This window comes from Panthera tigris, chromosome B4 (genome assembly GCF_018350195.1).
Source record: "Panthera tigris isolate Pti1 chromosome B4, P.tigris_Pti1_mat1.1, whole genome shotgun sequence".
Classification (NCBI taxonomy): domain Eukaryota; kingdom Metazoa; phylum Chordata; class Mammalia; order Carnivora; family Felidae; genus Panthera; species Panthera tigris.
The window spans coordinates 29,784,377-30,072,734 of record NC_056666.1 but is presented as its reverse complement, the minus strand read 5'-3'; the positions used below and the strand labels follow the sequence as shown (position 1 = coordinate 30,072,734).

Below are 288,358 nucleotides of genomic sequence, written 5' to 3'. Positions count from 1 at the left end.
GGAAGAATAAATATTGTTAAAATGTCAATACTACCCAAAGCTATCTACACATTCAATGCAATCCCAATCAAAATTGCACCAGCATTCTTCGTGAAACTAGAACAAGCAATCCTAAAATTCATATGGAACCACAAAAGGCCCCGAATAGCCAAAGTAATTTTGAAGAAGACCAACGCAGGAGGCATCACAATCCCAGACTTTAGCCTCTACTACAAAGCTGTCATCAAGACAGCATGGTATTGGCACAAAAACAGACACATAGACCAATGGAATAGAATAGAAACCCAAGAACTAGACCCACAAACGTATGGCCAACTCATCTTTGACAAAGCAGGAAAGAACATCCAATGGAAAAAAGACAGTCTCTTTAACAAATGGTGCTGGGAGAACTGGACAGCAACATGCAGAAGGTTGAAACTAGACCACTTTCTCACACCATTCACAAAAATAAACTCAAAATGGATAAAGGACTTGAATGTGAGACAGGAAACCATCAAAACCTTAGAGGAGAAAGCAGGAAAAGACCTCTCTGACCTCAGCCGTAGCAATCTCTTACTTGACACATCCCCAAAGGCAAGGGAATTAAAAGCAAAAGTGAATTACTGGGACCTTATGAAGATAAAAAGCTTCTGCACAGCAAAGGAAACAACCAACAAAACTAAAAGGCAACCAACGGAATGGGAAAAGATATTTGAAAATGACATATCGGACAAAGGGCTAGTATCCAAAATCTATAAAGAGCTCACCAAACTTCACACCCGAAAAACAAATAACCCAGTGAAGAAATGGGCAGAAAACATGAATAGACACTTCTCTAAAGAAGACATCCGGATGGCCAACAGGCACATGAAAAGATGTTCAATGTCGCTCCTTACCAGGGAAATACAAATCAAAACCACACTCAGATATCACCTCACGCCAGTCAGAGTGGCCAAAATGAACAAATCAGGAGACTATAGATGCTGGAGAGGATGTGGAGAAACGGGAACCCTCTTGCACTGTTGGTGGGAATGCAAATTGGTGCAGCCACTCTGGAAAGCAGTGTGGAGGTTCCTCAGAAAATTAAAAACAGACCTACCCTATGACCCAGCAATAGCACTGCTAGGAATTTACTCAAGGGATACAGGAGTACTGATGCATAGGGGCACTTGTACCCTATGTTTATAGCAGCACTCTCAACAATAGCCAACTTATGGAAAGAGCCTAAAGTCCATCAACTGATGAATGGATAAAGAAATTGTGGTTTATATACACAATGGAATACTACGTGGCAATGAGAAAAAATGAAATATGGCCTTTTGTAGCAACGTGGATGGAACTGGAGAGTGTGATGCTAAATGAAATAAGCCATACAGAGAAAGACAGATACCATATGGTTTCACTCTTATGTGGATCCTGAGAAACTTAACAGAAACCCATGGGGGAGGGGAAGGAAAAAAAAAAAAAAGAGGTTAGAGTCGGAGAGAGCCAAAGCATAAGAGACTGTTAAAAACTGAGAACAAACTGAGGGTTGATGGGGGGTGGGAGGGAGGGGAGGGTGGGTGATGGGTATTGAGGAGGGCACCTTTTGGGATGAGCACTGGGTGTTGTATGGAAACCAATTTGACAATAAATTTCATATATTAAAAAAAATAAAATAAAAGTGGTTGAAGCATGGATTAGATACAAAGACACTCAGTTGGGATACACTGAATATTCTGTGAAAAAGAAAATATTAAAGGAGAGGAATCTACAGAGGTAAGATCTTCAGGCCTAGTGACAAGGAAAAAGGTTGATTTCTAAGTTTTGTGATTGAACTCAGAGAATAACAAAGCATTTGTTATTGCTACCATTGAGATAAATTACAACATAATATTAAACAGAATGATCCAGAACTTTTGTTGCCATCCTTCCAAACTCTGTAAGTGAATATTATACAGGAATAATAGTTTATTCGTTACTTCAGTTAAATTTGTTTCCTCTGTGTTGTCTTGACTTCTTTATAATATATTTCTTGTATTAATACAATATTTTGTACAGCTTATCAGGTCATTTTACTTAGAGATAAATAAAAATGTTTTAAGTTAATTTCTCTATTGGGATAATAAAGTTATTCTTATGGCATTATTCCCAAAGACTTAGATGATTCTTTTACAAAAGAATAAACATCAATATGGTTTGTGGTCTTAAAAATTATTGCCAAGCTTTTACAATAAAAGATTCAAAAAAAAAAAAAAAAGAACCTAGATGTCCTTATTCTTATCTGAAATTAGTCTGTTTATTTTTGCTTTCTTGGAAAGATAGTAAAATTCACATAATTATATCATTTTGCGTGTATTTTCCAAACAAGCTTACACTAAAAATATCACAACTAACTTTTGAGAATTAAACACACTAATAATAGTGAAATGATTTCTCCATAAAATTGGGAATACAATTACCTCCAAAGTTCTATTAGGAAAATTAGTACCTTTTTTTAAAAAAAAACTAGAATTCCCCAAACCAATTTCTTTGATGTTTTACTCATTATTTTTATAATTAGGCATACAATGATTCATACTTTATTCATAATTTAACAGATTTTTTTGGTTATTTCCAAATAAGATTAGTATTTCTGCATATCATAGATAAGCAGTCAATCATAAATGACATAAAATTCTTCTTAAATATAATTAGGTTTGCTATGTGATGTTCAGAATTTCTGTATCTATAGAAAGAATAATCAAAAATTCATGAGAAATGTAAAAATACACTATCAGTGTGATGAAACTAAAGGAGTATAAAGGTGAAATTATAGTAACTCAGTCACTGAAAGGCTATTTCTCTAGCTGTAAGGTTTCTACTACCTTCTTGTTAGGAAAAAAAAAAAAGTTTAAGATCTGAGTCCAAGATTATTTCCCCACCCAGTTTTTAAACATCTTAAATGGACTTTATTTATAGAGCATTTTTAGGTTTGCAGAAAAATTGTGAAAAAGGTGCAGAAAATCTGCATATATCCCCTTCTGTGTGCACAGTTTCACCTACTGGTATCTTACATTAGTGTGCTACATTTGCTATAATTGATGAACAAATACCAACATATTATAATTAGCTAAGTACCATCATTTACATTAAGGTTTCATTTTTATGTTGTACAGCTCTATGGACTTTTGACAAATGCGTAATAACATCATTGGAGTATCATACAGAATAGTTTCACTGCCCTGAAAATGCGCCATGCTCCATGTACACATCCTTTCTCCCCCTAAACCCTGATCTTTTCACTGACTCTACAGTTTTGCCTTTTCCTAAAGGTCATATAGTTGGAATTATACAGTATTGTGGTTTGGGTCTCTCTCTCTCTCTTTTTTTTTCCCAGATTGGTTTCTTTCATTTAAAAAAAAATTGCATTTAGGTTTCCTCCATTTCTTTTTGTGGTTCAATAGCTCATTTCTTCTTATTGCTAAGTAATATTCCATCATAAGGATTTATCACAATTTGTTTATTTTCCTAGTTAAGGATACCTTGGTTGCTTCCAATTTGGGGCAATGCAAATAAAGTTGGTATAAATACTCATGTGCAGGTTATTGTGTGGAAATAGTTTTCAACTCCTTTGGGTTTATACCTATGACACGATTGCTTGATTTATGGTAAGACTGCCAGCAATAAACAGAGTTCCTGTTGCCAGCATTTGATATTCTTAGTGTTTTGGATTTTAGTCATTCTAATAGGTGTGTAATAGTATCCAATTTTTTTTGAGGTATAATTGATATATGACATTATATTAGTTTCACATTTACAGCATAATGATTCCATATTTGTGTACATTACAATATGATCGGAATTAGTCTAGTCTACAATTGTCACCACACATACTTACAGAATCTTTTTTTCTTGGGATAAGAATTTTTGAGATCTACTCTGCTAGCAAAATTCACATATGCAATGCAGAATGATTAACTACAGTCACTTTGCTGTATATTAGACACCCAGGACTTATTTATTTTATAATTGAAAGTTTGTTCCTTTTAACTCTCTTCACCCGTTTTACCAATCTCCATTCCCATCTCAGGCAACCGCCTCCTCTCTGTGTCTATGAGCTTGTTTCTGTTTTTGTTTCCACATGTAAGTGAGATCATACAGTATTTATCTTTCTCTGACTCGTTTCACTTAACAGAATACCCTCAAGATGGACATGTGTTGCACAGGTACCAAGATTGTATCCTTTTTTATGGTTGAATAGTATTCCATCATATATTATATACATACAAAATTCAGCTTTTCCTCATTGAGTATGATATTAGCTGTGGGCTTGTCATATGTGGTATTTTTTATGTTGAATTATATTCCCTGTATACCTACTTTGTTGAGAGTTTTTATTATAAATGGGTGTTGAATTTTGTCAAATGCTTTTTCTGCATCTATTGAGATTATCATATGATTTTTATATTTCATTTTGTTAATTCGATGTATCACATTGATTGATTTGTGGATGTTAAACCATCCTTATATCTCTGGACTAAATTCCACTTCGTCATGGTGCATGATCCTTTTAATATATTGTTGACATTGGTTTGCTAACATTTTGTTGAGGATTTTTCTATGTTTATCAAAAGTATTTCCCTGTAGGGTCGCCCAGGTGGCTCAGTCAGAGTGCTCGACTTTGGCTCAGGTCATGATCTCGCGGTCTGTGGGTTCAAGGCCCACGTCAGGCTCTGTGCTGACAGCTCAGAGCCTGGAGCCTGCTTTGGATTCTGTGTCTCCCTCTCTCTCTGCCCCTCCCCCACTCATGTTCTGTCTCTTTCTGTCAAAAATAAATAAACATTAAATTTTTTTAAAGTATTTCCCTGTAACTTTGTTTTCCTGTGGTATCCTTGTCTCATTTTGGTATTGAGATAGTACTCACCTCATAAAATGAGTGTAGGCATATTCCCTCCTCTTCTATTTTTTTGAAGAGTTTCAGAAGGATTAGTATTAGTTTTTCTTTAAATGTTTGCTGGAAGTCACCAGAGAAGCTCTCTGGTCCTGGACTTTTGTCTGTTGGGAAGATTTTATTATTATTATTATTATTATTATTATTATTATTTATTCAATCTCCTTACTAGTAATGGGTCTGTTCAAATTTTGTATTTCTTTGTGATTCAGTAAGATCGTATGTTTCTAGGAATTTATTCATTTCTAGATTCTAGATTTTCCAACTTGGTGTATAATTGGTCTAGTAGTTTCTTACAATTCTTTGTGTTTGTAGGATATTGGTTGTAGTGTTTTCTCCTTCATTTCTGTTCTCATTCATTTGAGTCCTCTCTCTCTCTCTCTCTCTCTGGTGAGTCTAGAGAAAGATTTGTCAATATTCAGGCTTATCTTGTAAAAAAATCACTGTATGTTGTTATTGTTGATGATATAAATGTATTGACCATGGGCCACTGAAGCAGATGATAAGTATTTTCACATGGGCAAGCTTCTGCACACATAACAATTGACTAGAAAATCATAAACTGAATAGTCAGTTGATAAAGGGAAATTGGACATTCATTACTGCAACAGGAAGTGAACCTTTATTACCTTTTTCTATCTTTATTATGGGAGACAATCTCCATCTATATAACTAGAAGAGTGTAGGTCACCTTTCCAAAGAATTTAATGCTAAGGCTACAACATAGAGGGACAAGGGACTATCCTTTGACACTGTGTAGACAATAGAGACACTTATTTATTCCAAGAAGTCTTTCATCTTCCCTAAGAAGTTGTACCATTACCAGTAACATGAAGAATAACCAGTTAACTAAGATAAAGAACATCTCTTAAGTTAAAAAAAATACTTGACATAGAATGGAAGTATTTATCTCTGTGCTACTGGCTAGAAAAAATTACTTAGACAATGGTTAGTTTCCAAGGGTATTTAGAGTTGTTATTTGTTTAGAGACTTTTTGAAGTGAATGTGCCAGGAAATGAGTCTCTAAAAACAGAACTTGAAATTTGAGATGTGAGAAGATTATGAACCTTGTAATTTAATACATTGGCCACAGACTTCAACAATTTTCTTCATCTATTTGTATGTCACCATCCAAATGTGTAACTAAATGGGCCATGTGTATTATTTTCATCTAGCAGCCCTGTTTGGGCTGTTTCTAAATTTCCAAATGGACTAGAGGAAGATACCCAACCTAACTCTTGCACTTCTCACCACCTGTATTTATTGGTATCAGGTATCTTGTGCATTCTCAATAAATACATATTCACTGGTTGATTGATAAGCTTCTAACTTTCCCTTGGGGCCTCAATAACTATCTCTCTTCATTCTCAAGGCTGTCTCTAAACTCTATATATTCTTCATATTTAGCATTCATCTGGTGTCCCTTCAAGCTATTCTGTTATTTCAGATACTGCCTTAGCAGAATTTCTAAATGCCAAAAGATTTTTTTAACAACTTAGAAGGGAGATTGAGAATCGTAAGTATGCTGCCAGCCCTGGAACATTTGCCTAGTGACCTAATTTCATGGGAATTTGCCAGGCCTGCTCTGTGGAAGAAATCCAGTCTTATTTCTTGTCCCTATGGGTTATTTAGCTGACATTCTACACAGCCAGACTCTTCACATTGTTGTGACCTTCAAGAGACTCTCCCTTTAATACTGCTCTATTCTAATTTTGCTATATAAAATAAACTATAAGAATTAAAGTTGTAATCATTTATATGGCTTAGGCAAATTTATACAACACAAAGATCTTAACTCAAACATAATTTCTTATACTGAATTATAACATACAATTGTTTCTCATTACTCTAGACTTCTGTCACATGCATTTTGAATAATTTCAGAAACTTATTAGTATAACTTATCCAAAATGTTACCAAGACTTGTTCCAGATGAGAGAAGTTATTTATTGTCCAACATGGACCTTCATGTCACTTCTTTTTCTTTTTCCCCACTAGCTCCTCCTAAAGCCAGATCTAAAGTTATTTTAGACACCACAGTCAATTTGACACGGTTTTGTATTGATCTGACATTCTCTTCAGAAAACCAATACCAAAGTATTGTGTGTTTGTACACTCAGAATTGTACTCTAATTCTGTCCTGTCTACAGGCTTATAACCTTTTCTGAAGAACACTATGTACCTGTTTTATCCCTCCCTCTAAAAGTACTGCAATGGCCTTAGGCCAAAAGCAATGAAATTGTGACTTTCTAACTTCTATATATCTTGCCGAGGGACATTAATGAGAGAAAATAAACCTACTCTATTATCCTGAATGGCTTTTTAAATAATTAGGAGATTTTAATAATAGTGTCTGGTTGATGCTTTCAGGTTCCCCATGGGCATTCCGATATTTCGAGGGTGAGTAAGATGGTACTGATGCTTCAGGAGAGAAGACCTCATTCTCACCACAAATGACCTTCAATTCATACAAATGCTGAAAACAGCATTGGGCATCCCATTACTGAAATGGATTGTTTGGCATCAATGCTTGCAGTTTGGGAGTTTGACATCATTTTGTGGAGCTATCTTTAAGAACAGAAGTGATTCAAATTTTTAAAAAGGTAGAAATTTTAGAATGATAGATTTTTGACACTTTGATTTTTTCTAATCTCACTACAAAATTAATTGAGTCACCTCTGACTTCTTTTCTATAAAGAAGGTGATGAAAATATATGCCAAGACCCTAGGGATCTTCAGAAAAGTAAAGGCATGATGTTAAAGTGGACTCAATGAAAATGTATCTTAAGCCTTAAAAAGTACAGACTCTTATAACTTGCAACTCCACTACTAAAAGGTTACCCTCAGTTAATATAATCAATAATGCATACATATGTTTATACAAGGATAATCACCACAGTGTTCATTATAATACTGAAATTTTGGAAACAAATATCCAGCAATACGAAAATGGTTAAACAATAGAATACACTACAGCTATAAAACATTATGGTATAAAATTATGTTTATTGATCTTCACAATATTTTACTTGAAATAAAAAAGCAGGTTACAAAACAGCATCTGTAGTGAGATTCTGTGTTTTTTAAAGAAATAGTAACATTTTAATATGGTTGATGTACAAATGATGGTATTTTAAATTTTTGTCTACATTTTCTAATTACTCTATAGTAAATATGTAGCATTTTTACAATAAAAAGAGCGTATTGAGATTTGTATTAAAGTATTTTCTTTTTATTTTAAAAAAGACTTTAGAAGGGAGTGGAGTGAAGTTTTTTCAAAGGTAGATAAGAACACGTTGATAAGTCCTGTATGCCCTATCATGTAGGAGTAGAGAAAGAGGTGTTGCTTTGAGAAGAACAATGAGGTGAAAAAATAATCTCTTGAGAGGAGCAGAAAGGAGCAACAATTCCGTGTACCTCTTCACATTCAGCACACAGAGGTGGAATGGTGTCTGGATGGATCAACAACGAGAGCCAACAAATTCCAAACACCATCAACAGAAAAATTTTTCAAGATGTTGGCTTCTAGGAGACTTTCCAGAAGGAATATCTATGTTGTATCTTCTCAAGAAGGCGTGCACACACACACACACACACACACACACACACACACAACACATGGAAAGAATTTCAACTCTTTCTTCATAAACAGAGACCATGAAATGGGAATTCTGTCATCTTGCTTCTTCACCTGTTCTTTTGTCTTTTTCTCTTGTGCAAGGGAAGAAGAATTTCCTTTTCAGGACTAGCCCTTTACTTCTGCTCTTCACTGTGCCTCTCCTACTTCCTCAGGGACCTTGTTCTTTAGACCATTTTAGCCATTAAGCAATATAAGTAAACTTCTTGGAACTTGTGAACTATTCAAGTACCTACAGACATGTTTGTATCCAAAAAAACAAATTATGGAATTCAAATTATGAATAATGAAAATCAAATGTAATAAATAACAGAATGTATATAAAATGTAATATTATGTCAACATTGTAAAACTTGGTATTTGTAAACTTTTCACTACATTTGGAAACAATTTGTGACTTGGAAGCTCTCCATTTTCCAAAATTCCTGAGTATGCACATACATTGTTGATAAATCATACTGAATTATAAACTGAGTAGTTCATAGACAACTAAATTTGAAAGCAAAATTATAAAAATTCTTTTAAAGTTTTTTTATTGCAAAAATATACTTCAGTCAGGGAAGATGGCAAAGAGGATCCTAAGATCATCTAGTCTCATAAATGCATCTAGATAACAACCATATCAGTGCAACTAACTCTAAAATACCTGAAGACTGGCAGAAGAGATTTTCAGGATAGTAAGGGTGGAGACTCGGTCAGAAGCTAAACTCCCAACAAGGCTAACCACAAATTTGAGGGGCACCATAAGTGTGGAGAAGAGAGAGGAACAGACAGCACTCCAGGCACTCCAGGAATGAGGCATCTGCACTAGAAAGATGAGTCCCCATAACATTTGGATTTGAAAATCAATGGGGCTTAACTTTGTGAGTTTTTATAATTAGCAAGTCTTAACTCTCTGTACTTTAAAAATTATCTCCCTTCACTATGGTAGAGCTGGAGAGCAATAGGAAACTGAGGCACTTCCCTTAAAGAGCTAGTATAACAAACCACCTCACTGAGATACAGCATAGAAGTAGCAGTTTGAAAAGTGCCTGAGGTATATGTGAAGGAGACTTATTTACTAATCTCAGAATGTGTGCTAGAGTGGCAGAGATCTTTAGGAGACTTCTTCAAAAACAAAAAAGCCAGCTGTAGAGTGCCATTTCTCTCCCCTCTACACAGCAGCCTAGATAACCAGACACTTGTGGGAACCAGAACATACAAGCTCCACCTATCATGCTAATACCATGAACCCTGGCCCTCTATTCTATGGATCTGCCCCCATCCAATCTGCCCCACTGGGCAGGCATGCTTCCAAAGCAGCTTCTGCCCAGACATACTCTGCAAGAAACCCAGGCAGGAACCAGTGCCACACCAAAGTGACTCCAACCCTGGAGAGAAGGGAATATAACCACACACGGCAGTGTGACTACTGCCCCAGCAGACAGGTTGGGGGCAGGCAGCTGGTCTAACTGCTGGCCACACCCACCAATAAAAACCACTCAGGGACAATGCAGGGAGAGTACCATGGGTAGTGTGACCCAGGCCCCTGAAACTGAGCTAAGGGCAGGCATCTGGTCTGACTGCAGATACTACCAACTAGAAGCCCACAGTGACACCAGACCGGCCCCTTGAAAGCACAGGAACCAAATCCTGCACAATGTGCCCACAATAGACAAAGTGGATCATTATAGCCAACTGGACTGAAGGCAAATGTGGTCCAGCTACAACAGTAGGGTGCATGCAACCCACATAGGAGACACCCTAAAGAGTCTGGTCCTGGTGAATAGGGGAAACTGAACTACAGGACACTGAAAGATGCCCTCTTCATAAGGAAACTACATTCAAGATCAGGAGACATGACTGACTTTATTAAAACATAGAAAAACCACAGAGAATTAGACAAAGTGATGAGACAGAAGAATATGTCCCAAATGAAAGCACATGGCAAACCACAGCAAAAGGACTAAATGAAACAGATAAACAATATGCCTGGTAAAGAATTCAAAGTAATGGTCATAAAGATACTCACTGGAGTTAAGAAAAGAGTAGAGGATCTCAGTGAGATCTTCAACAAAGAGATAAGAAATATAAAAAAGGACCAACAAGAGATGATGAACTCAATAACCAAAATTAAAAATTCACTAGATGGAATCATATCAGTTTAGAAAGGGCAAAGGAATAAATCAGTGAGCTGGAAGACAAGGTAATAAAAGCAATCAAGGTGAACAACAATAAGAAAAAAAGAACACTAAAATATAAGAATAGGTTAAGGAAACTCAGCAACCATCAAATGTAATAACATTGACATTATAAGGATCCTAGAAGGAGAAGAAAGAAAGAAAGAGACAGACAATTAATTTGAAGAAGTGAAGCTGAAAATTTCCTTAATCTGGAAAGGAAATAGAAATCCAGATCCAGTAGGCAAAAAGTCCCCCCAAAAAATCAACCTATGGAGGTCCACACCAAGATACATAATAATTAAATGGCAAAAAGGATAAAGACAGACTTTTAAAACAGCAAGAGAAAATAAACAGTTACATACAATGGAAACACTCCAGGTCCATAGTGGATTTTTCAGCAGAAACTTTCTAAGCCAGAAGTGAGTGACATGATATATTCAAAGTATTGAAAGGAAAAAAGTCTGCAAACAAGAATACTCTATTCGGTAAGGCTATCATTCAGAATAGAAATAGAGATAAGGAGTTTTCCAGACTAACAAAAGTTAAAGGAGTTCATCATCACTAAGTCAGCCTTATAAGAAATTCATGGGAATTCATTAGCAGGAAAGAAAAAAACAGGTTTACCCTAAAGATATTTTGCCTCACGTGTGAGTGCTTGCCAATTTCTGTGTATAACGGTACTTCAGAACCTACAACAACAAGATAAGCAAAAGAAATAAAAGGCAACTAAATAGATAAGGAAGAAGCAAAACTGTCAGTATTTGCAGATAAGATGACACTATACATAGAAAACCCTAAAGACTCCAGCAAAAAACTACTAGCACTGATAAATGAATTCAGTAAAGCTTCAGGAGACAAAATTAACATATAGAAATCTGTCGCATTTCCATACACTAATAATGAAGTAGCAGAAAGAGAAATTAGGGAAACAATCCCATTTATGATCACCACAAAAAGAATAAAATACCTAGGAATAAACTTAACCAAAAAAGTAAAAGACCTGCACTCTGAAAACTGTAAAACATTGATGAAAGAAATTGAAGATGACACAAATGGAAAGATAGCCCATGCTCATGGATTTGAAGAACTGATTTTGTTAAAATGGTCATACTACCAAAGCAAGCTATAGATTTAATACAGTTTATATAAAAATATCAGCAAGCTTTTATTTTACAAATGGAACAAATAATACTAAAATTTGTATGTAACCACAAAGGATGCCAAATAGCTAAAGCAATCTTGAAAATGAAGAACAAAGCTGGAGGTATCACAATTCCAGATTTCAAGATGTACTACAAATCTGAGGTAATCCAAACAGTATGGTACTGACACAAAAATTATACATATACATCAATAGAACAGAATAGAGTATCCAAAAGTAAACCCGCACTTTTATGGCAAATTAATCTACACTGAAGGAGGCAAAAATATACAATGAGGAAGACAGACTTCAGCAAATGATGCTGGATAAGCATGCAGAAGAATAAAACTGGACACTTTCTTACACCATACAAAAAATAAACTTAAAATCAACTAAAACCTTAAATGTGAGATCTGAAACCATAAAACTCCTAGAAGAAAACATAAGCAGTAATTTCATTGACATCTGCCATAGAAATATTTTTCTAGATATATCTTCTGAGGCAAGGGAAAACAAAAGCAAAATTAAACTATTGGGACTACACCAAAATAAAAAGCATTTACCCAGTGGAAAAAAAAATCGATAAATTGGCAAGGTAACAAAAGGAGCAGGAAGATGGAGGCAGAGTGGGAGAACCCTAGGCTTGACTCATCCCACAGAACACAACTATATAACTATCAAATCATTCTAAATACCATAGAAATTTACCTGAAGATTGACAAAACAAAGTTCACAATTAAAGGGAGACAAGGAGCCACATCAAAGAAGGTAAGAAATACAGAGAAATGCTTTAGGGAAGAAATGGATCATTGGTGCTGTGGAGGGGAGGGAGCCATGATCCTGGAGGAGAGAGAGAGGGAGAAAAAGAAAGAGAGAGAGAAACACACAGGGAACTGCACTAGGAGAAAGTTTCCCCAAGGTCAAATACTTGGAAAGTGAAAGGGGCTGAATTTTACAAGTTCTTGCAACCAGTGGTACTTTATGTCTGGAGTAGTAAAAGGTCAGCAGAGTTGGCTAAGATAGAGCCTGGAGAGCATTGTGTTGCTCCTGGAGAGAAGGCAGGTAAATAACACTGGGGCAGACAGCCTGGAAATAAAGACCTGAAGAGTGCCTGGGGCACACAGAGAGGAGATTATTCAGAAGCATTCAGGAAGAGACCTCTCTGGGAACAAAGGAGCAGACTAGCACCTTTTCCCTCCTCCACCCCTCAGCATAAACAGAGAGCCATCTGCAGGAAGCAGCACAGCTCTAAAACAGTCTGCGTAAGTTACTTACACCAAGCACCATCCCCCTGTACTCCAGTAGAACTGCTCTTCTCAGTAATTCTTACCTCAGTCCCAGCAAAGTAGGCTCCTTCCCACAGAAGACCAGCACAAACCCCTGCCAACACCACATCTCCCATACAGAGTTTTGCAGGGTGTCAGCTCCAGTGGAGGTGGTTATGGGTCTCATTTAACAAGGAGATCAGAGTACACCTACTTAAAATTCACCACATCCAGGCCAGAGCACACAGCAGACAAGGAGACCCTCTGTAGATTACTAACCTGAAGGATAGAGCAGCCAGAACACCACAGCAGGACTCACACAGCTCATGACAGAAACACTCCCTGAAGCATCAGCTCCTGGGCACTATATGACCTCTTTTTCATAAGACCATTACTTTCAGGAGCAGGCAACATAACTGGCTTTTCTAACACAAGAACGAGGCAGAAACTTAGACAAAATGCCAATATGGAGGAATTCATCCCAAATGAAGGGACAAGATAAAGCCATAGTCAGGGATCTAAGCAGAACAGTTATAAGTAATATGACAGATGGAGAATTTAAGGCAACAATCATGAGGATACTCACCAGGCTTGAGAAAAGAATGGAAGACATCAGATATCAGTGAGACTCTTACCACAGAGATAAAAAAAAGTTAAAAAAGAATTAATCAGCGATGAATACTGAAATAAATGAGATTAGAAACACATTTGATGCAATGAACAGCAGGCTGGAAGTAGAGAAATGAATTAATGACAAAGTAATGGAAAACAATGCTGATGAGCAAAAAAGAGAAAGAATAATTATGAGAAAGAAGATTAGACTCAGGGAACTCAGTGACTCCATCAAACTTAATAATATTCATAATATAGGACTTCTAAGAAGAGAGAAAAGAGAGAAGAAAATTTATTTGAAGAAATAATAGCTGAAAACTTGTCCAATCTGAAGAAGGAAACAGACATCCAGATCCAGTAGATATAGAGAACTCCCATCAAAATCAACTAAAGCAGGCGACACCAAGGCATACTGTTCTTAGATTTGCAAAATATGGTGATAAACAAAAAAATTTTAAAGCAGCAAGATAAAAGAAGTCATTAACTGACAAGGGAAAACCCAAAAAACTAGCTGGATATTTCTCCACAGAAACTTGGCAAGTCAGAAGAAAGTGCCTTGATATCAAACTGCTGATAGGGAAAATCTGCAGCCAATATTGTACCCAGCAACGTAATCATTCAGAATAGAAGGAGAGAAAAGAGTTTGCCAGATAAACAAAAACTAAAGGAGTTTGTGACCACTACACCAGTCCTGCAAGAAATATTACAAGAGACTCTTTGAGTAGAAAGGAGAAAAAAAAGTGACGGTATAAAGGCAGGAAACACAAAAACAGTAAAAATGAATATTTCTGTAAAAATAAGTCAAGAATAACACAAAAAAAGATACAAAATATAGTAACATATCTAAAACATGGATAGAGAAGAATGTGTTCAAATTTGAACGACCATCAACTTAACATAGACTGTTATTTGCAAGTTAGGTTATATACAAACCTAATGGTAACCATATATCAACACCCACTGATAATCAGGCAAAGAATAAAGAGAAATAAATTCAAATATATCACTAAACAAAATCAGCAAAATATGAAAGAGAGAAAGACAAGAAAAGATTAGAAAATTTCTAGAAACAACCACAAATCAAGTAATAAGATGTCAATAAATACATATCTATGAATAATTACTTTGAATGTAAAAGGAATAAATGCTCCAATCAGGATACATAGCATTTGGAATGGAAAAAAAAAAAAAAAAAACACCTATATACTAGAAACTCATTTTAGACCTAAGGACACCTACAGATTGAAAGTGAAGGGATGGAGAAACATTTATTACACAAATGGATGTCTAAAGAAAGCCAGGGTAACAATACTTATACTAGACTAACTAGACTTTAAAACAAAGACTGAAACAAGAGACAAGAAGAGGACTATATAATCATAAAGGAGACAATCCAGAAGAAGAAATAAAAATTATGAATATTTATGCACCCAACATGATACCACCCAAATATATAAAACAATTAATAACAAACATAAAGGAATTAATTGATAATAATACAATAATAGTAGGGGACTTTAACTCTCCACTTACAACAATGGACAGATTATCTAAACAGAAAATAACAGAGGAAACAATGGCTTTGAACAATGCACTGGACCAGATGGACTTTACAGATATATTCAGAACATTCCATTCTAAAACAGCATAATATACATTCTTTTCAAGGGCACAAGGAACCTTCTCCAGAATAGATCACATATTAGGCCACAATACAGGCCTCAACAAATTCAAGGTGATCAAAGTCATACCATGCAACTTTTCTGATCAAAACTCTATCATACTATAAGTCAACCACAAGAAAAAAATCTGGAAAGACCACAAATTCATGGAGGTTAAACAATATGCTACTAAATAATGAATGGGTCAACCAGGAAATCAAAGAAGAAATTTAAAAATACAGGGAAACAAATTAAAATGAAAATACAATGGTCCTAAACCTTTGGGATATACCAAAGTACTAAGAGGGAAGTATATTGCAATACAGGCCTACCTCAAGAAGCAAGAATAATCTCAAATAAACAACCTAACCTTATACTTAAAGGATCAAGAAAAAGAACGAAGCCTAAATCCAGCAGAAGAAAGGAAATAATAAAGATTCGAGCAGAAATAAATGATACTGAAACTGAAAAACCAATTAGAACAGATCAATGAAACCTGGAGCTAGTTCTTTGAAAAAATTAATTGATAAACCTCTAGCCAGACTTATCAAAAAGAGAAGAGAAAGGATCCAAATAAATAAAATCACAAATGAGAGAGGAGAAATAAAAACCAACACCACAGAAATATGAACAATTATAAGAGAATATTATAAAATATATGCCAACAAATCAGACAACCTAGAAGAAATGGATAAATTCCTAGAAATATATAAATTACCAAAATTTAAATAGGAAGAATTTGAAAACTTGAACAGATCCATAACCAGGAAAGAAATTGAATCAGTAATAAATAAATAAATAAATAAAAAACCCTCCCAATAAACAAAAGTCCAGGGCCAGATGGGTTCCCAGGAGAATTCTACCAAATATTTAAAGAAGAGTTAAAATCTATTCTTCTCAAACTATTCCAAAATATTTAAAACGGAAGGAAAGCTTCCAAGTTCATTCTATGAGGTCAGCATAACACTGATACCAAAACCAGATAAAGACACCTCTAAAAAAGAGGTCTATAGGCCAATATCCCTGATTAATATTAATGCAAAAATTCTCAATAAAATACTAACAAACTGAATCCAACAATATATTAAAATAAGCATTCAACACAATCAAGTGGAATTTATTCCTGTGTTGCAGGGGGTGGTTCAATATTTGCAAATCAATGAACATGATACATCACATTTAAAAATGAAATATCATTTCAATAAATGCAGCAAATACATTTGACAAAAGTCCAACATCCATTATGATAAAAGCCCTCAAAACAGTAGGTTTAGAGTGAACATACCTCAACACAGTAAATGTATTGTCTTCAATGTGGAAAACCTGAGAACTTTTACTCTATGGTCAGGAACAAGACAGGAATGTCCACTCTCACCACTTTTATTTAACATAGTACTGGAAGTCCTAACCACAGCAATTGAACAACAAAAAGAAATAAAAGGCATCCAAAAATTAGTAAGAAAGAAGTAAAACTTTCACTATTTGCAGATGAGATAGTACCATGCACAGAAAACCTGAAAGATTCCACCAACAAACTATCAGAACTGAAAAACAAATTCAGTAAAAAAAACTGATATCACTTAGAACTGATAAATGAATTCAGTAAAGTCACAGGATACAAAATCAACGTAAAGAAATCTGTTGCATTGCTATATACCAATAATGAAGCCAAAGAAAGAAAATTAAGGAAACAATTCCATTTACAATTGCACCAAATACAATAAGATACCTATGAATGAATAAATGTAACCAAAGAGGTGAAAGACATGTACTCTGAAAACTATAAAACACTGAAGAAAGAAATTTAGATTACACAAAGAAATTAAAAAACACTTCATGTTCATGATTGGAAGAAGAAATATTGTTAAAATGTCTATACTACCCAAAGAAATCTACATGTGTCATAAAATCCCTACCAAAATACCACCAGTATTTTTCAGAGTGAGTACAATCTTAAAATTTGTATGGAACCACATAAGACCCTGAATAGCCAAAGCAAACTTAAAAAAGAAAAACAAAGCTGGAGGCATCACAATTCCGGACTTCAAGTTATATTATAAATCTGTAGTGATCAAAACAGTATGATACTGTCACAAAAATAGATACACCGATCAATGAAACAGAATAGAAAACCCAGAAATTAACACACAAGTATATGGTCAATAATCTTTGACAAAGCAGGAAAGAATACCCAATGGGAAAAAGAATATCTCTTCAACAAATGGTGTTGGGAAAACCAGCAGCTCGCAAAAGAATGAAACTGGACCACTTTATTATACCATGCACTAAAATAAATTCAAAATGGAATAAGTATCAAAATGTGATACCTGAAACCATAAAAATACTAGAAGGAAACACAGGCGGTAACCTCTTTGACACTGGCTGGAAACTTCTTTCTAGATATGTCTCCTGAGTCAAGGGAAACAAAAGCAATAATAAATAATTGGGACCATGTCAAAATAAAACACTTCTACACAGGGAAGGAAATAATCAGCAAAACTAAAGGCAACATATAGAATTGGAGAAGATATTTTCAAATGACAAATCTGATAAAGGGTTAGTATCCAAAATATACAAGAAATTTATGAAACTCAACACACAAAAGTGAATAATTCAATTTTAAAAAATGGGGAGAAGATATGAATAGCCACAACAGATACATGAAAAGATGCTCAATATTACTTATCATCAGGGAAATTAAAATCAAAACTACAATGAGATATTACCTGTCAGTTCAGCTAAAATCAATAACACAAGAAACAACAGGTGTTGGTGAGGATGTGGAGAAAGGGGAATCCTCTTGCACTGTTGGTGGGAATGCAAACTGGTGCAGCCGCTGTGGAAAACAGTATGGCAGTTCCTCAAAAAGTCAAAAATACACAACCCTATGATCCAGCCATTGCAGTACTAGGTTATTTACCCAAAGAATACGAAAATATTAATTCAAAGGGTGGCATGCACCCCAATGTTTATAGCAGCCTTATCTGTAAAAGACAAATTATGGATACAGCCCAAGTGTCCACTGACTGATGAATGGATAAAAAAGATGTGGTCTATATGTACAAATGAATATTATTCAGCCATAAAAAAGAATGAAATCTTAACATTTGCAACAACATAGATGGAGCTGAGAGTATTGTGCTAAGCAAACTAAGTCATCATAGAAAGACAAACACTGTATGATTTCTTTCATATGTAGAATTTAAGAAACAAAATAAATGAGCAAAAAGGGAAAAAAGAGAATGTGGTAAACCCAGAATTAGACTGTTAACTATAGAGAACAAACTGATGATTACGAGGGGTGGTGGGTGGAGGATGAGTTAAGTAGGTGATGGGGATTAAGGAGTGCATTTGTAATGAGCATCAGTGATGTATGGAAGTGTTCAATCACTATATTTTACATCTGACACTAATATAACACTGTATGTTAACTAACAAGCATTTAAATAAATTTTTTAATGACAAGGCAACCTACTGAATGGGAGAAGATGTTTGCAAACCCAATAAGTGGTTAATATACAAAATATATTAAAAACTTACACAACTCATACCTCAAATCATCCAATTAAAAATGGGCAGAAGACCTGAATAGACATTTTTTCCAAAGAAGTGGCCAACAGACACATGAAAAGATGTTCAACGACACTAATCATAAGGGAATACAAAATCAAAGTAAAATGAGGTATCACTTCACCTGTCAGATGGCTAAAATAAAAAATAAAAAAATAACAAGTGTTGGTGAGGATGTGGAGAAAAAGGAACCTTCATGTACTGTTGGTAGGAATGCAAATTGGTGCAGCCACTATGGAAAAAACAGTATGGAATTCCCACAAAAAAATTAAAAATAGGTTAACCGTATAATCCACTAACTAGACTACTAGGTATTTACCCAAACAAAACAAAAACACTAATTTGAAAAGATATATGCACTTCTATGTTTATTGCAGCATTATTTACAATAGCCAAGATTTAGAAGTAACCCACATGTCCATCCATAGATAAAGAGGTGTATGTATGCAATGGAATATTACTCAGCTGTGAAAAAGAATGAAATCTTGCCACTTGTGACAACATGAAAGGACCTAGGGGTATTATGCTAAGTAAAATAAATTAGAGAAAGGCAAATAGCATATTGTTCCATTCATAGGCAGAATTTAAGAAGCAAAACAAATGAACACAACAAAAAAAGACAGACAAGGGGCGCCTGGGTGGTTCAGTCATTTAAGCATCAAACTCTTGATTATGGCTTAGGTCAGGATCCCATGGTTCATGGGATCAAGCCTCACATTGGCAGGGGGAGGCTGTCAGTGTGAAGCCTGCTTCGGATTCTCTCTCTCTCTCTCTCTCTCTCTCTCCCTCTCCATGTATCTCTCTCTCTCAAAATAAACTGAAAAAAAAAATGAGAGAAAGACAATAAAACAGACTCTTAAATACAGAGAACAAACTGATGGCTGCAAACCCATCAGAGAGGTGAGGGATGGGTGAAATAGGTGAAGAGGATTAAGTGTACACTTACCTTGATAAGCACTGAGAAATGGATAGAATTGTTGAATCGTATATTGTACACCTGAATCTAGTATGGCACTATATGTTAATTATACTTCAATGAAACAAAATGTTCTTAATGTGACCTGTGGGTGCACTGTTATGTTTGATCTGAGGTTGGGAAGAGCCTCTAAAATGAAGTCCTGCTTGTGCCATAAATCATATGCTCTCGTCCTGCACTTTTCTCCTCACTTTGTCCTGGTTCCTTTCTCTAAGCAGTTAAATATGTGTATGTCTTTCATATTGTAAAATTACTACCTATCCATCCCTTCTCAACTTCCAGCTATTATCCTATTCTTCCTAATGCCTCAGATGTGGTCTACACAGATGGTCCATATTTTCCCACCTTCTAGTCACTCTTTATATCACAGAAATATGGTTTCTATTATAACCATTCCACTGAAATAAAATGTCCTCACCAAAGGCATGAGCAACTTTGTTCTAAAATGCAATTCATACATTTCAGTTCCTTATTTACCCACTTTCTCTTCCTTCTTCTTGAAACACAGTTGCATTAGGTTCTGTGATATCTTTCTGTCTTGGTTTCCTTTGCACTTCTCCGGCCACTTCTTGGTTTTCCTTCAAGACCTCTTTGTCCTTTAGATGATAGTGTTTAGGGTTTTGATCCAAGGATCTCTTTTTTCCCTCAACATACTGTCCCTGGGAAATTCCCTTGGTTCATCTACCATCTTTGAAGTAATAATTCTCAAATTTATATCTGCAATTTATATCCATCTCCTAGTTCAGACCAATATCACCAGCTGTCTACTGGTCATCTCAAGATAGACTTTAAGCCTTAGTGTTGAATGAAATTTCCATTTCACATCCTCACCCCCACTCCCATCAACTCTTCCTTGTGCTCCTAATACCAACAATTGGTTCCAACATCAATGCAGCTAGAATCTAGGAGCCAGCTTGACTCCTCAGCCTCCCTTATTGGCCTTATTCAACAATCTAGAAGTCCTAACTCTGAATTTTCCATAATTCCATCTCCCTTTCTCCATCCCCAAGGATCCTTTCCTAATTTAGGCCACCATTATTACCTGTCCAAATTATTACAGCAGCCTCCTAAACAGCCTCTGCTTCTGGTCTCATCAATCATTTCTCCACTCTGCTCTCCAAAGTGACATTTTTAAAACGACTAAACTAGAGGCGCCTCAGTGGCTCAGTCTGTTAATCTTCCAACTTCAGATCAGGTCGTGATCTCGAGGTTTGTGAGTTCAGGCCCCACATCAGGCTCTGTGCTGACAGCTCAGGGCTTGAAACCTGCTTCGGATTCTGTGTGTCCCTCTCTCTCTGCCCCTCCACTACTCGTGCACTCTCTCTCTCAAAAATAAAAACATTAAATTTTTTTTAAAGAAAATAAAAAACCAATCATGATATGCTATTATTTAAATCCTTCAATATTTTCCCTAGCACTGTCAATAAAAAAAAGTCAAAAGTCCTTAAACGGGTTTACAAAATCAGCAAAATCTGGTTCCAATGTATCTCTAGCCCTGTCTCTTTCTTCCCACCTTATTTTATTAGAGTGAAAATCTTTTACCTCCCCAATCATTCCACATTCTCATTTTCTCCCTGGCTTTTATGTGTACTGTTCCCCTGTCTCTCCAACTGGCTGATCCCCAACTGCATCCTATAGGTGCCCTACTCTTTATTCTAATGTGGTTCTTGCATTGTTTATAATTGCTTGGCTATTCTCATATTTTCACTAAACTGTGAACTCTAGGGGGACTGGGATTATGTCTCTACTGTATAAGAACATAATAAATACTTGATAAATATGTGTTGATTATGCAAATAAATAAGCACAAGACACACACCTCATTGGCTGCTCATTATTCTGACTTTAGTAGGAGATTTGCTGAGTTGGATTTCCCATCTAACAACTTTGTTCTTAACCATTGTTATGATGCCTTCCAAAACTGTTAAAAATGTTCTTTAATTTTTACTGAGCACTTTGAAATAGGGAGATAAATACTCCTAGCAAGGTGGCCTATTTTAAATAAGATCTGGGTCTGGCTTCACAGCACAAAATGGGCTGCCTTTACTGCAGTGATGTCACTAATGGTCGTTTGTTGCAAGCACCAAAATTTACTGCTAGTGGGGAAGGAAGTCACCAAGTATGTTCAAGGCCAGATTCAAACAAATGCTTGCTGCTATTTGCAGGGATCAGTGGAAGACTCTTTCACATGCTTTATTCTCAAAAACCCGTGCACAATTATTGCCACGTTTGGAAAGTAAGCAAATTAATACAAAAGGTTACCATATTTCCTTCCTAGTTATGACATAAGCTTGTGATTGCACTGGTTAGAAAACACTCTTTGTTGAGAGTCAAACAGCATTTTTTTAATGAAATTTTACACAAAGGCAGTAACAATACTATGTTTTCACTTGTGATTGTCAGGTTTATTCACAAAGGAGGTGGCAAAAGTAAAAGACATTCCAGGTTATTAGGGTGAGTTAATTTGAAGGCAAGGGAATATTAAATTTAGGCTTAACAAGTAAAAGGACCTCTGGCAGAGTTGGGTCAGGCATCCAGATAACCTCTACTTCTTATTGTACAATGTTCTGAGTTCAAAGGGATGGCAAGATTTAATGTGCTTGTCACTGACACTATACTGACTTGTGCATATGCAGTCTTGTTTTGGCACGAGCACCAGGAGAAACTATTACGCCCAGAATTCGTGATCCCCAAAGACCACCAGGGAGCCGAGTCCAATGCAAAAGCAAAGAGCCTTTATTCGAGCTAGCTCGAGCTCAATCCCCTACCTGCACCGACGCAGCGGTGAGATACTGGAGAGAGAGAGCGAGTTTCAAAAGCACAAAGGTTTTATAGGGGTCTAGGGGCAGTTGGTGAGGTAATGGCTGTGGCCTCAGCCCATTGGCCGGGGAAGGGTCGGAGTCCTGTTTCGCAGGTCGCCGGGCATGTTTTGATTGGGAAGTTTGAATGGGTGAGCAGGAGGTTACCCAAGGGGAAGAGGCATGGTCTGAGGTTTCTGCGATTTTCCTGGAAAGGGGCCACGTTGGGGACATAGTCACTCAAGGTGGAGGACTCAGAACGAGATGGAGTCGGCCAGCGTAGGTCCGCTCTTTCAAAACCTCTTTAAAATACGAGGTTAATACCACATAAATGTGACTCAAGATCTGAAGTATAATCTTTAGGTAGAAGGGTTATTCAGTGCATAAAAAGGAATCCTATCACTTTAAAGCAACAGCATTTATAATGCACATTCCTTGTAAAAGAAAATTACAGTAAGTTCAGGATTTCAGTTGAGTCCCCTGGGGAAGGGATGTCCCCCAAACCCACATGCTAGAACTGGTTTTGGGTTTAATTCTCCCAGTCTCTTGCTTCAAAGTAATGAGGTATACACTTTACTTTTCCCCTTTACTTCTTATTTTTGAAAAGGAGCAGTAATATTTTTCTTTAGGACCGGAAGGCTAATTAGCTAATGTTTGCCAAGAACCATGAAGATGAAAAGGCCTATATTAAGTCCAGAATTATAACTATTATTGTCACAAAATTCAAATTAGCTCAGAAATTTAGGTTTGATGACGCAGGAGCCCACATTCAGGATTCTAGTTAGATTGTGTCTATAAACAGTCAAACCAATTCCCACAATGATTCACATTCTAAGTATTTATGGGTTCAGCATGACTGTATCCCAAATCATGCATAACAATAAAAATTAAACTGCATTCCTACTGATAATTTAGAAGACAATTGATAAAAGGGATCCCCAAAAGCTTTGTCTGTGTTGCTTCCAAGGCCAAATCCCTGCAAAGTTAGCCTGAGGAGAGACAGCCCAGCCAAGTAGAGGGTGGTGCAGACCAAAGGCAGTAGATACAGACTGGCAGCTGGAAATGCCAATTATACCAGATAAAGCCACTCGTAAATCACAATGCTATGCACTAAATAATTTAGTAGGGAAGAAACCAAATCAGGCAACTATCTTCAGCCCTACTTCCTCAAAGACCCTTCCCTGTACACCATTTTTCACACTGATCTGTCATTAATTTTTAAAATATTTATTGAAGAAAGGTATTCACTGTATGTTTCTCGTAAATGCTCTTTATCAGGTTGAGAAAGTTCTCTTCTAGTCTTAGTTTGCTGAGAGTTTATGGTTGTTGTTTTTTTTTAAAATGGGGAATGGCTGTTGGATTTTTGTCAAGTGCTTTATTTGTATCCATTGAGATGATTGACTGTTTTTGTTTTTTTTGTTTTTGTTTTTTTGTTTTTTTTTGTTTTAGTTTATTAATATGATGAATCACATTGACTTTGCAACGTTAAATTAACATTCCTGAGATAAACCCCACTTGGTCATTATATTTTTATGTATTATATATTATGTATAAACACATAATTATGTATAATTTTATATAAAAGTACTTCTATATATTGTTGGATTTGATTTGCTAAAATTCCGTGTAGAATTTTGCATGCATGTTCTTTGGGGATGTTGTACAGCTTTCCTTGGAATGTCTTTTTTTGCTTTTGGTGTCAGGGTAATAATAAAATAAGTTGGAAATTATCTCTCCTTTTCTGAAAGACTTTGTGTAGAATTAGTATTATTTCTTCCTTAAATATTTGGTAGAGTTGACAAATGAAACCTTCTGAGCCTGAAGCTTTCTTTGTAAAAAAGTTTTTAACAACACATCCAATTTATTTAATAGATATATTTAGTTTCCAATGACCTGACTACTTACCAATCATCTTTTTATTATTGGTCTCTAATTTTTTTTAAATATGGAGAGCATACTTTATGTTACTCGGGTCCTTTTAAATTTATTGACACTCCTGTGAGAGAATATGGTTTATCTAGGTAAGCATACCATGTGCACTTGAAGATTGTTTACTCTAGGTTGTTGGCTGAAGTGGTCTAGAGATGTCAATTAGATCAATTGGTGGGAGTGTTTTTCGAATCTTCTATATACTAATTTCCTGTCTATTTGTTCTACCAATTATTAAGATAAGATTATAAAAACCTCTGATTATAAATGTAGGCTTACCTATTTCTCCTGTACCTCTATCAGTTTTTGCTTCATGAATTTTGAAACCCTTCTATTATATGCATAAATATTTAGGATTATTATGTCCTCTGGATTAATTAACCCCTTTATTATTATCAAAGGGTCTTTTTCTTTTCTTTTTATTTTAATGTTTATTTATTTTTGAGAGAGAGAGAGACAGAGCATGAGCAGGGTAGGGGCAGAGAGAGACACAGAATCTGAAGTGGGCTCCAGGCTCTGAGCTGTCAGCACAGAGCTAGACGCTGGGCTCAAATTCACCATCTGTGATATAACGACCTGAGCTGATGTCAGATGCTTAACCGACTGAGCCATCCAGGTGCCCCTGAAAGGATCTTTTTCTATCCCTGTTAATGTCCTTTGCCTTGAAATATACTTTGTCTAATACTGCTATAGCTACTCTAACTTCTTGAAAATTCATTTTTGCACAGTATACTTGCATGGTTTTTGTTTGTTTGTTTGTTTGTCTTACTTTTAATATGTGCATTTATATTTAAATATGTGTTTCAGGGCACCTGAACTGGGTGGCTCTGTCCATTAAGCATCTGAGTCTTGATTGCAGCTCAGGTCATGATCTCACGGTGGTGAAAGTGAGCCCATGTGGGGCTCCATCTTGGGCTTGGAGACTGCTTACTTAAGATTCTCTCCCACTCACTCTGCCCCACCCATACGTGTGTACATACTCTCTCAAAAGAACAAATTAAATAAACGAATGAATGAATGAATGAATACATACATACATACATACATACATGCATACATACATAAAATGTGTTTCTTCTAAGCAGCATTTAGTTGGGTCTTAACTTTTTTGGTAATATAATGGCCCTTGCCTTTTAAGTAGGAGATGTGCAACTGAAATGTGCTATTTCACATTTGATGGAAATATCATATGGACAAATGCAGATCTACAATCTTGCTGTTTTTTTTTTTCTATTTGTCCCGTCTGCTCTTTGTTCCTGTTCCCTCTTTTTATGCCATGTTTTTGATGAACTGCATATCTTTTTTATAATTCCATTGCATATCTTCTAATAATTTTAGGTTCTTCCCTCCCCTCCTCCCCCAGCTTCAGATAATTTCCTCAAATGCGTCATCTGGTCAAAACTCAGATCTTCTGCACGCCTCAGAATTATATCTTTCTCTCTCCCCGCTGTCTCATGACAGTATGGTGTCTCGTGAATCCTAGCTGCATTGGTCTCCCTGGACTCTCAGCTCCATTTCCTCAACTCAGTGAGACTATCAGACTCTGCCTGAGTTCCCCTTCTCTACACAGTGGCTTGTAAGTAATCTGGGGCAGTAGCTGGGGCAATCATAAGGCTTACCTCATTTCTCTGCCATCCCTCAGGGATCACTATCCTTTGTTGTCTGATGTCCAATGTCTTGGAAACTTTTGTTTCATATATTTTGTTTATTTTTATTTTTGTTTTTTGTTTTTGTTTGTTTATTTGTGGGGTTTTTTTGCTTGTTTCAAGCAGGAGGGTAAATCTACTTCCTTTTACTCTATCTTGGCCAGAGGCAATTCTGGGTAGAAGGTGATTTTGACAATCATGAGTTATCCTGATGCAAATTGGACATGTTTTAAAACATGAATCTGAAGATTTTCTGAAACTTTTCATAAAATGACCTAAAACGCTTAAGAAAACTGGTTGGGGCATTTTCTTATGTTAATTAGCTCCAAAATTTATAGCACCATTAAAATATTAAAGCAAAATAACCCAGAAACAAATAGCTAATTCTTGCCCCAGTTTAACAATCACTGAAAACACTAATGTAACCTTTCTCTCAAGGGCTTAGTTAAAAGGAATGCCTGTTAGATTTATTTCATTTTCAGGAAAGAGAGAGGTCATTATGGCCTAACAATTACCTAAGTCCTTCCTTGATTTAATCTTAGTCTATAAACACAGGTCTGTGTTTTGAAGACTATTACACTGAATGAAACACACTTATTACTGATATTCGTGGCTAAATGTATACCCCAGTGTTTGGAAGATGCATCCAAGAAGCTAATTTACCACCATGAGTTATCATCTGAAAATATATGTCTTCCACATAGCACAGTCTAAAAATATTCCTTTAGTACTCAAACTAATGCTTTATAAAGAAAAGATGAAGAAAACCATGTGAATTCTTATATATTTTCCATATGTAATTTTTTAAAGGGCAGGATTTTTTTCCCCTTGGTTGTATTTATTTCCTGATTCTATGAGATTTTTATCATATACCTGCTATTTGTCCTCACTTTTTTCTCAAACCTTTCAGTTTTCAAGAGCATCTGATATAAACAATGCCAGTGCCCTAGATTTCTATATAAATGGCAATGTCTGAACATTCTCTGGAGTAATTGCTTAATGACCATCCGGCTTGGTTTTTTTCTGGACAATCAGTCCTTGCTTCTGAATCATCACATTTTCCTCTATTAATCCCTCAAATTCTTTAAATCTAATATTCACATATGCATATGTTAGATTTTAAGAATATATATATGTACTCATACATATGTATGTATGTGTATGTATGTATATATGCACTATATATATATATATATATATATATATATATATATATATATATATATTTTGCCTAGAAGTAATTTCCTTGATTTTGTAAGAGTTTAAGAATAAATAATTAATTGGGGCACCTGGGTGGCTCTGTCGGTGAAGCAACTGATTCTTGATTTCAGCTCAGGTCATGATCTCATGGTTCATGAGTTTGAGCCCCACATCAGGCTCTGCACTGTCAGCATGGAGATCCCTTGGGATTCTCTCTCTCTCTCTCTCTCTCTCTCTCTCTGCCCCTCCCCCACTTGTGCTCCCTTGCTCTCTCTAAATAAATAAATTTTTAAGAGGAATAAATAATTAATAAATAATAAATTATTAGTAAATAATAGTTTGGAAAAGCAAAGAACTATTTTAACTTCCTGGGAGGAAGGGAAACACACAGATTTGTCAGAAGTGGAATTCTTTCCGTGCCCCATCTCTTTGAAACCAAAAATGCCCCCTCACAGTGATAAACAGTCACTGACTTTCTCCACACTATCTTTCTGGAAACCTGAACAGAATGTAGTCCCCCAATTTAGTCCTTCATGGTTTAATTCGCAAAACCTTAACTGACCTCAGGAATCTCACAATGCCTCTCTGGTTCTAGAGCGTTTGCATGTCTGGCCATCCCTCGTCTCTGAACTGGTGCCTCTCCAGCTGTGTATACTTTGTATCCCTCAACCTTCAGTTGGCATGGCTGACTGTGCCCAGCTTCTGAACACTGACGTTAGCTGCTGCCTTGATTTTCACTTTGACCTTCCCATGTCCATTGACGCTGAGAGGGCCAATCACCATCTTGAAATATGTCCCTAAGTTTCCTGAATTTCTTCACCAAATCTATTTCCAATGTCCCATTTTTTTTTCTTTTTCAGTTTATTTATTTCTTTAAAGAGAGAGTGAGGATGAGCAAGGGAGGGGCACAGAGAGAGAGACAGAGACAGAGAATCCCAAGCAAGCTTCATGCTGTCTGCGCAGAGCCTGACATGGGGCTTGATCTCTTGAACTGCAAGATCGTGACCTGAGCCAAAATCAAGAGGCAAACACTTAACCGACTGAGCCACCCAGGAGCCCCTCAATGTCTACTTTCTTATTCTGACTACGCGGCACTGGTATACTAAGTGTGCCCATTTTTCCTCTTTGGCAGACGTACAGCTAAATGAATGTAAGCAAGTGGCCAAGGAGGTAGAGAAAACTAAAAGAACACTGAAATATGTCCAGATAGAAGCTGCCATCATGCTAACCTATTTTGTGTTTACTGTGACCTTTTGCCACTAAATGGGATGAGAGAGGGAGGTGAGCGTGGGGAAAATGGTGTGGAAATTGAACTGGGGCAGAAATGATGGGAAGCAAAAGAATAGATTCTAAACATTTTACAGAGAAATGACAGAAAATTGAAAGTTGAGTCAATTGAAAGGGAGGAGATTGAAGAATTGGTGAAAAAAATGAAAAAAGATACATCATCAAGGGAGTTAGAGAGCTGGATGTGACAGAATTTTTTTTCACAGAAGAAAATCATGTTTTGCTGGGACCAGATTTTGTCCATGTTAGGTATATTTCAGCACTTAGTTCTGTGAAACGTCTGGTGGTACTTTTTTGTTTCTTTTCCCACGCAAGTGTTTCAGTGGATGTGGAGGTTTGCTATAAGCTGCTTTCACCATGCAAAGTATTTTTCCTACAAAACTTTCCAAGGTACCACGTTTCAAAACTCTATGGGTGAAAACATGGTAAACATGAGGACATTGTTAGAAGATATTTTAACTGGGCAGAGAAAAGAAAACTGAGGCAGGTGCTGGAAGTTAGACATAGACATTGCACACATTTTATGTAAGGCAGAGTCTAAATGTAACATTTTTCACAGAGTGCTGCATGCCAGAGAAAGGAAGATTCGTGTACTGATTATTGCAAGAAATCACACATATCAAGTTTGATCTTACAGTCCATATGTATGCAAAACACCAATCAAAATGATGGGAGTCTGCTTTTGTAGATATGACAATATTGTACGCAATTGATATTTATTTACCTCTGTAACTGCTTCATAAACAGTATGCATTATGAAGTCAGTTGTGGCTTCCTGGAACATTCTCCCGGACTTCCTAGTTTTAAATCTTCTCCTATTGTCTCCTCTGCTTTGCCAACCCATTTATGAGAAAATGGGTGGGCTCTGCTTATGTCACTAATGATAATTATTTATATCCTTTCATTAGGGATCAGTCAGCTAAATCACCCCAGTACTTAAAAGCTCAAAGCATCTATCTATATTAATTTCAAGTTCCTATGAAAGGAAGAAGATACATCTTCTATTTCTTTATCTCTACCAGGGCAACAATGGAGCTGCTTACCAATTTTTCATTTTTCTCAAAAATAATGAACTGGGTCTTTTCCACCAGGATGAAGGGGGTAAATCAAAAAGGGGAGCATTTACTGGCCATTAGCAAGGTCACAATAGGCAAATAGTGATTGCTTATTTCTATTGTAGACATAACAGGAAAAAAGTTAAATACAGTCAGTTCCAGTTCTACCATTTAGCATCTGAAATATTTTCTCCTTTTTCATCATCCACCATCATTGACTCAGAACTGACCTCATAGGTGTAGAAGACAGCAAGGGTCAGAGACAAGAGAACTGGGTGGGAAGGAGAATCAGAAAAAACAATAAGCCTCTCTGGTTTTAAAAGGCCAGGTCCGAGGATAGGGAAGCATACATGCGGTTAGCAATACTAATTGATTGCAGTTTTTAAGAACTCTTTTTCTTAAAGTTTTCTTTCTTTCTTTCTTTCTTTCTTTCTTTCTTTCTTTCTTTCTTTCTGAGAGAGTGCAAATTGATTGCAGTTTTTGATCTATCTATCTATCTATCTATCATCATCTATCTACCATCATCTATTTATTTTAGAGAGAGAGAGAGCACGAGTGAGGGAGACGGGCATAGGAAGAGAAAGAGAATCTTAAGCAGGCTCCACACTGAGTTTGAAGCCCAACACCAGGATTGATCCCACAACTCTGGGATCCTGACTTTAGCTAAAATCAAGAGTCAAACACTCAACCAACTGAGCTACCCAGGCCCAAGAGTACTTTAAATTAGGGTTTCTTGAATATTGTCTTTCTCTCTTTATCTCTCTCTCTGCACATATGCATAGGTTTCACAAGTATTTTAAAGGAAAGATGAAGACTTTCACTGTCTCTCTCAGGATGTTCAAAAGTATTTTTTTTTACTTTTTCAATGTTTATTTATTTTTGAGAGAGGCAGAGGCGGAGCATGAGCAGGGGAGGGGCAGAGAGAGAGGGAGACACAAAGTCTGAAGCAGGCTCCAGGCTACAAGCTGTCAGCACAGAGCCCAATGTGGGGCTCGAATTCACAAACCATGAGCTCATGACCTGAACCAAAGTCGGACCAAGCCACCCAGGTGCCCATGTTCAAAACTATTTTAAAAAGCTAGCTGGAATTTTTTCTAAAGTTGGTTCAACTAATTGGGATAGGCTATTAGACACTTAGTTGCTAGTTTCATATGCGGTTAAAATTTCATAAATACTTTTTTGGTGGTGTGTGTGCCACCTTATGCACAAACACATTTTCCATTGGCAGAATCGTGAACTAAATAACATTTTAGGGGTGCCTGGGTGGATCAGTCGGTTAGGCGTCCGACTTCAGCTCAGGTCATGATCTCACAGTTTGTGAGTACAAGCCTGGCATAGGGATCTGTGCTTACAGCTTGGAGCCTGGAGCCTGCTTGGGATTCTGTGTCCTGCCCCTCCCCCACTCATGCTCTGTCTCTCAAAAACGAATAGACATTTTAAAAAATTTAAATAAATACATAAATAACATTTTAATAAGTATCAGGAAACATGAATACAAGGCCTGACTTTGACGTTAGCATGCAGCCTTGGACCAGTCACATAACTTCTCTAGACCTTGGTGTGCTGGGCTATAAAATGGTGGTAGAGAGAAAGACCCCAGGCAAGGAAGGGCAGGTTAGTAATGTTGGACCAAAAATGATCCTTCCCTTAAGGGTCCTTTATGGGAAATTTGCTTTAAGTTTTTTCCTGTCATCTCTCATGCTGCAAGCATTCTATTAGAGGAGGAGTACATTTCCATGAAAATTACTTGGTTTTTATTTGTATTTGTCTTCCCATGAAATGCTTGCACGGGCCCCAAAGATAACCTGTTTCCCCAATCAGACTTAAAATAATGTATATCTAGCTACAATATATATCTCTTGAAAAAGGAGGGCCTGCAGAAAAAAAAAAATAATTTCTGAATTTCAAAAAACACTGTTTCCTGAGACATTATCTCTCAAATAGGAGATAAACTTTTTTTTTTTCAGTATTTGAAAATTGACGGGAAGAATTCAAGTGTATTTACTCTTACTTTGTCTCGATCTTGCTTCCTCTCTCTTGAGTCTGAATGCAAATTAATTTGCAAACAAATTCAGAGTACTAAAACAGTCCACACATTAAAAAAAAACATATCTAGAGAATATTGACTCTTACCTGGAATACTGTTGTTGACATATTGTCTCTCATTTTTCCCTTTCTATACTGGTGGTGTCCTTAGTAGAGTTTGTATTTATCTCTGTATGAAGCTGGATTTCACTTTACTTTCTCTTTATGGTCTTATCACATCGTTTACAAACACTTTATCTCTGTTACAGAAAATAAATGAAATTCCAGCCTTTCGATGAAATGTCATGCTGAAATGGATGGTCCAAAAATCTATATTTAGATGAGTGACTCCTGTTTGAGGAAGACATGATAAATGTTTCATGCATATAAACTGAAGGATGATGGATTTAATGATCATACCCTAACTGGGGAATGCTATTTTGGAATAATTAAATGTTCCATCATTTGCAAGTCTAAATAGTCCATTGTTAGTTCCTGTTTTTGTCTGTCAACAGATCCTTCCATTTTCTAAAGGAAATTTATCATTAAAACAATTGAAGTGATAGCAACATCCCACCAGTGTGTTAGCAATAGCACATTTCATGGGACTCTAATTCATAGCTACAGTTTAGGAAAACTTAATTTATGTATGAGTCTGCTTCATAAATGACAAACATGACAAGTATTGTTTAAAGGCTAGTGGTAGATATTTATCTTCAGGTATTGAGAGAAGAGGTGGTTAAGTCTTTTGTCAGACGAAAAAAATCCCATAGAATACAAAGCATTCAAAAACTATTTTATGATAAAATAATAATAATTTCACAATTTCCTTGTTAATCCTTATATTTTAGAGGCCGTTACACTCTACATTTCTTTTTAAATCTTAATTATTGTTCAGCATTTCAAAATAAAAATGTATCTAGTTATCTAATTATAGTTATGTATATATACTTTGATATAAATTTTAATATTTGACTTCTCTAGGTTTTAGTCTGTTAGGCTGCAAAATGGTGGTAGGGAGAAGAAGTGGGACTGGAGAGTATAATATTTTTGAGATATAAATATATTTAGAATTGAAAAATATGCTATATATGAATAAACACTGCTTCTTTCTCATGAAAACTCTTATTCTTATTTATAAAACTAAAAGATATCCCCAAATTCTATCAAAATGTTTGCTTCATGTTAAAGATCTGTATATACCTTTCTCTCTCTCCCTCTTTAGATAGGTAGATGATTTAGATAGATGATAGATAGATAGATAGATAGATAGATAACAGATAGATGATAGATGATAGGTAGATAGATGTATATACTTATAAAAATCTTAATTGGGAATGGCATAGTCAATGCATTAGTAATACATACGAATAAAAAATTAATTAACAATTAATTGTTAATTGCTGATTTATTGGCTTCTTGCCCCATCACTGACACAGTTATATTTGTATGAATTATTTGCATATAGCTATGACATGTAAATATTTTTGAGAACCTAGTCAAAACCTCACTATTTCCATGACAAGGTCCTAGAAATGAAAACACCTAGACCAATTATCATGAAAACCTAGTTACATTACTCACCAAATTGAATCATTGAATTATTGATTCAGATGTTATCCAATTAATTATTAAGATGGCTGAAAATACCAGACAGATCGTCCCATGACTAACAGATTTTGATTGCTTTGTATGTGCTGTGCAGTCCATATGTGGAAACTTGAACATTTGTAAATAGGTAGGACTGATTGGGCATGGCCAGATGGGCTTTGCCCAAGTTAGAAAAATCATTGCAGGCCATCCAGAACTTTCTATGTATCAATGCAGTGGCAGAGACATGTTAGTGAAGCAATGACCAAATTGCTTCCAATTTGATCCATGGAGTAAGTCATTTGTTGGAAGATAGTCTGCTTTTAAGAACACTGTATTAAAGATTTTCAAACTCTACTTGGACAGGGTGTCTTGCAATCCTTGATTATTTTACTTAATTCAAGTATACCCAGACATCTTATTGATTTTGAATGTCCTAAAGCAGGTCCCCACATCTGAACAAGACCATTTGAAGATGTGTGAGTTTCTGCACATAGGCTATAATGAAACACAGTGATCCAAACCTATCAAATCTGACCAAGTCAATTTGATAATTTTAAACCCTTTAATGGCCAAATGTACTACAGTCCTCAAAACTATTCCTGGAAATTTTAAACTGAATTTATATGTGATTTCTACCATTAAAGATATAGTGAAGCTGTATGATCTGTAATTTAGGTGTTATGAAGAGAAATATCAATGATTCAACAGTTTGTTCCCCAAAGGTAAGGTCTTAGACTGAAAATAAGCTTGTAACAGTAGACATAAATGGATTTTTATGAGTTTCCTTAGGAGAAAAAAAAATCTTTAAGAAATGTTTCAGTTAAGGGGTGCCCGGGTGGCTCAGTCAGCTAAGTGTCTGACTCTTGATCTTGGCTCAGATCATGATCTAATGGTTGGTAAGGTTGAACCCCAGCTGGGCTCTGCACTGACAGTGCAGAATCTGCTTGGGATTCTCTCTCTCCCTTTCTCTCTCTCTGCCCCTCCCCTGCTTGCACACACTCCCTCTTTCTCTCTCAAAATAATAAATAAACAAACAAACAAACAAATAAACAAACTTTTATAAAAAGCTTAAAAAAAGAGAAATGTCTCAGTAAATATTTTGAAAGTAATTTGGAGAAAAGAAAGGACTCCATCATTGGATATGAGAAAGATAAAGCATTGTTTAAACTATGAAAAAGTGATTGTTGATTTGTTGTGAGCTATATTTTAAGTGTTTTTCAAAATATTTTTGTAATCAAAGTGGTATTATAACCATTAAAATATTGGAGTAGATACGAGTATCAAAATCATGTCATGGCTTGAAATATTTTAAAGAAAAGCCAATCTAATTTTAACATCAATGAGTGACATGTATTTATTGCAGCCCTTGTTTGATTAACCAGAAGTTTGTTATTAAAGAAGTAATAAAAGTAAAATGTACCCTCAAAATTTTTGATTTAGTGAATTGGTATAGATACAGTTTCATCAGAGATTAACTGCACTTTAATCATAATCCTAACAATAAATGAACATCAAACCATACTTCAAAATTATGGGATGCTCACAGAAAAAGTTAATTTAAAGAGGAATGGAAAGACAGGGCTGCCTTCAGGCAGCTGCAGTTTGGATTGCAGGAAATATGCAAGGTCATGTAGGCTCCTAGAGAAAAGAAAACATGTCTTACTCCTCTTTTTATTCTCTTACAGTCCACTCCTCAATATCTTCTTACAGAACTAATAATTTGTAAACAGTTTTGTAATTATTGAGACATTGCACAGGAAAAACAGAAAAGAAAGGAAAAACCACTAACTAATTGTAAAAACGGAGTCTTACTGCTCACTGACCTTGCTTGTTGTTTATTGCTGTTAAATAACTTAGCGTCTTACTCCTGTATAAAATTAAAACCAGATCTTCTCTGCCTGGTTCTCAACATTGTTGAACCAATCAAATAAAAGATGCATATGCCAGTACTTTGAAAATGGCGAGACTCTAAAAGAAGGAATTGATGATTTTGTTAGCTGTATCTGCAACTCAAAGTGGACAAGTTTGATTGGATATCAGAAAGGCATGTTGGTGGATTAAGTGCTGACATTGGCCATCCAGTCATGTGTGGTTGGAATCACCATTTCATCTGTCTTTTAAAATAGAGATCTAGGGGAGCCTGGGTGGCTCTGTTAAGCATCCAACTTTGGCTCAGGTCATGATCTCGTAGTTTGTGAGTTCCAGCCCTGCGTGGGGCTCTCTGCTGACGGCTCAGAGCCTGGAGTTTGCTTTGGATTCTGTGTCTTCCGCTCTCTCTGCCCCTCCCACACTCATACTCTGTCTCTGCCTCTCAAAAATAAATAAAACATCAATTTTTTTTAAATAGAGATCTATCACTAATTGATCTAGATTGAGAAAGGAATAACTGAATAAAAAAATATAAGGTGACAATATAAGGTTCCTGTCAATAGTACCAGTTATTTTTAATACAAACAGAGGACTTTAAAAATTAAGCTAGTATCTGGGTATGTTAGTTTAAAAAGAAAACAAACACAACTTCTTTTTTTTTTTTTTATGTATATTACATTATTTATATAATATTATTTATATTACCCTTGACATTACAAACACAACTTCTAAAAAGTTGGGAGTTGCTATGGACTAAATTTTGCCCTTCCCCCAAATTCATGGGTCAAAGCCCTAATTCCTGCTGTGACTGTATACATTTTTTACAGAAGTAATCAAGGTTAACTGAGATCATATGGGTAGGGCTCTTATCAGATAGGATTAATATCCTTATAAGGAAAAGTGGAACCGGATCTCTTGCTCTCTCCTTGTGCATGCACTTGAGGAAAGGCCTTGTGAGCACACAGGGAGGGGGCAGCTGTCCACAGGCCAAGAAGAGGGATCTCACCAGAAACCCACTACCCTGACACCTTGATCCCAGACTTCCAGCTCCAGAACTACAAAAAAACAAACTTCTGTTTAAGCCACCCAGTCAATAGTATTTTGTTATGGCAACCCGACCAGACCCACATAACGGTTGTAAAAGAAACAAAACATGGATAATTCGTTTTGAAAGCTTAAACAGAATTTGTAAGGACCACATTAAGAATGTATATTTTTAAAAAACAATGAATGCATATTTTTAAGCACTGTGATACTTATAAATTAAGTACTCTGCTTTATCCTTGCTTTTATTTTTTGTTCCTTTCCTTTCCAAAAAGTTTAAGAATAATAAAGATATTGCTTATTTCTGTCCCTCCCCCCTCCCTTCTTTAACAACACAGCTCCATTAATAGGTGAGCAAAACATTGTCTAAGGATTCTTCTGAGTCGATGGCAAAGAAATTGAAGGAGACAGCAGATGTTCTCTCCTTGGAAGCCTGGGAAATAATAATCCTGGAAATCATTGCAACTTTTCATTAAGCACCTACTAAGGGAAAGACACTGTTCTAAAAATTGACATGTAATATGTCATTTTTACTGAGAAAATGCTGTCAACTAGATAGTTTTTCTTTCTTCCCTTCTTCTTTTCATTTGCTCTAATTTTTGGAATATTGACATAATTTATTTTTATAGAAGTGAAACATAATTGCTAATTTAAGAAGTTATAGATAAGGAATAAGAAGAGAGGAAAAAACCTCCCCAATCTACTACTCAGAACCAACACTATTAATGCCATTCTAGACATGCATGTTTAGAGATAGATGGATGAAAGACCGACAGACATATACACATGTGTACATATTTACGTACATGTAAACAGAAAATGGGTTATTATACAAATAATAAAGCTAAATTGACTAAAATTAAAAAAGAAAAATGAGTTGAAATAAAACTGGAGAAATTGGTGAACTTCAGATAATATTTCTTCACCAAGAAAGATCTTAATTCTTAAATGTTCCACATAAAGTTACATTAAAGTAAAAATATTTTTAAAAAAAATTAATAAGACAAAGTCACATTTATTATTACTGATTTCCTACTTTAAAAATGGAGAAGTTAGCATACTCATACCCTTCTTACCTCCTTTTTCTCCTCATTCTATTATAACATTTACATTCTGGCCTACATCCCTAATTCTCCCAATTGCCCAGATGTATTTTTATATTTAAGTAGAGTGTTTTGGTTTTTGCTTTGTTTTGGCTTGGTTTTGCTTTTTTTTTTTTTTCTTTCTTTTCTTTTATTTACTTTTTATTGAGAGAGAGAGAGAGAGCATGTGCACAAGTTAGGGAGGGGCAGTGAGAGAAGGAGAGAGAGAGAATCCCAAGCAGGTTCTGACTGTCAGTGCAGAGTCCAATGCGGGACTGGAACTCACAAACCTGAGTTTGAGACCATGACCTGAACTGAAGTAAGACACAACCGACTGAGCCACTCAAGTGCCCCTGGTTTGGCTATTCTTAATAGTTTCTCTATTTCTGTTTGGCTATCTCTTTCTTGCCTAGATTCCATCTTTTCATAGATTTTTCAAGAAGGGTTCATAAGAGATAAAGTCCCTAAATCTTCTATTTTTGAAGATGTCTCTGTCTTGCCTTAAATTTGAAAGACAATTTTCCTGGGTATAACTTTTTTTTTTACTTTCTTGGATCACATTTTCTTTTCTTCAGATCTCTTGTTTAATGTTGCCACACCATCTTCTTAAATTAACTATCACTGTGGGCACATCTAACCCAAATGATTTTCCCCCTTCAAACATGATCTATTTTCTCTCCTATTTCATTTTGTCCCCATAATGCTTAAGAAGCTGAAGTGAGCTTTTGAAGATGTAAATCAAATCATTGTATCCCCTGCTTGAAGTTCTCCTATTAATACCCATTGGATTTAAAACAGATTCCAAACCCCTCCAGTGTTCTTCAAAGACCCTCATGATTCCATTAGTCTTGCCAATTTCTCAAACCCCCATTTCCCTTACTACCCACCCTGACTTGCTCTTCTGTTTCTCATGCCTCAACAAACCTACCTGTTCCTGTCTTGGGGTCTTAGCCATCTACCAGTTTCTAAGGTTACTTGTGGCTCATCACCCTGTTCCAGCATACATATCACTTCCTCAGAGGCCTTCTCTGACCACCCTCTCTCTCCCACCCTGCCACCATTCACCAGGCTTATTCGTATTGTTCCATTACCCAGTTTCCTTAGCTTTATTTTCCACCCTGGACTGTCTGTCAATGCGCAACTCAGGACTGAAGGCACACAATCAATCATGAGTTCATGACCATCCAATATTATTAGTTCATGCATAGGCTGTCTTTTTATTTTATTGTATTTTTTATCTTCTTTTGTATCCTCAATTTCTTCAAAGGCATCCCTTCTTGTGATACATTATGTTACATCTTCTTTGTCTTCCTTTTTTTTCCCCTATTCACTTAACATAGGTTTTTGAGACTTTACATGGAGGTACATATGGATCTATTTCATTCATTTTGCGCATTATGTAATATTTCATCATTTGCATGTCTCCCATATTTATCCATTCCATTATTCATAACCATTGAAGTTTTATTTCAAAACTGTGTTATCTCAAACAACATTGTGACTATCGACATATATGGCTTTTTGTGAATCTCTGTGAGGGCTTTATGGAGATAGATACTTAGGAGTAGAATCACTGAGTTGGTAGAATGTACACACTCAAATTTTCAAAACTCTTTGAAATTGCTTTCCAACACACTGCATCAGTTTGTGTTCCTCCCAGCAAGTGTTTCAAGGTTGAACTCTGTTTTAATTCTCTTTATCTTCTATTGACACTTGATATCATCAAGTTTTTGCAGTTTTACCAATCTAGTATTTTTTTAATAAATCCCACTGCCTTATAGTGAGGCTGAGTTTCTCATAAGCCATTTGGCTCTCTATTTCTATTGGGTTAATTTTTTTTTTTTACTTAAAGAACTTTATGTATATGCTACATATTAATCCTTTAGTAGTAATATAAATTGGAAACATCTTTACTCAGTCTGTCTCCTACCACACTTGTTGAATATAAGTCTTTCACATTTATTCAATAAATTCCATCAATTTCCCTTTATGATTTATGATTTTTACATGTCTTTGAGGAAATAATTCCCCAAAACAATGTCACAAAAATAGCCTTCTACTTTGCTTTTTAATATATGTGTATTTTGCCTTTCATGCTTAAAACCTGAAACCATCGGGGATGTGTTTTGGTATATGGGATGAGATATTTTGACTTTTGTACATATGATCAACTAATTTCATCAGAACAATTTATTTAAATATTGATATTTCCCAAACGTTTAATTTCTCTGCTGTCATATATTAGGTTTCCATATATATGAATCCATTGTTCTAGTTTAATACTATAAATTTGAAACATGTCTTTATATATGGTAGAATGATATCCTCAGGAAGATTTTCTTTTTAAGAATATTCTTAGCTACTTGTTGGCCTTCATTTGTCTACATAAATTTTAAACACTTAGTCTAATTTTGCTAAAGCTCCTACTGGGATATTGATGGGAATAATATTAAACATATACATTAATTTAGGGAAAATTAACAACTGTAAAATATTGTCTTCTCATTTTAAACCATGACCATTTTTCCATTGTTTAGGTTTCATTTAATATTATTGAGCAGAGTTTAAAATTTTTTTCTATAAATGTCTTGTGTATTTTTTTGTTGTTGTTAGGACTAAAACTCTGCTCTTCTCTTGCCAGTCAATCTTGTCTCTTTAATGCTTTGGTTTCATATTTACAGGATACACAATTTTCTTTATAGCTATTATTCACTGAAAAATAAACTTAAAATTTTGTACTTTCCTACTTTCCAATAATTCATTGCTTTCTCCTTGATTCATTTCTCTACTTTCTGATTTAATTCCTCCAAATTTCTCCAGAACGTGATTAAACATTTAGTGTTGTAATATGTCTAAATATTTTCTTATTTTAGCCTTGCATTTAAATAACAGCTTAGCTGGATTTTTTTTTTTTTTTTAAATCTAGGTTTGAGGCCCCTGCATGGTTCAGTTGGTTAAACATTTAACTTGGGCTCAGGTCATGATCTTGTAGTTGGTGAGTTTGAGACCGGTTGTGGGGCCCTGTCCTGACAGCTCAGAGCCTGGAGTGTGCTTCAGATTCTGTGTCTTCCTCTCTCTCTCTGCCCCTTTTCTGCTCACACTCTGTCTCTCTGTCTCTCTCTCTCTCTCTCTCTCTCTCTCTCTCTGTCTCCCTGTCTCTCTCTCTCTCAAAAATAAATAAACATTAAAAAAAATCTAGCTTCAAATTCTTTTACTTTGTACTGTTAAACTCTTACTCCGTTTCTTCTTTCTTCTCATGTGGCTATTGAAAATCTGATGTCCTATCCTTCCTCCTTATTTCTAGGTAACCCTCTTGTTATTTTGAAAACTTACATGTTCTGTTTGATTTGAGTGTTCCGAAGTTATTCTGCATTATGTACATTATATTTTTTCTCTAATTTGTCTTATACAGCATGCTATACAATTTTTTAATTAAAAGTTCTGATGTAATTCTTTAAATTTGAGAATTTTTGACTATTATTCTGCTTTTAATTGCTAGGCTTTGTTCATTAATTCCATTTATCCTTTTTCTTTCAAAGAATTTGAACTTCATATTTGCTTTTGATACATTTTGTGGTCATCTTTCTTAGTTTGGGGCTCTTTATGATACCTGCCCATGGCAACCTACTTTGTAATCCTCAGATTTAGTCTGAAGAATGGTTGGGACATGCCTTGACCATTTTCATTGTACAAAAGTATCTTATTCATGTATTTCTTTGCTTATTTATTTTATCCCTCCTCATTAGACTGTAAACATCCTGAGAACAGCAGTTTTGTCTATCCCAACTACAGTCATTGTTCTAAAGATAATGCCTGACATTATACAATATACCCAAGAAATACGTATTTTATAAAAGAATATGGAAAAGATATTTTCTGTACCCACTAAAACAGGACAGGCTATGCTGTAGAAACAAACAACCTCAAAATCTTGGTAGATTATAACATGTTCATCATAGAGCACCTGCCTGAGGGTTCTGCTCCCCTCCATTCTCACTCATGTACACAAGCTGATGGAGCCCCCTCCACCAGGAGTTTGGTTGCACAAAGTAGAGTAAAGTGATGCAAGACGAGTTCAGAAAGATAGTCATGAACCAGATCAGGTGACCTTTGAAAGTCAAGGTATAGATTTTGGATTCTGTGAGGGAATTCAATGGAGGATTTTAAAAAGAGGAATAACATTATATGATTTACCAGGTTATTCTTACTGCTGGTAGGGAATGAATTGAAGGCAGGAGGCAAGAATAGAATCAAGGAGACCACTACAGAGGCTCCAGCAGCATTTCAGGTAAGAGATGATGATGGCTTAGAGAGACGTGTGGCAGTGGGAGATAAACAGCAGTAGATGGGTTTGGCATATGTTTTTGACGTCAAGTTGACAGATCTTTTGGAGGATTAAAATAGAGGGGATAAAAGAAGTCAAGGATGACACCTAGGTTCTTGGCTTGAGTAATTGGTAGATGCTGGGGTATTTTTCTGGCAAGGGAAAACTGGCAATATCTTTGTGGTAAGAAATCAAGAATTCTGTTTTGAACACCAAGTGGAGAGTCTCTGAGTCATTTAGAAATCAAAGAACCAGAAATAAGCACAGAAGTAATAGATTTGGGTTCATTATCATATAGATTATAGCTATAGCCATGGGACTTGCTAAGATTACTGAGGGAAGAGAAGGAGCCTGGGATTATGGCTTGGTTATTAAACAGAGGAAGAGGAGCTGGGGAAAGAGCCTAATAAGAAAAACTGTCAAGATGGGGGAAGAGTGTGGTGTCAAGGAAACCAAGTGCAGACAGTGTTTTTACAAAATAGGGAATGCTCAAGTGTTTTTGAAGGATGGCAAAATGTCAAGTAAGACAAGGAAAAAGAAATGACCATTGGTGACTGAAAAGAGCAATTTCAGAGAGATTTCTGGGAACAGAAGCCTGATTGGAGAGGACTGAGTGCTGAAATGAGGTGAGAAGTAGAGTTTTACTCTAGAAAATTCTTTCAAGAAGTATTGCTATGAAGGGACCTTGAGGAATTAAACAAATCATGCAGAATGTACTCTTTGTTTCCTCCTTTCGTCAGGGAAGAAATCAAGTACTTGGCTCAAGTGAAAGAACGAGGAAGGAAAAGAAAATGAACACATAATGAAATTTTCACAAAATCAAATGGAAATAATAAAATAATTTTCTTAGAAATCTTTAGATATAAATTAGTCGTTCATTGCAGAAAAGATTTTTTATTTGTTTTGCAAAAGAGCTAAAAAGCTATGTGACCAACCAGACCTGAGCATTTGTTCATTATTTTATATTGCTATTAAAATGCTGTAGGTAATTTTCAGTTATATATAAAGAACTAGCAAGACAGCTATATTCTTATAATTTAAAAATTATCACATGTCAATAAAACTATTAAATTATAATTTTAGGCCATTAAAATGAATAATTTAAGGCTATGAGGAGAGCTTTCACTTTAATAAGTTCATAAGGTGTCAAACTTTGCAATTTATTATAGATTCTCCAGCTAATATGCCATAATTAATGTGAATGAAAAATATTTCATTGCCTAAATATTCTGTTTACGTATTCCTTTCTAATGATGAAACAAAAGGACTAATTTGTTAAAGATGTTCTTTAATTGACTCCAAAGGGAATACTTAGAATATAATTTGCTGACTGGTTTTGTGCAATTCCTGATTCCTGGTACTCAATGACGTCCATAATTTTATGATGACAAAACAGTATAATCATGTAGTAATGTTATTCCCAAGCACAACAGTTCCCAGTGGATTTTCACTACCAACTGTATGGTTTAATAAAAAGAACACTGGGGATAAGATTTCAAAAGGTAGAGGTAAAAAAAGGTCCCTCTGGCAAAGTACACCCTTGCCACCAAGAATACAGACCTGGGAGAAGGTAGGCAGGTGAGACAGATAGATAGATAGATACATAGATAGATGATAGATAGATAGATAGATAGATAGATAGATAGACAGCAAGAAATATTATCATTTACTGCCAAGTATTTGCCCAGTTGGGGAAAACAAAGTTTCCCTACTTTAGGAGAGAGTAGACTTACACATCTCTTCACTCCATACCAAATATGATACACACTATTAGGTATTAAGGGGATAGGATTCCACCACCTATGAGGAAGGGTGATAGCTTTATCTGCTCAGGAAAAAGATATAAATTCTGCTAGGCACCTTCTTTTATGGTACTCCCCAAATATCCTTGTGGCTCTTATTGATATCAGCTGGGTACTTGCTGTCTGTGCTGCATGTACACAAAAACAACTCATCAATCCCCTCAGTCATAACCTAATAATTCAAGTCACAACCTAATAATTCAATATAGGCAAATTGGGCTTAAATTTTAGCTAGTATCCTACAGATAAATTACATTTTATTATTAATTGTTTGGGGCTCATATGTGTTAACAATTTAGGGGAGAATTTGGAGGCAAAGCATTTGTTTGAAGAGGCAGGTCTTATTAGGGCTTATTTAGTTTAGATTAGATTTTTAGAAGTTCACCATTCACAATTTACTTACATAAATAAATTACCACATATAAACCTTAATTTGCTCAATGGGAAAACAATGATCGAATTAGCAACCATTCGACATCCCCAGCAGGATGTTTGTGAGATCCTCAAAGACCATGTCAATAAACGTTCTTAGCTAAATTCATACTACTTTACCAATAGGAGGCAGCTTTAAGCCTACTTCATTTCCAGTGTTCAAACATTAAAATTCTAATCACAATGGATATTTGTAAGAATATAACCCATTTAAAGGGTAAGAACTCCTACATTTTATGACCCCAAAGAAAACTTTAGTGAGCTGTTCATAGAGCCAAAACTTGCCTTAGCTCTGAAATCATAATGGACGGAACAAATGTGGGCCCATGACATGGCCCTGACATTAGGAAGTAAACATCACATGATGTCATGTGAGTGGAATATGAAATGTGAAAGCCAAGCCATTCTTTAACCCTACCTGTCATATGTTAGGCCCTGTATTAATGTGCTCTGCCAAAATGGGGTCTTTACTACTAAAGACACATTGAAGTTTGGACTAGGTCCAGAGGAGAACGTGACAATTATTAATGACTTGGAAAAAAGACCTATGAAGAAAGGTCAAAGAAACTCAGAACTTTTCAGAGAAGACTTAAGTATCTTCACAATTTCAAAGTGGGCAATTAACCAGTAGGAAACACAAAATCAAGAAGAGGAGTCTGGCTGTTAAATTTGTCAGACAGAAGAAGTTTCCAAGGGACAATGTGGAATCTTATCTGGGGGTGATTACAGGTTTGATGATCTTTTGCTTGGATGGTTTCAATTTCATGTTATCTCAACTCCTAGGCTTAGACTTAGGAACCTCTTAAGGCCATTTGTAAAAGGGGTGCTTGGGCTTATCTGAAGGGCAATGTTTATTCCTTGTGTCAACATAGAGCTGGAACCAAAGAAATTGAGACTGTTCTTTCATTCTGGCAACTAAATTGTCACTCCCTCAATAAAATTTGTTGCAATAAAAGTCTACCCAGTACATACAAAAATCACTTGACTGTTCCACTTTGGTTTTAGTTCTTTCTTTGAGGTACCCTTTTTTAATGTCCCACACATACTTGCTAAACACACCCTGAATGTATCCTGTACTCCCTTATATCTGAACCTTTTCTTATTTTCTCTTCTCCCCCAGGAATGTCTTTGCTCACCCTTTCCATCTGTTAAAATACTACTACTTTATTTCATATTCCTCAAGGCCAATTCAATTGGCATTTCCTCCAAATAAACTTCCTTAGTTTTCTCCTTCCACTCTGTTGGAACTAATCTCTCCCATATGCACATATGGAAGTATAGCTTCTATAGCACTTTGTACTTTTATTTTACTTCTGTTTTTGAAAATAGATGCTCAATTATTTATTTGCCTCTCTTCTAGAGATAAAGTTCCTTGAGGACAAGAAAAATTATTCTTTCTTCTACTCCCCATAGTGCCATGCATATAATAAATAAGAATATTTCTCAGGAAATACTCTCTGCAGTCATGGACATGAACCCTTGAACGTTCTTTTCTTTGTAACTGGAATACACTGTCTTATTCTAAGAAAAGTCATCTGTCTTTCTCCTTCACAACTCTGCATAGAATTTATATCTTCTATTATAATTTTTAACCTAATTCCACTGAGATATTGGTTCACATTATTCTAGACTCTAGACCAAAATCTGTATTTGTTACCTATTGCTGCATAATAAATTCCCCCCACATCTTAGTGGCTCCACATTTTCATTATCTCATAGTTTTTGTGGTTCAGGAATTGAGGTCTGGTGTACCTGGTCCTCTGCTTCATGTTCTCTCAAAGGTTGTAATCATAGTGTCAGTCCAGGATAAGAAGCTTCATCTAAAATATCAACTGGGGAAGGATCTCCCATATGGTTGTAGGCAAGATTCAGTCTCTACAGGGTGGTTGGCTTGAGGTTCTTTGTTGGCTACTGGAAGAAGAATCTCTCAGTGCCTTGCTACATGGCCCTCTCCAATATGGCAATTTGCTTCATCAAAGCTGTTAAGAGAGAACATCTTTATAGTGTAAAGCTTATCCCATCTCATTCCCAGCTTATTTACTGGTTCTCAAGCCACCTTAGATTAGTGAAAATAGAATCAATTCTTCTCCCTCTGTAACTCCTGATGGTGCACCATAGTGCATAAAGTGTGTTTGACTAAAGATGTTCCTTAATGAAATTCAAGTAAGTTTGAGAAATGTAGCAAACTCTGCAACTCTCAGAAGACTCACAAAACAAATAAATATAGTAAAAGATCTGTAATATATTAATTTGCCATGGTAAAGAAAACTGTTTAATTTTATTTTTTTCAGGGTTTCCCAAATTTGTTTGGCAAGGGACCCCTATAACAACCTATGAAACTACTGCTCTGAAGAATGTGCTTATATAAATAAGGTGTTAATTTTATAGCAAGAAATAATCCCTTCTGAGAGTGTACCCAAAACACAGAGAAACTGAAAGCACTTGAGAGGCATTGTATTTCATATATGCTACCCAGGAAAGTAGGACAGAAGGCAGAGTGGTACTTAGAAGCACCATTGTGCAAATTCTATGAAGGAGTTTGATAAGCAATGGTTTGGGTGATCTCTGCACACAGGACATATAAGACATACCATCCATCCAAGGAGCCAAATTATGGGTCTTGCTTGTGGAAGTTACTTCAAATAAGTAAATAATTAACCTACTTCTTGCAACACTGGAGCATACCCCCATCACTCTTTTTCCCTTTCTACCTCTTCCTCCCCACAGGACTGTGCTTCTTGGATGTAAACAATGCCAAGGTAAGATGGGGATGTAGTGGGGGGAACAGTGTAGTGAAGCATTTCTAGGAGAGGACCAGGATATGCTTCAGACAGCTCTGAAATGTGTGAGCCCTGACCAACTGCCCACCAACCGCCGATTTTATCCTCTAATGAGACTTCCTTATTCCTCCCAAGCACAGTTTTAATAAATTGTCCTGGAAAACATCAAAGTTATTTGAAAAGGTCCATTATGGCATATTATTTCTTTATGCAAAATGGCTGTTTAACAAGATTGCCTCCTTGAACTTTTCACATGAATAAGAAAGCCAATCTCATTTGCTAATGGAGGCTTTACAGCAGATCCTTTTGCTGCCCTTGTCTCTCTTTACCATTATTTTATGGATAATAATTTACAATTTGTGTAAGCTAGGGGGGGGGAATACCCTAGAGCATAGGGTGACATTCTCTGTGCTGCCATATGGTGTGAATGTCCCTGAGGCACATTTTAAGGAAGCCAGCCCTGGCCCCTTTGGCAGTTTGACAGGAAGTAGAGAAGGGCAGGTGATACTTGCCACTGAGGTGAGGCCAGGGCTAGCTTCATAAGCTCCCAGCCTTTGCTCAGAAACTCTATTTGTAAGATGCTGTTTGCATCAGTTATGGTTAAGAAGGCAATGGATTCGTAAGGAAGGAGTCATGCTGCTCTTACCCCTGATTTGAGCACAGAGTGGATGATGTGGATAATTAGGCTTCTGCTGCTGCTAATGATTATTCAAGTGAATAAGGGGATAGAAAAGAGTGAGCAGTAGAAATATCTTAGCAAGAAAACATGTACTGAATGGGAAGCTTGCACAGCACTCAGATCCTTAGTAGACACCCACCTGAGTTTTGGCACTGGTCAAAAATTGGTGAATTTACCATCTATAGAAATTACTTCCTTGACATCATGGGATATGTTTTATATTCTCTATTTGGGAAATTCCTATGTAATTTTATGTTAAATGGGGGAATTCCTTCTGAGCAGCAAGGAGAGATGTTTTCAATTGTTTTTCTGAAGGGGAAAGAAAGGAGGTTGTAGGAGACAGCCCAGGATCCCTGGATAGGATGAGAAAAAAGAGAGAGAGAACTGGGGCACCTGGGTGGCTCAGTTGGTTGAGCCTCTGACCTTGGCTTGTCATGATCTTTCAGTTCGTGGGTTCAAGCCCCATGTTGGGCTCTGCGCTGACATCTCAGAGCCTGGAGCCTTCTTCAAATTCTGTGTCTCCCTCTCCTCCTGCCCCTGCTCGGGCTCTGTCTCTCAAAAATAAATAAACATTAAAAAAAGTTTTTTTTAAGAGAGAACTGGATTAACTATACAAGAAGGTATAATAAAACAGAAAGGGAAAAAAAAGGAAATTAAGAAGTTATGGGATTTAATTTTTTCAAAGGTGATGTTTTGAGTAAATCATTTGAGGGAAAAATTTGAGGGAAGGTTGCAAAATTATTAGTATATCAAGATTTTCATTAGGGTAAGAAAGAATGATTATTTCTTTTATGAAACTTACTTTCTTCACGGATAAGTGGAAAGCTCCTGAAAAAAAAAAGTCTATTGACTCTGACTTTGCCCACTTTATGCCAATTGTTATTTAATCTTCCTGGTTGCCAGTTTCTTTGACTATACCTGAAATATACCTTCCTTTTCAACAGAGGCTGCCTTAATAATGGAAAGAATCTCAGGACATCAGAAACTATGAGAGTTGGGAAGAAGCCAAAAGGCAGGAGATGTTTCTTTGCTGAAATTTATTTTGGAGAATTTGATACTTCAAGATTTGCGTGATGTCAGAATGCCAAATCAAAAACATCAGAAAGAAAAATATGTTTTTCCTTCTTCAGTCAGCCTTTATTCTGTGTAGAATCCCTTCAATTAAGAGTTGTAAATGATTCAATAAATAATAATAATTTCAAAAAAAGTATATCAATTTAAAAATAGTTAAAATTGAAAATGGACCGTCTTGAGAAATTTTCAGTGGTATGTGTCTGTGTGTATGTACATGGCCAAAAGGCCTTCTCTAGCAGACAGAATAAAATTAAATTAGGAGATGTACCCTTAAAAGACTGATCATAAAGAGACCCAGTACCTGATGGTGATGCCAAAAGCCCTATAAAAATGCCTATGGATAGCAGGTGCCATCAGGCGATGATCAAGTTGATTGTCTATCTGCATCGAAATGGCTCTCCACCATGTAACTAATCACGTAGATGAATATTACTGTGATTTACACAGCAAAAAAATAAAATCACTTAGCAAAAAGGCCATGATTTAATGTTTTGCCTTGTGTTTATCTATTATTATAATCAAAAAGTACCAATTACCCATCATATTGGTCAATATGGTGGCCCAAGTTAATTAAAATACTTACTGAGTACCTCCTATGTGGAAGACTTTGTACTAACCACTGTGGAAGACACACACACACGCATTCACACACACATATACACACTCACACACACAAACACGAACTGAATGATACATAAATCCTGCTTCTAGTTTCTTAAAATGTATGGACACTTTTATTAGATGAAAACTTTGAAGTATTATTCCCATGGTGGGAATACTTTGAATTACATAATCTAGGTAATCCTGAAGAGTTTGTATGTAAATATTCACAAACAGGATTATGTTTTAAATGCTCAAGGAAAGTTTGCTAATTTAAGAATCATAAATTGTCTTACATAAGGCAAAGAAAGGGAAGAACAAAGAAAGAAAAAGAAGAAAAACTTTTGATAATTCCAGTAGTCTATGTTACTTGTAATTTTTGAACTTTATACTTATTTATACTTATTTATTTATACATCTGTTATCTTGTAGTAATAATTCCATTTTTCAAACAACAAAATATATCCAACCTTTTTTTTTAAAGTGTAATGTAAACATTGCCTTTTCACAAATGCCAAAAATGTTCTAACGGTGTGTAGAACAAAGACAACTTATAAGGGAAAAAAAGGCTCCTTTCACCTGAGAGATCATTTCTAGTGCATGGTGTGGTAAAGAAAATGTTTACTACTTGCCCATTTAGAGAAAATGTCTTTTATTCACTACACTGGACCATACTTTTATCCTGTGCTTTTAAAAGATAAAAGCAACAGAATGCATTTACACTCCTGTTTTAAGAAAGGATATTTGTTTAAAAATATTTTTTTCTTTCTTAAATGAATGGGGAAACATTAAAAATGTAATTTGAATGACCTTTTTTGCAGTAACCTAATGTATGTATTTCCTGACATAATCCTAATTTATACTACTATAGAGTTGAAAAAAACACATAAAGAACAAGCAAACATTTGTTTGTTGCGGTTGATATATACATGTAGTCTATAGATATGAAGGCTTATGTTAAAGTTTTAATGTGAAAAAATATTAGAATGCTTTCTTTTCATTTATTCTGATGGCTATGAAGGTCAAAGAGAGATCAATCCACAGAGGCCAGTAAAGTTAGAAGTAATTTAATTAGGGTTGTCTAGATCTGAAATATCATCTAATCCACTTATTGCTGGGGGGAAATATGTGTATCTATATTTGTCAAAAGTGATTATGTACTTTTATAACCTGTGAAGAATTATACCACAAACCCCATGAAGAAGACAGCCATACAGGAAAAAAAATGGAATGGGCAATATTTATTGTCATGCTCAATATTGTTTCAAAGTACAACAGTATTTTTTTTCTTTCTTTATGAAAACTGCATCATAACAACCACAAAGGTCAGTTAAGAAGTGTTACGCACAGCCCCTTGCCACCTAAAGGAAGCCAACTTGTTACATCGACAAGGGTGACATTGCATGGTCTCTGGGCCCCTCCCAGGAGATCACATTTCAATGTCATGATACTTGCTGGTGTCTCAGAACCTACTGTGTTGTAGAGAGGCCAATGTGATCCATTGTCACCACTCACTCTGACCAAGTCAGTTCAAGAGATAAGACTTTCAGACAAACTATAATATGTAAGCTACAAGGTAGAATGCAGAATGTGGGGCTCCAGAGAAGCTTTTCGGTGTGATGGAGCTCTCATTCACTATTTCCACAGGACGTCATGTGAGTGGTGGCTCCAAAGGACTGTATAATTCACCTGGGTGTCCCACACAGGAGTCCCATGTATCCATGGTGGGCAGAATGCACCTGTTTTGTTACCCTATCTGAGATTCCTGAATGCCACTACCAACAGGGCACTATTAACTGGTGGAACATTTGTTCTACAGAACCTCATCATTTTTTCCACTCAATCTTTCTTTGTAGACACCAAATCCACAGAGAAACTGATAAGAGAAATTATAATTAACAATTAATAAATAAGTCTCCTCAGCAAGGAAAGTCCCTTATTCCCGAAGGTTTCTAGATGCATTTAGCGACTAATTGCATAAGCAATTCTGTCACCTGTGACCTTGCATCGAGACCTCTCATTATAAAAAAGGCTTCACCAAGTTAGTCAATTTGTTCCAGGAAAATGGAGTTGATGTAAAATTTCAGTCCTGCCTATAGAGTTTTCAAAGTGCAGGCATATGTTGCCTAGAGTTCAACTCCAATGAGGTTTGAGGCTTTTATTAAATTATCCCCATTTCATCGAGCATTTTCCTGAGTCCTGCAAACCTCTAAGTGAATATAATGTTAGTCTTACCTTTTTTCATAGTCCTGTGTGGGGCAGAGGGGGAGAGGGGTACGGGAGAATGAGCTTTGGGTTCATTGGACCACAACCTTCTGAATGGGCCTCACTGTGGAGAGGGACTTTTTATCCCTGACAGGATGGTAAAATAGTCTGACTTATTCGGATCTGCATTCCTTTTGCAGTCCTGAATCTAAACAACCAAGGTTTGTAAAAATTTAAAACTCTGTAGTGTTTTTTTTTTTTTTAATGAAACAAGAAGAGTATTTAAATGGCAACAAAGAAGGGAAGCTGTTAAGCCATTCCCATGATTGGCTTCCAATGGAGCAACCGGTGCGGAACAGAACTTGAGGGTTTCATATTGAGTTCCAGATTGCCATATGGGTTCAGATGAAAGTTAAAGTCAATGAGTTGGATACTTTTCAAATTAGATACATGAAAATTTGGTAGGAACACAGGGGTGGGTTTAAAAACTATACTTTAATTAAAGATCACAACATGTTTTCCACAGCTTTTCTGTGTTTAGGCTTGGCAAGCCCATGATGAGTCCACACTAATGACCACGAACAGAAAGAAAACTACTTGTGTCTCGTGTTTTTACAACACTGTTTATAGACTTCTCTTATGGTACTTATAAATTGTGCTAAAAAGAACTTGATATGTAGGACCAGATAGACCCAGTTTTGAATCCCAGGCACACTACTTACTGTATGACATTGGACTAGTTGTTTAACTTCTAAGTTTTCCTAGTGATCTGGTTATCTATTACATAATGACCAACATTCCAGAACTTAAGGATAAGGCAACAATGATTTTAGTATGTTTGTGGATTCTGTAGATCAAGAATTCAGTCAAGCCACAGCAGTGATGGCTTATCTCTGCTTTACAGTGTCTGGAAAGATGGAATCTATAGGCAAACTGAATCGCCTAGAAGTTTTATTCAGTACCTGGGTCAGGATAAATTGAAGGCTGGCTCAGCTAGGACTGGCACCCAGAGCATGTAGACATGCCCTGGGCTTCCTCACAGCATGGCGGTCTCATGATATACTTCTTCCATGATGGTTCTGGGCTCCAAGAGCAAATGTTCCAGAGGTCAAGGCAGAAGATACATGGCCTTTTAAGACATTTTGTCATTTATCTTGTACTCTACCAGTCAAGGCAGTCACAAGCCTCCCTAGATTCAAGGGGAGAGGATATAGACCACACCTCTCAAAGAGGGTATCAAAGAATGTGTGGCCATGTTTTAAAACCACCAGTACAACCTTATAGGAACATGGTGAGGATTAAATTAGAAAATGTAAAACATTATATTTCCAGTACCAGGAAATTAACAGGTGCTTAATAGATGGAGTTCTGTTTAGTACCTTGTTAGGGTTGTTAAGGTACAAATCTTACTGCCCACTGTAAGTTCGCACAAGATAAGTTCAAGTGGAATTCATGGGGTTACCCTGCACTCACGCAGTGCCCTGGCATATGCTTCATACACTTAGCTAAACATTTACTGGACTGTTTTTGGTTATAGGCCTGAGACTGTGAATGAATTAATGAAACTTTTGGAATCTTGTAGTAAGCAATGATACCTAAGATAGTTTATTAAGAAATATTGTTAAAGCCCCAAAGCACTTAAAGTGGTGCTTTAGAATTACTGACAAATTATCATTTCAACATAGGTATTGCTAAATGTGCAAAAGCATGATTTGAATTCATGAATATATAACTGTGTAATTCTTTTAGAAAGCACTGGGATCCCTTATTGTCACTTACCAATGCCATTTAGTTAAAGTCTTAAGAACACAACTTTTCCTCAAGTTCTTCTTGTTTTTTTTTTTTTTTTTAATCCACACTGTATGAGATTGTGCAAACCAATGAAAGGAGAGGTTAGACAGAATTTTCTGGCCAAAATGAATTTGCACAGCTGTGAGCAATAAAATACAGCAGCCATGGCAACCCTCTCCAGTGTCCCGATAACACATCTGAAATGAGGTTATTAGAATTATTAACTCACATTAGTGGCTACTAAAATTACTACCTGCAGATTTGCTGCTTGAAAATCCTTTCTGTGTGTGTCAGAAGAAGGCCTTGTTTCCAAAGGGATCTAGGTACTTAAATAGATGCAATCTATTGTGTGTAAGGTGTTAGAGGAAGACCAATGGATTAATAAAGCTCGCAGTGCAATTGGGATAGCTGCCTTGTGAGGCAAAGAAAGCACATGTAACACTTTGTTCTCCTGATGGTGGCAAAGGACCAATGAGGCTCTGATGGCCGGAATGATAACTGGATGCTCCTGAATTCTCTAGAAGGTATTACTTAAAATCCAACGCAGTGTGGGCTGTTTCATGAAATTCTGAGTGGCATAGAAAATATTCTACCTTGGCGAGCCATAAACAAAATTAAAAGAAATCAGCTGAAAAGTAAGTCATTTGTAAGGAGGTTATGGGGATTCTTGGAGAGCCCATGGAGACTTGGCTAACTCCCTTCCATCCCCCATTAACTCAACTCAAAAAGCAGATGCCTGCTGTTTTAAGCAAAAGAAGAAACACCATTACAGAGAGGCCACGGTAGGAATTAATCAGGGGGAGCAGCTATACGGCTGAGAAAGAACATTTTATTTATGGAAATGAGCAGGAAAAAACACACACACAAGGGGAAGAAAATCTACAGGTATAGGAAAGAGGATGCTGAGGTGACAGAGCTGCCTTCCTTGTAGCTCACGCGTGCCATGTGATGTGCGTAGAACCAAACATCTGCAGGAATGTCTTCCTGGTGACAATGGTGCCCCTAATCCCTGGAGCAGGAGCCCCGTTCAGCCTTGCATAGTGTCACAGAAATGGGAGGCATGAATAAGAGGTCCTGTGTCCCTTCTGAATTTTGTCCTAGTGACTAAGAAGGGGTACTCCATACTTCTGCCTTTTTGATCTAGCTTTGCTGGGTTCTTCATCCACGCAAAGGCAGTCTGCCCTTGACTCAGGAATAGTTGTCAGCCAGAAGCCAGCAGGCTTCCTCCACACTGCTAAAAATGGAGGTCTTTTGTTTTTCTTTTTATTGAAGTATAATTAACATATAGTGTTATATGAGTTTCAGGTGTGCCATATAGTGATTCAACAAATCTATACATTTCTCAGTGTTCATCAAGGTAAGTGTACTCTTAATCCCTTTCACCTGTTTCACCCACCCTCCACCCACCTCCCCTCTGGTAACCATCAGTTTGTTCTCTGTATTTAAGAGTCTGGTGTTTTGTCTATTTTTTGTTCTTTCTTTGTATATTTGTTTTGTTTCTTAAATCCCACATACAAGTGAAATCATATGGGATTTGTCTTTCTCTGTCTGACGTTTTGCACTTTGCATTATGCCCTAGAGGTCCATCCATGTCGTTGCTGGTGGCAAGATCTTTTTCCAAAACAGGGAGCCTTTGATAACCTCTGCATAAAGCACCAGGAACAATTGCAAGGGTTCTATTTAACCTTGCTCTGAGTCTCCAGAAGTGGGCGCAGGAACCAGGAGACTAAGACAGAACACTGATAAACACCACGTAACTCCAGAAGCCACATTCTCCAAACAGAACTTCAAACACACAATCCGCAGAGGACTTGGGTGTTGCTTACAGATTCTCAGAGCAGTCTGAGTCATATATAGTTCAGAAGTCAGAAATGCTGAAATTTCTGGGACATTCCTATGGTTTGTGGGATGATTTGATAATATGTTTGTATTGAATCTGGCTGGAAAACCAGAAGGTATGTTTACTCAAAGAGGTCACACACAGAGACCTTCCTAAATAGGAATTTGTCATAGAGGCTGGCCTCAAAGAATCATTGATTCCCACCCAAGGAGAAGAGCTTCCATGAGATTTTTCTAGTAGCAGAGACTAGATCGTATCTCTGTAAAGTATATACCTGCAAAATTCAATTCTATTCACAATTCCACTGTATCTAACAAGTAACTATTGAGTACTTAGTATTTTGAAATCCCATTGCCTTAAAATTCTTACCTACTGGCAAAAATGCCACACCTCTTTCATGGAACTACATGAAAAAAAAGTTTTTTTAAAGGATTAACTGCTTTACATATTTGGGCATTGAGATGGCCCAGTCTTCCCTTTGACTTGATTTTCAGTTAGCTGGCTTTCTTAATCACAAAAATAAATATACATTTTTCTGATTACAAGGTAAATCAAATCATGATGCAAAAGCACAAAAGTAGAAAATGAATACTATTCCAAAAATCACCACTTACAGGTAGCCACCTTCTAATCTTTTTCCTGTGTGTGTGTGTGTGTTGGTATTTCTTCAAAACTTGCCTCTCTGTCACTTGATCAGTATCCATCACATCCACTTAGATTCCAGATCCCCCAAGCCCTCACCATAAGTTCCATATGGTTTCTTTTCCTCAATCTCAAAAGTTTTGGATGCAACCTCAACAATTGCTTTATGCATCTCTGGCTCTTAAAGTCATGCATTATGTTTACTTTTGGATTACGAATCACTTCATTTATCAGTTCCCTGCTCATCTTCACCATCTTAACCTTTATCCTCGTGCACAAGTCAGCATCAGAAATTTCCTATCTTGTAGATAGGCACTATATCTGCCTTTAACTGCTAAGAATAAGAGGATGGGGTGGTGCTTTTGTTTCTCTCAGAAAAGGACAGGTGGCCCTGGCCATCTGGGTGTCATTTATCCCAAACATTTGCCTTTGATTTCCCAGACTTTTTCCCCAATTTCTTCCAGAACACTTGTCCCTTTCCTCTGTCCCTTCCCACCCACACTCCTGTTTCTTCACAGCCTGTCCTCTGTCACTGTTTTTTGCCACTTCCTCTGTACTTTCAAAATCAGTCTTGTGTTTGTCTTGTCAAAATCTTATCTGCCTTCTTTCTAGTTATTTAGAAAGTTTTATTCACATTGATACATAAAAATTCTGACTTTTGTCATTGGCTTATCCAAGAGTTTTCCCATCCCCTCTCTATTCCTCTCTTAATTGTAATCACCAAAAATCCATTTTCTCAATCTACAAAAAGCAGGTTCTAAAGCTTTGTGATTCAGAAAAATGCACTGGAAGGTACACAGATGTGGATGCACAGAAAACAATAAAATCTGGACAATGAAATCATCTGATAAATTCTCTGCCAATTGTGTCCATGTTCTTCATGTTTTCCCCTCTTGCTAAATTTTACTCTTAAGACATTTCTCCTACATTTGTGGAGTGAGTCATGACTTGGGTGTTGCAATCCCCTCTGCCCTCCTATTTCCTAGACACATCCTCTCTCTGGTCTTGACTCTTAAATGTTTCTCCTCATATATCAAATAACCAACCTAAAAATGAACCCTGTTTGTTTCCTTTTTAAGACACCTTCTTTCCCTTCTTGACTGTCAATAACACCTCCCCGCTTCCCAAACTCAGGGGCTTATAATCATGTATTATTCCTCCATTTCCTTCTCTGGCCACATTTCATTCCCATGGGACCACCGCTCTACTTCCTGAACAGAAATTTTACAAAGTGAGCGTTCTCATTCTCACTTCCACTGGACTTTAGTTTAGACTGAAATAATTTCCTGCTCAACCTGCATGCAACCCCAACTTCCTACCTTCCTAACTCTCTTGCTTCTCCCTTCTCCTTCCTAGGAATCTAAAATTTTACTAGCAAAATATTTTATTTTCTCAGCCCACTTCCCTATGTCCCCCACACCCGCAGGTGTACCCTGTTCATGTAGTTGTTCTTCTTGATTTCCAGAAGTATTTTTTTTGTTTTTCATATACAATTCAGTGTTTCATGATATTTATGTAGCCCTCTCTTTTATCTCAGGCTCTGGCATCTTTCTTTCCTGACCTGCATTAGCGACTGGCTCTCATAAGCATCCTGTTATGGCATCTTTTAACTTCTATATTTATTCCAACACACTTGACTTAAAGCTTGAGCACTGAAGTATACATATTTTATCTACACTATCCCCTTCCAGATGAATAGTTTGGTTGCAAATAACCAGGATATGCTAGATTTTGTTACTACATAACAAATGATTTCTAACTACTTCTTGTTTTGAATCACAACAAACAGTGCCACAAGGCATCCTTGTTATTATTTCTTTAAAAACACTTGGAGCCCTTGTACAGGAAGTGGGAAGTAGGACAGCCCTGGAATAGCCTTGAGGAAATATTGTGTTGTGGAAACTACTTTTGGGATTACATGGGACATTTCCTAAGACCCAGGTAAAAGCAGAAGCAAGAGAAAGATAGTCTAGGCTGCTTCCCAGGGAGTTTTCACGCACTGAAAACCACAAGAGTGTCTCCATGGCTCACTTAATGGAGAAGGTACTTGAGACCTTGGGACTGATTTGTCTAACTTTGGTGTAGTTGGATTGGTGTCAAATATAAGCATCAGTACAGTGGAACCGGCCAACTTTCTGAAATCTTTCCCTTGGTTCCAGACACCTCCTCTATGATGTTTATACTAACCCTGGAGCTAGAAAATCCTCTTGAATCAGATAACTATGAAGACCTATATTTCCTCCAGTCCATCTTAAACCTGTTCATTCATCCCTTAATAATCAACATGATGCATTAACTTTCTCCCTTTGACTTTCAACTCTTAGCTATCGCCTCCCGAGTCCTTCAGCCCAAAGATGCGTTGAAATGGCTGATGCTGTACAGCTGTCACAACCAAACACTCAGTTTAAATGTTACTTCTTCCTGGAAGAATCAGTTATTGTCTTAATGTTGCCCCAAGCTGGTCCCCTCAGACCACTCCTGGGGACTCTGCCACAGTTGCTTGCGCTGTTTCACCTCTTAGATTTTAATACATATTAGAAAAATCTAAATGAGATTTTTCATTGGGGTAATTTCAATTTCTTCCCAAAAGATAGGCAGGGAAAGCAGCAGGACGCTTTGCCAGCTGCAGCTTTAGCACTTTGATGGAAGGATGCAAACTCAGTCTTTATCTCTTTATGGATCACAAAGGCCTGAACTAATTAGTACTTATTAGAAAGCCAATTAGAAATACATTTTATTTCTCCATGTGGTGTAAATGGAATATACCAAGGTTGATTGTGGACCGAGATATGCTCTACAGCACTAATGCAGAAGTGGCAAGAGAGTGGAGGTATGGTTCTCTCTTTCTCACATGCAAACTTGACCAAATGCTATGCACGGCTGGGTCTATGGCTAATATCCATGTGCTGTGGGGAATAAATATCCTTGCCTACTTTTGATCTAACATCCCTAGCATTCCAACAGATCGCTCACCTAGAGTGTTTCCTTTACTTTCTCATTTTTCTTCATTATCAAACCTATTCAGCTAAGATGTTATGTAACTGGGTTTAGACACCAATAACCACACAGATGTGACATCTATTTTTGAGAACCTTCCATCTTCTTCTCTGACAACCCTTTTACTGTGTTATCCAAAGGTGCTCAGTCAGGGTTGATATAATACCACCTCCCACCTCCCACTTTAACCACTCTGTCTTGTGCTGGCCTTAAGTGTGCTCCTGACTTTCCTCTTAGAGATGCTTTGCCAATTAGCTAGGTGATAAATACAAACAACTCAGATCCATATTCTTCCATAAATTTCATACTCACTCTATCGATATTAGAATGCTAGTGACTGTTTATCAAATATAAAATTCATTATATGTCTGTGTATCAAGACATTTGCCCATCTATCTATCCGTCCATATCTGTATCTATGTCTGTATAACCCTCATTCCCTCTCCCTCCCTCGCTCTCTCTTTTCTCATATGTGTGCACTTTAATAACAACCTATATAGCTTAGGAGGTTGGAAGAGTGATGTCTTTTCCTGTCATATGCCTCCTTTTGGTTCAGACTCAGTAAGTAAACCATTTTTGGCCCTCCACTCACAATCTGGACCTTATGTGTTTATATTAAGTGTCACCTCTTCCCTCATTAGACAAAATGCTTCTTATTAGCCAGCACTGTGCCCATACTGAAATGGAGATCATAAGCTCAGTAACCTCCATGTGGACAAAAATTATTTGCTAATTATCAGAAGTACTTGCTCAGGAACTTGGTTCTGCCCCACTGTTACTGCTGAGCTGACTAAGCCATCTGCTAGCCTGCTTTCTTTTATTGTACAGTTTGGGGCCTCCCGTGTGTCATTCTGAAAGCTGCTATTGCGACTCCCTAAATTACTTTCCACTGCTCATATTCTTTATTGCCTTTGTCTTATTTTAGAATCTTAGATTGTTCTCATTCTTCACCTGTCTTTGAGCTTAAACAAAATTGGCCTGGTTGTATGGGTCACCCTTTATGCGGTCATTCGAAATTAAATGAAAGCTTTCAAACAGAAAGGTCTAATAAAGACATTAACTTATTTTATCCTATAATATCAATTTTTTTTGAGGGTGGGGTAGGGTGGTAGGGGGAGATTTTCATGGTTTGTAACTCTAATCTAAAATGCCCAAGAAATTCCATCACCCATAAAGTGAAAAGCAAACAGACATCCACAAAAAAAGCACATTCCTTATGCCCCTAATATTGCCTTCAACGCACTGGCTACCTGGCTGACATTTACATTGGTATTTTCTTCTAGTTCTTCCATGAGATTTGCTTCCTTCCCCTCTTTCAGTCATCTCCCTGGTATTAACTTGTTATAAGTAGAAATCTGTGGCATGTTTCTTCTTATTTCAGGTGCTCAGATAACACATGGATCTTCATCTGTCCCTAAGATCAGCTCTTACTTTTCATTCTAGGACATTATGCTGTGCTTTTTTTATCCCCTCTTATATATCTTCATGTTAAACAATCAAGGTTTTGTACCCATCTTGTGTTGATTAATGAACCTTAATTCTTGGAAGAAAACTCTGAGACAAGATTTTTGAGTCATTCCTGACTCAGCGAAGCTTCTAGCATTCCCCTGTCCTCAAAGCCCTAATACGAAGAATGTCCGTCTGACAGAACCTGAGTTCATTGCCCACAAATTAAAAGTGTAATTCTTTTTCTTTTCAAAGACTCAGGCATTTGAGCATTGGAATGCTCAACTCTGAGGTCCCCAACTGCACAACATATTTCACATCATCCTTCTGTATTACATATTATTCATTCTTGATATTATTCCCAGCCACGTTCTTTGTTATTATACAGATTGCTGATGTTACATTTTTGTAGACATTTCTCCAGTACCATCCTCACTTTCTCTCTGATGGGTTAAACTTCTGCCTGTCTCTTTGAGTCCTGTTCTAGTCACTTTGATGCATTGTGATTGACAGTTTTTCTGACCCCCCCCCCTCCCCCAGGCCTCAAGAAATGTCTGTTAGTGCAATGCCAGTTCTCCCTCCACTTTTCTCTGGTGAATGATTGGGCAGGTGCTCCAGAACTTGTTACCCAGCTCCCCATTGGTCCTGCTGGGACCACCCAGGTGCAAGTTGCTTTTGCTCTTGGGATCAGAGTTAGCTGCCCAGGTAAATGTGGTTCTTGCCTCTGTATGCAGAGAAAGACTCCAGAAATTTTTAAAATTTAAAAAAATATTGTTTTTATTATTTCTTTTTGAGAGAGACAGACAGACAGAGCACAAGCAGAGGAGGGACAGAGATAGAGGGAGACATAGAATCCGAAGCACAGAGCCCGATGCAGAGCTTGAACTCACAAACTGTGAGATCATGACCTAAGCCGAAGTCTCAGACCTGAGCTTAACCACCTGAGCGACCCAGAAGCCCCCAGAATTTTTTAATGTGGGATGGGTCATCAGAGATTTCTATAGTTCCCTAGGAGCTAGGACTGTTGGAGTGTTACCACTTTCTAAATTACTAAAAATGCATTTTTGTTATTTATCAGATGGATTGGATATGATTTAAACTTCCTCAGTTATGGTTTTCATATCTAGAAATTATGCATGCATTTTTATTATCTTTGATGGATGTAAACTTTTTAGAATTTGGCAATCCTAAGGAAGCAAGATTATGTCTCAGAAAGATGAATTCTAGCTGTTTCTTCTATCTTTAGTTCCTTCCTCATAGGCCTGGTCTTCCCCAACTCTGGTCAACAGAAATAAATACAGCTTTCCTTGCCATATGAGGTCACAAAGCACCATTTCACCAGGGGTACCCCTGGGCCAGGTGCTCTCATCTGGACTATGTGAGCCTGAGCAAGTTATTAATAATAAACTGTTCTCTGAATCCTCACAAGGTATATGTGCAGCTATGCAACCTTCCTGTAAATATCTCCCCACTTCTTCACAGAAAAGGATTTCAGTACATTAATCCCAGATTCCCTTTGTCATAGATATGCACAATTTCACCCCCATGTCGTTCAGGAATCTATGACAGCGCCTTCCTTCTGTCCATCCAACTGTGTCACCACTAGTAAATGTGATCCCTCAATGACACGCTAACAGCTTTTATCCTTGGCCTGTGTATCAGTATTGCTGCCAAACCAATGCTCATCTTATCCTCCAGAATAAGTCAGAAACAGCTCCCTTGCTGAAGCTGACTCTGTACTCTCAACTCTGGAATCTGAATCACAGCTAAAAGGTTTGTGAGTCATGGCCACGGTTTTAATACCGAAAGTTCCCAGGGCCAATGTGCCAGTGTGGGCAGTCACTGGCTTCTTCTTCAACCCCCATCCTGATGATGACTCAGCTTTCAGCTCTTGTGATTTGCCCTCTTCCTTTTCATTAACCCTTCCAGATCTGTTCTTCCCTCTGTCATCTGGTTTCTCCTTCTGAAACTTTAGGGGAATTAACTGATTAATTCACCCATGCCAAAAAATTCAACTGCTTTTTTTTAATGTTTATTTATTTGGGGGGGGGGGAGAGAGACAGCATGCAAGAGTGGGGAGGGGCAGAGAGAGAGGAGGACAGAGAATCCAAAGAGAGCTCTGTGCTGACAGAAGTGAACTTGACTCAGGACTCGAACTCACAAACCATGAGATCATGACCTGGGCCGAAGTTGGACGCTTAACTGACTGAGCCACCTAAGCACCCCCAGAAAATTCAACTTCTTAAGTCTAATATTTCCCCATCCTTTTTATTTTTCCTTCTTCCTTCTTTTTCCTTCAAGCAGCAATTCCCCTCATGTGGTCACTTGTCTGGCTACTCCTAGCTACTCCTCAAAGAAGCATCTCCCATTCTGATGGAGTCTGTTCTCTTCCATGATATTTCGTACAGCCCTGACTTCCTCTGTGTCTCTTACAGCTTCTCTGACCTCCCACCGCAGTGCTCTCTACAGTTGTTGAAGGAGTTGTCTCTCTCCCTCTTTTGTCCTTGCAAAGTGGCCATCAGGTTTAGCTTATGTATCTCTCAGGTTGGGAGGATCTTGCCCAAATATAAAACTTCAATCACATGACTAGACTTTTAGGGAACCAGTATTCCTTATGCATCCCAAACTGTCATTTCTAGAATGGACAGGGAAACTAAAAAATGGTCAATGTAGGTGACAAAAATATTCAGGACAAAACAGAACAATATCCTATAATCAAGACTTTAAATTACAATGGCAGACAAAATAGCAGGTGAAAAGAAAACTAAGAAGCATCTTTCTTGGTGGATGGGATAGTGCCATCTTCCTACCTTCACCCTCACAGATACTAGAATTTTCTCAGTAAAAAGCCACAGACTTGTGGGATTCCATTACTAACCCCTTTTCTCTCCTAACCATGCTTGGTGCCACTAATACTATAATTGAGAGCAGATAGGAATCCCAGCCTCTCTAGAGCATTCAGGGGCTCTTTAGATAGGAGGAGAAGGCAGCAGAGAAACAGCCAGACTAGCTTTCTGAGTCTCCATCACAAACAGCTGGCCAGTTTCTATGTCAGATGAACAATAATTTCATGTACATTGCTCAAAATTCAGTAAATCAAAAACTATATTGACTTTCCATGAAAACTGAATCACTTTCTCACTATTCCATTCTCCTGCATTGTGGTGTCTTTATTCTTTGGTTGAACGAGAACTTCAGGTTGGCTTCCCTTCCCTATCCCTGATATCCAGTCTGTCACTACTCTTTTTAGACTCTTCCTCCTTCCTCCTCCTCCTCTCCTCCTCCTCTTTCTTCTTCCTCTTCCTCTTCTTCTTCTTTTTTGTTCATTTTAAATTATTTTATCTTTTGCCATCTTAGATCAGATTACCACACCTATCTGGTGGATGGGAACTATGGCACCTTGTGTTTCCTTACCCTTGCCTATGTTCTTGGGCAATGACATTGACCACCCCAAACCCTGCTCTCAGGACATCCTCTCTCATTCAAGGATGCACCATGGCTTCATTTCATCACTATACCAAAAGCAACCAACCACACTTACTAAATTTAAAGGTGGAACACTATTCAGTACTCCCTGTAGGATTGCTGTCAAACTTTGTTTTTTTTTCAGTATTATTTTGTTAAGTATATGCAGCTCATGATTGCTCTGATGCCTTTGTTCTTTTAAGTATTATGTAATATCCTATTTTTGTCCCTATTGTTTCTGCCTTAAATTCTAATTTGTCTATTAACATTACCAAACTAAATCTCTTTTGATAAACATTTGTATGGTGTCTCTTTTTACTCCTCTTCATCTTTAGTCTTTCCGTGTGATTTTAAATTATCTGTTTTAAGCAATATATACCTGGATCTTTATGATATTGAATAATCTCTCTTTCAATAGATGGTTAATTCATTACTTTCATTGAATTTTATTTACTTTTAATAATTTTGTTTGGACTAATTTCACCATCTTAGTTACCATTCTTTTCCTTGACTTTTTTTCATCTTTGCCTTTTTCTGTAATAAAAATATTTCTGCATTTTTGTTTATATATTTGTTTTCTTCCACTACTTTGGTAATTAGAACTTGTGTTTCCATTCTTTCAGTGACAACTCTTAATTTTTTAAACATATATATTGTATATTTTGATACTTATATCCTTCTGTTGATCATGACAACCATATCAGTATGATTTAACACTCTCTGAAGAATGACCCTCTCATTATCTTATGGTTATTGGTTAGATTGTGTTTTACATTTTTTAGTTATTTTAGGGTAAAAAAAAATAAACAAATGTAATGTCCTTTAATCAAATTCTGTTATAATCGCTTTTAACTTACCCAGTGCATTTAGCTTTTAATGTGCTTTTAAGAGTTTCTATTTTGATCTCACCCTTGAGATAGTTTAACTGGTTTTTAGATCATGCTGATGATTATTTTTCCTCACCTATTTGTTTATCTGCCATTTTGTTCTGGATAATCTATCTTTTCTGTGTTATGAACTTTAAGATTTTCTCTTTATCTTTGATATCTACAAGTTTATTATGAAGTGAATGGGTATGGATTTGTTTTTATTTCTCTTTCTAGGTACATGGAATGTGCTTTCAGTCTGAGTACTCATGCCAGTCTTTTCTTCCCAACTGTTTCCTCCATTTTCTTCTGCTGGAACCCTTACTAGATATACTCTGGTGGTTTTCACCTGGCCTTCCTGTCTCTCAGTGCCTGTTCATGTGTATTTTCAAATCAATCTCTCCCCACCGCCACCACCCCACCCCACCACCCACCTAGCCCCAGCCATTTGCTTCATGCTGAGTACGCTGTATCTTAGCAATGTCTTCCAAATGTGTAATATGTTATTCCACAGTTTATCCTGTATTTTGGATTTTTATTTTTATTTAATTACTATATTCCTCAATCCCAAAATTTTAGAATTGGTTCTTTTCTATATCCACCCATTCTAGTTTTATTTCTGCCTTTTGTTTCCTACTTATATTTTATGGTTTCATTTATCTCTTTATGCACCCTAAATGTAGGTCTTTGTCCAGACTTCATCTATGCTAATTTCTTGTCCAGATTTTTTTTTTTGTCTACTTCCTTCTTTCTTACCGTTAGTTTTCTCCATGTGGCTTAGAGTTTTGTTTTGCTTGTTCATCCTGTTTGATTGGTTTCTTTCTCTCTTCCTCTCTCTTACATCTTCATCCTTCCTAGTCCAACCATTTGCATCTGCTTCTACCTGGTCCCTGAGTTCCAAGTGCAGAACCAGACTTTATAATGGTCATTTGGGGACCTAGTGTTTTGGGGAGAGGAGAGATGTCACAGATGGAGTTCCTTATCCTGAGACTGTGCCTCTACCTCCTACCTTCTTGGATTTCCAATTACCATCATCTGTAGTCCCTAGGCAGCAGTCGATAACAGTTTTTCCATATCTTTTTGAGAGCTTGGAGAGCCCAACCTCAGCCCCTGGCATTTGTCTTCGTCTCTTTTTTTTTAAATCTCTTTTACCCTGTAGGAACTTAGTTCCCATTGCCTGCTGCCTGACCTAGACTCCATCCCACCCGTGGCTATGACCCTGCTTACCACTTTGTATTTTTGTTTCACTTTTGTTCCATGGAAATGTTTTAATAGTACTTCAACTTAGCTATTATAATTTTCCCATTTAATACTTAATCATTTCTTGGTATTTGAAACAGATGGGAGGTGTGCCAAAGCCCTGCCTGCCTGTACCAGCTTGACCACAGTTCAACACTACTTCCAACTACTCACCAAAATAAGATGTTTGGTTGAGTTAGGAAACCAAACACCTCTGCCCATGCTGTATGCAATAACATATTCAAGTCTTATGAGCCTTATAACCCAACTCCCTAGTCCTTGGCAAAGTCTTCACCAAAGCCTCCAACCCTTAAACCTTCGCCTCTCCTTTGAATTTCCCAAGTAGTGTAGATCTCAAATAGAAACTTAACATTCATAGCCTAGTCATTTTATGAACTATTTAGAAGGCCCATGCTTTACAATAACTTGTAATTTGTTGAGGCATAATTAAACTAGTTAGTAAAACCAGATAACCTCCAATTAATGCTGATTTTATTGTGCCTTATTTATCAATTGGTTGGTTATTACAAAAAGTGACCAAAAACTTCCTCTCTTTGACATTTAGAGGCATTTGTACATATTGCTATTATGCATCTATTTCTATTAACATAATATAGTAAAGAGTTCATTTGAGTTGTAGGATTCATTTTAATAATGTAGTATAGTTTTTGGTTCTAAAGCTATATAGTTTTAAGTTTTGAATTGGACCACTGTATTTTTCAATTATATTTTATTGAATTTTAGAAAGGAGAAGAAATACATCTTATTTATTTTTTTCAATCAAATATATTAATATATTTTTTCTTTTTTATTAGGTTTTTATTTTAATTCCAGTACGGTTAATATACAGTGTTATATTAGTTTTAGGTGTACAGTATAGTGATTCAACAATTCTATACATTACTGTGTTCATCATGATAAGGGCATTCTTTAATCTCCATCACCTATTTCACCCATCCCCCCACCCACCTTCCCTCTGGTAACCATCAGTTTGTTCTCCATTGTTAATAGCCTGTTTCTTGGTTTGCCTGTATTTCCTGTTTTCCCTTTTGCTCATTTGTTTTGCTTCTTTTTTTTTCAAGCATTTTACTTCTTAGAATTTATTGCACAGATATATATTTGAGGAATGGCAAAGATAAACAGAATAAAAATACCTAAATGTCCATTAGTAGTGGTCTTTTAAGGTAAGTTAGAATGTTCTGTTAAAAGTCACGTGAGTTCTATACGTACAGATATGAAAAGATTGCTTAAAGTCTGTTACAGAATCAGATGTAAAGTTGCCATTTATATTATGTATAAACATGCACATATTTACTACACCACATGCTCAACTATGCATACATTATCTTTGCATGAATACATACAAGAAACTGGTCACAGAGGTTGCCAGAGATGAATTTACTTTTAACCAACCATGTGTTTGCTTTTCAAGCTTTTTACTATTATATGGATACCTATGCAAAATGGAGAAAATATTTCCATTTTCAATTCATTTTGCCATGTTAAAGAGTATTTCCAAATCTGGAGGATTTACAAAGACCTAGCAGCATCTTTCATCAACGTCAAGAATCTACTCATAAAATGTTCCATTCGGTACCCATAGCTTAGCCTCTAATTTTATTTAATACTTTCACTCATATTTTCAATCTTTACAGCTGAATTATAAGCCCTTTGGTGGCAGAGAATGTCCTGCAGGACCTTGAAGAAAGGGACTCAGCTCTGTTTGTTCATGTGAACCCAGGATCTGGTACACAGAAAAATCTCAGCAAATGGTTTGCTGTGTTTGTTTGTTTGTTTGTTTTGCTCCATCAGTTCATTTTTATTTTCTTCAATCTTATCTGTAGTAGATAAATAAGAATGGGAACAAATACCTGTTACTTGTGAAAGGCTTTGTTCAATTTGACGCACAAGCTAAAATCAGGAGTAGATTCTTAGTACACGGAGATCAAGATGATATGATGAGCCACTATTATTTGGGTTGTTTGAGGGAGTTTTTCATGTATCTCAAAGTTCCTCAGGCACAGGGTTTTGTCTTCCACTTATTTTTACATCTCCCTTAGTGCCTAACAAAGGAATGCATACCTACGTAGGTACTCCACAAATTCTTGTTGCGTGAATGCCACTTTCAGAGACTCCTAAATGGTGGATGTGAGAGCTCGAAAACTCCCTGGAGAAATCAGCCTAAAATGGGCTTGGGGAGACTGGCATCTGCATAAAGCAATACTTTAGTATCAGGCGTTGGACTCTGAGATGTGCTACTTTGTCAGTAGGATCATCAGTGTGGCAAACCTATTTCCAGTGTTAATATTAAATTCTCTATCTCGTTGTGTCCCCTTTCCCTGGTCCCTTAAGTCCAATGGCTTGACAGTTTTAGATAATGCAAAACAATGGTAGTGCTTGGTCTTTGTCTGATTTGTGATTAGTTTTTCTTGGTTATTTTCGTACTTTAGCATTTCATCTGCCTCTTGAGACTTTGATGCTGGGCACATATTTTATTTATCTGAATTTTAAAATGCTACCATCCTTTGTGAGAAAAGATAAGTAAAAGTGCTTTTTTGGTCCCCCTGTGGAGCTGTTCTTTGTTTTATCAGTAATGCATGTGCTAGGGAACAATTTTAATGGGATCTGTTCTGAGTGTCTGAAGGACATATGCAGATTGGATTTCATTCCTCAGTGAATTTTCATCTGAGAAGATTGCACCATCCTTACTATACCCATGCTTTAGCCTTTGCATGGCTGTGGTAGACTGAGTAACAGTCTCACCCCCCACTCCCCAAGATATTCATGTCCTGATTCCCAGAACCTATGAAGGTTACCTGATGTGACAAAATAGTCTTTACAGATATGATCAAGTTAAGGATCCTGAGATGGGGAGATTATCCTGGATTGCCCAGGTGGACCCAATGTAATCATAAGAGTCCTTGTAAGAGGGTAAGCAGAGGGAGATTTGACGAAAGGAGAGGATGAGGTGATGTGACAATGAAAGCAGAGAGTGGAGTGATACTCTTTGAAGATGGAAGAAGCCACAAGCCAAAGAATATAGACAGTCACTGGAAACAAAAAAGGCAAGGAAACAGACCCTCCCTTCAGAGCCACCAGAAGGAGCCAACCCTGCTGACACCTCGACTTTAACCTCATGAGTACCCTCTGGCTTCTGGAACTATCAGAGAAAACAAACATGTTCTTTTAAGCCATGGAGTCTCTGACAATTTGTTACAGCAGCAACAGGAAACTAATACATACCCCATATAGTGTAAGCATCCAACTTGCTTATATAATGACAAAGAACCCTGGAAGCTCTCATTGAACAGTTCCTTAACAGCCACAGAGTCCAACAATCCAAGTACTATTTGAATCCCTGTTATGTTATCCATGGCAATGATCACTGGAAGGAGAGGAAACCATCCATCTGGAACATGGTCCACTTTACCTCTGACAGCTACATTCAGGGGGTAGATAATATACAGTATAATAGTTCTTCCTGAGAGAACCTTCATGCAATGGAAGAAGAGAGCCAGATAGGTTTAAATTATGAATGCATCTGAGATCCTTCAGCAGCACAATGAGGATAAAAACATATACCTTACAGGGTTGTTGAAAGGATTAGAGATCCTGGCAGAATACCTGGCATGTATGGGTCACTAACAAATGATAAACACCATTATTTTTATTGTGCACCAAATAAATTTGCTTCAAATAAATAGCTTCATCCAATTACACAATCCGTACTTTATCGCTATACAGGAAAAGTCTAATCCTTCCTCTTACATAGACAACCTTTGCAATACTAACAATAGCAATGCGTCTTGTGAGACTTTATCTAGTCCAGTGAAACCTTTCCAGATTCTTCAGCTGTAGTTCCTATGTCATGGTTTAAATCTCCTCCATTATTTTCTAATCTCAAGCTCTATTCCATCCTTAGTGTAGAAATAAGACACGTGGAATAGGATCTGTTTGAGGGGTTCACAGCACCTGTGAATGGAAAGACAATATATAAGCACCCATGTTCTCCATTAAGGCTATCATGCAGCTGCTATGACTCAGCGTGGAAGATGGGCCTATGGGTAATAACCAGCCAGATGATAATCTCTGTCTTTAAACTGACATTTGAGGGATAATCCTCAAATTTGTAGTCCAGTGCCTAGAAAGTAGGATAGACTCAGGAGGAACAATTTGATAGTTATATATATAGTTATAAATATAAACAGTTATATATATATATATATTTATATATATATAAATTTATATATATAAATACACTAATTATGTATGGGATCTCTAAAACATAGTGCAGTGGCCTCTCTGATTTTACTTTCTTGGGATAGAAAGCAAGTGGTCTTAACCTGCAACAAAATATTCCTCTAGTTCTGCCTTTCTCATTTTGTCATTGACCTGCATCAAACCCATTGATAACTATCCTGCTTGGCTCTTGCCTCCCTCGGCAGCCCTCACCTCCTACCGCCTTGCCTTTATCTCCTATATCCCCACCATAGCAAACTTCCAGCAGCTTGGCAAAGTGCCACTTCCCCTTGCCCATAAGTCAATCTGCCTGGTACAATCTTCTCCCCCTCCTATGTCTATTTCACCTCCTATTTGACTGTCAAGATCCATCTCAGTATTCACCTCACTCAGGACCTCCTTCTTTACCCATCCCACCCCATCACCACCACAAGGATGAATCAGAGCTCCTCTGTATGTGGATAATACCATGTACTTGCTGCCATCATAATATTTGTTTATATCTTGTTGTATTTGATGATCATGTGTCTCTCTCCCATGTGAGTTTCTGAACTTCTTAAAGGTTGGGATTTGTGTTATTGCATGTACTTAGCACAGAGCTAGACTATGCAAAGAGTTCAATGTGTACATGCTAAATGCAGAGATAAGTGCTCACGAGTTCTCTGGTACTATATGTGCACCTTTGCCTAACCATTCTGTGTATCTGGTGTTCTGTCATTATGTCACCAACAGGGATTGTCACACAGCCATCTCACATGGTACTCTAGATGCCAGAGCTATCCTAGTACAATTTCTCCGTGGAGTAAATGCTCAAATAGACCCAACAAACCCATAACTTTGAAAACTGGAAATGATTTACCTAGGAAAAACAGCATGGAACAACGCTTTGAGCTCTCTAAACCAGGTGGTATCTCGCAAACTAGAATGTGGTTCCTGATTGATATTGGGTGCTTGAATTACTTAACCCTGTCTCCCCTTCAATCAATTAATCATTTATAAAAAAGACCAAATAATATAAATGATTATTTATTTATTGCTTTTATTCCTTTCTTTAAGCACTCTCTAGACTAGTCCATATTTCAGTGCATGTCAGCCCTCTTCAATCATTTTTTCTTGACACACACTGATCTCAGAATTTGGTATTTATTGCAACCTACTTAATGTATTGCGGTGTGGGGCATTTTTTTCCTAATAGCATTTAAAAATGTGTGCTTATACTTCCATAAGAATAGTTACCAATTTTTCAATACATTTGTATTTGATAATTTTTGTTTCAAAAATAAATTACAAGGTCTTCCACAATTCCTTTGGTTATATCCTATGCAGGGGAGAAAATCTGTACAAAAGGATATCACTGTAAGTTTATGTGGAAAAAGTAGAGAAAATTTGCTTTCACACTTTCTAGCAAGTCTTTAGTAATTCTTATTCCCCTGAATTAACTAATCACTGACACTTGTTCTTAAATTTGTTTAACAGGTCGGATAAATGCTGACTCAGCATTTATGGCTTATTTAAGAGAGGTAAAATTTATGTGTGTCTCTTAAACTCATTGGATAAAAAACACAAATAGTAAATCTAGGACACACTTCACACAAGTCACCAGAGGAGGTGAATAGTGTCAGATGCTAAACATGGGTCTTTTCTGAGGGAGAAAATTTTGTCAGTTTCCAATCAAACACAGGCAACTGTAACAGCTATGCTCTGCTCGCTACCTGCCATGTCACTTAACTGCTTGGTCAACAGTTTCCTTTAGAGGTGCACAAATAAGCTTTATTGGGCCTAAAGCCACTTTTTTTGCTTATGCTCAAGCCCCATTGAACCAACCTAAGTAATCAGTTGCTTTTCGGCACCTGTGTATAACACAAGAGACTGGGAAACATCCGGTGGCTTGGAGGGAAAACTAGCAAGCAGGACAAGTCCCATTGGTTTGTACAATAAAATGGCTCATGCATAGAAAAAGTAAGCCATCTAAGTAGAGCGTGTGGAAATTTACTAGGACTTCTGATTCTTTTCCATGGAAAAATCTGTTTAGTAAAAACACAAGATAAAATTTAGACTATTTTCTGATTAGATGAATGCACAAGAGCCTGGGAATAAGAACATGCTAGAATATAACAATCAAATTAGAAAATGGGCAAAAGACATAGACACTTCACTGAAGAGGAGGTACAGATGGCAAATAAGCACGTGCAAAGATGTTCCACATCAGTAACCATTAGGGAAATGCAAATTAAAACCACAATGAGCTATTACTACACACCTATTAGAATGGCTAAAATAAAAAATAACAAATGCTTGCAAAGATGTTCAGAAACTGGATCTCTCATGCATTGCTAGTGGGAATATAAAATGGCACAGCCATTCTGGAAAAGAGTATGGCTGCTTCTTATGAAACTAACCACATACTTACTAGAAGACCCAGAAATTATACCACTAGGTGTTTGTTACAGAGAAATAAAAATGCACATTCACACAAAAACCTGTACATAAATGTTTGTGGCAGCTTTATTCCTAATAGCTAAAGCCTGGAAACAATCCAGATGCCCTTCTGTGGGTGACTAGTTAAGCAAATGGTGTTCCATCTGCAGCATAGAACACTACTCAGCAAGAAAAAGGAACTTTGGACTAATGATACACAGAACAATTTGGATAGATCTCAAGGGAATTATTTGAATTTAAAAGGTTATGTACTGCATGCTTCCATTTATATAACATTCTTGAAATAGCCAAATAATAGAAATATAAAAACATATTAGTAGTTGCCAGCGTCCAGATAGTGGGAAAGAGAGAAGTAGCCCAAGGTATCCTCATGATGAAACTGTTCTATATTTTGACTGTTGTGGTGGTCACATGAGTCTACACATGGATAAAATTGCATAGAACTAAATACATGCACACTAAAATAAGTGCATGTAAAACTGGTGAATTTTGAACACAGTTGGTACAGAGTATCAGTGTCAATTTCTTGCTTGTGATATTGTAGTATGGTTACCATCAAGGGAAACTGGATGAAAAGTGCATAGGAACTCTGTGTTACTTCTCAAAATGAAAAGTTAAAAAAATTTTAATGTTAGAAAAATATCTGTAGGTTACTGATTGATAGGATTACAGTTTTAGGTTGATAAATTTGCTCTTCTGAAAAATGGTCACCTTAGGGTTTCAACATTACTCAGGGTTCTAAAGCAATGGATGACAGACCTGGACATCACCCTCAATTTTTTCCCTGTTTTTATCCTCTTCCACACTAACTCATCAAGTTCTACTTCCTATACACTCCTTAAATATTATGTCCTCCCTTGTTTCTACCGCCATTGTCTTGGTACGGATCATCATCTTTCCTTAGAGACTATTCCAATAGTCTCCTGACTAGCCTCAAAGTCTTTGTTCTCTTCTTCATTGCAGTCCATTATCAAAAGTGTAATAAGCTAGTCCTCTTTCTTAAAAAGAAAGTTTGCCTTTCATCTACTTCATTGACTCCCACTTACCCCCAGGATAATAAAGAATTCTTATATATTAGAGAGAAGCCCCAACATGCTGGAACCATTACCTTAGTATCTACCATTATTTTTCCCTCAGGACACTTGATACTTCAAGGATTTTAAACTACATGGGATTTCTATTCACACCACAAGTACTTACACTTCCATACTTTGTCCACACCCTTCCCTCTCCCTTGAATGATCCATTCCACCCTCTTACCTTCCAAGCAGTCTTCTGCAAAAACTCAACTTAGATATTAGCTTCTCTATCAAACCTCCCCTGAAAACCTAAGTAGAATTGATCACTTTCTTTTGTGTCTCGAACATACTGTTGAATTTATAACATTGGTTCATATGTGTTGATGTACATGTCTCTTTCCCTTCTCAGGGCGATGAACTCGTTAAGGACAAGTTCCATGCCCTCTCATCTTTATCTTCTTATGATCACACACAATGTTTATCAAACAATAGGCACTTGATAAGTGTTTGATGAATTGAGTTAGAGAAAAATTATGGAACTCCAGCAGTCTGATTGACTTGGATGTAGCTATTTGGTATCAGTAATGAGAATTACAGCTGTGATTAATTGCAATGATGGTCCCAATTAATAGCCTCCCATTACAATGTGACTTTGCAGCTCCTCCCATCGGGAGGGGTAGTCTGTTCCCTCACACCTTGATTCTGAGCTGGTCTTGTGATTTGCTTTTGCAAACTGAAAGTGACAGAAATGTCAGTGTGCCAGTTCTGAGCCTAGGCCTTGAGAGACCTCTTGTGATTCTGCTCTCTCTCTTGGAAAGCTGCCCAACCACTATGTGAATGAGCCAGGCTGACCTGCTGGAGGACAAGAAACCACATGAAGGACAGCCCAATATTCCTAACCAGGCTATGCCAGACAAGCCTATAGTGAGCCAGTCCCTAAGACAAGCCAACAGAACTATCTCTATGACCTAAAGTTGACAGGAGATTTATAAGTGAGCCAGTTGAGACTAAGAAGACCACCCAATTGACCTGTAGATTCATCAACAAAACAAAGTGATTATTATTGCATGCCACTGATGTTTGATTGTTTCTGATATAATATTAGTTTGGTAATAAATAAAGATGTGAAAATTAGTACCAGAGGTGGAATGTCGATGTAACCAACATCCAAAGTATGCAGCATTGATTTGGGAAACAATGTGTGAGTAGAGGATGGAAAAACAGTAGGTACACTCTTAGCAAAGGCTGGAGAAATGGTGTAAATATTGTTTTCAAAGCTAGAAAAATGGTGATCTGTGTTATGAAACAGCAAAATTACTTGTAAATGGTCATCCCTGCACATTACATGAAGTGAAAGGAGTCAGTCATAAAAATCCACATATAACTCCATTTGCATGGAATGGCCAGAATAGGCCAATCAGTAGAAATAGAGGTGGAATTTGAGGAACTTAACAGAAGGCCATAGGGGAAAGGAAGGAAAAATAAGTTACAAACAAAGAGGGAGGCAAACCATAAGAGACTCAAGTACAGAGAACAAACTGAGGGTTGATGGGCATGGGGGGGTTGGGAGGGGTGGGGAAAATGGGTAATGGGCATCAAGGAGGCACTTGGTAGGATGAACACAGGGTGTTGGATGTAAGTGATGAATCACAGGAATCTACTCCTGAAGTCAAGATTACACTGTATACATTATATGTTAGCTAATATGACAATAAAATATTATATATATGTATATTAGATTAATTAATGTTTGCCAGGGGCTTGGGGAAGAGAGAAATGGGGAGTGACTTCTGGTGGATATAGGATTTATTTTTGGAAGCACAAAAATTTTCTAAAATTAGATAGTAATGAGAGTAGTACAACCACTGAACTGTACAATTTAAATGAATGAATTTTAGAGTATGTGTATTATTTCTCAGTAATGCTGTTATTGAAAAAGCTATCACCTGCTGCAAAATAAAACATGCTTCATCAATCAATCAATAGATTGATCAATCAAGTATCATATATACACACATATATATGTATATATACACACATATATATACATATATATATATATATATATATATATATATATATACACATATACATATAAAACCTAAAAAATGCTTGGTTTTGGTTAAGTGCATTCTCCAGGCAGAATGTTAAAAGTGTTAGCTGGTCACTTCTAGCTGCATATGGCAAGGTACATAATCAGAAGATGACGTAAAGAAAGCTCTGGACAGTGTGTAAACAGAATGACTTGATGGATTGAAAAATAAAACACTTATTTCCAGTCTCTTTAGATAGCAAAAGATTCTTAATGTAAAACTCTGCCTGAGGACACAGATCAAATCAAGGGTATCATTGTGTGACCATTTGTTTAAACCTCTGAAATAGTTAAAGGACACATTGAGACAAATGATTCAATTGCCACTGAACCAAAGGACTTCTAAAATATTAATGGTATAATCTCTCAAAAACGGAATCCCAAAGTAGCAGTTGATGAATCTAGAGAGCCATATCTACAGAACAATCTTGGGTATTGGCTTTGTCCAATGAGGTGAAGAAAATAATCAGATTAATTAGGAAGTTATATAGGCAAAAGCACTGCCATTCTAGACTAAAGGTGATTGAGATTGTCCAAAATGTTCAAAATATTCTGAGCATCCTACTTTCTGTAGGCAGAAATAGGTGAAGAACGTCATTCATCAAAAAAAAAAATCCATTCATCTGCCAATATGGGTTATTTCTTCAGATAGAGCCAATGAGGATGATGGAAAAGAAGAACATCTCAGAGGCCAGGGACAGGATCTCAGAGGATGGCATAAGAACTTTAAAACAAACAAAAAAAGACCAAGGAATCAGTCACAAGAATCAGAACCAAGGTTCTTCACCACCAGCCAAGGTCTAATCAAGAAACACTCCCCATCTCCAGAGTTGGAGGCGCCTGGTAACATTTCCCTGGTGAGTTTCAGAACTGCTATGGGTCAGTTCTTGCTAGTGTCTCCCATCCTCTCCCTTTTTCAAAAGGAGTTTTTATTGCAGTGATTTGCCCCTGTGCCATCATGATATGCTGGGTCTCTGGTGACACGTAACTTGTCTCTACATTTCACAGACCTCTGGATCAAGAGGATACACATTCCAAGAGCCACATGCAGAGCTGATATTAAGTTTAATGCCATGATTGGTTGAGATTTCGTCAGTCTTAGCAGAGTCTGACTATATTTTGCGTGTAGGAGGGCTATGAATTATTGAGACCAGAGGCAAATTGCTATGAATTGATTGTAGAGATAGCCCCAACTAATGGCATCTCTATATATGCACTCTGCAGTGTGACTTTGCTGCTATTCCCATCAAGAAACAGAGGCTAGCTCCCTAGCACTTGGACCTGGCTAAATTGTCTATTTGCTTTGACTAATAGAATATGGTGAGGCCAAAGTTATGCCAGTTCTGTGTCTAGGTCTTGAGGACTTTCACACTTTCACTTTCTTTTAGAATCTTTCTTCTGCTAGGAGAACAAGCTTAATAAGCCTGCTAGATAATATGAGAGACAGAGTGTAGAGTATAGAGTATGAGAGAATTCAATTGCCATTGTTATTCCCTAGCCAGTGACTATAGAAACAAACCAACATCCAGAAGCAGAGCCACCTGGCCTACTTGCAGATGACTGCAGATGCATAAAGAAGCATACCAAGATGTACTGAACCCAGTCTAAATTGCCAGCCTTAAGAATTGTAAGCCAAATTAGTGTATATGGGTGTAAGTTGCCAAACTTGGGGCAGTTTGTTATGTAGATATAGTTAACTGATACAATAACTAACATAAACTGGGTACCTACTCAATGTCAGGCATTGTTTTATACACCTTGTAGGTATTAGTTCATTTATTCCTTACAAGAACTCCGAAGTAGGTGTTTTTATTATCTCAGTTTTACAGAGAATGAAACTGAATTAAAGAGAGTTGAAATAATTTGCCAAGGCTACCAACCAGAAGGTAGTAAATCCTGAGCTCAAACTCAGAAAGTCTGGAGAGAGAGTCCACACTTTTAAGCAGTATACTATACAATTGCATTGAGCAAGCAACTTGAGACAAACACCTTGATTTATTTACCTTTGTTTCCCCAATGCTTGGCATCAACTAAGGGCTCTAAAAATACTAAATTTTCCATTTGTAACAACATGTATGAACCCATTTTTAATTTCTACATGTTGCTAACTATAAGGAGCCATTATCTGAGGAATAAAGTTCAAGTCCTTTAACATCTATCTAAAAAGCAGCCTATAATGTAATTTCCTCTACCCCTTTCCCTCCATAGTGTACACACTATTCCTTGATAATTCTCCATAGGGATCTACCAACGTGTTCAAGTGTTCAGTAAATATTAAGTACATATGGTTTGGCAGATACTGGTCCTCTTGCTTTTTATGCATTACGGATGGCTCAATTCACACAACTCTATGAAGTATTTTATCCTAATTTATAAATGTGCGCAAGTATATGATTTTTTAGTATACAAGTACAGTTGTAAGAACAGAACCAAAATATCAATGATTTAAACAATAGAAAAATTTATTTATCTATTGTTTAACAGTCCAAATATAAACCAGGGTAGGTTGGAAACCCCACAGGGTTGCAGATGCAGACAATTTCTATCTTTTTGCTACATTATCCCCAACCCACAATTTTTGCTATATGGCCCAAGATGGGTGCATTGGCTCCAGCCATCACATGTGGATTCCAGCCATAAAGGAGAAAAATAAAGGCAAATAAGAAAGCATCTTCTTTCCTTTCAAGGAAATGACCCAGAACACACCCACATTTTTTTTCCATGTTCCATGGGCCAAAACTTTATCATGTGTTCACATCTGGTAATAGCGGAGGCTGAGAATTATAATCCTTAGCAGAGCAGCCATGTTCAAAGTTTAAAAAAAATGTGTGTAATGTGAGAATGAGAGCATAGGCACTGGGGACTACTGGTCACTGTTGTCGCACCCACTGGGTCACATCCAGGTCACAGAGCTAGAGAGTGATAGAACTGGGATTTAATAAATGTGGGCCTGCCTCTGCCACCTGTGCTTGGTGCATTGTGCCGCCCTTCTGCTTTCCTCTCTCTTGCTCCCTCAGCAAGTTGTTTGTGCTTTCCTCAGAGCACTTGCACTGTCTGTGTTACAGTCGTGTCTGTGCCTCTTTGTCTCAACCGTGAGACAAGACGTCAGGACATCCTGAAGTCACAGAGCTATTTTAATCATCATTCTTGCTCCTAAGCCTTCAATATAATCCTAATGACCATTGTGTGCCAGGCAGTGTGCCAGACTCTGCATTCATTCACCCCCCCATGTGAAGAACACTGTACTGATGTACTCATTTCAGAGGCCAGGAAACAGACACTTCAAGAGATTAGGTAACCTGCCCGAGATCATGCAACTAGAAAGTGTCCAAATGGAGATCTGGAATCTGCACCGCTGGCCTCCAAATCCTCTTTTACACTGTCTATTCCGGACCAAGCTTAGCCATGGAAAGTCATGATTTACATACAGCCCTCCCATTCACTCAGTAAGCCACTTAATTATGCCACTGAAACTATTCCCTTGGGAATTATAAAGAATAGTTATTTTGTCCGTGTTCTCCAAGATTTTCTGGGTCAGTTCTCTTGGTCTTCTTCTGACAATTTACTCCTTTCTTACTTATCCTTATCCAGGGGTTTCCTCTCTGCTGATTTTATTCTTTTCCTGGGAGGTTTTTTTCTCTTTCCTTCGAAGGCAGGTACCCCACAAGTATATTCTCTGAGCTCTGCCCACCCTTCTCGTCCTCTCACTCAAAGACAGCATCCAGAACACTCCTTTGGAAGCTCCAGTCAGCCAAATTCCCGATGAGTCTTCATCTCTCCCTTCCCTGTCTCCCCTGTTCTGGTGCACATCCACCTGCCCGTGGACACCTCCTCCTGTTAACTATGCTAGCCATCTAAACTTGTCATGTCCAAAATGGAACAGCGTGCCTCTGCCTCTCCTCCAACCCAACCCCAAAACTAAAATTAAAACATAAATAAATTGACTCCTGCTTATTTTCCTTCCTATATCAGGGTATCATTTTTTTCTGTATTTTGCCAACTTTAAATGCCATAGTTGCATCTTACTTCTTTTTCTCCTTAGCCCAGTCCCTTCCCCTGCCCTTCTATGGTTCTTTCTTTTCCTACTCTATTGTTACCCTTATGTCAGATCCTGGCCACCTGTGACAGGGCACGACCTCTCAACAAGCCTCTCTGCTGCCCCCAGATGCATGAGTGTGGGCTGGGACTTGGGGCTTATCTCCCTGCAGCCCCCGTCTCCCTTGTGGGTTCCCATAGAACTGCACCTTGGCTCCCTTGGTCCTACCCAGCCTCCTCCCACTGGCTTCTGCCCAGCAGTCACTTCTGCCTTCCACTCCCATCAGGGGCTAGGCAAAGGCTCAGGGATGGTCACATTTGGACACATGTGCCTTGCAGAATCTCAGGGCGGAGTATGGCTATGGCCCTCCCTGACCCAGGCTGGCTGTACCACTGACCACTGTATGGGAATTTGGCAGAGATGAGCTTCTCATCCACCCTGATCCAGGAACCTCGCACCTTTAGGTGCCCTGAGGCCACCCATCTGCTATGGGTTGAGGCAGCGGGCCATGGGAAGGGAATACTTACGTGGCTTGACTTCCTCACCACCAGCCAAGGCAAAGCACACTTGTACAGCAGCTGGTGGGAGGGAGAACCCAGCAGCTGAATGATGGGCTCTAGCCAGGCACCCATGGAGCACAGATCTTCCCCTGAGAGGACCCTGGTGCCCTGTATATTATCCCTAAAACACCCCTTCAACTCTAGTATCTCCTCACTTACTGGACAACCTGGCAAACAGGCTGCAAGTGCTTTAACCCAGTGTGTAATTTCTCCTTGCTCTGGACACGTGAACATCACCAACATCCTCTCTCCCTATCTCTTTCCTTCCTCCTGCTTGCCTGCCTTTGCTCATGCTGAACTCCTGTTGGAAATGCCAGTCCACACCTCAGCCCCATTGGATTCTACTTACCTGAACCCTGTGCGTCCTGCAGGGCTAGGTAAATCTCTCCTCCACGATGTCCCCATGATTCCCAAGGGATGAGCTCTCCCCTCTGAATACGTACATCACTCCCATACATTTGGCTACTTTACTGCCTTATATTTTCATCGGTTACACATATATTTCTCTTCATTCTAAAGGAGATTTTAAACCTGTTGAAGTATCTGGGTCTTAAAGATCTTTGACTACCATCAATATCCGGCACAGAGCTTGTACACAGTCAGCCTACAGTAAGTAGCTGTTGATTGTTAGAATGTGGACAAGGCATGCAGAACAGACACTCCAAGAGGGTCGGCCAGTATCTGCAAGAGTGTGGAGGTGGAATACGTGTAAGGGACAGAAGGAGGCTGCAGAGAAGGGGGTAGAAGCTCGAAGAGGAGACTTCTTGACAAGAGCTGGGGGTCCTGGTGGGGAAGTGAAACATTTAAAAAAATCCCAGGCCACCGTATCTAATGAAATGTCAGACTGGTTCTCAAATCCTCTGCACAATTTTGCATTCCCACTCCAGTAGCCTCCAGGTGCTGTTCTCATACATTGATCTCCCTAATTGTATCTCACTGTTCGTTTGAAATGTGATTTGCAAATCCAGCCCGTTGCTTCAGAGCCCAGGTCCTGGCAACTGCTTGTGACTGATTCAGACGAGACTGTTTGAGGATACTCTCCTTCCCCCACCTCGTACATGTTTGCTGCAAGTCCTGTCTCTCAGAAAGGGTCTTTGTGCCACTATTTTACAATAATATTTTGGATAAAATGTTCAGTTTCTTCTTTGTGATTCCAGTCAGATGGAGAAGATCTGAGCTCAGTGTGCAGGAAAGGGCAGAGGATCTGTAATTTTCCTTAAAACAGTTCTTGGCCAGAGCCCTTGTCTAATTTGTATGATGCATTGCTTGACAATGTTACGAAACACCATGCTGGCCTACAAGGCTAATTTATGGAAATTACAAACATGCATGGATTGGATTCTTTTTTATATTATAAAGTGGTTTGACGTTTTGAATTTTTGTTGGCTTTTTAGTCTCTGAGGGATGAGTGAGCCCAGAAACTTCCTAACGTTCCCATACATCAGAATCTTGCTAATCTTTTGGTGGTCTGTGAGTCCAAAAGCAGCAAAGCCTTTGAAAATGCCTCCTGCATTCTGTTCCACATTGCATTTCAAAGTTTCTTTTTGATGATTTTATTTTTGGGAGACCTTCAGAATCCTGTTTGTAAGTTGGCCATTTTGTTCCTATTGCTTGATATTTCACTAACATCTCAATAGACAGTACATTCAGCCAAAAGTACTCTGGACTCATACATCAAAGAAATCCTTAATGAAAGTACATTAAAATCAGCCTTCAGGGTCTGACTTAAATCACTAGAAATACATTTACACTGTAAAAAATTTAATTGAAAGGATTTTCTTTTTTTCAAAAATGTATGTAGTGATCTGATCCTAAGTATATTCCAAATCCAAGGTCATCTTCATAATGAAGCAAATAGCTACTGATTTGCTTAGCTTTGATGATAAATTCCATTTTTTTTCCCAGGCAAAATATAAGCCACCAAGGATTTGTCTATTAGGAAATAAGGTTGATGCACTGGGTTTGTCTTAATTTACTATGTAAGTAATTGTTACTTGAGATAATGTTTAAATAGTTCCTAGATACTCCTTTTATTCCAAGAAAGGTAGCCTATCACCTGTTTTCACCTAAATGAACATGCTTTCTAAATTTAAAAAAAGTACATTTTTTGCTTCTTTAATTAATCCCTTCTTCAATCCTAGAGACCATAAAAACAAAAGCAAAATATTTCTTAAAGTCACGTATTACTCTCTCATCTTCTCCTTAAAAATGTCAATCAATTTATTCTGAAATCTTCTCGTAATTAAAGTATGGAATATCTTACTTTTTATTCATTCATTCATACCACAGACATTTTCCCTAAGAATTCTCATTTCTCCATTCCAATTTTGGCTTTGCAAGCAAGCCTGCTATTTATTTCTGGTACTGTTCGATGTCTCTCAATTTAATCCTCAAATAATTATATTCAAACATCCAAAGAGCACAAATGTAGCAGCCTAACTATTTAACTCAAATTCTAAATCACAAGTTATTCATGTTAATGGTTATAATGAGTTTTTAAAGCATATATTACCATCATTTAACATGCCAGAAAAGGAGTTCAGTGTTTCTTTTCCTCATGAAATTTCAAAAATCACTAGAATTAAAATCACATCAGACATTTTTGGCTGACCTGTGAGTATCACAGGGCAGTGGTCCTCGCTTCCCATGACTTAGCACCCTCTTTCTCATTCGGTGTTCTCTTATGTAGAGAGGAAACAGCAACAGAGGATCAAATATCTGGATCTTTTCCATTTTTTTCCATATTTTGTCCACACATTTACACAGGTCTAATTGGCAAGATATAAATACGATGATCTTTTTCTGAAAGGAGAGCTTGTGGCATCATCCATATTCTCCATGCCTTTATACATGCATACACACACACTCTTGTGAAATTACCCCAACTGTCTATGCTGGGAAAACTAGGAATATGTCCTTACTCTGCAGCAAGTCAGCTCATTCAGACAATGGAAGCCTGGAAGTTAGGACTTGGCACTTGGCTTTATTCTCCTTCCCAGAAAAATGCAAATACCAGCGCTGTGACCAGGTTCTGTATCCTCCTCACCACTCCCTGCCACTAACCCTGCCTCATCCAGGTCTCATTGCCAAACCCAAGGCTGAACAGAGGAGAAGAGCCACAAACACAAGGGGGTGGGCTCAGACCAGCAGTGGAGCAACAGGTGCAGAGGACTCGGTCATAATCCCAAAAGGATTCCATGTCCTAACACTGCTTTTGTTACTGACTGGACCAGGTTCCTTGGACACAGCTAGAGTAGAAATGAGGCCGAGCCCCAAATTTAAAGGCACAGGCAAGGTTTTGTTGGGGGCAACAGCTGCAGCTGAAAGGAGACACAGTCAGACAAAGGTGTCAGACTGGCTCCCTGAACAATATCCAGGGAAAGGCTTAAAGGGGCTGAGGTGGGAAAGGAATGATGTGTAAACAGGTAGGGGTGGGGAATCCCAGTAAAGTGGGAGCACAGGCGCAGTTGACAGAACATGATCTGGGTGTGGTTTTTAGCATTAAAATGAGGGGAGATGTTAGTGAAAGGTCAACTTTGGTGACCCTCTTGTTTCAGATCAGTTTGAACAGGTCTGGGCTTGCTCCTCGGTCCCAGCTGTACTCTGGAAGAAAAGCAACAAGAGCCAGTGGAGGGTGCCCCGGGTGCATAGGGACTGGTTACCAGAGTCCTTGACTGTCTCACTTTCCCTTCTCCCTCCTGTTTCCAGGCAGGGTTCCCACATACTGGCCTCCTAGGACCAAATTTCTGATTTTCTTTAACCTCTCTTAAGCCTTCCTTTACTGGCCATCTATCCCCATCTGCTGCTTCAGGAATTTCTCTCATTTCCTTTCCAGAACAAGGTGGACTATCAGAGTCCACTCTGCAGACTCACCCCAATTCAGCATCCTCCCCTAAATTGTTGGTCTGCGGGGTGGTAACTATACCCATGATTCTGGAAAAAATCTCCTTGTTAGGTGTATCATCAGTTCTCAGTGGTGAGCAAGTTAGTGGAAGGCTACTTGGCATACGGGCTTTCGTGAGGATCATCTAACTGTAATGCTTGGCATCTCAGCTATTCTGGCCACATGCATATTCCCTTCTGTCTGACTCTAGCCCAACATTTGAAGTAAGTCAACAAGGTAATCTTTCTAATACCGATTCTTCCATCAAAGGCTGCTTGGATTAATAGGCAAACATTCAGGCCTTGACCGTATCAGACTTTCCTTTTACTTACATTGTCTTCTAAAATATATTATGTAAGCCAAACACTATAACTGAAATTTCTACTCATTCGGAATTAGTTGCCCCACCTGCCTGTCTGACCAACAATGACTCAGTGGGAACTTCTGTCTATCAATGTCAGAAGGTCTTCAGGATGTTCTTTTGGCTGTTTCCAAAGTCATTCCAAAAAGCATTCCTTCAGTGCTGTAATAGAGGCCAGATTTGGTATTCAACAGCACAAAGACTTTTCTTTCTTTCCTGCCAACTTGAGACATCCTTATAGCTTTAAAGGACAAGAATATTCAGTAACTGCCAAGACTGAATGAATCAGCCCCCAAAAGCTATAGTAAAAATTATGTAGGAAATAACAGGCCAAGAAAACCCAGTGCAAAACAATGGTCATTTTACATGTAAATTTCATGGCCTTCATATTACAAAAGAAACAAACAAATTAGTAGAGACCTTAGCCCCAAGGAAATTAGTTTGGAATTTAGAAAGTGTGACAAATACATTTAAAGATTTTAACAAAACCTGGCATTTTTAGCCAACACACAAGTCTTGTATTTCATCAAACTTTTCCTTAGATCATAAAATGCTCCGTTATGAATATATTGGAAACACGATGAACTATTGTTCTTGGCTTCTTTGCAAGAAAGCAATAAAGTTGCCTTTTTCTTGGCTGTTATCTAGATTCTTGTCATTATCCATGACATTGCGTGAACCTGTATTATCTTTAATTTTGTTTTTGCAAACTAATAGTCATAAGAAAATCTCCTTTTTTCACTTAATGATTTGGTTTATTTTCAGTCTCTTTTTCAGTATGATCTCAGCTCGCAGGCAAAAAGGAGTTGAGAAACTTGTAGAAGATTGACAAAGGCAGAGGACTGCAGTTGGCAGGTAGAGGCACAATAAAGCCCTGATAAATCTATAAAATTTTGGCTTATATCTTAAGTAGCACTACTGTTTAAAACCTGCCCCAATATCATGGTAGTAGGGAAAGAATTCCAAAATATTGGCCAGTTTAGTGGGCATTCCCTTTCCTCTGGTGACCCAACACCACAGGAGAAATACACTTAGGAAGCTGAACAATGATATCTGACTGATGTGTGATGGCTACCCTGTAGGGGTACCCTAAAGGGTTTAGGCCAAGGTGGCTAAATGCGTTCTCACTAAGACAGCAACATAGGTTATGAGACAAACACTTTAGTGACTTCATATTCACTTTGGAGTCCCAACTCCAGCCACTCTAGATTATTGTCTCATTATCTCCTGCTCTGGGCATATTATTCATAGACAAGGTGGGGGCTTATGATGGCAACAGAAAGAGAAAATTATTATTAAAAACATTTCAAGAACCCCAATCTCTTGCACATTTAGAATATGAATCAGGCAGAAAGAAAAAGCTTCATATTTGTCAAACAAAAAGCATCCTGATAGACAAATAACATGGAAAGTTTAACATTAAGTTAAGGCAAAAAACAACCAGGGCTGGTAATGTTGTCCATCAAGGACGGAGACGGGGGGAAATGTGGGCAAATGCTACCAGCATGTAGACAGTGACCTGGATAATCCAGGACGTTCCAGGTAAGGGAACAGTGCTTTCCCATGCCCTGACTCCCTCTGTCTGTGGGGGGCCACTTTATCTAAAAATCTCAGTTAGTTAAAACTTCAAAACACCTACAATAAAACTGAGCGACCTACAGAAGTTACACCCGTAAACAAGACTCCTTCCCTTTCAAGGTCCTGACGGATAACAAAGGACCGGTGGTAAAAGCCTAGAAATAGATACAGTATGAGTGCTGTGAGGGGCTTATTTAAATAGACCCTGAGGTGAGGGTGGGAGGATCCCAGAAAGCATGAAATTGGTTCAAATCTTACAAATGAAGAAGGAAAGAGATTTGTTCAAGATCCCACAGTTACCAGGGTGCCTGGGTAGCTCAGTGGGCTGTCAGACTCTTGATTTTGGCTCAGGTCATCATCTTGGAGTTGTTGAGTTAGAGCCCTGCGTCGCACTCTACACTGACAGTGCAGAACCTGCTTGGGATTCTGTCTCTTTCCTTCTCTCTGGCCTGCCCCGCGCCCCCCCCCCCCAAATAAATAAATCAACTTTAAATATAAAAAAGATCCCACAGTTACCAGTAGAAACTGAGTCTTCTACTTCCTCCATTATGTAGCACTACCTCTCCAGGACTCACATTTCTGAGAAATAATGAGGTTAATGGAATTAGATAACTCATAACCCAATTTCTCATTTCTCAGTGAGATCAGGAAGGGAACTATGAAGTCAGGATGTGTGTGACAATGAGATAGGGCAGTTCAAAGAGGACCAAGGGTAGACAGGGGTTAGTGCTGATATCTATCAGGGAGGGGACTTCTGTCCAGGATCTGGGAAGTCTGCAGAGGTGTGCAGAAAGGACTGAGAATTAAAAGCAGGTGTGCGGGAGCAGCCACACAGGTCAGCAAAGCAGAACAGACGAACCTGTTCTGATGTGGTGCTGAGGAATAGAATATTTACTCAACCTAGGTCAGAGGCTCTTTGTTTTCCAGTTTTATGCTGTTAGAAACACAAAAGACTATTCCAGAGAGAGGCATGCTTTACAGGTCCTGACAAACGCTACTCACAGAAAATACTGGATATAGGCTTGTTAAGAATGAGGATTTAAAGAATCTAGCCGACTTCGCGAAATAACCAATTAAATTAGAATTAATTATTGAGAAGAATGTACATACATATATGTACATACATATATATTTGGGTCTCTGGAAACAAATAACAAAACCAATTAGAGCTACTTTGCATCCAAAAAAAGAGGAAAAAAAAGAAAATTTACTCTCAGTATACAAAGTCACTCTATGGAACTCAAGGTCAAGCAAGCCTCAGGCTTCAGCAAGGAACTAGAATAGAAGTTGCTGGAACTCTCCACTTGCCCAGCCTGCTTTGCTCTGTAGATTGCTTCATTGTTCCCTCTCTGCATTTTGCCTGTGCTGCCTGACTACCACACTGGGCAGGAGGCGGCCACCCCCAGATCCACAGGTCACCGTTCAGTCACAAGCAGATTCTGATTGGCAGGACCACAGACCTAATGCCAAACACCTGAAAAGAGAATATGTTCATTCCAGCTCAATTCCAGAGTCCATCACTGGCCTAAATGGCTCTATCCAGGAAAAGTGCCCCAGCAGAGGGAAATGGATTGGGGGCTGAGCAGATGGTTTCCAGAAAAAGACCTGGAGGTAGGGTCCTGAGGCATCTACTGTGTATTCATTCCTTAAATTTAAAACTAGGGACCTCCAAGAGCTTCTAGGCCAAACCAGTCATTTTGTAAATAAAGAATATGAGGCTCTAAGAAGTGAAATGCTTGCCCAAATTTATAAACCATATATATGGCAAAGCCAGAATTAATCCGAAGTCCTCCTATTCCTTCATTCCTTCATTCAACTCATGTTGACTTATAGCTTGTCAGCTTACTACATGTCAGGTCCTTGGCCAAGGACTAGAAATAAGTGTTGTATGCCAGACAAGATCTTCTCCTTCCTGGAGTATACAGACATGTGGGGGAACAATCACACAAATAAATAAAAGTATAACTCTCATCAGTGTTAAAAAAATTGACAGTACCAATTTTCATTTTGCTGTTAGATGTCATTGGCTAGGTCAAAAGAGTAGATATCAGCACTCAGAAGAGGAGTTTCACCTAAAATCAACTTTGACAGGCATGATATCGCCAAGATGGTTGCATAGGAGGCTTCTGATTGGCCCTTCCTTCTATGGACACACTGCAAATATAGCTACCCACAGACCAATTGCCTCTGAGAGAAATCTAGAACTAGTTGAGTGATTCCTGCACATTGGATGACACAGAAAATACCCACATCAAAACACGTAGAAAAGGCTGAGACACTCTTGCTATAAACTGCACCCAGGACACAGTGACATGCATTTGGGAAGGAACCCCCAAGTCTAAGCTGCTCCTTGAGGACCAGAGGATTTGGACCACACTTAAGTATCCTAACTTCTAAGGCTGCCACTCAAGGGACAGTCTCTCACACAAGGGACAGACTCCCAAATCACCTAGCTCTGAGAGTCAGTGAGGTTTGTATTTACCAGATCCATAGCACTATAGCAAACAAAAAAACAGTTGTTAGATGGACATCTGAGCACTCCCCTTGGTTATATCCCCAGCTCAGCACAGAGGGAGTAGGGAAAAATAGCCATCCCTCAGTTTCTTGCTGGAAGGGACTGCATACTTTCCAAGCTGCTGCCTGAAGGTCCAGCTTCTTATCAGCCCGTTGCTAGGTGCTGACTGAGTTCCTCCCCAGAACCCAAAAAAGCTGGTAAGCACTTTCCCTACATTCTCCCTCCGGCTCACTCTAACAATAAAACCAAGTTTCCAGCTTCTTTCTGGAAGGAACTTGTTCACACATTTAGTGCCCCAACTTCTCAGCTTTTGTGGTGGCCACCCAAGGGATAAGCCCTCAAATCACCTAGCTATGATAGCCAACAGGGCTCAGCATTCACAGGTCTATATTAAACAAACAAACAAAGAAAACAGTTTTCAAATGGGTGTGCAAGTACTTCCTGAAGATATCTTCCACCCTGGGCTCAGCACAAATACCAAATGGAAATAAAGAAAATCCCATTTACAATAGCATCAAAAGTATTCCTAAAATACTTAGGAATAAATTTAACCAAGGAAATGAAAGAACTATACACTGAAAACTGTAAAACATTGTTGATAGAAATTGAGGAACACACAAATAAATAGAAAATATTCCATACCCATGAATTGGAAGAATTCATATTATTCAAATATCCATAGTACCCAAAGTTATCTACATATCCAATTCAATTTCTCTCAAAATTCCAATGGCATTTTTCACAGAAATGGGAAAACATAACCTTAAAATTCATATGGAACTACAAAAGACCCTAAATAGCCAAAGCAATCTTGAGAAAGAACTAACCTGTAGGCATCACACTTCCTGATTTCAAACTACACAAAGCTGTAGTAATCAAAACAAAGTGTAGCACTGGTATAAAAACAGACACATAGGTCAATGGAACAGAATAGAAAGCTCAGAAAGAAACCCAAGCATATTAGTCACTTAATTTTTGACAGGGATGCCAAGTGGGGAAAAAATAGTCCCTTCAATAAATGGTGCTGGGAAAACTGGGTTTCACATGGCAAAAAAAAAAAAATGAAACTGGCCCCCCAACTTATACCATACAAAAAAAAAAATCAACTCGAAATGGACTAAAGACTTGAACATAAGACCTGGAACTGTAAAACTTCTCAAAGAAAACATAGGCAGTAAGCTCCATGACATTGGTATTGGTAATGATTTTCTTTGGGTTTACACTGAAAGAAAAAGTAACAAGAATGAGACTACATCAAATTTAAGAACTTCTGCACTATAGGGGCGCCTGGGTGGCTCAGTCAGTTAAGCCTCTGACTTTGGCTCAGGTCATGATCTCACTGTCCATGAGTTTGAGCTCCCCTTCAGGCTCTGTGCTGATAGCTCAGAGCCTGGATCCTGCATCAGAGCCTGGATCCTGCTTCAGATTCTCCATCTCCCTCTCTCTCTGCCCCTCCCCTGCTCATGCTTTGTCTCTCTCTCTCTCTCTCTCTCTCTCTCAAAAATAAATAAAGATTTAAAAAAATTTTTTAAATAAAATAAAATAAAAGCTTATGCACCATAAAGGAAACCATTAACAAAGTGAAAAGACAACCTGTGGGGGAAAAAGACAACCTATGGAATGGGAGAAAATATTTGCAAACCACATATCCAATAAGGGATTAATATCCAAAATATATAAAGAACTCATACAACTCAACAGCAAAGTAAAGAAATTTTATTTTCCCTAAATTTAAATAACATTTTATTTTGCTTAAATTTAAATAAAAATTTAAAAATGAAAAAAAAGACAAAGGACCTGAATAGATATTTTTCCATTTTCCAAAGAATACACACATATAGGCAATAGGTACATGAAAAGGTGCTCAGCATCACTAATCACCAGGAAAATGCAAATGAAAACCACAATGTGATATCACCTCACCCATGTTAGAATGTCTATTATCAAAAAGACAAGAGATAATAAGCATTGGTGAGGATGTGGACAAGAGGGAACCCTTGTCCATCACTGGGGGAAATGTAAACTGGTGTAGCCAATATGGAAAACAGTATGAAGCTTCCTCAAGAAATTAAAAATAGAACTACCATATGATCCAGAGATCTCACTTCTGGGAATATAGCCAAAGGAAATAAAATCATTATCTCAAAAAGATATTTGTACTCTCATGTTCATTATAGCATTATTCACCATACCCAAGGTACAGAAACAACCTAAGTTTCTGTCAGTGAGTGGATAAATAAATAAAATGTGATACATACACATTTATACACAACAAAATATCATTCAGCCTTAAGAAAGAAGGAAATGCTGCCTTTTGTGAGAAGATGGATGGAGCTAGAGAATAATATGCTAAGTGAAATAAGTCAGAAAAAGACAAATAATGCATGCTTTCCTTATATATGGAATTAAAAAAAATAAAGAAAAAAGCCTTCCTCATAGAAACAGATAGTAGAAAAGTGGTTCCAGGGGCTGCAGAGTGGGAGAAATGGGGAGAGACTGGTAAAAGTATACAAACTTTCAGTTACAAGAAGAATAAAGTCTGAGGATCTAACACATAACATGGTGACTATAGTTGAAATTTGCTAAGAGATAGATAGAACTTAGGAGTTACCACACACACAAAAGGTAAATATGTGAGGTGACGGATATGTTAATTAACTCAATTGTTGGAATCCTTTTTAAACATTTTTTTTTAACGTTTATTTATTTTTCAGACAGAGAGAGACAGAGCATGAACGGGGGAGGGTCAGAGACAGGGAGACACAGAATCTGAAACAGGCTCCAGACTCTGAGCTGTCCGCACAGAGCCCGACGCCGGGCTCGAACTCACAGATCGTGAGATCATGACCTGAGCTGAAGTCGGCCACCCAGGCGCTCCTGGAATCCTTTAACAATATACACATGTGTCAAATCACCACACTGTATACTCTAAATATACTACAATTGTATTTGTAATAAAATAAACTTAGACACTTCATTATTTCATCAATCAATATAGTGTGTGTAGACATGTTACGCTATTATAAAATCTTGAGAAGTGGTTTTAAAAGCACCCATAGCTGTGGCACAGCCCTCAGTGTGACTGTTTACCAGCAAACAGCATTTTATCAATAGACATTAATTTTTGTTTAATTGGCATTGGCTGAACATTTGGAAACAATGAAAATATTCCATCAACTCAGAATACAGTCTTTTTCGAAGATTCTTATAGTACAAGCATCCTAGATATTTCTTTTTTGGATATCTGTGGCTCCTTAACTGAGATGTTGTCATCAAAAATGTAAAAGCCTATGAAAAATTAAAATGGCTTTGGTTTGGCTAAGGCCCTCAGCTGAAAGAATATCATCACATGTCTTCACTTCTCTTGTACGTATGGAATTGTACTTTGGAGATTTTTTTTCTTTTCTTCCTTTTGACTAAAACCAAGTGAGTTGCAAAGTATCGAGCCGCCTTGCTTCTTAAGAAAGTACTCTTGATTTTTAGGTGTCATTGTTCTCTCCCATTACCATGCAGCAGGTTTCTTCTCTAAACAAGTGGCATTCTTAATCTTTCCTTCCATTCCATGCAACACAAACTGAGTTGGAAAAAAAATAACTCCAAAATAGCATCTTTCTATTTTTGCAGTTTTATATGATTATAACATGCTAGAAATGTCACTATAATTATAGCAACAAATTATTTCAACAATCCTCACAAGTGATGCTATTTATAGACACTTGGAGAAGTATACAGAGCATGAATCGACCCTGGCGGAAAATCTACTGAATGGCTGTGCTGTAGCCTTGGGCGGGTACCACCTGGCACCAGGTGATTAGATGTGTCCTGTGGAAACGAGGTTCCGGGAGTCTTCACTCAAATGCAAAACATAAGAAACAGAATAAAGGAAAGAGGACATTTAACTGATTATAGCTTGGCATTCACTCTGCATTCCTAGTGTGTTAGATACTATTTTAAAAAATTACAATCACGGTTTCACTCTCTTTCAAGACTTAAAGCTGACTGTTCTATCAGAGAGACCTCAGGTTCAGGAGAGGTAAATGGCAAGGGAGAAATGTTTAGGTCAGGAAAAAGAATGAGATATCCACCTATCTCTTATCTGTGATCATTTATGGACTATTGAAGCTGGAAAGAATACAAATAGTTATTATGGACCATGCTTACTTCGTTCATGGCAGTTTAAGCAGATTGGCTGGACGTGTTTGTTTGTTACTGGGTTTTCCCTTTTTTGTTTTTAGTTTCTTTCATTTTATGGTTTTTATATAGTATTGCTTAACAAAGCTGTAAATTCAGGGATGAAGTAAATTTCACAGTGGCTCCTTTAACCTCTACTGCTCGGATGCATTTGCAGAAACTGCACTTTAGCTCAGAGATTCAGCCTAGGATGAGATTTAGAGAGCAGGGAAAACCATTTCATCAAAAGTAACCCCTCAGTAAATCACAATTTGCTCCAAATTATCTGTGTTTTTGCATATTGGTTGACGAAGCTCTCTTCCTGGGTCACTGAGTAGAGTTGACAGTGCTGTCATTCTGACAGCGATGGGTAAGTAGCTTCCCTTCTCTTCCCCAAAACCTGACCATGCCTCTCCGGGACACCTCCCAGGAAAGTGTGAGCACCAGCTGCAATAGCTGATAATGACAACCCTATGTTTGATTTTTTTTTCCTAGCAAACAAAAAAGATGTCCCTAATTTTCCTAATCTCCCTGTGAATGTCCACCTCTGTGTCATTAAATGTTCACCTATCTTAAACTCTATCAGAGATTGCTTTTTTCCTATCTGTATTTCTCTGGTGTGCATTATTGCCTCGAGTATGCAAAGGTAAATTTGCCATTAGTTGGCTGTCATTATGTTGTGGGAGTATACATACAGAGTGAAGCTTAATGCAGGGCACAAGGTTGAACTTCCGTGACTGTTGCATGGTGCCGAGAAAGTGATCTGGGGACACACTTTATGGGTAAACGGCAAGTGCAAGAAAGGGGTCTCCAAGGCAGAAGACAAAGATTTCCGGAATTAATTGCTAGTAGCTTCTTCTGATCCATGTAAAGGACCAACCTAAGTAGGAAAAATAGTAACAATAAGAACAACAAAAAAACAAACCCAACAACATGTGTACAGCAGGGACTGCAGCCGCAGCTCCATTTGGAATGAATAAACATGTGTTAATCATTAGAGTTTGAAACTGATCCCAGAGTATGTTGCATTATAGCTACAGACGTGAAAAATGCATATTTGCACAGACAATAACTATGAATGCTTAGATGGCGACAAAGCCATCCCTCATAGTGCAGAGCTCAGGATGGGCTGGGGAGGACAACGCAATGTTACAGGTCACATTTAAGGAAGGAGGAGATGAATTTTCTTCAGAAGCAGCAGGATGTTCCCTGGCACGCAAACTACGGGCTTTGTAAGAGAGCTCCAGATGGATGCTGAGAATAAGATACTAAACACAGCAACACCATGCTAGTTGGACAGCTACCTGACAGCATTGGAAGAAGCCTGCAGAAAGGGTCCCTTCATTACGCTAATAATACACGGGCTTATGTGGTTAACTGAAGCCAAGGGCTGGGGATAATTTTACAAAAAGGAAAAAAATTTAGCTGCCATGGTAACCTAGACAACGACAGATCTTCTGGATGTGACAAGATTCCAGTCTGAATTATACAAAGTCACCATAAGCCCAGAAAGCAAAATGGATTTAATTAGTTGGTTAAAGTCTGCAGTACAGGAAAAATGGCAACATTTGTCCTTTATTCTCTTTCCAAACTAACAACATTTCGCTAGTATGAGCGTTCCTAGAAAAGGAGCATTTTTAGCTAAGCACGTGATTGCAAAACGATGCTTCGCATGGGAAATCCCCAAATTTAAATTCCCTCAAAACTCCAGATCCAAATTAGCCATGACTCCTTGAAGGATGAACAGAGAATAGGCTTCATGTCATGTCATTACTAAACATGGAGTCTTCAAATGTCCCTCCCTGTAGCCACAGATGCCAGATTCCTAATTTTAAGGCTATTAAGATAACTATAGCACAGGAACCTTCTTCATCTTATTAATCAAAATATATTTTGGTAAGTACATATGGCATATTGAATATTAAATAAAGCAACTCTCAACAGAGAAGATTCCTATAAACTAAGATTTACTAACCAAAACAACAGCCGTGTTATCATAGCCAGGCCTGTGGAGGGATATTAAAGGGCACTGAAAACTTTTCTAAAATTGGAAGACTTGTGGGGATGTTGCACATGTATTTTGCCTTCCTATAATTTTCTTTTCCTTGGTGTCTTAACTGTGTATTATAGACTATTAAGATTATACAATTATTATTACTACTATTAATAATAATAATTGTTACTATTACACCTGCTTTATAACTCTCTTCTTTTGGTTTTCTAACCCCCATTTCTGGGTAATCTTGGTCCCATTCATAGCTCCTCTTCATGGAGTCCTCGTTCTCTCCTTTTCTGATGTCAGCTTCGACTCCTCATCTCCCATTTCTCCAATTTACCATTCGATATTTATATGTTTCCCAAAGCCTCCTCTCATATCCACAGTTAAATTCTTCTCCCCGGTCCTTTATTTCCGTAGGCTTCTGTCAATGCAGTCATTGCCCTTCCAGGGTTTCTAGTCGAAACTTCAGAATTGGTTATCTTCACATCTCATGTCTAATCAACCACCAAGTCCTGTGGGTTCTTCCTTCAGATTCTCCCTCAATCCTGCCCACATATTTATACTTGGCAATGTCAAATGAACTGCTGCTCATGAACAGATCATAGTCCCTCAGGTCTGCGTGCCTGGGAGTATGTGCTTTCCTCAAGTATCATTAGGTAAAGAGCAGTAGAAACTCAAAATAATTCTCAATGAAGGGATATTGTGTAAAGATTCAGAGAAATCTCATGGAACTCAAGGTGGGAAGCCAAGAGTAGCTGGCAGTCCCAGAGCTGAGAGTGGGAAGAGCGCCAGGAACTAAGGGGGTGTTTCTCTTTACTCAAGAGGTACTTCATTCCCTCAGTTTGCTTGAAGGCAAACCGTCTCTTTATTCATCAACATGCAAATGACCACCAGGCATCAAGACCTTCCAGCTCTATTTTCTGTCACCACTTGGCAACATACCTGGGTCTCTCAGTTCAAAGTTCAAGGGAAAGAAAAGATTGGACCAAGTTATCTGTTTAACCAAAACCACACATATGTTTGGTAGCTGGACCATCAGTAGGCTGCCTTTGTGTCAGGTGGCACGTGCCTACCCCTTAGGCAATGAGCCTGATTCAAGTAGTGGGAGCCGTAACCATTGTGGCCATTTGCAGAGACTGCAGGTGGAGGATGGTCTTTAGAAGGGACCATGGGGAGGACAGGCAATGAAACAATTCTTGTCAAAAGTGCTGTTTCCTAGAACACTCTTTTCCCCACCCATCTACTCAGAATACTCCTCCTACTCATTCTTTGAAACCCAGAAAGGGTCACTCTTTTGTTCACCATTTCACTTATTTTGCTCAGAGCCCCAAGCAGAAACAATCACACCCAGCTCGGTGTTGTTGCTATTTCTTGAGCTTATATCTATTACTGCATATAAATCACTAAACTGTAATTATTTATTTGCATGATTGGGTCTCCCACTGGACCGAGCATCTCTTCAGGACAGTTTTGAATTCTGTTCATTGCAGTATTCCCAACATTGAACACAGTGTCTGGTAGTAAGTACTCAACAAATGTTTTGATGACTGAGTTGCTTTTAATATGCTAATTAATTAATTAATATTTATGAATGTTGTCTCCCAAGTCTGCCCCTTGCTTTAGGGAATTAATTGTATGTAATTGAAAGGGCAGAAGTTGCAGTTAGAAGCAATGAATTAGAAGCATCTATAGAAATATGGATGAATCTTAAAAATACAGTCCTTAGTAAAAAACAGAAAGGAAGAGAAGATATGTAATGAATTATCATTTGAATGAATTAAATTTTTAATGCACACAAAATGTAGTAATATTTAGGAACACATACAAAAAACAAATATACAACAAACACACGGAAATTTTTGACTATGGAAAGAGAGTAATGGAAAAAAGGTACAAGAATTTTTAAAAGAGATAAAAACAAATAAATAAAATAAGAAAGGGGTCTTACACAGATTGAAGATGGTAATGTGCCTTGATCCAAGGAGAATGATGGACTCAACCATCTGCTTTGACTTCAAAATAAAGAATAACAAATGGAATGAATTTTAACATTATTAAGGTTTACATTGGTTTACGTATCCTAGCTCTTGTTTGTTGGTGAATTGATACTGGGAAAGTTACTTACATCTCCTTGTACTTTAGTTTCCCTATTTATAAAATTGGGATATTATCAACTTAGTAGGTATGCCTTAAAATTAAATTAGAAAATGTATATAAAACACAGGTCAAACAGCAACTCAAGAAATATTCATATAAATGGATTCCTATGCTGTATCCCTGCTTGCATTTGCCTTTGGGTTCTTCCAGATCAAATTTACCTACTATAAAAGACAAAGACATCCTGCCCCTATTCAAAAATTTTCCATTATTTCCTGATTCCTATATTATCTATTTCCCACTTTGTTGGAATTGGGGGGTTAGTGGTAACAAGGTAGAGGTGTTAGAAATGATGTCTTAAATCTTACCTGTGAGTTTAACACAGTAGAGGAAGAGGTGGCTGAGGGAGACAATAGAGAGGGCATGGAAGGATATTGCCCTTGTACCACAGAGTTAGACCATGGAATTGGCTACTGGAATGACTATCACACTCCTATAATATGAGAATTGGAGTGCCACCCAGTGATCCACTAATCAATGCTTAGCAACTCAAGGCCAAACTTACTCACTTCCTTTCATAAATCTTGAGCTCCAGGTAAACTGATTTTTTTATCATTCTCTCTGTAGGAGTGCTGACATTTCCTGCTCTGTGACTTTCCTGAAGATATTCCACACTTGGAATGTCTTGTCTCTTGTCCCCCTATTTCAATACTATTCATTTTTCAGGGACCAGCTAAAACCCAAACTTCTGAAAAAACTTCCATAGATCACTTCAATTTTTGAGGAAGCTCTCCTTTCAAGATGGTCACATTTATTTGGCATTATATACTACCCGCTCATAAGTTTGAGTCATCTGTTCAATCTGAATTATATATTGGGTGTATAGACTTTTATTCTTATGGTATCTTAGTATCTAAACAGTGATTTATATGTAGTAGACCCTCAAAAAATATTGTTTAACAAAGAAGTCACGTCAATAGCCTAAAATTATATAATTTTCAGGTGAGTTAACTGAAGGCTAAAATCTCAACTTGTTTTATCAGTGAGGAGACAGCAGGTAGAGGAAATAACGTCGTATCTATGAATTAATGAATACATTTGTTCTTTTAAATTTTGAGTTTCCCTGTCTTTTTCCTAATCCATAGAGGTTTATGGGGATATCTTGGGATGACACACAACCACAAAGGGCCTTAATTTCAACCATTTGTGAAATGAAAGTGTTTGATTAGAACTTTCTTCAATCAAAATCTTACAGAGAAACCCAATCAACAATAACAACACACACACATGCACACACACATACACACACACACACACACAAATACGTAGCTGCTGTGATTGAAGATTCCCATCATCTTTCCCTTACTCCATTCACCAGTTACTTGGAAGTAGAGTTTGAAAACCCCAGGATGCAACCAAAGGCTCTCAGACACTTGTTAGTTGCTGACTCCATGACTGCAGGAAACTGAACACCTTCTTGCTTCTTTCATACCATCCTCCATTTGGCAGGCTATCTGAGTGGTACAAATTACTTAATAGGCCATTCAAAGTAGTAGGAGTTTCACTGCCTTCCCGAGATTCTATGAAGATCAAATGAAATAACATCAGTTGAGGTGTTTGCCAGTAATAAATCATAGCATAAAGGCATAGTGGTATTATTCATATTTAGATGGTGATTGTTGTTGTTTTTACCATTTTTATTATTAACTTGTAACACTACTTAGAGATACTAATTTTACTTAAATATGAGGAAATGAGGACTTATAGAGGTTAACTAACCTCAAACCAGGCAAATTCTAAGTAACAGAACAGTGATTTTAATTGCAGGCTTTCTTATCCAACATCCATCTTTTCACAACATGCGTCCTCAAACTGAATTAAAAAGGCTGCCTGAAAGAAAAGATGGTTTTTGAAAAATATGTTTAAAAGAACACAACTTATAATGTCCTCCATGACAGTAACCCTAACTGATATTTCTGAAGAGCTTGGAGTGAATCATTTTGATCCTTGGGGCCACCTTGAAACATGGAAGTATTGGGGGTGATGGAGTAACAGCTTTTCATGAGCTTGAGATGCAATAAAAGATGTCAGAGGGAAACAAAGGCCAGCTGGTGGAATTTACCGGAAGCCAGGGATGAGTGTTTCTGGTAAGAGTAAACTCTATTCCCTGGGATATTACTCTGGTTCCTGTTTGTCATCTCCTATACTGTTGGTAATAGTTGGACACATTTCTATGCTTGGTTTCTAGGCACTCCCAACCACATACTAACAAGTTTAATCTTTGCTCCCCATTGATCTAATACCTCTCATAGATAAGACCTTCACACTTCCACATATGTACACTCTGCTTTGTGGTGTCAAACTTATGTACTTGTTTTTTTACTCTGCAAGCTCAAGACCCATCATCAGTCATGACAGGTAAGACATTGAGACTGAGACTGCCTATATTACTCAAATGAAATGACTTTCCCAAGATCATGAGAACACAGACAAATTCAGTGTCCAGATCCAAAATCCAGCTGTCTTCCCACCACATAGTTTTTTGGATGAAGCATTAAAAACTGGTCTGCATATTATTACATTGCTATCTGATTCCATTAGTGACATACGAGCTTTGTGAAATACAGTGCTTTCTTCCTCTGGAAGCCATTTGATTCTCATATAATCAAACACTGAAAGTATTGTATTTCATGTCCTCACAATCAACATGGAAGGTAATGAATATGGAGCATGTTTGGTTTTAAGAAATCTCTACATGAGGGGTGGAAGGGAGCAGGCATGGTGTATATTCATTTGTTTGACTTCATTTTATTGTCTTTTGCAAATCCTTTTTAAATTAATTGATTGGGCCCAATGAACAGGTCTTTCTTTTCTCCTTCCCACTCTCTTCTCTTTCCATAGAGATCCCTCTGGGATCCCAAAGACATCTATTCAGAGAAGAGAGCTTGAGACATAAAGGGGTCCATGCTTTGGGGAAAGTCTTCAATACTTGCTGTCTCATTGGGCTCCATGTGTGTCAATAACTTTACTTCTGGAAGGTGCTGGTATGAACATTCAGATTCAGGACAGAGACTCCAAAACCTCTAGTTAAAACCTCTGTCCTACTAGTTTCAGAGAATCTAAGTCTTCCCTCTAAGGTTTCATTTTTGGTCTCAGTACTACAAAAAAGGACATGTTTTCAATATAATTCACAAAAACCAGTCACATCTGGCGAATTATTAGTAAATACTAAATAATTAAGCTTCAGTTCAACAAAATTTAAATCTAATGTCATTAGGTGACCTCCATTTGGAGTTTCTGTTAACTACTTCGAGTCTAAAACTGGTACAAAACCCTTTCAATTCACCAATGTTTAAATTTTGCATTTCAATTTAGGAGGAGAAACAGGAAATGAAGAAAGAAAGAAAATTATTACAGTTCCAAATGTCTAAAAGTGTTTAACTTCAGTTTTTTTTTAACTTGGTTTTCATTTTATTCAAATTAGTGTAGGCACTGCAAATAAAATTTTAGAATGCAGACAGAAGGTCTGTGAAGCATAAATTATAGGTGTTTTCCCAACTGGTTTGTATAAAGGATTTGCTAGATCATAAAAGTTTAATTCACTAAAAGTCAATTCTTCTGAAAAAGAAATTAACTTGGTTTAAAGAATAATATTCATTCACTTAAGGAATTTATACTGAGTGCCTAGGATGTACCAAGCATTGTGCTTAGTACCATGGGAGACATGGATATACATATAGGTATATAATCTAGAAGTTTGGTGAACTTATTTGAAAAAGAAGAGGAGAGGGACAGAAAGATATACCTATAATACTGGAAATGCTGGCAAATCTAGTTTTTGCAAACATGATATATGTTGAATTTCCTCTGCCACAGTTTGGATGCATATACCTTATCTATAAAACAAATATCTATCTAGTATTTAAGCGCCAGTGAAGATACAATGATGAATAATCTGTAACCCCTGCCCTCAAGGAGTTTACAGTCTCGTAATCAATTTGATAACTAGGTGATTTTTTAGAAAAAGGGGTGAGCTCTCTATTCTCCCAAAGTAAGGATCAGTAGCTTTGAATACAGGAATTAGGGAAGCAGCAGAACCAGGCAGTATCTGGGTTGAATTCTGTAGGAAGGGGATGATGTTAAAAAGACTAACAACTAACTTTTGAGAAACAAGCTCAACATAGAAGAAAAATAGACTGGAGGGAGCCAATTTTAATTCCTGAGCCAAGAATTTACCACAGCCTGGATGGATGATCCAATCTGAGAAGAATCTGTAAGAATGGCCTCTTTATCTTTACAAAGCTAGATGCCTTATCCTTGGTGCCTGCATGCTCCTATCAATAAGGAACTGGTACCCACATCTGGCTATAATAAGTGATGAGTCCTTCCCCCCAAAAAAGATTCAGAGTTCCAAGACTGAAGCACAGAAGAAAAAATTGCAGAATATACATTCATCCTGCCACCCACCCCCACCTCAAGCAGGGTGCACAGTGCCAGTCCCCCTTCTCAGTATTGAGAGGACACTGAAGGGACTATGTCATTGTCCACAGTAACAGCAACAACCAATTTAGATCCTTAATGACAGTCATCCTGCACTTTCTCCCCATGCAGGATCTAGATGAAATAACAAGCACACCAGAGATGAGGTAAGAAATTAAAGTCATAAACTCAGACTCTAAGAGTGTACCTTAGTGTAACATTTAAATTTTAGCATTAGAGATTGTCTATCTACTCATAATATAAAAATAAAACACAGTAAGTCTTTTAAAAATCTGGCTCAAAAACTTTTTCATGAATTGATTTGAAATGAAATCTATGACATGTTCTAAAAACTCTTGAATCACTTAAAAAAGAATTCTGTAGAACCACGGAAACTTAAGGCATGGATGTTACCTTAGGAGGTAATATTCAAAATTGATTATGGGATTCTCCTGGGAATTCTCTATCGGAAGTACCCATAGTGTAATTCTGTACTGGAAACCAAGGATTACCTGTCCTTCAATATTCCCCCTATATCATCTTCTACAAAATCTGCCTCAGTAAGAATCTGCATTCTCAGGGCGCCTGGGTGGCTCAGTGAGACTGACTCTTGTTTTTGGCTCAGGTCACAATCTCTTGGTTTGGTTCCTGAGTTCAAGCCCTGTGTCAGGCTCTGTGTTGACAGTGCGGAGCCTGCTTGGAATTTTCTCTCTCCCTCTCTCTGCCCCTCCTGGACTTGAGATCTCTCCCTCTGTCTCTCAAAATAAATAAACTTAAAAAAGAGGGGTGGGGAAGGGCTCCTGGATGGCTCAGCTGGTTAAGCATCTGACTTCCGCTCAGGTTATGATCTTGCCATTTCAGAGTTCGAGCCCCGCGTTGGGCTCTGTGCTGATAGCTAAGAGTCTGGAGCCTGTTTCAGATCCTGTGTCTCCCTCTCCTTCCCTGTCCCTCCCCCACTCGCACTCTGTCTCTCTCTCAAAAATAAATAAACATTAAAAACATTTTTAAATAGAAATAAAAAAGAATCTGTGTTACTCACATTCCCTAAAGTAATTTGCAAATGGGATTCTGTTTGCCTACAAGAGATGGAACAGGGTAATTTTAACAACAACAAAATTTAATTTGATCTAGGAAACATATGAGGGAATTTTAGCCATTCAAAGCAGAAAAAAGGAATAATAAGAACTGAGGCTTCTCTTTTCCCTCACTTTCCTCAAAACTTGAACTTCTGGCAGGACCTTGTTCATTCTTTCACTTCTCAAACCTGCCATTCTTTGTTTCCAGTTTTTACCTTTTTCTTTAATACCCCATTCTCCTTATTTAAAGCCAAATGTGGAGTTATTAAAAAGTAATTTTTTTAAAAAGAGAAATAAAATTTGTAGAGTACATACCAAAAAACCCCTACATTTTATAAATTATAAATCTGAGGCATAAGGAATTTAGTGACTTGCCTGAAGTCACACAGTGAACACATCAAAAACCTAGGGACCCAGCTTCTAGGAAGATTAGAGTCAGATAGACATTGACTCTGGAGGCAGAATAATAATGAGATAACGTTTGGAGATTAGTTCCAAACCTGCATATAGTAAATACCCAAGAAAAAAATCACCATCATAAGTTTCTGTCTTCAAAGATGTCAGGATGATAAGTGCTGCAGAGGAAAAAAAAAAAGGGGGGGGGAGGAAAGTAGAAAGTAAGGAGGGATGCTAACTTCATTGAGAGAGATGTATGTCGTTCACAATAACCCTGCCTGCTGCCTCCTGACGTAGCCCCCTTTTATCCTGGCTCTTTGCTTTAACACCTTTTTTTTTTTTTTTTGCCTTATATCTCTTGCTTCCTCTACTTTTTGAATACTAAATGTTTAATACCCAAGATAAAAAATATAAGTTCTGCACTCAATAAAGAGAGAGGTGAACGACATGGATACAAAAATTACTTCAGCAAACTGTGTATAACTAGGCTTAATTTTTGTCAAATATAGGGATGCCTGGGTGGCTTGGTCAGTTGAGCGTTGGACTCTTGATTTGGACCCAGTTCATGATCTCACAATATAGCCTGCTTGGGATTCTCTCCCTCTCTCTCTCTCTGCCTGTCTCCTACTCATGCTTGTTCTCTCTGTCTCTCCCTTTCTCTCAAAATAAATAAATAAACATTAAACAAATCTGTCAAATATAAGAAAAATGGTTTCAAGTTTTAAAAAGAAAACCCAAAATACACAGAAAAACTAAATTTTGTTGAAGACCCGTTAGTCTTTGCTCATTCATCTCAGGATAGTTGCAGAAAGGTGAAATCCATTCAAACAAGCTGTGGTCCCTAAAATTGAATTTTCACCGAGTCCCCAAACCTCTTTGCCAGTATCTCATTGACCTACTCATTTTTTTTGTGTATCCATCAAATATAATCCTCCACACACTGAATTGAAAAAGGAGTTAGAGTCAGAGTATTCAAATAATTTAGAATTTTTATAGCAGCTGATATCTATTATTAAATTAATTTTCACCTGTAGGATAAAACTGAAGTGTTTTATGGGCATCTACAATCTTAAAAACCTTTATTTCCATTTTAAAATAACTGAATACATGTTCTGGTAATCTCTCTTTCAGACTCTTCTTCTATGAAAAGAGGGTAGATTCACAACCCCTTTGGATACTCAAGCAGGAGAGGACTGAGAGAACACAAACCTTTAAAAGTAATTTTAATGCCATTTAGAAATTATCTCATCAAACCTAAGATGGTGGCATGAAGTAGTGAGAAATCTTTGCCCTGACACTCTGGTGGGGTTGGGAAAGGAGACAAACCAAGTTTTCTAGAACCAATTGTGCTGGAAAATGCTATATGGTATTTTAAAAGAAACACCTTCATTTTTCCAGGTCCCAATTTCCTCATCTATAAAATGATGGGGTTATGTCAGCTGCTTCTAAGTTCAGGAATTGAAACTTAACGTAGTCAATTTCAACCTAAATATCTTCCTTATCTGGGGTGCCTGGGTGGCTCAGTCAGTTAAACATCTGACTTAGGGCTCAGGTCATGATCTCATGGTTCATGGGTTCAAGCTCCATATCTGGCTCTGTGCTGGCAGCTCAGAACCTGGACCCTGTTTCAGATTCTGTGTCTCCTTTGCTCTCTGCCCTTCCCCCGCTCATGCTCTGTCTCTCTCCCTCTTTCTAAAATAAATAATTTTTTTTAATTCGAAATATCTTCCCTATCTTGCTTTATACCTCAACCTGACCAGTGCCATCTGTCTCAGGAAAAGGAAACACCACTTGCCCAGGTGGTCACACCCGTCACCTAGAAGATGTCGTTCATGCCTTTCTTTCTCTCACAACCCAAATTCAAGCCATGAGTACATGATTTCTGAACATATCCTGAATTTGGATCTTTCTTTCTATCATAATTGCATTCCAAACTACCTCCCTTTCTCTTCTCTCCTAATGTATTTTCCTGTTCCCGCTTTTGCTCTGATAAGGTTTATTCTCTACAGAGCAGCCAGAGTGATCCTTTTAAAACATACATCAAACCCTGTCCCTTTCCAGAACAAATTCATCCACAAGTTTCCCTTCAATCTCAGAATACCTTGGCAAATCCTTACCATGCTCTGCAAAGGCCTACACAGCTCACTTCTGGCTATCCCACCAAGTATGACTATATTCTCCCTCTGCCTATTGGCCTCCAACCACTCTGCCCCCCTATTGTCCCCACTCACAGTCTTTGTACACACAGCTCCCCTGGCTAGAACCCTCTCCCCTCACACCTGGATGGCCCCCTATTCTGCTGCACAGGTCTCTGTTTTATTGTCACTTGCTCAGAGATACTCATGCTGACCTCCATATCTGAAATAACTTCCCTGTTACTCTCTCTGAATCCCCTTCCCTTTGCTTTGTTTTCCTTTGTACCTCTATCACAAATGTGTTAGATTGTTTCCATAGTGGTGCACAATGAATCATGGCTCCTGACCATATGTAGCTCACTCTGAGCCCCTGGGACATGAGCAAATATGACACACTTGATAAACACTTGTTCTTTGGTGCTTGTTCCCATGGAACCCTAGGACCACCCAGGGTCAAAAGACCACATGGACAGAGGATCCCAGCCAGCCCCGCTCTGCCAACTGAGCCCAGCCACCAGCTGACCTTTCAGTTCAAAGCGGTCACATGAGGGAGCCCAGGTGAGGCCAGCAGGGACCCCGCAGCTCATCCACAGAATTGTGGGACATAATAAACCATTGTTTAAGCCACTCAGTTTGGGATGGTTTTTTATACACCAAAATATAACCAACACAGCTCCGATGGCATATTATTCCTTTATTGTTGTCTTCCCATTGGCATGTGTAGCCTATGTGCATGTAGGGACTTGGTGCCAGAGAGTGTTGTGGTGGCAAACTGCCAAAGGAAAAGTATTTGAGAAGGTAATCCCAGCCAGAACGAGTGCAGACCAATCAAAAATATCTTACAATATTTCAGTTCATTCACACAGGCAGTGTCCATGACCAAAACCACTGCTGTGCCCATCCTGTCTTCCTGCTAAATCAGAATCCCCTCAAGCTGAAACCTTAGCTCACTGTATTATTGATTTCTAAACATACCCATCACTGAGCTTCTAGACCCTTGGACAAAGAACAATATACTTTTTAAGTAACCATTATTTTATATCTGGTATAATTAAAGTTATAAACCTGCCATTCCTCCCACCACATTAGAAAAATGACTTCCCCACACACTCGTAGCCTCAGGCAAGATGGGCAAAGAAAACTATGTTCATGGAAGAGCTGTCAGTTCTATTGATGATGAGCAACATGGATTGAGAGGCCAGACCTAACACCCTGTCCCCTGCCCAGTGGGCTGGTAGAGCAAGACTGGGGGAACGAATCAGAGAAACAGGCATGGAGGCTTTAAACTGAGCCCAGAAGTGAGCTGAATCTGAGCAGACAGTAGACAGGAGATACCATTTGTTTTTCATAGTCACTACTCTTGGGGACACCCTGGTGTCAAGTAAGGCAGGCAAACTAGGGGCTCGTTTGCTTGGGAGCCATTCTTGAGTTTTCCCACAGGCTACACTGCCTGGAGCAAGTTCATTCAGCACTCTAGGTTGTAGTTTTCTTATCTGCAAGAAGAGGAAATTGTCCTAGATGGGATCTAGGGCCCTTTTAAGCTAATGCTATGAGCCTAAATCAGTAATACCAGAAAGATGCTGTTTATCACCCCCACATCCAAGAGATGAACAATGAAGTCACTATTTTTATCAATTGTTAGACACAAATTAATAGTCCTATGAAGCAGTTTTTATGAAACTGCTCATTCCGCATGTATGTGCTGAACACCACTGCATGTTGGAAACTGGACAAGCACCCAGGCCAGGTGAGAGGCACAGAAGACAACCCCCTGTGGAAGGCTGTAGTCAGTTCATAAAGGATCTTGAGTCCCCAGTGGCTTTAAAGGAGGAAGTTACTGGTCAGCGTGATTCAGAGGAGGCTCATTCTGGTGTCAGGGCTGCTGGGCAGGGGGGGAGAAGCAGATGGTGGGGAAGCCAGCAAGAAGGCTGTCGCAGTAGTGTGAGTGAAACAGAAGCATAAAGATCTTCCTCTGTTATGCGGGCAAACTGTAACAAAGAGACCCAAGCAGGCCACAGCTCAACACAAGAGGCATTTCCTGGGCAGTGGGTCAGCACCGGGGGTAGTTCCTCCACATGGGTTGTGCCATCCGCATCTCCACCACCTCATGGGGACTCATGGCGAGCAGTGTACAACCAACAGAAAATGAAAGAGCACAGAAGACCTCGTGTGGCAGGTTCTCAGAGACCACACCTGAAAAAAACACATTTCTGTTCTGTGTCCCATTGGCATGGCCTGGATGATACAACAGAGTCTGGGAAAACCATGTACTCCTTGACAGTCCCAGGAAGACAAAAACTTTTGGAAAACTACTGGAAGTGTCTGCTACAAGATGTGAGCTGACAAAGTAGCAAAGACAATAAGATGAGGGAAGGATGGAATTAGGAGACATTTCTGAGATTAAATCACAGAATGTGGTGACAATTTGGAAGGAAGCTAGGGAACGAAAGGGAGACATTTGGTGATGACCCTGAAATTTCTAGCTTAGTAAACTGAAATTAAAAATATTGCCAATAAGAAATAATGTTTTTGAAGGGCAACTTAGTGTTATCCATCAAAACTTCAAATGGAGCATATCTTTCATACAGACATTCTACTCTAGGAACTTCTATATAGAAAAATTGATTCTCTCTCTCTCTCTCTCTCTCTCTCTCTCTCTCACACACACACACACACACACACACTTACACACACACATACACACATGCAAAAGCATTTCTTGCAACATAGCTTGCATTAGTCAAATAAGGGAAAACTACTTAAATGTCCATCAAAGAATACAATAGGATGAAATATGATATAGCCACATAAGTGACAACCATTAAAAATTGCAAGAGTGATCTATATGTATTGACAAGAAAAGATGTTTAAATTGTACTGTCACATTTAAAAAGCAAGTTGCAGAATGATATATACAACTGTTTTTGGAATAAAAATATATGTATGCATATTCATTGAAGAAAAATTCTAAAATAATATACCAAAAACCATTAAGTCATTACTTTGAGAATTATGTATTATTTAAGTTTATTTTTATAGAGTTTCTATCTTCACTTGAATAATCAGGAAAATATATGATTAGGGGTTTTATTATTCATCTATTCATCTAGCTAGCTAGCTTCTAATTTATTTCCCAGGATCTAATTTATTTCAAGGAGTACATAGTTTCCCATGCCTGTTTAGGTTTAGGAGAATGGTCAGAATGTGAACATGTATGTGTGCATGTGTGGAAATGTGTGTTATTTTTGCTGTTCCTCCAAAACGCTTCATAACATCAGCAGCTTTCCCATTTTAGACAAGAGTCTCTGAGAAGTTAATGTGCTTCCTCCATATCACAAGCATCCATATGAAGGATCTTTCCTTGGGCTTCAGGGAAAATATGAAGGCCTTCTTCTGCTATCCTTGTCTGCACAAGACCCCCACAGGCAGACATTAGTGGTGGCTTGGTGGCAGAAGGGTGGGCTGAGTGGGCAGAGAGGGAAAGGCAATGAGCAAAATAAAGAAAGCTGTGTCTTCTTTTGGAAGATCATGTGGAATGTCAGCTAAAACAACCCCCTGTCTATTTTCACTTTTCCTAGTTCTTGTTTCCCTTTTCTCTTGATCCTTCTCTCCGACTCTGTTTTTCTCCCCTCTGCCTTTCAGCAAAAGATGACAATGAGAAGAGATATAAAAGCCAACAAACCTTTAGCTGTTTTTGATATTTTGCAAATGTTGCCTTAGTATTTTTTTGTTTGTTTTGTTTTTGTTTTTGTTTCTGATCACAAGCCCTTGAGAGATACAAGCCGTGCAATTTTGAATTTTTGTTTGTTTGTTTGTTTGTTTGTTTAGAAAGAGCAGGAGGTATGTAGAGAGAGGGAGGGAGAGAGAATCCCAAGCAGGCTCCACACCATCAGCACAGAGCTCAATATGGGGCCTGAACTCACAAACCACAAGATCATGACCTGAGCCAAAACCACGAATCAGATGTTAAACAACTGAGCTACCAAGGCATCCCACAATTTGAAAATTGTGTACCCTGTCTTCTATAGGGACATAGTCATGCCCATAAAATTCTATTATTAAGCTCTTGATCACAGGTACCATTTGAGAAATAAACGGCAATTGTTGAGTTTTTTAGTTGTATATTGATGTTACCAGTTAATTTTTGTTTTTCTCTTTCTTCTCAATCCAGTTATCTCTCTCAAATGTATTGAGTGAAATAAATAACAAGGGTGTACATTTTGTCTTCCTGTCTTGTTTTTTTATTTCTTTTTTTTTTTAACATTTTATTTATCTTTGAGAGACAGAGCATGAGCAGGGGAGGGGCAGAGAAAGACAGAGAATCCGAAGAAGGCTCCAGGCTCTAACACAGAGCCAGATGCAGGGCTTGTGAACTGTGTGATCATGACCTGAGCCAAAGTCAGAGACTCAACCAAATGAGCCACCCAGGTGCCCCTTCCTGTCTTGTTTTTGATGAATCATAAAAGGATGCATATCAAAAAATGTAAAAGGCGTTTCACATGCAAAATATTTCACAAAAAATGAAACTAAGACATAAAATATCACATATATTTGTATCAGCTCACAGAAACCTGTTATTTCCATGTAATAAGACATTTCATAAGCTACCCACGAAGTCTGTTTCTTAATATTATAGCCACTACACACACACACACACACACACGCACGCACACACACATGTACACACACACAGCGGGTTGGGGGAGAGACAAAGACTGACTTGGCTTAGCAAATATCACTAATAGTCAGTATTGTTGCAAATTCATCTTTATTGCTTTATGTATAAAAATAAATTTAAGTATATATTTAATATGCATCTAATGTAACAATAAATTTGTTATAAAAATAATCATTAGAATGCAGATGGTAAGACTTTGTTTCTAAATAAAGTCGGCAAAAATTACTAAAAATGGCTTATTAGGTTCTTTTTTAAATAAAGGAAAATGATAAGCCTCAGTGTGTGTAGGATATGTCTGCATCATGCAGGTTTACTTGGAGCATAAGAATGCATACTGCTTCAGTAATTCGGATGAGAAGAAAGAAGTTACGATATTTTAACTTGTAATAAAAATCCATCAAATATGCTTTTCAAAAAATATTATTGTGTGAATGTCTTAAATGGCTATCATTTCTAGGAATCTTCTTTAGCTATCTCTGCCCTCAAGAAAATCAAATAAATTACACTAGACCAAGCATTAATTGGTTGCCAAGATTCATTTTGGTAAAAATCATTCTGGAGTTATAGACGTTCATAAAAAGACTAATTGCAACGTGGTTTAAATTATTGTTATTATGATTTAATTGTTCAAAACAATTTTCCTTTAGGAGTATTTTTTCCAAGTCATTTATTTCACTTTACCAAATGACCTTTTAAGAAGTTCTGTAATCAGCATACTTTGTCAAGCCAAAATAGGAAATATGTAGAAATACTCTGGACTGTTTGCTCTCTTTTCTTCTCTGTCTCCTTCTTTCTTTAGGAAAGCCATGAATTTTATTATTAAAGTAATTCAAAAAGATAGGCACCTATAAAATTAAAAACAAAAGCTCAACCTTAATGCCATTAGGCTCATTAATTTTATGTGAAAAATAGAAACAGTATGTTAAAATAGTATGCTGAATATTTAATATGAAAAATAATGTGAAATGGCTTAAACATATTAGATGTAATATTAATATATAATATAATATAAATATAAAATTAAAATATAAAATGCAATACCTAAATATATGATGTGAATATATTTATCTTGTAACACTTTGTATTTAAAGTCTTCTTTATAGGGAGTCTTTGAAAGGCCCCAAATATTTTCCTTTCCACAGCGTATAATTTAGCAACATGTCCTTCCTGTGCACTGACTGATATCAAAGTGTTTCAATAATCAAAATATATACAGAAAAAGAAATTCAACTCAGTATATTTGCATCTGCTTAATGTGAAAAATTTTATTGTCATCTGAGTTCCCAAAATAAAGAGGAGGATTGGAGACTGACAGTCTAGCTTGTGGCCCTTTTTCTATCCACACATTGAGCACAGGGTCCATGGGGTAAATATGAAGATGTGGGCCAGCTGACCTTCCCATCTTATGAAGAACCTGAGTAAAGAATAAAGTTAGGAAACAGGATGGGGTTCATCTACAGATGATCAAACTCAATATTTTTTCATAGTTAAAAGCTGGGTGTATTTAAAATAGAATTTACTCTTGGGGCGCCTGGGTGGCTCAGTTGGTTGAGCATCCGACTTCGGCTCAGGTCATGATCTCACAGTCTGTGAGTTCAAGCCCCGCATCGGGCTCTGTGCTGACAGCTCAGAGCCTGGAGCCTGCTTCAGATTCTGTGTCTCCCTCTCTCTCTGCCCCTCCCCTGTTCATGCTCTGCCTCTCTCTGTCTCAAAATTAAATAAACGTTTAAAAAAATTTTTATAAAATAGAATGTACTCTTGATAATAGTTTGAGATTTCATCTATATAATATTAATCAGTAAAAACACAGGTTTATCAGATTCTCTTTTAAATCTAGCATTTATCTCTGGTCTTCAAATGCTTTAAGAAGGTGGTGACCAGTGTCACGTATGCACAAAAGGTGTCTTCTACCAAAAAAGAAAAAAGAAAGAAAGAAAGAAAGAGAAATCAGCAGATGTAGTATGCATTAACTGTTCTTTAAAACTATGTGGCCATGGTAGGAATATGGAGGAAAAACAGAAGGTGATAATGTATGCAGATGAAAGGATCTTGTTATGGACTGAATTGTGCTCCTTCCCCCAAATTCATATGTTGAAGCCCTAACTTCCAATGTGACTATATTTGGATATAAGACATTTAGGGAATAATTAAGGTTAACAAAAGTCAAATGGGTGGGGTCCTATTCTAACACCGATGGTGGCCTTATAAGAACACAAAGAGACACCAGAGTTCTCTCTTTCTGCTAGTGCACAGAGGAATTCCATAGGAAGACACCATGAGAAGGTGGCCAACTGCAAGCCAAGAAAAGAAGTCTCATTAGAAACCAACCCTAACAACACCTTCACTTTGGACATTTAGCCTTCAGAACTGTGAGAAAATTAGTGTTTTGTTGTTTAAGCCACCCAGCCTGTGGCATTCTGTTATGGCAGCCCAGAAAGACAATGCCAGTTTAAAAAGTGCTTCCATTTGTTAGCTAATGGAAGGTGAATGAAAAGAAAAAGGAGACACAGGACAGGGGCAACAACTGATTGAACAAGTCCCAGAGGAGACTAAAGATGATGGAGTCTTGAACACAGAACACAGTTCACAGAACACAGATGACTTTCATTGAATAAATCAATTGCTCTAGAACATTTTAGACAGAATTTAGAGAACTTAACAAGCATTCTGACTTAGTAGGTGCAGTATTTTCAAAAATGCTTCAAAATAGTACCCTTTCCCTTTTATCTCAGAAGAAATAGCTCCTACTCCAGAACCAAACTTTCCACTTGTGCTTAGGATTTCAAAACTTCCCACCCCCTGAAGACATCTTAGACTTTCTCTTCATTACATTCCTGGCCAGGCCTCTCCTTGAGGTCTCTCCCCACCAGCAACCACACCCATATACCCTATGCCCAGGCTTGAATTTTCTAGCCTCTTGTGACTTACGAACCCCTTTCATAATGATCTTGCAAATCATCTCCTTTAAATTTCTCCATGGTATAAAATGAGTAAATTTTAAGTTAAAATTTTTTTTAATTTTACATCAGTGTATTATTAAAAATCATATCACAAAATTCATTTAAAATACTCTCCTATAATATTAAATCTGTGTATAAAAATGTTTAGCTTTTTCCATTTGTTATATGACATAGTACTGTTTGATTTGCTTTAATTATGTAAAAAAAAAAAAAAAGAGAGATGGTTTAGTAACAAATCCCAAAATGATACTGTATGCAATTTGGAGACTGATGTATATTAAAATGTAGATTAAAATTTAATTACGTGTTACATCATCAGGATTTGACTACTTTAGTAGCTGATGTTTAGAATCCCTATATTTTGCAGTTTAAAAATCAACTGGTTCATTTATATAATTGTTAAGTTCTAATGATGATATGAAAGGAGTTTTCAGGCTGTTATTTGCAAGCACTTTCCAAATAACGTATTTTTATTAGATGAAAAGCCAAACTAGATATGATAACTACTCTATTTTTTTCTCTTTTTCTGTTTTTTTTAAGCATTTGAGGCATCTTGAAGAGCTTCTTCAGAATTTTGATATATGACTTAGGTGGATTAGGTGAAAATCACATAGAGGCAAACATGCAGAAATATTATCATGTGCTTTTCAATAATTTCTATTCTGACATCAACATTCCTTACTTTATGCCTTAAACCCTGAGGCCCCTTTGTCAGCTCCAAGACGAAATTGAACAAATTGCTTAAAAATTATATGATGATTAAAACCAGTGGTATTCAGTCTAGTGACAACCTTGTTATTTCCATCTCCACTTTCTACCATGCTTGCCTATCTGGTGTGTATAGGGACTCTGGCATCCTGCTGGTATTACTTACTAGGGCACAAATCCATTGAAAAATCTTGGGGAATCTCTGGGTGTCCACAGATCACAGATCAGAACACATTGCTTTAGCCCCTTGCTCTCAAACTTGAGCGAGCATCAGAATCAAATGAAGGAACTGTTAAAGCACAAACTGCTGGGCCCCAGAAAATCCAAATTTTCTGATTCAGTAAATCTGGAGAGGTGCAACAATTTGCATCTCTAGTGAGTTCTCAGATGATGCTGAAGCTGCCAGGTCCAGAAGCAGGCAGGAAGAAGCACTGCTCCACCATTGCAGACTGTTTAAAGTGTTCCCATTTGCATCCAGGGTCCAGGTCTCAGCTTTTTCCCTTCCTGGAATGCCCCTCCCCCAGCTCTTCCCATCCTCTGAGTTCTACCTGTGGAAACTCCACCCCCACCTGTCCTTCAAGGCAAATTTACTACACTTCCTCTAGCCAGCTTTCTATTCTGCCCAGAGTTCCCCATGTTCTCCCCTGTGAGACAGCCAGGTGGATGCTTGCCCAGCATGCACACATTGAGCACAGACTACGGGCTAGGCTGCAAGGAAAATGTCCAGGATACAAAGATGTGTAAGCTGCAGATCTTCCCTTTAAGGAGACCTCATTTATGGATCTCACTCTTGTTGGCTGAGTTGAAAACGCCTGGATTGTGACAACTATGTCTTATTAATCTCTATATCCCCTAAAGAGCCTCATGCACATTTAGGCATTTAATAAGGTTACTTCTAATTTTAATTGACTCATGAAAAATATTATTTACTTATTCAACAAATACTTATTGGATGTGCCATGATGGATGAGGAAGACCTAATCCCAGCCCTTATAATAATAATGACACATGATGATTTATTGAGTGCTTATTATGTGTCAGACACTGTACTGAGTGCTTTATATTTATCAACTCATTTAAACCTCAAAACAAGTCTATATGATGAGTACTGTAATTACTTTGACTTTACATTGAGGAAGTCTAGGTAATCTGCTCAAGGTCACACAGCTAGGAAGAAAAGGAACCAGGATTTAGGGCCCAGGCAATCTGGCCCTAGAGTTTGCCATTTACCATGACAGTACAACTGATGAAACCTATTTTATTTAGTAAGGGAGGAGGGCAGTAATGCTGAATGAATTAAACACAATCCTAATATGTACTATGAAATGAGAAGTACAAGATGTTGTAATACTAGATGATGTAGGGGCAAACTTGGTCTTTGGGGATGGTCAGGAAAAGCTTTCTTGAAAAAATAATTTCAAGCTAAAATACAAAGTGCAAACAGGAGTAAAGAAAGCAAAAGAGAAAGAGGGTAAAGTGGTGTTACAAGTCAAAGAAAAGGCATGTGCTTAGTTTGAAAGGGGTGAAATATGTTTAAGGAACTGAATGCTGGGGCGCCTGGGTGGTTCAGTCAGTTGGGTGTCAGCTCAGGTGGTGATCTCAGGGTTCCTGAGTTCAAGCCCCGCATCCACCTCTGTGCTGACAGCTTGGAGCCTGGAACCTGCTTCAGATTCTGTGACTCCCTCTCTCTCTGCCCCTCCCCCGTTCACACTCTCTCTGTCTCTCCAAAATAAATAAAACGTTAAAAATTTTTTTTTAATTAAAAAATTTTTAAAAAGGAACTGAATGCTTATGTCTGAAAAGATGCAGCTGAAAAACACTGGAAGCAGATCAGTCAGATTTAGGCATCCTGTTGGGGATTCTGAAAATCATCCTAAGAACAATGGGAAGCCACTGAAGTTGGCTATGTAAGACAGTTGTATGATTGGATGTACACAGATTGGAAAAGAACAAGTACAAATATGGACACTGGCTGGTAGGCTACTTCTATAGACTAAGCAAGAGAGGAAGATGGCTTATATTATGGTGTTGGCAGTGGAAAAATTGAGAAATGAATGGATTTTAGCAAGACTGAGAGAGAAGATAAAACTTATTGCTAACTGAATGGGAGGGCTGAGGGAGAAGTGCCAAAAAGGACTCTGATTTCTGTCATGCAGAGGGAGGTGACAGAGAGTGACTGAAGGGTGACTTTTAAATTGAAACCAGAGTGATAAAGAAGAACCAGAAATGTAGGGATCTAGACGAGGAAATTGCAGGCAGAGGTGAAAGTAAGTTCCAAAGCCCTGATGTGGGAATGAGCTTGATGTGTGTGGGATGGCAGTGTGGCTGGGGCACAGTGGGAGAAGCAGGGTGTGGAGGAGAGCAAAAAAGAAGACTAGACCTGAGTCATCACAGCCTTGAGAGTGAAGGCAGAGAATTTAGAATTATTCTAAGTGAAATGGGAGCCACAGAAGAGTTGCCACATAATGGAGACATACATGCACATGTTTAAAAATTGTTTTAGCGGGGTGCCCGAGTGGTGCAGCTGGTTAAGGATCTGACTCTTGTTCTCGGCTCAGGTCATGATTTTGTGGTTCATGAGTTTGAGCCCAGCATCTGGGTCTGTGCTGCTGGTGCAGAGCCTGCTTGGGATTCTGTCTCTCCTTCTCTCTGCCCCTCCTCCATTTGTTCTCTCTCTCTCTCTCTCTCTCTCTCTCTCTCAATCTTAAAATAAATAAATAAACATAAAAAATTGTTTTAGCTGCTTTTGTAGAGAATTGTTTATAGCGAAGCCAGAGTATACATAGAAAGACTTGCAAGAAGCTACTATAATAGATCAGGTGAGAGATAATGGAAGCTTTAACTGGGGAAATGATTATACTTAACATTTAAAAGATCATGGGTGTTAGATTTTGGCCTAGACAACTTATGGATGGTGGTATTTACTACTTACTAATGTGGTGCATGCTGGGGAAGAACTTCTCAGGTGGACAAATATCAAGGGTTCTGTTTCCAATGTGTAGTTTAAGATGCCCAGCAGACTTCCCAGTGGAGTTACACTGACAATCAGGTATGTGGGTCCAGGGCTCAAGACGAGAGCTACTAAGAGTACATTTGGAGCTTTGCTTGAAGCCATGGGACTGAATAAGATCACTGAGTGAAACATGGAAAGGGAAGGGACAAACCCTGAGCTCTGGGACACCTCAAATATGGGCCACCTGGATCGTTAGGATGAAACTAAAGAAGTGACCACCACGTATGGCCACCTGCACGTCATTGTGACCTTGACCAGGGCAATGTCAGTGGTATGGTGGCAGCGATAGCCTCACGGAATTCCAGTGAGGAGACAAATCAGAGGGAATGACACTGACTACTTGTGTCTTAAGTTGTGTTGTGATGAAACCCAGGGGAGTGGCGGGGGGCTGGAGAGGGTGTGGGAAATACTATAGCATATCTGGGTGCAGGGGAGAATGACTTTGAATAAAGGAGTGGCAGGGAGTGGGTAGCGAGAGAGAGAGAGAAAGAATAACCATAGGACTTAGTCCTTGAGAAGGCCAAAGGGGGTGACAGAAGTAGAGGAGATGGCTTTAGACAGCAACAGGGATAGCTCATCAACTGAAATAAGAGAGAAGGAATACTATATGGGTGCAGATAGTTAGGTTGGTACAGATAGGTTAGATAGATACAGATAGCAGTTAAGTTGTTAGATAACGTGGAGGGAAGATGAATTAATTCAGTTTCACTCTCTGCTTATATTTTTCAATGAAGTATGAGTTGAGGTCATCAGCTGAGCAAGATGGGAAATTGAATACAGATATTAAAAGCAAATAAAAAGTGACATAGTCAGAGAAGCAAGTGGAAAAAGAAACTACCAGAGAAATAAAGCAGGGTTGTACAACAATGTCCAGTACAGATTGTGGTTATGAATATAAGTGAGACCGGTCAGCACAGTTATGTGATCTTTTCCCCCAACATTGTTCAGCTGTTTTGGTGAAGCGTGGATGCATGGAAAGATGGATAATTGGTTGAAGCAAGGGTGTACATATGCCAAGCAGGTGCAATGAAAGAAGAGAGGGACAACAAAATGAAGGAAGTGGTTGTAATTATGGGCTGTGCAAATAAAGGTAGGTGAGGAGGGAAGGAAGAGAGGCACTAGATTTGAGATCTTGATAACATTTAAGAATCTCCGGTATAAGGTACCAGAGCATGTAATAGGGTAGCAAGGATAGGCTGTGGTGTCTCAAAAGAATTATGTTTAAAACCAAGCTAGTTTCTCTTGCATTATAGGTCATAATCACTTATTCAAAGCTAATCTGGCCAGATGCATTCACTATTCAGAATTTTTCCAATTTCCCAAAACATAGTGCATATGTGTCATATTCCAATGGGAAACAGGGGCACTCTCCAATCAAACACATTAATATTTCTGTAGCAAAACCACGAATTTTCATGTGAAGTAGGATAAAGGCTATTAATACCCTTGGAACAAATCAGATCAGGTCATCTTGCCAGATGAGTTGTCAGAACTGGTGGGATGTGGCCTCCAAATGAGTGGCAAATAAATAAATAATCAAATAAACAAAGGTGTCAGAGCTATTTGATTGGGGATTTCAGATAAGAGATTGTGAATACAACAACCTCTGTGCCCCCAAGTCATTTGATTTTTAATTTTCTCTCGTTTTCTTTTTCTCCAAGAAATTTCATATACTTCCCAATTAACACAGCCATAATGCTCAAACAATAGCCATAATTTTAAAGGTCACACATGTTTACAATTGCTCACCTAGAGGAATAAAGTTTTACACCAACCCATGAAAAACTTAACCTCCTGTAAAAATATGTGAACAAATGTAGACTTGCTTCCGTAGGGAAGGGAAGCAGGGGGCAATTATCCCAGAGTGTGCCAGCTCTGGAATTGCTCTGGGGTCAGCTCCATCCTCTGGTTTACATTCGTGGGGAGGATCCACCCAACAGCTGTGTTTCAATCATCTATAGAGATACTGTCTCCCACCCACTACCCTAAGTTAGTGAATTGTAATAAAAAGCACAGAATTGAATGTGCTGCGAAATATACATTATGTTCCATTGTGTAACTGTGTAATTACTGTACTATACATGCTGGGCCAGAGAATGACTGAAAACTGAAGAATTAACCAAAGTTATGGCTAATCCTGGGCCAGATCCAGCAGGCAGATGAAAGGGAAAGTCCTGATATTTTGCCAAGGCCAGGGCTGTAGATAACTGAGCGACACATGGGGTAATCGAAAGAATTAATTGACTGAAAGTTCAGATTAGAAGGTTGTTGAGTGTGGCAAGCTTTGTCCAGAATGGTCTCTTGGGATGTGGTGTTAAAACAAACAAAGAAAACCACATAGGATATTAATATTATTTTAATAATCAATAAAAATCTACATAACCTTAAGTTTTAATAATCTTTCTCTGTATCAAGCAATGTTTCCATTCCACCATTTAGCAATGTTTCATCATGTTGTTGCAAGTATCAACCTTCTTCCTTGTTTCTTTTGTAATTTACTGAGGTAAATCTGTTTTCTTTTAGGATAATCTTTCTAGCCCAACATTCCTAAGCAGACAGAGTTTGCAAGAGTGGTCCATTAAGAATTTCATCTTTCCAAAAGCTTAAGAAAACCATACATTTAATTAGGATAAGGCTAAGAAGCTAATTAACCTTGCAAGTATATTCCTGAGAAAGTACATTCCAAGTGGGAGAAAGAGTGAATGAAAGTAGAAAGGTAGAGAGATGTAGATGCCCAGGGAGTTCATTCCAGCAGGACAGAGAGTGTAGGTAGAATTAAGGAAATTGAAGAGCAGAAATGAATGTCACCATCCAGTTTTGAGTCTCTTAAATGCTAGCCTGACAAATTGGAATTTATTTAGTTTGTTTGCAAAGACAACACGAAGGTTTTTGAATAAGACAATGGCATTATCATATTTATATAGCTTTTTTCCGTAGAACTCAAACCACTTCACGTTCTTCTGAGTCATTAAATATGTCTGTGGCTTTAGGGTAACATCAAGTTAATTTGAGTCCTTGTCCTAGTTTTTACTGACTTCCAAGACCTGGAATCTATAAATTAAAGTCTGCCAGTGACTCAAACTCTCTGAACTTCATTTTACTTCTATGTAAGTGGGGATAATAATACTAATTTTATAAAGTCCCTGTGAGGATCAAATGAGAGAATATGTAAACCACATTGTGGAGTATATGGTACAAAGTCAATGCTCATTATAAGTCAGTTCTCCTCCCAGGCCTTCCATGTCTTCTAATAATTAGAATGATAACATCAGAAAGAAAATATCCCTCCTGTAAGCCTTTTCATTTTCTCTTTATTCAATTTGAGAGACTTTTATATGGCAACTTGCTAGATCCTAGGACACCAAGATGAATAAAATAAGGCTCTTTTTCTCAAGAATTCCACAGGCTAGTGAAGGGAGCAGAAACCACATCAATAACCAGAACACCAAGTAAGGAGAATTAACAAAACACTGGAGGCTTAGAGGATGGGAGCTAATCCTTGCCAGTGGATCTGAGATTTCACAGGAGAGCTGATAGTTTAGCTAGGCTTTCAAGAATGAGGAGGTAGACATGTGAGCAAATCACAGAGGCATAGAGGGTGAGTTCCTAAAACAAGAAGGCCAATAGGGTGGACTAACCCAGTATGAATCTGGAAGGAATATGAGAACAGGTTATTAAGGAATGTATTTATCCTACTGTGAGTATGAGTTTCATCCTACATAGAAGCAGAAACCACAAAAAGCGTTCAAGCTGATTTGATATTTTAGGCAGTGGTGCAATAGGATATTGGAACACCAGAGCAGGAACACCTCCAAGATCCACAGAGACCTTCATGTTTCCAGCATTGGTATCACGATGGAAACTGTAACCAAGATGAAGGGTCCAAGGAGAAGAAAAGTAGGGAGAAGTGGGTTGAGGAGTGAGATGAAATTATTTGGGAGCCCTTAGACTTGCATTGGCTGTGGCACAACCAGATTAAATCTGCTTTGAAGTTCAGTAAAGAGATCATGATGGATTCAAGGAATCACAGGTTATAGGTAAGGGCTGAAGCCTCGCATGTGACCAGGTTCAACCATGAAAATATGGAGTGTGAAGGAAAGAGGGCTAAGGGTGAAATGAATGATGGGGATCACAGGGTAAAACATGGTGTGAAGAAAAGAAAGGATTGGTAACAATAACACAGGGGCACCTAGCAGGCTTGAGCTATACAGCATGCAACTCTTAATCCCGAGGTTGTGAGTTCAAACTGTATGTTGGGTATAGATATTACTTAAAAAAATAAAAAATAAAATAAGTAATACAAGTGGAAAAAAAACAGAAAAAGAATGTCTATGAAGTCAATGGAGAAAGCCAGAAAAGACCAACTGTGTTGTTGTTTTTTTTTTAATGTTTTTATTTGTTTTTGAGGCAGAGAGAGACAGAGCATGAGCAGGGGAGGGGCAGAGAGAGAGGGAGACACAGAATCCGAAGCAGGCTCCAGGCTCTGCGCTGTCAGCACAGAGCCCGACGCGGGGCTCGAACTCACCGACCATGAGATAATGACTTGAGCTGAAGCCAGAGGCTTAAATGACTGAGCCACCCAGGCGCCCCAGACCAACTGCATTTTATGCAGAAAGAAGGTCAAAACATGTTTAGAGTGAAAATACATATATAGGTCTTTTTCCTTTATTCCTTTATTTATGTATAAATAAATATAATAAAATATAATATAGAATAAAAATAAATATATATAATATAAATTTAATACATAAAACATATCTTTTATCGCCATTTAACAAACAAGATGAAATGCTTACCTGATTTTTTCCATGTATTATGTAATGGCTCCAAGTAGAAAACATTTCCTGAAGAGAATATCATTTTTTCTCATTCTTAGATGATCTAGATGGCATCATTCAGTCTTTTGTGTCCACACTCATTATAATACAATCAATCCTATATAATGACACAAGATACATTTTCCTGAGACTACCAATCTGCTACTTTCCTATTCAAAGAACTTTGAGTTACTCCTAATTGCTTACAGGATAAAGAATAAATCTTTTCCTTTGTCATTAATGACCCTTCATATGCAAGCAACAACTTCCTGTCCTGTTACTCTATTACATGAATCTTCTCTCTCTGGTTTATTCATTGTCCTCAAACAAATCTTATGCATTTATGCTTCTAATAGTTTTTTAATACCTGATATAATTCCCTTTATCCGACCCTTAGAAACAAAACGAAATGCTGCTATGTAATTCCTGAGCATCCTGGAAGGCTTATCTCAAGTATCATTCCCACTAAAGTCCACTCTGCTTTCTAGACCTTTGATAGTTTTCATTTGGTACTTATCAGGCCAGAGATGAGAGAATCTGAGCAGGGCCCCTGAAAGACTTTGTGACCTTTGGAAATATCTCCAGCCCTCGGTTTTCTCATCTGTAAAATGAGATAATTTTTAAGATTCTCAAGCTCCAAAATCATTTTGTTAGAGTGGGCAGTAGGTTCTAACAGGATACTAGAGGCCAGCAAAGAGGAAGACATGGGGCAACACTCCACAAGAGTTGGATCAAACCAGACAGCCCAAGATGGTGGATGCCATGACAGGAACCACCCCCCAACCCCGACCAAATTAGGAAGAAAAAGCAGGAAACACTGCTTCCCACCCCAAGAGATGAATATTCCATCCCCTAGCTAACAACTATCAATACAAGATAGAAACACAACCCCCAGGGCATGCAGCACCTGCGCAGTGCTCTATCTCTGTCTCTCTCTCCCACTCTCATATCTCCAGAGTGTACTTTTTGCTTTCATTTTCATAAACTTTCTTGCTTGTGTTGCTCATCCCCTGTGTTGTATGTCTGTCCTCGAATTCTTTCTTGAGACAAGACCAAGAACCATCTGCACCTCCTTCAGGATGGGCTAGGTCTAGGCCCTAGGGTTCAGGGTCTCCCCAGTTCACCCAGCAACAATTTGATCCTATATGTTATAGTGCGTGTCTAGCTAAAGAGATAGGCACAGAACAAAACAGAACAGAATAAAACAAACCATGATACTAGGCACACACATGCGGATGTGCACGCACAGACACACACAGACACACACAATATTCCAGCAAGGAATGAAATTGAATATCTTCTAATGAAATGAATGTACTAATACTGATGAAGGAGCATGAGGTAGGCGGAGGGGCAAAACACAAGCTAGCACACACCCCCTCCCAAGGTGGGATTTGTGTGATATTCCTTGGACACTCCCGGCTGCCCAAAAACAAGACAGGACAAAAAAATAAATTGTTAAACTGATAGGAGTCTCCACCAGCTTACCAGAAAAAAAGCAATCCCATCAACAGCCTAAAGTCCAGGAACTGCCTACTGTCTTAATGTTAATGTTTTGCTGGAGGGAAAAACAACCTTAGCTTGACAATAGCTAGGCCTCCGATTGTCTGTGAGCTTTACCATATGACAATCCCTTTAGGAACTTCCTCTTTACTTTATCTCCCCCACTCTATAAAATGGTCACCCCTGACACTTACAGCGACGCTCTTCCTGCCCATGGGTACTGTCCCCATGCTTCAATAAAATTACCTTTTTGCAGCAGAGACGTCTTTAAGAATTTTTTCTTGGCCTCCATCTCCGGACGGCCCCTCCCCCCCACCATCACCTCAAAATTTCATCAATACTAAGACTTTGCCAATGAACTTGAGTTTGGAAAAGAACATATATATGGAATAGAATGACAGTAACACAGGAATCAATTCAAGCACCTCACAAAATTGGAAGCTAAAAGTGTAGAACAAACTTAAGCTTTTAAAAAACGTTGTCAATAAAATGAACTTAGGGTCCCTATTTTCTGACTTTGATGACCTCCTGGGATTCATTTCATGTTCCCCTCTCATGCACACTGTCCCATTTTGACATACAATATCCTCTCAAATCTCTCTGAGTATATTAGTCATAGTTTCCATATTTTTTTAAGTTCTTTTTTTCCTCCCTGAATTTTCTCTCTTTCTTATCTATCTATTTTTGTTTTCTGGTGTTTTGCTTTCACACTGCAGGATTTTCTCAAATGCTTTGTGATCCATGGTTGGCCCTTCAGACTTAAGATGAGGGAGCAAAACAGTTGTTTATATATCTGCTTTTCTTACTGAACAGTAAGTCCTTTGACCAGAAGGATTATGTTTTGTTTACCTTTTTTTTCTTAAACACTTTTGCAAACTTGACATGCAATATTAAAATTATAGTATTTAGAACACAGGAACTGACCCACTCTTTTCTATCCATACCATATTTGGAGTAAGAGTACCATTAACAACCAATAAGGAAGACTGAATCAGTTATGAAACTTCATTCTGTAATCAAAAGTTGAATAGTTATATCATTGATCACACAAATGGAGAGGTCACCTGGAAAAGAACAGGCAGAAGGAAATAAGGAAAAATGGGACATTAAAGGCAAGTCAGATATCTGAATGACTAGACATGACTGTTGTACAAATACCATTACTATGATAGGCACTCTCCCTATATCAGGCACTATCCTGAAAATTAAACATCTAACTCTTGCAGTCCTATGAGGTAGGTATTATTTTTTGCCCCATTTTACAGATGTGAGATCAAAAGGCAAAAATACTAAGTACTTTGCCCAAGGCAACACTGTTCATAATTGGCAAAGCTGAAATTTGTACCTAGGCTATTCCTAGAATAGTCATTTAATCTCTATAGACCTAATTATCATACATTAAGGGCTTTAGAATTTGGAAGTGAATGGAATTTATTAGAATTTAGAATTTCAATCAGAAATTCAATTCAATTAGAATTTCCCAGTGATGAACTAATAGAATCAAATGTCAGGGACATCAAGAGGGCACGTTTGCAATGGTCAAGAAGTTAAGTCTTAAGGTCTACTCCAAATCCAAGAGTCTCTGATGGCAGTTTTATGTGCATATATGTAGTCATCCTTTCCAAGTAAAATGTAAGATTCTTGGAGGTATGAATAATGTCTTAACCTTTTCCGTGTTCTATGTTCTCTCCATACTGTTCTGTATGCATAGTAAGCAACAACTATTTGTTGTTTAATTTTGAAATACTTTCCACTGACTAGCCTTTTAGAACAGGGTCGATTATCTCTTCTCTGTGATGTTTAGCATGAAGGCAACAGAACAGATTGATGACTTCTAAAGCTCCCTTCCAGAGCTATGATTTGGTAGGGGACAAAAATAGACAGGAAAAAGCACCAACATCCTTATGTCCCTCTGTGGCACAGTTGGAGAGTGCTATGCCAGGGTTTCTGATTTTAAAGGTTGTTTTAAAAAAGAGAGAGAGAGAAAGAGAGAAAGATAAAATGAAGTTCTGAGCAAGTCTCAAAATGGCTTATTGATCATGTCACGCAGGTCTTCTAAACTCCATCCTGAGTATATACAAAATATCAAATACGTGTTGGGAAAAGGAGCTAGCCTTTCTGATGGCCTCAAGGATATGTCAGATATAGCAGCAAGTTATCTAAATATTTCCAGACTACAACATTGAAGACAAGACAAGAGGAGCAATCACAAAGATTTTGCAAAACAATTGTCAGCAATAAGAACATATCTGACAAGTTTGGGGGTAATACTTCTTAAATATCTCTCTAGGTTGTTTAAATCCATTTGAAATCATCATTTTGTCTCCAAACAATGACAATTTGATATTACAAGTAGAACATTACAGTAATTTTGAAGCAAATGTTACTGGGTCACTTTGTAACTGACACTACATTTAAATACATTATATTATTTTTTTAAAAGCTGAATGAAAGTGCAAAAAATATTACTGAGTTAAGAAAGTGAGAGTATAGGATAATAATAATGATGCTTTAAACCTAGTCTTGAAATTTTTAGACAGCGTACATAACTATTTTCATCCAATAGCAAAAGCATACAGATTTGAACAAAGAGAATTAGATGTTCTTGTGTTGAGAGAGAACTGAAGAGCAGACCTCAAAAGTCTTTGAAAGCATCAAATGATCCTATAATAGTGAGATATGGTTGCTTATAAAGTTATAATTATATCCACATTGACTAAAACAGCTCCTAACCTCCAAAAAAGCCATTTACAGAGAAGATAGAAATTCTACTTACCTGCGGCCCCACCCTCCCAAACCACAAAGCCTCACTGATGGCAGCTGTTCCCTCTCACCCTCATCTTCAACTGCATGTCTTTGGCTGATCAGGCTCTTCCTTCAGGAATATGAGTACTATCAGGACCTCAACCAAGGCACTTCTTTAGAGCCCCACTATCCAGAAAATTTCCCCTCACAATCCTAGGAGTAGAACCCAGCTGCCAAAGCCTGGCTTTTTTGAGCTTTTCCCTATTATTACCCTATTGACTTAGTGTCCTTGCCCTTCTTAAAAATAACCAGGTCTAGGATCATAAGAAGCCTCACAGCTCATGGCTACCAATAATGAAAGTTCAGCTATGGGTGAGTTTACAATGTCTTAGTGAACTGGCCTGTTGCCTATCTTGTAAAACCTTGTCTCTGTGGGGAACCATGTACAACCCTAACCAACTAATTTTGAAACAGATATCTAGAGCATAACCCATGCCTAGGCTAGGGACCACCCATAATAATAATCACCCCCAAATAAGCAGCAGGAGCTAAAACTACAAATTGAAAATATTCCACCAGGGAAAGAAGAGGAACTAAGACATTGGGAATGCATATTTAATAGTTGTAGCTATAGAAAAAGAAAATAAATTAATACCCAAAACCAAAAGCAAATTAAGAAGGCTTTTTAGGTGAAACTACTAGCTAATAATGCTGTCATGGGAACTCTGATAAAATGCTTACATTGCAGTCTGACAGATCCCAGAATCCTCTGATGGTCTAGGAAATCAAGTTATTGAAAACAGTGTCTTTTGTATTTAGAATGTCTTCTCTGCTTTGGAGTAAAAAAATGTGTCCACACTGGATGTTAACAATAACCAAAAGGAAAAGAAAGGAAACAAGCAAACAAACAAAAATCACTCTCTTTTTTTCTTCTTCTTTTCCAATGGAAGCACTAGAAGGAACAGTAAAATAACAAGGCCATGGTATCAATCTGTCAGAATTAAAAGGGACATAGTAAAGGTCACAATTGCGTAGAGTGCACGAACTCAACACCAAGAAGATTTGGAAGTCATTTGGCTTTGACTTAATACCGTAAAAGTGTTTGTGCTTAATTATGGAAGCCCTTGGGGACTCGTCCCTTTCCCCTTTGAAGGTGGGGAGTCACCAGTAATGGAAATTACCTGGTTGTGAGATTAAGAAAGACAATGTGCTGGACACCAACGAGGGGCCAACATGGTTCTGACAAATTACAACCAAGCCTCTCTTTTAGGGCAGCAGGATATCACTCTGGGGGATTTTTCCATCAACCAAAGTACACCTACCTGGATCTTTGTAGATGTGACCTTCAATTAAGGCAATGATTTCCTCATTACCCATTTTCCACAGGCTTATTTTACAGAGAAACTCCCAGGGAGCATGAAATAGGAAAACTCAGAAGGAACAACAAAAGGGATTTTAAAATCAGGATAGTCATTACAGCCTCAGGGGAAAAGGAAGAATGTTTTGGGAGCCTTTATAAAACTTTTATTTTATTTATATTGTTTTCCAAGGACAGCTTTTACTAAGGGATGTGGTTGTTAAAATCACAGCAAAGGTACGCTTTGTCAGATAGATGAAGAAGCTCTACTCTGACCTCCTCATGCTTTGGGCCAGCAAGACACTGAGGAATATTTTTATCTTAGCCACAAAAACAAACCTATCTTCTGGACTTAATAACATGGGGAATATTTGCTAGAGCCAACCACAGCTTAATCAGTATGAGCTCATCTAATACCCCTATGAAGAACCAAAAATTGCCCCAGAAAATGCTCCTGTGTCAAAAGCATGGTACTGGGTAGGTAGAGCTTTCAATCTCACGAGCAAGTCTGCAACTGAGGTCCATATTAATCTGAAAAATACTCTAAAACATAATGTGCCCTTGACATGGAAGCTAGAGGTAACATAAAAGGAGACCCACAAACCAAATGTGTTATTTTTTGTCTTCAACTTGACCTAGCACTGGCAAGTCTCCATTATTGCTCCCTGAAGGGAAGTGGGAATGAAAGAGCAGAAACCCAGCTTGGTGCATATTCCGCTTCCATTGACAAGGGTACCCAGAAAGGCAGAGCACGTCCATTAGCACAACAGCACATGGTCAGAGAAACATAAAGAGGAACAGCCTTGCTTTAACCTGTACTTTCTCAATAAACCTTTTCTTAAATTTTTAATCTAGTTAACTCACAAAGATCCTTTATGAAATAAGTACTCCTGTTCCCAGCTGAATAGGAATGCTGACTTGCCCTATACTTATGAGAAATCAGGCAAAGAAGAGTTTTGGTGAGGGGTGTTTGGTGGTTTCTTTATTTTGCTTTCTCTTATGGTTTTCGTCACTCCCTGCCATTCCTCCAATAGTACTATTTTTATTTTATTTTATTTTATTTTATTTTATTTTATTTTATTTTATTTTATTTTAATTTCTTACTGACAGTATATACAGATGGACACAGGACACAGTCTTCAAGTCCACTGCAAAGCTTCATGGTCCATGTTAGGAAAACAATTCAGAAAGAAAATACACTGGGAAGGTTTTAAATATCACATGAGCAAAGGAGCCAGTGTGAGAGACTCCCTGAGATGTCCTGGAATAGCACCCATACATTCAAGGTCTTACAGAATATTGGAGAATGAGACACCCACTCTAATGTTTAAAAAAAAAAAACTGCTCTCAAATAGTAAAATTATCATCCTATTTTGCCACTGATAAGGCCTTGAAAGATTACTGAATCCAATGCCTGTGTTTTACAGATGAAAACCCTGGCAGCCCAGCAGGATGAAGCGATGTGTTCAGTACTGCACAGAGTTGTGGTAAAATGGTAGCCTGGACCCTCTGGGTCTGGACTCTCAGCACAGTGCTCTGAAATTAAGTTGTACTTTCCTGTTATATGCTTTCATAGGTAAGCATCTCTCTGACATTGTTCACAGCCTTATTTAAGCAAGTATCTTAAAAAATTTTTAGGGACAGCTGGTGGCTCAGCCAGTTAAGTTTCTGACTCTTGATTTCAGCTCAGGTCATGATTTCACAGTTAATGAGATCGAGCCCCAAGTGGGGGCTCTGTGCTGACAACAGGAACCTGCTTGGGATTCTCTCTCCCTCTTTCTCTTCTCCACGCCCCCCAACCCCTCTCTCTCTCAAAATATACATTAAAAAATACTATTTTTAAAGAGTAACATTATGTAAAAAAAAAAAGTCTGGTACTATAAATGTGTGTGGGCCTGTTCCAAATATGTCTCAATATAGTCAAGTAGTTCTTTTGTTCCAAGAGGCTTAACATACCTCAAGAAAACGTACCACATAAGACCTGCATTAGAACATATTGTTCTGAGTTCTTTTCAGGATGTGATTACTGTTTATTGCAAACTTCACACCAGAGTCTACCAATCATGTCACCCTAAAAACTGTTTATTTGTTGAAGAAAACAAATTATTTTATAAGTGATTCTTAGGCTGTGTCTTCACAGCAATCTCCCCAAAGTAGATATGTTTTTATTTCCCCCTTGAAGGCAACTTAACATTTTGGAACCCCAGTGGTGGTACTCTGACACCATTGTGCACAGATTCCTTATTCATATCCTTATGAGGGTATCCTGAAAATTTCCTGGCCTCTAAGAGCTTACTAACTTGGATTACATAGCCCCTGAAATTTCACCATTCTGTGGGTTAAGTCTTGTGCTTTTACAGTGAGTGCTATATTTTTTTTTAAAGGCCTTTGTGAAGGAGCAGGGAGAAGAGAAATAAAATGCAGGACAGTCACTGAAAAGAAGGTGGAGTTAAAAAGGAACTCCTTCACCTGCTTTATCATTTTACTGACAGCTAACCTTAAATGAAGTTTGAAATAAAAACTATAGATGCATGCTATGTCACAGTTGGATATTTGGATAAAAATCTAAAAACAAAGGAAAGCAAAACAAACACACACTGTCATCCACCATAATAAAAATGAAGAACTGAAAGTTTGGTAACTGGTCACTCCCAAACAACAAAGAGACTGGTCTGCTGAATAGTGGACACTTGTGGCTTCTGGTGACCTGGCATTCCTTCCTACTTCTTCCAGGAAACTAGAGACCCTCTTTTTCTTTTGGAGACTGCCTCTCTGCACTCCGTCTATCATGCGCCCTCATGCCCACAGCTCTGGTTGGGCAAGTGACCCAGGATGACGAACAAGAGGAATCCATCTCCCTTGACAACTGCCTGCTCCAGGGATGGGCACATAAACCAAGCAGATCCATCTGGATTTTATGGAAGGTAAGTACATATTTTGGGAGAGAAAGCCTACCTCTGAACCCTTTCTCTACTAACACAATCTACAAAGAAGGAAGCTTTAAGTATGGACTTGCTATTACCCTTGACACTGCCTGGAGAGTGCCCGTTGGAGAATGAAGCCAGCTCAGATGAAAACACACATATCCTGCTGATTGGCACCAATTGAACCTTTGGCCTAGCTATGCCTGAGGCTAGGTCCACATCTTGATTTCCCAATTAGGACCATTAAATCACTTTTTTGTTTAAGCTAAAACGGACTGACAAGTGACAACCTTGATTACCCCTCATCAACCTGGAATTTAGGAGATGCTTCCTTTTATACCTGACAGGAAAGTTGCTGTCTTATATCTACATAATAAAAGATATTCACCTGACATGATCAGAGCTAATAGGAACTACACAGATATCAAGAGTTGATCTGTTTCCTACAGTAGCACCTGTTTAAAAACCCAAGGCAGACCATTTCAAACCAAGGTCCAAAGAATCTTAAAAATCAATGAGACAAGAGTTTGCTTAGGCAGGCAACATTAAATTTGAGTATGTTTGAGTAAATCTGAGAATGAGTTAAATTTGACTACATCCAGTCCGTGTCTCAATATAATTCCAAAGTCTGAGATATCACAAAGGAATTTTAAAATCCAATGGAGAAATATGCCTTTGAATGCCAGACTAGAGACAATAGCACAGTGTGAATTTAAGATACCATTTGACCTCATAAAACACAAGCTAGTGGATATTTTATGAATTTTCTAAAGAATAAACCAATTGTGTTAAACTTATTTTATAGTTTTACTTCTATCTTCCTTAAGATACAAAGGAATATCAATTGGTAAAGATAAATTCAGAACATCAATTTCCCACAGTTTATTCCATCATAGAATTGCTGCATAATCTTGCCAAATTTGAATTCTCCATGTATCTTGGTTCTTCAACCTGTGGCATAAGAGGGAGAAATGATCTCTTTAGAGGCTGGTGAGACCCAGGTCCACTTTGAACTCTGAATGCAAATTGTAAGTAGTAAAGTTCTCATGGATGCTTGCTTTTTGTTTCTTTCTTTCTTTTTTTTTTTTTTTTTTTGCTTTTCATTTCAAAATGCAAGCCCATATATTTTGTTTTATCACCTATCGCTTAACAATTTTGCTGTCTCAACTTTTACATTTCTATTATTTTTAATTTCTACAACTAAAAGTTACACCAACAAAATTGAGAAGAGAAAGTGCAGGAGTGTCTCTTACTAAATATTTTCCCTTCCTGTCTACATTGCTATTTATTGTCCCTGCTGAGGTGTTTATAGCATTTGTGCAGGAGGAGAATGTGCCTGCAAAAGGTAACTTGTTGAATGACTAGTCTGAGGAACTTTTACAGTACAAAGGTTCCCCAAAGGCTTCCCTTGTTCTGCATGCCTTCCTCAGGTCATACAAACTTTTATGTGGCATTAGGACAAGTCCATCAAAGCAATGAATTTTGTAGCTGAAAATCAACCAGCAAGTATATGTTACCTCTTATATAGGAGAAAAGGTGCTTTGACAATCTATTGGTTTAACATAATAAACTGAAGGAAGAGGGCTTGTTGAAAATGATGCCCACTGACAATAGTCTATCAAATACATTTGACTGAACTATCAAGGCAGGAAATTGTATAACAACTCAAAGTAAGCAAAACAATCACCTATGTATCTATGGAAAGTGTGTGCAATATTGTTGTTGAATCTTGACTTTCCAAAGTTGAAGAAACAGTTTATTTCACATGGAATATCCAAACAAGCAAGTCTGTGGATGGCTTCTATAGGGTGTAAGTGAACATTTAAAATTCTTCTTTGGCCATCTCCAGAAGGATAAAAGACAAAGAAGAGATTGGGTGGGAGTGGAAGACATTGCAAAGAGTTATTTGGAGTGACACTTTCCTGTACATTAGTAGACACATTCATTAATTTGTTATAAATAATAGTTAGAAAAATTCCCTTTTATTAAGGCATTATTAAACACCTACTTTGAGTCACTAAAACTGAAATAATACCATGAATATTTGATTACTAGGTCAGTAGGGGTTAAGCAAGCTTTTATGTGTCATGGAAGCCAATTTTTCTAGGAAAAGTGTCCCTAGTTCAAATTTTCAACCTACAAAATTATCAAAACAACAGGAACAGCTTCTCTGGTCAGTCTGTTCTTCATTCCAATTATGCTCATCTCCAGAGACTTTCAATACCTCTCTCTCTCCCTCTTATCGCATGGGACAGGAGAAAATGGAAGACACTGGAGAGAAACTGTCCCCTACCAGGACAGCAAACCTCCATGCAATTACATCCACCAGCTCCTCTTTCCTCACATGGCTATGACAGAGAGGCTGTGCCTTATTTTCAATATCTTTCCCAATACTAGATTCTACCCATTGGCGTTTAAGAGTGTTCGAGAGCACCCATCTTGAAAGCAAACAAGAAAGAGAAAAAATCAACCTCCCTCCACACTTCTTCTTCCAGGGCTATTTTCTGTCTCCCCCACCTTCAGTAGAAACTTGCAAACAGAATTATCTTTGCTCATTGTCGCTATTTCCTTACCTTCCACTCATTCACTAGCCTCCTCCACGCTGGCCTCTAGCCCTGTCCCTCCATCACTCCACTGGAAAGACTATTGTCAAAGTCACTGTCAGTAGTGATTGGCCACTATATCCAATTGCATTTCAGTCCTCATCCAACTAGGACTCTCAACAGTATTTCAACTCGCTTGTCTAGCATTTCCTGTTTGAAATCTCCCTTCTACTTGACTTTTATGACAATATACTCTCCTGGTTTTCCTTTTACTTCTCCAGCTGCTCGTTGTCCAGATCTTTTGTTGAATCACCCTGACAATCCAGTCTTTAAATGTTCCTCAGCGTTCTGTCTTGCTCTCCTTTTCCAATTCCCTTAGTAATTTAATCCATTCCTTCCACTTCAATTACTAAATTCTTATAATTACTGGATTGTAATATCACAATCTATTGCTACATACCAAAGACTACAAATGTATATCTCCAATCCAAACCACTCCTCTGTATTCCTACCTCATTTGATTGTCTCAAAGACACTAAACACTAAACCTGGATCAGATCAAACTCATGATCTTCTTTCCACACTAGTCTTTCTTCCAGTGTCTTTTGCCTGTTTGAAGACTATCACCACCAATTATGAAAGCCATAACCTTAGGGGTTGTCCTTGACCACACCCTCTTCTTCATTAGCATAGCCATTTCACCATCTGTCCTGTTATTACATCTTCTAAATACACCAGAAATACATCTTTTTCCAACCTCCACTGCTATGATCTTTGTTCATGTTCATATTCAGATTCTACCATAGTTACTTCCTAACTGGTCTCTTGGCTTCTTCCCTTATTCTACTCTTAACCTATTCCCCACATAGCAGCTGGAATCATCTGATATGAACACAAAACAAAATTAAATTCTGCTAACATAAATTCTACAATTCTTAACTGTGGGTTTGTTTTTTTGTTGTTTTTGTTGTTGTTTTGATTTTTGTTTTCAACTTTTAAATTAGTTTTTACTAGTTTTTTTTCAAAATTCCTTAAAATTTTAGTTCTCTGTATAAAACTATGATTAAATGTTAAGAGAACTACTTCCCTGTTTGATTGCTCAAATTATATTTTATACATTGTCCTACTTAAAAACAATCCCTTGGAAATTTTGAATATGTTCTCCGTAATGTTTTTATTGGTCTGATGAGTGTTTCTATTGGTTATTATTACCTTAATTTTCCTAATTAAAAAGTAATTCAATAAAGGCAGAACAATCTAAGAATATTCTTTTAGACAAATAATACATAATTTTCAAATTCTAGCCCTGACCTCTAACACCAAAAACTGTTTTAAATCCGATAACATGCTTCCAATTTTAGCATTGTCTTCCTGCATCTTGTTATTGCATGTACTGTATTATAACTTTGTCTTAAAACTTTAGATGGTAGCATTTTCTCCAACATGTGAAGAATTTTTAAAGTAATTTTTTATTACTTAAATTTTTTTTAACATTTATTTTGAGAGACAGAGACATAGAATGAGCAGGGGAGGGGCAGAGAGAGAGAGGGAAACACAGAATCTGAAGCAGTCTCCAGGCTCTGAGTTGTCAGCACAGAGCCTGACACGGGGCTCAAACCCATGAACCATGAGATCAGGACCTGAGCCTAAATTGGATACTTAACTGACTGAGCCACCCAGGTGCCCCTTAAAGTAATTTTTAAAAGGCCAAAACTGAAAGATAAGAAAGTAAAGGTTCATTTGTTTATTTTCTTCCTTCCTCTGCCAATCCAAATTAACGACATACCTGTGGATGAGGTCCAAAAGACACCTCCTGAATAGCAGAGTCCTTTGACAGAAGTGTCATTTGTAATATAATTTTAAAAAATAGTAGTAGGGACTCCTGGCTGGCTCAGTAGGAAGAGTATGCAACTCTTGATCTCAGGGTTGTAAGTTCGAGCCCCATCTTGGGTGTAGAGATTACTAAAAATAAATAAATAAATCTAAAATAAAATAATAGTAAATTAATTTAAATTTAAATTTCTAATCTTTTCCCAGTTTCACTTCTTCCATCCTTACATTTCAAATGTAGGTTAGCTCCTGCTAAAAATATGTTGTTTTATTGCTTTTCTGAAATATGTGGGCTTGGTGCTTTAAAAAACTTGCCTAGACTTGATATAGTTTTGAAATACCAACCTCAATCTCCATATTGCATCAACCTGGAATACTTTGAGGAAGTTTGTGGCTCAAATGGCCCTCCCGGAGCAATGGATCTCATCTTATTTCTGATAAATTGATGAGAGCTTGATGAAAAGAACCAAACATTTACCACCCAGTCTATTCTTAATGGTGGGCAAAGATTCCAGCCCTGCTAGGGAGGTCTGAGTCCCTTATTCCTCTGCAGTTCCAGTGTGGGAGTCTATGGGGCTCGGTGTTGCCCACCCAGGGCCTCCGCCTGGCATTCTGGAAGTATGCTCCATGAATCTTCCCTTCACTGAAACTGGGTCCTATCTAGTCTGGGGATTTGTGATGTCAGGAAGAGTGATGTGTTCGTGAGATCAAAATAAAATCAACCTAGGAACACTGCCAAATTCTTCCTCTGTCTATCACTTATTCTCATATAAAGGTCGGTCTGTCTCCCTTGCTGGAGAATTGCGGAAATCTAAAACTGACCCTCTTCAGCACTTAAGCGGAATCTAACAGCAGAGGAAAGAGGTTGTTAGCAAGGACAATTTGCTCTGTACCAACCCACTAGTTGGCAATTATCAATCAGTGTGGTAGGGCTCCATTCCCCAGTACTGTGTAGAAACTAAGAAGTCTAGAAAAGCCTCAGATCAGGTAAGCCCAGAAAAATCAGAGGCAGAACTTAAATTTGATAGTTCCCCCCAGCACTTAGTGCAAGTCTTATTAGTTGCTTGGAGAAAGCCTGGCTAAAGTGTTCACCGGTGAGCAAGAGAGAAGACAGGAGTTTTTTTGGTTTTTTTTTTTTTGTTTTTGTTTTTGTTTTTTTCCTGCGTGTTGACACGCTGGAGGAGCCCTTCCTCCGGGAAAGGAGGAAGGGAGCCAGAGGGGGCGGCGAGGTTGCAGAGTGGGGGTAGTCCCTCTCTGAGCGTCTGATCTGGTGGCTTTATTTGTTAGCGCGGTGGGTCCAGGCTGGGAACTGCACACTCAGCAGGGAAAGGGGAAGAGAGATTGGCGGCAGTTTTATAAAAACAATACAGCTCAAGTCTCCCGCGTGTGCCCCCTCGCTCACCCCGCGGAGGCACAGTCCGGTCAGAAACGGCTCCCTGGAGCGAGTGCGGCCTCCTAGTTCCCAGTAGGAAGAAGGCGGGTGTTTGCGACTGGAGGACGCCCTGACCGCTGCACGCCCCTCCCCATTCCCCTTCTCTGTCAAACCGCCAGGTTCTGAGAGGCGCCTTTCTCTCCGAGCCCGGGACGGAGGTCGCTCGGGGTCACCCCAAATCTGATGATGCCGCTCGCCCTGCGCAGCTGGGGCTTGGGACTGGCGGGGGTGCGCTGGAGGCAGAGAGGACACGGGGAGGAGGCGACGTGCGCCTGTCGTAGCCAAGCGCCGGGGCTTTCCTCCGCAGCGCCTGCTCCCCCGGGTCTGCGCTGGGCGCGGCTGGCGCCCTGGTCTCGCCTCCCTCCCGCCCTCCCGCCGGCCGCCAGGGCCCCCGGACGCCGGGCTGCCCACGGCCCCGCCACTGTCCCTTCCGCTCAACCCGGGCATTTGACTCCCGGCCTCGTAGCGCCACCTCCCCACCCAGCGCCTCCCGGGGGTCCGAGAGCCAAGACTCGGGAAACTGATGAGGGGAAGGAGGCGCCCTGAGGCCGGGTCTCCAGCTTGGAGGCGGGGGCTTCCCGCACGCCCGCAGCGGGAAGGAAAGCTGGACCCGGAGAGAGCGCGCGGTGAATGCCGGCGCCACGGCTGCACCTCCGCCCGGCCACTAGCCCGCCGGCACCCCGAGGGGCGCGCGCCATCGCGCGTTGCCGGGGCCGCGCGCCTCGGGCTGCCCTCCTCCCGTCCCGCCCCTAGTTCTTCCGCCAAAACCCTTGACCAGAGTCTCCTGGCCAACATTCTTAAATCTCTTTTGCCAGCTCTTTGCGCCAGGTAGGAATAAAGCTCTGCTTTCAGGGTGTGTGAAGAACGCCTATTCCCAGAAGGTGTAGTGACCTTTTCACCTCCCGCACGAACTCCTTGGGAGGGGGGTCCGAGGGCATTTACCCTCTCAAGGGCCTGATCGGTGGCCGAAACGTTTGTTCCCTATTCTTGCTATCCATATCCTCAGAGGCCTTATGCAGCAGTTCCGGGAAAGCCTTTGGGGATGGAACTGGGGGGCATCCAGTCCACAGTGAGGACGCGCCGCCACGGGAGGTGGGGGTGGACAGGAGCTGGAGGACTGGCATGACAATTGCCTGTGGCCTGGGGCGGGCACCGTGCGAGCCCTGCCAAGAGCCCTCCTACCCCGCTACCGTTCTCCCTTCCAGCAGAGGCACAGAAACGGGGGCCCCTGGACTCCTAATTGCCAACCCCCGGGAACACCTGGGCTCCACAGAGACAAGAGTCTGGGCGGGGTCGGGCGACGGCTGCCCCCTAGCTGAAGGCGCACCACTTCCCACCCTCCCGCGTTCCCTCTGTCCCGCAGGAGAGGGCCCCAGATCTCAGTTAACAATGGAGCCCCCGGTGCGCGGCGGGCACCCGGGCACCACTGGCGCCCGGCAGCGCGCCCTGCTGCGGGACAGGGAGGCCGTGTGCGGCTGCAGCACAGCCTCGCCCGCTCGAGTGGTCTGATTCGGATTTACGTGGCAGCGACACTGTCAACCCTTGCCTGGCTCTGTGGTGCGTCTCCCACTCCAGCCTAGCTTTCCCGGGTCTCCCTCGTCCTGGCCCGGAGCGCCAGGAAAGCCCTGCTCCTCCTCGCCCCAGGCCTCGGGCCGGCACAGCGGGAGTGACCCGGCAGGCCCAGCGCTCCTCGCCGCCACGGGTCGGGGATTTGGAGTTGCTCGAAGCTGCGGCCAGCTCCCGGGCGCGCCGCACTCCTCCGCGGCCGGATCCCGGGGATCCTCCACCAGCTGCCGGGCTCTCCCCCGGGGGTCCTGAGCGAGCGCGCAGAGGTAGGCTAGCCCGACCCAGTCAGTCGCTGGCACCGACCTCGATGCTTTCTTTCCAAACACACACACACACACACACACACACACACACACACACACACACACAGACGCCCTGGGCGCAGACCCCCCCAACGCCTCCCTTCCCGTGGATATCCTTCAGGGCCTCCGGGAGAGACCGACAGACGGACGGGGAAAGCACACGGAGGGAAACTTGTTCCTTCCAGTCTCCTGTCAGGCAATTACTGGCGAGCCTGTGCCGGCAGAGGGGAGGGAGGAAGCGAGGGAAGGGCTCCAGAAGGGGAGGGGGAGGACGAAGGAGGTGGGGGAGGCGGGGGTGCAGTTGGTGAAACTCCTCTGTCTCCCGCTCATCTTTTCATTGCGTGCTCCTCTCCTTCGCGCAGACACCCCAGACCTCCCCTGGGCGCCAGCTCCTCGGCTCCAACGGGTCCAGAAACAAGCCGGATTTTTTTTTTTTTTTTTTTTTTTCTGGAAATTGGCTTTGGTGTGTTTCCCTACCTCCCTCCTCCCCCGTCTAGCCCCCCCTCCTTTTTTTTTTTTTTTTTTTTTTTTTTTTTTTTTTTTTTTTGAGACATGGCCCGGGCAGTGGCTCCTGGAAGAGGAACAAGTGTGGGAAAAGAGAGAGGAAACCGGAGCTAAATGACAGGATGCAGACGACTTGAGACACAAAAAGAGAAGCATTTCTCTCGGATCAAGGCATTGCATCGCTGCTCTCCTTTCTCCAAGACGGACTGAGGATTTTACGGCTCTAGGCGGAGTTGAAGCTCTTCAGATTGTTTAGATTCCCCGCTTTGCTCTATTTTCCCCGCACGTTCTGGTTCTCCCGCGTCTGCCTGGGGATCCGGCGAAGGGAGAATGGAGAGGGGGCTGCCGCTCCTCTGCGCCGCGCTCGCCGTCGCCTTCGCCCCGGCCAGCGCTTTTCGAAACGGTAAGTGACAGGCGGAGGCGCGTGTGACAGCGCGGCGCCCGGGCTCCCCCGCTGCCCGCGTCCGGCCGGGACTCGGGCTTCCCGCTCCAGCCACGGGACTCACGCGGAACTGCCGGGATGCACCGGGAATAGCCACCTCCTGGGCGGAGGAAACTTTTGTCCAGGAGGAGACATAAAAAAAATAAGAACGGTCGGTTCGGGGCAGGAAGATTTCAAGTCCTCCGCCTCCCTCCCGAAGTTGGTTGTTTGGTTATGGGGGTTTTCCTACCTCCGTTACAAGGCAAAGCTGCCTACCTTCCCAGATCAGCACACCAATTATCTTAATAATGTTTCCTCCCAAAGGCAATTAGATGAGACTCCCTTTCAAAAATCTGATGGCTGTTGAAAGTTAATGAACACTTTGCCGGGAGAACTTCCTGGTTGTTTTGCAGCTCTTTGAAACCATCTCCTCTGGTGGGTGCCTGCAAGAGATAGCGGCTTTGGGGTTGCTGGACCTCTCTCCTCTGTCTTTACATATCGCCCCTCATCTGTCTGAAGTATGAATGAAAGTTACATAGTGTCAATAAAGGAATCTGATATATACAGTGTAAGACACCGGGATATCTGAAAATCCCTAACCTAGCTACAGCTTCCACTTAGCTTCTAACACCACTCACTGCTAAGTAAATGAAAGAGTGCTGGGATATAAACAGTATTCTGTAAACTAAATAATATATTTTAAAATGTGATCTGGTTATAGGCATGTTTAACTTACACTTTAAAGTAGGTGAAGGCAAGGATATGGAATTATCTTTACAGTAATTCTTCAGCAATTATTATTAACTATTTATCAAATATTTACTTTTGTCTGGCTTAGGTTTCAATCAAAGTAATTAGGAAAAAAAAAGAACACCCACTACTTACTGTGGTATATTGTTTTAATAAGAGGCCACAAGTGGAGGGGTTCATACCAAGAGGAATTTAAATCACGTCTTTATGATAGGAGTTAATCTCTCTAATATGCTTTTTGGAGGTTTTGTGTTTGAAGCAATAGATTTCCCCCAACAGCCACCAAGCAGTGTTCTAAAAAAAAAGCTTAGAGGTGACACACACACACACACACACACACACACACACACACCTGTAAATATGGAGTTCAGTTTATTAATGAACCTGAGTTAGTGGCATCTTTCTATTATCTGGCTGGCAAGGGATGAAAAACATTCTCCTCCAATTGAAAGAGGTCAAGTGGTTAGACTTTAGAAATTACAGTAACCCAACCTCTGCCCTCTACAACTCCCGAGATTAAGTCCTTAGTAGGGATATTCACAGGATGGATTCGTAGCCTAATGCAAATAGCTTCCAGACTTTAGATTGTGAAGTCCATGGAGATTATATATATATATATATATATATATATATATATATATATATATAGTATATTTTTAAATTTTCTTAGCAGAAATCTGGGGAATGCTGAGAACCTGAGCTCCAGTCTGTGAGCTTGCCTGGTTAAAGCCATGTTGCTATGCGTTCAGTGACCAGAGCCAGTAAATGCCTCTGTAACACAGCAGACCTCTTAAAGCCATGTCCACCTCCACCAAGTACCAGTGTCTGCTAAATTAATTCATTAACCTTATTTAGGTCTAATGGTCCAGAGTCATTAGAAATTGCTCTTTCTTAATCAACTGTTAGAGAGATTTAACAGAGCCAGGGAGTCTAGCAGTCCACATTATCTTATTACACTGTCACTTTCTCAGAAGTCACAGATTAAAGAGCTCTGGTGTGGTACCGAGTCTACCTAAATGTCTTCTGAAGTGACTCTGTGGAGTGACTAGAAACAGTGCTGTTTTATTTCACTCCTCTTACGGATGCCAGACACTGCCATGATGTTTGTATAGAGCTGGATGAGACTTAATGAGATGGGGTCACTTTCCAAGTTTTCTACACATTTGAAATAATGGAAAAGCCTCAGTAGAATCACATAACAGAGTCCAACATGATCATTAGTTGAGATCCTGAACTCTAGTTGCAACATTTCTTCTTGGCAAGCCTTAAGCTTTTAAAAGCCAAGGCAAAGGAAACCAGTAGAAGGGTACCCCCCAGTCTAAGAAACAGGGTCAGAAACATCTAGCAATTGAGAAAAACAATGTGATTTATATTGTCTTCTTTTTAATTTATGGGAAATGATTTCTGTAATGCATGTAGCTTTATGCATTTTTGATGTGCACTTCATCTTTCATTTCCATTTGACCTGGTTTTCCTGTAATAAAATTCTGTAGATTTATAAATTCATGCTGAGAGCAAAGAATGCCATTCTCTTTCCACAGGGAATCTATTAGATGCAATATTAAAATCTATATATACCATTACTGAAAATTTGTGATTGATAGGCTTATATATTTCACTGCTTTCATACCTATTCCTTTTACATAGTTTATGCACCAAATTTTTATTGCTTAAAATTAAGCATCAATAAATGTGGCAGCATTTCAGGCTGAGACTCTCCAGCATGAAATCCATCATAAAAAGTGACAATGAGAATCTACACTGAACAATAAAGCAGCCCAGTGACTGGTTTATTTGGCTCTCAGTGAATCACTTCAGCATTTGGTTTTTGTTTTTGTTTTTTAAATGAGGGCTCAAAACTAGTTAGCTCACCTTTCGCAGAATGTGAGACTATGGCTTACCATACCCGGACCTCATGTGTGGTAGGATTTTTTTTTCAACATATAGGGAATTAGAATTAATGCTGGGTGGCTATTTATTTTTCTTTCTGCCCAGTAGCTTTGATCTAGTCTCTAGGACTGAACAACTTTACTTGGAGCGGTAGAGCAGAATTATTTCTGCTTCACCAAATACACTTTGTTCTCTGTTGATCTGGATCTCCAGAGCAGAGATAACTCAAAATCACTTAGATTTATGGGCAGATAAAACAACAACACAAAAGGTTTGGCTTTAAGCCAATCGAAATCTTGGATGACAATCCCCACTGATCAATGACATAGACCAGGCTTATCATCAAAAAGCCACACAAGGGGTCGAATCACTTCTTTTAGTCACCTTCCACTCAGAACTTGCTACTTAATGCGATTACACTTCTTGGGGGATAATTAAGTCTAGTAGAAGCTCCCTGGGGACCATGTTAACATCCATTGAGAGGATTTAATGTTTTTAACGCTAGAAGACCTTTTTTCTTGGGAAGGAACTTTGTGGGGGTAAGGGTGGAGTCCTGTCAGATGTCAGTCTACTTTTCTCCTGTGCTAACCTTCCTGGGATCAAAGAGTGTTCCTTGGTGGGGGGTTGCTATCAGTGCCACCTGAAGGGCCTGTGGGGACCTCTTGGAGTTCCCCCTACAGAGTTGTGGAATGTTAAATAACCAGTAATGTTTGTATAAAGCTAGAATACCTAAATGGTTGTCAGGGAAAGATGTTATAAAAATGTTATTTTTATTACAGATAAATGTGGTGATACTATAAAAATTGAAAGCCCAGGGTACCTTACATCTCCTGGTTATCCTCATTCTTATCACCCAAGTGAAAAATGTGAATGGCTGATTCAGGCTCCTGACCCATACCAGAGAATTATGATCAACTTCAACCCTCACTTTGATTTGGAGGACAGAGACTGCAAGTAAGTGAGAAAGTATTTGAACAGGGCACCACACCACCATCTAGTGGTCATGGATGCCTAAGGGGGGAAGTCTGTGTGTACAGTATGGGATATAAATGGATCCAGGAGGGATTCTGATCTAGACCAGATCATGTATCAATGGTATGGAAATTAAATTATGTTAAGTAATTTCTGAGTTCCCCAAACTAGCATATTATGTTTAAATGTATAATCTCTCAATTTTTTTTTCCTGTTAACACTTATGGTTTCAGAACTCTTTTGTTAAGAAATGTATATTTACATTTCTTTCTCTCTTTTTTTTTGTTCCTGGAAAGGGGAAGAACTAGAAACCCAAACTTTCACTTCAGATTTTTTTTTAATATTGTGGGATACTAACATATATAGCATCAACAGATGATGAGGTTGGGTATTTTTTAACAAATCTGTGACACATTTTGTGATTTAAGGACTGAATCTTATTGAGTTTGACATGACAAAGCAAAGTGTCATTGAATAAAAATAAGGCATATAGTGTAAGCTGGATGAGGGGTTTTCGTTGTAGATTAATGATTGCAAGTGTCTTATGGAAAATGCAAAAAAAAATGTTAATGCATAATGAATACAATGGGGCTCAAATGTAAATTATTATTTCATCTATCTGCTTTCATCTTGCTAACGCCTTCTACTGTGAAGTAAATAAGCATCAATTTATGCCAGATTTCCTTATTATCAAAATATCCTCACTATAGATACAGTCTAAATTTTATCTCTTCACTTTATATGAATGAGCTAGTGTGTGGGTCTTGCTTTGCACAGTGTAGAAAATGTGTTTTAACATTGCAGGCAGCAGTCTTCTCAGATCCAGGATTTGCTCTTCTCTCTGGACATCCACGAGACCACCTGTCTCTGTCTTGTCCACGTTACCACATTCTGCCACCCTGCATGTGATGTGTTCTCCAGACACTTGAACCTGAATATCTATCTTTAATGAATGTTTGGATAACGAAATAGTTTTAGCCAAGGAAAACAATCTACTTAAATCTCAATTCTAAAGTGTTTCTCAGGGACCAATATGTTTTCCCAAGTTTTAAAATGGATCAGTTTGATATAATTTCATACGATGTGAGTAGGCTATGGTTTCCATTGGATATGAACATTATTATGCAGGCACATTCATTATTAAAAATGTTCTATTTGCAAACACAGCCTTTTTAGGGAAGAACAGAGTAATATGAAAACGTTCCCACCTGTAGGAAGTCCTTAACGACCTGTTGAGTTGGTGGGGTAAACTAGTGTTTCATGGGCAGGGAAATGAGGTCATCGGACTAATTCAACATTCTGGTACCTAGAGAATTAGCATACATTCATACACTGTTGATCAATTTCCAAATAATCAGCATACACTAGAGTGTAAAAAAAGTATGCTGATTCCAATTTAATCCTTGTTCTGTGCCTCAGGGCATTATATTGACTTCTTAATCTTGTATGAAAGTTGCCATTAATAGAGTGTTCCAGTGACTGCTAAGAAACAGGGAGTTTATTGTTGTTGCCAATATTCTGTATGGTGGTTTTACAGCATCAGTCACCTAGAGAAGCTGGATATTTGTTCTCTCTTTCATTTTATTTTGTTTTATTTTTTGCTTTTTGAAAATATTTAAACTGCTATAAGAGATATTTTTAAGAGATGGTAAAACATGTTCAAGTAATAACATTTTTCCAAAGATAAGATGCCATTACATTTTAGTAACTCATGTCTACTAAATCCTGATCTGAAAATCATGACCACAACTGCATATGATATAATAGCTAAAACATTCAAAATAATCAGTAGTCAGTAGCAATGGTGTGCTGGTAAGGGTTGAACAACTGGTTCTTGGAAGGGGGTGGGTCAAGTCCTCATTTGTAACATTTGCCAATTTCTGTAGTGTAAATATTCCCACCATGGCCAGTTTCAAACTATCTATGTGATGTCACTGTATGCAGACTTGCAAAGAGACCTGCATGAGAGGTTCTTGTGAGCTGGTGCAAGCTGGAGTAGAAGTGTATGAAGGGGAAGCCAGTCAAGTGAGTTAATATGTGTTAAGTGCGTATCAGTGTCTGGCAGGCAGTAAGTCTGCAATAACTATTTGCTATATCATAATGGGAGGTGGAGGGTTGTGGAATTGGAAGAGCACTTTTTCAATGTTCTTTCTTAAACATGACAAGAAAAGGGATAATTATAATTTATAGCAAGGGAAAATTTTAGTGATGTCGACAAGGTATTCAAGAAACTGACATGACCAAGAAGATTGTTGCTGTTGTTCTGATAGAGGCGAGACTTTTCAAGGCTACAGAGTGAAGTGGTTTCTTAACTGTAGCGAGTAGGGATTTGTTCTCTGTGAAGGTGCCATCTCCTGGCCAGCCTTGAAAGGCTGATAATGTTTAGCCTGATGAAGTCAACGGAGATGATGGCATAGAAAAATAGCTTTGTGCCCTGTTTTGAAGTGTTGCTACCTGATTGTTTTATCAATAAAAATTCAAAAAATGATATAGGAAGAGCAGCTTAAGACATTGCTGTCACTATATTTTCAGGCTGGTCCATATGTGACTCCTGGTCACTGTTGCACGTTGCAGTTGAGATATAAGCATAGCACAATTCTGACAATCTTTTGTGAAGGCTGTGAGAATAATCTACAGCTTTAATTTAAAATTAAAATTCCCTACAAAAATGAAAAATACCAATAACCCTTGGGAGAACAAATTCATAGGCAAAAATTTTTTGTTGGATGTGCAAGAGCATAGTTTCTTTGTTTTTTTACATTTTAGTGGGTTTGGGGTTGGTTTTTGTTTTTGTTTTTGTTTTTGTTTGTTTGTTTGTTTTTTGGTCATTTATAATAGGCTCCTTCCAAAAACATATTTGAGTTGATACAAAATTAGGTACAATAAACCAAATACAGTGAGCTGGCAAGCTTTTGTTTATCATTCCTGTTAAGATCAAACTGATTGTCTTATTTGAGATATTTAATACCTTCCCCTGTTTCAGCTACATTTTATATCTAAGAGCAGTAAAAAGTCCAATGTCATTGGGTTATTGGCAAGATAAAATAGGGTAGTGGCTATGAAAGCCCTTTGAAAAGTTAAAAAGCTTCCCTCAAAAGAAGTTGCCACTGTTATTATGATATCTTTAACAACTTGGTGATGGTTAGAACATTTAGAAATATGAAACTTAAGCATATGTCAAACTAAATACATAGATCCAGTAATGGGATGATCCACATAAAATATACCTGGCAATTTCTCTTGAAGCTTTCTAGTATTTGTACAGTCAACTTCCACCATGTGAAAGTTTAAGAAATCAATTCCCTAGCACATTTGCTTATTGAAGAACATCCTTAAAACCCAGGTAAAATTCTTTTTGTGGAGTGTAGTGATGGATAAGTAATTAAATAGATTAGCTCTGGTAGGAAAAATATTTACTTATTTAAATTGGTATTGTTTTATTTATAATTAAATTAAAAACTATGTGATATTTTTTAACAATATACTAATGCAGTATCAATTTTTCATGTGAAGAGCTCCAAGACCAACCCAACACATAAGCACTATGAACCTAACCTTACAAAAGGTTTTTAGAATGGATATCAAGGCGTTACTTCCTTAGGGAAAATGGATGTGCAAGTTTGTGCCTGATAATTTTAAAATGCAACAATCTATGCTTCAGGTTGCAGTATGAAAGTCAGGTTTCATTACGAATAAACATAAAGACATACTATTATAACTACCAGAGTTCTTTTATTGAACAATGTATAGTATTGATCAATCAATCAATCAATCAATCAACCAATAGAGCAGTAGAGAATCTGTCTGTGGCTAACATTGCACTAAGACGTTTAGCTAGAATTACCACCTGGTTTTATTGTTATGTTGATAAAAGAGAGGTGGCTAGAGAATATTCTGAAGGAGGAGAAGGTATGGAAGGAATGTACCAGTAAAATCCTCCATACCTGTGAAGTGTCAAAGCATAGTTACAAACAGAAAAGAAAGAAAAAGGCAACCTGCTGAAGTGTTTTTCAGAAAACAGTGTTCATTGTGACCTGTAAATGGTTTTCAGCATTTACGTTGAGCTAGTTAGCTCTTACTCAGCTACAGTTTTCTTCGGTGGTAAAGCAGACATCTTGAATCTCATAAAACTTTATATCTGCATAATAAACAAGAATGTCATTGATACAGTAGTTAGAATTTATGGAACTTTTCCGGTTTCCCAGCAATGCAAACTATCAGCATGATAATTTATAATGGGTTGTGACAAATACTGCTGAGCAAAGAGGTGTGTGATTACATTCAGATCAGATGTCCTCATCTAGGGAGCAATAAAAATTTCACAGACTTTGGGTTAAAAACATTAAGAAAATGAATGTGGAGCTCCAGAAAGAGTCTAAAAAGGTGGTAGTATTGGAGGGAGCAAACTCAGTAGTGGTCTTCTTACTGACTGGTTCCTGGCTCCAATGGCTGATTTGTCAGTTGCTGTTTTGCAGGATTTCACCAAGACACAAGCTAACATGGTACAGATGCTTTTTTGTCTATAAGAGATTTGTAATCTGTTCTTTGTGTAACCAAAAGTAGGTTTTTTTTCTAATTCAATGGAATCAAAGAAGATTTCACTCTTGTAACTTCATGTGAAGTTTAGTTATAAGAAAATTCTAACTAAACAGAGATAATACTCAAGTTTGGGCATTTTGTTGGAATAGATCACACACTGTTTCTTTAATGCCACTTTTAAAATTACCTAAGTTATTACGAACTTAGAAACACTGGTCATTTCATTTATTTTCATAGACTATAAACTCACTGAATGAAAATTAATGTTATGCTAGTTTCTCAGGTCTGATAATTTCCACCAATTTAATTATCCAATGGCCACTTTGTCATTTATTGCCAATTTGGGGAAGTATAAGTTCCATTTTTGGTTTCCCTGAGTGCTATTTTCTGTTTCAGTCTTTTCTTATTTTCCTTTGTTCCACATGGGTTTTTTTTTCCCCAATTAATTTTGATTTTTTTAAATGCTGCATTAAAATATTATTTATCTTGATTGGTAAGTTTTTCATTTTTTTGTTTTTGAGGTGAGTGCCTTACTCTAGTCCCAGTCTTGCATTTGAGAGCATCACTTACACCCAAACAAAGTCTTTGTTTTATGGAAAACAGTATTTTAAACCAAAATACTTCTCCATTTTCTATATGAAATATAGAAGTATAGGTTCTTTTAATTAAGGTATGATATGTATGTAGAAAATACACACAGTGTGAAGTTTGATAAAATTTTATAAGGTGAGCACATCCATATAACCAATCCAAAGTAAACATTTCCAGCTTCCTATGAAGAAGCCCCCTTATGTTCGCTTTCAGTCACTAGCCTTTAGCTTTTTAAGGATGACTACTATCCTAACTTCTGTGATTCCATTTCTATAAATTTCAAAGTCAGACAAAACTAAACTATAGTCTTAGAAGTCTGTATGCACTATCCTTCGAATATGATAAAACTCTTTGGAATAGAGATAGAACAATACATACTATTCCCTTTCTAATGATAATAGTAATAATAGTAATAACAATCATACTGAAGTGTACTCTAATATTTTTTAGTAACTCCTGTAGAAATCTCTTGTATTTGTTACATATATTATGCATATGTTAAAATATACACAAAGTTTTCAATCTGGAGCTTGCTTTAGATTCAAGGCAAATGCAGAAAAATCTTCCTTTGCTTTACTTTTCAGTTTTTCATTGTTGATTTTCATCCCAAGTAACTTCCTGACATGGTCAGTGTGAGAGACACCACTCAATTAAAAACTTTTAAGTGGATAAGAATGAACCCTTCTTAGAACAACTGCTGGCCAATGTTGTTGCTACCACCTGCAGCCTCCTTGGTTACTACTCAGGCAGATAATTATCTACTTTCTTCCTTTTGATTTTTTTTTTTTTCCATTAGCACTGATTCAATTTGAACAAAACCCCATGTGTTTAATAAAATTAACTTTCTTTATTATTTTTTACTATAAGCAGTCACATTTGATCATAATGAATTTTGAGTATTATAGGGTTGTTTCACGTTAGGCATTTTGGTAATTTGAAAGAAGAAACCTTTATGAGAAACTAAAAGAGAAGGTTAGTTGAAATCTTATCAAATTGAATCAACATGTGCATGGCATTTCCAACCAGATTTCACTTGGGGAGCAGACACTTAAAAATTGATCCAAATGAGACATATGCCTTCAGCCGGCATGCATATTCTCAGCTCCTTTCTTTCCAGCATAAAACTTGATACTTGCATGCATGCTGACATACTCCGGCAGAAGCACACACACAAACACATATGTGCATGTGTGTGTGTGCTTGTAAAGGAGGCTACAAAATAAACTTAACTAATTGCTGTTGTAGTATTCATCAAGGCTGATCATTAAGCCCAAAGAAGAACAAGAGACAAGATTAGTGTTCAGATCAGGTTCCAAATGCCTCTTAATTGGGTGTTTGTAATCAATCCTGATTGTAGGAGTCAGTGACTTGGCAGAACATAGCACCTCAAAAAAAGATTTTTCTTGCTATTCTGTGGTTGATAGAACTGTGTCTAGTATCTAGATCAGTTAGGGATGGCATGAGGTCAGGATAACTCTCAGATTGGCTGTGAAGCATGCCAAACACATTATGCTGCTTATGTTTGAAATCACTTAGTCTTTGCAGTTAGCTTAGCAAATGAACTTCATTCATTCAGAACTCTACTAAATTCTGCAGAAGAGCAGAGAGGAAAAATAATCTTTTGGCTTCTGTCCACTCAATTGCCTTGTAACTTGGATTCTTTCCTGATCACACCCAGGTCTATATTGTACACATTTTATATCTTATTCAGTCAACATGTTTTTTTCCCCTTTAATTTAAATAGTTGATAGAGTGTTTAGAAAGTAATGGTCATGGCTGGTTCTTATTGTTGGGTCCTCACTCCATGCCTGCCATGGCACTCACTAAGCACTATGTACGTGCACGGGATGTCACTTAATCTTCCTATCATCCCCATTTTACAGATGGCAGCACTGAGGTTTACAAAAGTTAGACTGAGCCCAAATGCTCAGCTGCTGCACCAAATCCCTTTCCATCTTTGTGACTGATGCGGCTTGTGATGTCCCTTTTGAATGAGAAAATTCTTATGAAGGGTCGCCACCTTATCTTTTATTCAAGTAGCTATTTTCTTCTATGAAACACCTCACACAAAACTTTGAATACAAACCAACTAACTCTGGGGAAGGACTCAGTTTTGGAACTCTCAGTTCAGATTAGGTAAGAACTGCTAAAAATGGTGCACAGAAACTTCACACCAATTGGTGATTTTCCACTCAGTTAAAACTTGCCTTGGGGTTGGGTGGCTTAGTTAGTTGAGTGTCGACTCTTGATTTTGGCTCAGGTCATGATCCCAGGGTTGTGGGATTGAGCCCCGCATAGGGCTCCACACTCAGTGTGGAGCCTGCTTAAGATTCTCTCTCTCCCCCTTTCCCTCTCCCTGCTCGCTCTCTCTCTCTCTCTCTCTCTCTCTGTCTCTCTCTCTCTCTCTCTCTCAAAAATAAATAAAAAATAATATAAAACAAAATAAAATAAAATGAAATTAAAGTAAAGTAAAATAACTTGCCTTAACTTGGGGATGAAATCCTGGGGGGGGAAATATCTAAATTCTGGTCCCTTTGGTTGGTGGAGTTGGAAAGCACAAAGCACATACAAACACAATATTTATGTAAAGCCTGATAACCAGGCAGCACAAGCGTTCGATTTATGCAATTGGTTCGGGGGACATGTGAGATCCCAGCTGAGTCCAGGGCTTTTTCGCAGGCCCAGAAGGCAGCAGGATGCCTAGTCTTCCAAGCATGTCTCATTTACTTAATCTCAGGCAAATGTCAGGAAAGTTTTGCTCTCTCATGTCTTCCCTGTCTGTAAAGTTTTGATACTTCTCTTTGCCGTCATGACTCTGTAAGGGTTAAATGGAGAATGTTTGCTCAGGCACTGGATTCCTATGAGAAACAGAAGAGTGTTTTTTGAGAAGAAACAGATGCTCCAGAGTATTTTGTTTTTATCTGGTCAGATACTTGTATAATCAGCTGGCCAGGTTGGAGGTGATGGCTTGTTGCTTCTGATTGACTGGCATGTCACAGAGAGAGCAGCCAGTCCCAGAGTGAAAGAGGATGCTGAATGTCTCCTTATTCAACTTCTTAAATTTCTTTAGAACAGCCAGAGGTGCCAAAGGACAGTCAATATATTTGTGATTCCAACTTCTTGCCTGACTCTCCAACCAACAGATGCTATGAGCAGGGAAGCTATTGTGTGAAATATAAGCAGTCACTGAAATGGCATAGAAAAAAAATTAAATGTGCTCAAAATCTTGTTCTGAGAGAGATAACTTTAAAAAAAAATTGAAGGCACTAGGGATGCCTGGGTGGCTCAGTCGGTTAAGCATCCAACTTCAGCTCAAGTCACGATCTCCCTGTTTCCTGAGTTCGAGCCCCACACTGGGCTCTGCACTGTCAGTTGTCAGCGCACAGCCTGCTTGGGATTCTCTCTCCCTCTCTCTCTCTCTGCCCTTCCCCACTCATGTGCTCTCTCTCTTTCAAAATAAGTGAACTTAAAAAAAAAATTAAGAGCACTAAATTCCCAAATTTAAAGAAAAAAGAACAGGCTCTTGACCCAAACAAAATAAAGGACACAAAACCCCACAAGCATGGTAGCTTGACTTCATCTCGTTTGGGATGATGATTTTTAGACAGAGCAATCCCTGGCAAATGAGACTGATATTTTACCTTTTATCTCAGTTCATACCTGCCTGTTCATTCTTGAATAGCTTGAGAAAACAGGCGTTTATTTGTAACACAGTTGGTCACAGAAAAAGATGATTAAAATTTTAATTTCTGGATCAATCCACTGTTGAAAAAATTTCAGCCACTAGAAATGACAAATTCTCATTAGTTCGACAATGAGAGTGTATTTGCATCTCTGTTCTACCACCCATCTGTTCAGGTTCTTCATTCTAACAGTACAGGTAAAGGTTGGTCTCCCCATTGGGTAGTGAACTCTTTGGAAGTAGACACTGTGTCTTACTTTCATTTCTACTCTCTACCATCCCCACAGTGCTTTGCACATATAAGTTTGTGGAACTGCACAGCTGACTTTTCTTGAAATTGAAGTCTGGAAAGAAGAGAAGAGAAGAAAACAATGTTGCCCTGAGTAGAGTTCACAGTGGGCAGTCTGGGGGACAGACTAGCAAAAGTCAGTGAAGGGAGAGCAAAGGAGCAATTCTGGTAACTGTCCAAGTGGGTGTTTCATTGGTCTCAGTGCCAGTTTTTCGAAAAGACGTGATGGCAGCCACTCCCCAGACACGGAGGTGCGTTATCGAAATCTGGCCAGGTTCCCCCTCCTCCATCCCCACCTGCCTAGTCAGAGGCATCAGAACTGGAACTTTCTTTGTTTTTTGTTTTGTTTTGTTTTGTTTGTTTGTTTTAATTTATTGTCAAGTGAGCTAACATACAGTGTAGTCTTGGCTTCAGGAGTAGATTCCGTGATTCATCTCTTACTGATGACACTCAGTGCTCATCCCAACAAGTACCCTTCTCAATGCCCATCACCCATTTTCCCCGCCTTCTCCAACCCCCCACCCCCATCAACCCTCAGTTTCTTCTCTGTATTTAAGAGTCTCTTATGGTTTGCCTCCCTCTCTGTATCTTATCTTTCCTTCCCTTCCCCCTATGGTCTTCTGTTAAGTTTCTCAAATTCCACATATCAGTGAAATCATATGATATCTGTCTTTCTCTGACTGACTTATTTTGCTTAGCATAACTTTGGAGCCTCAGTTCCCAGCCACACAGGCAAGGCTGGCTGATCAGCTGGGGAGTGATCAAGCAGAAGGTTGGGGGGGGGGGGCAGGGGTTAGCCTCTCATACATGTACAGCCCACTGCTCTTACCCTGTGTATGTTTGAAATGCATTTTAGCCCTGGTTCCACTGGAGCCAAAACATCACCAGAACTGCCCTAGAAGCATCTTCTCTTCTACAAGCGGTAGCCCGTAATTTCATTTTTCAGTGAAGGTTGTTGACCCCAGGCAGAGGGAAGAGTGAGGTTTTTTTATAGAACTGATTGGATTTTCTTTCTTTCTTTCTTTCTTTCTTTCTTTCTTTTGAAAAAGTTTTATGTTTTCCTTATCCTTTATTCCATTGCCAATTTTTTTGTCCCTGAGTAACTGTTAGGTTATCTTGGTTCAGTCCGTTAAGACATCCTTCTTTCCCTCCTTAGCGGATCTAGCCTCATATCTGGTGTGTGTTAGTTCATTAACAGGAGCTGGAGATTTCTGATTGTCGGGGGAACATGTTAGCAGCTCCTGTGAAAAGTGTTCTGGTGAGGATCAGGGGCATGGAGTATAATTGCACGTCTGCCCTTCATTTCCATCTGTGAGGCAGGACACAGGGAAGGTGGGCGGGGTCACAATCTGTGAATGGCTGGGTTGTGGCGCTGTGAATACTGCGGTTTTGACAACCTCAACCAGTGCATCTCAGGCAGATGTAACAACATCAGGCTCTGATGGAGCAACACAGCCTAGACATAGCTTCAATTCCTCTTTTTCCTTCTCTTTCTGGAGAAAAAAAAAATTGCTTTCCTTCCTCTACCTATCTCGGTGACACAGTGTTGATGAGATAACGTAGGTGGAAGTAGCTTAGGAATACAAGAGAAATATGTTAAATAAAGCCTAGGTATTACTATAACAGGAAGTGCATCCGCAGGTTTTGTTCCTCAAAATAAGTTCAGACTGTAAACAATAACGTCTGCATCCTTACGAGGAGGCACTTATAAATATTTCAAAAGCACTGCACATGTCTACAATGGAGATAGTATCTCATGCCCAGCATGTATTCAGCAAACAAGAATTTCTGAACGTTCTTATACTAAGTTTGGCTGGATAAGTGGGCTATAATTGCTGTCTTCTAAAACTCTGGATGGGTGGAGTTTCTGGAAAAATCTCATGGAAGATGCTATCTCAATGTCACAGACTTGATAATAAAATTCACGGCTTTAAAAACATAATTTTCTCAAGTTTGCCTGAGGACTTATAAATATATGGTACATTCAGACAGTAAACCAGCCAATACTTTATGTACAGCCGGAGCCAATATCATGGTGGCTGTTACAGGAGGGATGCCAGTCCTTTCCGACCAGTTAACCAAAATTGTGCCAGTCCGTTCATGTCCACAAAAGAGGAAATTAGACGGATTTTGTGTTAGAAATTTGTACAGAAAAGCAACTGGGAAAATACATGTCTTTAAATTGATGATTCATTGCATTCCTGTCCCTGTCCCTGCACTTCTGGTGGCCCCGGGTCTTTTAACTTTGCTGTCTCCTTCCCCTATTTCTGGTTGTGAGAGATTTCCCAATAGTGAGGAGATGTCTCGGTGGCTGTGATGAAAAGCACGTTCTCAGGAAGTCCCTTGAGAGAGTGGCAGAGGAGAGATTGCTGTTTTAGCCCCCTCTCCCCACTTCACCCTCATAAATGGCCTTAAATGATACAGTCATATCTGTAGCTTCTCAAATGCACTTTCAATTCTGTTTTCATTTGAAATGCCTTCAGGTGCGTGTGTCCAGGAGTTCCAGCAGAAGTGGTTTGCTTTCCTTCTTGTGGGACCATTGTGGTTCTTCACAGGTCAGATAGATTCTGTAGGACTTTCTTACTCATGAGTAAAAGAAATCCTCCTGGGAACTTGTTACCCTTCACACAAATATTTCATCTCTCTCTCTCCCTTTCCTCTTACTGCCACAAATACTACACTCCACAACTCTACCTTCTCACTTAACTCTTTTCCACATAATTCCTGTCCCCTCCAGTTGATTGAAACCTCTTGTTGAAACGTTACATTCCAATTATTCTTCTAATGCCTCGACCACTAGCCTTGCCTTGGCTCTAATTTCAATCTATGTACAACATTATACACAATTTGCTACTCTCTACACGTCGGGGCTTCCTTCTTTCCTGCATCTCGTCATACTGAACCATCATGGTTTCCTCCCCACCTCTTTTTTCTGACTTTCTCTTTCTCTTCTAACTAAAAGACAGGCCCTTGCCAAGTTTCTGCCTTTGCCCTGAATGTCTTCTCCCTGAATTGCCTTGTTGATCTTAGTCACTCAGCTCAGATAATACCCAAATTTCTGTCCAGCCCTAGACTTGACCTACGCATTGGACTCAAACTTCCAAATTCATATGGGATGATGTTGACTGCCTGAGTGGTAGACCATTGCTACAAATGAAAAATCCGATTTTGTCCCACCCCTGCATTTTCTTTCTCTTATTGACTCCTTTCTTTCCTGTTTATCCAAACTCGACACTCTGGAATGTCTCCCAATGCCTATTTGTCCCCCAGGTGCAGTCAGTTTAAAGGCCTCTAAATTACAAATCTAGAACGTCTTTTTTGTTACATTTCTTCTGTAACCACTCAAGCCCTAACACTTTTAACCCCTTCTTGGTGCTATTGCGCTAGCCTTATAAAGGGACTTTCCTTATTCTTCTTCTTTGCTTAGAAACATGGAGCTTCCCATTTCTCCTTGCTTCTGTCTGTACTTCTCAGTCAGTCTTTCACAACATAATTTCCCCCATCCCTCTGGCCTATCTCCTGTGGTTCCCCTATACATCCTAACCAAAATACATTGTAGTTCTTTAGACTTACTCCTGCTTTCCCACCCCACACCTATTCATAAGATGTTTCCTTCAGAAAGGTGGGAAGGGTAAACACCGTTCCCTGTGAAAATGTTACATATCATTCTAGTTGAATCTGAAATGCTGCTTCCTTCATAAAACCATTCACCGAATAAACATGGTTTCTCTTTCTCTGTCCTCCAGCACCTTAAAAACTGTATTTATACCTCATTCATGTTCTTTAAAATATTCTGCATTGTGTCACAATCATTAATATTCTGCTACTCTTCATTCAACTAGTTCGTGAGTTGCTCAAGAATGGAGGATGACATTGATTTCCACTGCTTGCAGGGCCTTGCGTAGTGTTTCAGCTATTATAGGTGTTTAATTAACATTTCTGAACTGAACTGACCAACTGACACCCAGCGAGTCTTCTCCAGTGTGTCTATCTAGCGTGGAAGAACCAAGCCAGCTTTACAGGGAAAGCTCTAACTTAATCAGACTATTAAAATGCACACTTACACTTCTCATTTACATAGTAAACCCTTCATTTTCACGGGTAGTGGAGTCAAACTTACATTTTCCTTCTAAAAACCGCTAGGTTTAAAAACCTAGATTTCAACAGGTGAATTGCTTTAGCTAAATCTCGAAAAAATATGCAGAGGTAGTGCTTGACTGAAAGCTTTGCTTTCTGTCTTACACTCATCTCCATAACCTGTTTTGGAGTTAGAGACATAACAGGAATACTATTGTATAGGTATATGTCCTGATTGCTGAGTGTTTTCTGATATCCCCACAACTCTTAAGACCTTGTGTCACTACTCTGAATATTTTGTCCATTGTATATTTATATCTGGGCTCATGTTCAAACCACCTTTATGTAAATTTAACACAAATAATTTAGAGCTTTCGTCCATTCCAGCTGGCAACCTCAGTATATGCACATGTTAACTTCCCAGCAGATCACTGGGGAAGTTGTATAAAGTTAGGTTCTCTATGATAGAAGTCAACAGGGCATACAAACTGTGCAGAATGGTGTAAGTTTGTTAGTCTATATCGCCAGATAAATACCATGCCCCAGGCCTTGGTACAGCCACTTGTAAATACCACTCTGGGGAGGTGTTAGATTGAGCTAGCCCAGGGGTTGCTGCAGTGGGGTGTTTTCTAAAATGGACAGTACAGGGTTTCAGCTACTCCTCTGGTTGACAGCATGGCAGTGTTTCCTAAGTGTTTCTTAAAGTTGTGTGTCACAATGAGCTAGTGTCATCCCAAGGGGAAGACACAAAGAAAATTGTAGGTTCATGGCTACACCTACAATAGCAAGTAACCTCAGCCACCATGGCTCATTTTTAGATTTCTTACTACTTTACACTGAGTTCTCTGGGATAGTTCCAGATGTTTCTGTTATCTGTCTTATCTAGAAACCCACAGCACATCCTCATTCTCCCATGTCCAGGTTGCCTGCAACCAGAGAACAGAATGACTTAGATGACAAACTCTTGCATTTCCATGGGTATAAAAGATTAGCTGGGGCAGAGGTGGGAGTGCTACCTGACCAGGCCCTCATTTTACGCTACTTTGTGCCAGTCTGTGTTGACCATGTTCATCGGTCCCTCGGGAGACTTGCTTAGTTAACAGTGTGCCCTTCATGTATGATGCCTATAGGAACCTATAGTGATCCTGAATTCTAGAAGCGATTCAGCCTTTATGTAGCTGTGGGCTCCAGTATTTCATCTTTCTGGGCTTGCATTTCCTCATCTGTGAAGTGAGAGGATTGGGCTCTGTGCTTTAAGCTGTCTTGCCTCTAATATAACAAGAGTGAATGTGTGCAGGGGAATTCTGCTGCCATAAGAGCATATTCCAAAGATGTCTTTTCTGGCAATTTTTCCTGGCCCTGATCCCTGGGCCTTCCTTTTTCTTTGACAAGACCCCTGCCCCTTTTTCTTTTGTCTGTCTTAGCTGTAAGCTATCCCCACTCAGCCTTTTGTAAAATGGCCCCTCCCATTTCCGTACTCTTTTTTTTTTTTTTTTTTTGCCTCTGAGACACTCTTATGTCAGAGACACTCTTTTATATCAGTTTTCTACCCCCAAATGGTATCAGACATTTTAAACTCTATTTCAGCAACATTTATTCCGAGGAATTGCCCATTTTCCCACCTGACTTTAATCTTCCCCATTACCAGGTCTGTTTCAGCTAATCAGTCATTTGAAAGAACTGAGAATGTGGTCCTCAGAAATACTCATCTCTCGTTCTGCTGTCGTTGAATATGATATTTGCGGGCAGTGGAAATTTCACATAGGAATGAGTTGTTTATTCTTGAAACTAAATGAGCCACAGGCCAAGTTCGAAGTGTAATTTAACTGCAATTGATAGCCTAAGTGTTAATCGAAACTTGGATTTGATCACTAACACAGAAGTAGCTCTACCTTACCTTTTTGTTTAACATAGTTTCTTAAAATTAGATTATAAAAAATAGAAATTACATTGGAAAAAATACAAAGGAATGACAACAGCGATTTTGTTAATGAATCCCACCTCACTCTTTATGTCTCAGAGGCAGTGTAAACTGTGTAATAAGCTATGCATCTATTTGTAAAACAGCCTCGAATAAGGAGCTTGTTCAGATGCCATTGTAAAAATAATTTTCTGAAATTGTGGTCTATCAACAGGAGATAAGATGGCACTTTGTTGTCGCCTGCTGAGGCCCATTATGAATATTCTATTTCAGAAGCAAATCACACTGTAAATACAATGTTCAGATTCATTTATTTCCACAATAGCATTTTTGCAAAGGTGCAATTTCATAATTTGACTTAGCATTGATAGCACATCATCATTTCAAAGCTCTTTATAACCACTGGTTAATTCACACATCCTTAGGAAATTGTTTATTTGTACCAGGCCCATTTTACAGTGAAATCACCAAAACGTACACAGATAAAGCAACTTACCAAAGACTAAACAGGGAGAGAGATGTGATTAAAATGTGCTGTCCTTCTCCTGAGCACATCTGACTAGGCACTTCTGAACATACATGTGTTCCCAATAAAAACTAAGAGCTCTCTTAATGATTCTATTACAGGCAGGAAACTTGGTTTAAAACAATAAATCCAAGTCATTCAAGATGCAAATGTAAACAGGACCTGAAATGAAAGAACATATTAATTGTACTTTTCTCCTCCCTTTGGTCCCCCGAGCCATATTTTTGTTAAAGCAAGTGATCAATGGTAGACTAATGTCTAAAGTTATTTAGCTAATTCCCAGCATTAATTGGAAAATGTCTAGTATTTCTAAACACCGCAATAAAAAAAGAACTTGAACTGTCAACCCCCATTATTTTTGTCATTACATCCTTCCTAGGACTGACCCTGGGATTTAAGCTCTTCATGCTTCTTATCCATGTTGTTTTAGGGTTTGGTGTAGATATCATTTATACAGGCCCTGAGGCTGATGATGATCATGAGTTTACCGTTCAACATCCATCACAACATATTCTTAAAAAAATACATGGTGATAAATTCAGAACTTATAACCTTGGAAGTTGAGGTCAATTCAGGCACTTTCCAAAACATTGTTTATTTGGACACCAACATTCCTCCTTTGAATACCTCAACTGTTGCCTACTATTTCATTCATTTGACAAGTAATTATTGACTACATAGTATGTGCCAATGACTGTTCGGTGATATAGCAGTGACTGTAACAGACATCATCCCCTTCCATCATGGCACTTATATTCTAGAAAGACGGTGATAAACAGAAGAGAGCCTCTGTGGCAGGAGCTGTCCTTTGTGCTCACTCTGTGCCCTTCCATCTTGACCTTCATTATCTTCACCTGCAGTTTCCAGACTGTCCCACCTGGGACCTGACTCTCTCTCCAAATAAGATGCATATAAAAACATCTGGCTTAGGCAATTGTTGGTTGAGTGTCATGTTTGTTCCTGGTTGCTGATGCTCTCTACATGTAACCTCTGCTGAGGTTCCAGACCCTCTCTGATTCAGCCTTCAGTCACTACTCTTGCTTCCCAAGCTCACTCAATCTCCAGCCCTAAATACTTGACCGGTGCATGCCGGCTATCCACATCTGACACTGGCTAGGAAGGTCCTGCCTCGGGTCCTGGCTCCTTTGACTATAATTATGGATCCCAGTCCATCCTCTTTTACTCTCCAGCAGGCTCTGAGTGACAGGTTTCAGGAAGCAGTGGACATGGACAGAGTGAACATGTGGCCTCCAAAGTTCCAGGATGGTTTTGGGTTGCTTTAAAGTATATGTTTGCCAGAGCCGGCTCGGCAGGGCTGCAGGGGACATGGCCTCTGGGTGATTCATATACAAGAATCTCTCAGTGGGGACCAAGCACAATCAGCCCTCACATTTTAGAGTTGGCTTATAGCCTGAGCAACCATTTTACTCTTTCTTCAAGTGGCAGAAATTAAAGAGAAGACAGAAGGAAACTATAGGAAATCTTTTCTCTCTCATATCCCTAGCTGGAGTATAAAAATAATAATACTTTAACAAAAATGGAGCAGAATGCTTTACCTTACCATTCCATCTTCGTCTCTTTCCATTAAAGGTCCCCATCCACTTCCTGAACATAGTGAGGGGTAATAGAAATAGAAAGGAAGAGATAATCCTCAAGGAGACATGGACAGAACTTGACCAATGATTGGATCTAAGGGGAGATGGAGGCTGGGATTAGCGACTCTGGGTATCCCTGTCTTCAAGACCTGAAAAAACAACAGTACCAGTAACATAGATAGTAAAAAAGCAAGGTAGTAGGTCCCATTATGGACATTTTGAGATGCTTTTGAAATGTATACACAACATTCGATTGCTTTCGAAGTAAGATGATCCAGTTCAATGCTGATAAAAATGGGTTTGACCATTTTGTCTTAAGAGAAGGAGGAAAACTAGAATTCACCTACCAAATCTGTCAAAGATGGCAAATATGTTTGGTATGGATTAGCAGTGGCCTTCTGTAGTACATTTGAGAAAACTTCTTGGAAAGGAATGGCACAGTAGAATGCAGTGCCTCCCACAGGCTTGAGAAAGAGGTGGTAGTTCAAGTGCTACAAATAGCCATCTTTAGTCCGTACACAGAAGCAACCTCTTTTGGAAATAGGCTAACCACAGAATGGTAGACAAGAGTTTTATGTAGAACAAACATTTTTGTTGATTAAGTTAAGGCATGAGTATTTTTTTTTCTTGAGCACAGAGTTATCCGAAATAGATTTTTAAGTCTAATTGCTATCAGCCCAGTGACAATTTTTGGATTATTTGTCTTGAAAGAAGTCTTATGTATATATTCTATAGAATCAATTTTAAAAACTCAAGATTTGCAGATACTGTGAAAATATACATTATCATTTTTATAGTTCTAAATAAAGATTTTCTCTGTGGTTTGGCAAACTCTACGTTCTGATTTACACAATAGGCCTTTTATAGAGACATGCACACCACACTGAGGTTGCATATATATGATGGACTCATGCTGCATATTTTTCCTTTGAATAAATATTTGAAAAAAAAAAAGACACAAGAAAATAAGTTACCCATAATCCTACCACTCAAAGATAACACTGTCTTCTTTTTGTGTATCTTTTTTTAGGCTTTTCTCTTTGCATTTGGAAATATGCATATGTTAAAAAAAAATGAGACGATTCTCTGTAAAGACTTTTTATCCTACCATTTTCTCTTCAAATTACATTTTTTTTTTAAATTTTTTTTTAACGTTTATTTATTTTTGAGACAGAGAGAGACAGAGCATGAACAGGGGAGGGCAGAGAGAGAGGGAGACACAGAATCCGAAACAGGCTCCAAGCTGTCAGCAGAGAGCCCGACGCGGGGCTCGAACTCACGAACTGTGAGATCATGACCTGAGCTGAAGTCGGACGCTTAACCGACCGAGCCACCCAGACGCCCCTCTTCAAATTACATTTTAAGTATTATATTAGGCCCTTAAATAGCTTTTAAGACATGACTTTTATAAATCACATTGTCTTTGCAAAAATAATAATTTTTATTAAACTGCTTAGGACATTTATTTTCAATTATTCAAAATTATAAGTAATAACAATAATGGTGAGATGAACATCTCTATGCACATCGTTTTGTATCTTTGAGAATTTCTTTGGAAGAGATTTCTAGAATTATGATTTCTGAACTGAACAGTAAGGACAGTATTAAGCCTCTTGAATACAAATTAGCAGCTTGCTTAAGAGGGTAATTCTCAGAGATAGGGGAGGTTGGTGAGATTTACTTTAAAACCATCTACATTTTCAAAGAAATTGATATTTTTATGACCTAAATTGACACTTTAAATCAGGAATTGGCACACTTTCTGAAAAGGATCAGCTAGTAAATATTTTAGGTTTTGCTGACAAGATGATCTCAATCTCAACTTCTCAGCTCCTCCATGATAGTGTGAAAGCCCTAGACAAGTAAATGAATGAGCATGGCTGTGTTTCAATAAAACTTTATTTACAAAAACACACAGACCAGTTTGCTGTGCTGGCCCCTGTCTCACCTGAAAATTCCGCCAGTCTGTGAAAACATCTAAATTTGTCACCAGCAAGATTTGGGAGCCATGTTTTGCAGTGTTCCCTTTGTAAAGATTTGAGCTTGTAGGATTGTAAATCCCAACTATAGTCTAGGGAAGGGAGTAAATTTGCTTTTGTTGAAAGGCAATTTGGAAACTAAGCAAGGAAGCTATGAATCAGCCTGTTGTTTCAACATATGTAGACTATGAAGAAGTCTATACAGTTAAGCTTCTGTTTGCCTCTGCTGGGCAGCTGTAGCTCTGCCTTGCATTTTTTCTTAGTGTGCTTCCTTGAGATATTCACTCTAGCTTCCACAAAAGTAGTCCCATCTATGTACACAAACTAATTTAACTCAACATTGATTCAATCAAGGGCTCCATCACTCATTAATTCCAGCATTACTGCACAATTCCTAGGAAAACAAAGCTGACGCTGGAAGAAAAAAAAAATCTTATGAGAAATAACTTTGTTCTCATGAAACTTACTGAACAGGGAATATTTTTCCCAGATGTTAATCATGTAATTGCTTTTCCTTAGGTGACCCTTTATGGACCAGCTAAAAGACATCACTGACTACCTTTAACAAAGGTATAAAACAAAGGAAATAAACCAAGTGTAGTCTAAATAATGCTACTATGTCATAGATAACTAGCAATTATTTGTCAAGGAAATTAGTAAACTAGCCACAAGTGTAATATATATTTTAACAGTCTTTATGGCAAAATAGAGGATGAAGGAAATTACTTTCAGTGACTGTCGGATCTTACAGAAATGGGCATGCATGTGCGTGTACACACACACACACACACACACACACACAGACACCCCCTTATGACTTTAAGAATGCAAAAGCAGCTGCCTTGGTAAACACCACATCTGAGTCCAGCAGTAGTTTTATGCTCATTGTTTCTGTCTCTTTTATTTATGCTAGGGAAACAATGTGAGCTAGATGCAGACAGCATCTCTGCCAATAATAGAACTGTGTTTGCTGGGGAGCCCAAGCAAATAACAAAGAGTTAGAAAAAAATGGATTTGACCTTAGCAAATTAATATAAACAATAACTTCCCTGCACACACGCACCCGTACTCATACACACATACACATATTCACACCATGTATGTATAACAGCTACAGTTAAAATTTTGGTTAGAATTTTTTTGTTTTACTAAAGGACCCCAAATTGTGTTCCTATCATAAGCTTTTAGGTCTAACATAGTTTTTAAAATGTATGGAAGTTATAAACACATACACTGCTTGGCAGTTAGCTAAAATGATAACCCCAGATTTATATTCTGACCCTTCTGTTGGGTGGATGAAGAAACTGGAGATTTAACAGTGAGTGACTTTCCCAGTGAGTGAGGCTGTGTTACAAGCTTGTTTCTCCTGATTCCCAGAACAATAATTCCTTCACCCATTCACACTGCCTCTGTACTTATGTTTCTTTTCCTATTTGTTGTTTGTTCTGGGTAGTATATATTCATGATTTGTTATTTGGGACACATGTATCTCTTCTGCAGCTTGTCCTTCAAGAGGTTGAGAACTTATTCTGTGTCATCTTGAAAGGTAGGACTGGGACCAGTGAGTAAAAATGATGGTCCTAACACACCATCACAACCCTTCTAATTGTCATAAAATATGACTTCCTGGGAATGTAAGCTCAATCTTGAGCTATTTTAATTTGAAAGGTTTACACGTTAAAAAAAATAGTTTTAGTACATTATATGTATTTATACAAATGCAATTCAGTACCTTATAATAGTTGCTATATGACAGAAAATCTTCAGACAGAGTTATCAGTGAGGTCACGCAAATCAATGATTCCCACTATCACTGTGTGCTGTGAATTGGTCCATGGTAATGTCACAGAGTGCCCATTTGTAGCCTGGCAGAACACACGTTCCTGATGCACAGTGTTCTATAGCAAATCACTTTTCAATTACAAAGAATTGATTTGATTCTTTACATTACTTTAAATCAAGCTGGATGCTTTTGCTTTTCTGACTTTCATTGTTTAGACTCAAAGTATGTGGTTTTCTACTCAATTTCTACTCTAGTGAGGGACTATTTCATAAAGCAGTGGGCTCCCATTACCCCCAGAAGCTTTCAAGCAGTGGCTTGATGCCATCTGTGAGGAGTGTCATGCAATTCTGTAAAATTTCAGACCGAGACTGAATCGGGTCCACAAATAAATGGAGATGAGTAGATTGAATGCCAACGCCATGGCCATTGGTTTAGATTGAGTCATTTTCATTTCATTCCCCAGAGTGCATAATGAAAGACACAGCTTATCTCAGAGCTAAGTTTGACTTGGAAAGTAGCATCACAACAGCTGCTATGGGACAATCATCATGTTGTAGAGTCCTGGTGCCCTTGGGTACTGAGAAGCAAAGGAACCAGTGAGGCAGTATGGATTAAAAATAAATAAATAAATAAATAAATAAATAAATAAATAAATAAATAAAAGGCATCCCAACCAGGATGACAGAGAACCTCACTGAAGACAAAATGCTACCAACTGTCTCTTATGGTTGGGGTTTGGTTTCTTCCCCATTCTTTTCTTAGCTTTCTCAATCTTTTGCAGTGATGAGTTAGTACTCCTGGGGGGCTAGGGGTTCAGTTCAAATAAAGAGAAGTAAATCAGTGAAAGAAGAGGAAAGGGAAGCCAAAAATAGAAGGTACTATAGTGAAAACATGTCTTGGGTCAACTCCTAAACTAATTATTATAATGTATTTCAGTTACCTTCAACCGTTTGACCTTTTTTTTCGTGTGTTAACCAAATTACTTTTCGTCATTTCCCAAGAACAGCTAAGTATCATACAGGGAATATTTGTTCCGTCATATGATTTGGTTGAATCCCCCATTTATATCTTGATGGAAAAATGGATTCTCAAAATTTGAAAAAATCAGAATCTTCATTTCTTCTTCCTTATCACCATGCTAATACTGTTTTATTCTATTCAGTAAAAACAAAAGGCAGGGGCATATATCGCATGAAGTACCACAGTGGGCAGTGGGCACTGGGCTCAGGATGATGAATAACGCCTTGTTTACCATCCTCAAAGGGGCTACAGTAAATGGGGGAAGCAGGACTGGTAAACAGATGTTTTATAATTTAAGACGGTAAATGCTATAACTGATGAGTAAATGAGGCGGTTTCCAAGTTTGGTTATGTGGGCAAAGCTTCACTTTTCTCCTGCCACTTCCATCCCATTTAACATTATTTACTTTTTTCTCATTAACCACCAACCTCCCATTTAGAGAGGAAACTGAATATCCATTCACACCCACAAATTTTGGCCTTTCACTTCATTTCCCTATTATAATGAAATAAGGCCCTAATCATTGTCAACTGGAAACTAAATAAGGTAGAGTTTAAACATGAATTGTTATTGATATGTACCACCTACAACTGTATGAAAGGCAGAGACAAAGAACTGTACCCTGGAATGCATCCCTTGATATTTAAAAGTTTATCATCTCTTTTGGAATATGGAGTTTATCCAAATAATGAGATAGCAAATGAAACAAGGCAGTCTGGAAGTGCCAGCTGAGTGTTACAGAGGAATGTGTGATAAGAATTCAAAGCACCCGTTTTTCCTTGTCAGGTAATTAAAAAGAAGAATGAGTTCTACAGATAAGATGAATACAAGAGAGAAGGTCTTTTAGAAATGTTTGTTTGTTTGAGTACACTTTGATCTATTTGTCCAATTTAGAGAGAAGGTAACTGATAGCGTTGATTGCTCTCTCTCACTTCACTCTTACATAATGAGGTTCACATACAGGTGTGATTAACTAGAAAGGAATGCAAAATCTCGCTATGGTGGAGGGACAAATTTTGCCTGAAATTGGTAGATTGTAGTGAAATTACAGAGGGGTGATTAACTGCCTTGGACAAAGATGTATTCAACTTTGGAAATATGAGCTGTGACTATAAAATGATAAAGTTTACTTTATAAACAATCATACCCAGAATTTCTGCCTGGAATGATGTCTCTACCTTTTAAGTCATTGACTGTGCTCCCATTTGTCAAAACCAGTTTCGAAGTGACCTCAGGGCCCTTACTAACCACAGGGATAGAAGCGATCTTTGTGTTTACAGTTATTATTTTTATTTCTAAACTTCGAGGTCCCCAAACTTGCCAGAGCACCTCCCACACCTCTCCTGTCCCCCTTTGTACTGTGAACAGGTCTGATCAGCTTGCCTTCCTTGGCTGTTAATCAGGACGGAGGCTCCAGGCCTGGGCCTGGATTTCTCAGAGGAAATCTTAACTTTTCTCCAAGCCCCACCTCCTCATTAACAGACCAGCTACAACTTACTCTTCCTGCATTTTCTGTGTGGCTCTTGCAGTCCTGGCAAGATGCCGGCACCTCTGCCACGGATGGTAATAAAGTGCCCTCCAAGAGAACATCTGATCTGCAAAGTGTTAATGGTGAAAAACTGGGGGGAAGTCCTTATCCAAAAGCCATCTTTTGATCAAGGAGGGGCCCTCTGCCTCAGAGGAAATCTTTCCTGTTTACAGACTTCTGGGGCTTTGAAAAGCCTTGGCAGACAGTGGGCCAGGCTCCTTAGCTTTTACAGAGGGGCAAACAGGATGAGACCAGGATGGAAACTACATATCATAGGAACCCAGAAGGACAGGAAGTAACAACATGAGAGGGAACTCTTGATTAAAAGTATAATTGGAAAGGTTTGTGGGAGGTGGGAAGGGGATAATGACATTAAAATATGTCTGTAGATTTTGTTCGTGTTTGTGATAGTCCAGCCATTAGCCCACCTTTTCTTCAATTGGTTTTCTTTGTCACATTATTCTCCACTTTGGAGAAATTTGATCTTTTTTTTTTTCCCCCCCCTGCATGAAGATTTTGTGCTAAGTCTATTTGGGAGAAAAGGCAATCAAACTTCATTATTTTGATTATTATTAATTTCTTTTTTTTTCTTTTTTTAAATATGAAATTTATCATCAAATTGGTTTCCATACAACACCCAGTGCTCATCCCAACAGGTGCCCTCCTCAATACCCATCACCCACCCTCTCCTCCCTCCCAACACCCATCAACCTTCAGTTTGTTCTCAGTTTCTAAGAGTCTCTTATGTTTTGGCTCCCTCCCTCTCTAACCTCTTTTTTTTTCCTTCCCAATCCCCATGGTCTTCTGTTACGTTTCTCAGGATCCACATAAGAGTGAAAACATATGGTATCTGTCTTTCTCTGTATGACTTGTTAAGTGAAATAAGTCATTCAGATTATTATTAATTTCTATGTGAAGTGGAACTTGGGAAAGACCTTATTATCCTTTGTAGAATTAATTATTCTAGAATTAATAATGAGGATATTGAAAATAAAAGAAGTAGGTAAAGGATGAAATTGCCATTCACTATGCTTTTCCTACATCCTGTTCTCCAAGAATGACATAGATGGTTGTGAATTCTTTTTAAAAAATGGCTCAGAAACCCATGGGGGAGGGGAAGGAAAAAAAAAAAAAAAAAAAGAGGTTAGAGTGGGAGAGAGCCAAAGCATTAGAGACTGTTAAAAACTGAGAACAAACTGAGGGTTGATGGGGGGTGGGAGGGAGGGCAGGGTGGGTGATGGGTATTGAGGAGGGCACCTTTTGGGATGAGCACTGGGTGTTGTATGGAAACCAATTTGACAGTAAATTTCATATATTAAAAAAATAAATAAATAAATAAAAATAAAAAATAAATAAAAAATAAAAAAATAAAAATTCAAAAAAAAAAAATGGCTCAAAATTAGACATTACTATTAAAGGAACATTTTTTTCTCCCTTCAAAAACTGTGTTGTGTGTGTGTGGTGGTGGTGGTGGTGGTGGCCATTGAACTCCCACTTGTGGATGGGGATGTCCACGAAATGCCCCACTAATCTTTACTCCATTTCCTGGCTCCACCCAGCCTTCATGTCACTACTGAGCCACACCCACCCAGCTCTGTATCCCACACTACAGGGTGAGCCATGATCATCTGTTTCCAGACAGAAGTCAGTAGTAACATGTTTTATAATTGTAGTCCTATGCCAACTAGAGAATAAATTGTCATTACCAGATGGCTCCATGTTGCAGAAAATGTGCTAGTACAGAATTCTGCATCAGCCTCCTTGACTTGCACCCAGCAGGTGATATTTATGGACTGTTTACAAGTTGCTCACATATGGCATTCTAAAGAGGTTTGTAACTTTTATATGCTGTCATCCAGTTTATTTATTTTATGAAAATCCCACTCCAAAGGTCAGTCTCGTTCTGTCTACCTCCCTAACTTCAGGCTGAAGGAAAAATCCTGAATGTAATCTCAGGACAAAAGAGCTAAACAAAGGGACTTTCAAACTCTCCAAATGCAGTGCTCCCCCACACACACACACGTCCCTGCCACGCTGCTCATCCTGACTGCGGGCATAACCCCAGTGAGAATGGGGTAGCATCTCTCACTTATTCAAATGATACAACATTCATGTGCTTCTGTGTGGAATCATCTGCCAGCACTGGGCTTGGTTCAGCTCATATGGAGGAGAGACCCCAGCAGCAACCCTGCGGAGTGAAGTGTAGTCAGTCACGTGGGAGGGCAAGCCATGGGCACAGAAGCAGAAGTGCCCACAGATCCCTCCTGCCACGCACCCCTGCCTCAGTCCTCAATGGGCCCTGGCCATCAGGTAGGAGCCTTGCCTGGCCACCGTCCAAAGTGGAGCATCAGGGCTCCCACCTGAGACAGTGACACATCGGTTCCTGAAAATAGTTCTTCCTGACCTGGATGCACTTTGCTCTGGACATTGGCATTCCCGACTTCATCATCCTTGGTCCAGGTAGACACTCAAGATGGGTGGAAATTCTACTCATTTTTAGGTCAAGGAAAATAGGAAGAAGATGTTTTCTTGTCCTCGGGAGAGCTAATCTACAGGAGTGACATTATTTGGTCATTGGAAACATTTCAATACTGAAACGAACACAAGGTGTCCCCATGGTGGAAAGAAGGGGCAGGAAAGAGGGGAGAAAGAGGGGGCAGGCTGCCCAGGAGCCACAAGGTCCAAGGACCATGAAGATTTTAGACGTCTTGAAAGTCAAGTTCTTCATCTTCATTTGGTAGGAAATAGGAGACAGCAGGAAATTTTTTAGAGCATGAACATAGGTAATCTTTTCCCTTTTCACAGATTTCTTTAGGTAATTAGAGAGCATATCATAACACAGAGTTCATATGGAGAAAATGGAGGCCAGTGATTCCCCCACAGTTCAACAGGCACTGTCAAGCTAACCAGGATCCAGTTGTTATTCTCAACTGATTGCACCCCTCCGAATCAGTTCCCGCAGCAACTTGTATTTTTATTTTTTCAAAACGTTTATTTGCTTATTTTTTAGAGAGTGCAAGTGGGGGAGGGGCAGAGAGAGGGGACAGAGAATCCAAAGCAGGCTCTGAGCTGACGGTCTGACAGCAGCAAGCCCAATGTGGGGCTGGAACTCAGGAACAGTGAGATCATGACCTGACCGGAAGTCCGACTCAACCAACTGAGCCACCCAGGTGCCCCTGCAGCAATTTTTTAAAAAATACCTAAAACTGGGCCCTCAGATAATCCTGAGCTAAGAACCTGGGGATGGTGCTCAATACTGGTGAGCGGAACAGACAGAGACCCTGCCTCAGCACCCAGGCCTCTGGCCCACAGGTCAGCCTGCAAGGCTGATGGACCCCTGCCTGGGAGAGCCAGTGGGTCTAGGGAAGGCTGCTTCTGGGGGAAAGGAGACAAGGCTTCTGTGGTAGGGGTGGGGCAGGTTTGGCTCAGCCTCTAGAAAGAGTAGGGCATGGTTTATAGAGCCCTTTCTCTGGACCACACTGACCCAGGGTCAGCCACTTACTCTGTGACCTTGGGCAATGTAATCTCATTAAGCCTCATTTCTCTCAAGGACAAAGTGGACCTAAAAATAGTACCTGGTGGGGTTATTGGAGTATGGAATGAGATTATACAGGGCAAGCGCCTAGAAAAGCTCCTGGCGCACGTAAATGCTCATGAATAGTAGGTGGTAACAGTAGTGGCGGTGGTGGGAGTATTTTGATTAGTGGGAAGAATCTGGGGTTTCCATTCTGGCAACATTCCAGCCTCGGCCTATAACAATAACAGCTACAGTTCCTGTGGTGTCTACTGCGTGCCTGATGGCATGTGTATATCTTTAATCCTCACAAGCATGCTGCAAGATATTGCCATCCCCATTTTATGAAAGAGAAATGAAGTATAAAAAAGTTAAAAGATCTGGCTAAAACCACAGAACTTGCAGTGGCAGAACAAGGGTTTGAAGCCAGAGGTCCTTCTGATGCCAAAACCACTGGAGGATCTAGGTTACCTGACCAGATACTGAATTATGGGAACTTGTGTTCCCTTCCAGCTGAGCAGGGATCCCAGAACCCCTGACCACATGACTGGTACTAATGTGCTTATTTCCGGGGCAATAACTGAAAAGCACTTGGGATCTTGGGAATTCAGGCATGACATAAGGTTAGGACATTAAATGGGACCTCCAACTCTGAAGTTGAAAAATCAGGCTTTTCTCAGGGCAAAAGATGGCTGTGAATAATGAACAGGGGCTGCCTAGATGGGTGGGTGTTGGCTGTGTGCAGGCAGACCCCTCAGATCCCCCAGACTCCCTTCAACCTGGGCAGCACACCCTAATGGAGCAGGAACCACATGAGCCCACCTGCTGGTAAGTCCCTAGTCACCCAGGGTAGAAAGAAGACTTTCACATGCTGCTCCTGGGACCAGTGCTAGAAATAGGTTCTCTTAAAGTTCCCTATCACAAACTGAAAAAAAATTTCCTAGGGATCCCAAGATCTTAAAAATCTGCTTGGCTCCAGAAAAACAGGTACATTTAATGCTCATCTTGAGCAAGATTAACAGGATAACGTGAATTTCCACTGTGAACTGACGTTGATAAGTATATTATTAATAGGAAAATGTAGTACTCGTTTTCAGAGAATAATGTAATTCCTAAGAATGTTTTCTTAGAGCAGGGTCCAAGGGTCTAATTTTCTTTTTTAAGTTTATTTATTTATTTATTTTGAGAGAGACTGACACAGCACAAGCTGGGAAGGGGCAGAGAGAGAGGGGGGCAGAGAGAATCTCAAGCAGGCTCCACACTGCCAGCACAGAGCCCAGTGAGGGGCTTGAACTCACAGACTGTGAGGGGCTTGAACTCACAGACCTGAAAAACAGGTACATTTAATGCTCATCTTGAGCAAGATTAACAGGACTGTGAGATCATGACTGTGAGATCATGACCTGAGCTGAAACCAAGAGTCGGTCACTTAACCAACTGAGCCATCCAGGTGCCCCAAGTCTAATTTTCTAGAGCCATGAGATCCATCTGACTACAGGATCTCAGGAGATCATTGAGAAGGTGGTCCTCTGTTTTTTTTCCCTCCCCTCCCTCTGTCCTCAGACCTGCACAATTTAAGGCAGTTAACCCTACCTTGAGGCCCAAAGTGTTTGAAGGAAAAGTAGGTTTGCTGGAATGGAGTGCACTTTGACAATATGAGATACAAGATGGAAAGTAAAAACTGCAGAGTCCCCAGAAATATTTCAGAATCCATATTTATATTCAATTGAAATCTAAAGAAACAGAAATTCATGCAGATGGCTTATAGGAACACCCTTGAAGAAAACAGTTCATTAATAGACTACAAGCGAAATATTCACCCCTTAAACAGTGTGCTGCTTTTTATAATAAGATACACAGGCTGTGGCCATAACTAAATTTGCCATAAATTATATGGCATCACCACAGACAGTAGTGTTTAGTGTTGGGTTACAGTACAGATTGTGTAGACTCCCAATCTGTAATTTATAATCAATTTGTAGAGTATTTAAAGTTGCAGTGAAGGAAAGATTTTTATTTGTTTAAATTGGATTATTAGGACTGACATGCTAATGCTGTCTGGACTCTGGTAGCCCAGTAGGTGCCTTCCAGGGAACTGACTGATTTGCCTAAACCAAACTTGGTGTGTGGCCTTGGAGCACTTGGCTGCCAGATTACCTGTTCCCATCCTATCCCTGCAGCTCTAGAGTAAGAACAGACCCCTTGTGCCACTCCTGGGTAGTGACTGCTCCAGATCAACCTTCCTGGCACTCCTGTGTGCATTAGGCCTACCCTGAGTGCAGAAACTTCTTGTGCTTCTCATCAAAGAAAAAGCTTATTTCCAGCTGGCTCTGGGCTGGTTTGGGTATAAGAAGCAGGATTAAGATGAAAGGAATCATTTTTCATAGGTCTACTTAAAGTAACTAAAAGGAAAAGGAGATGGAGAGTTCCAGAACAGTCAAACTAACCTCCTGAGAGGTCAGTGGACCAGGGGCAGCTTGCCTTCAAACAGATCTTCCTGTCTGGCTGTCGGTTCCTGCCCTCACTGAAAAGCCTGAGGATACAGCTGAAAGAAAAGTGTTTCCCAAACTTAAGGAATATACTTATCCCCCCTTCAAGAAAAGCATTCCCGCCAACCTTTAGTGTTGAAAATTATTTTATTATTATATTGCTTACTATATACGTACAAACATGTGTTCATGTCCTATTTATGTTTAGCATTCCCACAGAATAAATAAAATAATGCAAGTTTACACATTAATCTTGACATAACAACAAAACCAAAACACTCAGATAACAGCGTCAATTTTACGTGATGAATCATGGCATTTGGCAGAAACAAAATCCCTGTCATTGAGTAACGTAATAATAGCATGATGGGTTTTCAGTTTTATACTTAACTTATTACTAACTTAATTTCCTTGAGTTTCAGCACAATGGACAAGCCTTCTGGCTACTAGCATGGCCTTTGCTGTTTTTCCTTTTTAATTTTTTATTGTTTAATTTGTTTTAGCCACTGATGGTGGTTTAAAGTAATGGTGTATTAGCGATGGATTAATTTAATGGTGTAGCCCAAAATATTATTACGTTGGAAAATAATAAAAAGTTGTTCACTGCCTATTTATGTCTGGAGTTGTCACTTGTGAACTACTGCCTATTAGTTCCCCAGTGACTAGACCATGGTGCCAATGGCCAGGATCCCAGTGCTTTAGGGTTCAGTTCTATGTTACTCCTGTGTTATCTGGTATGACTCGCCCACCCCAACCACTTGTGTCTGTTTGAATGAACGGGAAGCCTTTGTCTACACAGGGAGCCATGCCTTCAGGTGGTCTGCACTGCTCACTCATTTAATCATAAACGCAAATACACGCGTGACTACAGAAAGACATGGCAATGTTCCTTATATGATGGTTATCGAGGCGATCTAGAATATGTTTGCAGTGCAGGTTTTTAAAAAGATAATCATCAAAAGGAAAACCCCATAATGTTAAATTCTTTTATAACTGTTTGACACTTGAAGAATGACTGGCCTTAGGTCCAAGTGCCCACATATGACGTATTAGAGATCGTATCAGGGCAAGCCACAGGCTCTGGATCTTGATCATAGCTATGGTAAAACCAGAACCAACATGACTATTTTTAAATCCTGGTGTGTTGTTAATGGAAAAGGCCTTTGAGATCTTCTGGGGCAATACCTTTAGGTTACAGATGAAACAAAGGCCCAGACCAGTCAAGTGACCTACCCAGCATCACCCGAGTCCCTCCTGACTCTTTGACCAAGGCTGTCCTGTCACTGCATTGGCTTCAGAGGGGCAGTCAACCCTGGCAGCTCAGCAAGTTGGTAGCTGTGGCACAGAGGAAATGTTCCTTGTTTAATGTTATGGATTTTGCTCAGATACGAAGTGGATGTCGGTTCTCTCCCAGGTTTCACTTACATCGGGTGAACCCTTCAGGATTTCACAAAGACTGGTTTATTACTGCTTTTCTTCCTCATTAACTTTCCAGTGCTTATCCTTCTGGCCCTTTCTATCTCTGAGCAGTTGCTAGAAATGAGTTTTGCTGAAACATTATTTTGTGAAAAAGATCACACCCAGAAATAAGGACTTACATATGTTAGCAGGAAGTTAGATGTCACTTTAGACTTCGTTACGATTCTCACATTCTAAGAGCTTAACCCAAAGCTTTTGAGAAATGTAGGGACCTCACCACTACATAAAACGTCACATATACATAAAAATCAGTAAGTGATCAACACCTTACATTGCAAGAAATAACATCAATTTTAACTTGAGGTTGTAAACCCCACTCTGATTTTATATAAAGTTCTACTTTGTTGAATTTGCTCACACATGTTATTGTTCAAGGTAACATGAAGTAAAGAATATATTTAGCTGGTATTAGTGACCTCTTTGAGTTGTCTGAAGAAGGAACATTATCCACGCTACAACTGTGGTGGAGGACTACACATTGGGTATGGGGGAGTGAAATTCATTCATTCACATGGTAATGCAAAAATTGATAAATCCTCAGTATGGTGATAATGCCACATACCTATTATACAAATCAGCTATGTTTTAAGGGATGTTTGTGGCTTTTAAGCGTGTGTGTGTGTGTGTGTGTGTGTGTGTGTGTGTGCTGTTGGCAGATGTCAAGCATTCCTCCTTCAAAGATAACAAATGTTTTTTGTCTTCTCCCTCTTGCTGAATGCTGAGTGAGTGTGTTTTAATAGAAATGCTGGAATGGGGAGAGAGAATCCAGAGTCCACTACTGACTCTGCTGCAGTCTCCTGGTCGTATGACCTGTAGCAGTCACATCACTTACTAGGGGCTCTGTTTCCTTATCTGTAACATTTAGGGGTCAGAGAAGATGCCTGCCAAATTCCCTTCTGTAATTCTTGTTCTTGATAGCTTTCTTTGTTTCTAGCACGATGAAACAAATTGTGTGTGATTAAATACACCATCACCATTATAAAGATGTAATAGTCCAAACAGGTTGTAAAATTCTAAGGATGCAACGCTCTTTCTGTTTTCTTCCACACTGGAAGCCAAGGTATCTACTAAAGATGTTAGAATCAAAATTGGCTGGGCCAAAAACATTCCAGGGAAGGAAAAGCCTGGAAAATTCCTTCTCAGATTACTATATTAAAGTCTATATTTCATAAATGTCTCTTATCTCATCTCAAAAGAAATAGAGAATCTAAGTATTCTGGAATAAAAATAGATTGTTATTTAAGTACATGTGCATGCGTACATTGAAATAAATTGGAGAAAAGAAGAAATGTTCTGAAACTGAAACGAAACAGGTTGGAACTGTCTTCAAAAATTTTCTTTAAAGTAGAGGTTACAGAATGCAGGAATAAGTTACTAGGGAAGCTGTGGAATTTCTTTCTTCAATGGGTTTTAAACGTAGGACAGACACAAATCTGCTCATCTGCCTGAACTGGATTAGGTTGTACAAATGAACTCAAGCCCTTCATTGTTGATTCCCATGAAAATGCTCAGATGCCTTTCTCTGCCCATTAAGGTTCAGGGTCAAAGTCAGCACAATGGTACATGCATAGAAAACTTAATTTCCTCTCCTCCCATATTTGTAGCTAAACATTAACTGAGCCCATCAGAAGGCTTGAAATCATTTATTTTTTTCAAGTGGGGACTTTAAAAATCACTTTGCTTGCTGTTCACATATGTGCTAGAGAAACAAAGGAGCCAACAACTGTAGAATCCTGTTATTCAAGAAAAATCAGGGCAAAAGTAAATTTGTAGAGAAAGTTCATGTTCTTAAACCATGCAAGTGAAAACATGTTTAGGAAGTCTGTGGAAAAATAGTAGCTAGGGTATCAGGATGTTAAAACTCACTCTGATCTTGGCTACTCCACTTCTCTGTCTCAGTTTCCACATTTAAAAATAAGGAGCTCAAACAGACAATTTTCAAGGACATTTCAACTTGAAAATAGATATATAAAAACCTTTCTCCCTCCCTCGCTCTCTCTCTTTATGTAATATATGGCAATATATATATGACTGTATATGGCATATATGTGACTATATATATAAGATAGATATGTGTGTGTGTGTGTGTGTGTGTGTGTGTGTGTGTGTGTGTGTGTGTAGAGAGAGGGAGAGAGAGAGAGAGACAGAGAGAGAGAGACAAGGTATATAGATATATACGTATCTTCTAAATTTTGTCCCCATTTAATTGACTCCCTAATTCCAGGAAACACTTTTTGACCCATGTTTTAAATGTTTATTATAAATGAGTTTGCAAGCCCTCGGTTTTCTCTAGAATTCATGCCGACACTCTTTTGAAGATTCTATTTGCATCTACTCTACGTACCCCACAGATGTCTTACTGCTCTCCACGTCTCCACAACACAGCTCTGTTTAGTGGCGCGCTATGGTTGCTGTTGTTCGTAGTTGTCTGGAAAAGTCTTGTCTCCAAATTACAGTGGCTTTCTTTTCTCTTGCCCTGAAGCAACAAATGATGGGAGAAATCTGTGTATGTTTCTGTTCTTCAGAGTCAGAGCTGCCTCAAGCGTAGAATTCTTAACCCTCTAGTTTATTCCAAATGCAATGAATTGCTAAATAAATGAGAACCATGGGCTGCCTATCAGGGCATTTGTGTAAGTTAAATTAATTTTTAGAACCAGATTGCATTAGTTAAGGCTGGGATCTTAATGTGTGCCGACAAAAATGTCCAATCAGCCTACCAAGGTGCCTGGGATGTATTGCCCAGATAATAGCTGAAAATTTGAACTTGGCATTTTTATGGATTGGTTTGTGTCTAAAAGGCAGGCAGCTTTTAAAAGCCCTGCATAAACACTGCTTTCTGTGGACACCTATGGCGTGACTATTTATAAAAGTACCCAATCATTTTTCCCCTCCTAAAAGTGCTATTGGCAGAGGAGGGCTTGATATTTAATCCATAACCTGCAACTCACTGCACCCCACAGTGGCAAAGAACACACAAGAGCCAGAAGAAAGAGATCAAGAAAGCATTAAAAATGTCAGGCCACAAGACCATGTTTAAATTATTAGGTGAGATGCTGTCCTGCATTGAACAATGGCCCAGCACACCTCCAGGCCCAACTTCCTCTCCACTTGCTCTGTTTTGATGGGTTACTGCAATCTGTTCTGAAATTGAATTTCAGTTTGTTTCAATAGCATTTTGCAGTAAATAAGAGTGACTCTGGTATCTTGTTTGCGAATCTTGATGTAATAATCAGAAGTAATTGAAGCATGCACAAGCCACAGAGACTTATGACATGTTTTTAAACAAGTATTGACTGATATGAAACTAATTTAACTAAAACTGGAAATCGGACTCCTCGGAGAAGGCGTGCACAGAACACAGGGTCTGTTGCAGTTGCACTGAATTGGCCTTAAAAAATGGCTCGTTCAAGTCTCCTTACCTTTCCTGAGGAGTTTAGGTGCAAGTTAGTGGCAGGCAAGGTTGTGACCCCATGAATAGGGCTAATCATCTGACAACCGGAATTAATCATTTGTCAGTCCTGTGGTTTGGATTAAGTGGGGTCAGTCATCCACGACTGCCTCGGTGGCTCCTATGGATAAGAAAACCTCTTGGTAACAGAGGCACACAAAATCGACTGCAAATGACAACATTTTGTGTAAACCAGCACAGATTTGGAATCTTTTTGTTTTATAAGTGAAACTTCCTCAGATAAGATTGTAATCTTTTGTATTTATGCTCATGCTTACATGGATCTATGTAACTACAGACATCCCGCATAACCATCATATACATTCTCACTTGCAGTGTGCTTGCTGGACTTCTATTCCACTTAATGCTACTTAGGTACTGAAAAGGAGAAATAAAAGAACAAACCTATAATTTACATCTCTAAGCCTTATTACAGACAAAGATTATTAGAACAGGCCGTGCTATTCTCCTTAGGCTCCGGATTTAAAGCAGGTGAAAAGCGTTTGAGGATAAGAATTTGGAATTCAAGTGATGGAAAAAAATAGTCTAAAATGTTGGCTTCCACAGATACTGACCTTAGGTACAAATGGTGGTGAATTCTTTTGTTCACACACTAAAGAAAAGAGAATGGATTGTGTTTAGTGCACTCAGATTAGTGATAAAGTCTCTGAAACCTTTTGATGCTTGTCCCCTAATTGAAGGAAGTAGAAGAGAGTGATAATGCAGAGAGGGAACATAACAGAAAGAAAATAATTAACAGCTTCATTAGGCAAATTTTACCATTTGAATGTGTTTCTAGCACACAACTAATGTCAGTTGGATTGAGACTTTATGTGGAGCAAATTTCTTTAAAAGACAATGAATTACAACATATAATTTGAAATGCATAAATGCTGCCCTTATCAGTAACACTACCAGAGATCACAGAAAAGTTGAGGTCTAAACAGTATATTTTCCTAAATAGAATCTTGAAGACATGGACCTCATTAGAATCATCATTCCACCTGTGGAAACAGGATTGACAGAGCGACTGGGGATTTATAGACGTAATACCTATTATCACTAATAGGAGTTAGGTACCCAAATCCCAGAACGGTAGATGAGACTATGCCCCTAAGTATTTGGCATACTCCTCTGCAGAGGTGTTGTTGTCGTGATGGCTATTTTAATAAGGTTTAATGTAATTGGAACAAAAGTAGAACCACCCGGGGTCTTGAGTTTTCCCCACAGTGATTGATATCATTTGTAGAAAAAATTTCTTAGAGCATAATATGTTTTCTTCCAGAACCTTTAGTAAGCAAATTAGACAATGCAGCTGAAATGTTGTTACAATATCAATACCAAAGAGTTGGACTACCTGAGTTATGTGATGTTTGTTGCGATTTTTCTTGTTTATTCATTTTCTCCATAAGCATGAGCTTTTTTCCAGGGAGGCAGTTTTGTTTCTGATTCTCATAAAAGCCCGAGATAAATAGAGAGACATATTTTCTACCTACCAGAAATCTTATCAGGGAAAAAACTAGGGCATGGCAACACCTAAAAACCAATTCCAGGGCAACACTGGGCAAATATAATTACCTGGTCCATACTGGCTAACAAAGGGCTCCATAAATTCAAGTGGAGGAAACATCTACAGATGACTGACTATAAGGAAAGCTTCACAGAACAGATGAACCTTGAGTTGGGCTTTGAAAGAATGGAATTTGGTTTGGCAAAAATAAGAAAAGAGGAACTTCTAGGAAAAGAGATGCCAGAACAATTCTGTGCAGTTAATCTTAGGTGAGGGGTGTTAGGGAAGTTGTCTCTGGTCTTTGTAAGAGTAGTACTATCCCAGGGGTGGTGACTGGGCAGAGAGGCTGGGAGCAGAGGCCCACAGGAGTAGCCAGGGGAAGACTCTTTGGGTTTGTGTCTTCAGACGACATGCATTTGCCTTCAAGTCATCGTTTCTAATTTCCTTTTTACCCTGCCATTTCTCTAGTAGGCCTTTTTTTAAGGCCATTATCAGCATTTCTATCTACATTTAAACACTGTTTTTCAAAAGTCCAGGGGAGAACAAGGGAGAGATGTGTCATGTTGTTTGCAGCCCCAGAAGAGCCTGGCTGACACTCTTCCTTGAGCCAGCTCTGAAGTACTGAACGAGCAGAGCATGCTTGAGAGGCAGTGGGAAACACCTTGCTAGAGAGATATCTTCACATCATCTTCAACTGGCACGACTTCTATTTCTTGGACTTTCCGTCTAGCATCCATGCTATTGGTTTGCTTTTTGGTCCCTGACAGTGAGGTCGAGAGCCAAGGATGAGAAGTCAGCTCTGTCTACACTGCCACTCATACCCTTGACTCTATTCCAGGCACTTCTGTGCGACTCTAGGTGAGCAATTCAGGAGTTAATTCAGCTTATTCATTAGTAAGTTCAGTAAAGAATTGCCTGTGACACCAATGGTTTAACAAAATCGACCAGCTACTCTGGTCATGATGTGGACATAGCTGCAGTAAAGACACCCTCACATGTCACAGGACACCATGTATTCACTCTTTCCTTTCAAGCCTTTAAAACAATGCCAAGTGTAAAAGCTCTGTCAGCTTTGCAGAAAAAGAGTGCTGCATAAATATAAGCTATTATTGCTTTTCTCACCAAAAATTATATATACACATATATGTGTCACACATGCTAAGAATACTTTCCTCCTTAATTGCAAAGCATAATGGGAGTAAAAATCAAAGCTTTTGCTAATAGTCTGCCATTTGTACAGAACATTTCCATTGAACAGATCAATATTATTACTGTTCAAACATTTACACAGCCTGTGTTTAACATGTCTGTCACACATTAAGGGGCAAGTATTTTTGAAGACATTGGATTTTAAAGAAGAAAAATTAGAAAAACATCAAGTTGAAGTTATTATTTTTAATGACTGCTAAACCCAACATTCCTTCTGCTTTGATAGTATTTGAACTATTAACCTGTGTTTCTGGAGTGTATGTTCATCAGTGAATAATTAAGGAGGAATTCAGTAGTAAAAAACTGATATAAAAGCCATTTGATTCTAAACTTACAAAAGCCTATTTTAAGGTTTAAAAAAATGATTAAGGCTATATGTGTGCTTAATTAGTGAAAATGGGTATTTCGCCTATGTCTGGCAAGGAGAATTATTACAACCTGTCATTAGGAAAAGTATCCTGAATCAATGACATTTCTACAGTATAGCAACAATCTTGCTATATTACACTCACACACACACACACACACACACACACACACAAATGTTAAAGGGACTATCGCTTGGCATGAAATTACATAGTAGTGTGTGTGAGGAGGAAGGGAATAAGAGAAAATTCAGCATATAAATTTAACAGTTACAAAAATAGGAACATTCTCAGTCCAGCATTGGGAGTTCTTGGCTGGTGTGCCTAGTTTGTAAAAGAAAAATCAGCAAAATAAATTCTTTCTCTGGCATCAGAAAGCCAACCCTCAATGTGAATGTGGAAAATTTTTGTATTAAATTGTCATCTGGGCATTTCTTTTGCCCTCTGGCTCCATCCATGGGGAGACCTAGAGCAGCCCTTCCTCTGCCCTGAACCTCTCTCCATTTCCTGGGTCCCTGCTCCACAGAGACAATTTGTCATTCCCATGGCAAGACCCTGCGTCAAGATTGCCTAGCCCCAAATCAATAGGAAAGGTGGAGGCTGGAGAGTATGGGAATGGAGGGAGAAGGAAAGCATGGTGGGGTATGGAAGAGAGGAGAATAGAAGTCTAGCCACCCACCCTGCCTTTTGTGGCACCAACACTACTCCAAGTGCCCACAACATTACAGTGTTTGAAATACATATGCACCTTCCATAGTGCTCACTGTCCTTATACTTGCTAAAATAAGCTTGTCTCAACAACCTTTGAGCAATTTGAGAAGTGGTTCCTTACATATCTGTGCTTTTGCCTATTTTCAAAAGTGTCAGTCTCATATATGTGTTCTTTAATTTTTTTCTATTCTTATAATACCAAAAAAGTTAGAGACTTTAGGGTTGTAATGCTTATCCACAGATACCTGAAGAGCTGTCTTGTGGAGAAGGAATTGAATGTGGTCTTAGGATAATGGGTGGAAGCTACATTAAATACTGAAGAAGCATTTATTGAGGGAGCAGATCCAAGGTAAAACAAGGAACACACAATAATCATCAGGATGACAAAGATGGAATGAACTCCTTGTCTGGACTCAGTCCATCTCCTCTTCCTATAGGTTTTGGAGCAAGGCTGAGCAGTCCCTTGGTAGGAATCTCAAATTGGAAGTAAATCCTGATGACCATCAAGACCCTTTCATCATCTCCTCACAAATGGGATGTAATGGTTTGTCGTTCATCAAAATACAGTAGAATGTTCTGGTTCTTCTGGTAACTGGATTTGAAATATTGCTCCACTCCCCTTAAGTGTTTTTGGCTTCAGTTTTCTCATCTATAAAATTTAATTTTTTTTAATTTTTTTTATTTTAGAGAGAGAGGGAGAGAGTGCATGAGTGGGGGAGAGGAGCAGAGGGAGAGAGAAAGAGAATCTTAAGCAAGCTCCATGCTCAGCACAGAACCAGACAGGGGATTTGATCTCATGACCCTGGAATCATGACCTGAGTCGAAATCAGGAGTCGGATGCTCAACCACCTGAGCCTGCCAGGCATCCCTATACAATGCAGTATTGGTCTCCTATCCCTCAGATCTCTTCCCACTGTAAAATTTGCTAGTTCTCTTCATGGTGCTCACCACAACATGAACTACATAGTAAAAATCAGGACATTCCCAATTCCTGCTCTCAGAGTTGCAAACTAGAGTAATCTAACCAAGTGCATCTGTCAGGCGTGGTCAAGCCTGTTTTACCAAGTATAGGGATCAGTCTTAGGGATCAGCATTGTACTTGTTTAGCTAGAAACAGTTGCTAAAACAGTTTTCCAAGCACTGATTAAAATTAAATTCCTAACATTTAAGGCAGAAAAGAGGAAGGAATTATGTTGCCAAATTTATCTCTGTCTTCGCAAATTTATGTCATCACTTACAAAATTGATTCCCTTCCTGAATTTTTTATTATTTTTGACCTGTGGCTAGTTCAAAGTCAGTGACTTTCCAAAATAACACTTTGAAAATACTTTCTGATGAACAATAGTTCCACAGGTATTATGTAATAAAAGACGCTTACAATCAATAGATTGGCACATGTTGGGTTAAACCAAGTTAAATCAAGGTTTCGGACCTGTGGGACTTCTCAGAGCCTTTAATATACTGACATAAATTGTGAATATTCACAAAAGGAACATTATGACATGTAGCATTCCCAGATGATTTGGGAAAAAAAAACCTATTTTTTCCATGAAACATTTCATGAGTATTCTGGGGAACACATTTTAGGACCAATTCTCCACTGTTTCTGCTTCCGTTAAAAAATAATAATAATAAAGGCAAACACAACAGATTGGAAATTGATGAAAACAACAATAATATTATCTAGGTAATTGGCCATTACTAGAGAAAAAAAGCAATCACAATTAATGAAATATCTGAAATATGGGATATTTTTAATGTAATGTGATAATCTCAAAGACCTGCACTATTTTAAGTAAGTTTCCCCTGAAGGATTCTCAAAGGGCCTGTTTTATTGTACATTTGTAAGTGAGCACTTATTTGCCCCCAAATAATTCAAGAACGAAAATGCTGAAAAACTACCTTGCTATCTCTCCGTGTGACTTTACACTATCAATTCTCTTAACAAACTTTTATTTATAAAGTGCAATAAACTGTAGCCCTCTACGTTAAAAGCGTTCAAAGAAAGTAAGCTGTTTAAATACAGTGAAATGTTCAATGTTTCATGTATTCTGGTTTTTAATGCAAAAAGTCACCTTTCCTTATGGAATAATTAGTCAAAGTAAGGGAAGATAAAGCACAACCTTCTATCTCCTTTGCCTACCTGTCTTGTTTTTACAGCTGAGTCTTTACTATCATCAAGAGGAAATTTTTTATGGCTTTCTCTAGCTTATGTTGTGATAAAGAGAAGAGTGTATTTGGAAATGCTCCCTTTATGCTCCCTTTTGTTTCAGCAAACTTGACCATATTCCCTTTTCCTTTCTGTGAAGCTTGCCATTAAAGACACCTTGGGGTTGGGGAGGAGTTTAGATGGTAGGACGGAGGTTGTCTGATCTCCCGGTTGAGTCAAATCCATGCTTCCCCCACAGAGCCATTTTGGCAAACTGACCCCCTCTGTGTTCATATGGTTAAACTTAGATGGTGCTTCTGCTTTTAGTCTACTGGCAATGTTTATGGCCACTGCTTTCTTTTCTTCTAAACACGCAGTTACTCTTTAAGGTCTGCATAAATCATGGGGCCACCTAGATCATTAAAATCCTTTCTTCTCTCCATGAGCTTGCTCCTAACACAGAGATAGTTCGAGTCTTGCTCTATACCAATTAATTACTGAGTCTGTAATGCAAATCAGTGATAAGAAAAAATCATATAAACTAATGTTTAGGCCAATAACCAATGATTCCCTGAATATATTTTTTAACTGGTTTGCACATTGCAATATAGAAGAAACCCTAGTTGACATTTGAAGTATTTTATGTCCATAGATATATTTCTTATTACATAAATTATTCTCTGTATTACTAATCGACTTGGGGGTTCAGAATATATGCTAGGTTAGTAAAACTACTAGTGACCCAGTCATGTGCAGCTGATACACCTGTTTTTCAAGTTAATAGAATCTTAAATAATGAAAACCAAAAAACAGAAAAGAATACTGTAAGCATGGATGCACCGAACTCTAAAGATGGCCTACAGCAATTCAACAGTACACTGCTTTCAGTAAACATTAGGGGTTAAAGAAAAGACAAATCTCCCTTTGACCATGATCTATTTTTCTCAAGTGTATTTCATTCTAGTATTATAAATGCATTAGGCCCACGGTGCCTGGGTGGCTCAGTCGGTTGGGCGTCCAATTTTGACTCAGGTCATGACCTCACAGTTCATGGGTTCGAACCCCATCTCGGGCTCTCTGCTGTCAGCACAGAGTCCACTCTGGATCCTCTGTCCCTCTCTCTCTCTCTCTGCCCCTCCCCTGCTTGTGCTGTCTTTCTCTCTCTCTCTCAAAAACAAACATTAAAATATAATTTTTTTAAAATAAATGCATTAGGCCTATACCTAAAAGATTCATACTTCTTGGTTATGGCTAGCTTAGTGATTTGTATCTTAGGTAAACTCTAGGACCTACTGAACAGAAGTGTAGAGTTCCAACTAGGGTCAGTGCTCCCTGTCCATACTAAAATTCAACTCAATGTTGCTTTCACTGGTCGTGTCACTAAAAGGAAAACTAATCTGTGTCACTAGACACATTTTTCTTTGGCATTTTTTTTTCTTTCCACTTTTTTTTCAGAAAAGATGGGTAGCCATTTCAGGGTAAGGGACTTCCCCATTCCAGAATGAGTAATCTCACCTACCTGACACCATAGCATTCTACTGTAATTAACCTGCAAAGAAAAAAAAAACTTAAAAAAATGAGTATTTGCCAACTTTAGTTCCTGCAGCTCTGATTTGCAAACTACCTAGATCCCCACTGAATAATTACTAATTAATCAGGAGGATATTTTTAAAATTCTTGAAACTAGCACCTCAGGTCCTATAGTCTAAAGCAGAATTATTGCTTTATTTCTTTTTCCAAACAATGAAAAAGGAAACTTGAGGATTATGATTTTGTGACACTATAAGCCAGAGTCACTGCCTTTCTATAACTGGAAGTTGCACCCGGGGTGCTTCCATTGTACCAATTATGGGGGCTTTTGGAGAAAATTCAGCACTGCATGCTAAGAGTACTAATCCAACTGCACATCATTAAATCAGTTGGGCACATCAGTGGAAACACTTAACAGACTTAGTGATTTAAAAAAACATATTGTGGTTATCTATAAATTGATTTCTTTAATTCCATTATTGACAATGGCTTTCATTGATTGACTTTTGGTGGTAGTACTGGGGCAAGACCTACTGCCATCCCAAGTCATATTTTTCAGAATAACATGTTATCATGGTCATATTCTGAGACTTAGTCATGTAACTGATGGATCCCCCTGGGAGATAACAGTAGTTAGATTTCCTGCACTACCTGAACTACACAGTCTGTTTTGAGCTTGGTGGCATACCTTTTGGAAAACAAAGCTGTGCCCCATTTACTTTTTGATACATTCATCTCTTTCCTTCTTATGCATTCCAACCTCACTTGGGAAGGGACATCAAGCCTGGCAAAGGTCATTACATTGATTACCTAATTTAACCCTCCCTATCGTCCTGTAGGTTAATCCTCATATGAGTTGTCCATTGTACAGGTGAGCAACAGAGGCTCACAGAGTTTGGTTAATACCTGCCCAAGGCACTCAGCTAGTCAGTGGCACAGTGTAAGGACTTGGATCACAGTTGTCCCAATTTGGCTAAATTGACTGCCTGATGGTCAGGCAGGTGGCACTTCCTTGCCTCACTGACCCCTGTGACACTTTGTGGGAGGTCAAATATAGTGACACATCTTGACAGACCAAAGGTGCCTGAGTGGTTCCTGAAGTTCAGAGCCCAGACCAGAACCCTGTTCTTCCTGCCCCAGATCTCTCCACTGGGCCACGTTATAAAAAGCTCAGTTAACTTAAAAAACTCAAAATTATTCCCTTTGGAGGGCCAAGAGGAGAGGAGCAGAGAGAAGAGAATATCTTTTTAGAAAAAAAAAAAACAAAAAACCTTAAAGATACAAGGATTTAAAATAAATAAGAAGGAAGTAAATGTGTCCAAAAAAACCCCTCTGTCACTTCCTGATGGCTTGACTTGCTATATAAACCCATCTTGAGACAATCCATACAAGTAATTCCTTTTTTTTTTTCCCTGAGAACAGTGGAAAGTTGGCAAGAAGTAAAAATTTTCTATGAAATAGGGAGGCGAACAAGTTGTAAATGATGTTAATATCTTCCAGATGGCACAGTTTTACTTGGGAACTGAGTTTATTGTAATTAAAGGCATGTGAATTTTTCTATAAATACTGAACTTTGCAAGTTTGACACTGAAAGACTCCATCACTTCTGGAGGATAGTTGTTTTAAGGGAGGTGTTCCTTCTCTTCCATTTAAAATGCATCATTGAATTTCATAATCTGAGTTAAATCATAGAAATATTTTCCCATGTGAAGGACTCTTTTTTATCTTCCATTCCAATAAATCTTAATTACGAAGTGAGATTCCTCAGAAATGAGAAATTTTAACTCCAAACATTTTCTATTAAAATTATGTATTTTGACCATTATTTTATACCACATGTCTTGAATTCTTTTATGTATTTATTTTTAAATTAAGCTATTATCACTTTTCTGTCTCCAGACATATGTGTTGGGCAATCTTGGAAGTTCTGTTTTTGCTTCAAACAGGAGAGTCTGGCTCACTCCAGAACCTGCTTTCCTTTTCTCTGCAAGCAATGCCTGTGGGCTCAGGGATCCCAAACCAGCAGCCAACATGACATGAGAACATTAAAATTGTTTCCATGATTGCTCCAATTTCCTAATCCCATCCTTAGTCTTACCCTGTATCTACTAATCTCTGCTCTACCAGGTGATGCAAGTGGATGATCCCTGTTGGCTTCGGTTTCTACTGTAGCTTCCAAGCCCCGTATGTCCTACCAGAGCTTGGTCTGTGTGGTAGGCAGAATTCTAAGAAGGGCCCCCAGGATCTTTGGCCCCTGGGATGCACACACCTTCTCCCAGTTATTCAATCAGCCATTAATCCAGGTGCTGCTACAAAGGGATTTTGCTGATTTAATTAAGTGGCTAAACCAGCAGACCTCAAGAAAGGGAGATGATCCTGAATGAGCCTGACCTAATCAAATGAGCCCTTAGAAGGGACTGAACTTTTCCTGAAGACCATGAGGCATGAGTAAGGCAGATTTTCTGCTGTTGGCTTTGAAGCTGGAGAGGGCCACATGATGACAGGTGCAGGTGGTCTGTAGGATCTGAGAGCAGCCCCCAGCTGACAGCCAGCAAGAGAGTGGGGATTGCAGTCCTGCAGCTACAAGAAACTGAATTCTGCCCTGGTGGTGTGGGCTTTGACAAGGACACCAAGCTCAAGTTGAGAATGCAACCCTGCTGACACCTTGATTTTGGTCTTAGGTTGCCCCGAGCAGAGAGCCCCAGCCATGCCATGCCAGACTGCTGAACTATGTGACCTAATAAATATGTGTTGTCTTCGGCCCCTCTCTTCACGGTGATTTGTTATGCAGCAGCAGGGATCTGTCTATAACCTGCTGGACATTTATTATCTCAGTTTTTCTCCTATGCTAGTCCTGACCAGCCACGGCATCCCTCGTAATCAACTGCCATCCCTTTGCATGGCTCCAGGGAGAACCATTTAATATCTCTTAATTTTACTCCAGTAAAACTTTTTTCTTTAACACTTTCTTTCTTTACTTTTGTAATGCCTCATTTCCTGGGACTGTTAACTCTCATACATATTATTATGTTACTATCTAGTCTATTAATCATCAGTTTTCAATAGCTGCAATAAAATTATGGATATTCATTATAATGACCCTGAGGCATCACAAAAGCTTAAAGATGAAAATTTTAATGTGTGAGATTAGCTTTATGAGTTTTACTATACTCTGATTATTGAGAACAAGTTATCTGACTACCTACATAAAGAAACCCTTACTATACTGAATCAGCAGAACCACCTTCTGGAAAAGATGCTAGGGAGACTGTATTGTGTTGGGATTTCCTGCAGGAGAATTATCTGGAAGCCTGTGGACAAGTGCAAGATTAACATCTTGCAAGCCTTTGAGGAGGACAATGACAAGACAAAAGCGTTTGCAACAGTTTTTGTTCTAAGAGAGGTAGGGGGTTGGCCTCCCATTCACAATCTGTAAAGTCAGTTACAGGAGGCATGGTTTGGCGGAGTACATCCAGCAGCCACTAAGCAAAGCTACCTGTTCTCTTTAGCACCACCTACTTCCCAGCTCTGTGGCATGGGCGCAGCCAGCTGGCCAGGGTTGTCATCCCTGCCCTCTGGACCTTGAGCTCTGTACTGAAGAACTCCAGGGTAGAGAAATGGCAATGTTGATAAAATGCCACTCTCCTTATAAGTGAATGGGGTCACCACTATGTTGGGTAGCTCTGCAACTGAAATAATGCTCCCCCATGCCCAGACACTGTCAAGAGCATATCACTTAGGGCAACTATTCGTAACCACATCATAAGTATAGCTATAGTCAGGCTATGGACTAGAAGTTAGGGGTGTATCAAAAGGATAACTAGACTTGGGGCATATCAGAAGGATTGCCAGAATAGAAATAAGGGAGACTGACTTTTAGAAAGTGTCAGCACAAGTTAAAATGAGGCTTAGCTTAAAGACTCATGTCCTACAATCCTACTTATAATACACAGAGTGCATACAGGAAGAAAATATATATATATGTATATATATATATATATATGTATATATATATACATATATATATTATATATGAAAAAACATGTATCATTAGGAAAAGATATTTAGCATTATTTTAATAAGGGAAAATTACTTTATTAAGTTAGAAACAAACATTAAAGGGGAATATGACAAAATATTAAACAAAACAATTTTCTGTCTATAGTATAAATTTAAAATTTTTGCCAGATTCAGAATGGCTTTCTTAGAAATTGGCACTTCATAGAATCAGCCAGCACAACCCAGTTTCTCTGTCCCTCTGAAAATGTCAAGGGCTCTCTGGCCATGCCCAAGGCTCAGGCCCTCTGCTTGTCCTGAGTTTGGTGTGTTACTACCTCCTTCCTGGGAGGAGTGGCCCAGGCCGACTCCAGCTCTGGTGGCAGTCAGAGGGGCCTGCCTTTCCCACTTATCCATCCTGGGGAGTGCGGATAGGCCTGCATAACCCAGTCTCTGTGCCTGCCCCATCCTTACTGGAGTAATCTGTGTTCAGACCCCAGTGCCAGCAGTGGGGAGAAACCAAAATTTGAGCTGCTATTCGATAACACTCTAGCACCCTCCTCTGTTTCATCTCTATTTCTCTACTGCCCAGGCGGGGCTTGGATTCTAGTCATGTGGTCCCTGAACATCCAGCCCAAGCAGGAGGACCAGGACCAGGACTAGAATAGCTCTGGAAGAGGCCCATTAAATGACCACCACCAATTCCACTGAAACTTTCAACCCACGTGACTCCCTGGAGGCCAGTGGCTCTCTCTTATCTCTGTCTATGTCTGTCTCACACATGCACACATGCACATAAACCTCCATACACACTGATATGTCTGTGTATATAGCTCTAGCACACTGTTAAGAAAAAAATCAATGAGATATTAGTCGATATGGTGGTTTTCTAGCAACAATGACCAGTTGAAAATGAATTATGAGTTGTTAATAAGTAATTCTAAAATAATAAGGTCATACCCATCCTCCACCTCTCAAAATATATGTATGAGAAAGAGTAACAAGAACAAAAATAGGAATCAAATTTGCCCAAAAGTAGGCAATGTCGAAAGGATGCAAATTTCTTCATCTGTGTCTCCCACCCAGTGCTTCCCCAGCTCTGTGCTCCCTCTGGGTTGGTACCACCTGATCAGTGCCTTCCTGGGATCATGGGAAAGACTATGTTAGATAGTACATCTGACAGCACTTTGTAACGTGGAAATTACCATACAAATGGCAAGTATTATTGCCAGTATCAGATCACATCTGATTCATTTTTACTTTCTAATACTTAAAAAAAAAAAAGCACACAGACTTTCATTGATCCAGTTATTTTTTAAAAAGATGAAGCCTTTGATTTATTTCCAAATAAAACCTCATAAAAAATAGTGTTTTCTGACCAAGAAATAAAAAATTATTAGCTAGGCAACAGGATATTGATTTGCTACTTTATATACAGATAGTTAATGCTTTTCAAAATAACTTTTATTTGATTACAAAGAACACTTATCCATTGTAAAAATTTTGAAAAATACAGAAATGACTGAGGAACATAATCTCACTACCTGGAGACAATCACTTATTAATGGCTCTACATACTCCCTTCCATTTCTTTTTCTTCATATGATTAAGAATTGAGAATATACTGTATATAGGGTTTTATGCTCTTACTTTTCACTTATGATATCATTAACATTTTTCCTATGTTATAAAAAAATCTTTTGTTGAATATGCTTTTAGTGGCTGAATAATATTCCATGATATGAATGTATATAAATTCCTTCTTGTTTCCTTCCTGCCTGCCTTATTTCCATTTTCCCCCATTATTCTAAATAAAATTTCAGGAAATATTTTTGCATAAATATTTGACATGATTCCAGATTATTTCCTTTGAATGGATTTCTAAAAATTGTTTTTACTCAATAAGAAGCCATGAACCTTATAATTATGCCTCTTCATATGTCTTGATTAGAACATTGCAAGCAAGCCAGAACTTAGGGGTGAATATCATGTAAAATCACTCAGAAACACAGATACAGATACAGACTAATTGGCTTCTTCTAGCTCCATCATTGTATATTTTTATTTCCAAATCCTTCTCTAATGCTCTGAGAGTAAAGCCCGTTCTCTGCTGGGGAATATGTAAGGTAATTCTTGGACAGCGGTGTAGTAATCGTTTACAGGTTGTTCAGTAGGAATAGCTATTAATGCCTTGTGCAAAATAAACCAAAGATCCAAAGAAACACATTTTTGCAGGTGAAAATTATGTTAGCCAACATCATTTCTCACTCTGGTTTATGATGTCAGGTATCAGGTTTCTCCATTATTAATATACACATGCACGTGGGGGCAGATCCTCTTGGAAGGAGATTAAAAAGACGCCACCACCTATAACCCCCCTTCCTAATCATACGAGAATGTCCAGAAGCTGTGAGGGGCTGGTACAGTAGCTCCCCTGTACAGACAACACCCCGCAGAGGATTAGCTTTCTTCCCATTAGCGGGCTCCACCATGGAGAGTCAGGGGTCATTTGTACTCACCAGAGAAACCCTGACTTGAGTAAAGTGTGCTATACTTCTCTTCAGCACTGCGTACCTATAAAGCCTCTGAAACCACTCTTTACTGACTGATTACATTTCTCATTTCCCATCCCTTCTCCCCCTACTTGGCGATTTTCCTAAAGCCGTAATTCAAACTTCCCAAGAGAAAAAAAAAAATAATCTCTGGGTAATCCTTTCAAGAATTCTTAGAAGGAAATCTTTATTCTTTTATCATTCTTATGGGAAACCTAACTCGTGATTAGTATTAGGACTCAGAATGTTTCACCACACACGTATACCCAGGTAGGGTGAGGGAAGGGGGAGTGTGGGGGCAAAACACCCTTTAGCTTAAGGAATTTGTGCTCCTGGGGCGCCTGGGGGACTCAGTCAGTGGAGCATCTGACTTCAGCTCAAGTCAGGATCTGGGTTCGGGAGTTGGAGTCCCACATCGGGCTCATTGCTGTCAGTGCAGAGCCCACTTTGGATCCTCTGTCTCCCTCTCTCTGCCTCTCCCCTGCTTGTGCTCTCTCAAGACTAAATAAACATTTAAAAAAAAAAAAAAAAAAAAAAAAGAGCTTGCTCTCCCAAGCCCGGGACACTCTTGAGAAGTGCCACCATAGTACCATACCCTAAACCAGGAACCATGGTAAAGTGTCTTTAAGTTGTAAAAGAGTTAGTTCCCAGTAAATGCAGTCTCCTTAAGGGAATGCATTAAGGTAGGAGAGTTAAGAAAAAAAGTGGCAGGATACCTAAAGGGGGAGAGGTTGGTTGTCCTCTAAATATTTAAAAAATCCACGTGACGTTTACATTCCTGTGCTAAGTGGACAGGATGAGGTTTGAGGAAGGGCTTCCCTGGCTGGGACCCTCCAGGCCCCTGCACAGAAAGACAGTGCGCTTTGGACTCAGACGCAGCTTCCCTGTCACCTGGAGCAGTCATGTTCTGGAGCCGGGCTCCAAACGGATGGGCATGTCAGCTTGCTGGCCCCTCCTCTAGCTTCTATGCGTGGGCCCAGCTCCTGAGACAAAGTTCCCGGCTCTCCTCCGGCTCTTCTCCAACGTGTGGGTTCAGCACGAGAGTCAAGCAAGTGGCCCGGCTTCCACCTGTATAGGTCCCCGCCGTCATGACCAGGGATCTTGACATTCCAAGAAGTGCGGCGTTTGCCACACTGGAGCACTAACAGAGCAATGTGCAGCCGCCTGGGGGAGCGAAATTTGCAAACTCAGTATCTCGGGCCTCAGGCCAATGCAGGCTGGGTGCGTTGCTGTGGTGACACATTTAGTCTCTAGGGAGGGATTGCTGGCATGCCTGCTGCATTCCTGGCACCACGTTTGCCAGCAAGAAACTTATGGAGTGGAACTGGTATCAACTCCAGAGGGAGATGCAAGCTGCTTTCTTAACTTCCTTGGCAGTACTACCCTTTGCAACTTGTGCACATAAACCCTCCTGAATATTTACATGAACTGCTATTTGTGACACTCTTTGGGGCCCTGTTGGATGGTGCTTTGAAGGGAAGTGCTAAAATGATAGCAGCCTTCCAGTTTATAAATGTAACTATTGTGTCCCCGAATAATTCAATTTCCTAAAATTGGCACTTAACGATGCAATGACTTATCTCTTGCTGGGAAGAGATTCTAATCCCTCTCCTCCTGTTAAAAATAGCTTTTACTGTTGCCAAGAGGAGAGCCTGGTATTTACTATTAGAAGATATGTGAATTAAAATACTAGCTTCTTTCTCTGTTGCAACTTACTGGCACTATCTTAGCTGAGCTCTCTCCTACCTGGGAGGAAAGGCTCCTCAGAGAAGTGCCCCCAGTTCTTAGGAAAGCCTGACCCACCTCCCTTATTTGTGCCTGGAAAGCAAAATGCACTAAGATTTGGCCACTTAGTATTCAGACCATGTCAAGATTCAAGTAAAAAGCCTATATTGCACCATCACCAGGCCAAACATAGCCAACAGTTCAAACCACAGTTAAATTATAAGCAAACATGGGGCAAAACATGCAGACCTGTCTAGTCAATGAAGCAGTAGAGATAAAAGGAATTACTACATAAATGCCAATGTGGAGGCTTAATGAATACAGAGATGGTGTCCTTTCCAGCTGCCCCCAGTTAAGTGTAAAAGGCCAGTAAGGATTTTGAGCATAATGCTTTCTTCCTCCTCTTCCTCCTCCTCCTCCTCCTCCTCCGCTTTTTCTTCTCCCCCTCCTGCTTCATCTTCTTTTAACATGCAAAGCGTCTCCCAAGGTATTGAGAAATGAACAATTCTTCTGTGCATGTCCATAGTTTTGCAGAGGGGTCAGCCAATGATTACTACTGGAAACATCAGATGCAGCAAAGGAAATGCAGTTAATACAATAATTCACATATGTTAATGCTTAGTTCCATCAATGTCAGCTTTATTTTCTTCTTGATATACACAGAGCTGGCACACAATTTTAACTGATGAGGTAATGTCATTTTTAATTTAGAGAGCCTTAAGCTGTCCACTCTAACTAGTGATATCATCTTTGCAGTTCCCTCGTGAGACTTTATGTAAACATAAGTAATGTGTCCTGGACAGTTTGAAAAGAGATTGTTAAAGATGACATTGGTCATCATGAAGATTTCCCCCACTTTGATCTCTTTTAAATTGCCAGATACAGTTTATATTACTGCCATATTCTAGCCATTCCTGAAATTAATATATCCCAGGACTTTTGAACCAAGTCAAACGCAGAAATAAAATAAAGGTTTGAAATGAATGGACTGTAATGTTTTCATGTCAGTTCTAGAAGAAAAATGGAAGACAGCTCAGATTATCTGGATCCTAGGTGACTTGGTAAATAACAAGAGAGGAAAGGGAAAGGCACTAAGAAGTGTGTAACACCAAACAAACAAAACTCTTCCTATTTTTGAGGGGGAATGCTAGTTTGTTGGAGACGGCTCCCCACCTCTTGGAGGTAAAGAAGCATATGTGTTATCTCAGTACAATATTTAGAATAATATTTTATTGTGACTTCCTTTACCATTTGTCTCCTTAGTGTACTATTATTAAGCCCGATTTTTTTAAAAATCACATCACTTTGGTGACTTGGAGTGTGTCACATTTCCTTTTCAAGCAACAATATTCCTTTAAAGATTCAGGCTGGTGGGTATAAACACAGTAATTTTCCATTTTTAAATAAACCTTTTTCTTTGGAGAGATTATGTTCTGCAATTCAAGTATAGCTTTGGAGAAGATGATCTGTGTTTTAACCACTGTGGATACTGAGAGAGTTTTTCCTAAGAAGTCTGGAGTTTGGTAGAATTGAGTTAAATAGTAAAGAATCTGTTTATTATTCTGTGGCCATATGTTTAGAGAGTCGCTCACAGAAATCAAAGTATTTTTCATGGAGAGCTCCAGCCAAGGAGACATTTTGGATTCATAAAAGAACTTCACAGTTTGAAAAGAATGCATAGCATTATGTATTGACACCCCACCACCACAGACAAAGGAACACAATTTAATAACAGAGAATTGTGCTCGTGAGATTTTTCTTTTTCTTGTTAATTGGTTACTTTAACTGACATTGTCTGCAAGTATAATGGACACCATTATTCTTAATAGTTCTGTGTTGCCAGATGATGTATACAGACATGATGTAGTCCATTTTGATTATTTCATTTTGCTAGATTTTTATCCCTCCGTGTAATACAGTGGTGAATACAGATAGCACTGTTTTCCTAACAGACTATGCTGGATAATGCTGCCTTCTATATCACTGAAATTAAAAGGGCATTTCTCACTAACCTGTTGTCTCCTGTATTTATGTTAGGTATGACTACGTGGAGGTCATCGATGGAGACAATGAAAATGGACGCTTATGGGGAAAGTTTTGTGGGAAAATTGCTCCTTCCCCTGTAGTGTCTTCAGGGCCATTTCTTTTTATTAAATTTGTCTCTGACTATGAGACACATGGTGCTGGATTTTCCATACGTTATGAAATTTTCAAGAGAGGTGAGTGACTTCCTGCAGAACAAGTGTGGCTAAATGTTCATTACCATTGTTTGATTCCATGAATGACAAAGGGAAAAGAAGACAAAGGCATAATGCTTTGATCTTCTTGTAAAAAATTGTATATTCCCATTACAAAACTGTTGGAAAATACTTTAAACAAAGGAAAATTACCCAATGTATGGAAGAAGTCGTGTTTAAAGATTTTTTTAAGTGGGTCACCTGGGTGACGCAGTCGGTTGAGGGTCCAACTCTTGGTTTCGGCTCAGGTCATGATCTCACAGTTCATGAGTTTCAGCCGCACATCAGGCTCTGCGCTGATGGCGTGGAGCCTGCTTCAGATTCTGTCTCTCCTTCTCTCTGCCCCTCCCCAACTTGTGAGCACGCGCGTGCTCTCTCTCTCTCTCTCTCTCTAATAAATAAATAAACTTTAAAAAATATTTTTAAAGTATTTCAGGACTCAAAATTGCATCATTTTAATGTGGTGACCAGTGTTTATAGGGTATATATTCTGTAAAACTCTCTAAGAGCATTTATTCTTATCTTTCTTCAAAAATAAGTGTGATCTTCTCTTGAAGTTTTATTTCTTTCATTCAAAATGTGTGAGTCTCCTTTATCTTAAAGCCATGTACATACATCCTGTTTCATTACAAAATTCAAAACTAGTATTTCCCAGGAAAGGGAAAGCAGTCTACTGGTGTTAGAGTTTCTAAAGCTGCTGAAGGAAGAAGAGGCTTTCTATTAATGTCTGTTAAGAAGAGGAATAGTTAGGGGCGCCTGGGTGGCTCAGTCGGTTAAGCGTCCGACTTCGGCTCAGGTCACAATCTCACGGTCTGTGGGTTCGAGCCCCGCGTCGGGCTCTGGGCTGACAGCTCAGAGCCTGGAGCCTGTTTCAGATTCTGTGTCTCCCTCTCTCTCTCTGACCCTCCCCCGTTCATGCTCTCTCTCTGTCTCAAAAATAAATAAACATTAAAAAAAAAAAAAAAGAGGAATAGTTAGAGAAAGAACCTCTTGGAGGAAACAAAACAGTAAAGCTTTAAATGCCATTCCCCTTAGGAAATAAAGATCTTTCTCCCTCTACAATATAATCACTTAGTAGTAATCTTCTGTTCAAATGGTATATATTGAGATGGATAGAATCTGACAATTCCTAGTCTCCCAGCCTTGAAGAATTGAATGCACATATCAGTCAATTGATAAACAATGTATCTTTATCCAGATGTCACTGTTTTTTACAACAGCTGGTAGATTCCTTTAATGTGTTAAATTTAACCTTCCATTTTAGGTTGGCAGTAATGTGGTGGGTGGGGGTTCCAATCCAGGGACAGAAGCTTAAGATTTGAGTGTACTGTCCTAGAATAGGAGCTTTTTTTAATAGAAAAAAATCTAGTTACATCAATTACAGAGTCTCAGCGGCAACTGAGAATAACAAATAGGAGTCATTAGGAGTTTCTAGGAACATAGGTACAACTTCTTAAAATTTCAAAGAAATCTGCCATTGCCCCATACAAGTATGGATAGATAGAAACAATTCTGCAAACATTTGAATAAATAATAGTATACATATGACTTCAGTATGTACAGCTGATTACATATATACATATTTTCTTGTGTTGAAAGCTGTTTGACCTATTGTAGAAATCATATTGTACATGTATATATATGGACACACACACACACACACGTATCTACATTTGCTCACTTACCGGCATATGGCACTATAAAAGAAAATAAGGTGTCAGAAAGGAATTTAGGAGTAGCCTTTCATTTTCAGTGTTTCTCGAAGATCTGAAGATAGTTGAAAGAGGAGAGAGAGAGAGAGAGAGAGAGAGAGAGAGATCTATAACTAAGTCATTGAGAATTCTTCATATTCCTTCCTAATGAACTCAGCCCCCTATACTTCCATTTCCTCAGAGGTACTGTAATTTCCTTATCCTGATCTCCAACACCACCTTTGAAACTTGAAGCCTTATTTTTTCTCTCTCTTCTTGCCTCTCTACGTCCAATATGGCTTCTAGTTCTTTTGAATTTACATCCAAAAGCCTCCAAGAGTCATGCTGCCTTTCTGCATTCACTACATTAACTGAATAGGCCCAATTTGGGTTCTCCCTATGTTTTCTCATGCTACACACAGCTTCTCAAACAGTCATCAAGCCACTGTCCTCCAAATGCTTATGGCAGGTGTCCATCACCTATTGGGTCAAACCTCAATGTCCCATTGGGTCAAGCTTAAGGCTTGACATCAAGTACTCCCAACCTTCTCCAGCTTCAAATCCCACAGATCCACACCTGGTTTCCTGCCTCAGATAGTGCACTGGGTAATGTCCAGCAAACCTGAATGTGAAGTTTAATTCTGCCTCTGACTATCAATCTGAATGTTCAGAGACTTGGATTCCTCATCTGGTAAATGGATAATAGTATCCAACACAGGTTTATTGAGAAGATAAGTTGAGATGAAAACATGAGAAACATGTAGCCAGTGCCTGTCACCAAAGATGTGTTCAGTAAACAATGCTTATGGATGAAGCTGGTGCCATTAGCTTTCAGAGCCTTCGCTCTCTATCAGTTTATATCCCTTAACCTCCATGGAAACCTGGCTCTGGCTCTTTTCTTTCTTCTTCTCAAAAGCTTTTTTTAATTCTTCTACTTTTTTTTCCTATGCATATACCCAACTTGTCCTCTACACATGCAAGTGCACACACACATACACACAATATACACATAATGCATATTATGTATACACACATATATCCAAGTATGTTTCACTAACCATTATGCTTCTTAATATTTTCAAATTTGTTCATATACGCATATTTTATTTCCCAACCAGATTGGTACCACCTGAAAAATGCAAAGAAAACATCTTTCCCCCCCTCACTGCATATACTATAGTCCTTACAGGTGTTTCATAGAAAGTCATTAACGAATACATTTATGCATACATATACAGGTTCATGGATATTTTTTTTCCTCAAAAGCCATTTAATGATATTATAGAATCCATGAATCTCCTTTTTTTATTTTTGAAAACATACCACCTCTTCCAGAGTGCAGCAATTTCAAGTTTCCTCAAAACACATAAATTATACTAATTATAGTTGGCCCAATAAATGAGTCTTTCACCTGTTGGCCTTGAGGTTTTCTGGCACTAGATTACAGTTCTAAGGAAATTTTAGGCCATTTCTGCATCCCTAAGGCTGCATTTCTCGAAGGCCACCTTTGCAAATGTCAGTCAGCAAAGCCAGTCCCCACCTCTTCCCATGCTTCCTGGAGCCACCCTGGACACCCTAACTTTCTACCCAGGTCCCTCACTTTTCCCTTCTATGTGTCTTTTCCTAGATGGTGAAAGATTGGGCCATCAACCTGAAAATTATTCCCACTCACCTAAAACAATTTCTCCAGGAAACCCAAGCATCACTACCTATCACTCCTCCCCTGTCCTTCCCTTGGTCTGGGTTATCCAGCCTCAACTGCTGGAAGAAGCTGTAGACATTTTCTTTGCGTGTCCATGTGGGGAAGACATGGCATTTATTGAGAGCAAGACTGATCCCTTCACATGTTATTTGGTTATGAGTCTGGATTTTAATAATAATTCCAAGGAGACCATCTTAGCTGTTACCATTGTGTACCCTTATTGTCATTAACAATGAAGCGTGGCATTCTTACAGCCACACAAGGTCCTCCAAGTCTTACAAATAAATCAAAAGCACAGTGTTCACTGGCGGCCAATGCCGTGTGTCACCTCTCACAGCAGCAGCTCACTCATGCCTAGACACACGGGGCTGCTCTCCCTCTCTCCTGTTTAGTGCTTCTGTACTCTCTACAGAGTTCCTTCACCCACTCCTGCCTTGCTCGTTTTTGGGAAGTGCTTGCTCATCTGTGGCAAACCTATGCAACAGTGAACAGGAAAAATATTAAAACAAATGTTGATGTTTACTGGACAAGTAGGAAAATACAGAATCTTGAAGTTTAAAGGGATTTTTTTCCCAAATCCTAAAGCCCACCTCCGATTTGTTATGTACAAAATCTGAAGACTGGGAAGGTTAGGAGGCCACTCAAGTTTACACAGCAGGTTAGCAGTAGAAGTAGGACTGGATCACAGATCTGGTGCTCAACCCAGTTCTCTTCTACTACTCCATGGAATTTCTCCAGTTTTTGTCACACTCCTTAGCAAACCTGGGCCAGCCTTAGTGAAAGCATTGAAATTATTTGATTTTGAAAGTATGCCTTTAATCCCTGTCATTTTTTCCTCTTATTAAATCTTGATCTCACCTGGATAATTTTACCTTTTTAAGAAGGAAAAAATATTAGTACCTGAATTGAACCCCACTGTCAGCTTTTCCTTATAAGGATCTTAAAAAAGCATCCCCCCACCCCCACCCCGCACTGCCCCAGGGAGGAAGCTGGAGGTCTCCAGGTTCACTCTTCCTACATCTTAAAAATAAAATGAAAGGGATTCCAATATTATATATATATATATATATAAATATATATATATATATATATTTATATATATGTGTGTGTGTATATATATATATATATATATATAATTGTAAACTATAATGTCTTTGTAAATTAATGTCTTAAATTGGCAAAGTCCCTGTCATCTTAGAAGCCACCCATGAACTTAGAAACAGAATATAAATGGTACAGCACATTCTGTAATCTTCTTACCTGTAATTGACATGGTAAATGTCACATGTTAGTAACTTTAACCAGAATCAAATAAGTGAGTATCTGAAGCCACCATGGTGAAGGATGAGCCACATCTGTGAAGGCTTTGGAAGGCATTTTAAACAAGTCAGACCTCTAAAGGCCAGGTTTATTGTGTACATCTAGTAATTTTTATTCTTCTGTGTCTCCAGTGCCACGAACATCTAGTATGTACATGGAGAGCAAACAATTGATTTGTTTTCTCAAAAGCCTGCCAGACGCACTGAGGTGGAGATTCAGCGTAGCAATTCTAAACACTAAAAATAGAGATCTGTTGGTTTAATTTAATCTGTATTGATGCCTACGGTGTTGTCTCTAGTACTTGGCTCTGTGGGAGAATATTTAGTTAAGAACACTCTCAACCAACCTCCTTATTAGAGCTGAATCCATTCATGCCATCACAGGGTGCCCATCAGTGAGACAATGGCCCAGGGAAAGAATTGTTGAATTGAATATTCCCAGGTTGGATCTTGAGTTTCAAGAGGATCAAGTCGTTGCTGATTCCCAGAGATCCTTAGGATCCCTTTGAAAATCATAGCAGCGGTGATGGTGATAAGGGGTCAAGTTGATGTGCTCATATTCTTGTAGATGGGCCATTTTCAATGGTGTGGTGAATACCACCCCATTTGCCACTGGACGCCATGAATCAAAATTGTGGTCATTCATACGGTCATAAGGTCAACTTGCACTATAGGTGTGTATGAGCTTGACCAATTTAAATTACCAATTACCATAATTTGTAAAGTGTTGAAAACCCTGAATAGTCACTAAAATTATACACTATAAATAGACACATTACACACCCACACATGTATGTTAAAAATAATTTTAGAATGGCACTGTATCTGATACATTGGGGAAGGCAACAATGTCAACATTGATATCAAGTGACTTCTAGCAACACGGCCTGTAATCACAGTTTATCGTGCCCTCACTAACAGCCACACTTTACCGGCACACCTGTGTCAACACCACTCAAAATGAGTCACTCACCCTGGATACATGTACGAATTACCTTTCACATTTAGTTTGTCAAAGAGGCATAGGTCACATCTGGCAGAGTTACTGAGTCACTGGTGTAGGAATCTGAAACCCAAACTCCCTCCACTGAATTCTCTCCCTCGCCTTTGTAAATGTTCTATTTCACCAATAAAGGGCTGTCAGCCTCAAGATTTAAAGATTTAAGCTTGAAGGGGCTATAATTATTTCTCTAGGGCTCTGTCGAGATTTCTGTAGCTTACTCATTCATTGTTCCCACATGATTTGATATTTGTCATTTTTTTTTCTCTGAAACAGCAGAAGTTTTTAAATTGCTTCACACAAATGGAAAACTAAGGTGAACACAATAAATCTGAACTTGACTTTCCATACCTATCACTCCTATAGTAAGGCTGAGTAATGAGTGATTTGGAAAGTGACTATAATCGTGAGCTTTTGTTAGAAAGATATGCTGCCTTTACCCAGGTTATTTGTTGGTGAAGTTGTGTGAGTGGGATTTTCACTTTGCTCTTTCTTTTCTTTTGCTTCTAGGTCCTGAATGTTCTCAGAATTACACAGCACCTAGTGGAGTGATAAAGTCCCCAGGATTCCCTGAAAAATATCCCAACAGCCTTGAATGCACTTATATTATCTTTGCACCAAAGATGTCAGAGATTATCCTGGAATTTGAAAGCTTTGACCTGGAGCTTGACTCAAACCCTCCAGGGGGGATGTTCTGTCGCTATGACCGGCTAGAAATCTGGGATGGATTCCCTGATGGTAAGAAGGGCAGGAAGCATCCCCAAAAGGGGAGAATCTGGGGGAAGGGCACTGAGATCCTTTTACAAGTGTCATGATACATGCATCATTTTTTAAAAAAATAGTTCAGAAGGAGGAGATAAAACAAAGCAAAATGGTAACTCTCTTTATGAAGAGTAGTGATGAAATATTTGAGCTCAAAAGACAGTAATTATCTAGTCTAATTTCTTCAATTTATAGGTAAGGAAACTGGGGCCATGAACGATTATACATGGTCTCATAGCTATTTTTGTGATAGAATTAGGACCAACACATGGTTTTCCTGACTAAAGTATTTGCCTCATTTCATTGACCTGCCTACTGGTCATTAACTCACAGACCTGAAGAGATCAGTTAAGTCAAACAATTCACTTGACAAATGCAGAGACTAAAGACCAGAGAGGTTAAGTACTTGATACAATTTTAAGGGTGAAATGGCATCCATTATGCGGTTACCAAAAATTTAGAAATTTAGAAAAAGAAAGAGGATGTTTGGACATTCCTAATTTAGACAGATTCCTTATCTGCTCCCTAGGGAATTTTTATCTTTGGCAATTTGAATCATCTCAACACATCATCTCTATACATTGTTTTTATCATCTAAATTTATCCTACATTTTAAAATATATTTACTGAATACCTGCCATGTACCAGGCACTGGTCTAGCTACTTAGTAACAGAACAATCAAAGATGGCTGCCCTGCCCCCCACCCCCACCCCCCCCACCCGGAGTTTCGATTCTGCCAGGGGCCATTGGACAATAAACAATACACTTACAGATGAAAGAATTCTGTCCTTGGAATGCAAAAAGTGAGAACTTCTGTAAACAACAACAACAACAAAAATGAAAGAAAGGAAAGTAGAGTAGAGCAAAGGCATGAAAAGTACTAGGGTTAAGAGACGGGGATATTTAGGTTGAAATTTTAAATAAGGTGGTCAGGTTCGGCCTTATTACAAAAATGTCATTTTAGCAAAGATTTGAAGGAGGTAGGGGGCAGGGGGGTGGCCATGTAGACAGCTAGATGAAAGTTTTCCATTTCTATCCTTGTGAATTAGAAGGTGAATGGCAAAAATACACACCCAAATCCTGAAAAGAGGGAGATAATATCAAATAATTTGTTGCAGCTGCATTGCTTGTCTTGTGTTTAGTCTGGTTTAATATTAAGATTTCTCTAGAGAACACACTCTACACAGATCAGGAAGGGCAGCTTGGAAGTTCTTACGAATCATGCAGTTAGAAATATGTAACCACCTATAAAATAGAGTCAGATATTATGATCAGGCTGGAGGAAAGAATATTTAAATAAATATTAAATTGTAAATGAAGGGCAAGTATCATGTGAAAGAGATTGCCTTTGCCTTTGAAATGACATTAAAATTCTCAGCGTAATTCAATTTAGCTATGTTCCTCAACAGTAAACAGCAATGGAGATAAACTGGGTTTAGAGAAAGCTTATATTGTCATTGCAGTAAGTGGGTGAGTTATCATTGGTGTAGTTTCGTCTTTGCTCTTTTACTATATAAATAGGGTTATGATGATCTTATCGAAACTCTTCATTAAGTAATGAGATTTGCCCAAACAGAGTGCTGATTGATTTCTAAGTATTCAATCTGATAATTAGGAAAACAATATTATAACAGTATTGTAATAATAGTTGGAACATTTAATAATGGGTTTATTTGTTCACAACCCAAATTTGCAGCCTTCCATTCTAGAACTTACATTTAAATTGACATTTGAAAAGGAGGTCCAATCAACCAACTTATTTAGAATAATTTCAGAAAGAAGCACATTGTTATTAGTGTCAAGGGTTTTTCAAAGTAGTAATTTTCTGGCTCTAGAAAATCACTGAGTTGAAGCGAGGAACAATTAACAATAAGAGTTATCAGCCTTGCAATTCACTAATGTTTTAAACTACGGTGCACTTGACTTATTCCCAGAGAAAACTGGCCTTGGAATATGGAAACTGTGTTTGTATATTTGTTAAAATTTACCTAGCCTTGTCCAGCCTACACCAGCATAACAGCTCTCTCCTTTTTAGGCAAAAATGACAGACTTCCCCTCCTGGGTTTGTCAGTGGCACTAGAAACATTTTTGTTATAGTAGTTCAACACATACAGTCCCTTGCCAGCAAAATTGCTTTTACTCTTTGATATCCCTTCCAAAAACAACAACCAGAAGGCGCTGAAGGCTTTTAACCATCGAGTGATTTTATGTTGCCTTTTATCATACACATTGAATTAGGTGACTATGTAATTGAAAGCTACCCATTGAATAGGATTGACTTTGAAGAAAAGCAGTTTACTCCCAAACTCAAGTCGAGGTACGCATTGTTGTGAATCACACATCTCTGTCTATCACTCCTTAAGCTCCATGGATTCGGAAGTAGCGACTCTGTAGTAATTGGTGGAAGTTTACATATGGTTTGTGAGCCATGAGCTGAGCACACTGCCCGGCCCTGGTGGATATTGCAAATGTTTGTGCTGAATTCTGGAGCCAAACACGAATGCTTAGCTCACACCACATGGGCACACATGAAGTCAACTCTCCCCCCAGGCTTTAGCTGCTGTCGTTACCTACATTCCAAAAACTATCAACTATTTGAGGAGTAAGTTTCATGAACGCTAGATTGAGCTCTGTTTGGATTTTATTGACTTACTGTTTATATTAAAATTAACTTCTGGGGCGCCTGGGTGGCTCAGTGGGTTAAACGTCCAACTTCAGCTCAGGTCATGGTCTCACAGTCCGTGGGCTCAAGCCCTGCACTGGGCTCTGTGCTGACAGCTCAGAGCCTGGAGCCCGCTTTGGATTCTGTGTTTCCCTCTCTCTCTCTGCCCCTCCCCTGCTCATATGCTGTCTGTCTCTCTTAAAAACAAATAAAAACATTTAAAAATAAAAAATAAAATTAAATTAAACTTCTAAAATAGAAATGATATAAACATAAAATTATAAACATTCCAAAATGTAAATGACATAAATGTGCAATTTTTTTTTTTTTCTGGGGAAAAGTTGCCAAGTCCAGATATTCTCCAACAAAAAGTTTATTATTGTAGGAAAACAATACCTGGTCTATTTTGTACTTTTTCGAAGTGATTACCTTTTTTGTTTAGTTATTCAGAATGCCTCCTTTTGAAAGTCTGTCTTTATAGCAGATTGCTGCCTTTATTTTTTTGCCCCCCACCATAGAAAGGGAACAGGAGACCAAACTGTCTCATTCTGAGGTGAGAGATTGGAGAGATTAATTATTGGAGAAATTAATGGAAAAATACAAATAACAGGGTAATGCCATTCCCAGTTGCAGTTATATATTTTAAATAGCACAAATACTTTATTGCCTTCACACCTGGAAAGATATGGTCACTATGCACCTACTGTCCCCCCAAGAGATTGTTTAGCACATATTGCTTACTTAAATTCTTCAGTAATGCAATTGCTGAGTTCCACTTCTGTTTTTGTGGGTTTCCATTCATCTCCTTGGCCTAACGGAAAGAGGAAATCCAATAGCTGTGTTCATGTAAATACACAAATGAGCACATGCATGAGATAGATAAGTACTGTGCCCACTCTTGCTCAGATCAATATTGCATTAGCTTGCTAGGCTAAGTTCTTGCTGTTGTTCAGGAAAATTCAATACTTCTTTGTCTTATAGTCGAAAAAGCCTTTTCACTCTCATATCTTGAGGGCTCCTAAAGAGAGTTGCACACTGCTATCCGGGGGCAAGGTTCTAAAGGACAGAAGGCAGATTTACCCGGCATGTCTTAAACATTATAAACCAGTGAGTCATGGAGACTCTCTAAATTATGAGTCTGCATTAGACAAGTTCTCTTCTGTTTGCTCTTTCAAAGAGACTCCCCCTCCCCGCTCCCCAGAGGAATGGAGTGGTGGGGGGAGGGTGGAGAATCTGCAGCCAGAGCTTAAGGGGTTGAGTGTGGCTTCCCTTGTGCACTTGTATTCTTGGCGGGTCAATGGCTGTGGTGATCAGAGACCGGCTCCAAGGACTAAGGCTGTAAATGTTTGCCCACAAGCTAAAGAAAAAGAAAGTTATGAAACCACAATAATGGAATTTAAATGAGGGGAAAAAGTGAGAACCTATGAATGGACTCTAGGCCTCTCATTAAGATTGTAAATCAGAAATGGGATTCTTTTCAAGGAAAGGAAAGACCAGAGTTTATGGCTCTAGCTCGGTGTTTTCATGCATATGTCATGGGCAACTTTGTGCTCCATAGGGAAGAAAAAAGTGTTGAATTCATTCAGAATGATGAAAATCTGCCAAAGGACTAGCACTTGTAGAAGAAGCTGAGGCTCAGATTAAAGCTCAAGAGAAACAAAACTGCGAGTTTCATCTCCTGAGATGCTCTCTTCTGCCAACTGGGAAACCTGATAGAACAACATTTTCTTCCCATAACAGAGTCCCTGTTCATGACCATGGCATGCCCTGTAGATAATCTGTATCAATTCCCCTAATGGGCCAGGGTCCTTGTTTTCTTCATAATAAAGCAGGCTACACACACACACACACACACACACACACACACACACACACACAATGGTTGGTTGCTGGAGAATGAGGAGTTACAGTAGAGAAAACTCTTTAAATTCAATCACATCAATTACTATGAATGCATGGAGAAGTTATCAGATATTCGAAGTAACTATTTTTCACTAACTCGAATGTGGAAACACTTTGGTTTAGTTGTAGTTTTAGGTTTGCTTTGTTTTAAGAGGGCCAGCCAAGAGCTGAAAACCTGTCAGCCAAGGATCTGAGCACTCGGAAAAGCAGGGTGCTTGGACTAGCCAGCTGCCTACTAGGAACTCAGTGGGTAGGTGAGGCTCCAGGGAGATCAGTTCTTATGAGACTCACTTTTCCAATCACATTGGAACCTGCTTCTAGTCTTCATCAGCTGCTTTCTGCATCCAAGCTCCACACACGGGCCTTGGCGCACCGAGTCCCTTCTGTAGGCCCATCCTTCCAGAGAGGGGTCCACCCACTGTGCTTCCTTGAACAAAGCAATAACTCTTAGTTGAAATGCAGAGAACCATGGATTTCTTGGAGGGGAAAATGGTCCACACCAGATTGTCCTTCTAAGCCCAAACCATCTGCTATGTTTTTACCATATGTGCAATGGAAAAAAAAAAAAAAAAAAACTAGAGAAAAGGGGATTTTTTTTTTCCTTGCTGATGATCTGGACAGGGAATTGGAGAGATTCTCCAAGCCCAGAGGGCTTGTGCACTATCTATGTGGCAAGTTGCAATTACTAACTGCCAAGGTTTATCTAAAAGCACTTCAACAAAGGGGTGGCCAGTTTAAGCCCAGTTGCAGTTTGACATATCACAAATTAATCAGTGTTCCCAATTTTTCACTGCCCCAGGTACTACTTTTTTTCCTGATATGCACAGTCAAATGGCTCCTTTGGGCCATCTTTTAGCCACAGGACCTAAGTGCAATGTGGTCATGTCTCTTAAGTTTGGGAGAGAAAAAAAACAGAGAAAAGTCAGATGCATTTTCTTTTCATTTTGTTTACAACTTATTATTATGTATAAATTATTGGTGTCTGTAGCTTCTAATTTTTTTTAATTGTTACAATTATAAATTATCCATTAGATAGAGCCCTGTCTGTGATGTTCATCATAATAAGGCTCCAGAACTAAAAGATGGAATGAAGAAGGAAATTGGGGTTACTCAATGTTGAATCAGATTCCTGGCACTGGTCTGGTTGCATCCGGGACCAGTTCCCTGGATCTCCTCATAGGGTGGGGAAAGTGAGTAAGGCAGCTTCCAGAACCCTTGGTGATCACAGCCTAGCTGGAATCTTTCAGCACTGGGCAGTGTGTGCAGTTTGGTCCTGGAGATGAATGTCAAGGTGACACTTGACAGCCCAAATCTCATTCACTGCAGATGAAGCAAGCATTTTGATTCTGTTCCTGAAAACAATCCTGCTCAGTGGGGAATGAGGTTATATGCCTGTTATTGCCCTTCTAAGCACACTTTAAATCCCTCTCCACAAACCTGATCCAATATGTTCACAGTGAACCAATTAACCAGGGAAGACTTGCTTTGGGTAAGAAAACACTTCTGGGTTCTGCCGGGACCCATGTTTGCAAATGGTTATTCTTGCATCTGCGGTGGAACAAAAGATACTTTAATGTTCTCTGCATTTCTCCCTTTCTAGTTGGTCCTCACATCGGGCGTTACTGTGGACAGAAGACACCAGGTCGAATCCGTTCCTCCTCGGGCATTCTCTCCATGGTTTTTTATACTGACAGTGCAATCGCAAAAGAAGGCTTCTCAGCAAACTACAGTGTTTTGCAGAGTAGTGTCTCAGAAGGTCAGTATTTATTCACCCTGCAAAGCCCTGTGGTAAACACTCCATGTTATTCCTCCTCACACATCTGTGGCCACATGAAACACTAAAGAAATGGTTTGTGAATTGGAATGTCAAATATTTATTTTTCTCTTTTAAATGGTTTTTATGGATATCAATAGGAAGAACTGTTTGGTGTGCTTTCTTAAGGAAATTGTGGATGAGAAGGCTGCTTGTGAGCCTCTGAAATTATGGGAGAAAGTGGGAAATGGCAAAACAGTGTCCTGAAACAACGAACTATAGCCAGACCCTATCTGGCACCCTTGAATGTGTACTGGGCTGAGAATCATAAAAGGACAGGCATTGATCACAAGGGGTAGGAACAAATCCGCCATAGTTTATTGACAAGGCAGTCTTACAGAATAGATGACACCTGGTGGATTGGTTTGTGAAGACACCAATGGAAGCCATTTGTTTTTTTGTTTTTAGGTGAATAAAAGCGGATATTCGTGTAAAAGAAGCATGTTTTAATTTCGGTTATAGCTTTCCACAAAAGAAAGAGGAAGTACTATGTTTCACATCTTATTAAAATGCTCAACTAACTCAACCCTTCTTCAAAGTTTATGTGGTGTCCAGCTCTTTTAAGGGCCCAAGGAAAACACCAGAAAGAACAATGAATAAATTGTGTATTTCATCAGGTCTAGCTGCCAGGTTGTAAAGTAACATAGGGAAGAGGACAGGGGCTGTTTGGAGACCTTTCCTGCAGATATACTAGTATCTTTTTTTTTTTTTTTTTTTAATATTTGTCACATGGGTGCCCTGGTGGCTCAGCTGGTTGGGCATCCCACTCTTTTTTTTTTTTTTAAGCTTTATTTATCTTTGAGAGAGACAGACCAACAGAGCGTGAGCAGGAGAAGGGCAGAGAGAGGGAGACAGCATCTGAAGCAGGCTCAAGGCTCTGAACTGTCAGCACAGAGCCTGATGCGGGGCTCAAACTCACGAATGATGAGATCATGGCCCAAGCCAAAGTCAGACACTTAACCAACTGAGCCACCCAGGTGCCCCATAGATATGCTAACATCTTTTCTTTTTTAAATTTTTTTTTTTTAACGTTTATTCATTTTTGAGACAGAGAGAGACAGAGCATGAACAGGGGAGGAGCAGAGAGAGAGGGAGACGCAGAATCTGAAACAGGCTCCAGGCTCTGAGCTGTCAGCACAGAGCCTGACGCGGGGCTCGAACTCACGGACCGTGAGATCATGACCTGAGCCGAAGTCGGACGCTTAACAGACCAAGCCACCCAGGCGCCCCTGCTAACATCTTTTCTACCAGATCTTACTGGAAAATGAAAAGGCCAATTAAATTTCAAGATCTTATTTGTGCTTAATTTGATTAATTGATTTATATATGTTTGTGTCTATAAATATTTGTAAATGTTTATTGAGAGAGATAGAGAGAGAGAGAGAGAGAGAGGGAGAGAGAGAGAGAGAGAACATGGGGGAGAGGCAGACAGAAGTAGAGAGAGAGAGAGGCCCAAGCAGATTCCACGCTGTCAGCACAGAGCGCGACACAGGGCTGGATCCCATGAACCATGAGATCATGACCTGAGCTGAAATCTAGAGGTGGATGTTCAACCAGCTGAGCCACCCAGGCACCCCTATAAATATTTCTATATTACAAATAACAAATCTAAGCTTAAAAGTATGAAACCAGTGAAAGAAAACCTTCTATGCCATAAAACTTCATCTATTATGATAGAAAATTCAGAAAATGTGCAAGTTTGGTTAGTTGGCATTTTTCTTGATGATTGAGAATCCTTAATCTCTAAAGCTTTTTTTCCCCATGTTAGTACTTTTAGATTCACATTTCTTAAAGTTGATTATTTATTTCTCTATGTCATATTTCATATCAATGTCATATTTCATTGTTTCACTGAGTATATGAGGCCTAATGGAATACATGCTTTCATGATTCATAGTCATCATTGTGAGCATTATCATTTTATGTTGTAAAACTGTGGTCCTCCTTGGGACCATATGATACTGTGGTTTACTTCTGATGGATACGCTCGTGTTTTAATAATATAAACTAATGATGTTAATAATCATGACAAGGCCAGGGCAGGAGGCATGAGAACAAAGGGAATCAGGGAGAAGTGGCCCAGGTGCCAACTACAAAGAAATCTGAAAGACAGAGAATTAAGGTCTACTATTCACCAAATATGGATTATAAACAGACATAGAATCTTTTTTCACTTTTACTGGATCTTAGAGAAAATACTAAAACTTTTGGTGTGTACTCGTATGAACTTTGAAAATAAATCAAAAGTGCCATCATTTCCTAGTAATTTTTTTAAAGTATATTTATTTATTTTGAGAACAACAGAGTCAGAGCAAGTGGGGGGAGGGGCAGAGACAGAACTGCAAGCAAGGTCTGCACTGCCAGCACAGTCTGATGTGGGGCTTAAACTCATGAACCATGAGATCATGAGCTGAGCCAAAACCAAGAGTCGGGACCCTCAACTGACTGAGCCACCCAAGCACCCCCTAATAGATTTCTAATAGTATTTCTGTCAACCTAGGTCCAGTTAGGAAAATAATTAATCCACTACAAGATCTTCAGAACCCTGTTTTTAAAAATTACTGCCATGAATTTATTCCCACGTATCAGTACCACATCTCAATAAGTCCCCCACTGTCATCTTCTGTAAGATTTTGTGTGAATGTCAACATGAATGTTTTAGTTTGCGAGATTATAAAAAGAATCTGCCTTTCAGGTCCCCTATGTTTTCATGACTTTGGGCCATTTTTTCCCCTCTAGATTTCAAATGTATGGAAGCTCTGGGCATGGAATCAGGGGAGATTCATTCTGACCAAATCACAGCTTCTTCCCAGTATAGCACTAACTGGTCTGCAGAACGCTCTCGCCTCAACTACCCTGAGAATGGGTGGACTCCCGGAGAAGATTCCTACAGAGAGTGGATACAGGTATGTAGCAGGAGATGTGGCATCTTTAGGGTGGAAGATTTTGGTCATCTAGAAAAGGTGTTGAAAAAAAGCAGTGCAATGCCTGATGCCTGCAGGTGAGAAGACAAAAGGAATGGGCACCAAGTGGCATCACCCTGCAGAACCATCAGGTCACTGCAGTCTAAGAAAAGCAGGCCTGGTTGATGTCCTTAAAATTCTTTTTTTTTTTTTTTTAACTCTTCAGAGAATGCCCAATTGTCTCACTTTGGTAACAACTAAAAGATCTGATTTTTCCTAACAACTACACATTTTATATTTGTATACTTCCTCCTTCAACAGATTTTTGTTTCCTTGATGAAATATATTGGCTCAACCAGTAGACTTGCATGAAATAGTTATATCAAAGTACAAGGCTTCTTATTTGTTCAGAGTAGAAGAAGGAAAGAAAGGAGCTGAGGTTTGCTTTTCCATACAAGTGTACATAGCACATGCCCAAGAAAGCAGTGGGAGCAGATCAAGGGCACTGGTCTTTGTGGGCTGTGTATATACACATGTATGTCTGAAATGGACACATTTGTATCCTTATTATGACGTTGCTTCTGCTTCCCTCCCTTTGCCCTGATACCCCCTTCCTTACCATTACCCTTACATCCCTGACAGACTCTCCTCTTCTGCACCATGACTCCCTTGCCCCAACTCATCCCTGGCACCAATCCTAATACCTAAGCCTGGCCAACCTTGATGTCTGGATACGCCCACTCAAGACCTGATGCTCATGTTCTTGAGTTTTTCACCCACTGTCAAATGAAACATTGGGTATCTGGCTGTGTGGGTTAAACTGTGGGCAAATTATACAAAGTTATTTGCTGAAGGATACAGGCTTCATTTTCATAGAGTAGGCAAAGCTTGTCTTACATACATTGCAAGATATATAAAAATGACTAATTCCCAGAGAGAGTTTCTAAGCAAGAAAAAAAGCAAGATGATTAATCCCCTACTTTCTATATTCATTGCTGTTTCAGTCTTTTGAGCACAAATCCCAGATTTTGTTTTACTTTGTAAAGGTCAATATTAGTTTAACATACACTTAAAGTGAAATGGCCTATTACAGGAGACTGAACTCCTGCTAACCTCTAAATGATAACACTGAGAAATGTGTAGACGGTGAGAAAAGATGAGATTTTTACCTAAGGATTGCTGAATCCAGCTCTAGATTAAGTCAGAAGTTAAATGAATTTGCCTATGTCAAAATAGCTCTTGGTAACTTGTTTTTTCACATCCCCAAACCAACAGGCAGTTCAGTATGATTGACAGACGTGTCTCCAGAGGAAAGCTTGCATTTTGCAGTGCTAAGCATGTTTGCATGGTAACGTGGTCCTATTCTTGGTAATGTGGAAAGTGCTCAATAATTTAGGGACAGTGTTGGGCTTGCAAGACTTCTGAAATTGCAACTGTAGCAATTCTTCTGTGCAAGACAATTCTGTGTCAGTAGAAACATTGAGACAAGATGGGCTCTCACAAAGCATTTGTCAACAAGACAGGATTTACATCCTTCTCAGGAGCTAGGCAAAAGGAAAAAAAAATCTGAAATGGTCCGACTCTTTCTATCAAAGCATAGAAAGCAATGGTTAGGAGAAGCTACGTAACCAAAATCTCTCAAACAAGGTTTACTTATTACTCAAGCTACTCTCCATCGGTCAGCTGGGGGTCTGTTCCACATCTTCTTTTTTTTAAATTTTTTTTCAACGTTTTTTATTTATTTTTGAGACAGAGAGAGACAGAGCATGAACGGGGGAGGGGCAGAGAGAGAGGGAGACACAGAATCGGAAATAGGCTCCAGGCTCCGAGCCATCAGCCCAGAGCCTGACGCAGGACTCGAACTCAGGGACCGCGAGATCGTGACCTGGCTGAAGTCCGACGCTTAACCAACTGCGCCACCCAGGCGCCCCTGTTCCACATCTTCTAACACCAGGACCTGGACAGAGGGGACAGCTGTCATCTCAAATATTGCTGGTCACCAAGCAAGCAAAGGGAAAAAGAGAGCACAGCCATTGTGCTAACTCTTATGGTCCCCTCAAAGAGCGCTTTCACCCATTTTCATTGCCAAAGCACATCCCATGGCCACACTTAGCTTCTGAGGGGTAGCAATTCACTTCATGCTGGATGGAGGAGAGCTAGAAATTTGGTGAACAGCATGAATGACAATTGTGCCATTCGTAGAATAGTTACCATTTTTTGAGGGTTTACTATGGGGCCCCACTTCTGCTGAGTACTTGACATATTTGTATTTCATCCTCACAGTAATCCTGTGAAGGAAGTGCTATTATCCTCATTTTACAAAGGAGGACCCTGAGGTTCGGAGAGATTAGTAAATGCCCAAGATCACAGTGAATGACTGGGTTTGGAATCAGGGTCTGCCAAACTCCCAACACCTGCTTCTTTACACTTCAGTCTCCTCTGTCTTTATCATTTGTTACCTTTCATATGAATTCAGGTATATCTTGGGACATAATTCCCTTCATGCCTTTCCTTGTGAGAGGACACACGGAGATGAGTCGGGTGCTTACTCTTTCTAAATCTAGCATTCAATGCCCTTATGCCTCCATCCCTATGGACGATGAATATCAGAGAGACTCAGCATCAGTTCACCTTGAGGTAAGATTATCTTTTGCTCCTTCTGGAGCTCACTGGACTCATTTACATGTTTGTTGTATCTTTTCCCTCATGATGGGAGCTCTTATCATTCACCCATCACCTAATTATGAATAATTTTGTATGTTTCCAGCTTTTCTGAAACTCCTTGGAAGTGGTTGGCTTGTTGTTTTCATTGGGTAGATGTTTTACATTAACCACCAAGTAAAGCATAATTGAGGCTGAGGGCAAGAGGCGCGTACCTCCAATCACAGGAGCATTAGCGCACAGACATTTCTATTTATATGCACATCAGTATGCGGTTGGTATTTGTTTTCTTTTTCTGCTTTTTCACATTTTGCATGAGATATACCCCCACAAAACATGTTGCTGTAGCAACAAGAACAAACACTTGCATGTGTTAAATTAATAAGACAGTGTTGGAAGCTGACTTTCCTTCAAGACAGGAACAGTCTTTGGTTGCCATTGTTTTCTCTAGGAAATTACTGAGTGACATAAAAAAAACAATGCGTCGTTAACCGTGGGTATGAACGTCTACATTGGTGCTTCCTGTGAGATCTGTTGTCTGCCAGAAAGCTTAAAAACAAGTCAAGAGGCAATTTAGTGGGAAGGGGCATAAGGGAAGTCCCCACTCGGAGCTTTGCACATGGTCACATCCTGCTCAAAAGGCCACTTCATATCCTGAGCAGCTAAAACCTCCTAATGGTCAACAGCAGAGTTTAATCACACTTTGAAATTTGCCCATGTTTTTCAGAGTATTCCACTCTGTCCTGTTTCTTGGAGCTGCTTATCTTATTATTCATTTAGTCTTTTTCTTCCTTTTGTTTCTGGTTAAACAATAAAGGATTCAAAGTAAAGACTCCGTATATCAGTGGTGTTATAAAAATTCTTAATTTTCAAGCATATCATCAGAGCCCAAGCCATTAACCTCATTGAAGCTGAATTTCTTTCCCTGTAAAATAAAGGTATGGTAGCCTCCTCCATTCAAGCTGTCGCAGTTCATGATACTGTGAATCTCAGAGAAATTCAGTCTTGGGCTTTCTTCTCCTCTGTGCATACTAAGTGCGTAGCATACTGTCTGCTCCGGAAACGTGTTCTCATGGATCCTAAGTGTAGTCATTCACACACAAAGCAGAATTTAATTCATTAATTATTTCAATGTTTTATTAATGATAGTGTTCACCACACTGTAAACAGATTTATCCTTCTCGCTTTAATTAAAGCTCTTGGGAGCGCTCTCCTCAAAACAACTGTGACTTTTCCCTGATTAAAATGCCAGGAGACGAGGGGGAAAAAAGGCAAGAGATATAATGCCTAGATGGGATATGACCTTTGTTGATCCGAAGAAATAAAATGGCACCAGGGACTAATCGATTACCACACCCTCCAGTGAGTTTAGAAATAGAATTGCTTGATAAACCGACTCAGGCTGAAACTCCACTCTTCTCGAAATTTGGGGGCATTGTCTTTTGTGGGAAAATTTTTGGGTACTAGATTATTTATGCTGTCACTTATCCCAGAGAAGCAGAAAGTGAAAGTGCTGGCTCCTAAACCCCATCCTGTTTGGTTTGGTAAATCAGCCCTTTTATGGATTAATCACACAGAAGAAAGAAGCCTCCACAAAGATACTCTGTAGCTCTGAGAATACATCACCGAGCCCCCAGAGCAAAATCGTCTTCTCTCTCCACTACCTCTCTCTATTTACTAGTACAGATGTTCATTCTGAGGAATGAGGAGAAGGAAAGTTCCAGAAGAGAGAAGCTAGCACTAACTTTATGAGGAGGCTTGATTCTATATTTTCCTTTTGCCTTATGTATGTTCCTGTTGGATAATATTCCACATTTTCTAACTGAAGGAACTTTGAAAGCAGACATCAGCAACAAAAGGCCTTAGTGTGGAAAGTAGGTAATCTGAACTGAGTCATTACACACCCACAATACCACACACCACACACCCTCAGTCGTGTTCACTCACTTACAATCATAGTGTCAAAGAAAGTAAATGCCCTTGTTAATGTTCAACATGTGAAACTGATCAGGCCAGGCCTTAGGGTTGTTTTGTGGATTTTAAAATTAGTTATAAGATTGGGGTGCTGGGTGGCTCAGTCGATTAAGCGTCCGACTCTTCATTTTGGCTCAGGTCATGATCTCATGGTTTTGAGATCAAGCACTGTGTTGGGCTATGCTCTAGGCATGGAACGTGCTAGGGATTCTCTCTGTCTCTCTGCCCCTCCCCCCACTTGCACTCTCATTCTTTCTCTCAAAAATTTAAATAAATAAATAAATAATAAAATTAATTGTAAGACATGCTCTAACAACAAAACTTTATGTTCCTATTGCACTTTTTCTTTTTTCTTTTATTTATTTATCTTTAATTTTATTTTATTTTGAGAGAGAGAGAAAGAGAAAATGCAAGTGGCAGAGAGGGGCAGAGGGAAAGAGAAAGAGAATCTGAAGCAGGCTCCATGTTCAGTGTGGAGCCTGACGCAGGGCTTGATCCCATGACCCTGGGATCTTGAAGTGAGCCGAAGTCAAGAGTCAGCTGCTCGACCGACTAAGCCACCCAGGCTCCCTACTTTTCCTTTTTTAAAGCACCTTTTTGTACACATCCCAGTTTAGTCTTAGAATGTAAGTTAAATAGGCCAAAGATTTACATCCTCAACTTCATGTGAGAAAACAGAGGCTCAAAGAAGTTAAATGGTTCATGAGTCCCAACTTGCAGAAAAGATGCAACTTGTGGGGAAAATCGGGCTTACACAATGGAAGTGGACTTCCTTTCTCACACGTGAGAATGGAGTCAGTAGGCACAGAGAGATCATGAAGGCAGACAGCAGCTGGTGAGTCACCACTTGTGGCTGGACCTGACCCAGGCCCAGCGTGCAGCTGGCTTTTCCATAGCTCTTTGGCCATTCGAACTGTGAGTTTTTCACCTTACACTCTCAAATTCTCAAATGCAGTAAACTGAGCAATTCTCTCACGCCGACTCTACAGAGGAAAACCACAAAGTCCGGTGAGGTCGTAAGGCCCCACAGGTCCTGGAGGAGAGACAGTCATTCAAATAGCCAAGTTCCTATAATCCCCAGGCCAAGGGTCTTTCCTCTAGGCCAGGAGGTCCTTCCTGGCTTATTGCCCAAAGGCTTCCCAACATCTCTCCAGGGCTGTGAGTTGGAGCTACCAGCAACTTCCAGAGTGGCTCAGTCATCATTAAAACATGGAATTAACAGTTATGACTTGCTGATAATGGAGACAAAAGGCAATTTAAAGGCATGGGCTTGATTTCAGGAGCTAAGAAGGGGCCAGCTGGATGCCCTGTATTGGAATAGTAACAAATGGAATGAAGTAACTCATGAATTCTTGGAAATATTCCCTCTGAGACATGGAATTATTACACATTTTTAGGAAATCTTAGGTGGGAAAAGTTAGTGCTCCTCATTCAGTTAAAAGAATTTATTTGGAATCCTTGTTTTTATCTTTAAAGTTACTTGTCTCCCAAAATTAGGATAGAAACTGAAATCATTTATCGTAAAGCCTTAGAATATCATTTATTTTAACAGGCTTCATGTATAATTTTCTTCTAAAATTTATGGAAAAATCTTTTGTTCTCATAATAATGTGTTGAGTATGGAACAGGTATCGTGGATGAAATAGTTTTTGACGTTTTCATACAATTGCTAGTTTTTAGCAGGTTTATAATCTGTAATGCTGTATTCATAATTGGTTCCATTTGCCGAATTGACTGGTCCAGAACATATATTGAGCCACGTTATCCTGACTGTAAACGGTCTGCTTATAAACCAGACACTTTAGAGGGTACATTATCTCATTCAGATCATTAGTAAATTGCTGAAATCGCAATAAAATGATCCTTTATAAATGTGTAACTAGAGAACTGACAAAAATAGCTCACTGGGTTACCCAAATGTGGAATGAGACATGTAAAATATAGTGTTGGCAAATTTAGGGAAAATATAGCTGTTTGACTGAATGTTTATTCCCCAGGTGTGCTGCCTGTGTGTGTGTGTGTGTGTGTGTCTGTGGTGCAACTAATATTAATATGCTGTTTTAGCTAAAACATTGATCTGGAAGGGAGAAAAATTGCTTTAAAAAAAATTCCCCCAAGATAAGTCTTTCATTATCTTACCCTGTTTCTGCAGGGACCTCTACTTCCTGATAAAATGAATGCTTTACATCCTATCACAGGGCTGTTTTCTCTGACTAGGTTCCACCCAGGAAGTCTCTGTTCCCAAAATTCCTCTCTGGAGGAACTTTTCCTTTGCTTTCTCTTGTACCTTGTTTTCTCAAGTTGTTGAAAGTCATTTGAAGGAAATACTTACAGAAAACATGTACAGGGATGGGTTAAAGTCAGAACTTGTTGCTGCATTAAAGGAGGTTATGATTTGGGGAACATGGAATAAACGTGTGGCATAATTATTTAAGATATTTTTACCTGACTGTTTTGTCATCTACAAAATACCAAGATCATTTTAACTGTTTTGATCAAATCAACCACTTAATTCAGTTTTAAAAATCAGTCAAATGATTTTGCTAATTAGTATTTCATGTCAACACACCCCAAAGAGAATGTGTGACATTTAAAGAAACCTCTTAGATTTTTATGATGAAATCACTGGAAAGACAATATTGAAAAAAAACACAACTATTCAGGTAGAACTACACTTCACATAGATTAATTTGCATACCACACACATTTCATTTGTTTATGGTTTTGGTTTCTTAATTGTTTTATGTCTATTTGGAACCAATATTCATAGTTATATTCTAGAGGAGAATTGTTTTCTTTCCAGGATAGCTCAGCTTTAAGTATAAGGCTAAAAGCAGATGCAAACATCATTTTATCTAAATTCCTTATTTTGCTTGAGTTAAGAGGTTAAGTGATTTCCAAGACCACATAGCAAGTTAATGACCCAGACCCTGGACTAGAATCTTAGCATCCTTGCTGCCCCTTCTTTGTTGCTACTCAGTTGTAATACTGTACAAAGATGAATTTGGGTCCTTCTTGAAGGTGACATCGTGAAGACCAGGTAAGCACATTTAAGTCCCAGCATATTCCTGCTTAGTTACTGATTGGTAAAGGATGTCTATCAAATTGAGCAGTCATTGCCAAAGCTTTACCTTTGGCCAATGACTGGACTCTGTCCCGACCAGAGTTTCTTGATCTAAACAATACTGATGTTTTAGATTAGATAATTCTTTAATTTTTTTAATGTTTATTTATTTTTGACAGACAGAGAGAGAGAGAGAGAGGGAGAGAGAGAAAGAGCATGAGCAGGGAGGGGCAGAATCCGAAGCAGGCTCCAGGCTTGGAGCACAGAGCCCGATGCAGGGCTTGAACTCATGAACCGTGAGATCATGACCTGAGCCAAAGTCGGATGCTTAACCAACTGAGTTGCCCATGCTCCCCTAGATTAGATAACTCTTTATTGTGGAGGCTATCTGTGCATTGTAAGATATCTAGCAGTACCTCTGGCCTCCACCCACTAGAAGTCAGTAACACACACACACACACACACCTCAATTATGACAGCCAAAAATCTCTGTAGGTATTGTACAATGTCCTACTGGGGACAAAAATCCCCCTCCATTGAAAACCATCGGTATAGAAGATGCCCCAAGTCCTAATCAAGTCATTTTTTAAATAATAAGGGTAATCACCATTAATAAGGTTGATCACAAAGGAAAGGTAAACTGGTTGCTTGGCTGTTTTTTGTCACATTTCAATTGCTTATCATAGATAATCATTTGAATAGAACCGTAGCTCTTTTGTTTTCCAAAAATACAGATGCATCTGTTTACCTTATGCAGGAAAACAGCATCATAAACCTCCTGGTTTATTTATCTTAAGCTTCACTATTTTTAGCTTTTAAACGTGAACTGTTTTTAGCTAAATAAATACAGATGTGATTTCAAAATACTGTAGCTTGGGTCTCAAAATGCACTGATAAGGATTGGATTATGAAAAGGAAACACAAGGATAAAATCACAAGTCATTGTTGACAAGATATAGGAAAAATAAGACTGAAATGAGCCCCTCCACACCTGGACATTATGTGTCACTGACCTTTGCCAACGTATTTTAATTTTTTTGCAGTATGTAAATCAAACGTGTGTGTGTGTGTGTGTGTGTGTGTGTGTGTGTGTTTTCACTTCCATGGTAATCAAGAATAAGGAGCTGTGTTTGAAAAACTTGTCTATTGCTTATTAACTTATCTTTTCATGGGAAAAATACTATTAAGTTTCCAATTTTGTAACCTAAACAACAACACATTAAGAGCTATCAATTCCAACCAGTTTCATATCTGTGGACCAATAAGAAGGCAAGGTTGATGGTTTCACATCTGTTTTGGGTGAAAGGCTGTTCCTGTCTGTGGTATTTAAAATTTAAAGAACTTCTGTTATTATACAATTGGGAATCCTCAGGGAGTAAAATGTTAATGAAATCCATAACATGCACAGATTTTATGATAGCAGTTTTAAGAAATTCCTTTGGTGGGGTTTGTTGATTTCTGTCCCGGTGGTAATTATTGTACCTTTTACAGAGTGCATTAATGTTCGCATTTAGGAGCAATGGCTACGTTTATGCAGCGTGTAATGTAACACACGAACTCCTAAGCTTTAAATAACTTTCATATCGTAATTTGAAAGCCCTGGAGCAAAAAATGTGTGTTCTTCAGAATTGGCACAACCCACAGTTTAAAACTTACCTAGCACGTTCACAGCAACCTCCTCCAAAGATGGAAAAGGTACACCCTGCAAATTCCAAAGCCTGGATGCAGATGGACATTCCAGACCCTCTTATATTTCTCATTTAATGCACCATTTGAAAGCTCTGCATCAAAAAGGCAATTTTGATCAGCATCACAATAACAATTTGGGATGCTGACCTACAAGACAGACAGATACTCATATTTATTTCCTTTCTCCACTTCCACTGCCCTCCCCGAAGCTTTCGAATTTCACTTAATTCTGTGTTCAGATAAAGAGAGGAAAGCAGATTAAATCAAAAATGCTCTATAAATCCCAATAGTAATAAAATGCATTATGCTTTCATATTTCCAGCTATTGAACGGAGTAAGCATGTGAAACTAATTGCACACATTATGACTCAGAATAATCACATATGTACTCATGCATGTGACATGCAGGGTTTTTTTTTTTAAGCTCTCTTTGCCTTAAGGGGTTAAAACTGTATTTATGACACTCTTAGAATTGCCTTTCTTCAGAATAGTGAAGTCTTACTTTTACCAAAGTTTTGTTTTCTCACAATTCTAATGCTTTAAATTTCTGACTACATTTTCAGGATTTAGCAGAAAAATAAATCAGCTCCTTTATTCTTTGAGCAGGCCTGAGAAGGACTATCTATTGATAGAATTCTTCAGGGGATGGATGATTGGACCAGACAGCTTCTGAAGTCTTTTCAAGCATTTAAGATTCTGTGATTCTATTAGAAATAAATTTACTCTATCAGCTGGTGCCCTGGGCTTTGCCTAAATGAAAACATAAATATATGAAACATAAGTGAAATTCATTTTAAATACTCCTGATTACCATGTGAGGCAGCACATAGCAAAAATGTATTCTCAATTCAAAACATTTTCTCTTCTTCGATCAAGTAATTGTTTAGGTTGGTTTCACCATGAAGTTTATCTGAGGATTTCACATAGAAACTTCACTAGTGAGGCCTGTCTTCCTTGGTTCTTTTGTACTAGCTCACAGGGATGTGCAGCCCACCAGGGAAGATAAGATGAGGCCCAGAGAGTTCATCGTTCGTGTCTCCCCAATCTTTGAAGAAAATATCTGTAAGGCATAAGCTTACCTACCATTACGGACTGTTCACACCTTAAAGTCCTGCCAATACTCAGTCTTTTTTTCTTTCCTTAAGAAGACAAATACCACATTCAATTCTGAGGATGTTATAGGCCATAATACTAGCCCAGAAAAGTGACAGGGAAAAAAAGCGGCCCCAGGGAACCTGGATGAAGCTGTATGAAGAAGGACATTACAGTTGTCTTATGCCTCCAAGACTTGATATATTTACTTTGGGCTAAAGTTGATGCAGATAGATCCATCTCAGAGGAGAGAAAGACTAAGACCCAGGGAGACACGCAGGCTAATAGCTACAGAAAGTGCAAGAAATCTGACAGAGCTTTTAGTTTGAGAATCTGGAAATGAAATCTAAAATTTGCAGTGGGGAGTACCTGTGATAATAAAAAGAAACTAGCAAATTATGAAATATGAAATACTGAAGAAAATGTTCTTTTATATTTTAGGAGAGACACCACGCTCACAGGAAGAAGAGATAATAGCTCTTTTTTATGTTCCTAGTCTTAAAAAATGAAGGTATAGCACGTAGGATTTTCATGGGCTAATTATTTAAACCTTATTTTAAAAATCCAGGCTAGTCATTGCTACTCTCAATCAGCAACATTCTATCACACACACATTATACTATTTCTGTAGTTTTAACTTATGTTTCCAAATATTGCAATAAGGAGGCTCTAATTTATTTAGAAAGCTCCAATGCCAAGACAGCAAGAATTCATTTACTTAACAATTCAATTTCCATGGAAAGAAAAACCAGTCAATACATTTGTACATTCAATATGGTATTTCCTCTCAATCAACCACTAGGAAATAAATGAATCTTCTTTATTGCGACAAACGTGGAAGGCATCTTACGTGATCTCCATCTGCACATTCCTGTGTTTTCTGGGCAGTAGGACAAAAAGGAAAAGGAGGCAGGAATAGGCAATTTGGGGTTCATCCTGTATATGCTGAAATTCAACTGTGATTATTAATTCCTGTAATACAATAATCCAGTCCCCTTAGCCTAAGAACTTTGCGGTTTCAAGAAGAATTTACGTTAACATCTGTTTATCTACTTATCTTTCTTTGAAGTGTCTAGACTTAGAATATTCATGTGTCTCATATAGAATTCATCTTAATTAAAATCTTTTTATCAAAAGTAATTCAAATGTTATGAAGCAGTTCATTTGATTTCTTTTTAAATACTGACAGTTTTAGTAAAACCATGCAAAGTGATGTGTTCTTATCCTTAACTTTGCGTCTAAAATTATAGTAACAATGGGATAGGATTCTTTCTGCTCCAAAAACTTGCAAGGGTATATGAAAGGGATGCTTTTTTTAACATTTCCAAATATGTGCCTTAGCTCCATGTTTTTCTGTCAAGAAGTGCCCCTTACACACACACACACACACACACACACACACACACACACACACACACAGCAGTGTGGCCATGTTCCCCAAGAAAGCATTTCACCTCTTGTCACCTCCAAGTGTATGGTTGAAATAGATGTATCCAACCACGTGTTAAGAATGGTTCCAGTGGATAAATGCAAGTCATAGCTTCCATTATGTTAAGGACTTTAGGCAGTGCTAGGGGACGAATAACATGATATGCTTAGTGTAACATCTGTGCTCATTCTCCTGTGGTTTGAAAGTAGTCATGCACATGCATTTTTCCCATTGTGTGACCCAGGCTGAAATGCATGAAATTAATATAGATTTTTTTTTCAGCCTGCATTTGGATGGCAAAGCAGCATATCTTCAGAACACAGAATGATGTCATGCTTTTTCCCTTTCTTCTAAGGGGAGCCTGGAAATCACTAATCATTATATAACATTTCGCCTCTCCTTGTTTTCATTGCCCAGCTCCAACACGGAATCAGTCAGTCCAAAACTACAGAACGTTCCTTGTGAATTGTAAATGCAAATGATTTTCTTAGAGAGTAATTTTTGAAAATGCATTATTTCAAGGCTTTTCTTGTCCCCCTTTCTCAGTGATCTTCAAAAAGAATCAGTATACACTTCCTGGATGAACGATAAGCTTCCAACAGGGAAAACGCAGTTGACCAAATATTCAATCGTGATGTTCATTTCATCTCTTCTCAGGAATGATTGGCATCCTTTCAGAGACTAACTGTTGACACACACTTTCTGATGGCCAGCTGTACCTAGGCAGTCTGTTCTTTCTCTCCTTTCTCGTCTCCGGGGCAGCATTCCTTATAACCTTAGGCGGTGACTGACTTTAATCTCAATAATCCCATCAGCTCCTCGCTGGATTGTTCATGCCAAGTGGACGAGTTTTCTTGGACACCTGCACTTGCAGATTTGCCATCAGCACATGAAATTCTCATTAATGTGACAGGCCCACCTAGCTCCCTGAGAAATACATGGTCAGTATAAAAGGATGCTGTCAGAGTTTATAGGCCAAGAAGCTGATTTAGACGGTTGCCCTCATCTGCAAGTCTTTAGTTTCCAGAAATTCATCCTTGTGTTTGTTTTTGAAACCAAGCTTTTAGGAGGAGGGAGAAAAATTAAAGTCATGACTTACTGGAAAACTAATAATAAACAAGTCTTTTTGTTTGTGCTGGAATAGACAGATGCCTTTGGAGTACAAATGTGTGTTTATCTTGAGTCAGTTAGGGATCTCCCCACTAATGCAGATAAAACTTAACAGGAAGAGTGGAACAACAGCTTCTGAAACAAGTAAATACACTTTACCTGTACATGACGTTTAATATGCTTTTTGGTCTTTTAGGCTTGAAAATCTCTTTAAACTCCTGATAGACCTGAAAGATGTATGTGTCATAACTGAGATCACTGCATCTAGAAAGGGGTGATGCGATTTTTGCCTTGGTGCAGAGCTCTAGTACTCCTGCCAGGAGGCTCACTTACGAGGCTGTTTCTCAGACACCATAGACAAAAAAACCCACAAAATTCACCAAAGGCCTGAAATCTGCATGCATTTCCTAGCCACATACAGCTATAATTCCAACGTCTTATAAAGCCCACACGTTAATTTGGTAAAACCGTAGAGACCTATAGTTATGCAGTGAAATGTTGATGTTGTTCCTTTTTAGAAAATACAGGAAGGGTATGGGAAAAGTCTAAGATACCAGATACATAAACAGCCAATACATAAACATCCTGTGGACATCATGTTTGCAATTAACTTAGCTCTAAAATAAAAGGTTTGCGTGAGGTTGAGAGCCTGATAGACATTGTGAAAAAAAATTTATGGAAGTCCTACTGTCCTTTGGGGTGACTTGTGGGAGGAAGGACACATACTAAGTTACTTGAGAGGTCATCTGAGAAATAAGTGAAAAGGAATACTTCACACAGCGTCAACCTAGCCCATGAAACTCATTGTTCAGTGGACTCCAGCCTCAAGTAGTGGGCTTTTCAAAGGACTGGAAAGTTTATGAGTAGTTATACTAGTTGCAGTTATAAACGCCAAGATAAAAATAATCACATTCCTAGCTTACATGCACAAGTTAGTTGGCCAAACACTAACTTTGCCTTTAATGACAGGCAGTTGGCTTTTGTTTGGAAGAAAGGGGTTTCAGATCTTGCCAACAATGGTGGACAGACACAGCATTGAGTTTAAATCCAACAGATATATACTGAGTATCTGCTAAAGATTAGACACTGTATGTAAGAGCCAGGTGAATTTAAAATGAAAGTTTCTGTCCCTCCTTCAGAAGAGTTAAAATCCAGGTCCACTCACACACACGCACACACACACACACACCAATTACCCAAGTGACTAAGAGAAAAAAATATTAGGGTCACATTCTTATGGTTAATGTGTGTACGAATGCTTCATTATGATCCTCATAATAACCATGGGTTGTAACTAAATAGAGTAAGCCTTAGTGTTTTTGCTGGCAAGACGAGAAGACTAAGGCTTGGGATGGCTAATTAACTTGCTTAACATTGTCCAGGTCACTTTTTAATGTCAAAGCTACAGAGGTACTTCTGGACCCTGTGCTATCTGCCACCAGTTGCTGCCTGCATCACCCCAATTTTTTCCCTGAAGTCTAGAATTGATTGAGCATATATAATGCAGTCTCTCTACTCTGTACTGAGATTTATTGTTTACTTTACTTTTTCCCTCACTGACTAGAGGGCAGGAATCTGGGAACCTTCCCTCTCTTTCACCCAAGTATCTAAGACTTATTTGTGTTATAAATGAGTAATTGCCAGTCACCAACTTCCCTCCACCGAAACAAAAACGCTCACCATTATAAGCTCATGTTCTTTTTTTTTTTTTTTTTTTTTTTTTTTTAATAAGCTCATGTTCTGAACTCGATGCCCTCTCCTTAAATGTTTGAGGAGCGAATGGTATGATTTCAACAGCAGTATGAATCCCTGAAGTAAACAAAAGGTTTTTATGCCACTTCACTGAAATGTTTTCTTTTAAATGTAGATATAAACTTAGGGTAAGACTGCAGAGTGTGCCATTAGAGCTCAAGAGAGAAGTCCCTGACTCATGCAGATTGAGGTTTAGGTATGTTCCCAGGAATGCTTGGATTCCCAGAGGCAGGGAGAGCCCGTATTTCAGCAGGATTATCTCAGCAACACAGTACATGCTCATGAGCTTAAAGCTTAATTACAAATAAGATGTCATTGTCTCTCTGTCACTAGCCACGCCCTTCCTGGCCTGGACTTGTGGACCACATGAAGGCCCACGCAAAGAGTGATACATGCTAGGGGGAGGGGGCAGGGAGGACACTTAACCTTGATCTCTAAAGCAACTTTGCCAGGAGATATTAGATAGAAAGAAAATATTCATCATATCCAGTATTTCAAAATACAGACAGTTGGGTGAGATATTTTTCCAGTTGATTCTGCCTTTAGCTCAACAATCTTGGCCCCTTCCCCTGCCAAAATCTTACCCCATCTTATGAGATCCAGTTTGATTCAAATGACCCTTTTACCATAAACCCTGTTCTTTCTCTTCCTGGAAGGAATCTTCCTTCTTTGGAATCCCATAATGCCTCATCTGTCAACATGGTGGTGTTTTTTACTTTCAGCCTTGTGTTATCATTATTTCCACATAGGCCTACCTGCTTCCAGAGCCTGGCAAACAGTACATGTGTGTTGAGTTTAATGGATTAGCTGCTTTTACTGGACACTTGAGATCCTTCAATTTAATTTCACACTTTCAGCTTGAACATCTATGATGTGTAACGTGCCCTAATTGTGAGCATGCTCCCTCGCTCCATTTATTTGTTTATAGTTTGCCCCCAAACGTTTTTAAGAAGAAGAACAGTAATTAATGTTTATCTACATAATACAGTGTGTCTTAATGTCCAGATTTTAGAGGTTTCTCAAGTAAGAGAGGAATTCAAATGGAATAACTGTCTGGGTTTTCTGCACACAATTATATCTGTTCAAGAAAATCTAGAAGGAAAAATACCCTCAGGTTTTGCAGAGAATATGTGAAGACTTTCTGCTCATACGTGTCTTAAAGATGTTTTTCATAAACTAAGCTGAGCATTTTCGGGTGGGTGTCACAGTCCCATGTGCTGCTGTCAATCCAAAGATCTTCAAAGCCTAATCTATCTTCAAAGCCTGTATCTATCACATGGAGGAAATGTAGACCAGTGGTGGTGCCTCCATTCTAGAACATTCCATCTTTATCGTTTCCATATTGGAGTGATTTGAGTAGCTGGATTCTGGAAATGACTCTAGTTGAAATGCTAAAGTATTAACCTGCTGCGCGGAGTCCCTTTTGTTTCTTTTTTTGCCTATGCCACTTGCCAATTTTAACAGCTACAGCAGATTTTACTATTTAAACAGAACCAGATGGAACTCCAGTTCAAAGAACATAGCAGAATTAAATATTACTTTTTTAATTAGTTGTTTCTGATTTATACCCAAAAAAATTAACATGAGATAGAAAGAATGTGCAATAAATTCAGACACAAAGGAACCCACTTAAGCATTGTCTCTCTTTATTAGCCAAAAAAAGACAAAGGTCTGCCCTTGTTTAGGGACATGGTTTTTCTTGCCCCTGTCCTTGTTCTTATGCTGGAAGTATAGTGGCAAGTCAGGGAAACCAGGCTTTCCATTGCGTTTCTGCTGTTACATCCTTATCTAATGTTATTCTAACTGGCTGGCTCACATCTTCCGATAGAAGAATTCATCTGTTCATTCATGTAGGATTGTTGTACTACTGGAGTTTTGTTATAACCAGTAGTTTGTTTCCACCCAAGAAAAATGCTTTCCTTTAATTTAGCTATGGGGGAGAAAAGAGACAGAGAGAGATTAATACAGGCAATTAAGACCAGAAAAGAAAATAGGTAAGGTTCTTCCTGCCTTGCACTTTTCTCATACTTGGATATTTTTACTCTTTACCAGAATTTAAAAAATATTTCCTCATTATCTTTTGCTTAAAACAATCCATCCCTACCATCTTATTTTTCAACAGCATAACTGAGTCATTTGCAAAGTTTTGCTTTCTGGTAGCCTGTGTAAATTTTAAACCCACAGTCAAGGTAATCATAAATGGTTTCATATTTTCTATGATTATACAAAAACGTAATTTTTAAAAAGAATGATCAGATTTCATTATTCTTGACAAAACAATTCTTTCAATACTTATCAAGTTTTTGCAATACAGATGGTGCAACAGCATGGGTGAGTGTTTGTACATGGGCCACGGGTCTCCTCTGGGTAAGTCCTGGCCCAGTCACAGGTGAGCTCTGTGACTCTGGGCAAGGTCCACCCACCAGTTAGTTCCTCAGTTGCTTTGCCCATAAAATCTTCCATGTGTGACTATTGAGAATTCAAAGAGATAATCTTGTAAATTTAGCCCTTAATAAATGCCTGATACATAGGGACTGCCCTGTGGTTTTCCTGTTAATATAGTAACTTCAGCCATAAGTATATTTTTTATGTAATACAATAATAGTGAAAAAACACATAGATAGAGAATTATGTCACTGGCTATAAAGTGGTTATATTCCAGTTGGTAACTATACAAAGTCCAAGATGCTAGGTTAAGGAATGCAATGATCAGATGCTTGAATTAAGCCCTCAGATCCTACAACAGCATTGATGTTCAAATGACCAGGCTCTATCAGAAAACATGTGTGTTATCTAAGGAAATGAGACAATTACTTAAAAAATATTTTCTTTAGCTTGTGGTGTCTAGTGATGAATTAAACAGTTCTTTGAGTCATCAGAGATGCTCTAAAAAAAAAACCCAACACACTCTCCCCCTGCTTCAAAGTATTTTTCCTGTTTTTAATCAGACTTCAGTTCTTTGTCCTTTATTTTTTCAGGCTCTTGTATTGACCTGCTATGGGAATGTTAGAAGATGGTAAACGCTTCCTTACCAATGCTACCTCAATGGGCAGTATTTTATTGAGCAAGACAGATTTTCATTTTAGAAATGAGGCTTTCCACATTATGACATTACCAATGGCTGGTTATGTATTATTGTAGAAAGCAACGATATTCATTTCATGGCTCGGAGGCTGCATGCTGGTGTTTAAATGGTAGTTTGCAAAGGTTTGCTACGTGATTTACTACACAATGCTAAGATGTGTGCTTTGTCCAAAAGTGATTCCCAGTAAAATGTGTGCCTCTCCTGGCTTCTCTTTATCTGGGGAATGTGTTTCCTGCCATTACTAAGACAATGCCATGGCCATAAAGTGCATGTGGATTATACCTGTAGACATCTTACAACAAACGTTGAGTCAGGATCATGGTCAGGATCCGTGCTGTAGGGGGTCCTCACCCCACAGGTGCTGCTAGCTCTCTACCCCCTCCCCCCCCAGAAGTGGATGAGGACAGGATTTTACTATTGCACCTCTCCCCAAACCCGAAATGAAAATTGGGCTTTCCTCTTCTGCATCTGCTGTCTGACAATATTTTCTCTTTGAGGATAGAGCACAGTGAAAGTAAGATGTGGGTAGACATTCTACTAGCAGTGTTAGAATTTATATTTATATTTATATTTATATTTATATTTATATTGGAAACAGGATATATTGGGTAAGCTATCGTAAGCTAACTCAGAGAGTGGCCGACAGAACTCAAAAGTAGCATGCTAGACTTCTGCAAAATAGTCTACATACTACCAGATAAGTACCAGATGTTTATGTGCATCACACACACAGAGTGAAACATTCAACAATTTTAGCCTAATGCATTGATGCTCGGCTCCATGCATACCCGTCCCATCATCACACCCCCTTACCATCACCCTTAATGTCAAACAGAAGTGCATCAAACTCAGCTGTAAAATCACATCCATCTTCCAATTAAAAATAAAGCAGCTGTGAAATAATGATATTCTTTCAAAATAAGAAGATAGTGATTGGAACAGAGCTGATTGGATTTAGGGAAAGCAGGTTACTTAATTATGGTTATTGTGTGAATGAGTTTTTATGGAAAGAAAGGAATTATCGTTCAGGATGATGAACCCTCCAAAACACAGAGGGGTGGCATTATGTAAAACAATTCTGGGGTTATATCTTTGTCTTTCCAGCCGCCTGTCTTGGGTCACCAATCTTGTCTATTATGATGTGAGGTTGGTAAGAGCTCATCATAATTCAAAAAGCTAAACCAGCAAGAGGATGGCCAGTGGCTGATTTGGAAAGGTTTTTGTGAAAACTATTTCTTTTGGCTTGAAAATGACCGGAGCACAATACTCTTTAAAGAGCCATACACTTCTTAACAAATAATGTCTATAGTGGTGAGGGAGGCACAGTAAGTTGTTTAGGGTCCATTTATTTCATTCATTCATTTCCTCCTGCTTACCTCTGCACTTCCTGCTCCTCCTTCTCACCAGAACATTCCTTCCCTTTGTGCCCATTTGTCCACTTCTACTGGGTACCCTTCAATACCCATCTTAGACATCAAAGTCTGCAGTGAAATGTCTGCAGTGCCCCAACTTCCAATTCTCTGGGTAAAATTTTACTCCTTCCCCTGTGCTGGATCACATTTCATGTGTATTGATTGCCCCATTCTGTCATCATGTGTTTGTGTTTCCAACACTCTGACTGCTCTTTATATCCTCACCACTTGATACAGAACTTAAAAGATGAGTGGTATTAAGTGTTCACTGAATGAATGTCAGTTAGGTTGAATAAAAATGTTCACAGGTTGAACAGATCATGCTACAACCATACTGTGGAACACCATGAAGCCACTGAAAATACTTTGGGCAAAAACTTCTATTCATAAAACTAAACAAAAAGCAGGTCATCAAACATAGACTTAATATGACCTCATTTTTTCTGATACTAATAAAACATACAACACAACATTCACATATAGTTTGCATAGGAAAGAATACTCTGGAAGGCTATTATTGGTGGCTTTCTCCTAATGTTGGTCTTATGGAGATTTTATTTTCTTCTTTAATCTTTTCTGCAGCTTATACATTTTCAATAGACATCTATTACTTTTCTATATAGAAAAGCAGATGTCCCTTGCAAGAAATCCTAAAAGTCTGTATGGAAGTAGAGCAAAGACGCAACCTGATGGGTTCGGTGGTGGAGACATGAGCTATCCCCCAAACATCCCGGGGGAAGAAGGTACTTCATTCTATCTACCGGACTGAAAAGACGAAAGAGTGATTTGTTGTCAGAAAAGAGGAAAAGGTTATTTTAGGTCAAGAGAACTTCACGTGGCAAAACAGGGAAACAGAAAGGCTTATTTTGTGTTAGGAATAACAAATAATTTCACGTGGCTGGAAGGGATGGTTGGAGAGGGATAGATGCAGCAGGTAGGACTACAAAGGCCAATGGAGGCCAACGTCATGGTTAGCAGAGCTGGCTTCACCGGTGAGAATGGTGTAAACACCCAGGCTTTAGGCAGTGAGTCCTTCTGAGTCTCCTGACACAGACACGGGAAGTGTGCCCAGCAGAGCTTCTGAGGCTGATGGTTTTGCTTCTCTCCCAAACCCAGTGAGTCACTCCAGGGTTGTTGTTAGGGCATTCCTCAAAAATACCTAGGAAGAAGGACTTGAAAGAACACCCCTGGTGTTGCCCATGAGAATTCCCGCAGTGATAGGGAGGCTGTGTCTTGGTAGAGTTCTGGCTACCATCCGGTTTTAATTGCAAAGGTTCAGGCCCCAGCCCTGATCATTTTGTGAGGTTGTCATTCATCCTTACTAAACCCAGTGGCAGTAATGTGAGGAAGAAAAATGAAATGAAATTTCAAGTATCCCAGTGCGGTATAAACAAGAGAATCTGCAGAGTTTTAAAGCACAGCAGGAAATTTTATGCAATTACAAGAGGAGGTTGCTAATGCATTTCATTGCTGTTGAGAAAAGAAAATATTTTTTTCTTTTTTACAAGTGATTCGTGTACATGTTTTAGGGCCTTTCTATCTGGGACCTTGGACGTTTCCCCTGTTGGATACCCAGTTAATTCCAGTCTGTTGCTCCTTCCTTTAAGTCAGTTGTTTCTAATGCCTAGGGTTCTTCCAGTTGACTACCAATTAAATTCTCTCCTACCTGGTAACCAAATTTTACCCTAAAAACAAAGTTTAAAAATTAGGAAAAGGACAGCCAGGGAATGAAGTACTAGAGTTATTTCAAATCAGCCTAAGCTGAATGTGCACTCTTGAGAATTTAATCATTTCCAAACTGAAGAGCCATTTGTAAGTTGGACAGGAAGAGTTTATTTAAATAGCTCTGCTTCATGCTCCCTTGGACGTCAAGACTTGAAGGGCCCTTCAGCTTGAAAGTGGATATGGCATTGGGCATGACTCAATGGATAGTCAGTAAAGCACTAAGTGTTCTGAGAGCATTTGAAAACAGTTGAAATTGTTGAGTGCAACCATGTCCAGAGTGCCCATTAACTTTCAGATTGCAGCGTTAGGAAATCAGAGAGTTTTTGCGGCAACTTAAAATCACCTGATTATTTGTCTGGAATAGAGTTAGATTTAGGGTTGCCAGAACATCCAGTTAAATCTGAATTTCAAGTAAACAATGGACCAGTTGTTCATATGTCCCAAATATTGCACGGGACGTACATGTACTAAAAACATTTGTTGTTGCGCTGAAATTCAAATTTAACCTAACAGTCTATATTTTTATTTGCTAAATCTGGCAAACGTGGATTTGCCTCCTTTTTTTGAGCTTTGTATACAAATTCATACAACGTATTATAGTTCACTTGTGAAAAAAACTCAAATTTCAGAAAAAAATTTAAATAGCAAGTACAGGCACTTGATAAAAATGTGTTGGGTAAATATTTATTTGTTAAAATTAAAGCATCTACCATTATCCAAAAATATTAATTTCTATTAAAGTCTTGCTCATTTTGTCTCTTAAATCTGGTAATAGCAACCAGAGCATAGACTTTACATCTTTAAAATCAGGTAAATGAGGGGCGCCTGGGTGGCTCAGTCGGTTGGGTGTCCGACTTCAGCTCAGGTCATGATCTCACAGTCTGTGGGTTCGAGCCCCACGTCAGGCTCTGTTCTAACAGCTCAGAGCCTAGAGCCTCTTTCGGATTCTGTGTCTCCCTCTCTCTCTGACCCTCCCCCGTTCATGTTCTGTCTCTCTCTGTCTCAAAAATAAACGTTAAAAAAAAATTTAAATCAGGTAAATGAGATAAAGATGTTTTTACATTGAATGGTATCCTCTTCCTTTCTAGATGAAGTCTCCTATTATTGAATTGTGTGACTTCAACTTGGCTTTTATGAGCTAGTAATACAGCTGTTTTTCCTGGATTTAACTTTGTGTTCAGTTTTGAAGTGAATTGGCAATATGTTGATTTAACTACTCTAAGGGCCTTCAGGAAAAAGCAATTCATGAAAGACAATAGTCATTCTTCATGAGGCTGAGTGTACATAAAATGGAAATTATTTAGGTGTCCATGGCCTATAGGACTGGAGGGTTAATTGAAATTTTGTTTTCTGAAAATTGGGTTGTCATGTAGTAAGTGGAAAGCAGGATTCAGAAGTTTTGGTGGTAGGTAGAGGGTATACTGCAGGGGAGGGGGTTGTTTTCTTTTTCTTTTTCTTTTTCTTTTTCTTTTCTTTCTTTTTTTTTTTTTTTTTCTTTTGGCTTTTGTTGCTATTTTCATTGGAAAATGGCATTCTATTACCTAATAATGAATGTACTGTTGAAACATCTTGTTACTGTTAAGCAGTTGTGATATGCAATTACTTTCTGTGTCCTGTAAAAAGTATTTGCCAGGGGTGCCTGGATGGCTCAGTTGGTTGGGCATCCAACTCTTGACTTCAGCTCATGTTCTCATGGCTCATGGGTTCAAGCCCCACATCAGGCTCTGCACTGATGGTGTGGAGCCTGCTTGGGATTATCTCTCTCCCTTTCTCTCTGCTCCTCCCCTGCTTGCACTCTATCTCTCTCTCTCCAGATAAATCAATAAACATTTTTTAAAAAAAACTTTCAAAAGTATTTGCCATATATTTGTATCATTTCTTTAAAGTATTTGCATTATACAGAAATACAATAGAGGGTATGACAAATGGAGGAAAACAATTTTAAACAAATAATCAAATGTATCCCTAAAAAAAAACTGAAAACATTTCTAATCTATAGAAACAAGTAATGATTTTTGTTTTAAGATCATTCTTGGTTATTGGGGCACCTGGGTGGCTCAGTCAGTTAAGCGTCTGACTCTCGGTTTCAGCATGCGAGGTCATGATCTCACAGTTTGGTGAGTTCAAGCCCCACATCAGGCTATGCACTGACAGTGTGGAGCCTGCTTGGGATTCTCTCCCTCTCTTCCTCTCTCTCTCTGCCCCTCTCCTACTCACACTGACTCTCTCTTAAAATAAATAAATGAACTAAATTTGTTTTTAAAGATTATTCTTGGTTATTAATGATGGAAATAAGGGAAGTAAAAGAAAAAAAAACACTGTAGTTGACCCTTACACAACATGGGTTTGAAGTATGGGGGCACACTAAAAAGTGTATTTTTTATAGTATTGTACTGGAGGTGTATTTCCTTATGATTTCCTTAATAACATTTTCTTTTCTGCAACTTACTTTATTGTAAGCATACAGTATATAACTCATATAACATATAAACTATGTGTGTATCAATTATTTATATTATCTGTAAGGTTTCTGGTCAACAGTGGATTATTAGTAGTTAGGTTTTGGGGGAGTCAAAAGTTATACACTGATCTTCAACTATGGAGCAGGTCAGAGCCCCTAACCCCCCTCATTGTTCAAGGGTCAACAGTATTTTACTTTACAGAGTACATGGAATCATAGGAAGTCAGAGTTGAAAGGGGCCTTCCAGGTTATCTAGCCCAACTCTTTTATTTAACAGACGAAGAACTGGAAATCTAAAGTCATTAAAGATGAAGTGATTTGTCCAAGGCCCAACAGCTAGCTAGTGGCAGAACCAATACTAGAGATTTGAGGGCCCGATGCTTAGATCTTTGCCCCACCCACTCATATCACAGGGTCACAGGAACAACCCAAGCCACTGCACACCTCTGCCAGGAAATCGTGGACCTTCAGGCTTTGGTCACCCTCTGTCATCACTGCTGTGATGCTTTCCAAGTAGCCCAACCTTCAGGGGTACGAGACAGGCTAGTGAGAGATGAAGATGAGGCTACAGTGTTGAGGAACTTCTCCACTGGAAACTTACAGTAGGAGCTTGTGAACTCTAGCCATTGTCACTTGGAGGCATCAGTCCTTCCCAGATGATGCCTTGGAATCCACTTGCCTCTTGAGCTGAACTGCAAGAGAGGCCATGGGAAGATATGGGGAAGAAAGAAATCTAAAGATGAAACAGATATCCTTACTTTGCCTTCCTGGTCTCCCCTCCATTCCAGATTATAAGTCTCTGGCCCATTCTCCAAACCACAGCACTCCTAGTGCTTTCGAAGTCCTCTTGTTTCTGTCTGGAAGGGGACAGATGCTGAAGAGTGATGAGAAATGGGAGCCCATTAGACCTGAGTTTTAGTCCAAGCCTCTCCAACATCCAATTTGCAAGTTTATCTTGTCTTTTCTAATTTTATCTTATCTTTTCTAATTGTAAAATAACACATACCAATGCATTGTTTGGAAAGAATTTTTAATCTCTTAGAAAATATAGCAAAATGATATTGAAACCAGTGTTCACTTTTGTACCAAGATCAAGCAGTTGTGGTTGCAGCAGTCTCTTCCTGGAACTGCCAAACTCGGACAATTGCTGTCTTAACCCTAGCCATGCCTTTCTTTAGAAGGAATGAAATGGAGAAGTTAGGGGATGTTGATGCCAGGTGGAAGTAGGACCTATAACTCTCAGGTGGCTGAAAACTGCACTGTGGAACCCACGGGAAAAGATGTTTCAGGTTATGATGGTGCAGGGTGAATGATTGACTAAGCTTGTATTGTTTTGCAGGTAGACTTGGGCCTTCTGCGCTTTGTCACTGCTGTCGGGACACAGGGAGCCATTTCAAAGGAAACCAAGAAGAAATATTATGTCAAGACTTACAGAATAGACATTAGCTCCAATGGGGAAGACTGGATCACCATAAAGGAAGGAAATAAACCTGTCGTAAGTTTCACTGTCAGCCCCTCGACCAATTCAGTCTTTGAAACGGATGATCAATTTTTACTTGTTTGTTTGGGAGCTTTCTGTCTGGCCTGGTTTAGTTTGGGATTGATTTAAAATGAAAAGTGCAATTTGAGGTTTATATCTGACCAAGGGGTGGGGGTGGAGGGGTCTCATGTTCCCAGATCCAGAAGCCAAGAGGAAATTATACAGATGCTTCCTAGAAAAGTCAATACCAGCCAAATTAAGTGTTAGACTCAAGAATCACTTTAACCCTCCCGTGGGGACACTGAGCATGTATAGGATAAGCACTGTCTTTTTAGAACCTGAGGAGTTGTTCTGTTTTGCTTCCCCGTGTTTCTTCATTGTCTTTCATAGATTCCTTCTTTCTTCCTCTCAGTCATGGGCTGGTTTTAGAAAACTCCTTTTCATCTACCCTCTGTGGCTCACAAACTAATTTACAAGAGTGTTTGGCCGTTTATGTGAAAATGAATAGAAGAAAGGCAGTTCACAGTGTTCCCTCAGATCACACAAATGACATGATGTTACCTCCTCACTGCTCTTAACAAAAGAAGACACACCAACCATGCCCTGCCCTGGGTGCCCTGCCCTAAATCATTTGGAGCTGAGTTGTTTTTCTCAGCCTGCGTGTTTATTTGAAGTTATGCTTGCTCTGATTTACTCATCAAAAGATTTCTGAGATCTCATATTCACTGTTTCCCCAAAACTAAAAGCTTGCCCTGAAGGCCAAATAAAATGCACAGAAATGATAAGGATAGTAGCAAAGATCCAGGTAACTTGAAATTCAGGGTTTGGGAAGAGGCCAATTAACATGTCCTTGTCTCTGTTTTGAGCATGCATGGCCTGATTTTCTCCTTCTGGGTCTGGAACTAAGAAGAGCCATAGTGTGAAGTGAGAGAACTGTTAATTCCTTTTGATTAGCTGCAAAGCCCCCACTCTTATTTAGGGCAGACAAAATGAAAGTAGATATATAGACAGTTGCCCTGTGGGAGGGAAGGTCTATGGACAGCAAGTTCAAGGCCACTGACTAGCCCTGGAGGACATGGAACCAGTCCTCCATCTGGGGAAGAAAAATCCTCACAGCCAGCATTTGTGAAGCTTTAGCAAGTAAAATTTGACCCTAAGTTTCATGACTTAATCTTGACATATTTTTGAAGACATGCTTTAATTTCAAACAAACAAACAAACAAACAAACAAACAAACAAACAAGATATTAATGCCCAGGACACAACAAGAAGAGTAAGGAGAACTGACCTCAGGCCTTCAGGCCATTTCTTTAAAACATGAGTGCTACTTCTCCACGGTGTCCTCGTCAGCCGCTGGCCATCAGTCATTGGCATGGCCCAGAAGGGGCTGTCCGAGAGCACACACCAGGTTCTGAGGGGGTGTCTGACAATGCACAGAGCTCACTCTAGGTCCACTATCAGGAACATCCTGGCACATGGAAGGGCTTCCAGAGTGGGAGGCAGAAAGAATAAAGAAGGATTCAGCAAAGATATAGGTGCGACATCCATCTGAGCACTTTTATTGAACCTAAATGCAAGCCAGACGTCCACCTGGCATCCAGTTATTGTTGTCCACCCTCCTTTCCCTTTACTTTGCGGCCTCTCAGACACTGACCCCTACCCCCTTCCCTGCTTTCTTAGCCAATGACAAGGCCAGCAGCCCTCTTTATGTTGAGTGGAATGTATGTACCTCCATGGTTTTCAGCAAATGTGAAGTCCCCTCAGTGTGAGCCAGAGTTCACCCCCAGCCTGTGCCGGGGCATGCAGTGCTCTTAACTGACTGTCAGGCTCTCCCTGAAGTGGACTTGTTGACCCTTCAAGCGTTATATGGCTTGGGACTCTGCTTCCTCTGGCAGCTGCCCATTCTTCTCTGTCACACAAAAATGCTCCCACACAGATTGTTTCCCAGAGAGATTTGCTAAAGTAGGACAGAAATCCAAAGGCCATCACAGGCGAGGATAAATTATGATATTAAACCATCTCTGGAGAGGGATCAGGCTAACGGCCAACTTTGTAAAGCATTTGACCACCTTCAGTCACACAGGCCACTTAAGCTAAATGAAGTAAAAACATCAGCTCGACCTTTAGAAGTCCTTTCTCCCAGGGGAAGAACAAGTCTTGGGAAATTGTGGTTCTCCTCTGAGAACTTACCTGGAAACGTGGGGAGGAATCTCCAGGCCTCCAATGGACTCAGTAATGCTCAAGTGACACAACATAATAGGAATATGGTGTGGCTGTGTAAGAAGCAGAGCACTAGCTGATTTACTTTGACACGGGATATCCCCAGTTCAGGGCCAAAGTGAAAGACAGGGAAGTAGAGGCTTTTAGTTCCTCCTGAGGTGGGTCTAGTGCCGGATGTTCCAGCATGGAACCTGCTGAAGAACACAGCAGTGGAGCCACGCCCAGGAAGAGTAGTCCCGACACATCCTTGTGGGAAACTCATTCATGACTGGCACTTACTATATTTGCAGTTACAAGCCTCATCTTTCTTAAAATAAAATGGCTCATTTTTAAAACTAGAAGCAGGAGCCCTGGAAAAGCTGATTTCCAGTTACATATCATTTATAACTCAATGTTGATTTTGACCACTAAAACATGATTTTACCAATATCCAAAAAAGATGAAAGATCATTACTTAGTTGGTGTCAGGGATAAAGTTTCCCATCAAGAAATGGAGTTAAAAGAGGGGAAGCTACTTGACACAGTGCTGTAGCTGGGAATATAACCTAGAATTTTCAAAAAGCCAAACCCTATGGGGGCACCTGGGTAACTCAGTTGGTTAAGCATCTGACTTCAGCTCAGGTCATGATTTCACAGTTCGTGGGTTTGAGCCCCATGTTGGGCTTTGTGCGGACAGCTCAAAACTTGGAGCCTGCTTCAAATGCTGTGTGTGTCTCTCTCTCCCCACTTCCCCGCTTGTGCTGTCTCTCGTGAATAAACGTTAAAAAAATTTTTTTTTTTTTAAAGCCAGACCCTACACTGAACTCAAAAAGTCCTCCTTCTGGGGGTTCCTGGGAAAGTAAAATAGAGTGACTTCCCATGCACCGTCTATAGTATTATGTAGGTCCTTATGATAAAGTTAATAATTTCCAACTTTTTTGGATAGCCTTTTTAGGTAGCCTTTAACAAATGTTGTCTTTGTAATAGTGCTTTTGGAGTCTCTAGGATCTCAGAAAATTGAATGGATGATTAGAACAACATTCTACATTACACGTGATTTCTTCTGATTGCCATCATTTGAAAAAAATAACATGACAAATTACTAATGCCACCTCAACCTTTGATGGGCAATGCTGAAATTATAAATAATTTTTATAGGCATTTGTGGAAACATATTTTTGTATTTGTCTTAAATCTGAAGAGTCTGTCATTAAAGGACCCTTTCTTTTTCTATATAGATCTTTCAGGGAAACACCAACCCCACAGATGTTGTGTTTGGAGTTTTCCCTAAACCACTAATAACTCGATTTGTCCGAATCAAACCGGTGACTTGGGAAACTGGCATATCTATGAGGTTTGAAGTCTATGGCTGCAAGATAACAGGTGAGCTCCAGCTTGAAGATGGCCCAGTTTTGATTTATGTAAGCTTTGCAGTATAGGGAGTTTTTATAATTTTATGAATGGGAATTTTATAATTTTATATAAAGCTGGTCGTTTTCTTTATATAAATCTGGTCATTTTCAGTTGGTAGTTAAGGGCATATGCTTTGAGTTTAGACATCTGCGTTCAAATGCTGTTGATACTCCTCACTAGCTTATTTTGTGAGGGAATTTATTGTCTTTCAAAGCCTTAGTGATCTCAACTAGAAAACAGTCATCATGCACCATGCAGGATTGTTGTGATAATGGAGTAGCTCGTGGATATAAAGTGCTCAGCACAGCCTGGTGCTAAGCGACACCTTTCCACTTGACTCCAAGCTCCATGATGGTGAGCACTGTGCTTTTCATCCCTGTTTCCTGGGTGCAGGGCACACTGACAGGTGCTTAGTCGATTTGCAATGAAAAATTATTGCATGGCATGCTCTCCACCTTTTTCATTTTGATGCCTATGGTTGGCTCTGTCAGCCACAGTCAAGAAGGAGTTTAACTTATGAGAATTTCTCTCTTCACTCACTCTACCTGGACAACTTTTTGTCTCAATATCTATCCCTCTTTTATTGAATGCATACACTAATATTAGAAATTGATCGGTCAATGTTTCCTCTCTTTTTGTTTGTTTCTTCTGACATTCACAGGACTTAAAAAATCTCTGTTAAATTGATGTAAGTAGAGGGATTATACCCATTTGAGAGATGAAGGTGTACTCTGGAGGCACGAAATGGCTAAAAAAGTGGGCCAGCTCGGGACAGAGCTGGAAGTAAAAGAACTGTCGTCACTGTCACTCTCACTGCATTTCTCTGGCGATTCACTGATCTTCCTGTGCCACCATTCTGTATTCTGAAGTAAATACTAGTCAGGCCACAATTCCTCTCCATTTAAGTAAATACATTGCAAAGGTTTCACACACACACACACACACACACACACACAAAGCAGTACAATGTAAACTTCAGTGTAAGTTTAAAAGTTAAATGGAATCAGTAACTGATTCACCAAAAAGTAATTAAAAGTGAACCACTTTTAAAAGTCTCTGAACTGTCTTTTAATATTATGTTAGTGTACATAGTTAGGACAGTTCGTCTCTTCTTCCATGAATGCTAGTACTATTGTTTTTATTTTTATCCTTTGTAGGATAATTATATCGAGACAAGGAAACTACTGAATTTAAAAAAAAACAAAAACAAAAACAAAAACAAAAGCCCCACCACCTGGGCAATTTTCAATGAAATTACAAGCCATTTGGACAAGAGCACCACAAGAAAAAACTAAGGAGAAAAAAACTATCCTTGTTTATAGGAGAGTCCATTTTGGCAAGTAATAACTGACACCTGATTTTACCAAAATCATATTTATTTCCATACCAGAGACAGGTTTGTTTATTGTTTCAGGACCTAAGACTAAGAAAGTTCAAGGCCTTGGAGGCAGGAATTGGGTGGAGAGAGGTTTGGAGGAAGAAGGGATGTTGAAAAGTTAGATATAACCTTGGCTTTTTTTTGATCAGCAGTTACATGAGAAAAGTTCTAGGTCATTTTCAGAGAATTACAAATTTCAGAAGTTGCTCATAAATTTGTAGAAACAAGGCCATTTGAGGTCAGGGTGGAAATAATTTCTGGCTCATTTCTAATCTAATGTCATTGCACCAAAAAAAAAAAAAAAAAGAAGAAGACGAAGAAGAAGTAACTTTGTAAAGACTCCAAACGTATTAGTCTAAACTCTGATTTCTGAAGTTCTCCTTTTAGTTCAATAAAACACACTTAAATTTGAACCTCTCTTTCCATTTTCACAAGGATTTCCCTGAGAGTTCATTCTAGGTGTGTGAGTCTTCACAGGTGAAGAAGGCAAATACTTTATTGGATTTTAAAACCAAAAATGTTACATGACTCAATGTTAAAGGACTAATTAAATGTCTAGTTTATTTATTTAAACATAGATGTCTAAAATAGCATACACTATTTTCACATATATTTTATTTTACTATTATTTTAAGGAGCTATTTTTTCCCAAAAAAGATACTGCTTTTAAGTTCATAGTGCTAGTATTTTTATCATGACCCCTGATATATTTTATATACTTCTCTCTAGTAAGGTAGCTACAATCTCCAAATAACTGACCAAGGCAGATTTTTGGGAAGGCAGCATGTTATAAGGACGGTCACGTGGACAGAAAGTGTGCAGACATCTATCCAGGCCTCACTCTCGACTGTCCACTTGGTGAATGTGAGACCATGGGCAAGACATTTTGTCCCTCTGAACTCCATTTCCTGGTCAGTAAGATTAACCTTAATTCAGCTGAAATGAAGATTAAATTGAAAGTATTTATAATACACTTGGCCTAGAGTCAGTGTTAACTAAATGGTACCCAGTAAATTACACAGTGAATGGTACTGCATGAACTGAACCTAGGACAAGTCCCAGCAAGCAGAGTTTTCTTCTTGATGACCAGAAGCAGATAGTTTTCAGCTTTCAGAGGCCCTAGTCCCCTCAGAATAGAGACTGATGCAAGAGAACAAGGCTGCAGTGTCCCTGCTGGACTGTAAGATCCGTGAAAGCAGGGGCCATGTTTGCCTTACTTTCTATTGTATCCTGTATGCCTGGAACAAGTGCTCAATACATTTATTTTTGAATGAATGAATGGATGAATGAATTGCAGTTCTATCCACAAATGACTGAATTTCAAAATACCACCCTCTCCTCTTCAGTTGGCAATTCCTAACTTAAACTGGATTAAAACAAACAAAAACTATTGAATTAAGTTATCCTGTGAATACATCACTCGACTTCCGAAGTCTCCAGAGCCCTTAAGTTTTAACCTAATTTTTGTATTCAGAAATTATTTTTTAGAAATACAATAATCCTAGAGAAGCCAGAGTATACAGTGTGGTCACCATGTAGAGATATAAAGAAAACAAGATTGGAGCAAAAACCATTCTGTTTTAAAGGTGATTGCCAAAGGAGCATTTTCATTATTTTGACAAAGCAGGCTTCATCATTTCGGCAAATATGGATATGTGGGGAAGATAGTCTTGGAGGATTACTGCTTGATGTATGAGAACATACCACAAACTCGTTTAACTTGTGTTTGTTAACCAGAAGTGTCTTCACTGGTACTTCTGCTCACATCAGTGTGTTCCTGTGTTAATCAAAGTTTGGAGGGATGATCTCAGGTGCCACAATATCCTGAGTCATCATGGGAAGATTAAATTATGCTCACTCAGTTTCACCCATCAAATGCAGTTATCATGAATGAACCCTCTCATTCTCTAAAACAGAGTATTTGATTTACCAGTATATCTCAGTTTTCCTATTAAAACTGTATAATTTTACCATAATATATCAATGAAAAGAATGACCTTAATTCCCCACCACAGAACTCATCTCTCCCTTCCATCTAATATTGCTTTTTAAGTTTTCAAACAGGGTTGCCAGGTAAAATACAGAATGTCCAGTTAAATTTGATGCCAATAAATGACAAAGAATTTTTTAGTATAAGTATGTCCCATGCAATATTTGGGACATACTTATACCAAAAAATTATTCATTATTTTAAATTCTAATTTAGTCTGGCATCCTGTTTCCTGTTTTGTTGTTTTTCTTTGATTGTTTGCTAAATTTGGCAACACTATTTCCAAAGGATTTGACATGCAGCCAGGCTAAAGCACATCTGAGCAAGCCTGCTATGGAAGAATAGAACTAGATCCTAGCATCTTATTCAAACCTTGAAATGTTAGTGTAACTTTTCTCCTAATCGTTGCTAAAAGTGAGTTATTAAATTGTTGAATTAATAATTGTTATTTAACATTGTTAAAAGTGCTAATTTTTAGTTAAAGGCAAATCAATGTGCCTCTTCACTGTTCTTTTTTGGATGAGGCAGACTTATAGAAGGAACAAGGGTCTAACTGTACTGTGGATATGTTAGCAGAATGGGGGCTGGGCATCACTAGGTTTGTTGATATGTAAACTCTGCCTTAGCCAAGTCTGCATTAGAGAAAGGACGTTAATCTGGTAAGGGTTGTGCTCTCCTTACAATATTCAAGTTAATTGTGTTTTTGTCCAGATGGTAACATCTGGTACTTATTACTAGCTAAACATTTTCTTTATAAAAGCTGATTTTGAATCAGACAGGTGTGACCACAGTGACCAAAAATGTGACTTCTATTTTTAGCACTACAATTTCATAGACTTTGTATAATTTTTTTTTTAATCCTCATTGAATTTATTGTATCCAGGTCCCAGCCAAGAGCAGCTACTGTGACTGAATTACAGGAAAGGGTGCTTGAGAAAAATGGCAGTTGCCTTTATTGTGTTAATAAGTTGATTCACTTATCAAATATTTGTTAAGTAAATACCATAGAAAGCAGGGCTCAAGGAGTCCTAGAAAAAATTTAAATATGACTTGGCTCATGTCCTCAAAGACAAAATCCGGTGAGGCCAGTAGCAGCGATCCAAGGAGCTGCATAGGGTCATCAATATAGAGAAATGCACAAAAGTGCTAAAGAAGATTCTCATAGAAAGAAAACCATGCCTAGTGGGAAATATTGGGAAAATTGTAGCATTAAAAAATGGCTCAAGATTTGTAGTGGTTTAGGTAGTGGGAAGGGCAAGATAATGGGGACTTCCTAGTGGAGGGAACAGAATGAAAGAAAGCCTCCCTCCATCCCACCCCCATAAGGAAGTTTTTTATTCCATTATTTATGCCTGTCACAAATGGGGTAAAATGAGGAGAGGCTTTCAAGGCTGCAGTATGGAAGACAGGACATGCATAATTCCGAGCCAGGACTGAATGCTTGGATAAAGAAATGGCATGACGGATAAAGAAATGGCATGACCTGACATGTACGACTCAGTGGAAAGTATCTGAGCAATTAACTCTTAAAGACCAGCTGATAACATGGACACAGTTTAATCTCATTAAATGCATGCCTCTCATTTAGGATGGCTATATTTTTTAAGCTAAATTTTAGTTATATTATGCAGAATTGAGTTGTTTCAAAGAAAAATAGGTTATCATTCTTATGCATGTCTTTGATTGAGCATACAGGTTTGAGAATAATTGAATGATTTGTTATTAAGTGGCCAATCAATTAATCAATGATTGATACTCTCCTTATGCTCAGAAGCTACTTGGACTGCTGCAGAAGATGTAAAAAGATCTGACGCTGTTTGTTGCTTTTTTTTTTTAAATGTTTATTTATTTTTGAGACAGAGAGTGAACAGGGGAGGGTCAGAGAGAGAGGGAGACACAGAATCTAAAGCAGGCTCCTTCCAGGCTCTGAGCTGTCAGCACAGGGCCTGACGCAGGGCTCGAACCCACGAACTCTGAGATCATGACCTGAGCCGAAGTTGAATGCTTAACTGACTGAGCCACCCAGGTGCCCCTGATGCTGTTTGTTGCTTTCGAGAAATTTATAATTTAGCTGTGGATGCAAGATAACCAATCTTAAAGCATGGAGAGAACAATTTAATGCTAAACTGTGTGCTACTTCCTGCACATGCAATCATATTTCTGACAAGGGAGACTTTGGAATAAAGGCTAGAATAGTTTCAGACGTTTTCATGAAGTGTTTAAGATGGGTTTTAAAATTTCAGCAGAACTTACCTCTGTCAACAGGAGGATAAGGGGCAGCAGGAACATTTTGAGCAAAGATAATGATGAGGATTGTATCTAGGGTATACAAAAAGATGGATTCACTGAAATATGCTGTCAGTAAGAGGAAACAAAATTAGATAAACAGAATGAAACCAAAATGAAGATTTCAAAGGCTGGATAGACTTTTTATATAGTCCTATAAATAATGGGGGGACATGGAAATTTTTTAAAGCTCTCTTTCTTTTATTATTGTGGTGAATACACATCACATAAAATTTATAATTTTGGCCATTTTAAGTGTACAATTAAGTTGTGTGAAGTACAATCACATTATTGTGCAGCCATCACCACACTCCATCTTCATAGCTTTTCACGATCACAAACTGAAACTCTGTACCCATTAAATACCACCTCCCCATTCCTGCCTCCCACCAGTTCCTGTGGCCACCATTCTACTTCCTCTCTTTGTGTATTTGAATCCTCTCCATACCCCACATCAATGGAATCATACAATATTTGTCCTTTTGTGTCTGGCTTATTTTACTTAGCAATGGAAGATTTTTGAGCTTAAGAATGACATTGCAAAAAAAAATTTTTTATGGAAAGTGAATTGGCAGTTATGGATGGTATAGATTCATAACTGGGGTCTGACAAGCCAACCAGACCAGTTAGCACCTTGGCCAGGAGGGTGCAGACCAGAGTAATGCCAAAAGGAAATGAGGACCACAAGGCAGGACCAACCAACATACTTTTTTTTTTTTTTTTTTTAATGAAAATATGACAGGATTTAGTAGCAGAACAGGAATGGAATATATAAAATAGAGAAAGACTAGATGACTAGGCAGAAACTAGCTGGTTGGCGGTTCCACTGGTTAAAACACAGAGTTTGATAAAGAGATTCAGTATCAAGGGGAAAAGGACCGTTTGGGTTTGGACATGGTACGTTTGTGACGACAATGGGATTTTCGTGTGGAAAGCTCCTACAGCAGTTAGAACAAGGGGTGGGCAGAACAGCCTCCGGCTGTTGGAATTACTGATTTCCTATCTCCAGCCTATCATAAACTGAACCTCTGTTGGGCAGGGCCTGTACTGGATCTAGGGCTAAGTTCTAGATACCAAAGGGACTGGAACATCAGTACTTTGACATTAAGCTTGGAAGAACTCAAAAATGGGGAAATGTATATCTTCACGGAAGAGTTTCCTTCTTGGAATGTGAGTGTGGGAGGGAGTGCTATAAGTCTAGGAGAAAGGTTTGAGGGAGGGAGAGCTTTGGTTTAATGTCAAATGATCCAGAGACTTAAAAATGTATATGAATGGGTACAATGTTCCTATTCAGTCTGTGGTATTCTCTTTCTAAGCATGGAGAGTTATAGAAAATCATTTTACATCATCTATTTCATTCCACCCTCTAGATTATCCTTGCTCTGGCATGTTGGGTATGGTGTCTGGACTGATCTCTGACTCCCAGATAACAGCATCAAACCAAGGGGACAGAAACTGGATGCCTGAAAATATTCGCCTGGTAACCAGTCGCTCCGGCTGGGCACTGCCACCTGCTCCTCACCCATACATAAACGAGTGGCTCCAAGTGGACCTGGGGGAAGAGAAGATTGTGAGGGGCATCATCATTCAGGGGGGGAAGCACAGGGAAAACAAGGTGTTCATGAGGAAATTCAAGATCGGGTACAGCAACAATGGCTCAGACTGGAAAATGATCATGGATGACAGCAAGCGCAAGGCTAAGGTGAGATCCAGGGATGGGAGCAGCTGCTGGGGAGGAAGTCATGTCATTGACTTAAATCCAGGACCTCCAGCATTTTCCTGAGGAAGTACGACTTTGTATTTCTTTTAAGCCATGACATCAGTGGAAGTGTGGATGGTGTCCGTAAGACCCCCATTCTAGGGAAGACAGGAATGAGATGCTAAAAGTGGTATCTGAGATCAACGCAGAAAAGAATTACATTGCTGGCCGCCTCTCCTTCCTTAGGGAACAGGGGAAAGCTCGACACTCAGGAGACAGGGCGGCCCAGAGCCTGGGAGCCTGGGGACTGACAGGGCAACCCAGCAGAAACTCAGAATCTCTCAACAAATTTTAATCTGTTAGCCACTGCCCCACCCCCATCCCTTTTCCCTTCTCTCACCCATCCCTCATTTAAGTGGTTTTTGGGGGGTTTTTGTTGCTGGATTTTATTTGTTTTGTTTTGTTTTTTTTTTACATTTTAATTGTGGTGACATACACATAACCTAAAATTTACCATCTTAACCTTTTCAGATGTAAAGTTCAGTGGTGTTAGGTACATTCCTACTGTTGTGCAACCGATCTCCAGAACTTCCTCATCTTGCAAAACTGAGAATCTGTACCCACCCCGCAATGACTCCCATTTCCTGATGCCCCAGCTCCTGGCGACCACCATTCCACTTTCTGTCTCTGTGAATTTGACTTCTTCAGGAGCCTTCCATAAGTGGAATTATACAATATTTGTTCCTTTGTGACTGGCTTACTTTACTTAGCACAGTGTCCTCAAGTTGGAGCAACAGGATTCCATTTCTTTTTAAAGCTGAATGATACTCTACTGTATGCACATACCACATTTTGCGTATCCATTCATCCACCTATTGCCACTTCCATTGTTTCTGCCTTTTGGCTTTTGTGAATAATGCTGGAGTATGTTTTTTTATGCCTTGGAACCTTTTAAAATACACTTGGCTCTTGATCCAATGATAAGGGAGATATTCCAACATTCATCACAACACGTGGTATCGTTTTTTTTTTTTAACCAAACAGATTCTTTAGGGATTATGTTTTACTCAGGCTGGTGGTCAAACTAATTTGCATTTTCTTTTTTTTAGTATATGTGCTGCCGAAGTGAGCACTGATTTGCATTTTCTGAGCACACAACACCAGCTAGGCCTGATGATGGCTGGTTTGAGTGTGAATAAGTAACAACCCATAGACCATCAGTTCTGTGTGCACTGAGGGAAGTATTCAGCTGATGGCACTTCTCACACCCAACACAACTGGCTTTCCATCCCAGCTTTTGCATCTCCGCTTTGCTCAGGACCTACTCCTTTTGTGAAAAGATTTTAGCCCATTGGAGGGAACGTTATCCTTGCTCCTACTCTAAACGACTGTGGTGATGTGCCTTGAATATAGTGACTCAGGCCAAGGGCTTTGCAGGCAGGAAACAAAAGCCCAATGGCACAGCCAGATCCCCCTCTGTCCAGAAGCTGGACTCTGCAGAGACCACCTGTCCCCACTGGCTACCTATCCACCAAGGCCGTGGTCAGCACCAGTGTGGCAGGCCACTGACAGTGATGATGCTGTCGGAAATGTAAGAATCTCTCTCCAATCTCGCCCCTACTTAACTTGTGGTTTCTAAACCATTTCCAGTGTTTTTTTTTTAAATCTACATTACAGCTACTTTCCTTCTTGTGTTCATTTCATTCCCCACCCCCTTTATGCCTGCCCGTCTTGTTTTGATAAAAGAAAAAGTAAAATAAACACCAGAAACCGGAGTTCCCCTTAAGAGCCCATCTTTTCAGAGGAGTTGTGAGCCTTCTGACTTTGTCACAAAGTGTGAATATGCCACACATCAGCAGCATCCTGGTGCTGTTGTGACAACAGCAGGTGTTGTGACACCTTCAACATGAGGGTTCTAGGAGAGAAAGAAAACAAATTACCATATGCTTTGGATAAGGTGCCTCATCGAGTCTGCAATTAAGTCTAGAGCTATCACTCTACTGTAGTACATTGCGCATAGAATTCCACCAGGAGCCAGCACGCAGGTTTCGATCTTAACAAAAAACTCCACTCATGAGTATGTGAGATTTTTCTCCTCAAATGTGATCTTATCCGTCATTATCATCCCCCTATGATATTTAAAACCACAAAAGCCTCTAAATTATTTACATAGAGCCTAATCTGTCATTCCTGACATGTCCTTCTCCTTAAATAAAATCTTTAAGATGCAAAAGGACATGGGTAAAGCCTTCAGTTTAGGTGCAGTGCATATTACTAAATTGTATAATGATACTTAAAACATACTCTATTTAAACTTACAAATGAAGGTCACCTGCTTAGGATGCCAAGTATCTTTTGTGTAATAGTAGAATGAGTACTGGGTTTTATGAATAAAACAGTACTTTGATGGCTATAAAATCCCCTATATCCTGCTCCTCACTTCCTACCCTCAAGTAGTACATGATGGACAAGGTATATCAGAGTCTTTGAATTAAGCAGAGAGGAGATCTAAATGCTCAAATCCCTCTTCTTCTAAACCACGGTGAGTAACAGAACACAAAGATATTTCATAAACAATCTTATGTTAGCAGTGTTAGCTCATTTCCATATAGATCCTCGCTGCTAATATTCTTTCCAGCTCATCACGGACAGCTTTTATAATTTTCTACATTGTCCTAATTCTTTACTCAAGTTAAAATTAGAAGAAGAGCTGGGAGTCTATAGCTATAAGTGCTTTTCTCCTGTGATTGTTGGAGCTATATTAACATAGAACAGGCATGCATAGTAATGTTGTTTTCATTATAATTATATCTCACTGACGACACTTAATTGGGCCTAACAATAATATATGTCAGATTCCCAATTACTGGAAGCAACTGTGTTCCATCAAGAGTGCAGAACCCCAATAATGATTTTACTCTTCAAAATAGAGAAGGCGGCTTTAGGGGAAGAAGTGAGTCTGTGTTAACCATGTCCTTTAGATTTCTGGAGACTTTTCTGGATTGGATAGGACCAATTAATTTATTTCTGGAACTCAGAGAACCTCTGGCCAGATCACAGTCAACCCAATCTGTCTGTTTTCACTTACATGTGTGTCCCTTTTAGCCCTGATATTTCTACCACTGAATGATCACATCTTTTGCTGGCTTATGACATCTTGATCCAGGAATCGGGTATGGTCCCTGCTCCTGACTGACATGGCCTGGTGGCTGGCCATCCACTCAATCTAATCTACCAGTCAGTAACCAAACTGCAATACATTTAAAGAAAAATTAAGGAAACTAAGTATGTGGCCTTGGTTATAGACCTTAGTTGCCTGAATGTAATGAGATTAGACATGATTATTTCTAAGGGCAGAGGCATCATAGCAGTGTGGTGAAGGGCCCCAATTAAGACTGCCTAGGTTTGAATCCTGGCTCTGACACTTACTGTACGTATGGCCTTGGGCAAATTACTTGACGTCTCTGTGCCTCACCTGTCAACTGAGGATAATGATAGAATGTACCTCAAGGAGTTGTTTTGAGGATTAAATGAACTAATATACTTTAAGCACTTAGAACAACGCCTTGCACCAGGAAACATGATGCGATGTTTCATGTATAACAAGACACTCGCAATGATAAGGCAACTTGATTTTCCTAATCTCCTTCCCCACCTCCCTTTAGGGGTAGGATTAAAGAATAATGTTGGGAGAAGAGGATAGAAGAAGGCTTATCTATTTCTTGAAAAAAATATTGTTCCATTTTCTTATGATTCCACTCAAGGATTTTGACCTTCCTGTCAATGTAAAAAAGGAAATAAAATAATCAAGTAGCAGCACGGGCAATGGGTGGCCTGGCCCCTGAAGAATGTCACAGTGACTTCAAGTCAGGAATGTATTTCAAAAAAAGGAGCCCATTCACACTGCAGTTCAGCCAGGCATCAGAGCCTCACTTGATAGCCAGGGCCCTTGTTACTTTCCTGAGAGGCTCTTTTATCTACAAATGCCTCCAACTGGTGGTTCTGCTTAAGTAAATAGCAATTTCAATGAGTTGGAATAACCCCAGTTCCTAACTAAATAGCACTTGTACTACATTAAATTTAATATCTCCTTCTTCAGGAATTTAATCACTCCCTCTTCTACAGGTTTTAGCAAACTAGGACCCACTTCTTTAAGAGAATGTAACAGGAGTCGTCACTGAAAATGTGGTGTCTAACATAGCTCTGAAAAATGGCAGCTTCTCTTCCTGACTTCTCTTCCTCCACCTCAAGGAGGTGGTAGAAGTGTCACTTCTTGAAGGCACATCAGCATAGCATTGAAATCGTGTCTCATTAAATCCTCAGCTTCTGGTATAGCCTCAGTGTGTACTTCAAAGTTTCTGAGAAATGACATCTGTCACTTCTTAGAGAAGGTTTAGTTGTCCCCCCCCCCCTTTCTCATTTATGAAAGAAATGTCAGCCATTTACGAGGTGGTGGGATGGGGTCTGTTTCTCTGCCCTATTAAGAGTCCTGGAGGGATTCCTCTATCAAAACGGAGGTTTTATTGATAATGGTGTTTCTCCTACTTCAGTCTTTTGAAGGAAACAACAACTACGATACACCAGAGCTACGGACTTTTCCACCTCTTTCCACACGATTCATCAGGATCTACCCTGAGAGAGCCACTCATGGAGGACTGGGGCTGAGGATGGAGCTGCTGGGCTGTGAAGTGGAAGGTAATTACAACGTCCTGAGTCCCTTCTAGTTTCCCGCTTTTTAATCTCTTTCTTCATGCATTTATGCCCCTGATGGCGCGGCTGCAAATTGCCAGCTTTTTCCCCTGGGTGATCCTACCTTGTGCCTGTCAGTCTGTGAGGCTCGACGTTCTAGCACATTCCACCAAACAGTGCCTTCAGAATCCCACTTTTGTATTGGTTGTTTGTGGAACTCTCCTCAGATTCTTTGGGTTGCCTTCTTTGACTTTTTTAAGTTTCCTGAGGTGAAATTTGCATAACATAAAATTCACCATTTTTAAGTAAACAATTCAGTGGCATTTAGTACATTCACAGTTATTTTTGCGACCACCACTTTTATCTAGTTCCAAAGCAAAACCCCCACCCATCAAGCAATTTCCCCTAGACCCCTGGCAATCACTAATTCCTTTGACTTTTTAGTGTTGTTTAGCCATCTGTGTCCCATTCAACTTTCTGTCTGCAGTGTTGACTGCCATCTCATACTAGTGGGAAACAGCATTTGACAGACAGAACCACCACCATTATCTTGAATGAACTGCTTAGGCTACTGCAGAGAAACAAAACTTTACATGAGATAATATGTATGAATGTACGGTGAGGTCTGTTTGAGGATATTACTGCATACACTTATCATATGAAAGTCATCTCAAGGACAAATTCAGCTCACACACTGACCTCAGAACTGCACTTACCTCTGCATTTTTTAATCACATAATAAATAAAAGGAATGTTTGAAAAATGATATGATAGTTGTTTATTGTACCATCTAATGCTTTTGTGCATTAGAATTCCCATCTGCCTTAGATTTGGGCATAAAGAGTAACCAACTTTTCCATCCCCATAAAGGTCTTTCTCTAGTTTAGCTCAAAGAATGGCTATTGTTGGTACCCAGATATTAATCAATTGAGCATATGCTCATGGTTGTTTCAAAGAATGCTTTTTAATATCACCTTCTTGTGGTTTCAAAATTATTTGTGTTTTGAGCTACCCAAATATAATTACATTCTTGAGCACATTAAACATCATAAAACTTTTCTTATGCACTAAAGAATCTGAAGCTATAAATCACCATACTAGTGAATAATTCATAGCTACTTTTGTATGTATTTATTTTAAAGCAGGCCATTATCTCCCATTCTTTATTGTGTAGTTGTTTCCTTATCTGTAGTCATATCTCAGACCTCTGAATTATCCAGTCACTATCAGCACAGACTAAGAATGACTATGTGCCAGGACTTTGGCAAAGATACCAAGAAACAAAGAGGGATGGGCAGATTGAACCCACTGCAGACAATGTTTGTTCCATTTACTGGGAAACGTGTTCATCTGGAAAAGGGAGTTGGTTGCCATGATGCAGGTCATCAGCCTGGATTCTAGAAAGCAACACTGATTTAAGAGGTGGAATGAATGGATGGCTGAAAAGACTGAGGCTGGTGGCAGTTTGCCAGTGTCAACTCTGTAGTGAGAGGTACAAATCGTTGGTGAAGAGATTTGCCACAGATGTTTCCAAGCACTCACAAAAGTGAGGAAGTTGCCCTTAGCCATAAGAGAAACCAACATCCGGGGAAAGTAATGTCAAAACTTTTTGACACAATCTGTGAAAGGGAGTGGTTTTTTTTTTTTTTTTCTTCCTTAAAATGATTAACAGGCCCTATTAAAATATCTGCTTCATGACTGTGCCATGGGACATACCTAGAGGGATACGGGAAGACGGTGAGATATAGCTGAGCCTTCTGCAAGTGTCTATCCTGTTTGGGGCTAGCATTTACAAGACACAATTAGAGAATCACAGAAGATAAAATATATCCAAGTAGTAAAATTGGGAAATAAAAATTATCCACTTTCTATTTTTTAACTTTAAACCAGGTACTACCCTGGGCCACTTCCAATGAGGAATTCCTCCTTTATAAATCCCATAAGGAATGCAGATGAATAGAGAGTTTAAAATACTTAAAAGTGGCACGTAACTCAGTGAATACAAGCATCTGGATTAGCAGGGAGGATTCCACTGATTCACTGATAGCAGTAAGTGGAGCCTAAAATGTGTGTGTATGCATTTCACAAAGTCTAGATGGTGTGCCTAAACACTGTGCACATTCTCTGTACACATTCCTAGTGTGTGCTCTGGGCAGCTGAGGAAGTTGAAGCTAGCTAAATTTCTTTCTTTTTTTTTTTTTTTTTAATGCTTATTTATTTATTTTGAGAGGGGGGTGGGTCAGAGAAAGAATCCTAAGCAGGGTTTGCGCCGTCAGCTCAGAGCTGGACACAGTGCTCCATCTCATGAGATCATGACCTGAGCCGAAATCAAGAGTCGGACGCTTAACCGACTGAGCCACCCAGGCGCTCCTAACTACATTTCTATATTTGTCATAACTCTGCTCAGTAATTAAGCACAATAACAAAGACTATCAATTTTTTTATTGAGAAAGAAGCAGTTACCAACACATTCCCAGACACATGGCCAGAAGCTATTAGAGAACAGGCCCCCACTCCCAGTATCTTGTCTGGTTCTCAGACATTGAGAGCCGTACATTATCTCAAGCCTTGCAAAGTGAAAGGTAATGCCAAAAACTGTAAAATATTAAACAGATTGCAAGAATGAGTAACAGGCTGAAAAATAATAGACCAAACTAAGTTTAAAGAACTTCAAAAGCAGTCTTTGATTAATGTTGGCTACCTTTCAACTACACACTCAAAGATACAGGAATACCTGTCCACAGTGGAATGCAGTCTTCCGGGAGTTAAGGGAAAATGACCCCAGGACATCTAAGACAGCTCCTCTCAAATACCTGCTCTGGAAAGGGGGATCACAAGTTGAGAAGCTTACTTAAAGAGAAATGGAGTCATTCACAATTTTCTTTCTTTTTTTTTTTTTTTTAAAGAACAATATTGTACTAAAAGTGAATCTTGAGACTCCCTTTTGGAGAAAAATTCTAATACAAACCTAGCAAGCTTAGCTAATACTAAGAAAGTAAAAGAATTCATGACAGGCGAATTCTCTAGCCCATTGAGAATGTAAGGAAAAACAGTTGAAGCAGAATCTCTGTCATCAAAGTTCTCAATTCCAGGGTCATGAATAAATAACCAGTGAGAATGCAAGCACTTTTCACAAAAAGGATGTTTATGTAGATAGCAATGTATAAAATGCTAGGGCAGCCAGCTCTACTGAACAGATATGGATCAAATACCAAAACAAAGCAGTCCCCAATGAATTCTGCCAAATCCAAGTAGATTTAGCTCCTGAAAGGGAGGCGAATCATGCTCCTGGCCTTCTTACCACAGATTAGAGTTTTCTGCAAAGGTGTTAGCAGACTCAATAGCCAGAGCCTTGCAAATGCATTTCAGAGGTGTGAGGTAGTAATCCTTGGATCTTGTTTCAGCACCTACAGCTGGACCGACCACTCCCAACGGGAACCTGGTAGACGAGTGTGATGATGACCAGGCCAACTGCCACAGCGGAACAGGTGATGACTTCCAGCTCACAGGTGCAGAAACCATCTTCATCCCATTGCTGTGCCATTTCAGTCATGTCGTAGTGGAGACCTGCTAGTGCATGTCTGTTCATGTTTGTGTAGCTCCTCACGGTGGCAGCCATCATCAACTGGGGTCACTGCTTCCTTTCCTCATGCCGTCTGCCGCCGCCGTTCGACACAATTATTTTAGCCATTTTCAGAGCCAGAGGCTAGGATTTTCTTAATTCCATAAGAATTTCTCTATGGATCCATGTGCTAAACTCATCCTCACCTTCAAACCCCCACCCCCCACAACACGTGCACCACCCCTACACAACCACACACTTTAGAATGTTTATTTGCATTTTTGAACAAGGGGGAAATGCTTTGAGTGGAACCTTTACCCACTAATTGATGAAATTAGGCTTATATTTGAAATGCAGCTTTTAAGTTAGGGTTTTGTAAATCATTTTTACATTGAAATTTACAAAGGCAGAATTACTTCTTATTTCACATCAGCAACGACTAGCAAATGTATCAGGGACGGTGTGTGCCAAATACCTCACTAATTAATTTAGAGTATTACTCCATAACATTCTAAAACCCTAAGAGCTACAAAGTGACCTTCTCTTCTACTTGGAATGGCAGAGGAAATATTAGACAAGTGGGGAAATGGGATTGTACCACTTGGAAATTGGCCAAGGCAGTAGGATTTTCACCCTATTGTTGCCAAAGGCACTGTGGGACCTTTATCGCCACTTGGGTCAAATGCAGTTTCATATAGCATCTGACTCTCATTTTAGATTAAACATGAGCCCTTGGATACAGGTCTGTATTTTTAGCCAGAGGTGACTCAGAGAGCCCACATAATTAATTTCCATGGGCGAAACTGAAGGCGTTACCATGTAACTTCATAATAGTGCCGTGTTATTGGCTAATGCATTAATGTAAAAATCTGGAAGGAAATGTCCCACAGTACATTTCCAATTACTTCAAAAGCTCTCCTCTGAAGGAGCAAGAGAGCTCGGCACTCAGATAGAATAAGAGGTGAAATGTAGCTCAGAGACATAGTACCATGAACTTGGTTTACATTTAAATCCCAGCTCCTAAGGCTGTCTCCCTCCAAACTTCCAGGCTAATCACTTACAGTCATAGGGCCAATAAATGTTACTATGGGCTTTTGAAAACAAATCTTGTGTGTAAGCAGCCAAAAGCCACAAAAATTAATTAATGTAGACGCGTTTTCTTTGTGAGATGTCAAGTTCAAGCTGAAAACCCTACAGCTGATGTTAAGAACAGAGTACCATTCTATGAACCAGGTCCTGTGGAACCTTCCCAGGATTGCTTGTAAACACCCTGACATAGACCTCAGGCTCTTTGTGGACCCTGTCACACATCTGTAGTGAAATTCCTCATAAAAAGGAACGACTGTAGTCATCACAGTATACCCTTTCAATTGCCCTCTTGTGGAGAAGGTTCTTTTCTTTATAAACCCTAAAGTGGTCAGTTAATATTGATTAGAAACAAAGCCTCAGATTTACTTCTCATATCAGAACAACCAACCTTCTCATTTTTGGATCAGTTCATGACTGAATCAATTGAAACTGAACCCTTTGAATGAAATAGGGCAAGTATGTTAGCCTGGAGCAAATTATGTATGCCAAACGAGTAACAAACCACAGAAAATGGGTCATTTATGGTAGAAACACTGACAGTCTTTTAAATGTACAAGGTTATAGTTTATCTATAGCATTTAACATCATTTATTGGTAAGATAGAAAAAGTTCTAGTTTTTTTTTTTTTTTTTTACATATTACAATGGCAAAAAAAAGTTATTTTCTCGAGCCAGCCTGTTTGTCTCAACATTTCTATGAATCAGACATATGTTAAGAACTTCCAGAGGTATTGATAATGCCTGCTCTACGCCCCCATCGAAGAGGTGATTTCAGAAGGCATCTCATGTTTCAAATTCATTTATTGCATTGCGGCCAGTTTTGGGTTTTCTTCTTGTTGTTGCTGTTTTTACTTGTTTTGCTTTATGAAGTTACTTGTTCTCCTTTTCTGAGAAAGGGTGTGCTCCTATGTAAGCTTTTCTGCAAGGAGCAAAATCCTCCCTGACCCAGGTATCGCCTTGCATGGAAACAGCTCACATCCTAGGCTCACACACACTCCTTGCTCCTTCAGTCACAGGCTTTGCTGACAGAGCCTCAAACTTGGCACGTTGAGTGTAATGGAGCCAAAGTGAAAGCATCCTCACCTTATCCTGATAGGAGGGGGTGTGGAAATTAGGATGAATGCTCTCTTTCATGGTGTTTGGTTCCTTAATGCAGATGGTGTCCCTTTAATTTCTCCTCCTGGGTTGGCTGCTTTGAATATAGTGGCGAATAAGTATTTTAGCAAAATGCTCATTACTTACAAACAACACTGAATTCCAGGTGAACTCTACCAAAATGCATGGAAATGAGGAGAGATTTTGCTCTCCCACACTGCTTGCCAAGGTGAAAATTCACCCCTGAAGTTACTCATTTGCAAATGCTGTTGAAGTCATTAGATAATACAATTAGCTTCAAAGGCACCAGGAGGCCAAATTTCTCATTGGGTCTGTGCGTACCCAACATCAGAGTTTGGCTCCCAACGTATAACAAAACTGATAATGCATATCAGTTTTAAAAAGTGAATTTTCACCTTGAGTCTTTCTCCCTTGAGACCACTGGGAACAGAATGCTAATGTATTCTGGCCTCCCTCCAATTCTGCCATTATAGATTCACCTCCTTAACCCCTAATATATATAATTCTTTCTTCCTAATGCTTGCCTCATTGAGGCCACGCACACGTGTGACCGCTCATCCAGCGTATTTGCTGGGAAAGCAAGGGTAACATGACTTGGTGCTGTAGTCGATTAGCTCCAAAATCTTCATACCATCCCAAGAGCATGATTTTACGGCTCTCTGATTCATGATCTAGATGATTTCTGCTCTGTGGCAGCTACAGGGTGAAACTAGGACCTGGCCAGAATAGAGATGATCACACATCTTTATTGAATGATCCTACTGGAAGGTGTACAATGGCACCTTATAACCACCTCCCAAACTTTCCCTGATACTCATGAGCCCACCCCATGTCCTTCCCCTGAGTCTGCCCTGGGCTTTCCCTCTTGGGGTAACAAATAGATTATCTCTGATCATAATCTGCAAAACAGATACACGTAAGGAGAAATGGCTCCAACACCTTATGTAATAAACAGCAAACCGGTGTTTCCCCTGCACTTAGTGGGTTATAAGCCTCACCTGAGAAGCTTTTGCAAATTCAGATTTAAAGGCCTGAACTTTGGACATTCTGGTTCAAGGAGTTCCAAGGAGGACAGGCGGATTGGCAGCTGCAGTTTCAGCCAGCGTTCAGGTGATTCTTGTGTTTGGCAAGTTCAAGAACACGACTTTAAAACAGAAGTGTAGGGGCACCTGGTGGCTCAGTTGGTTAAGCTCAGGTCCTGATCCTGTGGTTCATGGGTTTGAGCCCCGCATCTAGCTCTGTGCTGACAGCTCAGAGCCTGGAGCCTGCTTCAGATTCTGTATCTCCAGCTCTCTCTGCCCCTCCCTCTCTCTCTCAAAAATAAACAAACATTAAAAAAACTAAACCAGAACCAGAAGTGTAATAATGAGGAGGAGCAGAAAATGGAAGCGCCAGGGTGCAGAAGAAAAGAGGGTGGAGCTAAATCAGCACCTGGTTCCCTCACCAGGAATTCCAAAGTTGCCCCACTGATTGAGAGCTCACAACATTCAGGATATTCTTTGTGCAAACTTCCAGTTCTCTGGGCCTGTGAACTTTTTCTGCAGCTTCTCCAAATCACACACTGGGCAGAATATTTGTCCTTGGGAAAAATAAACAACTACAGCAGCAAAAGAAAGGAACTGCTGTCGCCCTCTTAAACCTACAGTTTTCAAAATAGAATGTGGGGAGCAGCCCTACACCGCCCCTGAAGGCACACATCTGAAACCTTGGGAAACTATTTGAAGCTTAAGAGGCCCAGGTCAAGTTTAATTCCCAAGTCACTGGGGACTTGTGGAGGCTTTTGCCCTTCACTGTCACAATGGTGTAGCACGCTTAGCCTGGGAACCAGGGAATGCCCTTGGAACAAAGTCTGAGACTGTCCATACCTCCTGGATGCTTTATGAGCAAATGTGTTGAGTAAAAACTAGTGGTTTATTTGAACTTGCTATCGTGGTGGACAAAATCTAAGTAAAACAAATTACTACAGGCAGAATTAAAGGAAGGATTTTCTGTGGAAAATGTTCGCCTCTAACAGATGTATGCACACATGCAGCATTTCTTTAATGCTTATTATCCCCAAAGCTTACTTTTTCTCATTTTTGTCTGTCACTATTTTTGTTTTTCAGGTGGGACCACCGTGCTGACCACAGAAAAACCAACAATAATAGACAGCACAATACAATCAGGTATCCAACAAAACAAAATGGCGTAGATTCCACGTGTGCTTCTCCCCCTCCCCCCCTCCAAATAGTGCATGTCCGCCCCACTCCACGCCCTGAAATAGTGTCCTGCGCAGCTTCTTGGTTTCGGTTTCCCCCAAAGCCCTAGAAGAGGGACGCCACGCAGCATCTGGTCTCTAAGCATGAGCCATAAATATTGCTTCCCTTTCATCCACATGTATGTGCAGCCGGGAGTGAGGTTTCCTTCTCCATCAGTAATTGCCAAATGGTGACAATCCCAGCTCCCGACTGAAGGAACTGAGTAACATACTTTGTTTAACGCAGCACATCTAGGACATGGACTGTGTTTGCAAACTACAGGAGAAGGAAATCTCACAGGCAGCAGCCTGACTATTTATTTTCATCACAATTCTGCAAAACCGAGACAGGCAAAGTTTGTCAGTTTTGCCTGCCACGAAGTTGGCAGTTTGACAACAGCGTTTCCAGTGGGCGTGCCACGAAGTGGGGTGCAGGAAACCAGGGCTCTGATTGTGCGGGGGGAGAGCGGCGCCCTCGGGAGCGCCTCCGCATCCTTTTATTCATAGGAAAGCATAATGACTTTTCAAACCCTTGGCTTGCTGTTTATCAGCGGCCAGCGGCAGTGAAATGGCAGCCTCCCCCCTTCTCTCTTTTGTATTTTGTTAGTATTCTGTAAAATTCTTCCCCCCAGACACACACGAAGGGAAATGGTCAGTATAAGCAATCAGAGGTTTTAAATACTTTAAAGTTAATCATTAGAGTAAGGTGACCAGGTCAGTTTTCCAGCTTCTCCCATTTCCTTTATTGAAGCTCACTCAGCCTTGGCCTCCACAGTCATTTATTAATGGGGCGTGTGGTGTATATCAATGTTTCCTCAACAGTATGACACTACCCAGCTAGGCAGAAAGTAGAAAGGACTGCTCTAATTAGTATGCTTCCTTAAAGGACACTGTCACCGTTGACCTGATTAAACTGCAAAACAAACTTCTCTTCACTTGAACTTAACCCCAAGTTTCCCTGTGGTGTGCTCAGGTTGACAGAGTTCTTGCTACCCCATGGCTCAGACACCCCCAACTACGGAAAGGTGAAACAGAAGAGTATCTGTTCACCTAAATTCAGAAAAAACTATAGTCCAAAGTACTTTACAAGTTGTAAAGTATGGCCTCCAGGGGTTGTGCAACCACGCTGGATGGCTGCAGTTGGTCATGAGTGAAGCCCGGCCCCTCGCTTGTTTCCTGACTTTTCTGGGGGCCCTTGGCCCTCTTGGGTGGTTTTCTGTGGAGTAACTGCCGGCTGGCTTTTTGTGACCTTCTGTCATAGGGAAGAGGGCTGAGGTGAAAACATGAAGTTCTAATGATGTAACAAACATATTAACTGCTCTGTTAGTTTTTTCTCTTGCCAGAGAGTTAATTAAAACCACTCTAAGGGGCGGCCAGGTGGCTCAGTTGGTTAAGCGTCTGACTTTGGCTAGGTCATGATCTCAGAGTTCGTGGGTTTGAGCCCTGCGGCAGGCTCTGTGCTGACAGTTCAGAGCCTGGAGCCTGCTTTGGATTCTGTGTCTCCTTCTCTCTCTGCCCCTCCTCTGCTTGCATGCTCTCTCTCTCTCTCTCTCTCTGTCTCTCAAAAATAATAAACATTAAGGGGCGCCTGGGTGGCTCAGTCGGTTAAGCATCCGACTTCGGCTCAGGTCACGATCTCGCGGTCCGTGGGTTCGGGCCCCGCGTCGGGCTCTGGGCTGATGGCTCAGGGCCTGGAGCCTGCTTCCGATTCTGTGTCTCCCTCTCTCTCTGCCCCTCCCCCGTTCATGCTCTGTCTCTCTCTGTCTCAAAAATAAATAAACGTTAAAAAAAAATTAAAAAAAAAATAATAAACATTAAATTTTTTTTAATAAATATTTTTAAAAATTAAAAAATAAAGCCACTCTGAAGTTGCCAATGAACTTGTTTCAACTCCTCTCTCCTCTTGCCTATCAAAAGAGCTAGGGATCATTTAAAAACTAAAAGTGAGCAACAGTTCTAGAGAAAATGGAAAGGTATACACCGGATTCCAAAATGGGATAATTCTCCCTGGAGGTGGAAGGTTAGGCATGACTTTGTGAATGCATTCGGTTTGTGCATGAGTTCAAGGGCCAGCCATCTCAGAGGGTGTACTGTGGTCAGAGCACAGATGTACAGATTGAGAACCAGTAAGACCCATAGCGACCACCATCTAAACCAGTTTATGTCAAACCAGAGCTTACTGATAAAGGCTGTCTGCTCTGGTTTTGAGTTCCACAAATGACCTTGGTTTCCTGTTTTTCCATTGCTTGAGTCCTGAATCTGTCTCCCAGTCTTTGTGAATAATGGATAGTCTGACCTTCTTTGAGGAGTTCTGTTCATTGTCACCTTCTGGCTAAACCAATGCTCAGAACAGTTCAGTAGGCCCAGAGTGTACATAAAGTCAGAGGCCAAGTCTGATTTTGAGGTGTTCACCCAGTGGTGGGACCCACCTATTTGATAATTTGATCTACACTGTTCTGCAGTTTTCAGATTCTTTGGACATCTTTACAAGCAGCAAACTGAACCCCTGAACTTTCATCTAATCTCATTTTGCTGAAACCATTAGATACTCAAGCAGAGTCTTAAAATTTCATTTTTGTGGATTCTTATCAATATAATAAACTCAGTGGATATATAACATTCATATACTGCCTCGGTTGTAATCAGATGCATAAAAGCCTATTAATGCTTTGCCAGGAAATGATGAGAAACCCTGCATTTTAAATCTAACTCCCCCTGCTGAAACATCTCACCCTCTGAGGATCTGCAAACACTCCTATAGCAGCTCAGAGTATATTCCTAACCTCTGATTACATGGGCCTGAGCACCTCCACTTATTTGGACTGAAAGACCAGTCTGTGAGTAAGCTAGTTAACATCCTCAAAAGAAGTTTTGAAAAGCAGATTCTAAAATTAAATCCTTGTGCATATATGGTGCTAATGATTCGACTGTGGGCAAGATAGTTCAACAATTGCAGCTGGTGCGTGCTCACAGCGGCTGTAAATTTGTTTTAAGTTCAGAATATTGTTTCCTGCTATTTTTAAGAGTCAAGAAGGGATTTAGCCAGATTATTCCCAATGAATTTAATGAGAATCATGCAGCCACAGGGCCTGGAGAATATTTTGAAGATGGAAAGGTCAATAGTCCTATATACTTAACTTCATTCATCAATTTGCTTTTTTCTCTTTCTCTTTCCTCTTTTCTGTTTCTGTCCTTCTTTTTTCCTCCCTCAATCTCTTTTTTCTTTCCCTTCCCTATAAATGTTTGTGTATATTTTATGTGTTTAATAGCCTTTCTGGCCAGGCTTGAATTTTCAACATTTTCTCACCCCACACCCCTCGCCACCATATGCATTGATTAAAAAAAAAAAAAAAAAAAAAAAAAAAGAGTATTTCCTTTAAATTAGCAAGATTGCCAGAGATTATATGATTGGGACAAGAAGATGAAAGAGTAGTAAAATACATAACGTTAGAGCAGATTGCCTTGTTAAATTCCTAGGACTGGAAAAAACATGAGAAGATAAACACAGACCACTGAGCAGTACAGCTGCAGAAATGCTTGAGTCCTCCTTTCAAGCAAGGCTGTCCTATGTCCTGGTCATTACCAAAACATCCAAGTTCATATATTGTATTGTTATCACCAGAAAATTAAGAGCCAAAATAATGCATGGTGTGGTTTTCTATACTATACAATAATAATTTGATGTATTAACCAGAAATACAACCAGAAATGTGTGTGCTGTAATGGCTTGCTGCCTTCCTACATGTGCATGTCTTCTAAACTACATTTAAGGAGGAAACTCAAAACCACACACATATTACCATTTTCCAATATTAACATTTTCTGACATGAGATTATGCGGCAGTACATTCCAGGTTTGTGGGTGTTGACATCCAAGGTTGCTCAACCATTCAGTCACTGTTCAATGGACTGTAGTTCATCTGCATAATTCAATCTTGCTGCTCAAAAGTGTGGTAAATTTTGGAGAGGGTTTCTCATGCTTTAAGAAGCCCTATTTCATGGTTAGGATAAACTAGACATGAAATATATCACTCCAGTGACACCATAGCTGTGAAATACAGCCCTTTTGCACTAACACAAAGTCCGCACGTTATATGCATCACGTGGCTCACACTAGAGTTACTTTCCCAAACTGGCCCTAGGCACCCTTCCACCCCTCACCCCTCGGGAGGTCTCCTTGTCCCTGGATGGGAGAATCCATCCAGTTCCCTTTTGACAATGCATATGGTGCATTCCTTCCAAAATTCTACATTAGCATTTGAAAAGGGTTCCTTGGAAACTAAAAATGCAAAGTAAATCATCCTTATCTATTCACTAAATCTTCCCATTAAAATCCCTCCCGCCATTGTTAAAGTGGGGGAGGGGCAATGGAGCCCAGGCTCCGAGAAGAAAGCAGGCTACGTCGTGTTAAACGCGGACAAAGTTAAAGATCAAAGCGAGCTAGGATCTCAGGCTGACCCTAATACAACATACGATACTATACCTCCCTTATTGTACATAGGAATTGTTTGAGGAATGTTCAAGATCCAATTGGCGAGACGCCCTGGGCACCTTTCTCTCCGTTTCAATGCTGCCATCTTGTGGACTACCTAAACTCAAGAAGCGGTGACCTTCCTTCATTAGAGAAAACAGCCGCGCTTTGTGTGTTTAATTTTATGTAATGGGGGAGGAGTGGGACTGGCAGAGGCAGGAGAATTTTATCTTTAGGATTATTTTTATTATTCGCTTCAGTTTACCAAAAACAAAATCCAAGCCATTATGATTTCATTTTTTCCATACTTAACAAGAGAAGCTACTTCTAAGAAAACAGGGAGTTGAGTAAAAAAAGTAAAGCTATGGGGGTTTAAAAAAACACCACAGTCAAATAGCACCTTGTAGAACACACAAAATAAATAATCCCTCTGAGAATCCATTCATACTTTCTTTTTAGATTCCAAAGGAAACACTTTGAACATGAAAAAAAAATTTTTTTTAATGCGCAGCTATTTAAAAATGCTTTGGCTTTACGTGAACTTGCCTGGGTTTTAAGTGGGGTGAACAATTTACATACACATTTTAAAATTCACTAAAAAAGCAGAAACTTACATTTAAAATTGATTGACCTGATACAAAGCACAGAAGAAAAAATAATCTTAAGAAATGCTTCAGAGATCTGACCTAAAGACCTGAGGCATTAGCCAGAATGGTGAGAATACACATAGCCTCCAGAATGAGACATCCAGCCCAGTCACATTTCTAGACTTTTAAGGTTCACAGGTCAATCTGTACTTAAGATTCTTTTCATTGGTGGATATCAATTTATATAATACTCAAGAATAAAGTATCTTTCATATTAAATATTGTGGACCAAGGGAGAATGCTACAGATGTAATATATATGCCTTGGAAAGTAACCTTTCTGGAAATTTTATGTAAAACCAATTTGGCAGGCAGTCCATAATCTTTTTAAAGCTGGATAAAAAAAAAAAAAAAATCCTAAACGTGATTTTGCAAACATTTTGACATCTCCATGCGTCTTTTGAGTTTCCTGGTAATCCTGGATTTTGTGGCTTTCCCAGAATTTTCAAACATACGTTAAGTTATATAAATTGTGCCTTCTGTGAGCAAATTAAAGGCCTTTCTGACCTAAATGATTAAATTTGTCTTTCTCTGCTTTTCTCTATTTTTCTTTTCCACCCACTGAAGAGTTTCCAACATACGGTTTTAACTGCGAATTTGGCTGGGGCTCTCACAAGACATTCTGTCACTGGGAACATGACAATCACGTGCAGCTCAAGTGGAGCGTGTTGACCAGCAAAACCGGACCGATTCAGGATCACACAGGTAACGGAGAGTTCACTTCAGCCTCATTTCTTTGAATTAGCAAAGGTGTGGCTATGGAGGGTTTCTGTGGTCTGTGGGACCAGCGGTGTTTGAAAAGACTACCATGCGTTCACTCATGCCTTCCTTTCCTGGAATTACCAAGCTCTCCTTTCCTAGAAGGGATGCTTGTCCGCCAAGTGGTAGAGAAAGCTGATTAAATTTGGCAACTGGCTGCCTCTCTGGTAAATAGCAAACTGGGTAAAGATGTGTGAATAAGTACCTGTTTCATACTTTCCCTGAGCTGTTTATGGCAATTTCAAGTATACTCAAACAGAAAAGGCTTAGTGAAATGAACCCTATATGTATATAACCCAACTTCAACAGGCACTAAATCACAGGACTCTTATTTTATCCCTATCACCCCTGACTCTGGATTATTTTGAAGCAAGTCCAGACATATGTCATCTCATTTATTTTGCAGCTAAAGAAACAATAAGTGAGACTATTGCTTGCTCTTTCTTGACCCTTGACGTGGAAGTGGAAGAAGGTGGGGTGGGATTCTTATTCTTTAGAGGAAGGTTGTAAATCTAGCCCATTTTTTCTGAGCAGGTGGAAACCTCACCCCACGCCACCTCCTGTCTTGCTTTCCTGCTAAGATTAATGAGGGGCAGAGGGATGGGCTGGGGGTTACAGGGGGCTGACAGCCACTCCAAGAACTTTTTATCCACCGCCATCCTGTTTTCCTCTTAGTCATCTTGTCACCCAGTGTAAAGATCCAGCGGCGTCCTACAAAGACCACATATACACACACTCCCATACACAACAGATACAACCCACCGACTTCTACCCTACTCAGGGAGACTTACAGGACTGTTCACTGAAGAGGTGGCTTCTCAAATGATACCTTTGAGGGGCATTTTCTGAGGCTGAGAAATCTCATTAAGCAAAATTGCCCCATGCTAGGGCTTTGGGCCAGTGGGTCAGTGGGCCAATGGACGGGCAGAGGGCACTTCATGCCTCTCCCATTTTATTGTTCACTTCTTTTCCCCCAGTGAATATAACCATTAAGTAGGTTGAATTGGCCGCCTTCCACCACAGCTACCTCTTTTCCTAATGAGAATGACAAGGAAATTGGATAAAATTGGACTCCTTCAATTCTGAGACACTTTCAATTGAATCTTAAGACAAGCAGTTTTAGAAAACTTAAAATACTTTGACTGTAAATGGCACTGTACATATAAATGGCATCAAATTAACCAAATGCAATTAGCTGAAATGAAGGCAGTAATGGTGGAAAAATTGATGCAAAGTGAAGCAAAATGGCTCAGTAGGATCTGACATTCAAAGGAGGTTAAAAGCTATGTTAGCCAGAGACAAAAGCTAAAAGGCTTGCAGAAGTAAAGTGCTAATTGAGAAAATGAAGACAGAGTTCCTGACCCAGAACTGTGATAAAACCCCTGAAAGGGAAAAATATCAACGCTTTATGTGTTGGAGTATCAGAAAAGGAGGGCTTGTCTTAGATTAACAGCTGAGAAGTGTGATTCCTTCAGAAGGATTTGTCTCTTTTGTTCTCCCAGACACCCAGATTTACCAGGTCTGCCCTGAAGAGAAAAAGCCTCCTGTAGCACTAGGAAGGCAATCATTTGCTGAGAGAGAGGGGCGAGACTGATATCTGAAAGGCAGGAATTTGTTAACATAAAAATCCTAGACGAAAAGAGCCTACACCCAGCACACATGCACATGGACCGACATTACACAGTATTCCGCACTTTGCAAATCAGACCTGGAGATTTCTTTAAATTAGCAATATCTAGGTAAAATATCCTGCTGTTCAATTTTGAATTTTTTCAAAGAAACCCACGTGGTTTTCTGCAGTTGACTTCTAAGAGGGAAGCTATGTACCTCCTTAAGGAGGATTCCTGAAGCCCGTCATCTTCCCTGGTTCATTGAACAAGGGTTGTTTGAGGAGCTCTATTACTTTAGATTAGATGCTGAACTGAACACTGGAGATTCGGGAATAAAGGAGGGTAGCCCTGCCCTGAGGAGCTCACAGTCTGGTTGCAGGTGAGAAATGATTACTGTGCTGGCGTGAGGGTGCCCCAAGGTGGGGGTGAGCAGAGACAAGAAAGGTAACACGGGGGATCAGAGAAAGCAGTTCTGTCCCGGAGACTGTCTGAGCTAGGATGGCATGTGCAGACGTGGAGGAGGGATGGCAGGTGGTATGGTTGGGCAGGTTCCTCTGTGAAGCAGTTAGATATGTGGCAGGGGGGGTGTGTGGCCTCGGGTGTCACCTGAAGAAGTGAAGAGGCTAACGGTAGTGAGGAGCCACTGACAAGCTTTGAGCAGAGGAGTGACAGGAGCATGTTTTTAGAAGACCACAGTGCATCGGGGCAGAGGTCATGACAGATTTCTCAGGCAGCCATCTTTCCTCTATCCAAGTCCAGTTTTCTCCTTCTTTCTTCCACCTCTTCACTGACTAGGCAAAATAAACCTCTTGGACTCCATTAGTGTGCTTCCTCTCTGCAGCATCTCTAACTTCAGTATTTTTCCCTAAGATGGGCATGTTGGGCACAGAGGCACGATGGGTGTGTTTTCTACCTGTCCCTGCTGGTAGACTGATACCCTACTCACCTCAGGGAAATGGCAGTGTCACACAGATAGGGTAAAGTAGTGGGAGAAAACAAACCCCAAGAGTGACTGAGTTCCCTTGGTCATGAGAGCGCGCCACAAAAACAGTATCAAACATACTGCTGGAATTTCCACCCTCTTCGTATTTCACCCGTTGGTTTCATTAAGAGTGTTTTGGTGCAATCTCATCTAAGCAGCCAGGTGATGGAAGCAAGTTGCCCACTGATGCATCCACCTGGACACTGTTGATGCAGGCGAGCAGATACAAGGACATGCCCACATGTGCACAGTGAAAAAGTATCTCACAAACACACAAACCCCTTGGGCAGCAAACAAAACATCCTGCTGCCCACTGAGGCCCAAGCGTCAGATTCGCACTTACATCAGGTGAAGCGTTAGAGTAGGTATTTCTATTTGCAGAGCAAACAATGAAACATGAGTTGTGTGTATAGACCAGGTGGTGGCAGGAGGAAATGTTCCCACTGGGGGTAATTAAAAGCAAAGCCAAGAGTAAGTCCTTGCCGCCCGGCAAGTGTCTACGCTGCCAAAATGGCAAGTTCTAATAAGCCTCAAATATGCAACCTTGCCTCTCCTTGAACCAGAAGCCCACATCAAACAAGAGTGGGACTTGAGCTGAGATTCAAGCTCTCAGGTGTATTTAAGGAATTTATAAGCCATTAAAATAAATGAGGAAAAAATCATCTGACTTTGTGGGAAAAAGAAGATGACTAGATTATTTGGAAAAACTGCAACTTTATTATTATCAAGAAGCTATAGTGACCTAAGTATCCTCACCCAGCTGAAATGATAAATAAGAAAACATCAAAATATGTTCCATTTAATGTCTGTGTTCACATCAGTGCTGCTGAAACTATTCTAAAGTTGCATGAAAGTAGGTCTGCCCTCTGCTTTCAGTGTGCTTGCAACGATGCAAAGGCCAACTGGAGTCACAGCCTAGATCCCTGTGACAGTGCATTCCAAATATGTAGCATCCAAATTAATGCTGCTTCACAGCCTTCTCCCAATTAAGCATCCACTCACAGAGGCTTGGAGTGCAGACCCAGTTGCCAAAGAGGTTCCCCAACAACAGCACACCGCTCCCTTTCCACTGCACATTTGGGTTCTTGGTGCTTAGCCTAGGAGAGAAGGTTTGAGTCACGGAACTGGAAAGAAGAGGTAAAGGATTCATACATTCAGCCACTCTCCCTAACCTGGGTTTTTGTCACAGCAGGAGATGGCAACTTCATCTATTCCCAAGCCGACGAAAACCAGAAGGGCAAAGTGGCTCGTCTGGTGAGCCCCGTGGTTTATTCCCAGAACTCCGCCCACTGCATGACCTTCTGGTATCACATGTCCGGTTCACACGTGGGCACGCTGAGGGTCAAACTGCACTATCAGAAGCCAGAGGAGTATGACCAGTTAGTCTGGATGGCCATCGGACACCAGGGAGACCACTGGAAGGAAGGGCGTGTCCTGCTCCACAAGTCTCTGAAGCTTTATCAGGTATGCCCCTTTCCCTTCCCCGGGTGGGAGGGCAACTCCTTCAGAGACACTGAGATAATGTTGAAAATCATGGAGAAGAGATGTGGGAATTATTCCAAAGATGATTTCGGGCATTTCCCGAACCTGGGATTTCGCTGCAATCTCAGTAGCTTCGCAGTCTCCAACATTATAGGAATAGAACCAATTTGCTGAGAAAGAGGAGAATGCTACTTTATAATCTATTTCTGGCTGCCACAATGAACATTCCTTTTATTTGGCGCTTTCCCCAGTTTAACATTTTGAGTTATAAAAAGAGAGTGTTAGAAGTTTGATGCCATCACCAGGCAGTTAACATAGATTGATGATCGAAGCGCACGCTTACGTGAAATCTCATGAATTTAATTTATGTGCCATAGATTGAACTGAACAAGCGTTTGTAAACACTGCTATTCAGGACCGAACATTTCAATACTGTGAAAATGATTTCATTTTGTTAGGTGATTTTTGAAGGTGAAATCGGAAAAGGAAACCTTGGCGGGATTGCAGTGGATGACATTAGTATTAATAACCACATTTCACAAGAGGACTGCGCAAGTAAGTGTGAAGTGCTGTCGAAACCAGACGCACTTTCCCAGGGCACAGTTATTTTCACGTGATGGTGTTTGTCTTGTTCATTTAGACCTAGAATTGCAATGCAGGCTATAGGCACATCCTGTGAAGTGCAAATTTTGATGCAACAGGGCATAAAATCAGGTCAGTTTATCTTTAGCTACGTCCTGTCCTAACCCAGTTCATTTAGTGTCTGATTGTACCTGCAAAACCACATAAATAATGTGGAATCCAAAAGCCGTAGCTCAGAAGAAAGACTCACAGTTTACAGGCTATATATACCATGCCAAAACATTTTGATGAAAAGTGGAAAACTCAGACATCTGGATAATTCCAAATATCTGAGTCTGTAAACAAAACAGCAGGCCATTGAAAATTTTGAACACAGTGAACTTAATTAAGGTTACATTTTTAAGGAATCATAGAAGCTATAATTCTTTGCTTTATTACAAATAAGTAGATGTTTCTGACTCTGAAAATAGTGGAAATGACTCAAGAGAATAAATGAAATTTTGAGACTTTGCCTAGTATTACAGTTTATGGTTTTTATTGGTCTGGATGTATAGATGAAAGTTGACATAGAAAACCAATTCATATTCCCTGGTTCTTGATATGTAATTATAAATAGAATCACTAATGGCAATGTAATAGCACAGTAATTAGTCTTAAGCTCCATTTGCTACACTTAAACTTTTGCTATATATCATATAATAGGATGTTAATTATAACAAAATGGAGTAAGCCTACTGGGCAAATTTAAGACAAAGGGGGCCTGTTGGCTGTAATGGGTTTTTGGTCATTTCAGCAATTTACAAAGCTTTTAATATACAATATATTGAATATATGTAATCCTAAAGTGGCAATAATTTGATATGGTCAATTAAAGAAATTAGGGGAAAAAGAGCAGTGAATAAAGATCTGCTTCTTCGTACTATGTAAGGAAATCTATTTAATGCCACAATACTTAGCAGGTCTTCACAAGAAATGATAAGACTTAATATTTCAGTTGCAATTACTCTACAGATTGGCCACATCCAAGTCTACACTGTTGTTAAAATATGTATTTCAGGGGTGCCTGGGTGGCTCAGTCGGTTAAGCATCTAGCTTCAGCTCAGGTCGTGATCTCAGGGTTTGTGAGTTCAAGCCCTGCGTTGAGCTCTGTGCTGCCAGCTCAGAGCCTGGAGCCTGGTTCCGATTATTTGTCTCCCTCTCTCTCTCAAAAATAAACATTTAAAAAAATACGCATTTCATGCAGTTACACAGGCTTTCCTATTCCAAGATGAGAATTATATTTTTAGAACGTAAGAGTAAACTCCCTAAACTAAGGAAAAGAAATCAAATTTAATTCCATTCATCAAGTTTTAATGGACTGCATATTGTATGCAAAGCAGCATCCAAGTGCTCCGGTGAATATATAGAGGGATTGAGACAATTCTGTGAGCATTTTTCTTTTCATGTGACTGGTCCACATGGCTATAGCTGTTATGAAGCAATGTACTCAGAAAGTCACAACTAATACATTGTCAAAATACTCTATGTTGCTGTCACAATAAAAAGATGTCTAAGATAACTGTATAATTATTCATCAAATATATATCCTTGAATATTTAGCTATGGATGCTATGAGACTATCAACTATTTATTACTTATCCACACATTTATGCAACAAATATTTATTGAGGCACCTTTTATGTTCTAGACACTGTTGTAAATGTTGGGAATATAGCAGTGAATAAAGTACTCAAACTCCCCACCTCCTACTCAAAACCACATGAGCTACTGGGACTCTTTTCCAGAGGGTTTTTTTTGTTTGTTTGTTTGTTTGTTTGTTTTTTTGTTAAGACACAGGACACAGTCTCTTGCCTCAAAGAGCTAGGAAGCAGTTATCTACAAAAGCACAGGATGGTAGCCATATGCACAACCCCACTACTGTTTCCTGTTTTCATCAGACTTCTCCCCACACTCCAGATGCCAAAACCATCACCCTCCACTCTTCTCTTCAAAACATGGATAGCTGTGCTACCTGGATTTTGATGTGACACAGATATCCTAGTCATCTGACATTGCCCCTCTATTGATCTATAGTTATGTGGTAGGGTGGGATTAGACTAAAAACTCTCAAGGAGATCTAGCAGAACCATTAGTGTGAAGAAGGGGTGTGTGTGTGTGTGTGTGTGTGTGAAGGTTTATGTGGTTGTGTGTATTGAATTTTGTTGGCAGTTCAAATATCTCTTTCAATTTTGTTTAACTTGTCAGAACCGGCAGACCTGGATAAAAGGAACCCAGAAAATAAAATTGATGAAACAGGTAAATTTTTCTTGCTGACCAATTTTTTTTTTTAATTTACTATGGCTTTCATGGTAAATTTTATGAAGCAACTTTCTGGAACGTTAGTGACCTGGTATATCAAAGCAGTTCAAATAAAATAAACGTCTCTGCCCATGGAGCTGCGAATTGTCACAGAGTGAGTGCTCTCTTCTAAGCTGTCTGGAGGTGTAGGGAAGCCACTGAGGCAAGTCCAGCTTGGGGGAGTGGCTGAGCCCTGGGGGAGCGTGCTCGCCCTGCCGTCCCCTGTCTGAGCTGGAGGAGCCCCTAGAGCATAACTGTGTGAAACACTCTCACTTTACAACTGTAGAAGTAGGAAACCAGTAAAGACCATGACTTACCCAGAGACCAGTGCTAATTTTCATACAGTAATTTGAAGCCAACCTAAATTCTTGTCTGGTTGATATCCAGACATGATCTTTGAGGACTGGAACCCAATTTTTGTGATAAGCTGTTGTGTTCAATCTGTTTCCCTCCTCCTCTTCATGGGACCCCTAACTTTGTGTTAATGAAGACAGTGATGAGGATGAGGATGATGATGATGATGATGGCAAGGATTTATTGAGGACCTAGTATGTTCCACACACTTTACATATGTATCTTCTATGCTCTCTAAAGCTCATTTATCCCCATTTTGTACACGAGGAGGCTGAAAAACTCAGATCAGTGACTTGCCTTTAAGTAGCACGGTTAATTGGGTGGTAGCCTCGGATCTTACACGGATTAATCTGAAAATGTATGTTTTTCTTGACTACTTTGTGATCAAATACAAGACATTTGATCAGAGTTGGGCCTTGCCTACTGCTATTTTATTTCTAGAAGCTTCTGTACCTCCCAGCCAGCAGTTGTGGATTGATGGACACTTGCCCCGGAATCACTCACAGCTGCTGCCAACATTTCTGTATCCTACACATTAGCATAGGCACCTGTTGCCCGTAGAAATGTGGACTGGCTATAGTCAGACTTGGACTTGATAGACACAGATAAATATGGCACTATACTATGACATTAGTAACATTAACACCCAGCTCATTCAGCTTAGTTACACAGCCCACCACGCTGAGATGTAAACTTTATTAGAGGTTGTTTCAAAACAATGTTTCAAGGGAGAGAATATTAATATGCCCCAAGGCTTGTTTTCCCCTGTTTAGGGACTTGCATCTCATATTTTTAGTTTTCTTTGATTGGAATCTTTGTTGATCAGAACACCATTAAGTAAACACTGAATGTTGTGCATTAACATTTTAGTCTCATTTCTAGTACCACATAATTAGGCTCAGAGCTCCCATGTTAATAATTTTTCATGTTCCACTCTAAAGAAAACATTTCCCCAGTGACTGAACTGCAGAGCAGTGTGACTGTCTCCAGTGAAACCACCAAGGCTGCAAAGATGCTGATTATTAACTGTGTTCTATTCAGCACAACACAGACACGGTCTCTAGCTCTGAGCCATAACCCATTTGAAATGTCAGCAGCAAGCATCCCCTTTGTCCTGAAAGCTCTCTCCTTCTTGAGTGAACCCACAGTGGATTTGGGGGAATCTGTTTGACTTGAGGATTTTACATGTGGAGGAACAAACACGTGTGTAAACTGTGCCCAGACTCGCTGGAAATGGTGCCACGTGAAAGGGCAGCTTGGAAGATTTCCTTGTGCCTGGTTTGGGGATCAGGCAAACACACAGGTCATGGTCAAATCCCCTTACTAGCCAAATGTGTGACTAAGCATTTTGCAGAGCTTGATGACCACATGTTTGGCCAGGGACTGTAAACACAGATTGTGATCTAGCACAGATGGTAGGCTGTGCAAAATCTGAATTCGATTAGAACATAACCCTCCCTGTATGTCCAGAATCAGTTGTTTCCATGTACTGAGCTATCTATCAGAGTCACAGCACCGACTCCCCAGAACTCTCCCCTCCCATACCTCAGTTCTAAATCTTGGTGTTTCCCGCACATGGGGGAGCCAAACCCCACTTCAGAGATTGCCCGCGGGTCCTTGAGAGAGGACAGACGAAACTGGAGTGTGGGATTTGCTTTTTTCTCTCCTTTTTGTCTCTTCTGTCCACTTTCATCTGGTATGTTGGCATTGCTCATGGGGCCAATTGTTCTTTTCCCCTAGGGAGCACCCCAGGCTATGAAGGCACAGGAGAAAGCAATGAGAACATCTCCAGGAAGCCGGGCAACGTATTGAAGACCTTGGATCCCATCCTCATCACCATCATAGCCATGAGTGCCCTGGGCGTCCTCCTGGGTGCCGTGTGTGGGGTCGTGCTGTACTGTGCCTGTTGGCACAATGGGATGTCCGAAAGAAACTTATCTGCCCTGGAGAACTATAACTTTGAACTCGTGGATGGCGTGAAGTTGAAAAAGGACAAACTGAATACACAGAGTACTTATTCGGAGGCATGAAGGCAGACAGATGAAAAGACGAGTCAGAGAATTGAAGGGGAAGGACGTAACTTGAACGTGCTGGGGAACTGTTTGTTGATCTCTCTCACTGTACAGGCTGGGAAGTGCGTTGATGACGCTGAGCCAGGCTTTTCTCAGGAGCATCCATGAGTACGGCCGACAGACATGAACAAGTTAGCTGTGTTCGCAATCGGAATCATGTACAGTCAGCTTTTTTCTGTTGGTTTCATTTGAATAATCCAATGCTGGTGTTGAGACCAAGTATGAATGACTTAATGATTCATTTCGACTCTCCCTCCTCATTCTCTCTCCTCTTCCTTTTATGGATTCTTTTCAGAAACTGTGCAAAATCCAAGATGCTGGCACCAAGTGTATTCAGCGGGGCCCTTTTGATGGACATGCTACCTGTAGCCCAGTGCCCAGAATCTATTAGAATAACTGCACTTCAGTGGACTCCTGAAGCTGTACTTGTGTATAATTGCCCGCGTCGTGCATAGGCAAAGAAGGGTTAGGATGTTTTATGTTAAAGTGCTGTAGCCTCAGTACCAGTATAGTGTGTCAGCTCTGTTTACAAAGCAATACCGTCAAATTTTCTTGATGTTTTCCAGTGTTGTACTAAACCTCGTGCTTGTGAACTCCATACAGGAAACCGTGCCATCACCAAACACTGCTGGCAACTGGGTGTGCTGCCGACAACCGCAATGAAAAATCCTTGGCACTGGCTAGTCTATGTCCTCTCAAGTGCCTTTTTGTTTGTACTGGTTCTCATTGTGTTACATTAACAACCTGCTCTGTTTCTCGCTGGTGAAAGCCCTACTCTTTAATCAAACCCTGGTGGCCCACTGACTAAGAAGAAAGTATATTTTAGTGTGAGATGTCAGCCCCTGGGAAGGCAAGGGCTCCGAAGATTTGGCAATGTGGCTTAATTGTTCTGCTTTTTCCGTAGTTCAATTTCATGTCTCTTGACCCTTTTGTATAAAGCTGCAATATTCTCTCTTATTGGTCTTTCATATGGAATGTATTTTCAAATGTAAACTCTTTCTCTCCTCTCTCTTTCTCTCTCTTTGTCTCTCTGTCTCTCTCTCTCTCTCTCTCTCTCTCTTTTTTCTTTCTTAGAATTTAAGCATTTGCCATTGTCCAGAAAAGAAACTTGCAGCTTTAACCTGCTGGTAATGGCAAGCAATTTTGCTAGACTTTATGTTTAAAAATAAATAAATAAGGGAAATTCCTAACTTTGCCCTCCAAAGTCTAACTTTGGTTTTCTTGTTAACTGGTTAAAGTGACAGTATCTTTTTTCCTTAAGCCATTTGTCTGTCTGCTCCAATCAAAATGATCTGAGATAGAAATGTTTGCATTTAATAGAGTGAGAAGCTGAGGGAGAAGGAATACTAATTGGCTTTTAAGTGAGACCCAAAGGAAGGATTGAATACAATTCTCCAAGTATCCAAAAATATGAGATTTTTACATCCAAATATGCAAAATGACCCTTGAGAACCCTCTTCTTTTGCTATTGAATCAGACAAGGGAAATGGAAGAAAGAACAGTTAATTTAAGAAAGTGACTATAAATCCTGGTGCCTGGGGGGAAGTATTTTAAGATAATACGGGGAAAGAAAACAAGTAAAGTCAAAACAAATCTTTAAAAACATCCATTCAGCAGCAACGCTGAAAAAACAGACTTGAATGAATGCACCTAGAAACTTCCAATGGCTCACAAAGAAAAAGCCTGCCTTGGGACTGGTAAGAAGGAAGCCTAGAACCAACAGCACAGAGCCGTAAATATCTTATCAGGCAGCATGCAAATTAATCCAAAGAAGCTGTGGTTGTTTCCCGTGTATTTGTATCAGGCCATGGTGTATAGAATTTTAGATTGTCCTTCCTACATTGCCCTGGGTCCCTTTCAGACGCATTTGTGGGAGTCACATTTGCATCATGAATGGGTCAGTCCATTCATCTTGGTTTAATTGGATTATGAATGCCTTTTGTTTCCAGGAAAGTATTGATCACTAGGAAAAAAGAATAGATTTTTATCCCCAGAGGCATTCATTCAGTTGTTACAATCATACCAGGATGAAAGCACCAAGATGTGTTTTTGTTTTTTTGCTTTTTTTTTTTTTTTTAAGGCAACAGACTTAGAGTTGTCCTTAGTCAAGGAAAAATGATACTGCAACTTTAAATTTTAAAGTATCTTGCACTGATAAATATATTTAAAAATTATATGTTTATAAAGTTATTAATTTGTAAAGGCAGTGTTACAAAATGTTCAGTTTATATTGTTTTAGATTGTTTCGTAATTTTTAAAGGTGTAAAATAACCTATTTTTTCTTTATTGAAATCTATAAGACTTTCTGTAGTAAAATGTTTTCATTTTACTGGTATATGATTGCTTCATGTTTTGTACCATCATAAAATTTTGTGCAAATTTTTTTTACAGAAATTTTTATTTTCTATGACAATATGACGCTTGTAAATTGTTGTTTCAAAATGAACAGCGAAGCCTTAACTTTCAATGACATTTGTATTCTCAGACACTGAGTAGCATAAAAACCACATAGAACTGAACTGTAACTTAGATTCCAAACTATGACTACTACATTCCAAAGAAACAGTTGAATTAAACATTTTCATAAAACACCCACACCTGATGGCTTTTATTATATTAGCTTTGTTCTTGTTAAAGAAATTGGTATTGTGCCAACATTGAATCACTTCCAAGATTTTTTAAAGTTCTTTTTCTTTTCAAAATTTTCTTTTTCAAAATTTATTTTACAAAGAGAGAGAGTGAGCTGGGAAGAGGGGCAGAGGGAGAGAGAGAAAGAATTCCAAGCAGGCTTCACGCTCAGTGCAGAGCCTGGCATGGGGCTCCATCCCACGACCTGAGCTGAAATCAACAGTCACTCAACTGACTGAGCCACCTAGGTGCCCCTAAAGTTCTTTTTTTAATTTTTAAAGTATATCCTAATTAGGAGAGAAAGTTAAGAAGACATATCCCAAAGTAGAATACTGACCCAAATTAAACACTGTCAGGATATAGGAATATAGAATTTAGCCTTATACACAGAAATTTTTCAACCCCAAATCTTATGTCAAATGCTCTTTATTCCATTTGGTAAATCTTTTTTTTTTTTTTTAATGAAATTCACAAACATCTGTTGGTAAGTTTTGTTTTTATAGAAAGTAGGTATTAAACTGACAGGGTTTATGCATGTGCCTATGTAGGTGTAAGGCAGTGTTAAGCATGGCGTTACAACTGGCCATTTGCTAATTCTTAGGAAAGTTTCTATTCCATCTGGGACTAAAATAATAGTAATAGTAATAATGATAATGACAGCAACACGAAAGCAAGAGAAATGTTAAGCCAAAGCATGCTGAGTATGACTCTTTACAAAACTTCTTCCAGCAACCTTACTGTCCACAGACCAACAATTCTTTGTTTATCTATAATCCTTTGATTGTAGGGAAATTTGAAAGCATAGGAACTTCTTGAGAAGTGGGCTGTTCTGTATAGCTCTTTGCAGGGAACCAATATTCCTGCTTCTCTGGACATTTTTGCCTTTTGCATCTTCCAAGATTTATCTAAGAATAAGACATTTTCCCTATTGAGGGAATTTTCAAGTCTCTCTGCTTAGAAGAGAGAGACAGAGCTGGGTAATCACTTCACCGAAGTTAAATTCTACCTACTTTCAGGGATGTTTCCAGAAAACATGATGACTGGCAAGTGTCTATCAGAATTCATCTAGAGATGCTTTCTGAAAAATGCTAAGGGCCCTCAATTAATATTGTCTCTGTCTCATGTTTGAGAAGGCCTTAAACATAGATGTTTTCACCCTGTGTCACCCCTGGTTAGCTGCTAGGCTATGTCCTTCTTACTGGGTGTAATGAGCTACATCACTCTATAATACTTCCCAAAGTCAGGAATTAAATGTATCATAAGGGTTGAAACACTTAAAAGCATGAAAATTATTTATTGTTTCATCTCCTGTCTTCCCTAATTACTTATTAATTGCCACTCGGGCTGAATTACACTAGTTCTTTTTGCAAATCAAATGGATTTTGTAACATTCCATAATATTTCTGCTTCCCAATGGTAATTATAGCTGTTGTGTTGCATTAAAAAGCAGTTCTGTTAAGCATTAGTTCTATTTCCCTAACCTATATCCACTAAGGGATCTTTACCAGCTTTTCAACTTGGAGGTTGAGAAAGGGAGTAAAGGGAGCCCCAAAGTAAGTAGAACTGAGCACCAAAAGTAGGTAAGACTAGATTAATAACCTTTTTAAAAACCTGTCCAATGAAACATTGCAAGATGATTCAAATGAGAGCATCACATTATCACATTGCATGCAATGTGTTAGCAATAAATGTCCTTTGAACCAATCGTATCATTTTAGGAGGAAAAGAGTAAACTCCACTGCACCAGAATTTTCTATGGTGATGTCATTGTACTGCTTTTTATTGAAAGCATTACCTATTTTCACAGCAGCTCTTTGAGGTAAGGTTTGCAATATTATTCCACCTTATAAATGAGGAATCCAAAGTTTAGGGAGGTTGAATGATGAGTTCAGTGTATCTCTAATCTCATCTCCTCTTCCATTGCTCCTACCATCTCACAGCCCTGCATTTTCTTGCAAGGTGCTTGCATAGGGCCTTGCTACTCAAAGTGTGGCCCAAGAATCAGCATCAATAGTGGCATCACCTGGACACCTATTAGAGCTACAGAATCTTAGGCCATACCCCAGACACACAGAGTCATTTTAATAATATCCCCAGATAACCTGTATTCCCATCCATTTAGGTTTGAGAAGTGCCAAAATAGTCTTCAGTTAATGCTGAGCCAGGTGTGTGAAAGTTTGCCTCACTTCCAATAGTGATTTTGAGACACTCAGAGATGGGGAAAATACACATGCCTGCAGGTTTCACAAAGCACTTTCCAGATGAGTCGGAAAACAGACTGGATGCAACCTGGAAAACAGAAAGTAAAATTAGCAAATGGGCAATCCCACTCAGAAGCACGATTGCTCTGGAGGGACCTACACATACCCGGGCTTTTCTGAGACTGCAGAAATAGTGCTGATGAAGTATTTTGCTGGGCAAAAACTTTAAAGTGCTACAGAGCATAGCAAATACTCTACTCATCAGAGTATAATCGGGGGTGGGGTGGGGAAAGGAGGACCCATTTGTAAAGAGCCAAATCCTCCTACCCAAAAGAAGTTGCCTTATTTATTCAACACACACAGTTTACTACTTTACAAAGATGTTAAAATCCTGAATGGTAAAACTAGACTGAATCCTACTTGATCTTCCTTTGATGATTTCTAATCTTATTCCTTAGGGTCATCTGTAGAGCTGAATGGAATGGTACCTATTATGATATAAGAGCTTAAGAAATGCGTAACACTTATAGCCAGTACCTACTGGTATCATTGCCCTGTTCGTGGTGTTAGGAAGCTGCTTGCTCTGGTAGAGTGTGATGCTGGGATTGGACATGCTGTCCTGTGAGGAGCTGTTGAGTCTCACCCTTGTGCTACTCAAATGAAATGTCTTGCCCAGATGGAAAGCAGGTCCTGGTCCATCATGATGCTCCTTTCAGGGATTCAGACATCCCCCCTACTCCATCATTTCTGACATGCGCTAATGCCACACCCTTCTTCAAGGCCTGATCATCACCCTAACAGGATACAGTGCTGGCAATGCTAACAGTGCTAACAATCTTGATGTAATCCAGTCGGGAAACTGTACCATTGTTAACTTGAGCTATCCTTTCTCTAATTTTGTCCAATTTCTGAAAATCATTGATGTTGATTAAATTGCTTCTTGACTTTGAATATGTGATATCTTTAAAGCAGATTCAAATCCTCAGGTTTTTGTTTTGTTTTGGTTTTGGTTTTGGGGGGTTTTTTTGTTTGTTTTTTGGGTTTTTTTTTTTTTTTTTTTTGTAATTCTTCTGCTGTGATTCAAGCCCTCCATCTAAAAGGATCTTCTTTTTGGAGTCAAACATAGTTTTTGTTACATCAGCTTCTAATTCTCTATGTATTTAAGTTGCTGTTAGTTATAAGGAGAAATACTCTTTCTGGCATCCAGATAACAAATCATCCCTTTGATTTAATTTCATCTATTGATTAGGAGGTTTGGGTGGGTGGAGAGGCCCAAGAAGTGGCACCCATTCCATATTTTCCCTGTTCCTTAAGCACACGGAACTAGGACATCAGCTATGTGTACTTCAGCTAATGAATGAGCATATGGTGGCATCTACTTCGCATAAATTTCTTAACTCCTTATCATCATAACCACTACAATTTCCTGAATGTTTACTGTGTACCAAACTTCACTATATGCTTCAGTTAATCCTTAAAACAACCTTATTATGTTTTAAAGTTACAAAACAGGTCCAGCAAGGCTGAGAAATATAATTGATATCAAACAATTAGTTAGTAAGTAGCATTTCCAAGATTCAAACCCAGATCTGTCTATATTCCAAATGCTACTCTAAGCTACCTCCACAGGTGAAGGAAAGGTCTTCTTGTTACCAATGTCATTTGTTACAGGAATGTTCTAGAATGAATGGAACTGTGATCTCACTTTACTGTTGGTCCAGGTGTTAGCTTAGGCTAACTATGGCTTGGCTATGCAGTAGTAAGAAATAAACTTCCAAGTATTACTGAGTCAACACATAAAAGGATATATTTCACTCATATAAGGCTATGGTGAATCAGGTAGCTCTGCAGGACACTTCTGTTCCAAGCAGTGACTCAAGGATCTGGGCTGTTTGCCTCTGGCTGCAATACCAACCAGAACACGGAGCTTCTAGTCTCCGTATAAAAAAAGACTAGCACTGTCTCTTAAGTGCTGCAGCCTGGGATTGGCCCATGGCCCTAATTTTAAGGGTTTTGAGAAAAGCGGGGGAATACATGTATACTAAAGAAGTAGGAGGTGTCTCTACCACAACTTGCAAAGGCAAAGCCAAACTCTTACTGTACAAGGTAACTGAGATTATTCACTATGCCTGCCTCATAGGGAAGTGAGGTCTTTCAGACTGGAAACCAATCATAACCTAGGGAGAGAAATAACCAAGGATGAGCAGTAACATGAGATGAGATGGCTTATGTCAAAGATGAGACTCCTGGGGCACCTGATTGGCTCAGTTGGATGAGAATCCAACTCTGGATTTTGGCTCAGGTCATGGTCCCAGGGTTGTGGGACTAAGTCCTGCATTAGGCTCTGAGTTGAGCATGGGGCCTGCTTAAGATTTTCTCTCTCTCTCCCTCTCTCTCTCTCTCTCTCTCTCTCTCTCATTCTCTCCCTCTGTGCCTACCCCCTGCTTTCATGCTCAGGCACTCTCTCTCTAAAATATACAAAATAAAATAGGAGGGGACAAGATGGTGGAACAGCATGGAAGCTTTTTTTGCATCTCTCACCCCTGAAATACAGCCAGATCAACACTAAACCATCCTGCACACCTACAAAACTGATTTGAGGATTAACACAACAATCTGCACAACCTGAACCAGAGAACTCAGCAGGTACACAGCACGGAGAGGTGAACTGAGGGAGAGAGAAGCTGTGGAGGTCAGGGAGCTGTTTTGCTTGCAGAGAGAGGACGGACACAGGGGGAGAGTAAGAAAGAAGCTGGAGAGAAAAGAAAGAGTATGCAAGGGACGGAACAAAAAAGGGAGAAAGGAGAAAGAAGAGGATTTAAATTTCATTAAGACTCTATAAACAAGGGGAGTGCAGAGTCTGAAACTCCACAGCTCACTAGCTGGTGGAACTCTGGTGCGAAGAACGAATCCCCAGGAGCAGACAGTGAGGTCCTCAGGGTCCTTGGGCTGCATGGGGCGAGGCAGTTCCCCTGCTGGGAGGACATTTGGTAGAGGCTGTGAGGCCACCCCACAACCAAAGATCCCAGCGGACCCTGGAGAACAACCACATTCACAGGTGTTGGAACAAGGACGTTAAGGGGGAAGCCTGGTGTCAGATGTGTGTTGTGATTTTTCATATTCCCTGAAACTCTGCTGCTACATGATTGTGTGAACTTTTTCTGGGGTGGGCTGGCACCCAGCTGTAGTCTCTGGGCATCAGCAGCAGCACGGTCCTGCAAACATTCTTGGTTGAGGACCATTGCTCAGTGAGACCATCGCTTGGAAGGTCTGAGTGGGTCAAAGCCGCAGTCTCTCAGAAGTATGGGATTGGGAAACACAGCTGCATCTGAGAAAAACTCAGGAGGGAGGTGCCTGATGGCTTGGTCCTGGACAGTGTAAAAGCAGGGTGTGGACAGAGGGAAGTGTGATTGCTGGTTGGGGAGAGCACAGAGTTCTGATACTAGAAACTGGGTAGCTGGGTAGTACCATTTTCACCCCTCCTGTGCATGCACATACATACCTACATGCGCCACTACAATCCAGCCCATTAAGCTAAGCAGCACCATCTAGTGGATAACAGAGCCATTACACTAAGCCCCACCCACTGGGCCAACCTCGTTCTTCAGGACACCACAAGTCTCTCTGCCTGCTTAGTTTACGGACTGTAAAGTGCTTCATAGTTTGACTTCTAGGGGAAACCAATGTAATTTCAATCATATTTCAGTCTGTTTGCTGGTCCATCTATTCAATTTTTTTTATTTTCTTATTCTTGAACACAGAAAGAGAAATTTCTTTTTATTTTCCATTTTTATTAAAATATTTTCTTTCATTTTTTCTATTATATATTTTTTACTTTTTTGTAAATTTTTTAAATTCTATTTTACTTCCATCATTTCATTTTATTCTATTTAATTGTACTTATTTTTTCAAATTTTCAAACTGTTTTTTCTTTTCTTATCTTTCCCTTTTTTCTCTCTCAAGCTCCTTTCAACAACCAGACCAAAACACACTTAGGATTTAGCATCCTTTATTTGATTTTTTTGTGTTGTTTTTAATTTTTTAATTTTAATTTTTTTTTACCTTATTAATTCCTTTTCTTCCTTCAAAGTGATGAAATGGAGAAATTCACCCTAAAAGAAAGAACAGGAAGAAATGACAGCCAGGGACTTAATCAACACAGATACAAGCAAGATGTCTGGACCAAAATTTAGAATCACAATAATAAGAATAGTACCTAGGGTTGAGAACAGATTAGAATCCCTTTCTGCAGAGATAAAAGTTAGTCAGGATGAAATAAAAAATGCTATAACTGAGCTGTAATCTCGAAAGGATGCCACAGTGGCAAGGATGCATGAAGCAGAGCAGCAAATCAGTGATATAGAGGACAACCTTCTGGAGAATAATGAAGCAGAAAAAAAGAGGGAGACTAAGGCAAAAGAACACAATTTAAGAATTAGAGACATCAGTGACTCATTGAAAAGGAACAACATCAGAATCATAGGGGTCCCAGAAGATAAGAGAGAGAAAAAGTGGTAGAAGGGTTATGTGAGCAAATCATAGCAGAAAACTTTCCTAACCTGGGGAAGGACACAGACATCAAAATCCAGGAACCACAGAGGACTCCCATCAGATTCAACAAAAACCGACCATCAATAAGGCAGATCATAGCCAAACTCACACAGTACTCAGGCAAGAAAAGAATCATGAAAGCAGCAAGGGAAAAAATGTCCTTAACCTACAAGGGAAGACAGATCAGGTTTGCAGCAGACCTATCCACAGAGACGTGGCAGGCCAGGAAGGAGTGGCAGGATATATTCAATGTGCTGAATCAGAAAAATATGCAGCCAAAATTCTTTATCCAGCAAGGCTGTCATTCAAAATAGAAGGAGGGATAAAAACTTTTTCAGACAAACAATAATTAAAAGAGCTTATGACCACTAAACTAGCCCTGCAAGAAATTTTAAGGGGGACTTTCTGAGGGGAGAAAAGATGAAAAACAAAACAAAACAAAAACAAAAGCAAAAACACTAGAAAGGACCAGAAAACACCACTAGCAACTGCAAATCTACAGGCAACATAATGGCAATAAATTCATCTTTCAGTACTCACTTTGAATGTCAATGGACTAAATGCTCCAATCAAAAGACATAGGGTAACAGAATTGATAGAAAACAAGATCCATCTATATGCTGTTTACAAGAGACCCACTTTAGACCTAAAGACACCTTCAGGTGGAAAGTAAGGGGATGGAGAACCATCTATCATGCTAATGGTCACTAAAAGAAAGCCAGAGTAGCCATACTTATATCAGGCAATCTAGACTTTGAAATAAAGACTCACAAGAGATGAAGAAGGGTATTATGTCATAATTAAGGGGTCTATCCACAAAGAAGACCTAACAATTGTAAGCATTTATGCTTCAAATGTGAAACAACCCAAATATATAAATCAATTAATCGCAAACATAAAGAAACTCATTGATAATAATACTGTAATAGTTGGGGACTTCAACACCACACTTACAACAATGGACAGATTATCTAAACAGAAAATCAACAAGGAAACAATGGCTTTAAATGACACACTGGACCAGATAGACTTAACAGATATATTCAGAACATTTCATCCTACACACATTCTTGTCCAGTGCACATGGAACGTTCTCCAGAATAGCTCACCTACTGGGACATAAATCAGCCCTCAACAAATACAAAAAGATTGAGGTCATACTGTGCATATTTTCAGACCACAATGCTATGAAACTCAAAATCAGCCACAAGAAAAAATATGGAAATATAACAAATACTTGGAAACTAAAGACCATTCTACTAAAGAATGAATGTGATAACCAAGAAGTTAAAGAGGAAATTAAAAAGTACATAGAAGCCAATGAAAATGATAACACCATAGCCCAAAACCTCTGGGACACAGAAAAAACAGTCATAAGAGAGAAGTAAATAGTAATCCAGGACTTCCTAAAGAAACAAGAAAGGTCTCAGATATACAACTTAACCTTACAACTTAAAGAGCTGGAAAAATAACAGCAAATAAAGCCCCAAACCAGTAGAAAATAGGAAATAATAAAGATTAGGGCAGAAACTAATGCTATCGAAACCAAAAATAACAAACAAACAAAAAAAACAGTAGAACAGATCAATGAAACCAGAAGCTGGTTCTTTGAAAGAATTAACAAAATTGATAAACCACTAGCCAGTTTTATCAAAAAGAAACAGGAAAGGACCCAAATAAATAAAATGAAAGAGGAGAAATCACAACCAACATAGCAGAAATATAAACAATAATAAGAGAATATTACGAGCAATTATACGCCAATAAAATGGGCAATCTGGAAGAAATGGTCAAATTCCCAGAAACATATACACTACCAAAACTGAAACAGGAAGAAAAAGAAAATTTGAAAAGACCCATAACCAGTAAAGAAATCAAATTAGAAATCAAAAACAAGAATCCAGAGCCAGATGGCTTTCCAAGGGAATTCTACCAAATATTTAAAGAAGAGTTAACACCTATTCTCTTGAAGGTGTTCCAAAAAATAGAAATGAAAGGAAAACTTCCAAACTTCTTTCTATGAAGCCAGCATTAACTTGATTCCAAAACCAGACAAAGACCCCACTAAAAAGGAAAATTATAGACCAATTTCCCTGATGAACATGGATGCAAAAATCCTCAACAAGATACTAGCCAACGGGATCCAACAATACATTTAAAAAATTATTCACCACGATCAAGTGGGATTTATACCTGGGATGCAGGGCTAGTTCAATATCCAAAAAACAGTCTATGTGATACATCACATCAATAAAATAAAGGATAAGAACCACATGATCCTCTCAATAGATGCAGAGAAAGCATTTGACAAAATACAGCATCCTTTCTTGATAAAAACCCTTAAGAAAGTAGGGATAGAAGGATCATACCTCAAGATCATAAAAGCCACATATGAAAGATACACCACTAATATCATCCTCAATGGAGAAAAACTTAGAACTTTCCTGCTAAGGTCAGGAACAAGACAGGGATATCCACTCTTGCCAGTGTTATTCAACATAGCATTGGCAACCTTAGCCTCAGCAATCAGACAATGCAAAGAAATAAAAGGCATCCAAATTGGCCAGGAGGAGGTCAAACTTTCTCTCTTTGCAGATGACATGATACTATATATGGAAAACCCAAAAGATTCCACAAAAAAACTGCTAGAACTGATCCATGAATTCAGCAAATTCACAGGATATAAAATCAGTGCACAGAAGTCAGTTGCATTCCTATACACCAATAATGAAGCAACAGAAAGAGAAATCAAGGAATAAATCCTGTTTATAATTGCACTAAAAACCATAAAATACCTAGGAGTAAATCTAAGCAAAGAGGTGAAAAATCTATACACTGAAAAGTATAGAAAGCTTATGAAAGAAATTGAAGAAGACACAAAAAATGGAAAAAGATTTCATGCTCCTGGATAGGAAGAACAAATGTTGTTAAAATGTCGATACTACCCAAAACAATCTACATATACAATGCAATCCCTATCAAAACAACACCAGCATTCTTCACAGAGCTAGAATAAACAATCCTCAATTGTACTACTAGGTATTTATCCAAGGGATACAGGTATGCTGTTTCAAAGGGATGCATGCACCCCTATGATTATAGCAGCACTATCAACAATAGCCAAAGTATGGAAAAAGCTCAAATGTCCATCGACACATGAACGGATGAAGAAGATGTGGTATATATATACAATGGAGTATTACTCAGCAATCAAAAAGAATGAAATCTTGTCATCTGCAACTACATGGATGGAACTAGAGGGTATTTTGCTAAGTGAAATCAGTCAGTCAGAGAAAGACAATTATTGCATGAGTTCACTCATATGAGGACTTTAAGGTACAAAATAGATGAACATAAGAGAAGGGAAGCAAAAATCATATAAAAACAGGGAGGAGGATAAAACATAAGAGACTCTTAAATACAGAGAGCAAACAGAGGGTTGCTGGAGAGATTGTGGGAGGGGGGATGGGTTAAATGGGTAAGAGGCATTAAGGAATCTACTCCTGAAATCATTGTTGCACCATATGCTAACTTGGATGTAAATTTAAAAAATAAATAAATTATTAAAAAATAAAATAAGATAAGATAAGATAAAATAAAATAAAATAAAATAAAATAAAATAAAATAAAATAAATGAGACTCCTGAATATTGGATTAGGAGGGGGCATCTGCCACGTGGAGGCAGGTCAAGAGACAGGAAGTGAGGAAACTGAGCTAAGGGCCTCTGAAATTATTTCAAACCATCGGGTCCAGAGAATAAGGACCTTAGGGGGCAGTATGTGGGAGTTCTCTGTGAGTTTGGGGAAAAACTTTTGTATTTCTCATACATTTTGTGTATTTCTATTTGATTTTCCTGTTATATTTAGTCATTTAGTTTTTAGTCATTTGGTACTAGTTAGTAATTTTTAAGTCCCTATGGATCTCAACTGTCCAAATAGGAGACAGGGAAAGGTTTTTGTTCATATGTGGCCAAAACATAAGCAAGGAAGGCAAACAATACCCAGAGCTCCTCCTTTCCTTCTCTACTGCAGTTCCTATCTCCACTCCCTATTATAGTTCTTTCCATAGAATTTATCACCTTTCATTCATGCTATTATTCATCCACACTAAACATGCAAATTTCATGAGGGCAGTGGTAAATATTTGTTGAATAAAGGAAGCATGGTGAGCAGCTGGGAGAAGATAATTTTGAAGGAAATGGGAAAAGAAGACACAAAGTTAGGGTCAGGCTTAACCTCCCAGGATGTTCTTCTAGAGCAAGAACTTGGAGGGTTGGCACACTACAATTTTTTCTTAAAAGAGATTTCTTTCACACCCTGCTTGTTATGGAATTTCTCAATAACAGAATGGCATCTCCTCTAATATTTATGTCTTGCATAGAGACAGGCAATCCCCCTACCTAAGTTTCTCTTTTTCTTATTCCTACCCAAAGGCAACATCATTATCATATAAGATTTATAAAGTGAGAAATCACCCACAGTGTCTCATAGCAGCCCAACTAACAACACTGAGAGGATGAACTTTCTAGAAACACTGTTGAAGATGCCATGCCATGTTTAGCTCTGTGGGATGCCAACTTTAGAGATGAATTTGGGGAACACAACTGGGCCACCCACAGGATCAGTTAGGAAAGCAGACATCTTCCTTGAGTGATATTGCTTGAGGATTATTGAAAGATTTCCAAAAACCTAGCTTTGACCCTGCTTCTCATACCAAAATATAGATGAAACAAAGCTACTATTTTCTCTTCTCCCAAGATTTCATTTTCCATGTAAAAATGATACTTTTAAAATAATAAGACTATGGTAGAGCTAGAAAAACAAGCACACTCACAGAATGGAAAAGTTGAAGAAATTTAGGAAGATGGAAAACAAGCAAGACAGACCCTGGACTTTCTGAGTGAAAATAGTGAATAATTTTAACTGCCTCACATAAGTGAAGGGGAGAAAATTAAGCAAAGAGGGAGACAGAGAATGCTGGGAGGGGGGTTATAAATAGTCAAAGAGAAAAGAGAGAGGAATTGTAATTAAAAAACCCTGTATCACGAACTTTCCCTCTCCTGATAACTATGAAAATGAGATTAAAGTTAGCAAAAATCAGCAAATATAATCATTAAAAGCAACTAAAAATGGTAATAAAACCTATTTAAGGAACTTCAAAACCTGAAACCAAACAATTAGAAAACTCTAGAGCATCCAGGAGCAGCAGGGGGTGTAGCATAGCCTAGCTTATCACCTGATTCGACCCCCAGAGGGACATATCCAGGTAAGTCGAAGACA

At 39.1% G+C, this 288,358-nt stretch overlaps 1 protein-coding gene across 4 annotated transcripts; it reads left to right on the top strand.

Annotated features, from left to right (window-relative positions):
• Positions 1-137,618: 137,618 nt before the first annotated feature.
• Positions 137,619-276,016, top strand: NRP1 (neuropilin 1). Of its 4 annotated transcripts, none has more exons than XM_042991401.1 (17): positions 137,619-137,984; positions 141,422-141,596; positions 193,859-194,040; positions 200,281-200,508; positions 206,698-206,853; positions 209,650-209,816; positions 234,607-234,762; positions 238,185-238,329; positions 245,384-245,715; positions 250,263-250,407; positions 253,806-253,889; positions 258,273-258,332; positions 264,088-264,225; positions 268,064-268,335; positions 268,812-268,908; positions 271,180-271,230; positions 273,367-276,016. In XM_042991401.1, the coding sequence occupies exons 1-17, from the start codon at positions 137,912-137,914 to the stop codon at positions 273,654-273,656; spliced, it is 2,751 nt and encodes a 916-aa protein (XP_042847335.1). In that variant the 5' UTR covers positions 137,619-137,911; the 3' UTR covers positions 273,657-276,016. The 4 variants fall into 4 exon arrangements, with proteins under 4 accessions (XP_042847335.1, XP_042847334.1, XP_042847333.1 ...); XM_042991400.1 differs by having other exon boundaries at positions 268,061-268,335; XM_042991399.1 differs by having other exon boundaries at positions 253,806-253,910.
• Positions 276,017-288,358: the final 12,342 nt, after the last annotated feature.

What these genes read in the sequence shown, in the direction of transcription:
- NRP1 (XM_007092860.3), top strand. Translation starts at nt 137,912, where the DNA reads ATGGAGAGGGGGCTGCCGCTCCTCTGCGCCGCGCTCGCCGTCGCCTTC. An exon ending in CTGGGATGGATTCCCTGATG is followed by an intron (nt 200,509 to 206,697) that starts GTAAGAAGGGCA and finishes CTCCCTTTCTAG; the next exon opens with TTGGTCCTCACATCGGGCGT. An exon ending in AAATAAAATTGATGAAACAG is followed by an intron (nt 271,231 to 273,366) that starts GTAAATTTTTCT and finishes CTTTTCCCCTAG; the next exon opens with GGAGCACCCCAGGCTATGAA.